The sequence below is a fragment of the Phocoena phocoena genome, chromosome 3, assembly GCF_963924675.1.
Source record: "Phocoena phocoena chromosome 3, mPhoPho1.1, whole genome shotgun sequence".
NCBI lineage: Eukaryota > Metazoa > Chordata > Mammalia > Artiodactyla > Phocoenidae > Phocoena > Phocoena phocoena.
In genome coordinates, this window is record NC_089221.1 from 155,528,865 (window position 1) to 155,763,735 (window position 234,871).

The 234,871-nt window shown below is 41.7% G+C and overlaps 2 protein-coding genes and 1 pseudogene across 4 annotated transcripts; all 3 read left to right on the forward strand.

Moving 5' to 3' along the window:
* The first annotated feature begins 3,477 nt into the window (after nucleotides 1–3,477).
* RASGEF1C (RasGEF domain family member 1C) lies at nucleotides 3,478–35,513 on the forward strand. Of its 2 annotated transcripts, XM_065873980.1 has the most exons (13): nucleotides 3,478–3,654; nucleotides 3,826–3,948; nucleotides 5,144–5,281; nucleotides 12,083–12,283; nucleotides 13,364–13,438; nucleotides 18,472–18,561; nucleotides 20,237–20,339; nucleotides 20,855–20,934; nucleotides 21,021–21,116; nucleotides 26,212–26,307; nucleotides 28,318–28,441; nucleotides 34,920–34,992; nucleotides 35,489–35,513. In XM_065873980.1, exons 1-13 carry the CDS (start codon nucleotides 3,478–3,480, stop codon nucleotides 35,511–35,513), a joined length of 1,401 nt encoding a protein of 466 aa, XP_065730052.1. The 2 variants fall into 2 exon arrangements, with proteins under 2 accessions (XP_065730052.1, XP_065730053.1); XM_065873981.1 differs by lacking the exon at nucleotides 3,826–3,948 and having other exon boundaries at nucleotides 3,607–3,654.
* A 59,559-nt stretch (nucleotides 35,514–95,072) lies between these two features.
* RNF130 (ring finger protein 130) lies at nucleotides 95,073–228,125 on the forward strand. Of its 2 annotated transcripts, XM_065874174.1 has the most exons (9): nucleotides 95,073–95,358; nucleotides 124,340–124,534; nucleotides 143,037–143,287; nucleotides 173,762–173,833; nucleotides 175,716–175,798; nucleotides 190,868–190,964; nucleotides 192,718–192,922; nucleotides 196,146–196,239; nucleotides 203,347–203,535. In XM_065874174.1, exons 1-9 carry the CDS (start codon nucleotides 95,112–95,114, stop codon nucleotides 203,360–203,362), a joined length of 1,260 nt encoding a protein of 419 aa, XP_065730246.1. In that variant the 5' UTR covers nucleotides 95,073–95,111; the 3' UTR covers nucleotides 203,363–203,535. The 2 variants fall into 2 exon arrangements, with proteins under 2 accessions (XP_065730246.1, XP_065730247.1); XM_065874175.1 differs by lacking the exons at nucleotides 196,146–196,239; nucleotides 203,347–203,535 and adding an exon at nucleotides 228,016–228,125 and having other exon boundaries at nucleotides 95,112–95,358.
* LOC136121662 (rab-like protein 2A pseudogene) lies at nucleotides 167,551–168,243 on the forward strand (annotated as a pseudogene).
* Nucleotides 228,126–234,871: the final 6,746 nt, after the last annotated feature.

Genomic DNA, 234,871 nt, shown 5'->3' on the forward strand with positions numbered 1-234,871 from the left:
CAATTTTCCCAGCATCACTGGCTTCTTTTAAAATTGTGGTAAAATACACGTAACATGAAATTTACGATCTTAACCACTTTTAAGTGAGCAGTTCAATTGCATTAAATACATTCACATTGCTGTGCAGCCACCACCAGCATCCATCTCCAGAATTCTTTTTATCTTGCAGCACTGAAGCTCTCTGTGAATAAAAGTAACTCCCCATGCACCTCCTGCCCTGGGAGCCACCTTCTACTGTCTGTCTCTATGAACTTGACTACTCCAGGAGCTGCATGTAAGAGGAATCATACAGATTGGTCCTTTTGTGTCTGGCTTATTTCACTCAGCATTAGAGTCCTCAAGTTTCACTCACGTGGTAGCACATGTCAGAATGTCCTTCCTTTTTAAGGCTGAATAATAGCCCATCGTGTGTATCCATCACATTTTGTTATCCATTCATCTGTTGATGGACAGTTGAGTTGGCTTTTAAAAATTACCCCGATAGCTAGTGGGAAGCAGCCGCATAGCACAGGGAGATCAGCTCCGTGCTTTGTGACCACCTAGAGGGGTGGGATAGGGAGGGTGGGAGGGAGACGCAAGAGGAAGGAGATATGGGGATATATGGATATGTATAGCTGATTCACTTTGTTATAAAGCAGAAACTAACACACCATTGTAAAGCAATTATACTCCAATAAAGATGTTAAAAAAAAATTGGACATCCAAACAATGGATTACTGTGGGACAGTTAAAAATAAAAAGCATGAACATGCTCTGTCCTGCCATGGGAAGATTTCCAAAATGTACTATTAGTGAAACGAGCACAGGAGAGTGTGTGCAATACACTACTTTTTGTGTAATAAAGAAAGGGGGGAATATATATATTTATATTTTCTTGTCCTTGTATACAGAAGGACAGAAAAATAGGTAAGAAATTAATAAAAGCAGTTACTATGGGAGAGGGTGAATGGGGGCCACTTCCGCAGCCCGTCTGTGTTCCCAGTAGGCTGGAGCCCCTGCTCAAGGGAGGAGGATGACGTCTGTGCCAGCGCACCTTCGGGGAGGTGTGGGAGGAATGTCAGGGCACTACCGTGGCTCTGACCGCACCCACCCTATCTCAAAGGAATACCCAGATGCAGGAAGTCATCATCCCCTCTCCCCTTGCCTGGGCACACCCTTCAGAGCCTCAGTGGTACAGTCTCTCTGCATGCCTTGGCTTGCTTATGTCTGCCTCCCCAACCCCTTGCCAGCTCTGAGAGGTCCTGTCCGTCTGCAGGCACTCCATGCATGCACGCATGAATGACCATCAGCAACAGCAGGAGACACCAGAGACTGCAGCAGGGGGCCAAGCCCATCCATCCACTGATAATCGGGCCAGAGCCCAGCTGGCAACAGGATGGGTGCTTGGAGGTGGGAGGGCAACATCAGCCACCCATCTGCTCTCTGGGCATCCCTGTGAGTCATAATGGTTCTGGCCCCCAGCTCCACGCAACCCCTGACCTCCAGTGTAAACTTGCTGCTTTGGAACAGAGCTGGGTCCAAGCCCTCCCCCCTTCCTCGTGTGTCCGGCCCCCCACACCCGGCCCCCAGTACCAGGCCAGACCTGAGGTGCTCTGGATGCTTCCCAGCTCACCTCTTGAAGTTGTGGCATCCTGGCTTCCCCAGAAAGGCCCCTCTGCAGCCCCTCTCACATTGTCTGATGGACCACCCTGAGCTACAGAGAGGTTTCCAGAATCGCCTCCACCTCCACTACTGGCTCATCTTTGAGAAAACTGGGATCTGGGACAGGCTACAGGGAGGAGGTGCCAGGTGTCTGGCAGGAGAGAGCGGACCTTCCTGGCCTCAAGAGCTTTCTGTCTAGTGGAACTGGGCTCTGGTTCTGGGCTCTGGGTGTGCGGCAGAGGCAGCGCTCACCCCAGAGTTAACCACCATTCCCTGCAGGGCAGCCCCCATGTGCCCTCATGTGCAGCAGCTTTCCCACTGGGATGGACAGGAGACAATTTTGTGAAATTTTAGTTTCATCAACTGAAAATTGAACACTTACAACTTTGCTGGAAATGTGAAATAAAGCTGTGGCTGTCCCTAGGGCTGGGACTGTCCAGTCCGCTGTTCAGACTGGTTCCCGCACCCTCCCTGCACCGTAACCCAGTCCCTGCACGCCCTAGGGACGGCCCTCTGCGGGGCTGCTTCTGATCCCCAACATCAGCTTGGACTCTCCAAGTCCCTCTGTCTTTACTTTCAAGGCCAGGTCACCAGGGGGCAGGAGAAGTCAGAAACAGGCTGGGGCCAGGTTCTGCCATGGGGGCAGCAGGGGTGAGGTGAGAGGGGCAGTGGGGAGGCTGCTCCCTGTAAGGTCCCTGTGGTGAGACTGCAGGACTCCACAGTTAAAGCTGCGGGGGCTACTTGAATGTATGGAGAGATGGGTACGTACAGGAGCTGGTTAGATGTATGGGAGATGGTTAAACAGTCACAGGCTTGGCCAGGACTCGCTGCCACAAGTGCCCCAAAGGCTTCGTTCAAGAAGACTGGCCAACAGGTATATGTGCAGAGCCCGAGGGAGGAAGCACTGTCCAGTGCACACTTGTGGACGGGTGCCTGCTGCAGGCCAGGACCTTGACTCAGTGCTGGGTCAGAAGACATGTGTGCTGTGGCCCCACCTGGAGGAGGTCTGGCTGGAGACCTTTCTCTATACCAGGCACCAGCAGCACCCCAAGCACTCCACAATGCTGACAGGGAGAATCTGCTGATGCCCACCGGAAGTCAGGCCCAGCCTTAAGGGGTTGCTGCAGGGAAACAGGGAAGGTCCCACCTACGGGGAGTCACTTCAGCCACGTGCAGAGGGATGGAGGATTGAAGATGGTGGGAGAGCCTTCCTGCAAGGGGGGAATAGCTGGACAGGTCAGTGGGTCCTAATCACAAAGAGCCTGGACAGTCATTTGGCTGCAGCTGAGAGAAACTCAAACAGACTCATGTAATGGAGCAGTCCACAGAGCAGCTTCGGGCACAGCAGGATCCAGGGCCTCACCCACTGAACTCAGGAATGTGTCACTTTCCTGGCTCCTTGAGGGACAGGATGGTCCCAACCGTGCCATTCCACTGCTCAGGAACCCAGGGGAAAGAGCTTTCAAGTGCCACAGAAGTTCTAGGATTGCATCTGAGCCCTCTAGTTTGGGTCAGGTCCCCCCCAGACTCATTCTTGTGGCCAGCAGCAGGGCAAATACGTTGATTGTCTAAGCCTGGTCAAAAACAACCTTCACTGCGAGTAGGAGTGGATACTGGAAACAGTCAGTCCCTAAATGTCTAGGAATGATAATGGAAAAGAGATGATTCCTGGGGATGCAGTGGCTATGGGGTGGGGGGATCCCTCCCTGGCAGCCCTCCCAGGAGGTGATCACTGGGCTCAGGTGGGCACAGAAGAGCCTATGGGAGGCAGGGCCTGCCCAGCCAGGATCCCGGGGGACCAGCAGGTCCAAATGCCCCTTGCCATTGCAGGTAGGCATGCCCCGGACACTGAGCACCTCCGACATGGTCCCTCCAGGCAGCCTCGGCCCACCCCACCCTGAGCCCACAGATGGTGAGCAGGCCGGGCAGCCCTTCCTGGATGGAGCTCCATCCTCAGCCTCCCTGGACACCCTGATCGAGCAGCTGGTGCCCAAAGCTGACTACTACCCTGAGGTGGGTGATCCACCCAGTGGGGAGGAGGGGTAGCAGACTGGGCTCTCTTCCACCAGGCATGGGGGAGACAGCAGAGCTGGGGCTGGCTGGGCCTGGGGGTGGAGTAGGCTGGGAGGCACGTCCTTCCATGCCCTTGTGAGCACAGGCTGCCTTTCTCCCGTATCCCCCCAGAAAGCCTACATCTTTACCTTCCTGCTGAGCTCCCGCCTCTTCATCGAGCCCCAGGAGCTCCTGGCCCGGGTCTGCCACTTGTGCATCGAGCAGCAGCAGCTGGACAAGCCAGTGCTGGACAAGGTGAGAGGCAGGGCAGGGCCGGGGGCCTCCGAGTGTACTGGGTCTCCCCTGACATGCACTTGTGAATCAACATCTTGGAGAGGCAGCAATTGCTCCCGTTCTCCTGACAAGGAGCCCACAGGGGTTTCTGACTTGTCTGAAGCCCAGAGCCAGAAGGGACAGAGTCAGAACCTTTAACCCCAGTGCTGTTTTCCAATGCCCTAGGGGAGCCTTGAGCTCACACAGCCCAAACCTGGGCCCCCAGAGCCCCATGAATAGATCCCCATCTGTGGCCTGGGATGGCCCTGCTGTGCCTGCTGGTCTCCCTGCCCCCAGCACCCTCTGTTCCACCCTTTCTTCTTCTGCGGGTCCACTGTTGGCTCAGCCTTCCCTCGGTTCCCCGTATCCTTTCCTCTGTCCCTTGCCATATCCCATGGGCTACAACTGTCTATTTATACATGTGTCAGTAGGGTTCCGCTGTCCAGTGATAGAAACCCAGTTTCAACTGGCCTAAGGCAAAGGGACTTTAGTGGCTCATATAACTGCAAAGTCTCAAGCTACCACTGGCTCCAGGGACTAAAACACCATTAAAACGTGGTCTTTCTCCCTAAGACCCCTTGCTTTGTTTTCCTCTGGCCAGTCTCACTCTTGCTCAGGCAGGTTCTCTGCACGGTGACTGATGGCCTCCACGGCTCCAGGGTCATGGTCTACCCTTCCCAATCCTGTGGAAAGAGGATCCTGATAAATAAAAGCCCCAATCTCATTGGCTTAGCTTAGGCCACATGCCCCTCTGTGAGCCAGTCACGGTGCATGATGGGGGTGTGCCATGCCCTGATTGGCCAGCACTGATCTGGGCACACTCCTGGAGCCCTGGGTCAGGTATCAGCTGGGAAGGATGGAGAGGGAGACCCCACAGGAAAACAGATGCTGTCACCACAGAAAGGGAGATGGGACGACTGGCAGTTACAAACAAGAGATGACCCCCATTCCAAACGTGTGTCTGTCCCCCTCTGCTCTGCTGTGGTCAGCCCCCATCCCCATGTCCCGTCTCTGTCTCCTGGCACAAAGTAGGCACGAGGCCCACCCCACCTCGGCCATTGCTGCTGCCCCTCGGACAGCCCAGACGCGCAGTGAGTGGCTGAGACAGTGGCTGCTGTGACCCCCACCTCCCAAGCAACCCTCACCAAATGCAGACGACCCTCGGATTGCCTTGCAGGCCCAGGTCCGGAAGTTTGGCCCCAAACTGCTGCAGTTGTTGGCCGAGTGGACAGAGACGTTCCCTCGGGACTTCCAGGAGGAGTCGACCATCAGTCACCTGAAGGATGTGGTGGGCCGCATCGCCCCCTGTGACGAGGTGGGCGAGCCAAGCGGGATTCTCTTCACCTTGTCTACACCCTCACACCCCAGATCTGAGCCTGTTCCTGGGATGGCCTCAGGGTCCTCATCTCCCCACCAGCACACTGCAGCCCCTCTAAAATCAGCCCCTTTCTGCCCCATCAGAGAATCAGGCACTGCAGAGCTGGCAGGGAGAGCAGGCCTCTGGTTCCAGGCCTGGTCTCTTGACCTTTCTCCTGTCCTGCTCTCATCAGTGGCATCAGATGGCAAGTGAAGGGCTCTTGTGGCTGCGTGGTCGGGCCATAGGTCAATGACCCATTAGGCTGGCCTGGCAGAACCCTCTTCCCCAGTAGCTTGGGAGGCAGCCAGTGTATTGGGCATCTGGTGCCTCTGCGCCCCACACCCTGCCCTGCTCTCCCAGCTGCATTACTCTGGGGAAGGCACTTAAAGGTGAAAGAGGAACAAAACTCCCTACTCCCTACCTCCCAGGATTAGGGTGAGAACACTGAGGGGGAGTGCACGTTGCTTGCCTTGGGAGGAGACTGAATGCGGCAAGCTGACAGCTAGTGACATGCCCCACAGTGGGTCTGAACACAGAGCCAGCCAGAGCCAAAGGAGAACTGCCAAGGCAGGCTGGGCACCAGGAAGCTGTAAAGTCCAAGGCCTAACTGAGGCTCAGAAAGGGATGCCCTGCCCTGAGGTCATTTCACATAGCCAGCAAGTTAGTTGTTCTGAGAGCTCGGTGAGATGAGGGTCATCTCCTCCTCCTCCTTTGCATCCCCTGATCCATCTGGGGATTATAACACTTGGCTTAGGTTGCAGCAGAAAGGAGACTCAGGGAAGGCTCAATGATTGTATGGATCAGGAGGATGAAGCAGGAAGGGGAGATGCTGACTGACCGGCTTGGTACATAGTTGGCTACTTTGATGGATGAGTCGAGGGGGAAAGAAAGATGTTTGGGAAGTTGGGTAGGCAGGGAGATTTATGGGCTAAGTGGATGTGGAGAGATTGATGGAAAGAAGTGGAGGAGAAAGGTAGAAATGATAGCTAGATGAGTGGGTAGATGGATGACTAGATGGATGGGAGGGTGAGTGAATGGGTAGGTGGATGGGTGTGTGGGGGTATGGGTGGGTCGGTGAGAACATGGATGGGAAGGTGGGTGGGTGGATGGATGGATGGATGGATGGATGGACGGATGGTGGATGGATGGATGGGTGGGTGAGCGGATGGACGGTGGATTATGTATGAATGGATGGATGGTGGATTGATGGTGATGGATGGATGGATGAATGGTGGATGGATGGATGAATGGATGGATGAGGGCAAATGTTAGACTGGAGGGAGGAAGGATAGATAAGTGAATTGATGGATCTGTGGGTGGGTGACTGTATAAAAGGGGAGGTGGGCAGTAACAGATGGGTGGGAAATAGATGGTTGCAGGGACGGTAGATGGATGGATGGATGGATGGATGGATGGATGGAGCAGAGGGTATGTAGTGAGATGAGAGCCCAGTCCTCTGCTTTATCTCTTTCCTCTGCCACAGTAGGCCTTCAAGCAGGTGAGGTCTAAGCCATTGACAAGATGGATTATCTGCCCTTATCAGGCCTGCCTCTGCCATTGGCAGAGCAATTTCAGAGGCAGACCCTGCCATTCTGGCCACGGTGGCGTGGGATGGGTATAAGTCCTGGGCTTGTTTCCTTGAGAAGCAGTGCCTCCTCACTGAGCCCTCAAAAAATCTGTCAAGACTGTGCCGGGAAATCTTTTCTAACTACCCAGTAGATGAAAATAATATACAGCCAAGACCTATGAATGGGCTATAGAAAGCAGTCATCCACCAGGTGTGGATTTTCAAAGCAGAAATAACTCATTTGGGGCATTTCTCATTCCTTCCCTTGGAATCCAATTAGGTGTGCTGAGTGGTGAGAACTGGACCTGGGATTCCCTAGTCTCCATGCCACACACCCAGGCTCAGGCCAGGGGTGCCCCATGTGTCTTTGTAATCCCCAAGTTGCCCTTCCCCAGAAAGCACCTGCTCCAAGGGGATGTCCTGTAGGTGCTGGTTTCCCTCCCCTGGATGCTGCGGGTAGACTGCAGGCTGCTCCCCTCCCAGCACAGGCACAGTCTCAGCTGGGAAAGGAGCTGGTGAGCCCTGAACCAAACTGATGAGGCAGGGCCCACAGCACTCAGAACATGAGTCAGTGTCAGACCTTCTGCGCTCAGATCCCAGCTCAGAAACCACAGCTCTGTGACTTTGGGCAAGGTGCTTCCCCTCTCTGAACTTCAGTTTCTTCATCAGTCAAACAGAGACGATAACTGCTCCCACCACACAGGTCTGCGGCAAAGGCCCTGAAGTCACATGTGCTCGTACTTCAGCACTTGGTAAATGTGAGCTATGATGAGGAACAAATTCTTTCCAAAGTTCAGGCACATGGGGATTATTTTTAACTTTTTTGAAACTTTTGTTATGGAACATTTCAAACATATACAAACATAGATAATAGTAACCATGAACTCCTGTGTGCTCATAGCCTAGCTTCAACAATTATCAACATTTTGCCAAACTTGTTTCTTCTATCCCCTCACACACTTCCCCTCCCTCCAAATTATGTTTTTAAATCATAGGCATTATACCTTTTGCTCCAAAAACATTTCAGAATCATCTTGTAAAAGATTTCTTACACAGAGATAGGATCAAGATAGGATGATATAAAGTGTTGTACATAATACAGAGATGAACACAAGTGTTTTCAGAACTGCGTGTCTTTGGGCAAGTTACTTAACCTCTCTGGAACTTAAATTAATTTCTGTAAGAGGGAAGATGATAAGCCCTCCCTCAAAGGGCTGTGAGGAGAACAATGCTGCTCAGGAACGTGGAGGAGGTGGTACAGGGCCAGGAAGGAGTGGGGCTTCCCCATCAAAGTGGCTGTGAAAGGTGACACCTTTCTCTTTCTTCCTGCCCCCCTGCCATTTCCTGGAAGCCTCATATCCTCACTGTGCTCCCCACCACCTCTCAGTAACCGGGAACAAGGGGCTGGAGCGGCTCTGGGAAGGCCATTCTCTATGACTGTGGGTTCTGTGCTGCTCCAGTCCACCCTCGGCTCCCATCCTGGTAGGTTGGGCTCAGCAGTTACAGCTCAAAGACCAATGCCGAGACTGAGGGAGACTGGGGGATCACAGGAAGGCCTAGAGGGTCACAGCCCTGGTGAGGGAGACAGGACAGGAGGACAGCAGTGCCTTGGCCACACCCACTGGGCTGGCCAGAGGAGGCTGACTGTACAGGCAGCCTTCCTCACTCTGGCCTTGCTCTCCCACTCACATGGCTGTCTACTAGCTCCCGCCAAGGGCAAAGGTGGTGGACAGCTGACTCAGAGAACGAGCTGGCAGTGGGTGCAGAACTCCTGCCTGTGCAGGTGGGCTAAGCCCATTGGACATCAGCCGCAGGCTGGCTCAGGTGGGAGCTTTCAGGAACTTCAGAAAACAGGGGCCCGTACTCGTCTGGATGGAAATGGATCCTAATCACGAAACGCTCGGTCCAAGAGAACTTGGAGGCACCTGGAGAGCCCTGGCCACCACCCAGGCCACGCTTGGATGGCGACCTCTACACTCACACTCGGCTCCGTGCATGCAGCAGGCAGCTCTGTGAGAATGACAGTCCAGTCCCCATCCTCCCAGCTCACGGACGAGCCACTGGGGAGGAGCTGAGCCATGCTGGGTGCACCCTGGCGCTCGAATGTGGGCTCCTGACAGTGACAAGGAACAAACACACTGGCGTTCTCAGTGGTAGGTCCCTGGGCCTGCCTGGATTCACTGAGATCTCCCAGACGGTGTCCACAAGGTGTAGAAATCAGTGAGAGAATGAGAGGAGGTCAAAGAGAAGGTCAAATACCTTCCCCACATTCAGAGGGGGAACAGAAGATTCAGGAAAAAATCAACAGATAAGCTTGAGGTTAACACTAAAGGAAAATTTGTAAATGAATTAGCACGCAAGCAATGGCAATTGTTTGGAGTGAATATTGGTTCAATAGAAACAAGTCCTGCTAAATTGTCTGCATATTTTTAAAAATAGGGCCAGTGCCTGGTTCTATCAAACTGTAGCCACAGATGCACTGCATCCTTGACTTCAGTAGAGCTCTGAAGTCTGCCTTGGAGAGGCTGACTGTCTAGAAGCAGGTGAAGGCCAGTTTTATCTAATCAGCAAATATGTGTGGGCCCCTCCTGTTCATGCTGGGGACCAGCAAAGAGTGACCTCCAGAGAGAGGATTGGACAAGGGCTGTGAAGGAAGGGCATGGAGCTGGAGGGAGAAGGCTGTACAGGTCCTGCCTGGGTCATGGGGCAGGAGGGACAAGGGGTCAAAGGGATCGGGGAGTGGTCTGTGTCTGGAGCACAAAAAAGAGGAGCAAGGGCTACATGGAGGCCATTGAGCATGCCCAGAGCTGACCTCAGGGCCTCCCAGCCATGTCAGGTTTTTTGTCTTTGCAAAAGCAGGGAGGCAATTTAGGGAAGAAGCGTGCAGTGGTCAAATGTGCATTTTGAACAGAACACTCTTGCTACAGGGTGGAATGGAGAGAGGTTGGCGTGAATGCATGGGGTCCACTGAGGAGGCCACTGCAGCCACCAGGGAAATGACTATGGCCTGGACCACATACACTGTGGTGGACGACAAGCATGGAAATGGAAGAAAGCAAAATCAAGAGGGTTGGTGATGGCCTGGAGGGCCTGAGGGAGAAGGTGGTTTGAGGATGGCTCCACGTCCCGGTGCCTGATGCCAGTGCTCCGTTCAGCGGACAGGGATGCAGGTGGAAGAGGCAGCCCTGGAGAGGAGAGCATGACTTCTTGCATGCACCAGGTCCAGGTGGCCCCTTGCCCACATGGCTCTGGAGATCAGAAGAGAAGCTTGTCTGCACACGAATACTAAACGACACTCTGCACATGAACCAGAAAACCCAGGAATGAAGTACAGAGGATGGTGAAAAGAGGAATAGACAGAGGCAGGCGGAACCCAGCATGCAATCACAGTGCAGACAGACAAGCCTACAAACAGCCCAAGGCAGGAGAAACTGGGGAGCTGAGGCAGATGCTGCCTGAGAAACAGCCCCTGGCTTTCATGACAGGAGGTCCTTGGTGCCAGTGAGAGTTAGTCTGGTGACAGGAGAGGAGGCAGATGGGATGGTGGAGGGTTGAGTGGGAAATGCGGGATCTCAACAGCCAGTGTAGCCACCTCTGGGCTGGGTAGCAGAGAGAGGTGGGGGGCTGGTGGAGGTGTCGGGAATCACCAGTGACTGTGTCACCGGGGCTGGCTCTGACTGGACCTAACTCACCATCTTCCTGGCACTCAAATGAAGACCTGGGAGGCAGCATGTGTGCTGACCACACTTTTGGATACAGCAAAGCTGAGACGGGTTGTTCCTTCCACTGGCGACAAAGGGAAGACTTGGACCTCAGTTTACCCACACACTGCCCAGCTAACCCATGGGTGCCTTCTGGGTGGGCCCCCCACGGCTCTGGGAGTTAGGGTTAGTGTTAGGGTTTGGGCTTGGGTTCGGGTTTCCTGTGTCCTGAGGGCTCTACCACAGCTGCCCTGACACTCCACAGAGAAGCACTTTCATAAGGGGCTGGGATGCCACCTCCATCACCAGAGCTCTGGGCACCAACAATGCTGGACCTCAGTGCTCCTTTGAGCCCCATCAGAGACTTGAGGAAACACTGAGGTCCCCCAGGCAAGCCCTACACCCTACGCCCCACCTGCAAAATGCCTCTGGGTTTGTGTGCATGAAGAATGTGCACTTTTTCTATCTGAAATTACCTGGCAGTACTGACTATCCACAACCTTCTTCTGAGGCCTCTGGGACCAGGCCCCGCTGGATACCTATCTTCCTGACACCTTGTTGTTGGCAGGAGTCCAGGCCCCAGATGCCCACTGCCACTTCCAGGCCAGCTCCTGGCTCAAGGGGGTTGAATCCACCTCTGGGGGAGCCATTTGCTGACCAGTCGGGGGCCTGTTCTGTGGGCTACTGACCAAACCTTTGGGAATGTGTGGACCACTTGCTCAGTAAACCCAGCTAATCTGATGCACCTTCCTTGGAAATAGGGGTCTCTGAGGGGCAATAATCAGTTTCCCCATGGGGTGGGAGAGTGGTCCCTGCACCAAGCCCAGCATCTGAGCTGCATGGTGAGGGGCTCTGTCGGTACAGTAAATGCTTATCAAGTGTCCACTGCATGCCTAGAGCTATGACACAGAGAGGTTAACGCAGACTTCCCTGCCCCTGCCGAGCTGTCATTCTGCAGGGGAGTAAACAACCCCAATCATCTCCTGCAGGGGTCCCATAAGGAAGTCACACAAGGTGAGCTGGAGACAGAGTGCCAGGGGCAGAGGATGAACAGCAAGGCTGGTCAGGGAAAGCCTCTCTAAGCTAGGCCTGGGAGACAGGAGGGGACCCCCACTGAAGCCAAGCAAAAGACTAGCACCCAGGGCAGGGCCCATTCCACATCACCCTCCTCTAACCCTCCACCCCCTGGCAGTCCCCACCCCACGCTGCCCCTCTCCCCAGACAGCTGAGGGGGCTTGCACCCAGCCACTCTCCCTAATGTGTGCTCTTCTTGGCTCCCACTGGTGATCCTGCAGCCTTCTCCCCAGCCAGCCTTGACTGTAGGTCCCAAACCCAGCCTGCCCTGGATTGGGTCCTATTTCAGGGTGGGGGAGGTGCAGGCACACCTAGGAGCAGCCCATCCCTGACAGCTGGGGAGCCTGCCTGCCTCAGCTATTAGATATGCGGCGACAGGTTTCCAGGCCTGAGCACCCTCTCTCTACCCTCCTCTAGGCATACCGAAAGAGGATGCATCAGCTCCTGCAGGCTCTGCACCAGAAGTTGGCAGCTCTGGGCCAGGGGCCGGAAAGCCTGCTGGGCACTGACAAGCCCATCTCCTACAGGAACAAGCCTCCAGCCTCTATCCACAGGGAGCTCCTCAGCATCTGCAGTGACCCCTACACACTGGCTCAGCAGCTGACCCACATAGAGCTGGTGAGCAGACCCACACCGCCCTCCACTCAGACCCAGAGCCTGGAACACTGAAAATAGCCGGCCACCCCCCAACTCCCCGTCTTGTACCCCACCTGGTCTCAGCCTAACCCAGGGCCTGAGCCCATCACATCAGGGCCACCCAGGCATCTCCAGAGGACCCTGATTCTGGAGCAGTCTCTCACCACACCTGGGGCGAGGAACAGGAAGGCTGGAGGTACCAGCCCTGCCCAACTTTGACCTCTGGCCTGCCTGAGAGTCCAGGCCTGGGACAGAGGAACTAGGCTCAGATCCTGGCTCTGACACCACCTGATGCATGATCCTCCCACATCCAAGGCCTTCCCCACCCGGGCCTCGGTTTTCCCCATCCAGGACTCACACAGTCACACTGTACCCACCCCAGCTTTCCAGAGAAGTGCAGACAGGCCTTCCTGTGTGTGAAAGGGATGCCCTGGTCTAACCTCCAGTATATTGGGCTCCTTGTAGATGCAGAGGCCAAAGGGGCCTGCCCCAGAGAGAAGGGAAGCTGGGGAGTAGGGTTCTTTTCTTTTAAACCTCCATCATTTATGGCACCCTTACTGGTTTCCAGGCATTATATTCAAGAGTTACGTGCACTATCTCATCTTCCCACCACCTTACCAGATAGGTGCTATTATTATTGTCTTTTCACAGTTGATGAAGCTAAAGCCAGAGTGTTTAAGTGACTTGCCAGAAGTCACACAGCAGAAGGTACAGAGCCAGGATTCAATTCTGACCCAGACCCCATGCTCTTAGCCACCAGGCCTACCCTGGAGGGAGCAGGTCATTTCAATTACCCGATTTCGAACCTGGTTTCCTAGGTATCACACCCTACAAGCACTCCCTATGGAGACATTGACCCCTGCCCCCATGAAATACAGCAGCCCCTGAGCATGGGAAAGGAGGGGCTGCCCCCTTCAAGATGGTGCTAAGCTCTGTGACAACCCAGAACTGGGCTGTAGAGGCCCAGTGAGAAGGGCAGCTGGGCCCATGCCAGGCCCCCAGGGAGCATCCCTTCCCCATACATTTCCCATTTTCCCAACTCCTTTTCTGTCTCTGGTGCAGGAACAGCTACAACACATTGGACCTGAGGAATTTGTCCAGGCTTTTGTGAACAAGGACCCTCTGGCCAGCACAAAGGTAGAAGGCCCTTGGACGGACTGTCCCAGCAGTGACCCCTACTCACCGGTCCCTCTGGGGGATCCCCGGAGCATCAGCTGAGCAATCTTCGGAGGGACCAAGGGCAGATGGGCTTGGAGGGGTCGTGCCCACTCCACCCATGCCCCTAGCCCAAGGCCATCACACCCCAGCAGCCCTGAGTCCTGGGGAAGCCTGGGAGGGCGGGATGAGCCTGGCCGGGTCACCCACCCAGCGAGGGCGGAGTGGCGGTCGAGGAGCAGAAGCCCTGGGTGGGTTAGAGGGTAGAGGTTCCCACGGGCCCGCTCCAAGACCCCATGTGCCCTCCCGGTGCTTTGCGGTGGGCGCTGATGCCCTCTAGCGGCCACCCGGGGTGACGCGGGCTGGTGCCAGCTGCCCAGGGAAGTTAAGGGCATGCTCTTCCCTCTGAAGGTGGAATTTCAGAGCCTGCCCCTCTCTCTCAGAGCCCAACCAACAGTTAGCCTGGTGCTTATCAAAGAGTTAAATCCGAACCAGAACTGGAAATGTCCTGTCTTCTGCCCTGGCACCTAATAAAAGAAGAGAAAACTGAATATGCAATTGCATTTCACCTCTCGGATAAGCAAAGATTAAACATTATGGGTGTGTATGTGCAGGGAAAGGGACCGTCTCATACACGGCTGGTAAGGGGTAAAATTGGCACAGCCACTTTGGAGAGCAGCATGGCAATAGCATCAACACTTGAAATATACACTCTGGACCCCAACTTTCCACACCTAACAATTTACCCTGCAGATATACACACACATGTACACAAAGATGTATGCACAAAGATATTTGGGATATCTTTCTGTGCTTTATGACCAAAGGCTGGAAGCAAACTACCTTACCATCCACAGGGACTTGATTAAACATTATAATACATCCATACGTAGAATGCTATGCAACTATTAGAATAAGAGCGACTGTAAGAATGGAATAATCACCAAAGGTCCATTGTTGAGAAAAGAGAGTAAAGTGAAGAGCAGTGGCAAAGAGTATGTGACCATCTGTGTAACAACAACAGATAGGAGGGTGCATGATACATATCCCCTTGCACATGCGTGTGGACAATTTCTAGGAATACTGGTTACTCTGGGGAGCCCAGCATGGAGCTGGGAGAAGAGTGGAAAGGAGACTTTGCTACTCTTATTGAGTTGTTTGTTGTTCTGTTTTGTTTTGTTTGAGGGGTTGGCCCTTTCCAAGTATTATTTTTTATTGTGAAATACATCAAGATTGCACGTGACATTTCTTTACCCACTCTACTGTAGATGAACATTTTTGTGTTGTTTCCAGACTCTTGGCTATTGTAGATATTGCTGCTATGAACATTCTTACACATTTCTAATGTATGTGGGTACATTTTTTCTAGGGCACCAGTTCTCAAATGTTTTGGTCTCAAGATGCCTTTTTCACTCTTAAAAATTATGGAGGACCCCAAAGAACTTTTGATTATGTACTAATACTATCTACCGGTATTTATTCTATTAGCCATTAAAGCCAATAACTTTTTTAAATATTTATTTATTCAAAAATCATAACTCATTATATGTTAATGTAAGTTTTATGAAAAATAACTCTATTTTCCAGAATAAAAAAAATTAATGATAAGAGTGATATTGTTTTACAGTATTTTTACAAATCTCTTTAATGACTGACAATAGAAGGCAGTTGAATTCTCTCAATCTACTTCTGCATTCAATCTCTTGACCTAACATTATTTGGGTTTAAAATCCATCCTCACACAAATATGTAGTTGGAAAAGAGAGGCATATATTACAGCCTTTTCAGATAATTGTGAATATTCTTCTTTGATAGTACCCTAAAACTCAACAAGGGGTAATTTTTTAAGATCAACTGCAATTTGGAATCTGAAAATAAACTCTATCACTTTAAAATTCATTGGTCCATCTTGCATCTTGAATGGATCTTTTTGCCCATGCAGGATTTTGTGACATATATTGTCCATTTGGAAAATATGGGTTCACTGAATCAAGCAGACCTTCTGAATGTTGGCATGTTTCATTATATGATATTTTTAAATGATATTCATTATATATATTCACTACTGATATCACCCAAAAAGTTCTTAAGTATTGGGAAGCTGTCAAGCTCCACAGGCAGATACATGTTTTATAAGTTCCCAATTTTCTCTTGAAAACTTGAATTTTATCCTTGGAAACGAATACTATCAGTTGTTTTCCTTGAAGTTACAGGCTCATTTTGTTGATTTTCAAGGAAATATCAACCAAATACTGAAGTCTGAGTAACCATAATGGGTCAGTCCTTCTTTCAGGTAAAAACAGTGCTCCATGAGTAAAGTTCAGCTCACAAGTCAGTCACACCAGTGCTTTTCCGCAAGACCACCATCAAAACTCTGTGTGCAGCAGAAGTGCCTATGTCTACAGTCCTCCCTTCGTATCTGTAGGTTCTGCAACTGCAGATTCCACCAGCCTCAGATCAAAAATATTAGAAAAAATTAAAACTCCAGAAAGTTCTAAATAGCAAAACTTGAATTTACTGCTCACCCAAGCAACTACTTACATAGTATTTACATTGTATTAGGTATTATAAGTAATCTAGAGATGATTTAAAGTACACGGGAGGATGTGCACAGGTTTATGCAAATACTACGCCATTTTACATATGGAACTTGAGCATCCTCTGATTTTGGTATCTGAGGGGGAAGGTGGAACCATTCCCACCCCAAAGATACCGAGGGACAACTGCACTCCCATTTTGTCACATAGAACATGAAAAAGACATGTACTCAAGTGTTGAGATTTAATAAAACTGAAAAGTTTTGTGTCCTCAAGGACATTCTTAGTCACACTCACTTTTTTTCTTTTACTGTGAGTGTGTGGTAGTGAAGAACACAATGGCCACTGGTGTCATTTGGTGACTCTGTCTCGATTCAGGCTAAGGTGGCAGCAATTTTACCCATCATTCTATTATGCATTGGTACAAATGTCAACATGGTGAAGGGCAATAATCTATGAATATGAAATTAGGTTTGCCCTTGTGGACCCCCTGAAACGGTCTCAGGGACCCCCAGGAGTCCATGGACAACACTTTGAGATGTTGCTGTAATATATACCTATGAAGGGAATCACTGTGTCCGTCACAGGGTGGGCATATGATTAACCTTACCAGGTGATGCCAGGTGAGGCTGTATCCATTTACACTGCCAGCAGGGAGTTATTCTTGCTCCACAGCCTCACTGACGCTTGGAATTGTCAGGCTTTTTAATTTTTGTCAAACTGTTAAATGGAGCATCTTTTCATGTGTTTTGGACATTCTTGTTTTCTCGTCTATGAAATGCCTGTCCCTGATTTTTGTTCGGTTTTCTATTGGTGATTTGTCTTTTTCTTAAGGATTTTTAAGAGTTTTGTGTGAGTTTTTAAAATGTGTACTAGTTGATTATCCCTTGTCAGTTAGATGTACTGCAAATTTTCTTCTCCTAGTTGGTTGCTTTGCTTTTCGTTCTCATTCTTGTGTCTTTTAACGAACAAGTATTCTTAATTTCCTCCTTATAAGCAATTTACCTTTCTGGATTATTTTTGCCTCCATATTTTGAAGCTATGCTATTAGGTGCAGACAAATTTAGACCATGACATATTCTCAATAAATCAAAACTTTTATCTTTATGCAGTTACCCTTTAAACTCTCTTAATGCTTCTTGCCTTGGAGTCCTTTTTTGCCTTAAAGTCTATTTTGTCTAATACTAATATAGCTATGTGATGATAAATATCACATAAATATTTATCACGTGTATTTTTCAATTTTTTTACTTGTATCCTTGGGTTTGGGGTGTACCTCTTGAAAATAGCAGAAGGCTGGATTTTTAAAGTTACAGTGACTGGTCTATATCAGGGTAATTACTGCTCTAGATGGATTTGTTTTTACTGTCTTCTGTTGTACCATGTCTTCTTTACCTCTTGTGCTTTTTTCCTTCTTTCTTTACTTCCTTTGGATTCTCTGGAATTGTAGTACATTCATACAGTGGAATAGCCTACATCAATTTTTAAAATTATGTTTCCAAAGAATATTTTATAGCACATGAAAGGGTTCATGTAGAAAAATGTGGGAATATATATAGAAAATAGAGATAGAAACATACATACACACATACATACATAAATACATATGGTTGGTCCTCATTATTCACCATCTTTATATCCTATAGTCGTTGTGAACACTGAATTAGCAAATACTGAGCCATTACTCCTGGGGAAAACATAGGGTCAGGTTCCTTGCAAGCCTTTCATCACAACATTTTCATCAACCCGTCAATATATAACCTTGATTTATGTGTGTTTCTGTTTAATGAGACCTTATTTAATATATGTTGTTGATTCAATAACATTGAACTCATGGCCAACAGCACTGTGACTCACGTCTGAATGAAGCTTATCTAACACATATTTTTTTCCTTAGGGCACGTCACAACCTTCATGTGCTTAGGAACACAAGACAGCATGGCAGTGCTGTGCTTGGGACCACTTTAAACAGTGAAATCACCAAGAAAAAGTGCCAAAAAAAAAAAAGACACTAAATAGACTACAAAAAGGGCACTTGTTTACAGTATGGGAGCTGAAACCAGAAGTCAGGGCATCAGCTCAACCTCAGCTGGGAACAACACACAGGTGCATTGGGTGACTCAAATGTTTTGCCACTCTGCACATGTCCACAAATGACCAAGAAGTGACATGAGTGTTATTTGGGGGGTTACAAATGAAATTTTAGGAAGTAGATTCGCAAACACAAAATCTGTGAATAATGAGGATTAATTGTGTGTGTGGGTATATGATATATATATATATCATATTAAGTTACGTCTTTAAGTGTATAGAAAAAAAGACTAGAAGGATACATGTCAAATCATGTATTTTTGGATGGTTTTGAGGTTGTGACATTTCCCAGATTGTCTATAATGATCATGGCTGACTTCAAAAAGTTATTCGTGTTCAAAAAGTTATTGACAAAAAGCCTGAGCATGGTCCTTGTGTCTTTCCTAGCCTTGTTTCAGTGACAAGACTAACAACCTGGAAGCTTACGTGAAATGGTTCAACAGATTGTGCTACCTCGTGGCTACTGAGATCTGCATGGTGCGTAGGAAGCCAGGGCCTGACCTGGCATGGCCAAAGGTGGCCAGGGCTTGAGAGGAGCCTTCTTGGGAGGGAACCAGAAGAGCATCTTGAGCCTGTCTCCAAGCCCAGGGCCAGGCTCGGCACACTCTGGGACACCGGGTGTCACCCGGCTTGCCTGTAGTGATATCTCCCCTCTGGGTAGAGCCTGGCAAACCCCCGTCTTAGCTGCCAGGTCAGTGATGCGGTGGATCCTGGCGTGCCGGTGGATCCTGCCTCTGGCGTGGATCCACCTGCCAGTCACAGAGGGTGTCAGAGAGATGCTTGCTGAGGGAGAGGAGGGCGGGCTCTGCTTCTTCCACCTGTTCCTGGGGCGGACTGGTCTGGCCTGCAGAAAAATTCCATTTGGCTCACTCAGGACTTAGAGGTAGAAATAATCTAACCTTTAAGAAGTGGGAGATTGCACTTTAAAGTCCAGGTCTCTGGCTTCTCCTGGAAAGCAGGAAGACCAGGAAACACTGGGCTGGACATGCTCGCCACCGGGTCTCAGCCCCGCCAAGCCAGACCCTGCCCACCTTCTTCCCTTCCTTATGGCAGTGGAACCCTCTCCCAAGCCCATTCTCCCACTGTCAGGTGAAGCCCAATGTCCCAGGGGAAGATTGGAGGCAGCATATCTGCCAGGGTGGGCTCTCTGGAAGCAGACACTGAGACAGAGCTTGGGGCATAAGGTGTTTATGAGGGGTCTGCGACCGAGAAAGGAGAAGCTCATCTGTGATACCTCAGCCTGAGACAGTGCTTCCTGTCAGAGTGCCCACATCCACCCTAGTAGTTGGCCCTGATCCCCCACCTTGCTCGTCACCATCACCATCCCTGTGTGGGCTGTCCCATGAAAGGGCAGGACCTCAGGCGGGCAGCTCTCGGAAGGGGTTTTGGATGCACAGCTCCTCAGACACTACAGCAAGCTTCTTGGCAGAAGTAAGGACCACTTCTGCAATTATGGGAGGAGGGCAATCTACGTGGAAAGAACACTGTAGGGTTCCTTGGGCCTTGCCTGCTTCTGACACCGCATCACTGGCCTGGCAGCTAAGACGGGGGTTTGCCTGAGTGAAGCCTGGACAGAGCCCACCCCAGAGTCAGGCAGCGCTTCAGCCTGGGAGAGGACACAGTTTGGTTCTGACCCATCAGAGAGATCAAAGTTTCACGCACTCGACTCGAGCTGGGGTTGAAATCACAGTCAGTCGACAGAAAGCATTGGTGGGGCTGCTAGGCGACAGGGCCTCGGGGTCACCGTGGGGCCCCCGCACCCCGTGTGAAGTGGAGAAGTTTGGTGCTGGGAAGAGAGGTGAGGGAGTCATGTTTTCTGCTTCTAGGTGTAGGGGTGCTGGAGCTAGGCCTGAGAGGGCAGGAGGACATGTGGGGGCCCCCAGCACCTCCCATGCTGCAGGTGGCTCCTGTGTGGCAACAGGAGTCCCGCCAGCCCCCATCCGGCCCTCCATGGCAATGAGCTCTGTGCTAGCTCCACCCGGGGTGCACTGAGAGCCTCAGTCCCTGGGCTACAAATTGCTTTGGCATCAAGCATCTCAGCTGTGAAATGGGCTTAAAGAAGATTAATGAGGGATAGGACAGGTAAGCAGGGTGTGTGGTCAGGGCAGGGTGGGGACACCTCAACACTGAGGCTCATATGCCCTGTCCCCAGCCGTCCAAGAAGAAACAGAGGGCCCAGGTGATTGAGTTCTTCACCGACGTAGCCCGTGAGTGCTTCAACATCGGCAACTTCAACTCCCTAATGGCCATCATCTGTGAGTGGGCCGGCCAGGCCTGGAGCCCCCGGTGCAAGTGCTCCCAGAGAGGGTGGAGTGGGCACACCCAGGCAGGTGGGGTGCAAGCCACCTGAGCAGGGGGTGGGTGCAGGCTGGGCCCATGTTCCCCCCACCCCACCCCAAAGGTCCTGGGGAGGTGCCCCTTTTGAGGCAAGCCCAGGGCTTTCAGGGTGCTTGATGAGAGCTTGGCAGTGTGTCCCCAGAACCAGGGAAAGCAGGGGCCCAAAGCAGGCCCCTGGTCACAGTATAGGGCCAGTGTGGGACAGGGACTGGGACAGGGGCCCTGCACATACAGAAGCCAGGCCTACCTGTACACAATGTCCATTAGCACCCACCCACCCTCCATCTGGCAGGCTGAGGCTCCACAAACATCAGCCCTGGTCAGGGTTCAGCCTGAGGGCCTAGGCCAGCTGGGGGCCTCACAGAGGGACTGTGTAGCTCAGCACAGTCCTCCCAGCCTGGCCCTGCCCCCAGCTCAGCCTTCCCTCTTTCAGCTGGCATGAACATGAGCCCTGTCTCAAGACTGAAGAAGACCTGGGCCAAAGTGAAGACAGCCAAGTTCTTCATCCTCGAGGTAAGCAAGGCTGCTGGCTGGGCTGCTGGGTGCCACCAGCCATCCCCAGGACACAGTTACCCAAATGCCTCCCTATCTCCTTCCAGCACCAGATGGACCCAACAGGGAATTTCTGCAACTATAGAACAGCCCTGCGTGGGGCAGCCCACCGCTCCCTGACCGCCCACAGCAGCCGAGAGAAGGTAGGTCAGAGGCTTGCCCAGCCCTCAGAGCCCCTCCCTGCTCCAGACCACCTAGGCCCAGGTGGGGTGGTGACTTGAAGGTCATCTGGTCCAATCCCCTGCCCTTCTGCAGCATCTATAATAAGAGAGTTGTGTCACCTTGCTCGCATGCCTCCAGTATAGGGAACTCACCACCTCCCCAAATAGATCAACCCACCCCCCAGCAGCTCTAACTGATAGCAAGTGCTGCCTTGTGGGGTTGTGTCAGCCACCTGGGGCTGTCCTCTCCAGAGGGCCACACAGAGTAAGGCCGTTCCCTCTTCCAGCCACCAGTCCTTCTGAGCCCCAGGCCCCGCCTCCCTCTCTCCTCCTGAGTCAGCAGCCCCACGCCTGCCCTGCCATGCTGTGGTCTCCAGTTCCCTCCCCTCTTGGGTCCCTTTGTTCTCTGAACAGCTCCATTTGTCAGGGTCCCTCTGTTTCAGATCAAATTGTGGTTCCAAGTACATAGGGTCTTACACCTCCTTATCCTAAAGGCAATACCTTCATTGATGTGGCCTCAGATCACATTTATGTTTTTGGAAATGACTAAACCAAAATCCTGTGGCTTCTTGCCACAGAATTGCATTTTCACAGATCTTGTTCTTATACATTTGCATTTGGAGGGCATTTGGTCATCCTGATCAATTTTGTTTCTCCTCCAAATTCTCCTAGTGGCCTCTGATACAAGAAACCATCCCAGGCCCTGGGATTGCCATGATCCGCCAGCTTAAAACCTGTCACCAGCTTGATGATTAGAGTCGTTGATCTCCATGGGGAGAAAACAGCAAGACTTGCTGTGCCTTTTCAGCCTGGTCTCTTGCAGGAACATTGGTGGAATCAGGGCCCCACCATAGTTTGTGGAAGTTGCTTCCAGCTTACGGGATAATAGAACCAGTTGCTGTTCTTGAAATTCGAAGTGACTCTGTGATTGTATTGGATGCATATGTGGTCGGGTTTGGGGAGCAGGCTGAGATATGCATGCTTGTGTAACCCACCAGGCCTTCCCAGCCTCCTCCCCGCAGAGCACAGATTATACACAGACCCAGGCCACACTGTTGGCCATGTCCTGTCCAGCTGGCCCTTCCTGTTCAGGCTGTCAGCACTTCAGCAATGCTGGGTCCCGGGGAGCCTGGTGCAGGGGTGCAGCACTCAGCAAGGCATGTCCTCAAGTCCCGGGGCAGGTGAGCCTGTCCCCCAGGAGCCAGGAAGCTGGAAAACCAGGGCAGCAGGGGCACTCTCGCTTCACTGAGCACCCACCGCATGAGGGCCACTTGACCACCATCTCCCAATTTAATTCTGACAACTATTCCATGGGGTAGACTTCAGCATTGCCACTTTCTGCATTAGAAGACTGATTCTCAGAGAGGAGCCCTCACTAGCCAAGTCACTCAGCAAGTAGGCGGCAGAGCCAGGAATCAGACTCTAAGTCTCCCAGTCTTTACTACCTTCCGTCCTCGGGGCACAGGTACCATGTGGCAGTCACAGGGGTACTGGTTTCTGGCCCAGGAGTTGGACTGTGGGTGGGATGCCTAGAGGAGGCTGCAGCCTTTGGACTGAGGTGTCAGTCACAGCACTGGTGCTCTGCACTCTTTCCCTTCTACCCTGAGAGCAGAGTGAACAAACTGGGACTATGTGCTCCTGCTCTCTGCACCCCTTCTAGCTCTGGGGTGCTGGGACGCTGTGCATTTAGGTCTGGGGCTATAGGTGGGAGACTGACAGAGCTGTGCACTTAGTTTCACTGCATTCTCCTCTACTTTCCAGGGAGTTATGGACCATGGGCTAGACCCACAGAAGCTCCTTCATGAATGGATGGAAGGTTGGAGGACAGATGTACGGATAGATGGATGGATGGAAGAATGGATGGGAGGAAGGATAGATAGATGGATGGAAGTGTGCAAGGAAGGGAGGAAGGAAAGATAGAAAAATGGAAGGCTGGAGGTTGGAAGGAAGAAAAGAGGGAGGGAGGGTGGGAGGGAAGGAAAGAGGGAGGAAATGAAATAGGGAAGGAGGGAAAGAAGCTTGCAGATGCTCTCGCAGTCTCCCAGTGCCCCCAGCTGAAACTTTGAGGCCAGGAGGTCACTTTGTGTTTTCTTCCTGCCTATGGCTGGCTCCTGTCTGCCCCTCACTCTCCCCTAGTCTCTGTGACAAAGCACCCTCCACACAGGCTTCTCTGGGTGCCCTCCAGGTTGAGCTGGGTTCTGAGGGAAATGCTCAGGTCCAGAAAACAATGGCCCAGGTTTACAGTCATGTGGACAGACAGAAGTGGTGAAAAATTCTCACACATGGGAAATGCTGCCACCCAGAGGACCACTTCAATGGCCCTGCCACCAGGAAACCTGCACCAGGCCCATGAGGAGCCGTCTCTGTCCCCAGAGTCCCACAGCCCTTAATCCCCACCCCTGCCCATCTCAGTGGGTCTCCCCATTCCAACTCAATTCAGCCATCATGCACAAGAACTGGACCAGGGACTCAGCACCAGTGTGGGTGGTGGGAGATGGATTGAGACCACCCTCCCTCTTGGCACAGTGAGGAAGAAGATAGGACAGGGGCTCTGGAGCAGAGTCCTAGCCCTGCATCCACTACTTACTGTTGTGTGAGCTTCTATGAGTTACTTAACCTGTCTGAGTCTCAGCTTCCTCATCTGTGAGGTGGGGTCATAAAAGCCCTATTTCACAGGACAGTGATGAGGATGAAACATGATCTCATGTGTACATACCTCAGCACACTGAAGGACTCAGGCCCACCACCGATGCCCCGGTGACAAGGGCGTAAGTGGAGACACTCTTTGAGAGCACAGCAAGGGACTAAAGCCAGCGTGGGGGAAGCCAAGATGAGGCTTCCTTGTTTTGTAGGTTGTTCCCTTGACTGTCTCCCACTATACTGGGATCAGGAATGAATGTGTGTGACACACTCTCACTGTCCCCCAAGTCCTGGCACCTAGCATAGAGAAGACATGAGCAAATGTTTGTGGAAGTGACATAAATCTAGGGTGACCAGTTCATCCCAGTTTGCCTAGGATTGCCCCAGGTTTAGTATCACAAGTCCTGCATCCCAGGAAACCCCTCAGTTGTGGAAAAACCCTGCTAAACCTGGCTCTGGTCCTGGCCCTGGTGATCACTAGCTGGATGACCTGGTGCCAGGCCCTGCCACTCTATGGACCTTGGTTTCCCCATCTGCCCGACCCAGCTGAGCCATCCATGCTTCTATGCTGTGCCGAGTGGTCAGTGCCTAGGTCCTCACATCAAAGCCCTTGTCAGCTTGGTTGGGGAATGACCTAGGCAGTCCCTGAGCCAGAAGTGTCAGGGCCTGGTGCCCGGGCCTAAGGGTGATGGGCTGGAAGCCGGCACTAGCTGGCCTGGCCACATGTGCCCAGCTCTGGAGCCTAAGGGCAGAGCAGATGTGTTAGTTTCCTGGGCTGACATAACAAAGCACATAAACTAGGTAGCTTAGAACAGCAGAAATGTATTCTCTTACAGTTCTGGAGGCCAGAGGCCAAAATCAAGGTTGGAAGGGCCATGCTCCCTCCAAAGACTCTAGGGGAGGATTCTTCTTTGCCTCTTCCAGCTTCTGATGGCCATAGGCACTCCTTGGCTAGTGGCCGCATCATTCCCATCTCTGTCTCTGTTGTCACATGACTACCTTCCCAGTGTGTGTCCAAATTTCCCTCTTTTTATAAAAATACCAGCCCACCTAATCCATGTGACCTCATCTCCATTTGATTCCATCCATAGCAAAGACCCTATCTCCAAATAAGTTCCCATTCATAGGCACTGGGGGGTTTAGGATATGAACATAACTTTTTTTTTCTTTCCATTTTTGGCTGCATTGGGTCTTCGTTGCTGCACACGGGCTTCCTCTAGTTGTGGCGAGTGGGGGCTACTCTTCGTTGTGGTGCGCGGGCTTCTCTTGTGGTGGAGCACGGGCTCTAGGCCTGTGGGCTTCAGTAGTTGTAGCAGTTGGCTTCAGTAGGCTTCAGCAGTTGTGGCTTGCAGGCTCTAGAGCATAGGCTCAGTAGTTTTGGCACACGGGCTTAGTTGCTCCGTGTCATGTGGGATCTTCCCGGACCAGGGATCGAACCTGTGTCCCCTGCATTGGCAGGCGGATTCTTAACCACTGCACCACCAGGGAAGTCCTTGAACATAACTTTTTGAGGGACACAGTTTAACCCACACACAAGGTAGACCCAGCTGGTTCCCCAAGAGTAGTCTGAGCTGTCACCAGTTGGACTCCTTTCTCTAGGAGTTAGCAGGTATGGAACAAGGAGGGAGAAACAAGACATCTGACAGTGAAACACAGAGACCCCATCCTTCTCAGGCTGAGCACATAAGCCTGTCCCTTCAGGAACCAGAGTAGGGATGCTTTCAGCCTTGCCATAGTGCAGCAGCATCAGATCTTTAGCATCAAGAAAGACATAGAATGGCAAATTGTTAAATGTATATTTTTAAAAGAGGCCACAGAATCTCACAGCAGATAATTCACATTCCATTAGCATATTTTTTGATTCATAAAACCAAAACTTAAAAAAAATATTTTTCTATTTCAGTATATTTATTCTTTTCTAAAATTTTTATTTTATATTTAAGTGTGCTCGGCACACTCCATTCCTCCTGGGGCACATGAGTCAGGAGACCTAAGTCTGTGGACCCCTGGACTGTGGGGAGAAGCTCCCATTGGCCTTTCCCAACAGACGATGGGAGAAATGTTCAAAGGCCACTGAAACTATGCATCTTTCACCCAGCCCCAACAGGAAGGGGAATGGCATTTTATACAGTAGGAGCTCAATCAGCACTGCACTGGGGTCTGGTGGGACCTGGAAAGAAATGGTCTGGCCCTAGTTTGTGCCTCCTTTCTTTGTGGTTTCCACATTGCTCCCCATGGTACGTACTACATAGCCTGTGGCCCATGAAGCCCTGAGGCTGGCCAGCCTTGCCCAGGTGGGAAGTCTCTCCCACCTTCTGCATCCTGGTGTTGTATCTGAGGTCCCTGGGGCAGGTGGCTGCTGGCAAGGCTGCCTCTCTCCTAGGCAGCCACTGTGGGGAGGCCAAGTGAGGGCTGATCTGCACCTTCTCCCTTCCAGATCGTCATCCCCTTCTTCAGCCTGCTCATCAAAGACATCTACTTCCTAAACGAAGGCTGTGCCAACCGCCTCCCCAATGGACACGTCAACTTTGAGGTAGGGTCCAGGGGCCTTGGAGGGCCTGCCACCTAAGCAGGCTGATAAAAGCTCCCAGAGCAGGAGTTCTGGCCCTGAATGGTTGGATTAAAGTAGGACTCCAAGGCAGAGTGCAGCAGTTTGCAGCCAACATCAGAGTGGGATTATTGGGGTCTCCCCACATCTCCCATAGGAAGAGACTGAGGCTCATGAAGGCATTGACCCCCACTCTGTGCAGGCCTCGTGTCTAGCACAGGTGAAGTAGCATCATTTTCAGTCCTTAAGGAGCCCCAGGCTAGTAAGAAAGACAGCCCTGCAGACCCACAGTGACAATTGACATGGTGCTGTGACAGGAGCTGCACAGGGGCACAGTTCACGGTCAGGAGAGGCCTTCCAAAGGAGGAGCCCTTAGCAACAGGAGGAAGTGTCAGGCAGAGTGGGAAGGAGACACTGCAGACACTCATCACTGTCAGCTCAAATGTTCCCTCTTCCAGGAAGTTCCCCTTGACCTCACAGGAGGAGAGAGGCCCCTTCTATAGCGGGCTATTATCCCTCAGTCACAGCACCCAAGTCCCCAAGCTCTTTAGAAGCAAGGCCAGGCTGATCCACTCCATGTCTCAACCCCACATACAAGCTTACCCAGCATGTACGTCTCGAAGTGGCTGGTGGGCTAGGCATGGGGAGGGGGAGGAATGGGGCCCAGGAGCCCCAAGGGCACAGGATGGTGACAGCAGATGGTCACTGAGTCAGACAGAGCATGCCATGAGCAGTGGTACCCCCTAATCCACAGGAAAGAAGGGGCTCTTCTCCTGCGAGAGGGCCAGCCCTACCCTACTGCTTGCCCCACTCAGCCTCCAGCTCCAAGGGACACCAGTCCTGGGCCAGCCCCTCACTCTGTCCAAGTCTCAGTCTCTCCTTCTGTGAAACAGGGCTGCCACCATGACCACACAGAGTGGCTAGGAGGAGTGGACATGCCACATGGCCCGCCAAAGGCTCTGCACGTGTCTCCTGCTGACAGGGCCCACAATGAATGCCTGGGCCCTTTGGCCTGGAGCTGCCTCTGCTGTGGGGCTTCACATGGACACCCCAGCAGACCTTCACATGCTGCCCACAGGTCTGGTTACCCCTAGGGGCCGGCATAGCTGGAGGAAGCCCAGTCCAGCAGGATGCCTGGGCTCTGCATCCCAGGGGGCAGTCCAGGCTGGAGGCGACATGGAAGAGGCTGGGCTTGGGAGAGACTGCAGGGGCCAAGGGGGCCTGGGAGCTCACTCTCCAGTTGGTCCCAACGCACACTCTGTCTCTTGCCTTTCTTGAATTGGTCCTCAGAAGCAAGGCCTGGGTGGAAGGATGGGCGGGGGAGCAGTGAGGGGCAAGAAGACAGGTACTCATGTGGCCCCAGATCCTGGGGCATGGGCAGTGGGGACTGGGGGCAGACACCAAGGCTGATCAAAGAATGCCACAGAGTGGGGTTCTCACCCAGTCACAGCTTTGTATTTAAAATCCTGCTTTAAGTTAGCAGTTTTTAAAATCTTAAATAAATGTACTTAAATTTTACTCAATTAAAATTCTACTTAAATGAATTAAATTTTACTTAAATACATTTATTTAAATGTATTTGCCTCATTCTCTATGTAAACAAAGTTGCTGTAAGTAGGGATATATCTCTTGCCATTAGTTGAGATAACCACAAAAATAAACAGAATGAAACTAAAGTAATAGTCACCTCTAGCTAAATGCACTGCCTGCTGATGGCATAGCCCAAGGCTGCTCTCTCGCCATGACAAGGGGGACAGGTGAACCCTAGGTGCTGGGCATAGCAAATTCTTCAGAGAGAATGAAGAGATGTGACAAACGTCCAGATTTCCTGATGGGTTATTCCATCATTTTTCTGCCCCGTGTCCCACCTTGCCCACCCTAGAGGCAGGCCTCACTGGGGATGATGAGAGACACTGGGCCAGGGCCGGCCCCACTGTCACAGGTGACCTCCAGGCACTCAGGGTGCATCATTTTGTGTCTCTGTGTCCCTGGCAGAAATTTCTGGAGCTGGCCAAGCAAGTAGGAGAGTTCATCACATGGAAACAAGTGGAGTGTCCCTTCGAGCAAGACCCCAGCATCACCCACTACCTGCACACTGCTCCCATCTTCAGCGAGGATGGTAAGGTGGCCCCATGGCCTCCCTGACCCCCAGCCACAGAACTCGCGGGTGATCTCTTGGTCACATCACCATTCAGGGCCCCTGCTCTGAGCAGGGATGCACCACGCCCATGTGTGCTAGGTCTGCAAGGAAGCAGGGAAGTCTGCATCCCCCAACTGAATAGTTGCTACCCCCAGAGCACAGGACAGGGCCCGAGGAGCTGCAGGTTGGGCCCCCAAGGCCAGGCTTCCCCCAGGCACAGTTTGGATGCCATTGGACATTGTAAATCTGAACGACGTCTGACCCTAATTTCCTCATCAGGAAAGTGGGCATGATGATAAAAACAGCCCTTCCAGGGCTCATGTAGGGGTGGCAAAGTACTAGGCTGACCATGGGTCTTTCCACAACTGGTGTGTGCATGCGCATGTTTGTGTGTGTGAGTGTGTACCTGTGTATGTGTGTGTGTTCATGTGTAATACACACCAGCATGAAACGAGGCATCCTTTCTCCAGAGCACTGTTGATGTCTGTCCCCTTAAATAGCCAGTATTTCCATCCGATCATTTGTCAGACACAACAGATATGCTTATGAATTTTCTAAATGAGCATACTCTTGGAGCTCCCTCCTCCAGAAGAGAAAGTGCTGGAGAAGCAAACAGTCATCTGGCTGAGTTGATGGGCCCTGTGGGGAGCAGAGTGGCCCCATGGTTAGCTGCTCTCTGGATGCAGGATGCCCTGGTACCAACCTGGGAGAACCCTGCTCAGCACACAGGAGGCCTGGCTCCTTGTCATGGCAGGCGTTTTACACAGGGACCCACACCCATGCCCAGGAAAACATTTTCTGCCAAAAATAAAAAATTAGGGGGAAGGACTTTTTAATGACTTGCTTCTGAATTGTTAATACTTTCAATTTTGCCATTTTATTTTTTATATTTTGGAGCCAGTAATTTGGGGGGGGTCTCATCCATATCTGGAGTCTCCCCTACCCCACGTACATGAGAAGCTCAGCAGCCTGATGGATAAACCAGCCTGGCTGCTCCCACCCCAGAAGCTGTGTTACCCTGGGCAGCTTTCTCACCCTCTCTAAGCCTCACCTACTGCATCTATAAAGGGTAGGTAACGAGGTAATGAGAGAAACTACTTCCCAGGGCCATGGTGAGAATTAATTGACATGACACAAGCAAAGCCCACAGGACTACACTCAATCAATACTAGTTGTATTAGTTTCTTACTGGTGCTGTGGCAAATCACCACAAATTTAGTGCCTCAGAACAACATAAATTTAGCCTCTTATGATTACAGAAGTTAGCAAGTCTGAAATCAGTTCCACTGGGCTAAAATAGAGGTGTTGGCAGAGCTGGTTATTTCTGGAGGCTCTGGTGGGAGAATCCATTTCTTGGCCTTTTATGACTTCTAATGGCTGCCTGAATTCCTTGGCTTGTAGCCCCTTCTTCCATCTTCAAAGTACATTACTCCAGCCTCTGCTTCCATCATCATGTTGCCTTCTGGAGTCGTCTCCCCCTTTCTCTCTTATAAGGACACCTGTGATTGCATTTAGGGCCCACCCAGATAATCTCCTCATCTCCAGATCCTTAACTAAATCACATCTGTGAAGTCCCAAAAGGGCATATTCAGGGGATTAGGACCTAAATATCTCTGGGACCCATTATTCAACGTACTACACTAGTTATTATAATGACTGTTGTCATTACCCAGTGGAACTTGGGCAATAAAATTTGTCAAAGGCACATTAGGAGAGAGGTGGGGAGAGTCTAGAGGCAGGAAGGGCAGAGGTGGGGTGGGGGCATTTCATTCACTCTTTCAGTCAACAATACTTCTAGAGAGTCTGCTGTGTGCCAGTCAGACAGACAGCTATGAATTTGCAGATAAAATCCTGGCCCTTCTGGAATACCCTTAGAGAGAAGCACCTTCCCTTTTGACCTTCTCTTCTTCCTATCCTTCCCTCTACCTCCCCAAAAGAGCTGAGAAATTCAAGAGAAGGGACCTAAGATGTATTGGGCCCCAAATGGGATGGTAAAAGCCTCTGACAAAAGCCTGGCCCTGCCCTCAGCTCCATCAGACCTCCCCTGACAGGGCATGCTGGCAATCCAGTCAGTCTCAGGCTCCCTGAAACAAGTGAAAATACAGAAAATCTCAGCAGAGAAACAGGAGATATAAGGAAGAACCAAGTGGAAATTTTAGAACTGAAAAGTGCAATAACTAAAATAATAACTGAACGGATATGTTCAACAGCATAATGGAGAAGACAGAGGAAAGAATCAGTAAGCTGGAAGATAAAACAATAGAAATTTTACAATCTGAACAACAGAGAAAAATATAGACTATACCAGAGCCCCAGGGACCAGTGGGACTATAACAAAAGATCTAACACTCATGTCATCAGAGTCTGGGAAGGAGAGGACAAATTGGGTATGGTTGAAGAGTACTTAAAGAAGTAATGCCTGGAAATTTCCCAAATGTGGAAAAGACATAAACCTACAGATTCAAGGAGCTGAGTGAATCCCAAACAGGATAAACCCAAAGAAAACCATACCAAGACTCATCATAGTCAAACTTCTGGCAACTAAAGAAAAAGAAACAAATCTTGAAAGCACTGAGAGAGAAATGATACTTTACCTATAGGAGAAAAACAATTCAAATGACATCAGGTTCCCCATCAGAAACCATAGCCAGAGGCAGTGGCACATTTTTCAAGTGCTGAAAGAAAACAACTGCCAACCCATAATTCTATATCCAGTGAAAATATCCTTTAGGAATTTACTGTAGATAAGTCAAAATGGAATTCTAAAAACTGTTCAGGTAACCCACAGAAAGAGAAGAAAAACAAAACACAGAACAAAGAGAAAATAATAAATAAATAGGCAGACTTAAGCTCTAACATATCAATACTTATATTGAATGTAAGTGGTCCAAATACAACAAGTAAAAGACGGAGGCTGGCAGAATAAATTAAAAATGTGACCCAACTATATGCTGCCTACATGAAACTCATTTCAAATATAATGATGTAGACAGGTTAAAAAGTAAAAGGATGGGGACACATTAATCAAAAGAAAGCAGAAATGGCAATAATAATATTAGATAAAGTATACTTCAGAGGAAAGAAAATTTCCAGAGGCAGAGAGGGACATTATGTAATGACAAAATTGTCAGTCTCCCAAGAAGATATAGCAATCCTAAATGTGTATCTACCAAACAACAGAGTTGCAATATTTATGAAGCAAAACCCAATAGAACTGAAAGGAGAAATAAATAGATCCACAATTATAGTTTGGAGATTTCAACACCCTCTCTTAACAATTAATATAACAACTAGACAGAAAATCAGCAAAGACATAGCAGAACTCACCAATACCATCAAACAATAGGATCTAATAGACATTTATAGAACATTCCATACAACTACAGCAGAATACACATTTTTTTCATTTGCCCACGAACATATACCAAGATAGACCATATCCTAAGTGCAACAAATTAAAGTAATTGAAATCATACAGCATGTGTTCACAGCATGTGATCACAGTGGAATCAAGCTAGAAATCAATAACATAAGATAACTGGAAAATGTCCAAACACTTATAATCTAAACAACACAATTCTAAATAATCCATGAGTTAAGAAGTCTCAAGGAAATTTTTTTTTAAATTGAACTAAATGAAAATGCTATCAAAATTTGCAGGGTACAGCTAAAGCAGGGATGAGAGGGAATTTTACAGCATGTAATGCATACATTAGAAAAAAAAGGAAACACCTCAAATCAATCATCTAAGTTCCCACCCCCAGAACCTAGAAAAAGAGGAGCAAAATAAACCAAAAGTCAGCAGAAGGAAGGAAATAAGAGCACAAGAGAGCAGAAATCAATGAAACAGAAAACAGAACAATTTTTAAAAGTTAATTGAAGAGCTGGTTCTTTGAAAAGCACAATAAAATTTCCATCCTCTAGCAAAGAACTTCTTGACAAAGAAAAAGAGAGAGAAGACAGAAACTGCCAGTATCAGAAATGAAACAGGGTATCACTACAGACTCTGCCAACATCAAAAGACTTGTAAGAAAATACTATGAACAACTCTATGCATGTAAATTTAACAATTTAGATGAAATGGACCAATTCTTCAAAAAACACAAACTGCCACAACTCAACATAAAATAGATAATTTGAATAGCCCTATAGCTAATAGGGAAATTGAATTTTTCATTTAAAAACATGCCAAAATGAAATGTCTGAGCCCAGATAGTTACACTAGAGAATTCTACCAAATATTTAATGAAGTAACACCAACTCTGCACAATCTCCTTCAGAAAAAAGAAGAGGAGGGAACTTCCCAGTTTATTTTATGATATCATTATCATGATATCAAAACTGGACAAAGACAGTACAGATAATACACTCTACCCAGATAATCCCTCATGAATATAGATGCAAAAAATCCTTAAGAAAATATTAACAAGTATAATATTAGCAAGTATAATTCAGCAAAATATAAAGATAATCATATATCATGACCGAGTGGCCTTACTCCAGAAATGCAAGGCTATTCAATATTTGAAAATCAGCCAATATAATCCACCATATTAACAGGCCAAAGAACAAAAAAAAAACTAGATTGTGTCAATCAGTGGAGAAAAAGCATTTGACAAATTTCAACACCCGTGCATGGTAAAAACTCTCAGAAAAATAAGAATAGAAGAGAATTTACCAACTTGATAAATTGCATCTACAAAAACCCTTCAGCTAACATCGTATTTAATGGTGAAAGATGGAATGCTTTCCCACTAAGATTGGTAACAACTCAAGGATGTCTACTCTCACAACTCTTATTCAACATTGGTGGAAGACCTAGTCAGTGCAATAAGGCAAGAAAAGGAATAAAAGACATACATATCAGAAAGGAATTAACACTGCCCCTATTTGCAGAAGATGTAAAAAATCCCAAGCGATCCATAAAAACTCCTAGAACAAAATGAGTTCAGCAAGCATCACAAAATACAAAATAAACAAGCAAAAATCATTTTATTTCCATGTACTCACAATGAATGAGTTCACTGAAATTAAATATACAATATCATTTACAATCAATCAAAAAAGAAATGCTTAGGTATAAATCTAACACAACATGTATAGAATTTGTATGCTAAAAACTACACAATGCTGATGAAAGAAATCAAAGAAGATCTAAATAAATGGAGAGACATGAATTCATAAATTGGAAGACTCCAACATAGCAAAGATATAAGTTCTCCTTTCCAAATTTCAGGACAGATTTAATGCAATTCCAGGAAGATTTTTTATAGATACAGACAAGATTATTCTAAAGTTTATATGAAAATGCAAAGGAACTAAAATAGCTGAAACAATTTTGAAAAAGAAGAATGAAACAGGAGGAATCACTCTACCCAATATTAAGGCAAATATAGCTTGAATACCTACAGTATTCAAGACAGTGTGGTGCTTGCAGGACAGACACATAGATCAATGTAACAGAATAGAGGACCCATAAAGAGACCCACAGTGATTCTTGACAAAGATGCAAAAGCAATTCAGTGGAGGAAAGATAGTCTTTGCAACAAATGGTGCAGGTGCATTTGGACATCCATAGGGCAAAAAATGAACTTCAACCTAAGTCTCACACTTTATGCAAAAATTAAATCAAAATGGATCACAGGCTTGAATGTAAAATGTAAAACTATAAAACTTTTAGAAAAAAAAAAAGCAAGAGAAAATCTTCAGGATGTAGAACCAGACAAAGAGTTTCTTATAAAACTAAGTATGCAACTACTATGTGACTCAGCAATTACACTCTTGGGCATATATTTATTCCAGAGAAATGAATTTACAAGTTTGCACAAAAACTCATACACCAATGTTTACAGAAGCTTAATATGTCACAGCCAAACACTGGAAACCATACAGATGTCCTTCAGTGGGTGAATGGTTAAACAAAGTATGGTATTGAATACTATTCAGCAACAAAATGGAATGAACCACACTGATACACACTACAGCATGGATGAATCTCTAGAGAATTACAGTGTGAAAAGAGTCAATCCCAAAAGGTTACATACTGTGTGATTCCATTTATATCACATTCTTGAAATGACAAAATATAGACACAGGGAACAGATTAGTAGTGGCCAGGGGTTAAGAGAGGTGTGGGGATGGGAGGGAAGTGTGTGTGGCTATAAAAGGGTAGCATGAGGGATCCTTGTGGTGATGGAATGTTCTATATCTTGACTGTGTCGGCGCCAAAATCCTGGTGATGATCCTGTCCTATAGTCTAGCAAGTGGTTACCATTGGGGGAAACTGGGTAAAAGATACACGGATCTCCCTGTATTATTTCTTACAATTGCTTGTGAATCTACAGTTACCTCCCAACAACAATTTAATTTAAAAACAAAAAGCAGGTGAGACTCTGGGTGTAGAAGAGGTTATTGTCATGGCTCATAAATGCATAATATCACTTCATTTTCTGACTAGGTCTTTATTTGGCTTCTTATGAAAGTGAGAGTCCAGAGAACCAAACAGAAAAAGAGAGGTGGAAATCTCTAAGGTGAGTCTCTGTGCCAAGACAAGTGTGGGAGGCAGGTGGAGGGAGCAGGTGGGGCGCTTGGGGCCGAGACAGAGTGGAGGGGCTTCATCTACACTCGGTTGTCAGCCTCCTGGGAACCCCTCCGTGGGGAGGGGGCAGGTCAGACCAGGGTCTTAGAGGTGGAGGAGGAACTTAAGCCTGGGGTAGGGAGAAGAGGCTGGAACCACGATCCCCCACGACTGGAGGCTGCCCCGTGGGCAGTTGAGATGTATGCCCCAGGGCCTGGAACCCCAGTCCATGCTCTTATGCCAGAAAGTGAGACACACACCACCTCCTGCTTGTTCGGCCTGTTAACACAGCCGAGCGGAGGTTGGAAATGATGTGCAGCGGCGGGCTCTAAGGACTGAGCCAAGAGGATTGCACGTGCCCCTGTGGGGTGGGGGGCTGGACGGGAGTATAACCACGGGCCGGGCCAGCAGGCTCTCACCACCCTCGCTCGGCATGTTTAAATCTGCAGGTCTTCTATTCTGGGGAAGACGTGAAAAGCACTGAGCTGGAGGAGGAGGAGAGGGGGGAGGAGGAGAGGAAGCCAGCAGAAGCCTTCTGCCGCCCTGCCCGAGCCAGCCCAGTGGGAGGAGGAGGCATTGGTGCCTCGCTGCTTTGCAAACTGTGACCCTGTGGCCTGGTGCCCATCACAGTGACCACACAGCACAGGAGATCTTTCTCCACCTTTTGTGGAACCTCAGCCCTGGAAGGGCCCAGAGCCTCCAAACACAGGGGTGGCACGTGCCTCAGGGGCCCTACCTTCAGGACAGTGATGCTCACATTGTTGGTCAGTCTGTCCTCAGCGATGACCCAAGGGTTTGGGTGACTGCAGTGTTGCTCTCAGTGGGTGACTCGTGCCATGGAGACAGACACCCGGTCCATCTCCAGATGGCCTGGGAGCCTCTGTATCTCCAGCAAACATCACCATGACGTGAGAAGGACCAGAGCCCACCAGTGGCCTCTGCCATTCTACTGATGGACCTGACCCTGCCCCTTGAGATGGGCTGGTTTCTGCAGCCCCATACACCCCCTTTCTGTATCCTGCTGGTATCGGGATAGCTTTCTGGTGACCACTATAATGCTGGTCAGCAGGACAAATTTGAGTCACAGACTTAACAGTGTGTACAGTGCATTGTAAATTTTAGAGTTGGTATAAACACATTGGTGTACCCTGCGTATCCACATCCACTTCATGTCTCTCACCCGTGGGCTTCTGCCAGGATGCAGAGCAGTTTCCCAGCTCAGGCCCAGGAACGCTGTGACCACAGCTCAGGAGGGGGACTTGGTGGCTATTTCCACTCCATAAACCCCATGTCCTGCTAAAAGGAGCTGTTGTGCCGTAGATGCTAGGTAAGCTCCGGTGAATGGATACTGACAGCCTTGTGTGAGGCCAGACACCTCTCTTGTTTGCGCAAGGAGTGATGAATCCAGGGAGGACCCTCAGCCCACCATGAATCTCCTCCCCTGGGGCTCTCACCCAGCCCTTCACACACTGAGCCAAGTTTCTGGGCCAGGAAGTGGAGGGGCTGTGGAGCTGCCGAGCCCCGACCTGGCAAGTGACCACATCACCCAGCCAAGAACTCAGGGAGCGTGATGTACACCCCCATTCCTGGTCAGGGCCTGAGGGCAGAGTGATGTGTTGAAGGTGCACTGATGCATCCTGGCCAGCTCCTGACCATGTCAGGACTCTCAGAGTCTAGGCCCCCTTCAGCTAGGACCTGACACCTCTGTCCTGGCAGTGTGGCCTTGGGTCCCACCTGAGGGACAGGCAAAGCCAGAGCAACCAGCACCACAGGTGCCTCCCCCAACTCGAGGAATTCTGCCTGATGAACCCAGGACCTCAGCAAGGCCCCAGAAGGGCCCTGCAGCCTGACAGAGACATGAGAATGCTGCACGTTAGGGTTGAATGGGATCTGCTCTGCACCAGACCAGCCCACCCCTTTCCATCTGAGACCCTAGAGAGGGTGAGTAGTGGAGTGGGTAGCAGAGCAGGAACTGGGCTTCAGCCAAACCCAGGCTCCCACCCTGCCTCACACCATATCTAGCTCCCACAGGGATGTGGGTGGGGCCCTGGTGCCAAACCCAAGGAGTCCTGGGGGGTTCCAGGAGCTGACTAGAAGCACCTCCTGATCCCCTCGTTCCTACCCAACACACTCCCTTGGTGTCTGGGGCAACATTAGACAAAACCCCTACAAACATCAGCAGGGACTGTCCCTGCATCCTGGTCACACTGAGCGCTGCCTGTCAGGAGCAGGGGCAAGTGGCACAGAGGGGGTTAGTGGCCTTGGAGACATGTGATGGCCGGTCCAGGGCTGATGCCCATGGAGCTCTGGGAGGCCTGCCCGGGAAGGAGGAGGTTATATCCTTCCCCAGCCACAGGGAGACAGGACACTCTGGAGGGGGCTCCCAGTCTACCCATGGGCCCCGACCTTGCCGGTCACCTGGCTCCAGCTCCCTGCCCCTGAGACACTCAGTTCAGGGACCTATGAGGAAACCCCAGAATGCTGAGTTTCAGGAAGCAGCACGTGAGGTCAAGGGGCTGGGGGCAGCTGGCCACTGTCCCCCCTGCCTCATGCAATCCCTCATCCAGGCCCAGGATCCCAGCTCTCTCTCCAAGGCCAGACTCCGAATTCCTCAGCTCAGCCATACCCATCGCAGTCCTCTCCATCTCATACTGGGAGATTGCGGCAGCCTCCTCCAGGCTATGGGGAGCATGAAGAAAGGATGTTGGAGAAGCAGTACAGGGCCCGCAGCTGAAACTCTGGAGGTTAGGTGGGAGGCAAGTCAAGCATGTCACTGCTGATAGAGGCCCACCCCCAGGCTTGAGGCTATTTCCTATTTCCTAGTTCTGTGGCCTTGCAATTGCTCTTCCCGCTGCCTGGCATGCTGTTCCTGAGCTTGTTGATCTAGTCGGAGCTGCAACCTCAGCTGTAAGTTCCCCCTTCTGGGCAGAGGTTCCTGACATGCAGGCCCCTCACCCACATCTGCTCCCTCTAGTCTGCAAGCCCCTCAGAGGCCCAGTGCAGAATAGGTGTCAGGTGAGGATGGTGGTGTGAGGCCTGGGCTCATCCCCAGCTGGGAGAGGGTCCAGGGAAGGAGGGAAGGAGGCAGCCCATGGCCAGCCCCACAGAGATCACAGGGCCAAGGGGACTCAAGCTGAGTGTGTTTGTGTCTTAGGTTCATCCCAGGGGCCCTGCTCCCCGCCTCGCTGAGCACCCACTTGGTAACAAGCCCCGGGTGCCCAGGCCAGGAGGAGGGGCTTCTCTCAGTAACTCCGCAGGTGGGGATCTTGGTGCCCTTTCTCCAGGTGCAGCCTCGGAGCCCAGAGAGGGATGGTGCCCTGCTCACAGCTATTTGGATGGTTCCTTAGTCACATCCAGGACTCCAGGCCCTTCCCTGTAGAGGCCCTTTTGTCCTCCTGCCGTCCTGGCCTCAGTCCCTATGGCCAGGTCAGATGGCCCACAGGGGATGCAGCAGTTGGAGTCTATTCCTGGGGGGCAGGTGTCAGCCACACAGGTGGTGCCCAAGAGTGAGGCCCGTGAGGCCCAGTTTGGTGCCAGGTGACACAGATCCCTGCCACACAGCAGGTTTGAGGCCGCCCAGCTGAGCCACACAGCAGGCACTTGGGCCTCAGGGCTCCGGGATGACCAACAGCCCCACTGTGCACAGGAGGCCAGGGAAGGGCCATGGCTGTGGTCTCTCTTTTTTTGTCTAGCACTTTTTCTCTGAGCCCTCCAGGGAAGGAACAGGGGGGTTAGGACAGGAAGATGTCCCTGTCTGGGGTTTGCCTCAGAGACCCCTGGTGCTGGCTGGGGTTCAGAATCAATTCATCTCATATGGGTGATCTGTGGGTCCTCTGAAGCCCCTGCCCCCTACATTGCTTCCCTACCCACCCTAGTTTCTTGGGGCGGGTGTCTCCATTGTGGCCAGTGACCAGTGACTTATCCCGGGAACTCAGCCAGGCTTCTGTGGAGGCCTGTCTATCCACCTGACAGCCCTCCAGGGCAGGATCCCAGACAACCCCAGGATGATTCTCAAACGTGTATCCAAAGTTGTCCCAGAACACCACAGACCCTAACAACTCAGAGACAGACAGCCACCAGTGTGGCCCCTCGTCCTTCAGATACCACAGGCAGGTATCAGACCTCAGGGCACTTCATCCCCCACGCTGCAGGGCTCATATGAGGGTCCCAAGGAAGGGGCACCCCACCCACAGCACGCCCAAGCAGTGCCCTCCACAGTCTCTAACTCTTGACCACCCCATCCATGAGTCAAGGGAGCAGGGAGCCAGATAACTCAGTCAAGAGCCACAGTCAGGGTGTGCCTCAGCTAGAAGCTCCAGTTCACCCCAAAACTGAAATGCTTCCATCATGGGTGCTAAGCCCCAGATCTGGCACTTTATATACAGCCTGACACATCCCACGAGATAGGTGCTATCACCATCCCCCTTGCCAAGTGACAAAACGGAGGCTCAGAAAGGCAAAGCCATTGCCCAAAGACACCCAGCTTGCAGGGACAGAGCCTGGGCCTACCAGGGTCCATTGTCCAGCAAGGCTCTGCTGCTCAGGGTGCTGAGGAGCCAAGGGGGCCTCCAAATGGCCTCTGGGTCTTCCTACCAGCACGGACACAATGACACACATCTTTCCTCCACTCTTGCCCCTTCCTCTTTGGAGGGTTGCTGAGCCCCCTCATGCCCCCTGGTGCATCTACTGTCTCATTTATGCTCAAGACAACCTCCCCGCTCCCCTATTGCACACACCCCTCTGTGGGCTCTGCTGGGCACAGCTGTGCCTCTTCCCCAGCAACAGAAGACAGCAGGCCTCACCCCACGCTCCCCATCATGCTACCCTTTGCCACCGGCATCCATGCTGTAAGGTTCACGTCCCAGTACACAGCGTCTTCAGTGAAAATGGCTCCATTTTTCACTCTCAGGACTCAGATGGGAGCCCTAGATCCCTCGGCCAGGGAACAGATCCAGAGAGATCTTAAAATACACACACAAGATGCTTCTCAGCACAACCAGGCCCTTGCCCTCAGGCTGAGCAGAGAGCCTGACACTGCCTTAGATATCCAATGCTGGGCCTCCAGGCAAGACCAGAAGAGTAGGAAAATTAACTGGGAATGAACAGACCTGAGGCATAAGCTAGAACCCCCACCAACAGACCTCCACCAAGTGGGCAAGCTGGGGAAAAGATCAGCAGAGCACGGAGACAGGAATCCAGTGTGTCGGGGGCAGAGAGCAATGGCAGGAAAGACTTGCAGAGGCCATATGGTGAAATACAACCCCCTCACCTGGGGAAGACCAAGGAGCTTGGAGTTTACCCTGGAGCTCTGGATTGGGGCAGGAGGGACACTAAAGTGTTTTAGGAGGTGATGTAATTGTTAATTTTTTGTGTCAACCTGACTGGGCCACAGGGTACCCAGATATTTTGTCAAACATTATTCTGGTGTGTCTGTGAGGGTGTTTCTGGATGAAATTAACATTTGAATCAGTGGACTCAGTAAGTCAGATTGTCCTCCCCAATGTGAGGGGGCCTCATCCAAATCAGTTGGAGGCCTGAAAAGAACAAAAGGTGAAAACGGAGAATTCACTCGCTCTCTGCCTATTTTTGACCTGGGACACAGTTCTTCTGCATTTGGACTGGAATTTACACCATTGGTTGTCCTGACTCTCCAGATTGCACATGGCAGATCTTGGGACTCTCAGCCTCCATAATTACATGAGCCAATTCCTTATCATCTATCTATCATCTACCCATCATCTATATCTATCTATCTATCTATCTATCTATCTATCTATCTATCTATCTACCTACCATCTATCTATCTCTCCTATTGGCTTCTCTGGAGAACCCAGACTAATATAAGAGTTTTAGAAAACATGGTCCGTTTTAGAAAGATTTCTTTGATACCTTTTAACCCAATAATTCTACTTTTGTAATTTATCCTAAGGAAAAAAATTTGATTAGCACAGTATTTGCATAATAAGGAAGTAACTAATGGTTACATTATTCCTGTTCCTGTGACAGCAGGTGGATTTTGCTCCCCAGCCTAGCCCAGAACCTAGAGAGCCCCCACCTGCTGAAGAGGCATGCCTAAACTCCTTCTTGGAGCCCAAGTGGGAGACTGGTGCATTCTCCTGGCCTCTGCATGCACACTGGACAGGCTGACAGTGAGGAGCTAAGTCAGCAATAATATTAGTGCAGCATAGCAATGCAGAAAGCTCTTCAGCCAATTTACTTACTCTTACTGCTTTTGTGGACAGTTACATCTCATTTACTTCAATAATTATTTGCCTTTTTGCATTAAAACATAAATAAAATACATCAGGGTAGAGCACAGTTTGGTTTAAATTAAGATCTCTTAACACTAATATATACAACCTCTCTGTCTAGGTCTGTCTTTATAGTTAATCACTGGATCTCACACACGCAGGCACTTAGCAAGGAGACCTGCTAGGAGGCGCTAACAGGACGCAGGCGAGAGAATAAGGTAACCTGGGCCAGAGTGTAACAGTGGAGGTAGCAAAACATGACCCGGTTTGGGATATATTTTGAAGGTAAAACCTTCAGAGTATTTGCTGATGGAGTCGAATGTGAGAGAAAGGGAAAGGTCAAGACTGACTCCAAGGTTTGGGGGCCTTAGCAAATAAAGGAATGGCACTGCCATTTACTGAGCTGTAGGAAACCGGGAGAGGAGTAGGATTAAAGGGGAAAATCAGGAATTTGATTTGGAGCATGCTCAGTTTGAGATGTTCATTAGGCAACCCAGTGAAGGTGTCGGGTACGAATTGGAATGACATGACTCTGGGGTTCTGAGGGCAGATCTGGCCTGGGTATATAAATCTGGGGGGCTTCCCTGTGCAGGCTGTTTTACAGCCAGGGGCACAGATAAAACACCTAGAGAGCAGGGCACAGAGAGAAGATAACTGAGCCCTGGGGCATTCGAATGTTTAGAGGTTGGGGAAATAAAGCAGATCCACCAAAGGACATTGAGAAGGAGTTTCTAGAAGTTAAGAGGAAAACCAAAGAAGAGACAAAAGCTGATAAAGAGAGATTCAAGAAGGAAGGGATGATCAGCTGTGTCCCGTGCTACTGAAAATTCAAATAAGACAAGAACCAAGAGCTGACCTTCACACTGGGCAGCAGAGAGGTAAACAGCAACCTCAAAGGGAGGAGTTCCGGGGAAATTTGGGGTGGGGGAAACGTATGACCAAAGACGATTCAAAAGAAAATGGAAAGATTGACTATCCAATAGAAAAATGGGCAGGAGATAAAAAACAGTTTCGTAGAAGAAGAAATGCAAATGACTCAAATGTATGAAGAGATGCTCAGGGATGGCAGAAATGTTCAACCTCACTCAAAAGAGGACCACATTGGTATGCTGTTTTCACCTCTTAGATTGACAGACTAATAATTGCAAAATTGTGCGGGCAAAGATGGGGAAACAGACACTCCCACATTGCTCTTTGGAGTGTAATTGATACAGTCCTATGGAAGTGAATTTGGCAATTTTCACCAGAATTGCAAATATGTGTATGCTGTGACATAGTTATTCCATCTCTTGCAATTTATCTTACCATCATGCTTGTACACCTCCAAATGAATAAGCCTGCAGACAGCTATTCATCACAGCACTGTTTGACAGAAAAAGATTGGAAACAGCCCAAGTGTCAATAAATAGGAAACTTGTTAAATCAATCACTGCACAGCCCTACCACAGAATACTATGCAGCTGTAATAAGGATGCTCTTTACCTACTGATATAAAAACGTACCCACTATATGATACAGGTATAAAAAAGCATGTATAGTATGTTAGCATTTGTGTAAAAATGGATGGAAAGAAATATATGTTTATATTTGCTTATATTACATTCAAAGTCTCTAAAATTTTTTAAACGTTTTAAAATACACAAAAATCTAGTAATAGTTAACTTTGGGAGATGTGGACTGGGTGGATAGAAAAAGGCTTTCTGCTTCTAAACTATGCAATGTATTACCTATCCAAAAATTAAATTGATTAAAATTTCACACACAGAGAGAGCGTGTATTTGAGAATCTGAAGAGTGAAGACTTCCAGCTTCTAGCTGTGGGAGATTTCTATGCACGTGGGATTACTGGACAGGATCTATACATTCTTAATTTCACAGAATATTGCTTTCCAGAATATTTGCCAGTCTATATCCCCACCAACAAGATTCAGGGGGCCCCCAAATCCTTGCCAACACTTAATAACATCAGGATATGTTCCTGCTGCAAGATATGTGTGCCAAATAAGGAAATAAGAAAGATGATGAGCACCAGCAATCATAGGCTACAATGCAAGGAGAGAACAAGGGAAGACATGGGGCAACAGGGCAGACTGGAGCAAGTAGGGCAGGAACTCCTGGAAAAGCCTGCTCTGAGGGATCGCTGGCAGGTGTGACCATCCTAACCATTACCCCAGAGTGCTCTTGGGGAATGGAAAAAGGAAGGCAAGGGGAGAAAAGGGATAGCTGACCTTTGTTATAAGCCCTTTAACACTATAGATTATTTTCAAGCAGTACTTTGATTTTTTTTAATTAATTTCAAAAATAATTTCTAGGGGCTTCCCTGGTGGCACAGTGGCTGAGAGTCCGCCTGCCGATGCAGGGGACACGGGTTCGTGCCCCGGTCCGTGAAGATCCCACATGCCGCGGAGCGGCTGGGCCCGTGAGCCATGGCCGCTGAGCCTGCGCTTCCAGAGCCTGTGCTCCACAACGGGAGAGGCCACAGCAGTGAGAGGCCGGCGTACCACAAAAATAATAATAATTTCTAAAGCCAAATTATAAAATTCCATTCAAGGATTATACCAAAAAAAATTACAGTAAATCACTGTGGGAGGTAGAATGAGGCTCCCAAACCTGAGAGGGCTTGTGTACCCAGAATAATGAGCAGGGAAATGGGGAAGTGCAGGGACAGCAAAAGATAGGTTTATCTCTCAAAGGTTATCTCCTTCCAAAGTAATATGATTCCAAACACTTGGGGCTACCAGAGGAGGAAACACCTGGGGACAGAGGACGGGGAGGGCAGGGCCAGAAAAGTTTCTCAGAGCAGTGATGATGAAGAGTCTCTTTCAAGCATCAGAAGCAGAAATCTCAAAGAGCAGGTGGGAGGAGTTCCACTTCTAGAATGGTCGTGTAAGGAGCTCCAGGGACCCACTCCCCAGTAAAACAAGCATAGGTGGTGAAAATGATTTTTTTTAAGTTTCTGTAAATTGTCTTAAGAGCATAGAGTAAATGAAGAAAAACTTATTTAAGAAAATCTACTGAAACTCAGTAAGAACAGTGAAAGTTTATGGTGTTTGAACCCACTTCCTCACTCTTCACTGTCAGCTCAGCATGATAGATGCTCCACTCTAGGCAGGTGCAGCCAAGAACACAGGGCTCCTTCTCCCCCCAGAGTCCAGTCAAGGGCTACCATATCTCCCCAAGAGGAACACAGTGCCAGTATTTCTCATCCCCACACCCCAGTTACATGTTGCAAAGGTTAAACCCTGAGTTAGTACACCTGAGAAGTCAGAGGCTCCCTTCCTCCACCAGCTCCTATTCATAGAGTGGAAACTCTATCCCAGGTGCTTTAGTCAGAGAATGTTGGAGCCCTGATTACCCTCACCCCAGCTCACTTGTAAGGTGAAGTTTCCACGCTGGGAGAGGCAAGCCAAGGAGACCAGATGCTACAGCCCCCACACAGTGCTCTGCCCATAAAGCAAAGATATCACTCTGAGAAAGTGGGTCACTGTCCCCATTACCCATGATGGAGCAGTGGCTCAGAGACTTTGCCCAGGGATAGGGAAGCCATAAGAACAGAGAACTCCCAAGCTTTACCCAGAGGAAATTACTTTATTGAAACATAATGTAGCAAATTTCAAGCCTAAGGGCACAATAGAAATTTCTGTAAGCAATTAGCTTAATTGCAATTAAGCAATTAGTAGGAGACTAGTAGCTTCATAAGAACTATAAGCTAAACCATAAAACAGCTAGGTTACCAGAAAGAACCATGGAAAAAGGCAGTGATGAAGAACCCAACTGGGGTCAGAACAAAACTCAAAAATTGACCTTTAAAACTACCCCTGAAAAGGGAGCTTGCATTTAATTGGACCAGACTGTGGAACAGTATATGTCCCAGGACATTGTCAAAAGCAATAGAAAAATCATCCAAGAATTAGTGGAGCTTAACAGATGTGTGTGATACCAACAAAGAAAGACAGATAACAGAGAGATGAGGGAAAGAGACAGTCAAAAAGAACCCTGCCAAAGCCACCGTCATCTCAGGGTGACTGTGCACATGCCCAAGACTGCACCCTCTGAGGAGCAACATCAAAGGCTTCACACTGCCAGCAAAATAGATTTACTTCACTAGAACAGTCCACCTAAGTCACCAAACAAATAAACAAGTAAACAACAACAACTAGGCTGGGGGTGGGGGGCGGGGATGAAGACCAGTATCCAGATTTGTTAACATATATTTTCTAAAATTTCCGGTTTCCAACAAAAATTTACAAGATGTGAAAAGAAACAGGAACATCTGCCCATGCATAAGGAAAAAATAAAGCAGACAACACAAACTACCTATGAGAGGACCAAGATGTCAGATGTAACGGACAAAAACTTCAAAGCAGCCATTGTAAATATGTTCAAAGAACTAAAGGAAACCGTGCTTAAAGAAATAAAGGTTGATATGATGACAATGTCTCATCAAACAGAGAATACAAATAAAGAGATATAAAATTATAAAGAGGAAGAAAATGGAAATCTGGGGTCAAAAGCATAATAACTGAAGTGAAAAAATAACTAAAAGGGCTCAAGAGTATATTTGAACTGGCAGAAGAAAGAAATAGCAAACTAGAAGATATATTGATCCAGATTATACAACTTGAAGATCAAAGAGAAAAAAAGAATAAAAAAAGTAAACAGGGCTTCAAAGAAATGTGAGATTCTATTAATCTCACCAATATATGCATAATGGGAAGAATAGAAGGAGAGGAAAGAGAGAAAGGAACAGAAAAAATTGTTCGAAAAATAATAGCTAAAAATTTGTCAAATTTGATGAAAATTATTAATCTATACATTTAAGAAGCTCAGCAAACTCCAACTAGGATAAACTCAAAGACATCCACATACAGACATATCATAGTAAAAATTCTGAAAGAGAAGGAGAAAAAAGTTTGAAAATCTTTGAAGCAGCAAAAAAACCCCAGCCTATCATGTACAAGAGAACATCATCAGAATCAAAGGTAGGTAGTGAGATGATGCATTCAAAGTACTGAAAGAAAAAAATGTGTCAACCAAGAATCTTATACCCAGCATGACTATCTTTCAAAGAGTAGGCTGAGCTCTGGGAAGAGTCTTGTGACTAAATGGCAGATACAAAAGTAGGGGACGGAAAGCAAAGTTGGTGGCTAATGCACAAAGAGGTGTTTGGCTTTTGCCCTTAAAGTCCTTGAGATCCAAGGGTCACAGTCCCTAACAAGGTCACATTCTTTTCCAGAAATATGGTCCTATGATCAGTGTGCTAGGTGAAAAAGAAGGTATAGCTGAGGACAAGGAGGTCAGCAAGGAACTGAGAAAGAGGGTAAGAAGTGAAGGAGAGAAACATGGCTGGGTGGATGAATGATTGGATGGAGCAGAAGTGATGGGAACAGACAGTGCTAAGGAAGTGGATTGACAGAACTTGGGGACTGACTGATTGTGAGGTGGCAGTGTGGGAGTAGGATGCTGATGACCAGAGCTGGAAGGAAATAACAAAGATCAGAGCAGAAATAAATAAAATAGAAACAAGAAAAAAACAGTAGAAAAGATCAATGAAACCAAAAGCTGATTTTTTGGAAAATATAAAATTGATAAGCCTTTAGCCTGGCTCATTAAGAAAAAAAGAGAGAGGACCAAGTAAACAAAATAGGAAATAAAAGAGGAGAAATCACAATCAATAATACATAGATACAATCATAAAAGTATACTATGAACAGTTATATGCCAACAAATTGGCAACTTAGAAGAAATGGAAAAATTTCTAGAAACATACAAATTTTCCAAAACTGAGTCAGGAAGAAATAGATAACCTGAACAGACCAATTACTAGTATAGAAATCAAATCAGTAATCAAAAAACTCCCAGCAAACCAAAGTCCAGGACCAGATGTCTTCACAGGGGAATTCTCCCAAACATCTGAAGAGGAGTTAATACCAATCCTTCTCAAACTATTCCAAAAAATTTAAGAGGAGGAAACACTCTCAAATTCATTCTACAAGACTACCATTGCCCTGATACCAAAACCAGACAGACACTACAAAAAATAAAATAAAATTACAGGCCAATATCTCTGATGAATATAGATACAAAGATCCTCAACAAAATACCAACAAACTGAATTCAACAATATAGAAAAAGGATCATACACCATGATCAAGTGGGAGTTATTCCAGGGATGCAAGGGTGGTTCAATATCTGCATGTCAATCAATGTGATACACCACATTAACAAACAAAGGATAAAATCACATGATCATCTCAATAGTTGCAGGAAAAAAGCATTTGACAAAATTCAATATCCATTTATGAGAAAAACTCTCAAAAAGTTTGTATAAAGGGAACATATCTCAACATATTAAAGGCTATTTATGACAAAACCGCAGCTAACATCATACTCAGTAATGAAAAGCGAAAGCTTTTCCTCTAAATTCAGGAACAGAAAAATGATGCCCACTTTCACCACTTCTATTTAACATAATATTAGAAATCCTAGCCACAGCAATCAAATAAGTAAAAGAAATAAAAGGCATCCAAATTGGAAGGAAAGTAGTAAAACTGTCACTATTTGCAGATGACATGATACTATATACAGGAAACTCTAAAGTCTCCACCAAAAAACTATTAGAACTAATAAATGAATTTAGTAATGTTGCAAGATACAAGATTTATATACAGAAATCGATTGCTTTTCTACACACTAAAAACAAACTATCAGAAAGAGAAAGCAAGAAAACAATCCCATTTATAACCACACCAAAAAGAATAAAATACCTAGGAATAAACTTAACCAAGGAAGTGAAAGATCTATACTCTGAGAACTATAATATATTGATGAAGGAAATTGAAGATGTTTCAAATAAACAGAAAGATACCCCATGTTCATGGATTGGAAGAAGTAATATTGTTAAAATGTCCACACTACCCAAAGCAATCTACAGATTTAATGCAATCCCTATGAAAATATCCATGACCTTTTTCACAGAACTAGAACAAATAAGCCTAAAATTTGTATGGAACCACAAAAGAAAAAACAAAACAAGAATAGCCACAGCAATCTTGAGGAAAAAAGAATAAAGCTGGAGGTATGAGGCGCCTTAACTTCAGACTATATTCCAAAGCTACAGTAATCAAAATAGTATGTTACTGGCACAAAAACAGACACATAGATCAATGGAACAGAATAGAGAAATTTAATCTATGACAAAGGAGGCAAAAATATAAAATAAGGAAAAGAACCTCTTCAATAAGTGGTTCTGGGAAAATCAACAAGGGGACCTAACTAAACTTAAAAGTTTTTGTACAGCATAGGTAACCATCAACAAAACAAAAAGACAACCTACTGAATGGGAGAAAATATTTGTAAATGGTATGTCTGATAAGGGGTTAATATCCAAAATATATAAAGAGTTCATACAACTCAACATCATATCAAAAAACAAACAACCTGATTGCAAAATGGGCAGAAGATCTGAATAGACATTTCTCCAAAGTAGACATACACATGACCAACAGGCACATGAAAAGATGCTCAACATCGCTAATCATCAGAGAAATGCAAACCAAAACCACAATGAGATATTACTTCATACCTGTCAGAATGACTATCATCTAAAAGACAACAAATAATAAATGTTGGCAAGGATGTGGAGAAAAGGGAACCCAAGTACACAATTGGTGTAAATGTAAATTTGTATAGCCACTGTGGAGGACAGTATGGAGATTCCTCAAAAAACTAAAAATAGAGCTACCATATGATCCAGTAATTCCACTCCTGGGTATACATCCAAAGAAAATGAAAACACAAATTCAAAAAGATAAATGCACCCCAATATTGCAGAATTATTCACAGTAGCCAAGGTAGGGAAGCAACCTAAGTGTTCATCAACAGATGAATAGATAAAGAAGATGTGGTATATACATACAGGGAAGATGTGGTATACACATACAAGGAATACTACTCAGCCATAAAAAGGAATGAAAATTTGCCACTTTGCAACAACATAGATGGACCTGGAGGATATTATGCTTAGTGAAATAAGTCAGACAGAGAAGACAAGTACTGTATGCTTTCACTTATTATGTGGAATCAAAAAATAAAATGAATGAATATAACAAAACAGAAACAGACTCACAGATACAGAGAACAAGCTAGTGGTTACCAATGGGAAGAGGAGTGAGGGGAGGATCAAGATAGGAGAAGGGGACTAAGAGATACAAACTACTATGTATATAATAAATAAGATACAAGGATGTAATGTACAGCACAGAGAATATAGCCACTCTTTTATAATAACTTTAAATGGAGTATAATCTATAAAAATATTGAATCACTATGTTTTACACTTGAAACTAATATAATATTGTAAATCAACTATACTTCAATTAAGAAAAATAAATACAAAAAAGAAAGAAAAACAAAACTCTCTAAGAATCAGGAAAAAAACAAGTTAAAACCAAGATGAAGTTTGGGCACTTTTATGCCCAAACTTCAAAATTTAGGAAGGTAGGGACTTCCCCGGTGGCACAGTGGTTAAGAATCCAGCAGTTAATGCATGGGACACGAGTTTGAGCCCTGGTCCAGGAAGTTCCCACATGCTGCAGAGCAACTAAACCCGCGAGCCACAGCTACTGAGTCCGCATGCCACAACTACTGAAGCCCGCGTGCCTAGAGGCTGTGCTCCACAACAAGAGAAGCCACCACAATGAGAAGCCCATGCACCTCAACGAAGAGTAGCCCCCACTCACCGCAACTAGAGAAAGCCAGCGCGCAACAGTGAAGACCCAACGTAGCAAAAAAAAAAAAAATTAGGAAGGTAGATAATATCAAATATTGATGAGAATGTGAGGGGATGAGGCCTCTCATTTGCTGATGAGGGAGTTTATGTGTGCTGGCCATGCTGGCAAATGCTTTAGCAGTATTTTGAATAATTGTGTGCATATTTCCTATAAACCAGTGATCCCACTCCTTGGTATAATTCTCCTCTCTCCCTAAAATGATTGCTCAGGGATGTAGAAGATAAATCAATCACATTCCAGACAAGAGAAATTAAAATCATGCTAAATGGGAGTACTTAATACAGGGATCTGATATAAAAACTTAAATGGATTTTTAAAAATATTTATTTATTTACTTGGTTGTGCCAGGTCATAGTTGTGGCTCGTGGGCTCCTTAGTTGCGGCAGGTGGGCTCCTCAGTTGCGGCTGAAGGGCTCCTTAGTTGTGGCTCGCTGGCTCCTTATTTGTGGCATGTGAACTCTTAGTTGCAGCGTGCATGTGAGATCTAGTTGCCTGATCAGGGATTGAACCCAGGCCCCCCACACTGGGATCATGGAGTCTTATCTACTGCACCACTAGGGAAGTCCCTAAATGGATTTTTTTTTAGTGCAATGATAGCTCCAAAGGAGAAGTGGGTTTTAAATTTTAGTAAGTATCGACCAATTACTTTCCAAAAGGGTTGTGTCAATACCCAGCCCTTTCAGTCATGAGGGAAAGAAACGGTCAAAGAGAGCCCTGCTAAAAGCCACTGTCATCCCAGGACACCCAGGGCACCCCAGGAAGGGCATGAGAGTGCCCTTCTGTGATGCTATGGCCAGCACCAGGGGCTTTTATTCTCTAATTTTTGCCAAGTTTCCAATAAAACTTTATTTAAAAAAACAAAAACAGGTGGCCAGTATATAGACAATAGTTTCCCAATTTAATTTTTTTTACTACTGCATTAAAATATTTATCTTGTTTACTGAGTTTTTTGTCTCCCCTTTGGTTAAATTCTGCACCTGGGTTGCAGCCTTGTTGAGTTGTCTGCTTGGAGTCTCACAAAGACCAAAGCTGGTGCCAGTGCTGCATGGGGTTACCAGGGAGGCGCCCTTCTTCTGGCACCCCCAACCCGGCTCAGGCATGCATCTGTAGAGCAGGCAGTCCCAGCCAACCTGTCCCCAAAGCCATGCTGGGCCTCCTGCACCTTCAATGCCAGATATCAGATGCCTAACTGGACGGTAAAATTCCTCTGCCAACCTCCCCGCATCAGTTGCTCACAGATCTGTGTCCATTTCTTCTTCACAATGCCCTGGGATCTATTCCCTCCTCTCCATCAAGCAGCCCTCCCTGGGGACTGGCCTCAGTCCCTCTCACCTTGGGTTCTGAAGGGCATCAGGGGAGCCGTGGCCTCACAGCTTGAGAGCTTGCCCTAAATTCAAAGTTGACTGTATACCCCCTGCTCACAGACAGTCCTTTCCTTCAGCCAGACATGAGCTTCCTGAGAGCCTTCTGTGTGTGTTGGAGATGGAGCACCCATGGTACTCACACCCTGAGGGGACTAAGGCAAAGGAGGCATTTTCCTCCATGCAAAATGTAAAGTAGTGCCTCAAAATTCAACCATCAAGATTAATAATATTTTAATGCAATATTTTAAAAAATCAAAACTAAGGCAAAAAATCCATGGGGAACAAAAGATCAACATTTTAAATAGAGACAGGATTTGATTTTCCCTTTTGCCTCAGGCTCCAGCACTTTGACGGATCCTATCTTTGATTTTTTAAAATATTGCATAAAAATAGTATTTATGCTGATGACTGAGGTTTGGGTCATGCTTCTTATATTTTGTACCTGAGATAAGTGCTTCTTCACTCACTGTACCCTAACCCTGGCCCTGGTAGATACGGTCAATAAATAGCAGGCCCAGTAATAATTTCAGAAAGTGATAAGAGCTCTAAGTGATAAGAACTCTAAAGTGATAAGAACTTTCATTTTCAAGAGAGATGAAAATAGACATTCACACAAGAACATGTATGTGAATGTTCATAGCAGTATTATTCATAACAGCCAAAGAGTGAAAACAACCCAAAGGTCCATCAACTGATGAATGGATGAACAAAATGTGGTCACTTTATGCAATGGAATATTATTCAGTCATAAAAAAGATTAAGGTATTGATATATGCTACAACATGGGTGAACCCTGAAAATAATGTCCTAAGTGAAAAAAGTCAAACACAAAAGGCCACAGATTGTATGATTCCATTTATGCGAAATGCCCAAAATAGGCAAATCCATAGAGAAAGTAGATTAGTGGTTGCAGGGTTGGGGGAGGGGGATGAGGAGGGAATGCTGATGAGCATGGGGTTTCCTTTTGGAGTAATGGGTGTTATGGAATTGGAATTGGACAGTGATGGCGGTTGCACAATCTTGCGAATATACTCAAAAGCACTGACTGTATACTTTTAAATGGTGAGTTTTATGTTACATGAAATTTTATATTATGTTAATTATATCTCAAGTTAAAGAAAAATTAAATAAAGCAGGATGACAAATAAAGACTGAGAGGTAGGATATTAGAGAGTCAGGGAAGTCCTCTCTGAGGTGAGGACACTTAATGGGACCTGAGTAACAAGAAGGAGCCAACTGTGTGTTGAGGAGGAAGAAGTTTCCCGACAAAGGCACCAGCCCACGCCAAGGCCCTTAGGCGGAAACAACTTGTAGTGTGGTCCTTCATTCATTCGTTCCACAAGTAGTTATTTAGCACCCACTGTGTGTTAGGCACTGCTCTCTGAGGATACAGCTGGGGACAAAACATCCTATAATGTGATGTCAGAATGTGGAAGCAGCTGTGGACTAGGAAGAAAAATTGTTTGGAAGGGAGAGAGTTTGGGGTGGGAAAGACTACATTATATAGGGAGATCAGAGGAAGTCTTACTGAGAAAGTGACATTTGAGCAAAGGGGCAAGCGCAATGGTGGAGAATGACAGCAGAGAGGTGGAGTCATCCAGGACCTGAGGCCATGAGCTGGCCAAGGACTGGACTATGAATGTATGGGGAGCCGCTGGAGGGTATGAGCAGACAAGTGGCATGGCTGGACTCGTTTTCAAACACTCAAGCTTGCTCTGCCTGCCTTAGATTCCATGCTCCCACTGCCCACATCAGCAAAGCTTGATAGCAAACTTTATTTAGCAGGTGGGATTGTTTTTTAAAGGAACTCATGTGTCACATAAGTCCCAAATATGACACTGACTGGAGCTAAACAGCTCTGGATGTCTGAATTCCTCAGGGCTCCATGATGAACTTTAGCCAGGGTTCTCAAATCCAGAAGTTTTAAAGGAACTATTGCTGTGGCACTTGTGGCAGGTGCAGGGTCCTAAGCACTACCCATAGGGCTCAGGCCCAGGAGTCCCACTGGTAACCTGTGTCCCCAGGTGATGCTGACACAGGTGGTCCACAATCCCCATGTTGAGAAAACAGTGGCCTGGGCACCACAGAGCATGGTATCAAAGACACTAACCAGGCAGAGGTACAGTCGGAGACCCACATTCTGGTCCAGACCCCTTGGGCCAGGCCTGCGTGGTGGCTGCAGTTTAGTTACTTGGAAGCAAACATTTAGAACTGGAGATTGTATATACCAATCTGGGTCTCAGGCTTCTCTTGAGAAGCTGCTGCACCTCTGCCAGCTCTGGGCCACAGCAATTCTGTACAATCCCAATGGCCTTCTCATCTCTTCCTGTGGCTTGCCTGGGCTGTAGTCAGTTGTGTTCAGGACCCTGAGGAGGCTGTGAGGCTGGCATCCATTCAAATGAAATCTATCCACAGCCCTCTGTCATCTGGTCTGGGCTTAATTTCCCATTCACTTGAAAATTACACTATTCTTTTTTTCCTTTTTTACACCCAAAAGGGAAGGTTCCAGAACCTGTCAGGTATGCCTGGTGGCCCTTCCTCATAGGTGGGTTCTGAGTGATGGAGTCAGGATTGGTCAAGCTGGGGGAATAAGTCAGGTTGTCTCCCACGCAAGGCATATGTCCCCTCTGTCACCAGAATGGAACTCACCTACGAATCTCAGAGGAGCAGCTGAGCAGTGAAGGAGGCATTGAGGGCACTCTGGTTAGGGACCAGGGAGAAGGGCAGAGGTTCCTATCCAGACCTCCAAGAGAACAGAGGACTTGTTGTGGGCTGTAGCCTCAGTGTGGGCCTAGGGGAACAGCCTCTTCCTCTGTGACTGGCCAGCAGATGCTGTGGAAGCCCATCCCATGCCGAGCATGGTGTAGGTGCTGAGACAGGCAAGGACATTTAGCAGTGGCCTCTAACCCTAGCTGGAAAGACAGGCATGCATGACAAAATGAATTGAAACTTTTGCCCTGGCCACTGGGAAGCTCACTGGGGCTTGCAGAAGTGGTGAGAGCATAGCATTGCTCATGCAGACACTCAAGAGGAAGTATTTACAATGGCCCCTCTGAAGAGAAAAAGACCAGAAGGAGGCACAGGCACTGTAAGCATAATCATGCCAGGGTGACTGCATGAGGCTGAATAATGGATCCCAAAGATGTCCAATCCTAATCCCGGGAACATGTGACTGTTACCTTGCACGGCAAAAGGGACTGCAGATGTGATTAAGTTAAGGATCTTGAGATGGGAGATTATCCTGAATTATCCAAGTGGGCCCTAAATGAAATCACAAGTATACTTATAAGTGTACTTACAGAAAGAGACTCGACTGCAGAAGAAGGTGATGTGATGGTGGAAGCAGAGATTGGAGTGATGAGCTTTGAGGACGGAGGAAGGGGCCATAAGCCCAGGAACACAGGTGACCACTAGAAAGTGAAAAAGTCTGGGAAATGGATTCTCCCCTGAAGCCTCCAGAAGGAACCAGCCCTCTCGCCACCTTCACTTTAGCCCAGTGAGGCTGATTTAGGACTTCTGACCTCTAGAACTGTGAGAGGATAGAAGTGTGTGATTTTAAGCCACCAAGTTTGTGGTGATTTGTACCACAGCACCAGGAAGGGAATACAGTGACTCTCTCCCAAGTAGTGGGGTCCAATTCCATGAGCAAGAAGAATGTGTGGAACAGCTTCAGTGGTCTGCAGACCTTGCTTGTGGTCATTGGGTGAGTGTATTTGACTCTAGGGCCCCAGAGAAAAAAATTACCACAGCTTTGCTGGTGTGGGACCTGAAACTAACAGTCCCAGGCTCCCCCAACCCCTGTACCCCTGCCATCACCAGGAAAGCAGAGCTCACTCCCTCAGTGTCAGCTCCTGAGGACCCAGCTGGGGGTCACATCTCCAATACACCCCAGCCTGCCCTACCTGGGGATGCTGACTCGAGGCCTTTGGCAAGAAAATGTCGTAAACCTCTTGGCCAGGGCAGGTGTTGGGGAGGCTTTGCCAAGGAGGTGACATTTGTGTGAGCCTTGCCTGGGTAACAGTTCAGAAGGGAGAAAGCAGGGTGGGAGGGGCTGTGGGCCCAGGGACCCCATGCACAGAACGGACAGGCCTAGCTCCCCATCTCTCCACAGGGCTGATTATGAACAGCGGTGCCTGCAAACAACAGAAGCAAACTCTTTTTGACTCAGCAGAGAAGGGATTTATTGGAAGCCTACCAGGCAGCTGACAAGGTCAAGAGGAAGGTGGGAGAGCCAGGCTTGGGCAGGAACCAAGGAGCCAAGGAGAGCTGAGACAGGAATTGATGGGGAACCATCCACTCTGGGGCCTCAAAGCCATGTCTCTGAACTCTGCGACATACAGTGGCATCGTGCCCCAGGGCACTCCTCGGCACTGCTGTCCCATGAAGGACCTCTGCTGACCTCAGGCTCCAGGAGGGCCACCACGAGGCTGCATGCCCATACCCTGGCTCCTGGGGACAGGAAGGCAAATCTGCTCCCTCAGCTTCCTCTGATTCCAGGAACCAGAGCCTGGGGCATCTGTGTAACCACTGCAGGTAAAGGAGAAGTTGGTCCTGCACTGTGAGACCTACTGGGCTCAGGGCTGTGTGCTCCCTCACTGATGTGCTCTCTGCCAGGAGAAGCCTGGGCTCAGAGGGAATCCCTCCTTCCCTCCCTTCCTTCCTCCCTCCCTCCCTCCCTTCCTTCTTCCTTTCCTTTTTTCTTTTCTTTCCTCCATGCTACAAATTGAATGTTTGTGCCTCTCCAAGTGCACATGTTGAAGCCCACATGAATAGGATTACTGCCCTTATAAAAGTAGCTCAAGAAAGCTCTCTTGCCCGTTTCACCGTATGAGGTTACAGCAGAAAGATATCTAGGAAGCAGGCTCTCACAAGACATTCAATCTGCTGGCACCTTGATCTTGGACTTCCAGGACCAAGAAATGTGAGAAATAAATTTGTTATTTATAAGCTACCTAGTCTATGGTATTTTTGTTACAGCAGCCCACATGGCCTGAGATGCTCCAAATTCAAATAATTTTCCCTAATCAAATTAATAATAACTTACTATATTATTATTATTATTTTAAATTTAATAATACTTAAAAACATAAAGGAAAAATAAATATAAACAGAAGTCTATTTTCCAGTGATAACCACTGTTAACCTTTTAATAAATATATTTCCAGAAATGGTTAAAATTTGTCTTTACATATCTGCCTCCACATAAATAGGTTTATGTGTATGCATTCACGTAATTAGGATTACATTTCCAGTGTGATTTTTTTTTTTTTTTTTTTTTTTTTTAACATCTTTATTGGGGTATAATTGCTTTACAATGGTGTGTTAGTTTCTGATTTATAACAAAGTGAATCAGCTATACATATACATGTGCTCCCATGTGTCTTCCCTCCTGCGTCTCCCTCCCTCCCACTCTCCCCCTCCCACCCCTCCAGGCTGTCCCAAAGCCCCGAGCTAATATCCCTGTGCCTTGCGGCTGCTTCCCCCCAGCTATCCACCCCACCACGTTTGTTAGTGTGTATATGTCCATGACTCTCTCTCGCCCTGTCAAAACTCACCCTTCCCCCTCCCCATATCCCCAAGTCCGCTCTCCAGTAGGTCTGCGCCTCCATTCCTGTCTTATCCCTAGGTTCTTCATGACATTTTTTCCCCTCAAATTCCATATATATGTGTTAGCATACGGTATCTGTCTTTGTCTTTCTGACTTACTTCACTCTGTATGACAGACTCTAGGTCTTCCAGTGTGATTTTCAACTTTCTTTTTTGCTTGGCCTTTCCCCTTCTCCTTCCCCCTCCACCCAATCTCCATGCTCCAGAGGTAGCCTAATATGCACCCTTCCATATTTTATATAATTTTCATCACAAGGGGTTTGGGTCATTTTTAAAATTGGGTTCTATTACAGATGCTTTCCTGCATCTTGCTTTTCTCACCCACCAATACTCCTGGAAATCCCTCCCAGTCCACAGAAAAGCTTTAATTCATTATTTTTAACGGCTTTATAATATTCCTCTATATAGATGCACCATTATTGATTCAGCCATTCTCTTTTTTTTTAATGCCTCTTTATTGGAGTATAATTGCTTCACAATGCTGTGTTAGTTTCTGTTGTACAACAAAGTGAATCAGCCATATATACATATATCTCCATATCCCCTCTCTCTTCAGCCTTCCTCCCACCCTCCCTATCCCACCCCTCTAGGTCATTGCAAAGCACCGAGCTGGTCTCCCTGTGCTATGCTGCTGCTTCCCACTAGCTATCTATTTTACATTTGGTAGTGTACATATGTCAATGTTACTCTCACTTTGCCCCAGCTTCCCCCTCCCCTCTCTGTGACCTCAAGTCCATTCTCTATGTCTACGTCTTTATTCCTTCCCTGCCACTATGTTCATCAGTACCATTTTTATTTTTTAGATTCCATATATATGCATTAGCATATGGTATTTGTTTTTCTCTTTCTGACTTACTTCACTCTGTATGACAGACTCTAGGTCCATCCATCTCACTACAAATAACTCAATTTCATTTCTTTTTATGGCTGAGTAATATTCCATTGTATATATGTGCCACATCTTCTTTAACCATTCATCTGTCAATGGACATTTAGGTTGCTTCCATGTCCTGGTTATTGTAAATAGTGCAGCAATGAACATTGTGGTATGTCTCTTTTTGAATTATGGTTTTCTCAGGGTATATGCCCAGTAGTGGGATTGCTGGGTCATATGGTAGTTCTATTTTTAGTTTTTAAAGGAACTTCCATACTGTTCTCCATAGTGGTTGTATCAGTTTACATTCCCACCAACAGTGCAGGAGGGTACCCTTTTCACCACACCCTTTCCAGCATTTATTGTTTCTAGATTTTTTTGATAATGGCCATTCGGACCAGTGTGAGGTGATACCTCAATGTAGTTTTGATTTGCATTTCTCTAATGATTTGTGTTGTTGAGCATCTTTTCATGTGCCTCTTGGCCATCTGTATGTCTTCTTTGGTGAAATGTCTATTTAGGTCTTCTGCTCATTTTTTAATTGGGTTGTTTGTTTTTATGATATTGAGCTCCACGAGCTCTTTGTATATTTTGGAGATTAATCCTTTGTCCGTTGTTTCATTTGAAAATATTTTCTCCCATTCTGAGAGTTGTCTTTTTGTCTTGTTTATGGTTTCCTTTGCTGTACAACAGCTTTGAAGCTTAATTTGGTCCCATTTGTTTATTTTTCTTTTAATTTTCGTTACTCTAGGAGGTGGATCTTGCTGTAGTTTATGTCAAAGAGTGTTTTTCCTATGTTTTCTTCTAAGAGTTTTATAGTGTCTGGTCTTACATTTATGTCTTTAATCCATTTGGAGTTTATTTTTGTGTATGGTCTTAGGGAGTGTTCTAATTTCATTCTGTAACATGTAGCTGTCCAGTTCTCCCAGCACCACTTATTGAAGAGGTTGTCTTTTCTCCATTGTATGTTCTTGCCTCCTTTGTCATAAATTAGGTGACTATATATGCGTCGGTTTATCTCTGGGCTTTCTATGCTGTACAATTGATCTATATTTCTGTTTTTGTGCCAGTACCATACTGTCTTGGTTACTGTAGCTTTGTAGTATAGTTTGAAGTCAGGGAGCCTGATTCCTCCAGCTCAGTTTTTCCCTCTCTAGATTGCTTTGGCTATTCGAGGTCTTTTGTGTTTCCATAAGAATTGTAAAATTTTTAAATTTAATTCTGTGAAGAATGGCATTGGTAGTTTGATAGGGATTGCACTGAATCTGTAGATTGCTTTGGGTAGTATAGTCATTTTCACAGTATTGATTCTTCCAATCCAAGAACATGATATATTTCTCCAACTGTTTATGTCATCTTTGATTTCTTTCATCAGTGTCTTATAGTTTTCTGCATACAGGTCTTTTGCCTCCTTAGATAGATTTATTCATAGGTATTTTATTCTTTTTGTTGCAATGGTAAATGGGATCGTTTCTTTAATTTCTCTTTCTGATTTTTCATTGTTAGTGTATAGGAATGCCAGAGATTTCTGTGCATTAACTTTGTATCCTGCAACCTTACCAAATTCATTGATTAGTTCTAGTAGTTTTTTGGTGGCATCTTTAGGATTTTCTATGTACAGTATCATGTCATCTGCAAAGTGACAGTTTTACTTCTTCTTTTCCAATTTGCATTCCTTTTATTTCTTTTTCTTCTCTGATTGCCTTGGCTAGGACTTCCAAAACTATGTTGAATAAGATTGGCAAGAGTGGACATCCTTGTCTTGTTCCTGATCTTAGTGGAAATGTTTTCAGTTTCTCACCATTGAGTATGATGTTTGCTGTGGGTTTGTCATATATGGCCTTTATTACGTTGAGGTAGGTTCCCTCTATGCCCATTTTCTGGAGAGCTTTTATCATAAATGGGTGTTGAATTTTGTCAAAAGCTTTTTCATATGGTTTTTATTTCTTAATTTGTTAATATGGTGTATCACATTGAGTGATTTGCATATATTGAAGATTCCTTGCATCCCAGGGATAAATCCCACTTGATCATGGTGTATGATCCTTTTAATATGTTGTTGGATTCTGTTTGCTGGCATTTTGTTGAGGATTTTTGCATCCGTGTTCATCAGTGATATTGGTCTATAATTTTCTTTTTGTGTGATATCTTTTTCTGGTTTTGGTATCAGGGTGATGGTGGCTTTGTAGAATGAATTTGGGAGTGTTCCTCCCTCTGCAATATTTTGGAAGAGCTTGAGAAAGATCAGTTTTAGCTCTTCTCTAAATATTTGATAGAATTCACCTGTGAAGCCATCTGGTCCTGGACTTTTGTTTGTTGGAAGATTTTTAATTACAGTTTCAATTTCATTACTTGTGAGAGGTCTGTTTATATTTTCTAATTCTTCCTGGTTCAGTCTTAAATTGTACTTTTCCGAGAATTTGTCCATTTCTTCATGGTTGTGCATTTTATTGGCATATAGTTGTTTGTAGTAGTCTCTTATGATCCTTTGTATTTCTGCGGTGTCAGTTGTGATTTCTCCTTTTTCATTTCTAATTTTATTGGTTTGTGTCCTCTCCCTTTTTTCTTGATGAGTCTGGCTAAGGGTTTATAAATTTTGTTTATTTTCTCAAAGAACTAGCTTTTAGTTTCATTGATCTTTGCTGTTGTTTTCTTCATTACTGTTTCATTTATTTCTGCCATGTTCTTTATGACTTTTTTCCTTCTACTGACTTTGGGTTTTCATTGTTCTTCTTTCTCTAGTTGCTTTAGGTGTAGGGTTAGATTGTTTATTTGAGATTTTTCTTGTTTCTTGAGGTGAGATTGAATTGCTATAAACTTCCCTCTTAGAAGTGCTTTTGCTGCATCCCAAAGGTTTTGGGTTGTCATGTTTTTGTTGGCGTTTGTTTCTGTGTATTTTTTTATTTTTTCAGTGATCTCTTTGTTATTTACTAGTGCACTGTTTAGCCTCCATGTATTTGTGTTTTTTTACAGTTTTTTTCCTGTAATTGATTTCCAATCTCATAGAATTGTGGTCAGAAAAGATACCTGATACAATTTCAATCTTCTTAAATTTTCCAAGGCTTGATTTTTGACCCAAGATGTGATCTATTCTGGAGACTGTTCTGTGTGCACTTGAAAAGAAAGTGTATTGTGCCACTTTCGGGTGGAATGTTCTATAAATATCAATTAAATCTATCTGGTCTATTGTGTAATTTAAAGCTTGTGTTTCCTTATTTATTTTCTGTTTGACTGATCTGTCCATTGGTGTAAGTGGGGTGTTAAAGTCCCCTACTAATACTGTGTTACTGTTAATTTCCTCTTTTATGGCTGTTAACATTTGTCTTATGTATTGAGGTGCTGCTATGTTGGGTGCATATATATTTATAATTGTTTTATCTTCTTGGATTGATCCTTTGATCATTATGTAGTGTCCTTCCTTGTCTCTTGTAACATTCTTTATTTTAAAGTTTATTTTATCTGATACGAGTATTGCTACTCCAATTTTCTTTTGATTTCCATTTACATGGAATATCTTTTTCCATCCCCTCACTTTCAGTCTGTATGTGTCATTAGGTCTGAAGTGGGTCTCTTGTAGACAGCATATATACAGGTCTTGTTTTTGTATCTTTTCAGCCAGTCTGTGTCTTCTTGTTGGAGCATTTAATCCATTTACATTCAAAGTGATTATCAGTATGTATGTTCCTATTACCATTTTCTTAATTGTTGCAGGTTTGTTTTGTGGGTCTTTTTCTTTTCTTGTTTTTCCTGCCTAGAGAAGTACCTTTAGCATTTTTTGTAGAGTTGGTTTGGTTGTACTGAATTCTCTTAGCTTTTGCTTGTCTGAAAAGCTTTTGATTTCTCCATTGAATCTGAATGAGATCCTTTCTGGGTAGAATAATCTTGGTTGTAGGTTTTTCTCTTTCATCACTTTAAGTATATCCTGCCACTCCCTTCTGGCCTGCAGAGTTTCTGCTGAAAAATCAGCTGATAACCTTATGGGGATTCCTTTATATGTTATTTTTTGTTTTTCCCTTGCTGATTTTGACCTTTTTTCTTTGAATTTAATTTTTGTTAATTTGATTAATATGTGACTTGGTGTGTTTCTCCTAGGGTTTATCCTGTATGGGACTCTCTGTACTTCCTGGACTTAGTGACTATTTCCTTTCCCATGTTAGGGAAGTTATCTACTATAATCCTTCAAATATTTTCTCAGACCCTTTCTTTTTCTCTTCTTCTTCTGGGACCCCTATAATTCAAATCCTGGTGCATTTAGTGTTGTCCCAGAGGTCTCTGAGATTGTCTTCAGTTCTTTTCATTCTTTTTTCTTTATTCTGCTCCTCAGCAGTTATTTCTACCATTCTTCTTCCAGCTCACTTATTCATCCTTCTGCCTCAGTTATCCTGCTTGATACCTTCTAATGTATTTTTCATTTCAGTTATTGTGTTGTTCATCTCTGTTTGTTTGTTCTTTAGTTCTTCTAGATCTTTGTTAAAAATTTCTTGTATTTTCTCAATCCATGCCTCCATTCTATTTCCAAGATTCTGGATCATCTTTACTATCATTACTCTGAATTTTTTTTCAGGTAGATTGCCTATTTCCTCTTCATTTATTTGGTTTTGTAGATTTTTACCTTGCTTCTTCATCTGTGACATATTTTTTGGCCGTCTCATTTTCTTTTTCTTTTTTTTGATGGTTGGGATTGTGTTTCTGTCTTAATGGTTGTTTGGCCTGAGGCTTCCAACACTGGAGCCTGTAGGCTGTTGGGTAAAGCTGGGTCTTGGTGCCAAGATGAGGACCTCCAGGAGACCTCACTCCTGTGAATATTCACTGGGGTCTGAGGTTCTCTGTTAGTCCAGTGGTTTGGACTCAGAGCTCCCACTGCAGGAACTTCAGCCCAACCCCCAGCAGTTCACTTGAGGGTTCCTTCCATCTCCTTGGGGATTGAGGTCACACACCAGCATCTGACAAGCACCCTAGTTGTGGGAAATGCGAACTCTGCATCTTCCCAGGCTGCCGTCTTGACTCCACCTCTCCAGCCATTCTCTTATTGATGAGTATTCATTTTGCTTTTGGATTTTTTTGCACCCAAAAAATCAATGCTGTAATAGCCATACTTATACACAGTAATTACATACCACTGATTTTATTCCTGTGAGATAAATTTCCAGGAGTGAGATTGCTGGGCTGAATACTGTATCTTTCAAATTTTAATTGATGTTGCCAGATTTCTCTCAACCAGCCATGTATGAGAATAAATTCTTCCCCATATTTTTACCAACAATGGAAGATTTAGCTCTTTTCAATTTTCAGACATTTCGTTTGGGACACACACATACATTAAATGGCACCATAACATAGAAGCTGTTTTGAAACTAGCTATTTTCCATTTAACTTTATGTCATGGACAGATTTCTATATCATTATGGAAATTTTGTACCTCTTAGCATCCCTGATCCTTCTTTTGGTAACAGCACCCCACTTCCTTTTGGGATATGAAATCTGCCCCATTGTATCCACTTTCAGTGAACTTTAAATGAGAGTCTTTCCTCTCAGGCCAAGGAGAGAAATTGTGAACGAAACTGGACCAGACAGACTCACTTAAAAGGAAGGTACACAGCAGTTCCTGCTCCATAACAATTCTGAATTCCACTTGGGAATTTGTTGCCAATTCCCTGACTTGGGTTCTTCTCCCTGGGAATGAGTCTCCATGAGAATCATTGGGTTTGCCTTCTGAGTCATTCTTTAAAAAAAAAAAAAAATACCCTGTGTTTTCATTTGCTTCCTACTCACAGAAAGTTGGGGGTCCAAAAGGCTTCAATGAATCTTTATTGTCTTGTAATTCCTTTTAAAATGTTGTACACTTACTGTGTATCCAATTGTAAGCCACTCCACTGGATAAAAGCCACATCTTCATTTCTTTCCGGAATAAGCCTTTTTCACAGCTTGGGCTGAGAATCAGGGTGCTATGGGACAAGGCCCTCAGGATTCTTGGAAGCCTGCTTATCTAGTTGAAAGAGTCTGGGAGATACATTCTTAAAATTCTTAGAGGCCCACTTGTTTTGCAGGGATTCGTAGGAACCCTACTGAGCACACTGTTAAATCTTTCTTAGTGTTTCAGATCTTTGCCCTAACTTTGAGAATCTTTTGCTGGTAAAGACTAGGGATGAAAATTTTTATTTTTCAAACCTATGTAGTCCTGGCTTTTAACTATTTTATCTAAGATCTGCTTCAAAGTTGAACTACAAATTTTTTACTTCATTTCTTCTCATATTTTCTTACAGGCAGTCAGAAAAGGGCAGTTGGCCTTTTCTAAAATCTCCCCAGAATTCTCCCCAACCAGGTTCACAGGTTCAGTAAGTACAGTTTCTATTTTCCACAATACTACAGGTGACAGTGTTGCCAAACTACATAACAAGGGTCCCAGTCTCCTTTTCTCCCGCCTCCAAATAGCATTTTCTTCACTGTCCTTCAGGTGTTCATCAACAGTCTCCTCAAGGCTCCTTAAGTGCCCACCCACCAACGAGTCCCTATGCCAATGCCCCATGTTTCAGGTTTCCATTAAGACAGCACCCCACTGCCAAGTACTGAAATATGTCCCAGTTAGCTATTGCTGCATAAAAAATTACCCCAAAACTTAGTGGCTTCCACAATCATTTTATTTTATCTCAGAGTTTTGTTGGTCATGTATTCAAGGAGGGTTTAGCTGCAGATTCTTCTGCTCCATGTAACATCAACTGAGGTTGTTTGGTGATATTTAACTAACAGATACATTGGTCCAAGAGAATCTCACCGTAAAGGAAAAACCCAGATTTTCCCATCCTATGTAGAGAAAAACCCCTTTCTTCCTTACTATGACTTTCTTCCCTATGAGTCTCCTTTATTAACTCACACAGAGCATTTTACTTCTGACACATCTGGTCACAACAAGCAATTCTCTGTGACATCAGCTGTGTGTTCTAAAATTTAACTCAATTCTAACACTATCTACCTGGAGATAGCTACTGTCAGGTCCCACAGGGTAAGGGCCCAGTCCCATAAGACAGTCCCCCCAACTTCAGATGCCAGTCATAAAACCAGGTTGTCACCTTTGCTTCTGACTAACCAGTTACAGATCAGAGGTTCCAACAACCCCCTCCTTGGGTTCCATTAATTTGCTAGAGCTCACAGAACTCAGGGAAACACTTACTTACATTTACCAGTTTATTAAAGGGTATGACTTTTGTACAGATAAACAGCCAGATGAAGAGATACATAGGGCAAGGTCTGAGAGGGTCCCAAGTGCAGGAGTTTCTGTCCCCATGGAGTTGGGGTGCATCACCTTCCCAGTGTGTATGTATTCACCAACCTAGAAGCTCTCCAAACCTCCTACTACTGGGATTTTATGAAGGCTTCCTCACATAGGCATGATCAATTATTAAAGCTGTTTCTAGCCCTTCTCCCTTCTCTGGAGAATGGGGTGGGGAATTGGGGCTGAACGTTTCAAACTTCTCATCATAACTTGGTCTTGCTAGTGACAAGCCCCATCCAGGAGCCATCCAGGAGCTCACTCACAGTTACCTCAATAGAACAAAAGATGATCATAGTGCTTTTATCACTTAGCAATTCACAAGGGTTGGGACTTCCCTGGTAGCGCGGGGGTTAAGAATCTGCCTGCCAATGCAGGGACATGGGTTCGAGCCCTGATCTAAGAAGATCCCACATGCCACGGAGCAACTAAGCCTGTGTGCTACAACTACTGAGCCTGCACCCTAGAGCCTGCAAGCCACAACTACTGAAGCCCGTGCACTGTCACAAAGAGTAGTCCCTGCTCGCTGCAACTAGAGAAAGCCCACGTGCAGCAACGAAGATCCAACGCAGCCAAAAATAAATAAATAAATTTATTTTTTAAAAAAGAGAGAGAAACTCACAAGGGTTTTAGGAGTCCTGTGTCAGGGATGGGATCAAAAACAAATATTAGAATAAGAGATGTTTCCTAATGTTTTAATCACTTAGGAAATTATAAGGGTACCGGGAGCTCTGTACCAAGAACTGGGGGCAGAGACAAATATATATTTTCTGTAATCTCACACTCACTGGTATGACTAGCACACTGGAGGATAACCATAAGGTTGAGCTCAGTGGAGACTATCAACTGGAGTACCTGTGGTTGTTCTGTATGTATGATTAGCTTAGGATGCCTCACAGCACGGCAGCCTCAGGGTAATCAGGTTTCCTACATGGTCACCAGATTGCTCCAGAATTGGCATTCTAATAGAATAAATGGAAAGTGAATGATTTCTTATGATTTAGCCTGAAAAGTCCAAGAATATTACTTCCACTGCATTCTGTTGTTTAAGTGGATTCTAAGCCCAGCCTAGATACAAGGAAAATAACGGAATAGATTTTACCTCTTGATGGGGAAATTACCTTAGCATTCAGGGTGGGAAGTAGTTGATGACAAATATCATGGAGACAAGTTATTACAAATAGAACATATCCAAATTGAAGCACAGAGATTTTTTAAAAATAAAAGAAAATACAGAAAACAGTGTTAGAGACGTGGATCACATGAGTGAGAGAGAAAACATGGAAATTGGGGCCCCATATAGTGAGGAGAGAGAAATGGAGAAGAAGCAATATTTGAGGAGAGAATGGCTGAGAATTTTCCAAAATTAATTAAAGACATCAAAGCACAGATTCAAGTTGCACTGCAAACCCCAGAAAGATAAGTACAAAGAAAACCACACTTAAGCACATTATAGTAAGAATGCTGAAAACCAAAGGAAAAAAAGAGGAAATCTTAAAAGCACCTAAACAGATATTCTGAAGCCACTTCCAATGCAGCACAGGGGGGCAGTTTCCCACACATACAACCAAGTAATTATTGTACACCAGAGGAGTATCCAAGAATTCAATTCAACTCAGTTCTGACACTATATACCAGGAGATAGCATCAGATTCCACAGGTTAAGAGTTCAATCCTTCAAGACTGCCCGCAACCAACTTTTCAGATGCCAGTCACAAGCCAAGGTGCTTCTGACCACCAGCTATAGATTGGAGGTTCTCACGACCCGCTCCTTGGACTTCAGACACCAGTCACAAGGCAATTGTTTTTTTAGACATAATGCTATGTCACACAACAGACAACAGTAACATAACCTTTTTTTAAATTTATTTACTTTATTTATTTATCTTTGGCTGTGTTGGGTCTTCGTTGCTGTGCGCAGGCTTTCTCTAGGTGCAGCGAGCGGGGGCTACTCTTCGTTGTGGTGCGCAGGCTTCTCACTGTGGTGGCTTCTCTTGTTGAGGAGCACGGGTTCTAGGCATGTGAGTTTCAGTAGTTGTGGCTCACAGTCTCTAGAGCACAGGCTCAGTAGTTGTGGCACACGGGCTTTGTTGCTCTGCAGCATGTGGGATCTTCCCAGGCCAGGGCTCGAACCCGTGTCCCCTGCATTGGCAGGCGGATTCTTAACCACTGTGCCATCAGGGAAGCCCTAACATAACTTTCATATGCACTAGGAAACAAAAAAAATTTGTGTGACTCACCTTATTGCAATATTCACTTTATTGCAATATTCACCTTACTGTGGTGGTCTGGAACCAAACCTACAATATCTCCATGGTATGCCTGTACGTTACGTTCAAAGAAGCAAAAATAAGATCGATGGCAGACTTCTCATCAGAAATGACGCAAACCAGAATACAATGAAACATCTTTAAAATACTGAAACAAAATAATTACTAAAATTTTATAGCCAAAGAAAATGTCCATCAAAAATGGAGGGATATAAGGGCTTTTCAAGCATTAAAAAACCAAGAGAAATTCATTCTTAGCAAACTTATTATAAAACCTAAAATCTCAATAAAGTTCTTAAGACAGAAGAAAAGTAATCCCAGAGAGAATTACAGAATTGAAAAAAGAAATGAAAAGCACAGAAAGGGTAAATATATGGGTTAAAATAAATGAATACAAAACAATAAAAGTAATATCATGTGGGAGTTAAAATACATGTAGAAATAAACACATACCAAAGTAATGCAAAACTCAGGAAGAGTCTATGGAATTGAACTGTTTTGAGCACCTAACATTAATAGGGAAAAGGTAAAGGGAATAATTTGCATTAAGAAATGGTAAAAAGTAATAATTTCTTACATTCTTTTTTTTAACATCTTTATTGGAGTATAATTGCTTTACAATGGTGTGTTAGTTTCTGCATTATAACAAAGTGAATCAGCTATACATATCCATATATCCCCATATCTCCTCCCTCTTGCGTCTCCCTCCCACCCTCTCTATCCCACCCCTCTAGGTAGTCACAAAGCACTGAGCTGATCTTCCTGTGCTATGTGTCTGCTTCCCACTAGCTATCTATTTTACATTTGGTAGTGTATATATGTCCACGCCACTCTCTCACTTCGTCCCAGCTTACCCTTTCCCCTCCCTGTGTCCTCAAAACCATTCTCTATGTCTGCATCTTTATTCCTGTCCTGCCCCTTAGGTTCTTCAGAACCATTTTGGGTTTTTTTTTTTGAGAGTCCATATATATATGTGTTAGCATAACAAGAATGTTTGTTGCACTCTTTAGGTTAACTATGAAAAGACTAACAAAAGAAGTGTAGTTAACTATAAAATGAAATAATCCAGAAGATTTGATTAGTCCAAAGTATTCAACAGAGAAGAGAAAAAGTAAAATTGGTCAAAGAGAAAAGATTAATAAGATAGTAGATATCAACACAATTATACATTAAATAGGAACAAGCTAAATATTGCAAGTAAAAGATCACAATTGTCAGACTAGATTTTTAAAACTCAACCACACAGTACTTAAAAGAAATAAACCTTAAATATAAGGACACCAAAAGGTTGGAATTTAAATGATGGGAAAAGATATACTAGGCAAATATTAACCAAAAGAAATTTGGTCTAGCTATACGAATGTCAGATATAGGAGAATTAGAGGCAAGAAGAATTAGTAAAGGTAAAAAGAGACATCATATAATGTCTTGGTCCATTCAGGTAGCTATAACAAAATATCATTGACTAGGTAGCTTGTAAACAGCAGAAATTTATTGCTTACAGTTCTGGAGGCTGGGAAGTCCTAGATCAAGGTACCAGTGTGGTCTCCTTCTGGTGATACCCCTCTTCCTGGTTCATAATTGGTACCTTCTCACTATGTCCCCACATAATGGAAGGGGCAGAGGGCTCCACCCTCCTGACCTACATACCTCTCAAAGGCCCCACCTCTTAATACCATCATCTTTGGGTATTAGGATTTCAACATATGAATTTTGAGGGAATACAAACATTCAAACCATAGTATATAATGATAAATAACTCAATTCAGCAGTAAGACAACACAATTCTGAATCTGTATGGACCCAACAACATAGTTTCAAATACATAAAACAAAACTTAAAAGAACTGAAAAGAGAAATCCAAAGTTGTAGAGGGAGACTTTAACATACCTCTCCCAACAGTTGACAAATACATATATAAACTTGCAAGAAAGTAAGAGAAGTCACTCTTACCCAACCCTTAGATGACTGCCTTCTTACATTTTGCTGCTAAGGTATACCATCCCCTTATTACTTGGCCAAATAAAGAGTTCCTAGAAATAGAAAAGAATAAAACCAAACAACCTAATAGAAAGATAGGTAAAGAATGAACAAACAATTCATACACACACACACACACACACACACACACACACACACACAAAGAAATGAGAGGTCCTTAAATATATGAAACAGTGCATGTTCTCACCAATAACAGAAGAACTGCAAATTAAAATCACACCAGCTTTTTTTTTTCACACATAATATTGACAACACACTCTTGACAACTTGTCAAATTTGTGGGAAAATGGGTCTGCTCAGGCTTCCATAACAAAATACCATAGACTGGGTGGGTTAAGTAATAGAATTCATTTTCTCACAGTTCTGGAAGATGGGAAGTCCAAGATCAAGGTGCCACTTGATTTAGTTCCTGGTGGGAGCTCTGTTCTTGGCTTGTCGGCACATACCTGTCATCTCGCTATGTGCTCACATGACCTCTTCTTTGTGCACATGTGGAAAGAGAGAGAGAAAGCAAGCTCTCTGGTGTCCCTTCTTAAAAAGGTGCTGTGGGACTTTCCTTGTGGCACAGTGGTTAGGAATCCCCCTGTCAAAGCAGGGGACACGGGTTTGAGCCCTGGTCCGGGAAGATCCCACATGCTGCAGAGCAACTAAGCCTGTGTGCCACAACAATTGATCTTGCGCTCTAGAGCCCACAAGCCACAACTACTGAGCCTGCGTGCCACAACTACTGAAGCCCATGCTCCTAGAGCCCGTGTTCCTCAACAAGAGAAGCCACCGCAATGAGAAGCCCATGCACCACAATGAAGAGTAGCCCCTGCTCGACACAACTAGAGAAAGCCCGCACGCAGCAGTGAAGACCCAATGCAGCCAAAAATAAATAAATACATTTATTTTTTTAAAATAAATAAATAAATAAAAGGGTGCTAATCACATCAGACCAGGGCCCCACCCTCAAGACCTTATCTAACCCTAACTACTACTCCAAAGCCCCATCTCAAAATACCATGACATTCAAGGGGACACAAACATTCGGTCCATTATAGCATCCCATGAAGGGCAATTTGGTAATGGCTATCAAAATTACATTACATTTATCCTTTGACCCAGCTATCCTGCTGCAACCAATATAGCAGTTGTTATGGACTGAATTGTATGTCCCTGTCCCCAAATTCACATGTTGAAGTCCTAACCCCAAGTAACTCAGAATGTGACTATATTTGGAGATAGGACATTTATAGAAACAATTAAGGTAAAATGAGGTCATATTGGTAGACTGCAATTCAATATGACTGGTGTCCATATAAGAAGATTAGATTAGGACACAGACACACATGGAGGGAAGACCACATGAAAATATATGAAGGCCATGTACAAGCCAAAGAGAGAGGCCTCAGAATTAAGTCAACCCTGCTGGCAACTTGATCTTGGATTTCTAGCCTCCAGAATTGTGAGAAGATAAATTCCTGTTGTTTAAGCCACCATATCTGTGGTATTTGTTATGACAGCCCTAGCAAACTAATACAGTAGCACACATGCAAAATTCCTTACTTTACTCATTGTTTATGACAGGATAGATTGGTAACACTCCAAGTGTTCATTTAGAGGGTGCCCACAGTTAATAGGTGGTGCTGATTAAAATAACTGCGGGCCACCTAAGTGATAGAATGCTAGGTAGCTGTGTAAAAACTGGCAGAAACTCTGTATTAAAAAAGACATGATGTTAAGTTTATAAAAAAACAAATTACAGAGCTGGACGGGAAGATGGCGGAAGAGCAAGATGTGGAGATCACCTTCCTCCCCACAGATACATCAGAAATACATCTACACGTGGAACTGCTCCTATAGAACATGCACTGAATGCTGGCAGAAGACCTCAGACCTCCAAAAAGGCAAGAAATTCCCCATGTACCTGGGTAGGGCAAAAGAAAAAAGAATAAACAGAGACAAAAGAATAGGGACAGGACCTGCATCAGTGGAAGGGAGCTGTGAAGGAGGAAAGGATTCCACACACTAGGAAGCCCCTTCGCGGGCGGAGACTGCAGGTGGTGGAGAGGGGAAGCTTTGGAGCCACGGAGCAGAGCGCAGCAACAGGGGTGCGGAGGGTAAAGCGGTGAGATTCCCGCACAGAGGATCGGTGCCAATCAGCACTCACCAGCCCGAGACGCTTGTCTGCTCACCCACCAGGGCGGGCAGGGCCTGGGAGCTGAGGGTCGGGTTTCGGTCGGATCACAGGGAGAGGACTGGGGTTGGCGGTGCGATCACAGCCTGAAGGGGTTAGTGCACCACGGCTAGCTGGGAGGGAGTCCAGGAAAAAGTCTGGAACAGCTGAAGAGGCAAGAGACTTTTTCTTCCCTCTTTGTTTGCGGGTGCGCGAGGAGAGGGGATTAAGAGTGCCGCTTAAAGGAGCTCCAGCGATGGGCGCGAGCCGTGGCTAACAGCGTGGACCCCAGAGACGGGCATGAGATGCTAAGGCTGCTGCTGCAGTCACCAAGAAGCCTGTGTGAGAGCACAGGTCACTCTCCACACCTCCCCTCCCAGGAGCCTGTGCAGGCTGCTACTGCCAGGGTGCTGTGATCCAGGGACAACTTCCCTGGGAAAATACATGGCGAGCCTCAGGCTGGTGCAACGTCAAGCCAGCCTCTGCCGCTGCAGACTCGCTCCGCACTCCATACCCCTCCCTCCCCCTGGCCTGAGTGAGCCAGAGCCACCGAATCAGCTGCTCCTTTAACCCTGTCCTGTCTGAGCGAAGAACAGACGCCCTCAGGCGACCTACAAATAGAGGCGGGGCCAAATCCAAAGCTGAACCCTGGGAGCTGTGAGAACAAAGAAGAGAAAGGGAAATTTCTCCCAGCAACCTCAGGAACAACGGATTAAATCTCCACAATCAACTTGATGTACCCTGAATCTGTGGAATACCTGAATAGACAACGAATCATCCCAAATCGAGGAGGTGGACTTTGAGAACAAGATATATTATTTTTTCCGCATTTCCTCTTTTTGTGAGTGTGTATGTGTATGCTTCTATGTGAGATTTTGTCTGTATAGCTTTGCTTTCACCATTTGTCCTAGGGTTCTGCCAGTCTGTTTTTTTTTTAACTTTAAAAAAATTTTTTCTTAATAATTATTTTTTATTTTAATAACTTCATTTTTTTTTCATTTTACCCTCTTTATTTCTTTCTTTCTACTTTTTCTCCCTTTTATTCTGAGCCATGTAGATGAAAGACTCTTGGTGCTCCAGCCAGGAGTCAGTGCTGTGTCTCTGAGGTGGGAGAGCCAACTTCAGGTCACTGGTCCACAAGAGACCTCCCAGCTCCACGTAATATCAAATGGCGAAAATCTCCCAGAGATCTCCATCTCAACGCCAACACCCAGCTTCATTCAACGACCAACAAGCTACAGTGCTGGACACCCTATGCCAAACAACTAGTAAGACAAGAACACAGCCAGGTCCATTAGCAAAGAAGCTGCCTAAAATAATAATAAGGCCACAGACAGCCCAAAACACACCACCAGACGTGGACCTGCCCACCAGAAAACAAAATCCAGCCTCATCCACCAAAAACACAGGCACTAGTCCCCTCCACCAGGAAGCCTACACAACCCACTGAACCAACTGGGGACAGACACAAAAAACAACGGGAACTATGAACCTGAAGCCTGCCAAAAGGAGACCCCAAACACAGTAAGATAAGCAAACTGAGAAGACAGAAAAACACACAGCAGATGAAGGAGCAAGGTAAAAACCCACCAGACCCAACAGATGAAGAGGAAATAGGCAGTCTACCTGAAGAAGAATTCAGAATGATGATAGTAAAGATGATCCAAAATCGTGGAAATAGAATAGAGAAAATGCAAGAAACATTTAACAAGAACCTAGAAGAACTAAATATGAAACAAGCAACGATGAACAACACAATAAATGAAATTAAAAATACTCTAGATGGGATCAATAGCAGAATAACTGAGGCAGAAGAACGGATAAGTGACCTGGAAGATAAAATAGTGGAAATAACTACTGCAGAGCAGAATAAAGGAAGAAAAGAACTGAGAACAGTCTCAGAGACTTCTGGGACAACATTAAATGCACCAACATTCGAATTATATGGGTTCCAGAAGAAGAAGAGAAAAAGAAAGGGACTGAGAAAATATTTGAAGAGATTATAGTTGGAAACTTCCCTAATATGTGAAAGGAAATAGTTAATCAAGTCCAGGAAGCACAGGGAGTCCATACAGGATAAATCCAAGGAAAAACACGCCAAGACACATATTAATCAAACTGTCAAAAATTAAATACAAAGAAAACATATTAAAAGCAGCAAGGGCAAAACAGCAAATAACACACATGGGAATCCCCATAAAGTTAACAGCTGATCTTTCAGCAGAAACTCTGCAAGCCAGAAGGGACTGGCAGGACATATTTAAAGTGATGAAGGAGAGAAACCTACAACCAAGATTTGTCTACCAAGCAAGGGTCTCATTCAAATTTGATGGAGAAATTAAACCCTTTACAGACAACCAAAAGCTGAGAGAGTTCAGCACCACCAAACCAGCTTTACAACAAATGCAAAAGGACTATCTCTAGGCAAGAAACACAAGAGAAGGAAAAGACCTACAGTAACAAACCCAAAACAATAAGAAAATGGGAATAGGAACACACATATTGATAATTACCTTAAATGTAAATGGACTAAATGCTCCCACCAAAAGACACAGACTGGCTGAATGGATACAAAAACAAGACCCATATACATGCTGTCTACAATAGACCCACATAAGACCTAGAGACACATATAGACTGAAAGTGAGGGGATGGAAAAAGATATTCCATGCAAATGGAAACCAAAACAAAGCTAGAGTAGCAATTCTCATATCAGACAAAATAGACTTTAAAATAAAGACTATCAGAAGAGACAAAAAAGGACACTACATAATGATCAAGGGATCGATCCAAGAAGAAGATATAACAATTGTAAATATTTATGCACCCAACATAGGAGCACCTCAATACATAAGGCAAATACTAACAGCCAGAAAAAGAGAAATCGACAGTAACACATTCATAGTAGGGGACTCTAACACCCCACTTTCACCAATGGACAGATCATCCAAAATGAAAATAAATAAGGAAACACAAGCTTTAAACGATACATTAAACAAGATGGACTTAATTGATATTTATAGGACATTCCAACCCAAAACAACAGAATACACATTTTTCTCAAGCACTCATGGAACATTCTCCAGGATAGATCGTATCTTGGGTCACAAATCAAGCCTTGGTAAATTTAAGAAAATTGAAATTGTATCAAGTATCTTTTCCGACCACAACACTAAGAGACTAGATATCAATTACAGGAAAAGATCTGTAAAAAATACAATCACGTGGAGGCTAAACAATACACTACTTAATAACGAAGCGATCACTGAAGAAATCAAAGAGGAAATCAAAAAATACCTAGAAACAAATGACAATGGAGACACGACGACCCAAAACCTATGGGATGCAGCAAAAGCAGTTCTAAGAGGGAAGTTTATAGCAATACATTCTTACCATAAGAAACAGGAAACATCTCGAATAAACAAGCTAACCTTGCACCTCAAGCAATTAGAGAAACAAGAACAAAAAAACCCCAAGTTAGCAGAAGGAAAGAAAGCATAAAGATCAGATCTGAAATAAATGAAAAAGAAATGAAGGAAACGATAGCAAAGATCAAAAAAGCTAAAAGCTGGTTCTTTGAGAAGATAAACAAAATTGATAAACCATTAGACAGACTCATCAAGAAAAAAAGGGAGAAGACTCAACTCAATAGAATTAGAAATGAAAAGGAGAAGTAACAACTGACACTGTAAAAATACAAAGGATCATGAGAGATTATTACAAGCAACTCTATGCCAATAAAATGGACAACCTGGAAGAAATGGACAAATGCTTAGAAAAGCACAACCTGCCAAGATTGAAACAGGAAGAAATAGAAAATATGAACAGACCAATCACAAGCACTGAAATTGAAACTGTGATTTAAAATCTTCCAACAAACAAAAGCCCAGGACCAGATGGCTTCACAGGCGAATTCTGTCAAACATTTAGAGAAGAGCTAACACCAATCCTTCTCAAACTCTTCCAAAATATAGCAGATGGAGGAACACTCCCAAACTCATTCTACGAGGCCACCATCACCCTGATACCAAAACCAGACAAGGATGTCACAAAGAAAGAAAACTAGAGGCCCATATCACTGATGAACATAGATGCAAAAATCCTCAACAAAATACTAGCCAACAGAATCTAATAGCACATTAAAAGATTCATACACCATGATCAAGTGGGGTTTATTCCAGGAAAGCAAGGATTCTTCAATATACGCAAATTAATCAACGTGATACACCATATTAACAAATTGAAGGAGAAAAACCATATGGTCATCTCAATGGATGCAGAGAAAGCTTTCAACAAAATTCAACACCCATTTATGATAAAAATCCTGCAGAAAGCAGGCATAGAGGGAACTTTCCTCAACATAATAAAGGACATATATGACAAACCCAAAGCCAACATCGTCCTCAATGGTGAAAAACTGAAAGCATTTCCACTAAGATCAGGAACAAGACAAGGTTGCCCACTCTCACCACTCTTATTCAAAATAGTTTTGGAAGTTTTAGCCACAGCAATCAGAGAAGAAAAGGAAATAAATGGAATCCAAATCGGAAAAGAAGAAGTAAAGCTATCACTGTTTGCAGATGACATGATACTATACATAGAGGATCCTGAAGATGTTACCAGAAAACTACTAGAGCTAATCAATGAATTTGGTAAAGTAGCAGGATACAAAATTAATGCACAGAAATCTCTAGCATTCCTATATACTAATGATGAAAAATCTGAAAGTGAAATTAAGAAAACACTCCCATTTACCATTGCAACAAAAAGAATAAAATACCTAGGAATAAACCTGCCTAAGGAGACAAAAGACTGTATGCAGAAAATTATAAGACACTGATGAAAGAAATGAAAGATGATACAAATAGATGGAGAGATATACCATGTTCTTGGATTGGAAGAATCAACATTGTGAAAATGACTCTACTACCCAAAGCAATCTACAGATTCAATGCAATCTCTATCAAACCACCACTGGCATTTTTCACAGAACTAGAACAAAAAATTTCACAATTTGTATGGAAATACAAAAGACTCCGAATAGCCAAAGCAATCTTGAGAAGGAAAACGGAGCTGGAGGAATCAGGCTCCCTGACTTCAGACTATACTACAGTATAGTAATCAAGACAGTATGGTACTGTCACAAAAACAGAAAGATAGATCAATGGAACAGGATAGAAAGCCCAGAGATAAACCCATGCACATATGGACACCTTATCTTTGATAAAGGAGGCAAGAATATACAGTGGAGAAAAGACAGCCTCTTCAATAACTGGTGCTTGGAAAACTGGACAGGTACATGTAAAAGTATGAGATTAGAACACTCCCTAACACCATACACAAAAATAAGCTCAAAATGGATTAAAGACCTAAATGTAAGGCTAGAAACTATCAAACTCTTAGAGGAAAACATAGGAAGAACACTCTATGATATAAATCACAGCAAGATCCTTTTTGACCCACCTCCTAGAGAAATGGAAATAAAAACAAAAATAAACAAATGGGACCTAATGAAACTTCAAAGCTTTTGCACAGCAAAGGAAACCATAAACAAGACCAAAAGACAACTCTCAGAATGGGAGAAAATATTTGCAAATGAAGCAACTGACAAAGGATTAATCTCCAAAATTTACAAGCAGCTCATGCAGCTCAATAACAAAAAAACAAATAACCCAATCCAAAAATGGGCAGAAGACCTAAATAGACATTTCTCCAAAGACATACAGACTGCCAACAAACACATGAAAGAATGCTCAACATCATTAATCATCAGAGAAATGCAAATCAAAACTACAATGAGATATCATCTCACACCGGTCAAAATGGCCATCATCAAAAAATCTAGAAACAATAAATGTTGGAGTGGGTGTGGAGAAAAGGGTACACTCTTGCACTGCTGGTGGGAATGCAAATTGATACAGCCACTATGGAGAACAGGATGGAGGTTCCTTAGAAAACTACAAATAGAACTACCATATGACCCAGCAATTCCACTACTGGGCATATACCCTGAGAAAACCATAATTCAAAAAGAGTCATGCACCAAAATGTTCATTGCAGCTCTATTTACAATAGCCAGGAGATATAAGCAACCTAAGTGTCCATCATCGGATGAATGGATAAAGAAGATGTGGCACATATATACAATGGAATATTACTCAGCCATAAAAGAAACAAAATTGAGTTATTTGTAGTGAGGTGGATGGACCTAGAGTCTGTCATATACAGTGAAGTAATTCAGAAAGAGAAAGACAAATACCATATGCTGACACATATATATGGAATCTAAGAAAAAAAAATTCCATGAAGAACCTAGGGGTAAGACAGGAATAAAGACACAGACCTACTAGTGAATGGACTTGAGGATATGGGGAGGGGGAAGGGTAAGCTGTGACAAAGTGAGAGTGGCATGGACATATATACACTACCAAACGTAAAATAGACAGCTAGTGGGAAGCAGCCGCATAGCACAGGGAGATCAGCTCAGTGCTTTGTGACCACCTGGAGGTGTGGGATAGGGAGGCCAGGAGGGAGGGAGACACAAGAGGGAAGAGATATGGGAACACATGTATATGTATAACTGATTCACTTTTTTATAAAACAGAAACTAACACACCATTGTAAAGCAATTATACTCCAATAAAGATGTTAAAAAAAAAACTGCCTAAAAAAAAAAAAACCAACAAATTACAGAACAGAATATATAATACATATATATTTAATATTTAATGGTAAATATATTCATTTTACCCATGTTGAGAGAGGGGATAAGATATACAAGCATTTATTTGTATTTGCATAAAGAAATATGAAAAATGGAAGTTTACACAGAAACCAATAAAAGTACTTATCTGTTTGGTGGGGAGGATTGCTTGATCTCTGAAACATTTGACTATATCCCAGTGATGTATTCCATGTGAATGTATTACATGTGAATATATCCCACATGAATGTCCCATTCTGATAGTCATTAGTGCTGTTCACTGATCCTTCTGGTTTTCCTCCTGTTAGACCCATGATCAGACTGCACTTCTGCATCCCTTGGAAGTTAGCTGCAGTCATGTGACTTGCTTTAGTCAACGAAATGTGTGCAGAAGTGACAGGTGCTATGCACTTCCTCTCACTCCAGAGATCAGTAGTGTCCAAGCAGTGAGATCTCTGCCAATCAGAGTCCTTGAGTAAGAAGTCCATGAAGTGAAGCTGCCAACAACTCGGGATGAACATGGAGCCCAAACAAGGTTGGAAAGTCAATGGAACTTTGGCATTGTTTGTTACCACAGAACAACCTAGCCCATCCTGTCTGACACACTTACCTGTTCAAGAATAAAATAAAATTAGAATTAAAAATAAAAATACATGTATCAGTCTGAATCCAGTCAGGAGAGAGAAGTCACTGAGTCATTTGAACAGAAAAATTTAATACAACAAATTATTAACCACAAGAGGTGGTTGGAATAACAAGGGGTTGGTTGGTAAGAAGTAAAGAGAACTATAAAGAATAAGAGAGCATTATAAAGAAGAACTTCATGCTAAAAATAAAAATGACAACATGAGGGCTTCCCTGGTGGTGCAGTGGTTAGGAGTCTGCCTGCTGATGCAGGGGACACAGGTTCGTGCCCCAATCCGGGAGGATCCCACATGCCACGGAGCGGCTGGGCCCATGAGCCATGGCCGCTGGACCTGCGCGTCCGGAGCTTCTGCTCTGCGGCGGGAGAAGCCACAGCAGTGAGAGGTCCACGTACCGCAAAAAAAAAAAAAAAAAAAAAAAATGACAGCGTGATAAATGTGGCAGTTTCCTAAAATATAGAAAATTTTAAAACTGACAAGAAATTGAAAACTTTGAATAGGCCTGTAATCTTAAAGTAGTCAAGCAGCTCTGCATTCTGCTTTATTAAGGAAAAGGGCCTTTATTTCCTCACAGGCTACATCTGCCAGGACTCTTTTGGGGGTGAATAATAGGAATCCAACACAAACTGGTCCCAGCAAAATTCCAGAGTCCTTGGCTCAAGAAACTTGAAAGTCCAGCTCAGCTATGCCTTGAGGCCCACCTGCACCTGTGATACTGTCAAAAGCGTGTTCTTTCCTCTTGTCCTGGTTCCCCTCTTGGGAAGACCCTCCCCAAGTGGGTGGGCAGCACAACCCCTCTCCCAGCTGTAGCTCACAGCTGGCCTTCCATGAGTTTGGCAACCCTCCTCCCCATAAATTCCAGCAAGGATCTTGGAACACCACCCCCCCTGGCAGACCAGACAGAAGCACATGTCCACACTGGGCTCTTTGCTGGCCTGTCAGCAGGTCTGCATCGTGATTTTCAGGCACCTGGGACTTCTGCCCTCATGGGCCCCTTCCTCCATAAAACATATTTTATAATCTATTTCACAATCACATTGGTATGAAGATGAATATAATCTTAGACCCCTAAAAGATAATGTTTTTTCTTCTGATTTTAAGAGAAATTGAAACACTGCTGTGAGCCCCTGGAAGTATTGTGAGCCCCAGACACTGTGCCTTCTCTGCCTAAAGGACAAATCAACCTTGCGTGGGGGTGACTTTCTTGGCCAAGCTGGGACAACTAGCTCCTCTTGAACCTAAGGAGGCGGGGCTCACCCAGAAGCACATGAGCCAAGAGCAGAGTGAGGGTTCCAGAAAGAAAACTCAAGGGTCTTTCATCAAAGAAGGTAGTTATGTAAAGAGGTTCCATACAAGCAAATCACAGATGATCCCAGGCCAGGCACAGCTGAGGAGCTTGCACCCCCTTTCTGATACATACTTCCTGTGCCAGATCTGAATCTGAGCTGGGGTGGGAGTGAGGGAAATGGGAATAGGCAGTGAAGGTATGGAGAAAAAGGTATATTGAGCTCTGACCTTGAGGGGTTCACAGGAATGACCTGTTTTCCTGGAGATCGATCTGTTTGAGAGCTGTATGGCTGTTAGCTTAACTGATGCCATCTTGGACCCTTACATTTCCTCCTGTCCTTTCTGTGACCCTACCCAGGACTGTACTGTAAAGTAAGTCACCTCTTTGTCATCAAGGGCTTTTTAGTTAATAGGTATTGCTTAATAATCATTGGGACCAGGTGGCCTCTATGTTCCCAAACAACAATGAAAAGCTTCACTGACATATTCCCAGTGCCAATGAGACTAGTTACCCATTAACACATTTTGACTTAGGAATGTATGTCCTATTTCCAAGCACCTTGTGCCAGTGGCCCCTTGGTGGTGTGGCACGCAGCTATAAATACTTCTGGAGCATTGTCCCTCGATCCCATCCTGTGAGTAAGTTACCCTATAATAAAGTGCTCCATGGATTATATGGAGCTACCTGCCTTGGTTTTTGGTCTCCAGATGCCTTCTCAGTTCAGTGGGCACTTTCCATTCCTTCCGTCCTCCAACAAGAATAAAATCCAACATCCTGCTAGAAATGCTGGCTGGTCAACAGACCTGGGGCTGAATTCATTCGTTTGTTCTTCAGTCAACTTTCACTGAGTGTTGAAACCACTGGTCTAAATGGAAAGTGCAAATAGGGCCTGCAGGGCACACAGCAATGAGATGGGTGGGGAAGGGAACACACCATATTTTAGTGTGTTTAGTGTTTCCTTGAACTTTTAATTAGCGGTCTTAACTATAGTCACCAGGCTGTACATAGATCCCCAGAACTTACTAGTCTTATAACTGGAAGTTTGTACCCTTGACTAACATGTCCCCATTTACCCCACCCCCACCCCGCAGGCAACCACCAATCTACTCTCTGTTTCTATGAGTTCAGCTTTTTTAGATTCCATATATACAGGCAAACCTCGGAGACATTGCAGGTTCAGTTCTAGACCATCACAATAAGGCAAATATCACAATAAAGCAAGTTACATTCATTTTTTTGTTTCCCAGTGCATATAAAAGTTATGTTTAGGGCTTCCCTGGTGGCGCAGTGGTTAAGAATCCGCCTGCCAATGCAGAGGACACGGGCTCGAGCCCTGGTCTGGGAGGATCCCACATGCCGTGGAGCAACTAGGCCGGCAAGCCACAACTACTGAGCCTGTGCGTCTGGAGCCTGTGCTCCTCAACAAGAGAGGCCACGATAGTGAGAGGCCCGTGCACCGCGATGAAGAGTGGCCCCCGCTTGCCACAACTAGAGAAAGCCCTCGCACAGAAACGAAGACCCAACACAGCAAAAATAAACTAATTAACTAATAAACTCCTACCCCCAACATCTAAAAAAAAAAAAAAAGTTATGTTTACACTATACTGTAGTCTATTAAGTGTGAAACAGCATTATGTCTATTAAAAAAAAACGATGTACATACCTTAATCTAAAATGCTTTATTGTTAAAAATGCTAACCATCATCTGAGCCTTCAGCAAGTCATAGTAGCAACATCACAGATCACTATAACAAACATAATAATAATGAAAAAGTAAAATATTGCAAGAATTACCAAACGTGACACAGAGATAGCACTGATAGACTTGCCTGATGCAGGGTTGCCACAAACCTTTAATTTGTAAAATATGCAATATCCACAAAGTACAATAAAGGGAAGCACAGGGCTTCCCTGGTGGCACAGTGGTTGAGAGTCCGCCTGCCGATGCAGGGAACACGGGTTCGTGCCCCGGTCCGGGAAGATCCCACATGCCGCGGAGCGGCTGGGCCCGTGAGCCATGGCCGCTGAGCCTGCGCGTCCGGAGCCTGGGCTCCGCAACGGGAGAGGCCACAACAGTGAGAGGCCCGCGTACCGCCAAAAAAAAATAAATAAATAAATAAAGGGAAGCACAATAAAACAAGGTAAGCCTGTAAGTGAGATCATATGATTTTCCTCTTTGTCTGACATTTCATTTAGCATAATGCCTTCAAGTCCATCCATGTTGCTGAAGAAGGCAAGATTTCCTTATTTTTATGGCTGAATAATATTCCATTTTTTCTCTTGAGTTGTATGAGTTCCTTATATATTTTGGATATTAACCCTTTATCAGATATATGATTTGCCAATATTTTCTTCCTTTCCGTAGGCTGTCTGTTCATTTGTTGATTGTTTATTTTGCTGTGCAGAGCTTTTTATTTTGATGTAGACCCACTTGTTTATTTGTGCTTTTGTTACTTGCATTTTCGGTGTCATATTCAAAAAGTTATTGCCAAGACCAATGTCAAGAAGGCTTTTTCCCTATGTTTTCTTCTAGAAGTTTTACAGTTTCAGGTCTTATGTTTAGGTCTTGAATCCATTTTGAGTTAATTTTTGTGAGTGGTGTAGGACAGAGGTCCAATTTCATTCTTTTGCCTATGAATATCCAGTTTGTTCAACATCATTTATTGAAGAGACTATCCTTTCCCCATTGAATATTCTCCTTTGTCATATATTAATTGACCACATATGAGAGATTTTGTTTCTGGGTTCTCGATTCTGTTCCATTGGCCTATGTGTCTGTTTTTATGCCAGTATCATACTGCTTCGATTACTACAGTTTCATAATATAGTTTGAAATCAAGAAATGTGATGCCTCCAGTTTTGCTCTTCTTTCTCAGTATTGCTTTGGCTATTCAACCTCTTTTGTGATTCCATACAAATTTAAAGATTGCTTTTACTTTTGCTGTGAAAATTTTGGTAGAGATTGCTTGAATCTATAGATAGCTTTGGGTAGTATGGACATTTTAACAATACTAGTTCTTCCAATGCATGAAGACAGCATTCAAGGTTTATTCTTATCTTCAGTTTTCATTAACTTGATTATAATGTGTTTTCCTTTGAGTGTGGTTTTCTTTGAGTTTAGCCTTGAGATTTGCTGAGCTTCTTGAATCTGGAAATGTTTGCCTTTCATCAAATTTGGGGATTTTTCAGCCATTATTTCTTCAATTTTTTTTCCTGTACTAATCACTTCCTTCTCTCTTTCTGAGACTCCAATAACACAAGTCATAAACCTTTTGATATTGTTCCATGATCTGTGAGCTCTTCATTTTTTTCACATTTTGTTTCTTTGTATTTTTCAAATTGGATAATTTCTAGTGCTCTACCATCAAGTCAACGATTTCCTCTGTCATCTCCATTATGCTATATATCCCACCCAGGGAATTTTTTATTCAAATATGGGGGAGGGGGGGTTCTTGTTCTAAAATTTCCGTTTGGTTGTTTCTATTTCTATGCTGAGAATATTTATCTTTCCTTTTTTTAAAGAGTGTTACTTTTACCTCCTGAAGCATAGTTATAATAGCTGTTTCAACATTTGGGTTACCTGGGGGTTGGCATCTTTGTTGATTATCTTTTCCCTTTAGAATTAGTCATATTTTCCTCATCATTGATACTTCAAGTAATTTTAGATTGTATCCTGGACATTTTGAATATCATGTTGTGAGGTTCTGGGTACTGTTAAAATCCTCTGGAGAATGATCTTTTCGTTGTGGTGGTTTTAGCAATCAATCGGTCCTAGTTAGGTTCAGACTATAAGTTCTGTCTTATCTTCTGTGGGTAGTAGATCCAATGTCACCTTAGTTTTCAAAGGCTTTGTTTGGCAGGAATGTAAAGTGGCACAGCTACTCTGGAAAATATTTTGGCAGTTCCTTATAAACTAAACATGCACTTACCATATGACCCAGCAATTTCCCTCTTGGGCACTTAACTCAGAGAACTGAAAACTTATGTTCACACAAAACCTGTATACAAATGTTCATAGCAATAGTGGCTTTATTAATAATAGCCCCAAGCTGGAAACAACCCAAATGTCCTTCATCAGGTGCATGGTCAAATGAACTCTGGTACAACCATACAAAGGAATATTGCTCAACGATAAAAAGAAATAGACTATTGATACATATCACAACTTGGCTGGATCTCATAGGAATTATGTTAGTGGAAAAAGCCAGTCTTAGAAGGTTACATACTGTATGATTTCATTTATATGACGTTCTCAAAATGACAAAACTACATAAATGGATACCAGGTTAGTGGTTGGCAGAGGACAGGGATGGGGGTGGGTACAACTATAAAGGGGCAATAGGAGGGGGTCTATTTGTGGGGATAGAGCAATGTTGTGTCTTGATTGTGGTGGTGGTTACACAAATCCATACATGGGATAAAACTGCATAAAACACACACACACACACACAAGTGCATGTAAAAGCTGGTGAAATCTGAATAAGGTCTGTATCTAGTTAATAGTATTACACCAATGTCAACTTCCTGGTTTTGATATTACATGTGTAAGTTATATAAGATGTCTCCACCGGGGGAGGTGGGTGAAGGTTACACAGGATTTTTAACTTCCTATGAATCTATAATTATTTCAAAATAAAATGCTTTTTAAAAGACTTTGCCACTTTGCTTTGGGTCTGCTCTGTGCAGGTTGGAGGTGGGCCTGGGATATATATCTGCTCATCCATAGAATTCGGGATCCCTCCTCCAGCTATCTCCTCTCTGGGAATTGCCCCACACTCTCTGGCTCATATGAGTTTCCTATTGGAACTTTAGGTATTCACACTGTTGGTACAGTATTGCAGGTTTGCAACTAAGGCTGTCCTCAGGGCAGGGAGAGGGTAGAAAAAACAAAGGAAAAATAAAATGAGCCCAAGGATTTTCCCACACATACTTCATCTTGCAGAGGCCCCTTTCCTAGTCCTCTGGATAGAGAGATGGTTTCTCTGCACAGTTCTATACTGGGACTGACCTCAATTCAAAACTGAGAGATGAGGGCTTCCCTGGTGGTGCAGTGGTTGGGAATCCACCTGCCAATGCAGGGGACTACAGGTTCAAGCCCTGGTCTGGGAAGATCCACTCCAACGAAGAGTAGCCCCTACTCGCCGCAACTAGAGAAAGCTTTTGCGCAGCAGCCAAGACCCAACACAGCCAAAAATAAATAAATAAATTTATTTTAAAAAACCTGGGAGATAACAGAAGAAAAGAATCTGGGAATCTTGTGTCCATTATGGGTTATTCTTCAAGTTTTGGATCTTCTCTCCAATCTGCCTGTCATTGCTAACATGTTTACTTGTTTACTTTGTCCAGAGTTTTTAGTTGTAATCAATGAGATAGATAGAATTTAGTGGTCTTCATCTTGGCTAGCCTCAGAACCCTTAAATGTAATGTTTAATCTTTCCAGTTACCATGTGAGATCAATATTACCTCTCCTATTTTAAAGATAAATAACTTGAGGTTTAATGAGGTATAGTCTCCTGCCCAAACCCATATAGCCAATGCTAAGGTGAAAATATATATACAATTAAAATTAGCTCATGAAACAAGCTGTTGAGTGGAGTCAGAAAGCAAGAGGGGGCAAAAAAGAAACACTCTGTTAGAACAGAGTGGTGGGGAGATCAATGGTGAAAAGGGACAGGAAGGGGAGAGAGTAGGGAAGGCGAGTAGGTCTCTTCCTGATGGGTCAGGGCTGTATCAGGCAACAGCTGCTCTGCATTGAGGGTACTTACCCAGAACTCACCCTCTTTACATGCACCTCCATGGATTTCTTGTGAGCTAACAGGCCAGTCTAAGCAATGATGTAATCCTATTCCCTTTTCCAGTCAGGGCCCAGGCTTAACCCAATCAGCCTTGGCATTTCCTTGTTGACCACATTTGTCCAGGGGCACCTGGGCAGGTCACTACAATTGGCTGAAGATGAGGTTTTTATTCTACAGATGAGAGAAGGCTTTCTCTCTTCCCACCCAACAGGAACAAGGAAATATGTTGTTCTACTTACTGCTGGCATCCATCTGCAGCTGTGAGAAAAGACAGGCTTGGACAAAGCCCATGCAAGATAGCCTGCCTGGAACCTCCTTTTCCGCTAGATTTCCTTCTCAAGTGAGTCAATTTAGGTCAGTGTTTCTGTTACTTGCAGCCTGAAACATCCAAATGGACCCCTCCCAGCCTGAGCCACTCTTAGACATGTTCCAGGAGCCACCTGACCCCCAGTTGGTGCTGGAGAACCTTCTGACTCTGAGCCCAGGACAACAGCAAGCCTGCCTCTGGTCACAGGTTGGGACTCCAAGTGCATCTGTTATTGTCCCTACCTAGATCTATGTCCCATATGCTTGTGAGTGCATCCTTGGGAAACCACTGTGTTTTTTTTTCCACACCAATAACCAATTCCTCAAATCTCCAGACACCAGCCAATTCTGACAACAACTGGGTGTCCTATAATCTAATTCAATCCTGACACTAACTACTTGGAGTTAACATCAGACTCCACAGGTTAAGGGCTCAGTCCCACAAGACTGTCCCCACTTCAGATGTCAGTTGCAAGTATCAGATACCCAGGTAATCCTCACTTCTGTCCAGCTCCCCAGGTGTTTCCTGCCACACACACACACACACACACACGTTCCATATTTGATAGAATGACTCATAGGATTCAGTAAAATACTAATTATTACCAGTTCATTATAAAGGATACAACTCATGGGCTTCCCTGGTGGCACAGTGGTTAAGAATCCACCTGCCAATGCAGGGGACACAGGTTTGAGCCCTGGTCCGGGAAGATCCCACATGCTGCAGAGCAACTAAGCCCATGCGCCACAACTACTGAGCCTGCGCTCTAGAGCCCGCAAGCCATAACTACTGAGCCCACGTGCTACAACTACTGAAGCCCACGCGCCTAGAGCCCATGCTCCACCACAAGAGAAATCACCACAGTGAGAAGCCTGTGCACTGCACCAAAGAGTAGCCCCCACTCAACGCAACTGGAGAAAGCCCACGTGCGGCAACGAAGACCCAATGCAGCCAAAAATAAATAAATAAAATAAATAAGTGAAAGGCTACAACTCAGGAACAGCCAAATGGAAGAAATGGGGACAAGATATGGGGAAGGAGGGTGTGTGGAGTTTCCATGCCCTCTCTGGGCATGCCACCCTTCTAGCACCTCAAATGTGTTCACCAACCTGAGAACTCTCCAAACTCTGTTGTTTAGTAGTTTTATGGAGCTTCTAATACATAGGCATGATTGATGAAATGGTTGGCCATTGGTGATTAACTCAGTCTCCTCACTGGGGATTGGGGGGTGGGGCTAAGTGTTCCAACCCTCTAATCATGCCTTGGTCTTTCTGGTAATGAGCCCCTATGCCTGAAGCTATCTAGGGGCTCCCAGCCACCTCATCTCCTTAGCATACAGAAGATACTCTATCACTCTGTAGATGCCATGGTCTTAGGGGCTACATGACAGGAACCAGGGGCAAATATCAAATACTTATTTTTTACTGTACCACAGGCTCCATTCTCAGTCCATGGAGTTGTGTTGAAGGGACTCCATGTCTGCCTCCAGGAGTGCCCATGTGGTAAGGTTTGACCAGTCAGAGCATTTATCCACTTGGTCACAATGGCTGTCTCAGTGGTGAACTCATGAAATAAGACAAACCAATGAGAGTCAGAATATAGAATGGAAAATCCATTGAGAAAGAAAAGAATTTTCTGTCCTGCTATGCCCTTCTGGGATTCTGAAAGAACAGAATGTTCCCCCTGGACCTGCTGGAGGTCATCTTGTACCCATATGGGGAGAGCCCACCTGAGAATGAAGGAAGGCAACCAAAAAGAGAGCAAGGCTGAGAGTGGGTCAGAGGAAGCCCAGCTCTGATGATATCATTTGACCTCTTAGATTCACTTGTGCCTGAGCTTAGACCATGCCCAGACTTTTCATAAGTGACCAAATAAAATTTCCTCAATAATGAGCTGGATTTCTGGTATCTGCAACTAAAATGGCCCCAATTAGTACATACCAACCCATGCCTACAGGGCCACCAGGCTGTTATGGGGTCCGCCCCAACTGCCCTCTTCACTCATACCCCAAATCCTCACTCCTTCTTCATTCTTAGAGTTGGGTCCCCTCAGTCAGGAGGCCTAATTTAAGAATCTTCTAAAATGAGCGGGACAGGTGACATTTGCCTTCAGGATGTCAAGACATCCAGAGGGCAGGCATAGAGTTTTTCTGCACTCCCACTTTCTCTATATCAGTGAGGGCTGTATTCAGATACAAATAATGGGAAATCTTCCACACAGTGGTTTAAAAAATAAGCACAAAAGAATACAGAAGGACCCAGGCTCCTTCACCCTCCCTTCTCCACCACGCTTAGTGTGTGGTTTCCATCCTCATGCATCTTCCTTCTAGCCAGAAATGCATCTTGGTTGGAATGTGCCCTGAGGGAGGGGATCTTTATTTACTTATGTATTCCAAGTTCTTAGAACTGCTGCTCAGTCAAAATGAGCTTAATGAAGGAGTGAATAGATGAATGGATGGATGGATGCCGTACAGGAAAACTGAGTTTTTAACCTCCTATAGCCTCTACAGTGGAGTCAGGCAAGAGAGGAGGGGCTGGAATGGCCACTGAGTGATACCTCACAGCACCTGCCACCCATTCCCCAAGTTGGCATGCGGTCTCCTGGCTCTCCCCATGGCCCTTCATCCTCCACAGGTAGGATCTCTTTTCATACATCTGAGCAGGTCTGGATACCCCCACCCCAAACTTAGGAGATTCTCACCCACCAGGGGGCATATGCTTCACTGGGAGATGTGTTCTCCACGTTTTGGTAACGTCTCCTAGGGCAAAAATGATTGGCAGGAAGGAGATCCAACTGTAACTGCAGGCTGGGTAACAAGCTGCTCCCCCCTGCCTTCAGTAACAACATTAAACCAAACTGGCACAATTTCTGAGTAAGGACTAATAGGAATATTGCCTGCATTCATACCTGATATGCTGCAATAATGTGAGATTTATCTTCAGCGAAGATGTACACAGTCAATAGACCGAATTTATGTCTATTTTTGCTCCAAGGGCTGGGGACAGAATCATTCAATGTATGGAGGGTATTAGGCCTGTGAAGGAGAATTTGACTGAGGGTCACTGGGAGCCACCGCCCCCCCAATTCTGCCATCCCAACACTGCACAATCTCCCTACCCTTGGCTCCACAATCCCACTACTTCTAATAGGTTCTAATAGGTTCTTCAGTGGTCTCTTGATGGGTCATCAGAGATAGCTTTTTTATAATTGCAAAAGGAACACAATATTTTGAAAATAGAAAAAAAATGTAAAGTAAAAACAATTACCTTCTTGGCCTTATTCACACGTGTGAACTTATTTTACAGAGTGATAACCAGAGATTTAGTTTGTATTCTGTGTCTACGCTCAACAGTACATCATAAGCATTCTTCACATTGCTACAACTTGTTCAATATATTAATAGCTGCATAATCATCCTTAAATTTGTTGTACCATAATTTGCTTAACAAGTAAATGAGCTTATTTCCAACGTTTTGCCCGTATAGCTAATGCTGCAATAAACATCTTTGTGCACATAGTTTTGTTTTTCTTGTGTTGCACGTTGTTTTAAAAGCAGCATGAAGCCTGGTGTCAGCTCTGGACTGGCAGTTTGCTTTGCAGTAATCCCCAGGTGAGAGAAAAGCTGCTGGGACTCTAATATTAGTTTTGAAGCGGATCACAAATAAATGGAAGCAGCACAGCCTCCCAGCTGGATGACAGGTCTGAAGAGAAAGATTCGAAACCCCACTTCTACTTCTGGAAGAAACCAGCGGCATTCACCTGGCAGGAAGTAGGATCAAGCAGCCTGTGTGGTTTTCCTGCAGCAGACAGAGCTGCCCTTGTCTCCTGTGCCACTGGGCTATGTCAGCTCTGGGGGCTATTTCTCCTCCACTGATGTTCCCTTGGCAGGCTGACAGTCAAGGTGCCCTGAGTTACTAGGATCAAGGTGTAGGCACCTGACTCAAACTAGACCAGTCAGATGCTTTCTTCCTGAAGGGATGCAACGCTGACTTAGCCCAACAGCTGTGCCCTGATGAAGCCACCCCTCTGTTCCCACTGCTCAGACTCCCAGAGTCGGCTCGGTGTTGTCCTTTCTGAGACTGGCCCTGCTACCTTGCCTTCACCAGACAGCTTTCCAAAAGAGTCTCTTTCTGTACACGTCTCTCCAGCCCGTGAACAGAGGGTCCTTCCAGATACAGCCAGGACCCCTGGCAACGGGCCCTAGGGATCCCAGGGGCCACCACCCAAGGTCAGCCTGAGGACCAGCAGTCAGACATGAGGGCTGGTCTGCCCAGGCTAGCTCAGCCCAGCTGGCGTCTCCTCTCTCAGTCATTCGTCACTCTGACCAAATAAATCTTGACAAAGGACGAGGTGATGCCTTCAATCCTGCTAAAAGGTTCCCACCCCAGCAGCCTGTGCCCACTCAGCATCGGCCCCAGGCCCCACCCGAATTCCTGGAGGAGCCTCTGGCTTCCTGGCCTGGGCCAAGTACCAGGAAATCCAGGCATCTTCTGAATTCTGAGCCTGGCACCAACCGGCAGGACTGAAATGAGTGAGGGTCCTAGAGCTGGCCAAGACTGGTCCCCACCCCAGGGACACCACCTCATTAGCTGGGACAAGTTCACTGGGCAAAAATCTCACTTCTCTGAGCTTCAGTCTCCTCATCTGAAGAATGGGCATACAATCCCTATGTTTGAGAGTCCTCAGGAGAATTAAATTCTGGACTCAGGACCTTTACAGGTTCCAGATCTGAGCCGTTTTGTCTCTCATCACTCCTCTGTCTACAGGGATTTTCATAGCATCACTCAATCCAACGCCAGGCCCACTCTCATGGAGGTGGCCTATGAGCCCTGGGCTCAGAGGACCGCCAGTGTGGCAGGTCCTCACTCCCCACGTCCCGCCATTACTTCCCTGACGCCACCCCACCAGGAAAGGGAGGGAAGGCTGCCACTTCCTTCATCTAGTGGCCCTTTTGGAGGTGAGAAGACCCTGGGTCACTTCCATTTTTTGAGGTTCTTGGTATATTAAAAATGAGGAAATTTACAGTAACTGTGGTATAACTTAAGTGTCCACACAAAAAAGTATGAAACAATAGTATTCATATTATTGACAAGACAATGGCAGAAAATGCAGTATATTTTCTGGTGAACTCTAAGCAGTATATCTGGGGTAGGACAGAAGCTCAAATTTGCAGGACGGCCATCTACTTCTTATGATCTGCTGGAGCTGGGCCTGTGACCTCAAAGTCTGAATTTCTAGAAAAAGACATAACCAAACCCAATGCAGAAACTTCATTTGATCCCATTCAAAGAAAACATGGGGGCCAGGGGGGGATTTTTAGACGTTTAGGAACCTTTGAATAGGGTAAGATATGGATTATTTTACAGAATTGCTATTCATTGTTTTGGTCATGGTAATATAGAAGAACATCCCAAAGGGTCATAAAATGGTTCAGGAAAACAATTTAAAAATAAAAGCGATAGGTAAAGCAACCAAATGTTAACACTGGCTGAACCCAAGTGATGAGGTACAGGGCTTCACTGTGCCATCCTCCAACTTTTTCTTATACTTGAAGTTTTTAGTTAGGAAAGATTAAGAGTTTTGGATTACCAGTACAAATGTATTTTACATTTTTCTAAATAAAATGCTGTTACCTTGTGCCCCTGCTTGCAGTGGGGCTCCCGGTGCCTGCGTGTACAGGACACTGACCAGCCTGAGGGTCTATCCATTCAGGACAGTCTGTTCTGGGTAATGGCTGTGGGAGGGCAGTACTGCAGTCCTCACCCAGGCAGCCACTCAAACCCTCACAAGTCCCTGTGCCTCCAGTAGCAAGTCAGAGGGAAATGGGGTGACTGCAGCAGCTATAGCTTCCAGGCACCCATCATGTGATTTGTAGCTCTCAGGACTATAGAGGGAGAGGTCATTAGTATCACTTCACAGAGGGAAATTGACCTCAGAGGGAACGTGAGCTTGCAGAGGTCACACAGTTGACATGTAGCCAAGCAGGGATTTGAACCAGTGGCATTCTGGTACACCACTCACAATAGTCGAAAGGTTGAAGCAATCCAAGTGTCCATTGACAGCCTGATAAACAAAGTATGGTATATACATACAAGGGAATATTATTCATCCTTAAAAAGGAAAGATTCAGACACATGCTACAACATGACTGAGCCTGAAGGACATTATGCTAAGTGAAATAAGCTAGTGACAGAAGGACATATACTGTATGATTCCACTTATATGAGTGGAATAGTGAAATTGGTAGAAACAGAAAATAGAATGGTGGTCCCAGGGGCTGGAGGGAGGGAAAAGTTATTGTTTAGTGGGTACAGAGCTATCAGTTTTACAAGATGAGAAGAGGCTGGAGGCGGATGGTGATGACAGTTGCATAATAATGTCAGTGTATTTGAGGGCTTCCCAGGTGGCGCAGTGGTTGAGAGTCCGCCTGCCGATGCACGGGACACGGATTCGTGCCCCGGTCTGGGAAGATCCCACATGCCGCGGAGCGGCTGGGCCCGTGAGCCATGGCCACTGAGCCTGCGCGTCCGGAGCCTGTGCTCCGCAACGGGAGAGGCCACAACAGTGAGAGGCCGCATACCACAAAAAAACAAATAATAATAATAATGTCAGTGTATTTGATATCACTGAACTGTGCACTTAAAATGGTTATGACGATAAATTTTATGTTGGGTGTATTTTACCACAATTTTTTTTAAAGGTAGCTTTGTATCACTACTTATAAATGAAAAATCTCTTGACCTAATGGAAAGGTCTCCATAAAATTAAAGACTATTACACTCCAAACGCAGGTTGTTGTTAACATTGCTCTAGATGCTGGTGCCTGCTGAAGCTGTGTACGAAGACCTCATCCCACTTTGTTTGAAGGGGGATCGTGTTAAAAGCACTTTAGATCCAACTTTCTCCTTGACAAATTCAGAAGGGCCAAAACAGAGCTTGAAAGGACCTGCTTTCTCCCCAGCTGACTTTACAGGGTGGCGTCTGTGGGTCTCTGTAATTGTTTCTCGTGCCAGGGGGCAGGAGCACCCCACACTCTGCAACACCCTTGTAAGGACAAGGTAGTAGGGGGCATGAGCTTTTCAAGCAGGGGCAGGCCACAGCATGTTAAGTAATAGGAGCAGAGTAAGAAGACCCCACCACAAACAGCCCTACCATGTAGGCCCGAAGAGGCCCAGGACTGTTTGGAAAGGGAATTCCTAGGTCTCAGGTGCCTGAGCAGAGGTACCTTGGTTCCAAGGACTCCTTGCCCTGTGAGAGGGGTCCAGCTGTGAGAGGGCCAGAGCAGAGCCCTCTTTCAGTACAGGGCCTAGGATGGTGGCCTGGTTACTTCCTGTATGCAAGTAAATAAAACGCAGTCTCAGGACAGGACATGGACTAGACAAACAAAGGTAGTGGGGATGGAAGGGAAGGAATTGGAGGGAGAAATTGTTAAGAATGTCCATAAGAAGGCACCAGTGGACATCTGATGTGTTGGCCTGCACTACATCCATACCCTTCCCTGGAAACTGCACCTCAGCTTCCCTTCGGGATGCTGCCTCTCTCTGGGATTCTCAGTACAGTTGGTTGAACAAGGATGACTTCCACCCCCTTTCTACTATAGGAGGCAGGAGATCCAGGCCTGGCTAGTCAGAGATGCCATCCTTCCTCCCCGCTTCATGGCAATGATGAGTATGCTGCCCAATATCATATAAGCTCCTGAATTCAGCTACACCCAAATCTAGACTCACCCTTCCCTTTCATTTATGCTTTAGAAGGGTGCACAGCTTAACTGATACGGTGTGTGTGTGTGTGTGTGTGTGTGTGTATAGGGTAGTGTGTGTGCTGGGGGGTCTGGGGTGGGGGGAAAGTCTCACCACAGTCTCCACCTTGTCCAAGGGCCTCTGGAGGTTTCATCTAGTCTGTAGGGGTCCTTCCTAATAACTCAGATGTCCTTAAAGATCCGGGCCTAGTGAGCCCTTGTACTCTTATTTGCACAGAAGCATCCTCCCTCCTGTGATGCCAACTATATGACTTGGAGTTGACCAGTTGAAATGTGAAATCCCATTGATATTTAATCTTTAAATTAATTTTAAAGTTTTAGCTCTTTTTCTTTTGTAACCTCATCTCAAACTCTTCCAGAGGCCCTTGGAAAGCCCCCAGGCTCCAGATCCTAGGCGCATCACGCCTGACGTATAAACACCGCCGGGCGCAGGTTAAGAAAGCGCCGGGGCCTCCTAGGGCCCTCGTGCAGGCGGGCGGGAGCGGACAGGCCCTCGCACGCATGCGCGTGGAGGCGGGGCTGAGCCCCAAGCCTGCGCCGTGCCACCCGGCTGACAGTGGGCGGGGCGGTGGCGAGCGCGCGCCTGAGGCAGCAGCTCGGCGACCGGGACTTTGTGCTCCAGAGACCCTTCTTCGGGCGCATCTCCCACCCCTGTCGTGTCCTTGCGAGGCGCCCCCACTCGGCGGGACCGGCCCCGGGGAATGGAGAGGGCCCGCCCCCATGGCCCTGGAGGGACCCGGAGGAGACTATCGCGCGCGGGCTGACCCGTCGTCCTCGCCGAAGGGGCCCATGGGCGCGTCCCCGCGGGCGAGCCGCGGACGTGAGGGCGGCGAGCAGCAGGGCCGCGGCACCGAGGAGGGCCGTGCTCGTGCCCGGCCCTGCACCGGCCGCGCGCGTGCGCTCCCGCAGCCGCGGCGGCCGCGCCCGCGCTGCCTCTCGGCGCCGGCCCGGGAGCCCGGTCCGAGAGCAGCGGCGGCGGCAGCCGGAGGGACGATGAGCGGTGCGGCGCGGGCGGGCCCGGCCCGGCTCGCCGCGCTCGCGCTGCTGACCTGCAGCCTGTGGCCGGCGCGGGCAGACAACGCGAGCCAGGAGTACTACACGGCGCTCATCAACGTGACGGTGCAGGAGCCCGGCCGCGGCGCCCCGCTCACATTCCGCATCGACCGCGGGCGCTATGGGCTCGACTCGCCCAAGGCCGAGGTCCGCGGTCAGGTGCTGGCGCCGCTGCCCATCCACGGAGGTGAGTGCCTGGCAGCGGAGAGAAAAGCCGTGGCGAAGCGGCGGGCGATGGTCCCCGGTCCCTGGCCCCGCGGGAGCCGCAGCCTGGGCGCGGGGGCCGCGGGCGCGGCGCCCCCACCCCGGCCCGGATTGTCGCGCAGCTCGGCGGGCGGCCCCAGGGTCGAGGTTCCCGTCTTGTGCACCCCCGCCTGCTCACTGCTGGATGAGGCTTCAGACGCGTTGTTGGGTTCTTCTTTTGAGAAAGACTTAGAACGTTCCTTTTGGTTTAGTTAGCTTGTTTACAGGAAGGCATTGAACTGCGAGTTTGCAGGGACAGCTCAGACAAAGGAGGTGGTGGAAGAGCGCAAAACTAGTTCATGATGGATGAGGTCTTAACCTGTATTTTGGAATCCGCAGGTTCGGTCCCGAAATCACAGACTTAGCGCTGAATTGAATCTCAAAGGATGACGCCCTTTTCTAATGTAGAAGCGTGCCGTTTTTCTTAAGTGGCAGGTGAGAGGAGGGTGGAGGAGAAAAATGGGCATCTTCCCTGTTGCTTTTGGCTGTGATTCTGCCCCACCAGCTTTACTGTAATTTGACGCCTGAAAATCACACGTTATGAAGAATCCAATACCCATTGGAACCTGTAGCCAAGTCTTCAGGTCACGGGAGTCTACCAAAGGGGAAATAGGTAAAATTTTCGAGAGTTGTCTCTGAAGCGTTTGGCTTAACCTTACGTCTTCCTATTATCATAGGCTCTGTTTAATTATTTGGTATAAAGCATATATTTGTATAAATTTCTGGCCATGTTTTAAAGGAAACTTTTCCCACACTGTGGAGTATGATTTTGTTTTTTGGCCCACAGCAAACTTTTTGGAAAAATGCCTACTATTCTTCTCAACCTCCACCCACTCTCACCCTGAGAATGCTGAGAGGGGACTTTTTTTTAAGCTGCTGTTCATGTTAACATGACCTAAACTAGGCAACCTAAATAAGGTAATGGTGTTTGGTGTTATACTCTAAAATATTAAAACATCATGCGCCTTCTGAGATCTGTATTTGAATGCTAACGTGCTAAGCTGTTTTCTTCTTTGAGGCAATCTAGCTGAGGAAGAAGAATCAGGTAAGGCTTTGACTGTAGCCTGTCCCCAGTTTACACCTGCCTTTTAAAAGTTCATTTTTACACCAGTAATCAAGTGTTAGGGTACACTTCTCATCTCCACTTTGTTAAAAAAGGCAGTTAGGGTCCCACCTTGCCCACAGAAACAACTTTGGCCTTTGGTTCATTCAGTAAATATTTGCTTGCTTGTTCTGTGCCATTCACTGTGGTTGGGACACATAATGTTGCCAAACTATGGCACTGACAATGGTAGTCTATTTTCTGGTGCTGAGATCTGTGACGGTCACGTGGAAGGGGAGGAAGAGGAAGAGAGAGAGGCAAACTGTTCTAGAGCAAGAGCTGGCCCTGTGCAGTATTTTGAAATCTGTGGTTTGCTTTGGGGCTTGATTGCCCCAGGCACCCCAAATACATGATCCTCATTTTAGATACTTACCTCATAAGTGATCCATGTTCTGAAACTACTTGTTGCTTGCCTGTCACCCCAAACAAAAGCTCCATCTTTAAGAAAACTTGTTTTAGGTGTTTGGATAGAAAGGTATTGGGCACTGTTGTGTGGGTAAAGGTTAGTCCTATTCCCCTGTCAACGAGGTGGTAGCATTAAAGGATTAAAGGTTCTGAGTTGTGCTGTACATAAACTGTGTGACACTGGGAAAGTACTTTGTGACTCTAAGAAAGTAATTCGGCCTTTTAGCCTCAGTTTCATCTGCAAAGTGGAATGGTGAAATGTTTACACCATAAGGTTATTGAGAAGTTTAAATGATTTCTGCATTCTTACAAGAGGAGATTTGTTAACCTAAATGAATCTCTAAATTGGTGGAGTTTAAACACGGCATCAATGTGAATACATTGGAGCAGTGTGTGGAAACTGAGTCTGCAGTCAGTTTCCCTGAGTGTCTGTCTTCTCTTCCTGTCCTCTGTTCTCTAGAGGCTCAATTTGTATCTGCACAGCATGAGATTGCTCCATGTTTTCTCATGGTGTTGGTGGGATCCTGCAGGTTTGGGTCTGGCTTTGTACTAAGAGGTCTGCAAACATAGGTTCTTTCAATCCAGCAAATACTAATTGAAAACCTACTGGTACCAGCCACCATCCAAGGCACTGGGGCAGAGGGAGGGGCCACAGCAGTGAACAAAACAAATCTCTCTCCTCTTCCTGAATCTCACAGTCTAGTGGCGGTTTTTATGTCAGTTTACCTGTAAATTGTTTCTAAACCGATGGATTAACATGAAATCTAAGACATTTTTGTGCTTTTGCAGCAGGAATTTAGGAATTTAGGATTTTATTTTTGTTTCTTGGTTTTTTGGCTGCACCATGCACTCGCAGGATCTTTAGTTCCCTGACCAGGGATTTGCAGAGTCCCAACCACTGGACGGCCAGGGAAGTCCCAGCAATGTATTTTAAAAACAAGAATTGTGGTAGAAATCTCTTAAAACTTTTCCTGTTTAAGAAAATGGCTTATGTCAATTATACCTCAAATAAAAAAAGAAAGAAAACGGTTTAAAATTTGAGTAATATTTGGGTATTTCACATTATGATATTCTTGATGTAGTGAGTCTCAAATTTTTGTATTTTTAGAAAAAATTATGCATTCCTTCTGACTCTTAAGCTCTTATAATTTGATTCTTAACATGTTTATTGAAGATTTACTGTGTGTTGACACTGAACAAAGTGATGTTCAAATTACAAAAAACAGTTATGAGACAGAATTCCTGGCAAAAAAAACAGCTGTGGTCAATAGATGGGAAATTAATGAAAATTCATTTTGAGGACAAATGTTTGGTAGAAATAAACATAAAGACAAAATAACTTTACAGTTTTCCTAGAGCTTAACATGATGACTCATTTTAAATCTATGACTTGGTTTGTGAAAATAAAAACCTTTCTTGTTATTTTGCATTGTTTCTATTGATTAGGCATGTATGAATTACTGAGCAAGATTTATTTGTCCTATATCTTTAAAGGGCAGATTGGCTATTTTTTCCTTAGATGCTTTAGTATTTTAAAAGTACATTTTGGAAACTTTAAACTTTATAAAATATTTCATAAACAAGTGTTGTACTTTGAAAATATATTCTTTATCATTAAATAGATGTAAATGGAGATTCATTTGTTTGGTGACAGCAAATTTCATATTTTAACTGATAAAGAATTCATTTTTAGAAATGGACTTTTGAAAGAACACACCTTATATTTATGTACAGATCGTGGTTGTTCATGGTTGCTTTCTTACTACTTACTCAAAGGGTGAGCTTAGATCTAGAAACAAATGTAAACTAGCTAGCATTTACTGTGCAGTGGACATTGTAAATGTGCTTTATGTGTGTGCACACTAACTTTTTGTTTGACCCTAGCGTGGGGGTTGGGAGAGGAGAAGGCCCTGTTGTTGATGATGTCATTTTGTATGCAGATGTGCTGGTGGGAAGAATTTGGTAATGGCCACTTAGCCTAGAAATGTTCAGGATTGGATGTTACAGGCTTGGAGAGCAATTTTACCAAATAATAAACTTTTTTTGGCCATCTTGCTGACTGTAGGATTACAATAACATTTTTTTAAAAATCTTAGATTCTTATGTTTTATGTGATTCTGTTGGAAGAATCCATTAAGCCTGAATTTGGTTTTTAAAATTCTGAGAGTAAAGGCGATTAATGTGGAAACAAGATCTTGGATGAAAAGGGCCATGTGATGTTCAGTTTCATAATGGCAAAGGCAGGGGCTACTGGATATAGTTAGAGATTTCAAAATATTCAGAGAAAAAGTAAGTGTGATCCTAGAAGCAGAGATCCTGAAAGGAAGGAGAATTCAGGAGCTGGAGGCTCTAAAAACCAGATTTTGATATAAATTAGATGACCAAGCAATATATGATAAATTATATTTGTGTTGAAATTTAATAATTTAGAATTTAACAATTTAGAAAATGTTTTCACATACTGTATTTTTCCTTTGCTTTTGAATGATTCATTAGCATATAAATATTTGAATATATATATTTAAACATTTGACCTCCCCACCAAATATCCATCCTGCTGCCATCCCATTTCTCTGTTTCTCTTTATGGCAAAGTGTTGTCTATACTTGTTGCCTTCAATTTTTCCTCCTGTTATTCTTCACATTGTGAAGTTCTTTGATTGTTGTGCCAGTGATTTTGATAAAGACATGACATATTTAACTGAAATATTGGACTACAGGATCCTTAGGATCTCAGTATATGGAATGGTGGGCTGAAACTAAGAAAAAAGTTAATAGGAATGAATATGTAGTCTTGATTTGGGTAAAAAAAAAATAGCTGCAGGGAAGGGAGTTGAGAGGAGATAAGGCTTAGAGCTGCATGTCACAGGACAAAGCCTGCTCACTGACGAGCTCATTCTAATCTTGCATGCGTTTGAGCATCTGGATCCTGGGGAGCACTGGTCGCACTTCGTTATAGGCCAAGCACACCTTTAGTTCATGTTCAATTCTGACTATGAGTTTTAAGAGATGAACAAACTACAGAGCATTGTTTTGAATATTACAAAAGGGAAATCCTTCATTTGAAGGAACGTTCGATTAGATGGCTTCCAAGATTCCCTCCATCTTGAACAAAGTGTGACTGTAAAGTAATAAGACAAATCTTGTTAAACAAACCTGCCGGAATAAAACTATTAAGGTTACTGTTTTTTTCACACCAGTCACATGGGTGTGTATGTGTGCATATATATATACATACATACTGTACAACAATGAAAACAAATTTAAACATTTAGAATTTGTTTTGTGAGATTATCTTTTTGATTGAACAATTTGAAAAATACATGCAATATACCAAATCTTTGTCTTTTCTGGATAGATTTTAATTTTGACAATTGAAAATTATTTTTGATGCAGTTTTTTAATGTGCTTGTGAACTCTTTCTTTAGATAATTCTCAAAGAAGTCTGGTAGTGTTTTGGACCATGTCCACATCACTAGGATGCATGGATAGTCCTCACAGCTGGTTCTTTTAAGTATAGCAACCTTGACTTATTTACAAAATGAAATTAAGTTGTCAGGATCATCAACATTTGTTTGTTTTATCATCTTAGAGTATTTTATGCACTAGGCATTCATTTTTTTCCGTAAATCATAGTAAGTGTAGATTTCTTTACTGCTGGAAGCAATTTTGAGTGAAATAAAGGGAACCCTTCAAATGTCAAATGAAGTAAATTAAAAAGTCCTTGATAAGCACCTACTCTGTGCTTGTGTTATACAGGTTCTGTGGTGTGTGCAAAAGACATAGTATGTAATTCTGCCTGAGAGAACTTGGTTTTCTTGTTGAGATCAGTCTTGTCTGGATGGCACAAACAGGACATGCCATTGTAGAAGGTGGTGCAAGCTGTCTGCAAACTCCAGCCAGGGGGCCAGCCACCTGTTATTGTAAACAGAGCTTATTGGAACACAGCCATGCCCATTCACTCACATGTCTGTGGTTACTTTCAAGGTACACTGGCAGAGTTGAGCAGTTATTACAGGAGCCTGTATGGCTTCCAAGCCTAAACTACTTATTCTTTGGCCCTTTAAGAAAACTTTTGACAACCCAAAATCCCTGTTCTAAAGGTTCATTTATACCTTAGTTTTTCCCATTAAAACTATGTTATGGATTTATGGGTGAGAATTTGATTACTCAGTTGTCCCAAACTGTGAGCTCTTGGAAATTAGGGACAGTGTCTTCTTTGTTTCAGCCAAACACCTAGGACTGTGCCTGGTACTAGCAAGCCACTGTAATATGTGATTGCATTTAATCCTGTGGTGCTTGGTCTGGTAGTGAAACTGATAGCAGGCATTGCTGGAAGCTGTATGGTGGGATGGGGGATGGTGGGGTGTTGATGGACAGAATATACTGTAGGGCCTCTGTTATTATGCTAGATCGTAAATGGTACAGAGATCAGAGAAATGAAAAATTATTTGGACTTGTAGTCTAGAGAAGTTCCATTGAAAATGTGGAAGTTGAAGTCAAACTTGATTAGTTCTGCTTCCAGCCATAATGGAGTAACAGACACCAGGTTTATCTTGCCACCTCAAGTGACTGGAAAACCTGACAAAGTTGTTTTAGAAATAGGTCAAAAAACAGCACAAGACAGTGATCCCTGAGAGAAAGGAAATAAACAACAGAGCTCTGTGACCGCCTCAGTTTACCTCCTGGAGAGTTTCCAAGCTGCAGCACAGGGAGGGGGGTACCCAGAAAGAATCTGGTGGTCTCCCCGAGTTGATGAGACAGAGTTCAGAGCTCAGGGAGGCAAAGGCAGCTTGAAAGTGTGAGGAGGTCAAGTATAGGAGAGGAGGGAGCTGCACAGAGAGCAAGCTCTGGAAAGCTGCAAGGGGTACCCTCAAGCCTTTGGTTGAGTACTGATCTGCACGTTTTATGGAGAACTGTTAAAACTTAGCAGGTGGAAGAATTGTTGGAGTTCGCACAAGGCTGGGAATAGTTCATATTCTCACTAATCAGAGTAGAAAGACCTGATGCACAAGGCATGGAGTGAGGCCAAATTAGCCCTGGAGAAAGCCTGTTCTGGACCCACCTACCAAAGCTTAGAAGCAGACCTTAAAAGGATCAGATTTATTCGAAGTAACTAATCCTGAACAAACCCCAATAATATTTAAAGGAATACAGTAAAATCCAGCTCCCCAAAACATGAAATCCAAAACTAGCATCCAATCAAAAATTAGCAGACAAGCTAAGAAATAGAAAAACATGACCCATAACCAGACAGGAAACAGGCAGTAGAAACAGTCCCAGAAATGGGGCAAATGATGGAATTGCAGATAAGGATGTTAAAACAGCTATAACAAATATACTCAGTTTGTTCAGGGAGGTAAAAGAAAACTTGAACATAATAAGGAGAGAAATGGATCTAAAAAAGACCCACATCAAACTTCTAGCAGTAAACTCAAACCTGAAAAAGTATAGGATTTATATTAACAGAGGAAGGAGTATACTGAGAGGATGGTATTTCCTGCTTTGGTGTTCTCTTTTTATCCCAGGCAGTGATATAGTTAATATATATTGGGTACCTACTGTGTACCAAGAATGGTGCCAAATACTGTACATGGATTATCATTTAATACTTGTAACAGCTCTCGGTGGTACTATATCCTCATTCTGTGGGTGGGAATTTAAGGCACTTCAGTCTCGCACTGAGTGGTTATTTTTCTTTATAGCACTTAACATGGTTGGAAATTATATATCTATCTTGTTTGTTTCTGAAGGCAGAGATCCTGTCTCAGTGTCCACTCTTGGCATACTCAGTGCTTAGTGTTGAGCCTGGAACATAGGAGGGTGGCACTGGTAATTAGTGTTGGACGAATTAAAGCGAGTGAGGTAATCCACCAGCTAAATCCTGTGGTGATTCAGTAGAGTTTGGACTTGATGTAGGTCTGTCTGACTGCAGAGCTTATACTTTAACCACATCTTGTATCGCTTCCCAAGTGGGTTTAATAAATTATGATATATCTATTTAGTGGAATGTTACACAGCCATTAAAGGGGATCATTGTGAAAGCTGGCTATATCCTACAAAAGTAAATACATAGTGATTGAACTGTGACTGTGTTAAATATGCTTACAGTGGACAGGGACTCAAAGTAATATGCAAAAATTAAAATGGTAGTGTTATGTTGATTGGATTGTGGGTGACATTTCTCATTTTCTTTTCTCTCTCATTTTTTGAAATTATTTTTAATATAAAACCTTCTCCATAGGGGGAAAGTCATACTCCCTAAAGTGAACAAGTATGTGTCTAAGGTTGGTATTTATTTTAAGTTTATTCCCTAGCTTCAAGAAGAATTGAATGAATTACAAGCAGTGGTTAGAATGAGTAGAAAACTGGAAGATACTAGAAATAACTGAAGAGGGCATGTTTTTCACCAGTAAGAAAAGAGGAACTCTCATGTTTTTCACCAATAAGAAAAGAGGAACTCTAAGACCAAGTATTCTTGTCTTAACAGGAATCAAGCTAAAATGTGTCATCGTTTTGAGCAGTTAGTGAATCCTAGAAAGGGACAGGACTTGGCTTTTGTATGATATTTTTATCATGATGATATTAATGCTTTTATTGGTTTTGTTGGCTTTCACTGTTTAAGATCAATCTGTAGTTAAAGCATGAAGACTTAACTATGGGTAATCTCCACTTTTTGAAAGTTCGCTTTACACTTTGCTTTTATGAAAGACCTACATTAGTACCTTTTTTTTTTTTTTTTTTTTTTTTTTTTTTTTTTTTGTGGTATGCGGGCCTCTCACTGTTGTGGCCTCTCCCGTTGCGGAGCACAGGCTCCGGACGCGCAGGCTCAGCGGCCATGGCTCACGGGCCTAGCCGCTCTGCGGCATGTGGGATCTTCCCGGACCAGGGCACGAACCCGTGTCCCCTGCATCGGCAGGCGGACTCTCAACCCCTGCGCCACCAGGGAAGCCCTAGTACCTATTTTTGATTTCCTCTTCAGAAATCTGAAGAGGATTTTCGCTTTTAATGGAAAAAAGGCAAGAAGCAAAAATAGCATTCAGCATTTGTTTTGTAGCCTGACAAGCCAGTGTAGAGGCAGCTGCACCCAGAGCAGTGAGAGCGGCCCCGCCAGGCTCCTGCCCCGGAACGACACTCAGCATCTTAACATTGAGCTGCTGTAGCTGTGAACCGTGTCTGTGAGCATCTGTGCTCTATCTTGATTTATTTTGTGGGTCCGTTAGCAAGATGTGTCCTGCAGTAATTGCTTCTTCTCTTTTTGCCATTTTGGCTTACAAAAGGTTTCACAGGAATGCTCGACTTTTGTGTAGCAGAGAAACCTGTATAATTGCAGACCAGAAAGGAAATGTTATCAACCTTAAGAGTATACAATTATAAATAGATGACAAAGCTGGAGAAATAGAAGAGAGAAAGGAGATATTAGGGACAGGTGAGGGCCAGTATCTTCATCTCATCTCACAGGTGAGGATTCAAGAGATAGTCTGTAATTGCAGAAACTAGAAAGGTTTAACTGCAGTGGAAAATAATGAAATAATAAAATCAGAAGAGGGGGAAGATGGAGAAGTGTTAAGTGAGCAAAATCCCAATTTGTGACATCGTAAATCCACAGACAGTGTCTAAAGTTGAGAAACAAGGAAATAATGGCTGTAAGCCTTTTTAGAACTAGTGGAAGGTGACCACCGGAAGAACTAAAAAAGAGCTAGTTAAAAGTGGTTGCCTCTGGCGACTGGGAGTGATGGGGTGAATGGGGCTGGTGCACTTTGCTGTATGCCATTGGGTGAATTTGTCTTTTTTAATCCATGTACACAGTATGATTCCCACTCTTTCCCCTGTGTGCACTGCAAATGAATTCTGCCCCCTATTTTTTTTTCTTTGAAGAAGCTCCCTGTTTTCCCAACATCTGAGCTCCTCTCCATTCATCTTCTCCATTCATCTTCTCCATGCTTTCTGTCGCCCAAGCAGCTGAATGTTGCTGGAGAAAAATCTTAGAACCCAACTGACTGAGGTTTGAGATCATAAAACTTAAGCAAAAATAAATGGGCACTTAACAATATCCAGTAATCCAAAAATATTTTCTTGTAAAGAAATAAGAGAACTCTTTGTGACAACAATTTTTTCTTCTCTCCACATGCCTCCTGCGACAGCTTCCTGTATCTTTACTTTTAGCCTAATCTTCTCCTCTGAGCTCTGGATTCATATATTCAACTGCCTACTTGGTATCTTTAACTTAAATTTCTCAGAGACATCTCCAGATTGATAAGCTTCAAATGGAGCTTTTGATATATATCTATTTTTTGCCTTCCAGTCTGCTACCACTGTTCCCCAGTCTTCTCCATCTCAGTAAATGACATCGCTGTCTGCTCTTGTTATTTAAACAGATTTCATCCTGGCTTCTTTTCCTCACATTCCACATCTGATCCATCCTCCACAGTTTACCTTCAGGGTGTATCATATCTATCTGTTGCTTGCCATTTTCACTCCTGCCATCTTAGTACAGGCAGCTACCATCTCTTACCCTTTTTTGGTCTTTCTGCTTTTTCTCTTCCATCAGTCTTTTCTCCCTGGTAGCCACAGTGATCTTGAAGCTTCACCCTGTCACTCCTTGCTTAAACTACCCTTCAGTGGTTTCTTATTGTCCTTAGAATGGAAATCTGAACTCCTTACTGTGGTATACAAGGCACTTGCTGCTTGGTCTGGCTCCAGCCTTTCCTTCCCTCAGGCCATTCATCTCACCCTTGCTCACCATGCTGAAGCTACCTGTATTCTGTTATTCTTTCGTTCCTAGGGCTTCTAAGTTTTCTTTACAATGTGTACCTTCTTGCTGGCGTCCCACTCACCTCTACCTCCTACTCTCCCACACAGTGTTTGCTGTATTAGTAGAGCTTTTTGGTTCTTTGATACTGTATAATGGCCAGTTAAAAGGGCCATGGAGATGGAGACATGGGGAAGGAATTTTAGAATCTAAGAACTTAACAGTCATCAGTGATCATCAAGTCTAACCACCCATCTGAGGCCTCAGCATTACTATCCAATGGTTTTACAGCTCAAGCTTGAACAAATGAGTGACAGAAATCTACCACATTCATCTCTGGAAAACAGAATGTTAGAAAGTCTTTTTTTCTTTTGGAGGAAAAAAAGGCAGTTCAAAAATTTGTAGACAGTAGTTAATTTCCTTGTCTGACTCAAGTCCTCTAACCCTTAGACTTCATATTCCTATTTCTATTGACCATTCTTAAGAATATGGTATTGTAAACCATAGAAAGCAATATTCCACTTAAAGGATGCAGTGAGTTGAATAGTGTCCTACAAAACTTCATGTCCACCTGGAAGCTCAGAATGTGATCTTATTTGGAAATAGGATCTTTGCAGATGTAAGTAGTTAAGGATCAAGCTAAGATCATACTAGTTTAGGGTGGAGCCTAAATCCAGTGACTGGTATACTTATAAGGAGAAGAGAGGATACAGAGAGACAATGGGAAGATAGAGGTAGACAGAGATAGGAGTTACGCTGCCATCGCCAGGGAGTGCCAAGGATTGCTGGCAGCCACCAGAGGCTTCGGAGAGAGACATGGGACTATTTCTCCCTTGAAGCCTCCAGAAGGAGCCAGCCCTGCCAGCACCTTCATTTCGACTTCTGGCCTGAACTGTGAGACAATAAATTTATGTTGTTTTAAGCCACCAGGTTTGTAGTCATTTGTTATGGCGGCCCAAAGAGAAAAGCATAATTGAACAGTATTGCAACTTGGTTTCACCAATGCAGAAGAGTAGAATGCTTTTTTTCCATCATTCTGAACACCTGCCTAGAGTCATGTAGGTTCTTTTGGTAGCCCTAATCACTGACTCATACTGAGATTACTGCTGATTAGACCTTCTAGGTCTTTTTCATAGAGGCTGCCCTAAGCCAAGTGATTTTACCTTTACAGGGTTCAGCCTGTTCATTCAGCCTTTCAGGATACTTTTTGAATCCTGATTTTTCATCCAGTCTTTACTCTTTCTAGCAGCTTTGTGTCACCCATGAAGGTGATGAGCATACTTCCTGTGTCTTCATGTAGGTCAGTGGTTCTTAACCTTCTGGGATTATGGATTCTTATTAAGACTTTAATGAAAACTGTGGACCTTTCTGATGAAAAATACTTATTTGTGTATATGTACACAGAGTTTTCAATAAAGTTTAAGAGGTTCAGATGCCTGTTGAGGCCTCAAGTGGTCCACGGACCCAAAGTTAAGAACGCTGCTCTAAGTTATTGATAAAAGTATCGAAGAGTGTGAATGAACAGACCCTTGTAGTGTGTTTCTAAAAACCTTCTAAAATGATTGACATTATTCCATTAATCAGCACTTCTGGGGGAGTGGGGAGGGCATTTAACCATTTTCTAATTTACTTTATTGACTTTGCATTTAGTACATATTTCTTTGTCTTATGATATAAAAGACATAATCAAGTTCTTCGATGGAAAAAAACAAATATATTGTATTTACTTTGTTTCTGATTTGCTAGGAAGGAGAAGAAGTGTGTTTTTATGGCTTAATAGTATGTTATTTTCCTATTGCCACTGTAATCAATTACCTCAAACCAGGTAGATTAAAAGAACACAAATTTATTATCCTACAGTTCTGGAAGTGAGAAGTCCTGAATGGGTTTCACTGGGCTAAAATCAAGGTGTTGGGCAAGACTGCATTCCTTCTGGATGGTCTGAGGGAGAATCCATTTCCTTGTTTTTTCCAGCTTCTAGAGACTGCCTGTATTCATTGGCTCATAGCCCCTTCCTCTATCTTCAAAATCAGCAGTGAGGCATCTTCAGAGCTTTCTGTGACTCTGATCTCCTACCTCTCTTCCACATTTAAGACCCTGTGATTACATTGGGCCCACCCACATAGTCCAAGGTAATCTCTTTATTTTAAAGTCAACTGATTACCAACCTTAATTCCCTCTTGTCATGTTACCCAACATATTCACAGGTCCCAGGGATTAGGATGGAGACATTGGGAGGATTGGGAGGAGGGCATTATTCTGTCTCCCACACATTGTAAACCTGTGCAAGCACCCCATGATTATAGCTTCCTCTTCTAAGTGTCTACAAATTATTCCTTGAATAATTATTTCTGAAATTTTTCTAGGGATTAATAGTACCCTAACTAGCCCATAGTCTACACAGTCCATCTTTATCAGTTTATAAATATTGGAGTGCTATTTACACAGGTTAGTTTTCTAATGTCTCTCTTCTGTGATTGCTCAAAGATCATTGTCAATGATGCAGTTTCTCATTTGCATGTTGTCACCAGACTATAATTCATCTGGATCAGAAATCCTAAACTCATGTGGGACAGCTCTTCAAATACTCATTCAGCAAATAATTATTAAACACGTGTATGGCAGGCAGGACAAGAAGTTCCTTCATGCTGTCTGGTGGCTGTCTAGTGGAAGAAGCAAGGTGAGTCAGCCCCTGTGTATTGTCTAGTGGTGAAAACAAACATTAAACAGATAATAACACAAGTAATAATTTAATAATAATTCTTGGGGAAGGTATCAGGATGCTGAGAGAGCATAAATGAGAGAACTAATCCAATCTAGGATGCTCAGGGCAGGCTTCTCTGAAGAAACAATGTTTAAGCTGAGGCTAAAGCAGGAGCAGATATTAAACTAAGAGGGGCACAGAAAGGAAGACCATTTCAGGCCAGGAACATATATGAAGACCAAAAGGTACAAAGAAACCCTTGGTGTGCTTGAGGAACTGAAAGGAGTTGAGAGTAAGGGGAAGAGTGGTATACAGCAGAGGTGAAAAGGTGGGTCAGTACTTTCTAGGCTGTGTTAAGATTTTGGGCTTTATCCCAAGAGGAGTAGAAAATTATTGAAGGGTTGGTCGGTTCGTTTGTTCGTTTAATTTTTAATTATGGTAAAATACATGTAACATGAAGTTTACCATCTTAACCATTTTAGATGTACAGTTGAGTAGTGTTGACTAGATTCACGTTGTTGTGGAACCAATCTCCAGAAGTCTTTTCATCTTGCAAAACTGAAACCCTATACCCATTAAGCTATGCCTTTCCTTCTCCCCCGAGCCCCTGGCAGCCACCCTTCTACTTTCTGTCTCTATGAATTTGACTACTCTAGAAACCTCATATAAATGGAGTCATACAGTATTTGTCTGCTATAACATACACAGAAAAATACACCATCATAAGTCCACAGCTTGATGAATTACTACAGCAACCACATTGACGTCACTCTGAACCTTGTCAAGAAATAGAGCATTATGAGCTCCACAGAGCTCCCTGGGAGTCCCCTTTCAATCACTACTTCTCCCTTGCTCCCTCCCCAAAAGTAAATACTGTCCTGACTTTGAACACTAGAGATTATGCCTGCTTTTTAACTTATATACATAGAATCATGGTATGTATTCTTTTTCATCTTGTGATTAGTTTCTTTTGCTCACATCATACTGGTGAAATAAATTCATGTCATTGCATATAGCAATAGTTTTGTCAGTGATCCAGTGCATGAATATATCACATTTTACCTATTCTGCTGTTGAAGGACATGTGGGTTGCCTGTTTTTTGACTGTTACAAGTAATGCTGTCATAAACATTGTGTACATGTCTTGTTACATAAAATATATAACATTTTATTGGAGGTATGCTTAGGGAGTGGAATTATTCTCTCCCTCTCAATTTTCTTTCAAGCCTGGTATGTCCACAACAGTTCATCATCTTTCCTCCAAAAATCTGTTTCTCCTCCAACGTTTGCTGTTTCAGTCAACACCACCTTCTACCCAGTGTGTTATGCCAGAAACTAGGACATCATCTTTAGACCCCCACCCCCTCATATCTAATTAATTACCAAGTCCTGTTGATCCAAATTCCTGAATATCTCTAAAATGTATCTATTTCTCTCCACATCCACTGCAACCTTCTCTAATCTCTTACCTAGACTGTGGCCTTCTAACTGGCTTCCCTGTGTCTACTGGTGCCCTCTCTAACCCATTCCCTGTAGTACTGGGGCACAGACTTTTTTGGTTGTGCGTGTACATTTATCCCCAATATATGTATTATACTTAGAAATGTTAAACCACACTGTTGGTCTTCTTTGACATAGTACCTTAAAGCCTAACACTTATGTTAATAGCTAATAACAGCTGTAATAAGTGTATTTCTAATAGTGTTTCATGATCATTTCTAATTTGGGGGCTTTCTTTTACAAATCTGATTAGTTGGGTTTTTTTAAAACCTTTTATGGTAACTAAAAAGAGGTTGTACAGGAGTAGAAATGTCAGCTCTGCCAATTTATTTTTGCTTTATTTTGTAGGGATGTTTTTAAGGCATTGTCCATTTAATGAGGGACATTTAGTTAAAAGTAGATGGTATCATGTATAAATCCATGTAACTGAGTATATATGCTATTTTGCAATAAACTGAAAAAACACATGTGTGAGGGAGTCACTGACATCCGCTTTACATTTGTGGAATCACTCTTCATTCAGGATACCTCAGATACCATATGAGATACACAACCATCTGACATGGATTGAGAAAGGCAGCCTGTGTTAATCCATAATTAAATGTCATTAAACCTTTGTTTCTCATTTATTATTACAGAGTGATTTTTTTTAAAGTTGAGTAAATTTAGAAAGGTCACTAGATACAAGATCAATACAAACACACACACAGTCAATTGTACTTCTGTAGGCCAGAACAAACAATTAGAAAATGTATTTTTAATATCATTTAAAATGTCATTGGCCCTGAAAACTACAAAATACTGTCACAAGAAATTCCAGAACACCTAAGTAAATGGAAAGACATCCCATGTTCATGGATCTAAAGACTTAATACTGTTATAGTGACAGTACTCCCCCAAACTGACCTACAGATTCAATAACCCTAAGAAAATACCAGCTGGCTTTTTGCAGAAATTGGCCAGCAAAATGTATGTGGATGCAGAATTTTCAAAACAATCTTGCAAAAGAAAAACAAAATTAGAGGGCTACATTTCCTGATTTCAAAACTTACAAGTCACTGTGGACTGGCATAGACATATAGATCAATGGCATAGAACTGAGAACCGGAAATAAACCCTTAATTTATGATCAATTGATTTTTGACAAAGGTGCCAACACAATTGAGTGAGGAAAAGAACAGTCTTTTCAACAGAGGGTGCTGGGACAACTGGATAGCCAAGAAGACTGAGAAGGAGAAGAAAGAGACCAAAGAAATATATATAGTCTCAAAAGTTAAGTGGTTTGCTACCTCTGACACTGCTGAGGAGGATGGCATGCTGAGGACTGGGAAGTAGTCTTTGCATTTGATGATGTAAAGCAAAGTGACTAGAAATTTGGAAGAAAGCAACTATAACATTTTTAAGTTTGCAAACACCAGGGCAAAGAAAGCTGGGTAATTATAAATTATTTTAATGGGATGAGAGATTACTTAAAGAAACCAGCATGAATGCACAAGCTATGAACAGCAGTTTTACTGAACTGGGAGACCTATCCTAAGAATATATTTGCTTTCTTATGAACTCAACCCATTTCCAGGGTGCTTTAGCCCTGCTCTGGTCGTCTTAGTTCCCAGGTTGTTCTCCTTTACAGGGAAACAAGCAAAAAGGTTTTTGAGAAATGTTTTCATCCATTGTTTTGTTGGCCCTGAGTGGTGGACCTATTTCTTTCCTATTCTTCTTGCTCAGAAAAAACTTAAATCTTTTGGGAAGGGATTGAGAGAAGCCCCTTTGCTTGTTCCTGTCATTATTGGCAACTTTCAACTCTTTCTGGGCTTTTTAGTTTTGGGGAGAATTTTTATAAGTCTATATTGTCATCCTGCATTGGCCTTTACTTTGTACGAGTCTTCCTTAAAGTTGAATTTATCTTGTGCATTCTTGCTGGCTTCTTCATTTCCTTTCTCATCAAGATGATTTGTAATTACCCAGCTTTTTTGCCCTGGGTTTTGCACACTGTAAAATGATAGGTTGCTTTCTTCCAAGTTACTAGTCACTTCACAATCTGGGTATATGTTATGTTCTGGGTAGCATTTTCCTCTGGTTATCCCTAGCAATTATCCTTTGGGAGACAAAATGGACAGTAAAGCAGATCAGGAACTTGTTAGACATCCTGCTTTTAGCTAAATGAGATTTCTGCAGTTTTGTAGATGACTGGAATCCCTATCAGTACTCTATCTTGTCTGCCAATTTTGTGATCTGTAAAGAACTTTTGTATTTACTCCATTTGGCCAGTTGACCTTGGTATATTGCCCCCGTCAAAGTCTCATTTCTATCTCTCAGACATATTCTGAATTCTTCTTTTCACTTAAATTTTCTTGAAGGATGTACATTGTCTTGATGTAAAATAACTGCTTTTCCTTTTTTCCTCCGAATAGTAGGTTCTTAGGTAAAGTATTCTTTTCTATTATTATCGGCCAATCTTGAGACCCGCTTCAACAAATCTCATTGGTTATTTTGTATATTTAGGATAAACTTTAAATATTTTTCTCATTACTTACATTTATTGGTTTACAAACATCTCAGATTATGAAAACTTTAAACTTCCTGTTCTCATTTGTTTTCTTATATGAATAGTCTCTCACCGTGTTATTTTTTTTCTAATTGTCCTCCATAGGGACTGATTTCATGATATTTTTTTTCATGTTCTCTTACCTCCTTCCTCAGCAGTTTCACTTAAAGTCCTTCCTTCAGTCAGTGGTCAGTTAGCCTCTGGACAAATACTTCTCCTGTTAGTGTGAGTGACATTGTTCCTAGCCCATAATTTTTTTTTTTTCATGAGAAAGTCATCTCTTTTAACTAACATCATTAATTCAAGGGATAGCAGCAATATCACACACTTAGCTAGCACCTGTGAAATGTAAGAAATAGTGGGGAACTGTGTCAATAGAAATTTGCATGAAACAAGGACCCTTGTTTTTGTGTATGGTGTAAGATAGTGGTCCAGTTTCATTCTTTTGCACGTGGCTGTCCAGTTTTCCCATCACTGTTTATTGAAGAGACTGTCCTTTCCCTATTGCATGTTCTTGGCTCCTTTGTAGGAAATTGATTGACCATATATGTGTGGGTTTGTTTCTGGAGACTCTATTCTGTTCCATTGATCTATGTGTCTGTTTTTATGCCAATATCATACTATTTTGATTGCTGTAGTCCTGTAATATAGTTTGAAATGTGGAAGCATGATGCCTCTAGCTTTGTTCTTCTTTCTCAAGATTGCTTTGGCAATTTGGGGTATTTTGTGCTTCCATACAAATTGTAGGATTGTTTATTCAGTTTCTGTGAAAAATGTCATTGGACTTTTTGTAGGGGTTACACTGAATCTATAGATTGCTTAGAATGGACATTTTAACAATATTAATTCTTCCAGTCTATGAGCACAGATTATTTTTCCATTTATTTGTGTCTTTTTCAGTTTCTTTTGTCAGTGTCTTATAGTTTTCATTGTACGGGTCTTTCACCTCCTTGGTTAAGTTTATTCCTAGGTATTTCATTCTTTTTAGATTTGATGTATTTACTTATTTATTTTTTATTGACTGCATTGGGTCTTCGTTGCTGCACACAGGCTTTCTTTAGTTGCAGCAAGCAGGGGCTACTCTTCACTGCAGTGAGAGGGCTTCTCACTGCCGTGGCTTCTCTTGTTGCAGAGCACAGGCTCTAGGCGCACAGGCTTCAGTAGTTGTGGCATGCGGGCTTCAGTATTTGTGACTTGCATGCTCTAGAGCACAGGCTTAGTAGTTGTGGTGCATGGGTTTAGTTGCTCCGCGGCATGTGGGATCTTCCTGGATCAGGGCTCGAACCCATGTCCCCTGCATTGGCCAGTGGACTCTTAACCACTGCACCACGGGGGAAGACCCTATTTCATTCTTTTTGATGTGATTGTAAATGGGATTGTTTTCTTAATTTATCTTTCTGATAGTCTGTTATCAGTATATAGAAACACAGCTGATTTACATATATTGATCTTGTATCCTGCAACTTTATGGAATTTGTTTATTAGTTCTAACAGTTTTTTGGTGGAGTCTTTGGAGTTTTCTATATACAATATCATGTCATTTACAAATAGAGACAGTCTTACTTCTTCCTTTCAGATTTGGATGCCTTTTATTTCTTTTTCTTGTCTAATTGCACTGGCTAGGACTTCGAGTACTGTGTTGCATAAAAGTGGCAAGAGTGGATATCCTTGTCTTTTTCCTGATCTTAGAGGAAAAGCTTTTAGGTTTTCACTGTTGAGTATGATGTTAGCTGTGGGCTTATCATTATATTGAGGTACATTCCGTCTCTACCCATTTTACTTTGTTGAGAGTTTTTATCATAAATGAATGCTGAATTTTATCATATGCTTTTTCTGCATCTATGGCGATGATCATATGACTTTTATCCTTCTTTTTGTTAATGTGGTGTATCACATTGATTTGTGGATGTTGAACCATCCTTGTGGTGGGAGGAATACATGATGGATAGGAGCCAGCAGAAAAGAGAGCCTCAGAAATAGTTGTATTCAGTGTTATGATGCTTTTGTGGAATGGGGAGTGATGTGGATAAAATAATTAGCACTTGTGTAAGTGTACTATGATACCATGATTGTACAAGGACCTAGCAGTGATTTTTAGTTATTTTGATATATAGCATCTCTTATGCATGAAGTATTTGTTACATCAGTTGTAATAGAAATTATTTCTGAACATGACTTTTCAAGTTAAGTGATTTGAGTTAGCCGTCATTTAAAATTACTGTTAAGGGCTTCCCTAGTGGCGCAGTGGTTGAGAGTCCACCTGCTGATGCAGGGGACACGGGTTCGTGCCCCGGTCCGGGAAGATCCCACATGCCGCGGAGCGGCTGGGCCCGTGAGCCATGGCTGCTGAGCCTGTGCGTCCGGAGCCTGCGTGTCCGGAGCCTGTGCTCCGCAACGGGAGAGGCCCCAACAGTGAGAGGCCTGCGTACCTCAAAAAAAAAAAAAAAAAATTACTGTTAAGATGCTTTTTATTATGTCATGGAGAACATCCAACAGATATATATAAGTTCTAAGGATGTAAAAAATAATCAAAATCCATTTGAGATCTACAGTAACTAAGTATAGAAGACAAACGATAATGGATAGCTATTGGCAATTAAACTTGCTGACAATTCAGCTACGTATGACCCTTCTTGCAATGTTGATTGATATATCCAGCACTCTAGGTGTACAGAAGATATTATATTGTTTCCTTTTCCTTTAAAATTCTATATGAAAAGGTAGTGAAAAGTTTGTTTCTTCAGAATATATCCGAAGAGGTTAAAATTGGTGATTAATAGATCATATTTATTTTACTTCTTAAAAATATTAGATGCAAAAGTAAAAAGTAGGTAACATTTGAGAGCCTACATAATTAAAATGTTTTGTTCAGCCTCTTCTCAACATAAGAAGCAGAAGACAATGGAATATTATCTTTAGTGTGCTAACAGAACAATAACAATTTAGACTTTTTACCCTAATTTATCATTCAAGAATGAGGGAAAGTGAAACAAGTTTTCAGATGTGTAAAGACAAGTTTACCCGAAAAAGCAAGTTTACCCTTAACAGATCTTCATTGAAAGAAGTTCTAAAAGATGTAGAATAAGTGAGAAGGAGGAAACACAGAAGGGAAAATTGAGATGTGAGGAGTACTGTGATGGTTAATTTTATGTGTCACCTTCACGGGGCCACAGGGTTCCCAGGTATTTGGTCAAACATCATTCTGGGTGTTTCTGTGAGGGTATTTTTCGATGACATTAACATATAAATCGATAGATTGAATAAAGCAGATTAAAGCAGATTGCCCTCCCTGTTGTGGGTGGACCTCATCCAGTCACTTGAAGGCCTGGATGAAACAGAAGGGCTGATTATCCTCCAAATAAGAGAGAATTCGTCTTGCCTGACTGCTTTCAAACTGGACATTGGCTTTTTCCTGCCTTCGGAGTTAAACTGAAACATCATCGTGCCCTGGGTCTCGTGCCTGCCAGCCTTCGGACTGGAACTCCACCATCAATTCTCCAGCTTGCTGACTTACCCTACAGATCTTGGCACTTGTCAGCCTCTGTAATCGCATGAGCCAGTTCCTTACAAAATAAATCTCTTTATACACACACAAATATCTTACTGGTCTGTTTCTCTGGAGAACCCTGACTAATGTAAGGACTGACAAGCATCTGTAGGTAAAGTTTAACAAACATTGACTGTATGAAACATTGAATATTAGGGAGGGGATAATTAAAGTAAGGTGGAACTGCATAGTGGGCAGTTACACATACGATGAAAGGTGGTGGTTGGAGTCTCATTCTGAAGCGGGGGTGAATGGTCGTCTCCCCAGAGTACATTCACGTCCTAATCCTTGGAACCTGTGAATGTGGACACGTTATTTGGAAAAAAGGTCTTTGCAGATGTAATTAAATTAAAGGTCTTTAGATGAGATCATCCTTGATTGCGTAGGTGTGTCCTAAATCCAATGATGAGTGTCTTTATAAGAGACAGAAGTGAAGAGACAGACACAGAGGAGAAGGCCATGTGAAGACAGAAGCAGAGGTTGGAGTGATGCAGCCACAAGCCAAGGTCACCTGGAGCTCCAGAAGCCAAAAGAGGCAAGCAAGGATTCTCCACTAGGACCTTCAGAGGGAAGATGGCCCTGCCACCAACCTTGATTTAAGACTTCTGGCCTTCAGAACTGTGAGAAAATAAGTTTCTGTTGTTTAAACCACCAAGTTTATAGTACTTTGTTATGGCAGCCCTTTTAAGAGCCTTGTGTTATTTAGGAAGAAGATAGAGGCATTGATTAAATGTAAACTTTTTATCAGATATGCATGTTAATTTTTTAAGGGTAACTTCTAAAAAATAGAACTTGAGTATGTAGATGGAAGGAAAGAGGGTAATAAAGAAAATTTTTCTTTATTCATTCAGAAGTGGAGGTGGGGGTAGTATAAAGAAGCTTAGGGATAATAAGAACAAAGTAAAGTCATAGAAATAGATACAAATATATCATATAACTTAAACAAACTAAACCTGGCAGTTGAGACTCCTTTTGCAGTCTAGTGAAAAAGAAAACTGTGGACTTCTTCTCAGGATAGTGATCAGTACAAAAGTAAATAGGATTAAAGGAAACCAAGTATACTGAAACACAGTATCAATGTATTTAAAATATTTGTGACATAGTAATAGATGTGATTATTAACATATCAAGTAACAAGCTCTTGGTGTGGGTTTAATAACTTTAATTACCAGTATTTTGAGATAACAAAAATTAATGTAGTTGCTATTGGTTACAGAGTTACAGATGAAGAAAATGCTAAATGTCAGTTAGCGTTTAGTGAAAGTAAAGACGATTTCCCTGGCCTCCTGGATTCTACCCATGTATCCATGTCAAGAACCCTTGCTTTAAATGTTAGTCTTCATACACTACCAAACGTAAGGTAGATAGCTAGTGGGAAGCAGCCGCATAGCACAGGGAGATCAGCTCGGTGCTTTGTGACTGCCTGGAGAGGTGGGATAGGGAGGGTGGGAGGGAGGGAGACACAAGAGGGAAGAGATATGGGAACATATGAATATGTATAACTGATTCACTTTGTTATAAAGCAGAAACTAACACATCATTGTAAAGCAATTATACTCCAATAAAGATATATAAAAAAAATAGTTCGTCTTCAAGTGAAGCTCTCCACTCCTGAATAGCTACCACTCCCCTCGAGGGAGGGAGGCAAAGAATTGGCATCACAGCTGCCTCCCTGTGTCAAAGGACTTTTCCAAGAAGCTTTCTTCTTATGATTTGATCTTCTTGGTGGGTTTGAGTTGCCAAGGATCCCAGTGGATTAAGAGAGCCCCTCAGCAGGGATAAAGCCCCAGTCTTGACCTTTGCCGCTTGATTCACATGAGAAGTGTGAGTGCTCCAAGTAACAAATTCCTGCCTAGATTGATTACAGATAAGGAGGACATTAATCCTGTGTCAGAACTGGAAACTCCAAGGTAGGGCAGTTCTCAGGGTTCAAAGATTCAGCACTCAGCAGTGTTACCAAGGATCTTGTCCCTTTCAGTGTCCCTTTGTCATCATAGCTTTAACTTTATCCTAAGATTGTTCCCCTCTTTATTACAAAATGACTGCCAGCAACAACTGGAGTCACATGTTTCCTATTCACATCCTGTGGAAAACAGAGAAAAGGCCTCTCCTTCATATGTAATTTAACTTCTGTGTGCCTCATCTTAGATTGTCTGTCTACCTCCCTCCCCCCTAAAGCTTGCTCTCAAGTAGGTGTCACTTAAAGCATATGACTGTGTAGAGGTGATGCCCAAATTAAATTAGGTTTCTGTTTCTAGTTTTGGTTTGGGGTGGGTTTTTTTGGCAACTGATAGAATCCATTTGAAACCTCAAGGTGATCCCATGCCCTTGCCTGGAAGTGGGGCAAAGCTGCCAGGATACAAATAAATTAGAAAGTGACTGTCCATACACCTGCCTACAGGTGCTCTCCTATGCCTCCTTCTGTGTGAACCAGTAAAGACATTCAAGAATGTCTGTTAGCTCATCAAAGCAAGACCATCTCTTCCCTGCATTTAATTATCTGTATTCCTCTCCTGATTCTTAGCATTCTGATTTAGTTGTATATATTGGAAACTATGGATTTATAGAAGTAAAATTTGAAAAATAGTTTCTCAGAAAAGGGCTGATTGGCATGAAATGTTAGTAAGCATCATTATTCCAGTAAAAAAAAGTCTGCCGTCAACGTAGAGAGAATTGTAGCTCTGGAGAGTCTTAGACCTACGTCCAAGTGGTTTGAGTGTTCGTGTGGAGGGAATGGAGTCAGTCAAGAAGACTAGGAAGGAGGGCTGTGAAGGAAGAGGAGGAAGAGGAAAACCAGGAAGATGAGAGCCCTGAAAGCCAAGAGAGAAGAGTGCTCAGCTGGGACAGATGTTACTGCGAGGTCAGTTTGGAAGAGGATTAGGCATGTCCTGGGATTTAGCAACACCGAGGTTATTGGTGCCTTTTAATCAGAGCACTTTTAGTGGAGTGGCTGGATGCAGAGATTAAAATGTGATGAGGAATGGGTGGATACCGAGGAGATGAGAATCACAGGTACAGGCAGCTCTTGAGAACAGTGGCAGTAAAAAAGAATCTTTTGAGATATCTTTCTTTCTTCTCCTTTATTTTTAAGATGGAAGAGACAAGCAGGTTTAAATGAGAGGAAAAAGAAAAAGAGGGAATGATCATTAATACAAGGTTCCTGAGAAATCAAGAAGGGCTAGGGTCCAGATCACTTTTGCAGGCCATTATGATAACAGATCCTAACAGAAAAAAAATGTAACAGAAGTATGGGGTAGGGGGGATTTAAAAAAGTATATACAAGGTTAAGAGAAAAAATTGAAACTTACAAATAAGTTAGCAGAAAGTTAAAAGGAAGAGTAAACATTTTCAACTAGACTAAACAACTGATAAAGATAAGTAATAAAAAGAAATAAGATGTTAGATTTCAGTGAAAGTGTAGAAATAGTAAGAAAGTAAATTTATCCATGGAAGTGTGAAGGGATGAAAGCTAGATACTTAAGTCCAGTAGCTGAATGTATAAAATTAAGAAAATTGGGTGAAAAACAAACTTGTGGTTACCAAAGGGGAAAGGGCGGGAGGGAGAAATTTGGGATTAACAGATACACACTACTATATATAAAATAAACAACAGGGACCTACTGTATAGCACAGGGAACTATATTCAGTATCTTTTAATAACCTATAATGGAAAATAATCTGAAAAAGGATATATATATGTATACATATACACACATACATACACATACACACACACACATATAAAACTGAATCACTTTGCTGTACACCTGAAACTAGTACAATATTGTAAATCAATTATATTTCAATTTAAAAAAAAGTTGGGAACAAAAATAAAGAATTGTATTTTTTCCTTTGAATCATAAAATTAAAATTTAACAAACGGAAAATAAAGGCAAGGTAGAAGTAAGAAATCTAAAGATTAAAGAGATTATAATTAATGTGAAAACAGAAAAGCAAATAATCAGAACGTACTAATAATGGAAACATCTAAATTTAGGGTAACTAGTTAGGCTCATTTTTATTTTTACTTCTTTTGTAGGAAACAACTGATAGAACATTACCCCTGTCAGAACATTACCACATGAAACAGAGAGGTCTTTGGCACAGCTTTTTCTTTATATCAGGTCTTGCTTAATCTCCCTCTGTTATTCTTCTCTTGCTCCCGTCATCAGGTAAGTTAAGTGTGTGCTGTATGCCAGAGATACTGGCGGAGATGCTAGATCTCATGCTTTAGGAGAGACTTAGAATAAACAGCCAGTTACTAATAAAGTGTGATAAATGCTAAAATAAATGGAATCTCAGGGTACCATGGAAACATGAATAAAGCACCCAACTCAGCCTTAGGAGACTGGGAAGGCGTTCCAGAGAAGATATTTTAGCACAATCCTGAGGCTTAGGAGGTGGCCAGCAAAGGAGTGGTGGGACTGGCATTTAAGGTGGAGGAAACAAGACACGCAGCCTCTGAGAGCAAGAGTCACATTGGGGTACCTGTGCTGTGTGCCTAAGGAATCCAGCAACCATGCATCAGTGCCCTAGCCCCACAAGGCTCTTGCAAGTTCTCAGGGCGCAGAAGGAAACATCACCCACACAACAATGTGGACATCACTACTTAGCAGATGGAGTGTTTGCATTTTTAAGAAATGGTGTGAAATTATTAAGTGAAATTAATCAAAGTGGAGAACTTCAGGCTGCTCTGGGGTAGGGAAGAGAGATTTTATTTATTTATTATCTACTCAGAGAGCCCTTTAAATATTCATATATTTGATATCAGCCTTTCAATATATCATCTTATTTGATTTTCACAAGAGTTTGAGAGAGGCTCTTAATCTTTGTTCTGTGTTCTGTGCTAGTCACTTGTATACCCGCCTCCTTTCTGCTTGAGCAGTTTTCAAGTGTTTTAGCCTCCAACTTCCACTAAACCTTGAACCATTATGTTGCTCTTTTCCTTTCCTAAATTTCTAGGCACTCTCTGTGTTGGCACTTTAAACTACCTAGCTGATATTTAATTTCTGTGCCAGGCATGCCTCCTCAATACATTTAGTGGTTCTTTAACATTTAAGACCGAGATGTCTGGTTCTATTGTATTTCTCCTTGGTATTTAGTACGATGCTGAGCATTTAAGTTAATATTCATTGAGGTGAGGATTCCATAATTGTTCCTGTCCAGAATTGTTTGGTTCTTGTCAAGGAATAAATAAAAGTCTCGTAACTATTTCTGGACTCAACAGGAAAGGCCATACAGAAAAAAACTGAAGTTTTTCAGTAATGTAAAATTTTTTTCCAGATTTACTGAGGTATAATTGACAAATAAAATTGTAAAATATTTTAATATTTTGTATCACCTATAATTTCACATTTTCATTATGACTTTTAATGAAAAAAATTTACTGGTTCATAGATCTTTTATGCCATACTACCATGTCTTCACTTAATAAATTGCTTCAAGTATAAACAACTGGTATTAAATTTTGCAGTAGTGCCACTTAATCACAATCAGTCATCAGTCCTCTTGGGAATTTGTTTTAGAGCTGTTGACATTATTTTCATTGTTCAAGTTATTTTTTAATTACAGAAAAGAATAGATAGATAAAATAAACATACCATGGTACTGATTATGAAAACCCCTTATTTTCTTTTTCTGAATAACTACTTCCTTGAACAAGAACTGGAATTTCTTATTATTGCATATTATATTCTTACTGGTACAAATGTTTTCAAAGACCTTTTGTGAATGATGATTTGGATAAATTTGGGGGAGCAGGGACATTCTTTTGCTCATACAGTCTGTTGTTGGCATTTGTTTTGATGATGCAGTTGTTCATAGAATCTGTTCTTAGTGGGTGGGCATTCCTTAAGAGAATTTTAAAGTTTTCCTTCAGTGTATTTGATTTTGCTCTGTTGTTGCTCCCCTCGGTGTCTTTTCAGTGTTAGACATTGTGACAATAAGTGAACTGCTGTTCTTCTAAGTGGACAATGATACTGTCAGAGCATCAGGGAGAAAGAATGAAACAGAGTGGTAGTTATTAGGAGCAAAGGGTATGGAGTGGAGGTGTGCTGCCGGGCTGTGGGTAGACTTCACACACATTTGTGTAGAACATCCCCATGGCACCAAGCTGGATCACTAGGACAAGATAGGATGGCACCCAGAAAACTAAGGGAAGGGAAGTTAATTTTTTCAGCACTCAAGGGTAGAAGAATTATTATAGACTTTTTCACATACGTAACTCTGGTAAGGTAAGAATTGTATTTCAATCTTTTTTTTTTAATTGGGATATAATTGATTGACAGTGTTGTGTTAGTTTCAGGTGTACAGCAAAGTGAATCTGTAATAGAAATACATGTATCCACTCTTTTTTAGATTCTTTTCCCATGTAGGCCATTACACAGTATTGAATAGAGTTTTTTGTGCTGTACAGTAGGTCCTTATTAGTTATCTGTCTTATATACAGTAGTGTGTGTCAGTCCCAAATTGGAAGATTGGGATTGACACATACAGTCTTTATAAATTAGTAGAAATAGAAGATCAGAAAATTGAATTTGTGACAGTACTCGACTAAGAAATCGTTAATCTAGAATTTGGACCCCAGGTCTTGCTGCTTCCATAACTGTGTTGTTTTCTCTTTACTGCACTGTGAATGAGTAAGAAATCATAGGGAGGACAGGATAAGTCACAGGAAAAATAGTGAATGTTTCACAGAAGACAAGCATACAGATCTCTTCAGATATTCTTGAAAATTTTCCCAAGACAGTGAGGTTATCATAACACATTGGCTAAACGCTTATATTTTTAAACAGCATAATTATCTGTGAAACAGATATTACTGAAAGTAAACAGTCTGTTGTTTCAGGATTTCAAAGTTTCATGATGCCTTGACTGTGTCTTTCAATAGTTGACTACTAAAATCATGACATAAGCTTTTTTCTGTCTGTTCAATTTGACTGAGAAAGGACTAAAGTTTCAGAGTGCAGAAACTGTTTAAGGAAAAGGATGAGTCATAGTCGTCGACAGTATCAACCATGGCGAATTGTGAAATCATTTATCTCCCACTTACTGTGTATTAGGAGACCCCTGGTAGCAAATATGCTCTCATTGCCATCCATCACCATGATAATAAGAGAATTTCTTTTGCTAAGCAATGTGCTTCTGGGGTGTAGAAAGCAAACATTTCCCCACTGGTGTTGTCTTTTTATACGCTTTATTATTGATTAATATTTATTTAATATTTTCATTATTTATTTGCTTCTAGTGTTACCCTTTTGTGCTGTGTTCCTCTCCCTCCCTCCCTCTCAGCCCTCAAAGTACTGGTGACCGGCTCCAGGAGGGCTTGGGCCCATTGTCCTCTGGCACTGCATACCTGCAGTCTTCAAAATAACATTTGTGACTTTTTTCCTCCTTCTGAACTGCCCTTCCCTTTTCATTTTAACCTGTTATAAATGCGAGGATGCGGAGTGGAAAGAGCAACCGGGACAGCTTTTTAAGATTTGCAAAGAGTGCCTGAGCTATGATTACCGTATTTGCAGGATCAGAAATTGATGAGCTTCAAGTACAAATTTAAATGTACTTGAAAAAACTGTCCCTCCAAATCTAGGACAATGACCATGTAATTTATTGTCCCAAGGGATAGTTTTGGTGTCTTTATGTATCTTGTTAGACAGGTGGATATAGTAAGTTAATATATGTATGCTAATGTGAAACTGTAGGGTAATATTTACCAGTAAATATAAATTAGAGGAATAACATCTTAATTCTAGTTTCATGTTATTTTAGCTAATTTAAACTTTCAAATACAGGCCTGAACTTTTCTAATTTCCTTTGACACTGAGAAATTGGTTCAAGCATGCTTGAATTTCAACAAGACTGCTGGGTAACTGAACCAAAGATTAGCTTGGCTTCCTCATTTACCCCAAGCAAAATCAGTCTCCTTGTGGTGATGGTGGGAGATAGGGATCAAGAGATGAGTAACTGCAGATGAATGAGCAGAAGTCAGGGTAGCTCAGTCACTTGGGTTTCTGGGGGGTTCTCTGTATTTGTGTTTTTTCCCTCCTCTCTTCACCAACCTACATTGGATATTATCAGTCTTCTATATTTTTGTTAATCTATAAAGTTAAACAGAATTTTTCACGGTTTTAATTTGCATTACAGGTAACATTTTAATGAAGCATCTCTCTCCCTGTGCAGATATAGATTCAGATTCATTGCATTGTCCTTTGTGGATGTATTTATAGCTCTGCTGGCAGTGAGCTGCTTGAAGTGCTATAGAGCTGTATGGTGTCCAGAGAATAGTTGAGCACTTTGATGAAGACTTGATTGCTTTTATTTACTTGAGGAAAAAATTAATGTCTGTTTTCTTTTTCTTTTCTCATCTATTTAGTTGCTGATCATCTGGGCTGTGATCCTCAAACACGGTTCTTTGTCCCTCCTAACATCAAACAGTGGATTGCCTTGCTGCAGAGGGGAAATTGCACCTTTAAAGAGAAAATATCACGGGCTGCTTTCCACAATGCAGTTGCTGTAGTCATCTACAATAATAAATCCAAAGAGGAGCCAGTCACCATGACTCATCCAGGTAAACAAAAAAAGGAAACTGTAGACTTTGTTTTTCTTCTGAGAAATGATTGCTTTATAGGTAGGAATTCTACCTCTTGCTCAAACCATATCATTTCCAACATAATTCAATGATTATATTTATTTTTGGTGTTGCCATTTCTTTGTTGAGATGCATGTCTTTTTTTCCTTTAGTTGAACTTTTTTCTTAAATAATGACCGTAAAAGCCTGTAAAACTTGCACTTATTAAGTAACTGGCTGTGACTGAATCCTTAGTCATTTTACATTTTACTTGATAACTTTGAAAAATAATATATTAGATTTAGAATCATTCATCCAAGTTATGTCATGGATTCTTAAGGATTACCTGTTTGAGAAGGATGCTTTTTATCTTATCAGGATAAATGTTGAAACTGACTTAGTAAGTATTATAATTACAGTAGTAATATTTCTTCATTTCTTGTGGAAGCATTTAGGATATTTCTAATGTACCTGTTTTAATAACAATAGTTGCAGTTTATTGAGCACTGCTGTATATATGGCAGGCACTATATGGCTATGAGCTTTTTTGGGTTTTAATAGAATTTATTTTTTAGAGCAATTTTATGTTCCCAGCAAAACCTGAGCTTTTTTCAGACTGGGTTTTTTCATTTAGTAATATGCATTTAGGTTTCCTCCATGTCTTTTCATGACTTAATAGCTCATTTCTTTTGAGTGCTGAATAATATTCCATTGTCTGGATATACCACAGTTTATCGAGTCACCTACTGAAGGACATCTTGGTTGCTACCAGGTTTTGGCAATTATGAATAAAGCCACTATAAACACTTGTGTGAAGGTTTTTATGTGGTCATAAGTTTCCAGCTCCCCTGGGTAAATACCAAGGAGCATGATTTCTGAGTTGTACGGTAAGAGGATGTTTCGTTTTGTAAGAAACAGTCAAACTGTCTTCCAGAGTGGCTGTACCATTTTGTATTCCCACCAGCAGTGAATGAGAGTTCCTGTTGCTCCACATCCTCACCAGCATTTAGTGTTATCAGTTTTTGTATCTTGGCTGTTGTAATAGGTTGTTTTAATTTATGTTTCTCTGATGACATATGATGTAGAGGAGCCCCCTTGTTATATATTTTCATAGCCAGTCCTCACCATAACCATGTATGGTACAGGTACTCTCCCACTTACAGACCAGGAGACTGAAGCAGGCAAGGGCCAGCAGAAGAGAAGCTTAGACAAAGGTTTTTTGATGGTCTTTCAGTTCACCAGTTCACTCTCTTAAAATTGAAACCTAGATAAACTTTCATTCTGCATTCATAAAACTTTTAAAGATTAATGACTTATTTAAAGAATTTTTTTTTTTTTTTTTTTGGCTACGTTGGGTCTTCGTTGCTGCGTGCGGGCTTTCTCTAGTTGCAGCGAGCGGGAGCTACTCTTTATTGTGGTGTGCGGGCTTCTCATTGTGGTGGCTTCTCTTGTTGTGGAGCATGGGCTCTAGGCGCACGGGCTTCAGTAGCTGTGGTTCACAGGCTCTAGAGCACAGGCTCAGTTGTAGCACATGGGCTTAGTTGCTCCACGGCATGTGGGATCTTCCCGGACCAGGGCTCGAACCCGTGTCCCCTGCAGGAGGATTCTTAACCACTGTGCCACCCAGGAAGCCCAAGAATTAACATTTTAGTCATGTAGTTAATATTCACATAATCGATTTTAGACAGTTATCTTGCAAAGATCTCACCCTGATTGAGGGTCATTGATACTTTTGTGTGTATCTTGATAGGATAATGCAGACGGATTTAAATTTTATTGCTCTGACTTGTTTTCTTCCCTTCAAATTAAGAACTAAAATTTTTTTTGTTGTAATTGCAAAAGTAACACATGCTCATTGTAGAAAAACTGAAACTAAAGAAAAGTTGTAAAGAATAAAACAGAAAGAACGTGTGATTTTCACTATCCAGAGATCACTTTTCATTTCTTCAGGGAAACCAAAAGGAAATTAAGGGTCAGTCTGATTTTGCAGGACATCGTGTGTGGGAACACTGAATTCAAGACTGGTTTTTCAAACTTTCAGTTACCAGGGGTAAGGTGGGGGGATAAATTGGAAGATTGGGATTGACATATACACTACTATATATAAAATAGATAACTAATAAGGACTTACTGTGTGGCACAGGGAACTCTACTTAATACTCTGTAATGGCCTATATGGGAAAAGAATCTAAAAAAGAGTGGATATATGTATATGTATAACTGATTCACTTTGCTGTACACCTGAAACTAACACAACATTGTAAATCAACTATACTCCAATAAAAATTTTTTTAAAAAAGACTGGTTTTTCTGCTTAGGTCTCAGAGCAGGTGACAGTTTGCTCTCCTCAGCTGCCTTAGAGGTAAGAAAAACTTTGAAATTTTGGACCTTATCGATTTCTTCTTACTGAAAACATGAAAAATGAACAGGGAGAAATTCAGCTGAGCATAATGTATTTTTCCTCCTCTGTGATGTTATTTTACATACACAGAACCACAGAGAAGTAGCGAGAATGAGAGTCTTTTAAGTATGAGAAGATCTGGGGATTATTAGAGAGGGAATTGAATTTTTTTAATGATTTTTGTTTAAAAAAGGAGGGAATTCTCTATAAATTAACATGGATTTCACATCTGTGATCCTTGAAATGTTAGTGTATCCAGATATGTTCCATAGATGACCCATGGAGAAAAAAGGTAAATGATAAGTTTTGGAAAATGCTTGAAAAGTATTCCACTATTAACCTAATAAACATAATGAGGTCTCTGAGAAGTCTTAAAGACTTGTTTTAATTGATTAACCTATGGTTTCCTAAATTTATTTGACCATGTAACTTTTATCACATTTTAGTATACAACAACAAAAATAAGGAAATTTAGGGATAGAGTTTGAGGATATAGTCTTAGGAAATGGAACTTTTGTAAGGCAAATGGAATGTAAGAACAATAGGAAATGACTTTATGTTGTAATTAGATACACAGAAAATTAGAAAGAATAATATGAGACAGTGACTTGATAACAATACTTTGGAGAGAAATTTAGCACCATCTGATATGTTAAAGAACTCACACATTGTGATCCAGTAATTTCACATCTAGATACGTGCTCTGGAATACTCTTCAAACTTTGATGTGAGTGTGGATCCCCTGGAAATTTTGTTAAAATACAGATTCTGATTCAGTAGGTCTGGGGTATAGCCTGAGATTCTGTATTTTTAATAAGTTTCCAGGTGAGGCTAATGCCACTGGCCCACAGATCTTTGAGAAATAGGTAAAGACAAGAAAACTAGGTTTTAGTCTCAGATTTTCCACTGACCTCCTCTGTGTTGTAGGCCACGTTGCCTACTGTGTGGGAAGATCTTTTTCGTCTCTAAATCTATTTCTCTGGAAGGCCATGAATCCCTATTATGTAGGATGACAACATAGAAAATCTTTATGCTCTGAGAACCACTTGTTTTCCTGGCTCATTAATGTGTCACTGCTTCTCTCTCCCTCCATAGAGCCCCTTCTTTTCCTGTTTCTACATGAGGTTCAAGGACCCTTCCATCAGAGTCACTAGATTCCCCCAGTGACCTATAACTCCACATCTCAAGGGGTAGACCCAAAGATCCATGCTTTAGTCCTCCCTTGCTCTCATGTCAATTCTATCCACCCTTCATTTAAGAAAAGAAACCTTTGTGCTATGCATTGTGACATGAACTAATACGAAATGGTAAGAGTTGAAAAAAAGACCCCTGGTCACACCCTCAGTGAGTTTACTATCCAAGGCCCCTGCAGTCTTCACGGTGTCTTTTTGTACCTCTTGACAGTACTGTCCTTTTGCTTTTATGTTGTCATCATTTGCATACTAGATGGGCAGTAGAGAGAAGACTGCGGGTTTCTTTAAGTTAAAGTTTGTGTCTTATCTTTCTATTCTCTGCAGTGGGCAGCAGAATACCTTGAACAAAATAAGTATGTGCTACATTGAAATGATTTCATGAAGACATTTAGCTTTGTTAAGGTTTCTTTCCATTTAAGGATATATTTTATAACTAATTTTTAAATTTCACATTGTTAAGTATAGGTATTTCATTTTCTTGCCTTGTTGATGATGTTTCAGGAGCTTGTTCATGTTTGTTCTAATGAATGCCCTTCATCTGGTGACTGAAGGACATCTTTTCTGGCGTAGTGTCCATGACATCACTGACAGGAAAGACCGCTCAATTTGTGGTTTTATTTGTTACCTCTAGTTGGCAGAATAAGTTCTTTGTAGTGAACAGATATGTGGCAGTGTAAAGGGGGAAGTTATGGGCTCTTGGATAGTTTAAAATAATGCACATTAAAATAATACACATTTGTCTGAAAGTTAAGGATTTATTTTCCTGGTTTTTAAAAATTGATACAGACTTTACTGTTTAACAGTCATAAATTGTGTCAGATCGTTGTCAAATTGGAGGTTTCTTTTATAGTTTTATTTGTATGTCTGTAAGAATCTGTGGACATTTTTTTCATTGTTAATAGGAAGATGAAGTAATTTAGATAAACATGTAACCAAATAATAATGTTGCTTTTCTATCTTTATGTCAGTTAGCAGTATCAAATGCTGCTTATTGTTTCTTTGGCTGGTTGAATAGAATTAGTTAAATAGCTCTTCACCTTTTTCCCATCATATTCTCTTTTTAAAAAAAAAGTATATAGCTCTATATTTATTATCTAGCAATGAATAGAAAAAAACATACTTTGTAAAATATAGAATAAATCACTTTGTGAATAGTAAAAATTCACACTTTATGAAAACAAATAAAGATAAATCACAAACATATTGCAAAATATCTTTAAATATCCATAATTTGGGGCCGCTTAGTGTCAATCTGTTATTTTATTCTAAAGCCCATCAAGAAAATGGGCTTTTAATAATATATATTATTAATATATAATAATACATTATAATATCAATATAATAGTCATTGTTTTAACTGTTTAAAGTTTTTAGGTTCTAATTGAATATGGATTTAATTACCTCAGAAAAGGTTGAGCTTGCATTAAATGTACTGCTATAACAGGAAACAGAGTCTTAATTGTATCTTTTGGCCTGAGTTTGCATATATCTCTTCTGTATCTTCCATATGATCCATCTACTTTTTCAAAAATTCATAATTATCAAGAAAAATCTGACACTGAAACATATAAGCAGTAGCTTTTAAAAAATAACAGCTTTTTGGGCTTCCCTGGTGGCGCAGTGGTTGAGAGTCCGCCTGCCGATGCAGGGGACACGGGTTCGTTCCTCGGTCTGGGAAGATCCCACAGGCCGCGGAGCAGCTGGACCCGTGAACCATGGCTGCTGAGCCTGCACGTCCGGAGCCTGTGCTCCGCAACAGGAGAGGCCACAACAGTGAGAGGCCCGCGTACCGCAAAACAAACAAACAAACAGCTTTTTAAAAAAATGACTGCTGATGATTCTGTTTAAAAACTTTTCTTATAAGCTCTCAATTTGTCCTTTATTTCTCTGAAAGTGGAGAGTCCCTCCCTCTGCCAGATACTTAAGACAACTTATCTTCTAGCCTACCTGTCTAACACGGACATTGCAGGCTCAGCATCCTGAGTAAATTGTTTGGACTCATCACTTAATTTGCCTTTTTTAAATTAATTAATTTATTTATTGGCTGAGTTTGGTCTTTGTTGCTGCGTGGGCTTTCTCTAGTTGCAGCGAGTGGGGGCTTTTCTTCATTGTGGTGCGTGGACTTCTCATTGTGGTGGCTTCTCTTGTTGCAGAGCACAGGCTCTAGGCTTGCGGGCTTCAGTAGTTGTGGCTCACGGGCTTAGTTGCTCCGTGGCATGTGGGATCTTCCTGGACCAGGGCTCGAACCTGTGGTCCCCTGCATTGGCAGGCAGATTCTTAACCACTGCGCCACCAGGGAAGCCCCTTGATTTGCCTTTTTATCTTGCCTGTGCTTATCCTTTCCTCTCCAGCAACAGAAGAGGAAGAAGCTAAAATAATGTAAAGGATCTGCATGGGGTTTAGAATACTGGCTTAGAAATCAGTTCCATAGGTTACAGGACAAAAGACATTTTTTACTTGGTTGCTGTTCATATGATGATGACCTGGATTTACAGCAAGCTCAGAATTAGTCCCACAGGCACAGCTGCTAAGGAAGATGATGCAGCCTGGCTGCATGTGTCAGAGGTATGGTGAGGCTACTTATGCCTTAATTGATGCCTTACAGTGCTCCTCAATTCAGGTTTTTCAGGGGGTGGGATGTGAATCATATCGGGGCAGGATATTTCTTTGCTCTGCAGAACTGTCCTTTGTATTTACAGAATGTTTAGCCTCCCAGGCCCATTCCTACTAAATGCCAGAGGCACCCCACCATGTTTGTAACAATATAAAATCCCCCAGAGTTTCTAGAGAGTCTCTCCCTAGGAGGGCTTTTCTACCTACTGTCAAATTCTAAGTCTACAGAGCCTTTAGAGGAGGAATGAAGAGAGATCCTTTGTTGGTGAGGGTAATGGCAACAGAAAAACTGATGAAGGGAAAAGTGACAGGCTTTTATATTTACTCACATATAAGCATTTCTGGTGTTCTTTTTTTCTTTCTACAGTTACAAGTTCCATCTGGTGTCATTTCCCTTTCAATACAGATAATTTTTTTTAATCATTTCTTGCAGTGCAGATCTACTGTGATGAATTCTCTCATCATTCATTTACCTGAAAGTGTCTTTTTTTGCCATCATTTTTCAAGGACATAGATACAGAATCCTGGATTTCAGCACTTTAAAAGTGTTGTTTGTTTTCTAGCCTTCTTTTTTTCTGATGAGTTGTTCCCTTTTATAGAATGACTCTTTCTAAAAATAAACCTTTTAGAACAGATTTACATTTACAGAAAAATTGCAAAGATAGTACAAATAATTCACATAGACCCTGCACCCAGTTTCTCTTATAATTAACATCTTACTTTAGTATGGTACATTTGTTATACTTAATGAACCAATATTGGTACATTATTATTAACTAAAGGCCATACTTTATTGAGATTTCTTTAGTTTTTATCTAATGTCCTTTTTTAGTTCCAGGATCCCATCCAGGATATCACATTACATTTGGTCATTATGTCTCCTTAGGCTCCTCTTGGTTATGACAGTTTTTTGAGGACTACTGTTCAGGTATTTTGTAGAATGTCCTTCAGTGGGATTTGTTTGTTTTTCTTATGATTAGACTGAGGATATGGGTTTGGGGAGGAAGACTACAGAGGTAAAGTGTCACTCTCATCATATCATATCATGTACTACCCATATGAGTGACCACTGTTGATGTTGACCTTGACCACCTGGCTGTTTGTCAGGCTTCTCCACTATAAAGTTTCTCTTTTAGGACTTCTTTAGTGGTCCAGTGGTTAAGAATCCGCCTTCCAGTGCAGGGGATGCAGATTCAATCCCTGGTCGGGAAGCTAAGATCCCACATGCCGTGGGGCAACTAAGCCCACACGCCGCAACTGCTGAGCCCACACGCCACAACTAGAGAGCCTCTGTGCTGCAACTACAGAGCCCACGCGCTCTGGAGGCCGCATGCCACAACTAGAGAAAAGCCTGCGTGCCACAACGAAAAGATCCTGTGTGCCACAACTAAGACCTGATGCAGCCAAAACAAATTATAATAATAAAATAAATAAATAAAGTTTCTCTTTTCTCTCTTCCATGCAACACTCTTCAGGAGGTCATTGTGCACAGCCCACACTTAAGGAGTGGGGAGTTAGGCTTCCCCTCCTTAGGGTAAAGTATTACGTATTTACTTGGAATTATTTCATCTGGATGATTCATCTCTTCTCTCTTTATAATTTATTCAGTCATTTATATGTATCAGTATGGACTCATGGATATTTATTTTATACTTTGTATTGTAATACAGTGTTACTTATTTTTTTGATCAAATTATTTCAGCTTTGGCCATTGAGAGTTCTTTCAGTTGACTCCTGTGTCCTTTGACATGTTGCCATTACCATGGGTGTTGGTTTTTTGTTTGTTTTGCTTTTTTGAGGACTTCCTTCTTTTCTGGTTCTGTAAGATGCTCCAGGATCATCTTGTATATATTTCCTGTCCCAGTCCTAGAATCAGCCATTTCTCTGAGGAACCCTAGTTTCCAGTTATTGGAGAATCATACTAGAAACCAAGCTCTGGGTATTAGGTGTACTTGTTACTACTAAGGTTCTGCTTCTGGGCCTTCCCAGTTGACAGAGCAAGGAAATATATGTGTGTATACTAATACCTGTATATGCACATATCTATAAATATTTCTACATATAACCATTTGCATCTATATTAAGCTAAGAATAAGTTCATACTTAGGTCTCCAACTCTAATCCATTACATTCTAATCCATTACATTACATAGATCATTCTAATTTTCTCTCTTTGCTTATCTGTAAACTCCCACTCCAAAAGCGAGAAACCTGGCTGACACCAACCACCATCCATTTTCTTAATTGTTCAGTTCACTGAGCTCTCAGACTTAGAAGTTCTTAAACGTAAGTAACATATTGTAAGGCCTTTGGAGTGCTGGTGCTTGGTGTGAAAGCTAATGTAAATTACTTTCTTCTCAACTTAAATCTTCCCTGGCTGGAATGCCTAACTGTGTACTTAACTTTTCTTTCTCCACTCATTAAAAATTTTTTATCAAGAACTTGTACCTAATCAAACTTATAAGCTTTTATACAGCAAAGGAAACCATAAACAAAATGAAAAGGCAACCTATAGACTGGGAGAAAATATTTGCAAGTGGTTCAACTGACAAGGGCTTAATTTCCAAAATATACAAACAGCTCATATAGCTCAATATCAAAAAACAAACAACCCAATCGAAAAATGGGCAGAAGACCTAAAGAGACATTTCTCCAGAAAAGCCATACAGATGGCCACTAGGCATATGAGAAGATGCTCATCATCACTAATTATTAGAGAAATGCAAATCAAAACTACAGTGAGGTACCACTTCACACTGGTCAGATGGCCATCATTAAAAAGTTTACAAATAATAAATGCTGGAGAGGGTGTGCAGAAAAGGGAACCGCTTACACTGTTGGTGAGAATGTAAATTGGTGCAGCCACTATGGAAAACAGTATGGAGGTTCCTCAAAAAACTAAAAATAGAATTGCCATATGATCCAGCAAACCCCACTTCTGAGCATATATAAAGACAAAACTATAATTCAAAAAGATACATGCACCCCTATGTTCATAGCAGCACTATTCACAATAGCCAAGACATGGAAACAACCTAAATTTCCATCAATAGATGAATGGATAAAGAAGATGTGGTATATATATACAATGGAATATTACTTGGCCATAAAAAAGAATGAAATAATGCCATTTGTAGCAACACTGATGGATCTAGAGATTAATATACTAAGGGAAGTAAGTCAGAAAGAGAAAGAAATACCATATGATATCACTTAACATGTGTAATCTAAAATGTGTCACAAATGAACATATCTATGAAACAGAGACAGAGAACAGACTTGTGGTTGCCAAGGGGGAGGGGGTATGGAGGAGGGAAGGACTGGGAGTTTGGGATTAGTAGATGCAAACTGTTATATACAGGATGGATAAACAACAAGGTCCTACTACTGTATAGCACTGGGAACTGTATTCAGTATCCTGTGATAAACCATAATGGAAAAGAATATGTGTACATATAGCTGAATCACTTTGCTATACAGCAGAAATTAACACAACATTTTAAATCAACTATACTTCAATAAAATTTTTTTAAATTGAAAAAAACTTATAAGAAAACAAATATAAGTATCTTAACTTGAAAATGACACAAAACTAGGTGGGTCTTGGAACATATAACAACAAAAAGAAAGTATTCATTAGGTCAGCCTGCAAATAGGTTTAAAAAAAGTTAGTAACAAGGTTTTGTGGAGACGTGGCTTAAGTAACAGCTCAAGTGGAGGACAGCTGGGAACCTTCAATCATGTAAGCTCAGCATATGCTAACATGTGCCATGGCTGCTAAAAAAATATATTGAAGGCTTGGCCTGTATCCTTGTGAACATAATATTCAGATGAAGGAAGACATTAGTCTCATACTGCTCTTGATATCGGAAGTATTCATTCTTTGTTGAAAGAATTGAAAAAGACATTGAAAAATGATGTCCAAAAAAAGAACAGGATGGAAAAAGTCTATAAACGTGTTTTATCAAACACAGTTTGGAATTTGAGCATCAAAATGAATAATGATAGTATTTTAGACCATTAAGTAAAAAAAAAAATAGTAACTATGATTTCATACTGATCTAAAAAGTAAAATAAATTGAAAGTTTGATGAGGAATGGAATACTTACCTGGTCTCGAAATACCTCCCTACAGAATATTTAATAATTACTAGGGGAAAAAGAGTAACTTCACAGTGGAAATGCCTGGAGGACATCTCTTTTACAAAATGATCAAAGTAAATGTCACCAGTAATGGGAAATATCAAAACTGCGCCACCTGGGAGTATTCACTGAAAAGAGCACAGCATCACTTCTGTGATGTTACTGCCAGAGGTATATGACCTGAGTCTAGCCACAAGGAAACACCAGATAAATCCAGAATGAGGGACATTATACAAAATAACTGGGCTGTAGACTTCAAAAGTGTCAAGGTCGTGAACATCAAGCAAAGTCTGAGAGACTATTCCAGACTGATGGAGACTAATGAGACATGACAGTTAAATGCAATACATGGCTCTCATCTGGGCCGCTATAAAGGACATTATTGGGAAATTGAGTAAATTGAATGGACTCTTAGATTAGTAATGTATCAGTGTTAATTTCTTGATTTTGATGGCTGTACTCTGTTTATAAATGGTTTTTTGTTTGTAGAATACACACTAAATATTTGGGGGTAATGTGGCATCATGCTGGTAACTTACTCTTGAATGATTTGGGGGAAAGGTTTTTATATGATATTTCTAACTTGTAAATGTTAGATTCTTTAAAAAATCTTTTAAAAAAGAATAATTAGGGACTTTGTGAATAATTAGTATGGAGAAAAGATTGAGGTGGAGCCCCAGGGAAGATGTCTTTGACTATCAGAAGGACTGTGTGTAGAAGAGGAATTTTCATTGATTCTAGAAGGTGTTTCTTATATTTGATGGCATCTTACAGTTTATTGACAGGATACAGTGATGATGCACCTTACAGTTGATGGTATTTTACACCATCAGTAAGTGAAATACAGTTTATTCAGTGGTGCTTCCAAGAGCCATGAATGGGCACTTAGGAATCAAGATTTTAGTTATAAAAAAGACCTTTCTAATACTTAAAACTACCCATGGATAGAACCAGTTACCTACAAAGAGTCAGTAATTTATAGGGTGTTACTGTATTATGTTGAAGATGACCCCTAAGAGCTCTTCTAACTAAAAGATTTGATGACTCTCTCAGTGTCTGGTGATGTCTTCCTAATTACTTTCCTACCTTTCTGCCTCTCTACATGAAGGAAGAAAGTGGCTTTCTTTTCCATGCTGGTCTTTCCTCCTGCCATCTTCTCTTTTTTATGATGTAGAGATTACCTGATGAACGCATATAGGCAGGAGATAGTATAAGAAAAGAAACTGACATTTGAGTGCTGGGCATTGAGCCTTTGCTCCACTTGTGTGATGTTGAAGAACTTCCTACTCAAGGAATAAAAGAACAAGGATTCAGTAGACGCTTGTTCTTTTTGAGGACAAACTACAGTCGAGGATCATCAGGAATTATCAAGCAACTCTGGAATCGCTCGGTGGCTCACACATGGAGCTCCTGTATGTCAGCCTCGGGGCAGGAGGTTTAGGTTCAAACTTCAGCACAATTTCAAGTTAGTCAGTGTTGTGAACCTTGTGGGCATCAGCTGTATACCCATGGTGCTGGCATTTTCTTGAATCAGTACAGCTGCTCTCAAACCAGTGCACTTCCACAATGACAAAACTTCACCTTTCATTCTCTTGCTCCACACCCTGTGTCCCTCCTTTATCACAGTCATTCACTTCCCTGCCTGTCACTTCTCAGAGGCCTTGACTCCTGACAGACTTACCCACACATGGTCCTGCAATCATCCTGGCCAACTTCAGAATCCTTGTGGAGAGTGAACACCCAAACCTAAAATTCTTTCCTCAGATCCTTTGACCATTCCACCTCACCAGGAAACTAGGCCTCATTATTTCCTGGAATTTTTATATTCTGGAGTCTCAACTCCAGTGTCCTGTTCTCCGACTATTGCTTCTTTTTCTCTCCCTCTCCTGTCATTTGGGTTTGTTGAAGCTTCCTGTTCCTTGGGCTCTCTCTGTTTTCTCCCACTTATCCTCCTCCACACTTCACACTTGCATTCTACTTAGATCACAAGCCACTATTTCAGTCACTTTGACAGCTTCATTTGGTTAAGAAGTGTCTACCATCACATGACTATCAGTTACCTTTAGGTCCATTTGCCTCCCAAAATGCCCTGAGTGTCAAGGAGTTTGAATTTTATTTAGTTGATGGAAGGGACACATGAAAGTCTTTGAACAGAGGAATGACATGACAGATGTGTTTTAGAAAAACCACTGACAAATCTCAGTAGGAGATATATAATTGATATAACCTGTCATCCACATTGATCAGAATTACTGCTGTATTCATTTCATAATAGAATGTAACATCTTCTTTTCTCCCTTGAATTCTTTAAGGGGTCAGTGAAGACACAAGTGAATATACTACGTTTGAATAAGTGAAAGTATTGTAGATTAACATCTGAGAAGGACTTAAGTCAGTGGAAGTGAGAGTTAAGAGAAGCCCTCAGATCATAAGTGAGCAGATTCATTGAGGCACAAGCACACAGGGCTCAGCCAGTCTGTGCAATGTGACTGGTAGGTTAGTACAGAAAATCCCTGACCTACACCTACCTTTTCCTTCAGCAGGAGCCATTCTAGACCTTTAAAGAAATTTTGATCTCTTTCACTTACAATATATGGTGTTCTACTTTACATATAAAGAGGTCATTGAATTCTATAGGAATAGCTGATGCCACTATCAGAAGTTATAAAAGTATCATTGCAGACACTTAATGTGGGAATGTAGCATTCCCCTGAGATATTTTTTATGGGAAATTTCCTAAAATTATTTAAGAGCTTTAAAATTCCTTAAAACATTGGCAGCTGATTTGAACTTAACAAACAAGTTCATCTATTAAGGCATAAAACCTCTGCTAAATGGGATTTTGCAGGTAAGCTTATAGTACAAAAGTGAAAGAGCTTATAGTAAAAGCACTTTCTGCACTTGTGGCCTAGTGCCTCAAACAGTTCATTTGCTCTTTTCCTGTATCTGCCTTTCTAGAGTTAAAGTATCAGCTGCCCGGCTGAATTGGGCTTGCCCTGAGAGTCATTCTCAGGAGCGGGGTGACGAAGACAGTTGAGGGGAGAGGATGGTGATTTCTGATACTTCCCAACTGCGGGGACTCCCTGAGCTGAAGCTCAAATCCTCTTGGAAGCCAGGAGGATTGTGTTGGTCGGCAGATACCTGAGTGTTTCCCAAGGTGGTGGGAGAAATTAGAATAGGAGTTCCAAAATATTGTGGTGGGGGCTTTGTGGTTTCCTCCAAAGAATGCCTTCCTCTGCTTTTCATGAGTAATAATAATACAAGTAGAATAAGCTCAGTAAACTGTAGCATTTATTGAGCATCGGCCATGAAGCCTGCAGGTAATATCATTTTTTGAAAGAAGAAACTGAAGTTCAGAGAGGTTAAGTATCATGCTGGAATTTGAACTTAGACATCCTGACTTCAGAGCCCAAAGGAGGTTAATTCTGAGGTTCATTTTTTGGCCCCTGAAAATGGATTTTGTAGTCAGGATTATAGCAGCATTACCATATTTTTCCACTTACCCTTTTTTCCCATTAAAAAATAGAAGTGCTAAGTGTTGCGGGGAGGGGGACTCATTTTTACAGAAAAAAATGCCAACCCAGAAGTTCTGTTTATTTAGTAGGAAAAAAAGATAAGTAGAAAAATATTGAGTACAGAACCACTTTACAAAATGTAGAAGAAATCATAGTGTTAGAAAAATCACCATTTTGCAAACACTATTATAATAACTGATTCAGGTGGGCATTATTGGGTGCTCAGAGCATTGAATGAAAGATTATTATTAGCCAAGTGATAAAATTCACCTTCATCAATAAAGGTAAAACCCAACATATGCTTCCTGATGTAGCATACTAGAAGGACATACCGTCACCTGTGTAGCATTCCTACCAAAAATGTTTACTTTGGAGACCTAATCATGAGGAAACAATCAGACAGATCCAGGTTGAGGGACATTTTTAAAACATATTGCCTGGACTCATCAAAAAAGTTAATGTTGTGAATGACCAAAAGGGACTGAGGAACCTGTTTTAGATCAGAAGAGACTAACAAGAAGAGACAACTAAGCACAGTACCCACATCCTGATTAGGTACTGGGTACTCAACTAACCTAAACAGTTCTCAGAGTCATTATTAGAATCAGAAGTATTTTGAATGTGGACTGTATGTTGCAGAACAACGTCATATCAGAGTTCAGTTTCTTGAGTATGATAAATGAACTGTGTCCTTGTTCTTAGGAGATAATACTGAAGTATTTAAGAAGGAAATGTCATGATGTTTGCAACTTATTCTCAATTGGTTCAGCAAAAATAAATACAGAAAAGGTGAAGTGTTACCAATTGACAGATCTAATATAAAATTCATGAGTGTTCATATAGTATTGAAATTATACTGTAGGCTTGAAAATTCTCAAAAGAAGAATAGAATTGTTTAGTAAAGTAGCCATACTCAAGCAGAGGAAACAGATTCACATTAAAGAATAACAATGGAGAAAGTTTTCAGTAAAATAGGTGAAATCAGGTATCGCAACTAGGTTTTTACTTAATCGGCATCTCTGGCAAATTAATCCTGGCTGCTGGGCATGTTGAAATGCATGGGATTCTGAGGCCATATTCATGATTTATTAGTATTGTTTGCCAAGGGCTTCAGATGTGAGAGTGGTGATGAATGTTCCAAATATTTGTCATCTTTCCTTGAATGTTCACATCGTTACAGTCTAACTAGTTCTTAACTCTTTATCAGTCACTACTTGATCTAACCCTGATTTTATCCTGAGCTTACATATTCTCTGGCATTAATATCCTCCCCCCACCCCACCCCACCCCAGAAGCTGGGCCAAGGCTTCACAGTCTTTAAAAGTGAAGTGTCTGAGCCAATCCTTAAATTAAGTTCTTTGAGCCCAGATCACCTTTTATGGGTGGGGAATGAGGAAGTCTGTGAACCTCTCCTGAAATTAGAAGGGGATGCCCTACTATCAGATTCTCTAAGGGATTTACGACCTAAAATGGTTGAGACTAATGCCTTTGCTGGTATTCTGATGATCTGCTGTAATTATTTTTCACTTTGTTTGACCAGCAGTGTTTTAGTCTCCTTTCCTGTCACTCTTCCCAGTCTCCTCCACTGTAGTAGCATCATGAGACTACCTGTGTTTGGCTCCTCTCTCTAGTCCCTTTAAAATTGTCCTTTGCTCTTTGAGAGTAGATGCAGTTTTCATGTAATCAAGAGCAGGTGTAAAGGAAAAAGCACTCTTGTGTGTCTCTTTTACTACTCACACAGAAAACTTCACTTCCGACACTTCTGGTCACCAAATGTTTGTGGGGGTTTCCCCATACCAAGCAATTTTCAGCAACACTAGCTGCGTGTCCTGTAATTCAATTTGATTCTGACACTGTCTGCCTGGGGTTAGCATCAGATCCCACAAGTTAAGGGCTCAGTCCCACAAGACATCCCACCCCCCACACCACCGCTTCAGAAGCCAGTTGCAAGTCCCACGTTGTCACCAGTACTTCTGACCCACTAGCTGTAAGTTGAGGTTCCCACAACCCCCTCCTCCGGTCCAAAAATTTGTTAGAATGGCTCACAGAGCTCAGGGGAAAACTTACATTTACTGATTCATTATAAAGGATATAATAAAGAATACAGGTGAAAACGTACATAGGGCAAGGTGTGTGAGAAGGGGCTCTCTGGCATGCCATCCTCTCACCACCTCCATGTGTTCACCAATGTGGACGCCCTCTGACCTCCATACTTTGGCATTTTTATGCAGGCTTCACGTCTGTAGTCCCTCTCCCTCCCCAGAGGATTGAGGGGTGGGGCTGAAAGGTCCAAGCTTCTCATCATGGCTTGGTCTCTCTGGTGACCTGCCTGCATCCTGCAGCTATCCAGGAGCCCGGCAAGATTCACCTCATTAGAACAAAGACACTCCCATCACCCAGGGAATTCCAAGGCTTTTAGGAGCTCTGTGTCAGGGACCAAGGTCACAGACCTAATATTAGAACAAAAGATGCTCCTAGTGCTGTCACTTAGGAAGTTGCAAGGGTTTTAGGAGCTTTGTCCCAGGAACCAGGGACAGAGACCAATATGTATCTTTTCTACTATTTCACAGCAGATAATTTTCCACTCTCCTTGCAAAGTGAACATTAAGGAGCCTTGATGATAGGATATGCTCAATAAATACTGTTGAAGGGATGGTTGAAATAATTAAATGCTTCTTCTCCCAAACAGCTTTCCAGTTGAAATTAGGTGGTGCTCATTTAGTGTTGTTTGAATGAATGACATTACATGGATTGGTTCCCTTGGCTACCTGTGCAGCTTTCCCACCTCCTTTTCCAGCTTGAGTCTTCAAGAGGGAGCCTCAGAACTGATTTCTAAAACCATTTGTACCTGGTGTGATTATAAAGCAATGAGACTGATTGTCATGTGTTGTTTGTGGGATCCGTCTCAGTTACTTTATAGCCATACCTGGTATCTTATACTGCAGATCATTGCCTGTTGAACAACATTTTAAAAGCACTTAAGGTTTCTAAATGGAAATTTTAAATGGTTTAGCATCGTTTTATGATTTTTTTTCTGACTTATCAGAACTCTTATTTCAGAAAGATAATTAGAGTTAACTTTGTTGCTTGCTTTAATTTTGCAGTTTTCTTTCTGTTTTTGGATTTTTAATCAGTATTCTGATAAACTGCTGATAAATTCTGATGAAATGACTGGCACAATTTTGAATAAGGTTATACAAAGGTGTATGTTCCATTGGGTTAAACTTTTCATAAAACTTTTTATTATTAAATTTCTTTTCAGTTGTATATGGTCTTTTGACTGCACATTGTACAAGGTAGTCCTTTTAGTTAAATATGATAAATGAAACATATAAACTAAATATTTAGTAGTAGTAGTAGTCATTGAAGCCTTCAAAAGGGCAAGTTTGGGGGGTTTTGATTTTGTTTTGGTGGTTTACATTTATATGCACAAACTTTATTCAAATTTAAGTAAATGGTTATAATTTTCTCTTTCCCAAAATAAAATGTCTGTTCTCCTTCCTTTGACCCCCACAGTCTCGGGGCTCTTTGAAGAAGGCCTATTGTAAAAGTTGCATGTTGCCACAGGCAGCTTCACCTTATGAAAGGATGATCACTGACAGCTGGATTGGTGATAGAAAGGCTTCCCTTTTTGCTTAAAAGAAAGTGGTAAATTATTCCCTTTCTGGAGAAGGAAAGGGATAGAAATTTCATGCTGTGCATAGGAGAGAGAGTCACTTGCCTTTACTGTATTACTGCTTATGTAATTGAAAGAACTGGTCGACTAGGAGAGCAACTTACAAACATCCTTATAAGTAACTTAGTTAGTGGCTGTAGCAGAACCTCTGGACAGCTGTTAGAAGCAGCAAATATTTTGATGCCAGACTAGTCCAGAGTTTTAAAGTTTGGGCATTTCTCAGGAAGGGTTTGATTTCCACAAGATTTCTGGGGTAAATGAAAAAGGAACCTTCCTCCAGTCTGATCTACATATAGGATCAAAGTTAGTTTCAACTGTTATTGATTAAAGATACCACCATTTGGCATTTTGCTGTTGGAACTCTATTATCAGATTTGTGTCCTAAGTCAGTGAAATTATAAAACTGTATATCCTGTACTTCTGCTTCTTTCTATTCCTTGTGCTAGTTCTACACACAATAGGTGCTCCATAAACATTTGTAAGAAAAATTAATGTAAAAAGTACCAATTTTTGTACTATAAATGCTTTTCCACCTTTTTATAAGGAGTTGGGACTCTCAAAAGAACATTTTAAGATGGAAAAAGTTTTACAGTGAAAACCTGCCATGATTTTATCACATGTCTATTGCTGTATAATACAATGCTGTGTACCATCTTTCGTTACATTTGGCTGATTTAATAATCTGTTTTTTAAATATAGTTGTAAGATAAATTACTATGGTTCTTAACACTGCAATCATTTTATGCTTTAAGTGCGTTTAAGTCTTAAGTAGTACACAAGTTTCTGTTCCCACTTGGTGCCAGCATACCTAACTGCAACTTCATTTCATTTGAAAAGTTGAATCTGAAAACCCTTGCCATTAGCAAAAATTACAGTAGTTTTGCTAAGTAGCATTTTTATATATTTGATGTTCTATAAATTTTAAATGTCACTTGAGTATATATATTTATTTTACATTACAGGCACTGGAGATATTATTGCTGTCATGATTACAGAATTGAGGGGTAAGGATATTTTGAGTTACCTGGAGAAAAACATCTCTGTACAAATGACAATAGCAGTTGGAACTCGAATGCCGCCAAAGAACTTCAGCCGTGGCTCTCTAGTCTTCGTGTCAATATCCTTTATTGTTTTGATGATTATTTCTTCAGCATGGCTTATATTCTACTTCATTCAGAAGATCAGGTACACAAATGCCCGGGACAGGAACCAGGTGAGCTACCAGTACTCTATATTGATTGATGCTTACTGGCCATAATTCATAGACATCTGTTGTAATCATACATAATATGAATATTTTTTCATTAAAAAAAGTGGTAACCCTCAGTCATTTTAATATGTTGAAAACATATCTACACAAGTATTTTAAGGATATTTGAAATACCTAAATGGATAAATTATTAAATTTACAGTGATCACTTGGAATATTCCAGGTAAATGGTTAGCTTAATATCATAGTGTGATCTAGCTAATTCTGGTAATTTGAAGAAATATTACAAAGTTGCAGTTTTAAGCTGGTAACATCTGTTGTCAGTGGCAGGGGAGTTGGAAGGGTGGGGGAGGGAGACTTTTCACTATATATATTTTTGTTCCATGTGAAATTTTTTTCCTATGTGAATTTTGAACTATGTATTACCTATTCAGAAAAAATAAATTAAAAATAAATTATCTGTCCTATTTAAGCTTAGCCATGGGGCAGTGATGAGGTGGGGAAGGACCAATAGAAGAGATATATCTAGATAGTCATCCTAGAAATTCCATTGACCAGCGCAGTGAATTTCAGATGAATGAACAAAGACACAGAAAAGACAATATACTGCCCTGTAGTAAAGAGCTTGCAGATGGTTTTCTGTGAGTTTATTACTTAGTTTGTTTGATGTGCTATATATAGAATATCTACCCTGGAGCCAGGTTTGAGGTATTAGGTCCCATTACCAGTCCTATGCTTTTCTAGGACACTAAGAAGTAAATTGCTTGGAGAGTGGTTTGAAGACAATTTTTATATAACACCATCCTCTCCTCAGAGTACATCTAAGTCCCCATGGAGGGGTGTGAAATTTTCATCCTTCCTCATTCTAGTGAAAAGAGCACAGACTTTGGTGTGGAGTTCAAATCCTAACCTTACCACCAGTTTGCCCTTGTCCCTCTTGCACAGTTTTTTTAGCTTCTCAACTTGTTTCTGCATCTGAAAATATGTATAAAATATCTGAAAACTATAATTTATTGAACATTTGTGTGCCAGGCTCTGTGCATCATCCTGTACATCTTTAAAATTTTTATCATGATAATTTTTATTATTTATAATTTCAGGCTTACAGAAAGTTGCAAGAGTAATATAAAGTATTTCCTTGCCCAAATTCTCCAACTGTTAACATTTTATCATACTTCCTTTTTAACCATTTGAAAGTAAGTTTGAGATAAGATGCCCCTTTACCCTTAAATACTTCATTGTGTACTTTCTAAAAAGCAAGAACATTCTCTTATATAACCACAGTGTATGATTATCAAAATAATGAAATTAACATCATTATCTGATCTATAGACCTTTTCTAAGTTTTGTGAAATTATCTTAATAATGTCCTTTATAGCAAAGAAAACCCTGGACTGATCCAGTCAAATTGTATGTTGTGTTCAGTTGTCACGTCTCTTTTAATCTGTTTCATGACATTGACATTATTGAAGAGTACAGGCCAGTTGTTTTGGATTTGAGCTTGTCTGATGTCTGATGTTCCTTCATGATTAGATCCAGGTTATGTGCATTTTTGTCAGGAATACCAGTCCTTTACATTTGTTAGTTTTTTATTTTGAGATAGGTGTCATTTCACATACGTTTATGAGAAATAATACAGAGAGATCCCAAATACCCTTCACCCATTTTCTCCCAGTGGTAAAATCTTGCATAACTATAGTAAATATCACAACCAGGATATCAACATTGATACAATCCACTGATCTTATTCAGATTTCTCCAGTTAAACTTGTGCTGGTGTGTGTATAGTTCTGTGCAGTTTCAGGTGACCACCTCCACAGTCAAGATACAGACCCATTATCACAGGGATCTCTTGTGCAAATTCTTTTATAGCCACAGCCACCTCTCTCCTACACCCCTGCATAACCCCTGACTACACTAGTCTGTTCCCCACTCTGTAGTTTTGTCACTTCAAGAATGCTATATAAATGGAATCACATAGTATTTAACTTCTAGAGTTTGGATTTCTTCATCTAACGTAATTCCCTTGAGATCCTTCCAAATTGTTATATGTCAATAGTTTAATCCTTTTTATTGCTGAGTAGTATTCTATGGCTTGGATGTACTATAACTTGGTTAACAAAATTGTTTCCAGTTTTGGCTATTATAAATAAAGTGACTATGAACATTCATATACAGGTTTTTGTGTGAACATGAGTTTTCATTTCCTTGGCATAAATGTTCAAGAGTGCAATTTTTGAGTTATTATGATAAGCACATATTTAATTTTGTAAGAAACTGCCATACTCTTTTCCAAAGCAGCTGTACTATTTTACATTCCCAGTAGAAATGTATCCCTGATAGTTCATCTGCATCCTTGACAGCATTTGGTGTTGTCACTATTTTTCATTTTAGCCATTCTGATAGGTGTATAGTAATATCTCTTTTGTGATTTTAATTTGCATTTCTCCAATGACTACTGATGTTGAACATCTTTCATGTGCTAAATGCCACCTGTGTATCCTCTTCAGTGAAATGTTTATTCGTGTCTTTTGCCCATTTTCTACTGGGTTGTTTGTTTTTTACTGTTGAGTTTTGAGAGTTCTTCATACATTCAAAATACAGGTCTTTTGTCAGAACTGTGGTTTGCAAATATTTTCTCCCAGGGTCTTTTGAAGAGCAAAATTTTTAATTTTGATGAAGTTTAATTTATCAATTTTTCCTTTTATAAATTGTGCTTTTGCTGGCAAGTCTAAAAAAACCCTCTTTGACTACCCCTAGATACCAAAGATTTTCTAATTTTTTTCAAAAAGTTTTACATTTAAGTCCATGATCCATTTTGAATTAATTTTTGTGTAAAGTGTGAGGTTTAGGTTGAGGTTCCTTGTTTTGCTTATGTCTGTCCAGTATTGCACCTTGTCTAAACCACAAAGCTTGATTCCTTGCCCAGTCTTTTCCTCCTTCTAATTCTTGTTTCCCAGCAACAAGTCACCTCTTTCAACTCTTTCATCTGTTCCTTCTGTTATTAACTTCATATAACTAAGTAGCATGCTATACTCCTTTTTAAAATAAATTAAAGGTGTTTTTTAAATATATTGCCATCATGAAAGAGTGAAAGTAAAATGATCAAGAGTAGCTCTAAAAGGGTGTTCTTGACAAGAAAACCCTAAAATATTGGTCTGAATGTAGTGCATCTCAAGGACTTTTGAAAAAAGCAAATGGTTTGTCCCAGGATCCTGCTCTTTGACGGTACTGCTTTAATTAGCACCCACCATGGGGCCTGTGTGTGATGAAGGACTCAGCATAGTCACCATCTGGCGCAGGCTGCAAACGGGAACTGGTTTTGCGGCTGACTGCGCGCAGACTTCCTAAGCATTCTTCTCCAGACGCTGCTGTAGCAGAGTGGTATTCTGACCTTTGTTCCTCCTTCCGTTTTTCCTAAGGTTGAGAAGCACTTGATGAAATTTTTATGTGGCTTAAAAAGCTTAGCTTATTAAAGTTTAATACGAAGGTGGCAGCAACTCAACTGGTTGAAACCTTTGGCTATTTTAAAAGAGAAACCAGAACTATTAGTGAAGAAAAATAAGTGAGTTTAAGGAGAGACTCATTTTCTCCCACAAACTGTCATCGTGAAGCAGTTCTTTGTACAGAATATGCTACCAAAGAGAGCCATGTGTTGTGAATAACTTTCTAAGCACAGTGTAATGTATACAATTGACACCATTTTATACTGGAAATAAGAATCTAATGCTTTGGCTTTTTAGTGTACTGCCAGGTATCTGTGGTTGCTCTTCTTGAAAACTTGTTAGAATACATCTGAATACAAATAGGTCAGATATGGCTGACAGTAAACTTAAATGTCACCTTCTAATAAGACAGTGATAGTTATTCCACACAAGAGGATAGATGTTTGGTGTGTTTTATTGAAAGGGTACTTAAGGTTTTTCTGAGAAATGTAAACTTGTTCACAATTACATGGTTAATATTGTACCCTTAATCCCAAAGTGGTCAAGTTTGACAAACCAGAACAATAAAACTTTTATTTTACTGTTGAGGAATAAGGCAGGTATAAAAAAATTCCATAACCTAGGACTACTGAGTTTAGAAGGTCTTCTTATGAAAATCCCCTGAAAATACATATGGTTTTAAGGTATTTAAAACTTGTTATAGCTTCTTGCCAAAATGTATATGCAGTATTCTTAGACTTTATACATATCTCAAGGTTACTGAAATGAAATACGCTTTTGCTGCCCATTTTTATCTCAGAAGATAGCTAACTGAAGAATGCACTTGCACGTGCGAGTATGGAAGAACACTGAATGTTCTTCAGAGGAAGGCTAGTACTTTGCATGTATAATCTTCAAAAATGGTGGGTTCAAAAGTCTTTTCCTTCCAGATTGGAAGGGGAGAAGTTATTGTGCATGCTGTCAAGGTTTTTCCCCTAGGAAAAGATTAGGTAGTCAAAAAGGGACAGATTTCTTCATAGTTGGATGGTAGATTGAATTTTATTATGTTTTTTAGGGACTGACAATTCCAGAAGAACTAGAAAAGGAAACTAGATCTTTGAACTGAGAATGTATTATTTTACCACTTTTTAAGTATATTGCAAGTGTTCTTTCTTTTTATGTCTTGCTATTATGATCAATTTACATAAATAAATACCACTTTCTATATTCAGAGACTATATGCCTTCTAAACATTATATCAAAGCTTAAGACTTTGTTTTTCTAGCACAAAATATTTTCTTGAGGGCTTCCCTGGTAGCGCAGTGGTTGGGAGTCCACCTATCGATGCAGGGGACACGGGTTCGTGCCCCGGTCTGGGAGGATCCCACGTGCCGCGGAGCAGCTGGGCCCGTGGGCCATGGCCGCTGGGCCTGTGCGTCCGGAGCCTGTGCTCCGCGGCGGGAGAGGCCACAACAGTGAGAGGCCCGAATACCACAAAAAAATATATATATTTTTTTTTTTTCTTGAGATCAGAGTGTTTCTAAGATATTCAGTTCTACATCCTTGGGGTTTAGCACAGGGCCTGGCATGTCACAGTATCTCAATAAATGCTTAAATGAATTAAAGAATGAGATTACATTCTATTGGGAAGGCAGACAGGTGTAATCAAAATACCGTGTAGTATAAGAGTTATTCTTTTGGAGCAGAGTGATATTACTAGAGTGTTATCCAGAGGAGATGGTGACATTTGAGCTGAATTTTAAAGGATGAATAAGACTTCATCAGACAGGAACTAGGTGGAAATTCAGGCAAAGGGATCATTTTCCACAGAGCTGTGGGGAGATAAAAGGAGAGACAGAAGAGTTGAATGGCATCAGAAATAGTAGGGAGGAGACCTGAGACTGAACTGATACTGGATGAGCATATTGACACTAGAAGATGAAGGGCTTGACTCTCATGCTGAAAAATTTAGACTTTACTCTCTAAGCAGTAAGGAGTCAGCAAAGGTTTTTTAGCAGTGGAGTGATAAAAGATTTTTTTCTATTAGGAGAGGCTTGGGGGAAAGAGTTCTTAAAGAGGAAAATATTGAAGAGCAAAGGAAAATAATATTAATAAAGCAAGGTTATGTAGAGAGCTGGGGGAGGGATAGGGGCACAGACAAATGGTTACCTTGGAAAACTGTTGGGGATACTTCTTTTCAGGCAAAAGAGAAAAAGGTAGTAGTGATGAGAGAGTGAATGAAAGAAGGTGCTGACTACAAGACAGTTATTTCAGTCAGGGGAAAATTATATTTACAGCACCTGAATTTCACCAGTGTCTAAAAGAAGAAAGCCCTATTATCTGCTGATATAGACCTAATTCTCTATCTATGGGAGAGTTCTGATGACTGAACAGAAACCAGAGATGAGTCTCATTAAAGTGACCTGCCATCAACATATTGTGAACCATCTGGCTTTGAACAGATAATTCCTGTTAAATTAAGCAGTATGAGCTGTTTTAAATTGTTTTCTACCAATTTAAAACTTTTGGATACTCTGCACCCAAATATAGAATAGTGTTCACATTGGTATTCTTGATGTCTTTAACCAAGTGAAATAAATTAATCTAGCCCCTGATGGTCAATATCCCTTCATATTTTATAATATGGGAAGTCTTTTAGGCATTTATAATGGAAAAAGAACTGGACTAGAAGGTCAGGAGACCAAAGTTTCTGGTCCCAGCACTTTTACTAACTTTAGGTAGATCACCTTAGTTCTCTCTGGATTTGGGTTTTCTCCTTTGTATAATAAAACGATGCATCCCTGTGGTTTTGTCCCATTCTGTAATGTTCTATGTGTGGTGAGGTGGAAACTTGAGTAACTTTGTTAACTAAAGTCAGAAGTATGGAGAATATGAGTGGGTAGAGGGTTATGGGAAATGCTTTGGAAGCTAGGGTTGGTAGTTTATACTTAGTATAGTGAGTCTCAAATTTTAGTATGCAGAAGAATCATATGGAGGCACTTTTTCCTCCTCCTCCTCCTCCTCCTCCTTTACTTTCAAAAACTGCAGATTCCCAAGATACCTCCCCCCTCCAGTCTTTTCAGGAAGTCTGGATAAGACATACTTACCAACTCTCAATCTGAGCAAATTACTTAATCTCTCTGTGCCTCAATTTCCTCTTCTGTAACATGGGAATAATGTAATTCTTTCTCATAAAATGATTGTGAAGGTGTCATGAGTCAGTACATGTGAAGGACTTACACAGTACCTAGCACATGGTATGTACTGAATAAATCTTAGTTACTATAAGTATCATAATTATTTCATATTATTATTAAGTACCTGGCATGGTAGGTGACGGTAAGGGATCTTAAAAAAAAAAAATGATCTTCACAAAAGGAATTTGTGCTTCATCTTAGATATTTGAGTCAGTATGACGCAAATAGTATTAAAATCAAGAGGTGGGGGGAAAATGGCTTTTAGACAGATTCAAGTAAGAGAACAAAATCATAGCTGAGGTATACCTGTCACAAAGTGATGGGAAATGTTGAGGTAGGTATTTAAAACTCAAGGGATGGCCCAAAAGAAGGTAGTAACACAGAAGCCAAGTTCCAAGAAAGATATTACAATGAAGATATTTGACATTATTATCAAACACAAGGAAAAGATGTTTTTTACTTTTGCTACAGGACATTTTGAAAGTTCAGAAGTGGAAGTGATGATATATCTAAATATTTATGGGAGATCTCTAATTAGGTGCCCTACATACATTCAGATCAACTTGCTGAAGCTGAACTCCTCCCACCAGTGCCTGCTCTCCTCTCTCTGCCAGTCTCTCATCTACCGTGATTCCTCTCCCACATAGCCAGTCACAAACTAGAAAGCTGGGATGGCCATTCTTGACTTCCCTCTCTTCTCCTTCCCCCGCATCAGTCAGTCATTAGGTTCTGTCAGTCTTACCTCCTAAATCTTTCTTACTTTGTCCTCTCCTCTTGCCCCACTACTACTTGCCTAATTCAAGCCCTGCTTATCTCTCTGAAGTACTAGACTCTACCTGGTCTCTCTGTCTCCAGTCTTTTCTGTGTCACATACATTCTTCTCTGGAAGTCAGATCTGAATTCTCCAAAATTCAGATCTCATCATGGAACTCTTTTGTTTAAAATTCTTCAGTAGAAATCTGATCTAAGCAGGATGGAAGCAGTGGGTATTTTGTTTAATCTTCCCAAATCCCTTTTAAAAATACAAAGAACAACTAGGATAGCAAAAGGAAAAACCCACAGACAGCATCTTCAATGATGCCAAGGAGCAGGGTACCTCCAAGAACTTCTGGGAAAGGAGTGGTCATGCCAGACAACTAGCAGCAACAAGACCTGCACTGTAGCTCCAAGAAAAGGAGTCAAAAGAAGAAAAGGGTGGTCCTAAGACCCAGAAATCAGAAGGAAAGGGCTTGACTCAGAGGGGAAACCTCAGCAAATACATCTGAGAACAACTGGTAAAATAGATATAGCACCACAGACTCTAATTTGTAAACAATTGAAAAAAAGACCTTGGAAACCCATTAAGGAACTTTAGGGAACACAGGGTGGTGGGACAGCCTCAGCCCTTGAGGCAGTCAGTAACACACATGAGCATACACACTCAGCCTGGATGGATAGATGGATGGATGGATGGATGGATCAATCTAGGTAAAAACTTTAAAACTGTATAAAATCTATATGAGAAAAAGTTCAAAATACTCCTGAAAGACGTATATACTTAAACAAATATATATACTGTATATATACAGTATGTACTTAAACAAATGGAAAAGACACCTTCTTCCTATTGAATGTAATCATTCAATACAATGAATATATCAGTTCTTCCTAAGTTCACTCATAAGTTTAACTTAAGCCCAATAAAATTATTTTCAGATATTTTTCTGGGGTTAGATAAGGTAATTATAAAATTTATTTAGAAGAATAAGTAATGAAGAAAAAATTCCTGAAAAAGAGGAGCAGTGAACAGGTGGCTAGCCACACCAAGTTTTATAATATCTAATAAAGCCTCTTATTTAAAAGAGTGTTAAGAGTTAATCCATGAATAAACAGAGCAATAGAACAAAATGCAAAATCCAAAAATAGACACAACTGAGTGTTGAAATTTAATACAAAGCATAATCTCAAATCAGTGGAGAAATATGAACTTTTTAATAAATGGTATGGGACAATTGGAAAAAGACAAAATTAGATCCATTCCTCAGTTGTACACCAGGATACATTTCAAATGAAGCAGAGATCTAATTATAAGCAATAAAACTACACATATTAGGAGAAAATGAAGGCTAAATTTTCCTTTTTGATGGAGAATTTGGAAAACTTTGAATTATGGCTCAAAATTCCAGTAGAGTAATAAAGATGATTGATAAATTTGACTACTTTTTAAAGGAAAAATGGAAAAAATGAATGACAAAAAAGATATTTGCAATTTACATTATAGACAAAGGGTTAACGACACTGATACATAAAGAAGACCCCCTCCCAAAAAAAGACAGAAAACCTGATAGAAAAAAATGGGCAAAAAAACGAAATAGTTCACCAGAAAGAAATGCAAATAGTTCTTAAAATGTTAAAAGATGTTCAACCACATTCATAAGTTAAATATGACTTAAAACCAAACTGAGATACACACTCATAAGTTAAATATGACTTAAAACCAAACTAAGATTTCTTATTAATCAGTGCAGGGGAAAAAATATTCTAAGGTATGACAACATACTTTCTTGACGAGGTTATAGAGAAAACAAGCATACTCATACATTGATGATGAGAATGCAAAATGGTACAGTTCCTGTGGTGGAGAAGTGGGAATTTGTAATATCTTGCAAAATGCATGTGCACTTATCCTTTGTCTTAGTAACCTCACTAGTAGGAAATTAGCCTGATAATGAACTTGCAAAAGTAAAATATGACATATTTGTTATACAATTCATTGTGATATTATTTATAATAACAAAAGACTTGAAACATTCAAATGTCCATCAATTGGAGTTTGCTTGAATAAACTAGTACTCTACACATGAAATACTCTAAATGCAATGGAGTAGTGTATAGCTGTAAAAGAGACTGGTTTCTAAAGCTCTCTGGATGCTGCTATGGGGTGACCTCTTAGTGCAGAACAGTTTTAGCATACCAATTTATTGTAAGAAATGGGGGGGAGGACCATGAAAACATTGGTATATGTATATAGAGATATACATATCACATATATATGCACATGTACATAATGTGCATTTATTTTCAAAAGGAAACAATGTAAGGATAAAGCAAAAATTAACATAAAGAGTTATTATTTGGGGGGAAGGGAACAGGATGGAGGAGATAGAGATTGATGAGACTTCCCTGTACTGGTTTTATAGTTTTGACTTTGGAACCATCTAAATGTTTTAGATCTTATTTTTAAAAAACAAAAGAGGGCTTCCCAGGTGGCGCAGTGGTTGGGAGTCCGCCTGCTGATGCAGGGGACATGGGTTCGTGCCCCGGTCCGGGAAGATCCCGCATGCCGCGGAGCGGCTGGGCCCGTGAGCCATGGCGGCTGGGCCTGCGCGTCCGGAGCCTGTGCTCAGCAGCGGGAGAGGCCACAGTAGTGAGAGGCCCACGTACCGCAAAAAAAAAAAAAAAAAAAAAAAAGAAATCATCAAAATTGAAAATAAATGGAACCTAAATATATTTCAAGATGATGATATAAGCACATAGAGAAAGGAATTGTTTTAGGGGACTTTTCTTTGACAGTACATTTCTATTGGGATACATTCAAAGGATTAAAAAAAAGTCTAAGCTGGAGCTTTCAGCAGCAAGGAGGTACTTGAGAACAAGCTCTTGTAAATGTGAAACTCTGGGCCATTGATAAGACAATGTTTTCAAACAACAATGACGAGGACAGGACTCATCAAGTATACTGAGTATATGGAATTTTTAAAAAGCAGCCCACAGGACAGAACCAAGATGGCAGAGTAGAAGGACGTGCTCTCACTCCCTCTTGCAAGAACACCAGAATCACAACTAACTGCTGAACAGTCATCAACAGGAAGACACTGGAACTCACCAAAACAGATAGCCCACATCCAAAGACAAAGGAGAAGCCACAATGAAACGGTAGGAGGGGTGCAATCATAATAAAATCAAATCCCATAACTGCTGGGTGGGTGGCTCACAAACTGGAGAACCCTTATACGATAGAAGTCCACCCACTGGAGTGAAGGTTCTGAGCCCCATGTCAGGCTTCCCAACCTGGGGGTCCGGCAACAGGAGGAGAAATTCCTAGAGAATCAGACTTTGAAGGCTAGTGGGATTTGACTGCAGGACTCTGACAGGACTGAGGGAAACAAAGACTCCACTCTTGGAAGGCACACACAAAGAAGTGTGTACATCGGGACCCAGGGGGAGGAGCAGTGACCCCAGAGGAGACTGAACCAGACCTACCTGCTAGTGTTGGAGGGTCTCCTGCAGAGGCAGGGGGTGGCTGTGGCTCACCATGAGGACAAGGACACTGGCAGCAGAAGTTCTGGGAAATTCTCCTTGGTGTGAGCCCTCCTAGAGTCCGCCATTAGCCCCACCAAAGAGCTGGGTAGGCTCCAGTGTTGGGTTGCCTCAAGCCAAACAACCAACAGGGAGGGAACCCAGCCCCACCCATCAGCAGACAAGCAGATTATAGTTTTAATGAGCTCTGCCCACCAGAGCAACACCCTTCTCTACGCACCACCAGTCTCTCCCATCAGGAAACTTGCTCAAGCCTCTAAGATAGCATCATCCACCAGAGGGCAGACAGCAGAAGCAAGAACTACAGTCCTGCAGCCAGTGGAACAAAAACAACATTCACAGAAAGATAGACAAGATGAAAAGGCAGAGGGCTATGTACCAGATGAAGGGACAAGATAAAACCCCAGAAAAACAACTAAATGAAGCGGAAATAGGCAAACTTCCAGAGAAAGAATTCAGAATAATGATAGTGAAGATGATCCAGGACCTCGGTAAAACAATGGAGGCAAAGATCAAGATGATGCACGAAATGTTTAACAAAAACCTAGAAGAATTAAAGAACAAACAAACAGAGATGAACAATACAATAACTGAAATGAAAACTACACTACAAGGAATCAATAGCAGAAAAACTGAGACAGAAGAATGGATAAGTGACCTGGAAAATGGAATGGTGGAATTCACTGCTGCAGAACAGAAAAAAGAAAAAAGAATGAAAAGAAATGAAAACAGCCTAAGAGACCTCTGGGACAACATTAAACGCAACAACATTTGCATTATAGAGGTCCCAGAAGGAGAAGAGAGAGAGAAAGGACCTGAGAAAATATTTGAAGGGATTATAGTAGAAAACTTCCCTAACATGGGAAAGGAAATACCCACCTAAGTCCAGTAAGCGCAGAGAGTCCCATACAGGATAAACCCAAGGAGAAACATGCCAAGACACATAGTAATCAAATGGGCAAAAATTAAAGACAAAAATTTTTAAAAGCAACAAGGAAAAAACAACAAATAACATAAAGGGAAAATTATTGAAAGCAGCAAGGGAAAAATGACAACATACAAGGGAACTCCCATAAGGTTAACAGCTGATTTCTTAGCAGAAACTCTACAAGCCAGAAGGGAGTGGCATGATACACTTAAAGTGATGAAAGGGAAGAACCTACAACCAAGATTACCCTACCCGGCAAGGATCTCGTTCAGATTCGATGGAGAAATCAAAAGCTTTACAGATAAGCAAAAGCTAAGAGAATTCAGCACCACCAAACCAACTCTACAACAGATGCTAAAGGAACTTCTCTAAGTGAGAAACACAAGAGGAGAAAAGGACCTACAAAAACAAACCCAAAACAATTAAGAAAATGGTCATAGGAACACACATATCAATAATTACCTTAAACGTGAATGGATTAAATGCTCCAACCAAAAGACACAGGCTTGCTGAATGGATACAAAAACAAGACCCATGTATATGCTGTCTACAAGAGATCCACTTCAGACCTAGGGACACATACAGACTGAAAGTGAGGGGATGGAAAAAGATATTCCATGTAAATGGAAATCAAAAGAAAGTTGGAGTAGCAATACTCATGTCAGATAAACTAGACTTTAAAATAAAGAATCTTACAAGAGACAAGGAAGGACACTACATAATATGATAAAGGGATCAATCCAAGAAGCAGATATAACAATTATATATGCACCCAACATAGGAGCACCTCAATACATAAGGCTAACGGCTATAAAACAGGAAATCGACAGTAACACAATAATAGTGGGGGACTTTAACACCTCACTTACACCAATGGACAGATCATCCAAACAGGAAATTAATAAGGAAACACAAGCTTTAAATGACACATAGACCAGATAGATTTAATTGATATTTATAGGACATCCCATCCAAAAACGGCAGATTACACTTTCCTCTCAAGTGTGCACAGAACATTCTCCGGGATAGATCACATCTTGGGTCACAAATCAAGCCTTAGTAAGGTTAAGAAAATTGAAATCATATTAAGCATCTTTTCTGACCACAACACTATGAGATTAGAAATGAATTACAGGGGAAAAAAACACCAACACATGGAGGCTAAACAATACATTACTAAATAACCAAGAGATCACTGAAGAAATCAAAGAGGAAGTCAAAAAATACCTGGAGACAAATGACAATGAAACCACGATGATCCAAAACCTATGGGATGCAGCAAAAGCAGTTCTAAGAGGGAAGTTTACAGCTAAACAAGCCTACCTCAAGAAACAAGAAAAATCTCAACCTAATGTTACACCTAAAGGAACTAGAGGAAGAAGAACAAACAAAACCCAAAGTTAGCAGAAGGAAAGAAATCATCAATATCAGACCAGAAACGAAACAGAAACAAAGAAAGCAATAGCAAAGATCAATAAAACTAAAAGCTGGTTCTTTGAAAAGATAAACAAAATTGATAAACCATTAGCCAGACTCATCAAGAAAGGGAGAGGACTGGAATCAATAAAATTAGAAACGAAAAAGAAGGAGTTACAACAGACACCGCAAAAATACAAAGCAACCTAAGAGACTACTACAAGCAACTCTATGCCAATAAAATGGACAACCTGGAAGAAATTCTTAGAATTTCTTCTAAATTCTTAGAAATTCTTAAATTTAAGAAATTCTTCTTAAATTCTTAGAAAGGTATAACCTTCCAAAACTGAGCCAGGAAGAAGCAGAAAATATGAACAGACCAATCACAAGTAATGAAATTGAAACTGAGTAAAAATCTTCCAACAAACAAAAGTCCAGGACCAGATGGCTTCACAGGTGAATTCTATCAAACATTTAGAGAAGAGCTAACACCAATCCTTCTCAAACTCTTGCAAAAATTTGCAGAGGAAGGAACACTCCCAAACTCATTCTATGAGGCCACCATCACCCTGATAACCAAAACCAGACAAAGATACTACAAAAAAAGAAAATTACCGATATCACTCATGAATATAGATGCAAAAATCCTCAACAAAATACTAGCGAACAGAATCCAACAACACATTAAAAGGATCATACACCATGGTCAAGTGGGATTTATCCCAGGGATGCAAGGATTCTTCAATATACACAAATCAATCAATGTGATACGCCATATTAACAAATTGAAGAAGAAAAACCATATGATCATCTCAATAGATGCAGAAAAAGCTTTTGACAAAATTCAACACCCATTTATGATAAAAACTCTCCATAAGGTGGGCGTAGAGGGAACCTACCTCAACATAATAAAGGCCATATACGACAAACCCACAGCAAACATCATTCTCAATGGTGAAAAGCTGAAAGCATTTCCTCTAAAATCAGGAATAAGACAAGGATGTCCACTCTCACCACTATTAATCAATATAGTTTTGGAAGTCCTAGCCACAGCAATCAGAGAAGAAAAAGAAATAAAAGGAATACAAGTTGGAAAAGAAGAAGCAAAACTGTCACTGTTTGCAGATGACATGATACTGTACATAGAGAATCCTAAAGATGCCACCAGAAAACTACTAGAGCTAATCAATGAATTTGGTAAAGTAGCAGGATACAAAATTAATGCACAGAAATCTCTGGCATTCCTATACACTAATGATGAAAAATCTGAAAGAGAAATTAAGAAAACACTCCCATTTACCATTGCAGCAAAAAGAATAAAATACCTAGGAATCAACCTACCTAGGGAGACAAAAGACCTGTATGCAGAAAACTATAAGACACTGATGAAAGAAATTAAAGATGATACCAGCAGATGGAGAGATATACCATGTTCTTGGATTGGAAAAATCAATATTGTGAAAATGACTACTACTCAAAGCAATATACAGTTTCAATGCAATCCCTATCAAATTACCAATGGCATTTTTTACTGAACTAGAACAAAAAACCTTAAAATTTGTTTGGAGACACAAAAGACCACGAATAGCCAAAGCATTCTTGAGGGAAAAAAACGGAGCTGGAGGAATCAGACTCCCTGACTTCAGACTATACTACAAAGCTACAGTAATCAAGATAATATGGTACTGGCACAATAACAGAAACATAAATCAATGGAACAAGATAGAAAGCCCAAAGATAAACCCACACACCTATGGTCAACTAATCTATGACAAAGGAGGCAAGGATATACAATGGAGAAAAGACAGTCTCCTCAGTAAATGGTGCTGGGAAAACTGGACAGCTACATGTAAAAGAATGAAATTAGAACACTCCCTAACACCATACACAAAAATAAACTCAAAATGGATTCGAGACCTACATGTAAGACCGGACACTATAAAACTCTTAGAGGGCTTCTCTGGTGGCGCAGTGGTTGAGAGTCCGCCTTCCGATGCGGGGGACATGGGTTCGTGCCCTGGTCCAGGAAGATCCCACATGCCGCAGAGCGGCTGGGCCTGTGAGCCATGGCCTCTGAGTCTGCGCGTCTGGAGCCTATGCTCCGCAACGGGAGAGGCCACAACAGTGAGAAGCCCGCATACCGCAAAAAAAAACTCTTAGAGGAAAACATAGGAAGAACACTCTTTGACGTAAATCACGGCAAGATCTTTTTTTTGCGGTATGCGGGCCTCTCACTGTTGTGGCCTCTCCCGTCGCAGAGCACAGGCTTTGGACCTGCAGGCTCAGCGGCCATGACTCACGGGCCTAGCTGCTCCGCGGCATGTGGGATCTTCCCAGACCGGGGCACGAACCCATGTCCCCTGCATCGGCAGGCAGACTCCCAACCACTGCACCACCAGGGAAGCCCAGGAAGATCTTGTTTGATCCACCTCCTAGAGTAATGGAAATAAAAACAAAAATAAACAAATGGGACCTAGTGAAACTTCAAAGCTTTTCCACAGCAAAGGAAACCATAAACAAGACAAAAAATAACTCTCAGAATGGGAGAAAATATTTGCACATGAATCAACAGACAAAGGATTAATCTTCAAAATATATAAACAGCTCATGCAGCTCAATATTAAAAAGCAAACAACCCAATCCAAAAATGGGCAGAAGACCTAAATAGACATTTCTCCAGAGAAGACATACAGATGGCCAAGAAGCACATGAAAAGCTTCTCAACATCACTAATTATTAGAGAAATGCAAATCAAAACTACAATGAGGTATCACCTCACATCAGTTAGAATGAGCATCATCAGAAAATCTACAAACAACAAATGCTGGACAGGGTGGGGAGAAAAGGGAACCCTCTTGCACTGTTGGTGGGAATGTAAATTGATACAGCCACTATGGAGAACAGTATGGAGGTTCCTTAAAAAATTAAAAATAGAATTACCATATGATCCAACAATCCCACTACTGGGCATATACCCAGAGAAAACCATAATTCAAAAAGACCCATGCACCCCAATGTTCATTGCAGCACTCTTTACAATAGCCAGGTCATGGAGGCAACCTAAATGCCCATCGACAGATGAATGGATAAAGATGTGGTACATATGTACAAAGGAATGTTAGCCATAAAAGGGAACAAAATTGGGTCATTTGTTGAGATGTGGATGGATCTAGAGACTGTCATACAGAGTGAAGTAAGTCAGAAGGAGAAAAACAAATATCGTATATTAACACATATATGTGGAACCTAAAAAATGGAACAGATGAACCAGTTTTCAGGGCAGAAATTGAGACACAGATGTAGAGAACAAACGTATGGACACCAAGGGGGGAAAGCGGCAGGGGTGTGGGGGTGGAGGTGTGATGAATTGGGCGATTGGGATTGACATGTGTACACTGATGTGTATAAAATTGATGACTAATAAGAACCTGCTATATAAAAAAATTTTTTAAAGAATTAAGAGAGATAAAAAAGAAAAAAGAATACAAACAAGCTTTAGGAAAAGGTTTACCAGTTTGGTTGGTCCACATTTTCCTTTTTATGTTTGCAGAAGACTGATGCGTGATAAAAATATATGATCAATTAAGTCTAAATTTTTTTCTCTGTGTGTAAAATAGAAATTATAAAGAATAAGAAAGTATATAATCAAATATTAATTAGCAGTGTCTTTATCTTTCTAAAATATATAAAAATTATAATATGTCTTAAAATAATGGTACGTTTCCTTGGATTAAAAAAAGTTTGGTATTTTGGGCAAAAAAATAAATAAAGCAACCCACAGTATAAGACCAAATCATCTCTTGTGTGAGGATCTGTATTAAGGATCAGATGACTAAGATGAAAAGTTCCAAGAAGAAGTTTATTATCCTTTAATCCTGAATTTAACTTCCCAAATTAAATTCTTTTTATGTTGCAGTTCTGAGGTATCAAAGCTTTTCTTGATATTATATATTATCGTAATAACTCAGTTTACCACAGGAATTGGAATAAAACACCAGCTTTTGTTTCTTAGGAATATACTGATAGTCACTATCAGTATAGAAATTCATTTCTTTGTCTCTAAGCTTATTTTATTTTAAAGAGTATATATTTTATCATTAAAAAGAATATTGACAACTGACCTCTTTTGAAAAATAGTTATTTTGTCTAATTTTTCTTTTGAAAACAGAACCATCATTAATAGTGATGTACAGAGTATGTGAGCTAAATGGGAGTGCAGCACCAATTAAGATTTCATTTTTGAGAGCTAGAATGTTAAACTGGCCTTTTTGTTTAATATTTTTATTTTTGGTGAAGAAATGGTTTAAATGGTGTTAAAAAATCAAATTCATATTTCGTGTCAGTGATAGAAAAACCTTAATGGATATCTATTGAATTTTCTTAAATGCAATTTTACTGTTCCTTACTTGGGTATTTCTTTTGGTTAACTTATTGTTTCTGATTACATTTTTTTCTTCTACATAATTTTTTCTTTATATTTCTGGTAAAAGGGCAATAAAATTCAAATATGATATCATGTGAGACTATATTAAAAAATTACTCTATTGGCAAAAAAAATCTAAGCTGCATTTAATAGCCTTATTCTTGGTAGTATTGATTGTTATTTTGAAACTATTATATGTAGATTATAGAATAAAGCAAATAAGTAATTATGTTAATGATATTAGAAGCCAAGAATCAGAGTAAGAGAATAAATATTTAAAATATAGAAATATTATAATAATCCTTTAATCTTATTATTGAATTGAAAATATCAGTATGGACTCCTGGTTTATTTTCCTTTTACTAAAGAATACAGAGCTCCTCTGTCCATGGCAATGACAACCCAGTAACAATGAATACCTCTCTTTATAGAAGAATTCCAACTAGTAAATGTAGAAGGGGACTTCCCTGGTGGCACAGTGATTAAGGATCCGCCTGCCAGTGCAGGGGATGTTCTATCCCTGGTCCGGGAAGATCCCACATGCCACGGAGCAGCTAAGCCTGTGCACCACAACTACTAAGCCTGTGCTCTAGAGCCCGTGAGCCACAACTACTGAGCCCACATATCAAAACTACCAAAGCCTGCGTGCCCTAGAACCCACAAGCCACAACTACTGAGCCTACATGCTTCAATTACTGAAACCCGCATGCCTAGAGCCCATGCTCTGCCACAAGAGAAGCCACTGCAATGAGAAGCCCACGCACTGCAACAAAGAATAGCTCCTGCTCGCCCCAACTAGAGAAAGCCTGTGTGCAGCAACAAAGACCCAATGCAGCCAAATAAATGCAGAAGGAATGACAGAATTAGAAAATTATTTTATATTCTTAATAAAATAATGAATCTCCACTACTACCCCATTCCACCCTCAGACTGCTCTAGGGTTATTTTCAAATACCATTTCCCACTCAAAAAAAAAAACACCCAGGCATCCTTGGAGAAAAGGCTTTTTTTAGGTTTAGGGAAGCAAATTTGTAAGATGAATATTGTACCAATTAGCAAGGAAGCTATTGAAGACTACTACTATGGTGGTATCAAAATGACCTGGGTGCTATCTTAAAGGAGCTCCCTATATCAGTCAAAGATGAGACTGAGCATTCAGGGAATAAATATTGCAGTTGATTGAAACTGCAGGTTGTTAGAGAACCAATTTGTTTTTCTGAAAATCAGTTTTTAAAAACTGACTCATCTATATTTTCTGTACAAATTGTATTGCATAGTAACCAGCTAGTTGATGAGGGAAACTTCTTTATAGAAGAATTCCAACTAACAAATGAATTATAGAATTAGAAAATCACCATTTCATTACCCTCAATGAAATGATGGATTTATAGTGCTCATCTGTGGATGCTAAAATCAGATGAAAGACTGATGGGAGCTTCATAATGGATGGATCAAGCACTTAGGACTGTCAGAACCGTTTTTCTCTTCCCTCCACTACTTCAGCACAGCTGCTGATTGTGTATCTGTAGAATAATGCTGTAGTTTGTGGTTTGACCCCACCTACTTGTAGTCTGGGGTTTGTGAGATACCCTTTCACCTGGTTTTGTTAAAGATGTTTGTGGGCTTTTACTTTTACTCTCAAAGTTTCTCTGTGCATTTTTATGAGGAAATTTGGTAAGATTTTAAAAGGTACACTGACACCACCACCTTGTGCCAGTTGAAGGCCATTGCATCAGGCTTTTCTTCCTGTCCTTCCACTGAACGATTATTGTCAAGGCCACCGTGACCTCTACTTGCCATCTCCAGTAGTCACTTCTTAGTTCTCGGGATACTTCCTCAAACTTCATACACCCAAAACTGAACTTTTGATTTCCCCTTCCAAATCTGCTCTTCCTGAATCTTCCTTATGTCATTAAGTGGTGTATGTATTCTCTAAGCTGCTCAGCATCATCTTTGACCCCTTTCTTTCTCCCATATTCCACACTTAATCTATCAGTTCTCTCAGATCTACCTTCAAAGTATATCCTGTATACTAACACTGAACAAAAAGGAAATTAAGGAAACAATTACATTTAGAATAGCATCAAAAAGAGTAAAATATTTAAGAATAAACTTAACCAAGGAGGTAAAAGACTTATACACTGAAAACTACAAAACGTTGCTGAAAGAAATTAAAGATGCAAATAATTGGAAAGTCATACTATGTTCATGGATTAGAAGACTTAATATCGTAAAGATGACAATAGTACCCAGATTCAGTGCAATCCCTATCAAAATCCCAATTGCTTTTTTGCAAAGATAGAAAATCCTATCCTAAAATTCATATTGAATCTCAAGGGGTCCAAACAGTCAAAACAACCTTGAAAAAGAAGAACAAAGTTGGAGGTCTCAGACTTCTGGATTTCAGAACTTAGTACAAAGCTACAGTAATCAAAACAGTGTGGTGCTGGCATACAGACAGACCAATGGAATAGAATTGAGAGCCCAGAAATAAACCCTCACATACATGTTCAAATGATTTTTGATAAGGTGCCAAGACCATTCAGTGAGGAACAGACAGTCTTTTCAACAAATGATGCTGGGAAAACTGGATATCCACATGCAAAAAAATGAAATTGGACCATTACCTTACACTATGTACAAAAATTAGCTTGAAATGGGTCAGAGACCTTAGCATAAGAGCTAAAACTATACAACAGTATAAGGGAAATGCTTCATAACATTGGACTTATAAGTGACTTCTTAGATATGACACTAAACGTACAAGTAATAAAAATTATAGATAAATTGGACTGTATCAAAATTTTAAATGTCTGTGCAGCAAAGGACACAGTAAATTAGAATGAAGAGGCAGCCCACAGAATAGGAGAAAATATTGGCAAATTGTGTATCTGGCAAGGGTTAATATCCAGAATATATAAAGAACTCCCACAATTCAACAAAACAGGCAAACCTGGTTTTTTAAATATGCAAAAGACTTAAAAAGACATTTCTCAAAAAGAGATATACAGGGACTTCCTGGTGGTCCAGTGGTTAAGAATTGCCTTCCAATGCAGGGGATGTGTGTTCAATCCCTGGTTGGGGAACTAAGATCCCACATGCCGCGGGGCACCTAAGCCCGCGCACCACAACTAGAGAAGTCCGCGTGCCTCAACAAAAGATCCCACATGCCGCATCGAGGATCCCACGTGCCACAACTAAGACCCAAAGCAACCAAAAAAAAGAGATATACAAATGGCCAATAACCACATGAAAAGATGTTCAACATACTAATCATTAGGGAAATGCAAATCAAAACCACAATGAAATATCACTTCACAATCATTAGAGCTAATATTTTTTAAAAAACAAAATAAATATTTCTTGGATGAGGAGAAACTAGAACTCTTAGGCATTGCAAAACGATGAGGCCACTGTGGAAGACAGTATAGCAATTCCTCAAAATATTAAACATAGAAATACCATATGACCTGGCAATTTCATTTCTGGGTATATACCAAAAGAATTGAAAGCAGGATCTCAATGAGATTATTTTATACCCATGTTCAATAGCAGCATTATTCACAATAGCCAAAAGTGGAAGCAACTTGGGTGTACATCAATAGATGAATGTATAAAGGAAATGTAGTGTATACATACAATATCACTCAGCCTTAAATATTATTAAGCCTTATTATTATTCAGCCTTAAAAAGGAAGAAAATTCTGACACATGCTACATTGTGGAGGAACCTTGAGGACACTATGGCAAGTGAAACAAACCAGTCATAAAAAGACAAATACTGTATGATTCCTCTTACATGAGGTACCTAGAGTAATCAAATTCAAAGACAGTAAAATGGTGGTTTCCAGAGACTCAGGGGGTGGGGGTGGAAGGAGGGAATGTTTAATGGATATAGAGTTTCAGTTTTGCAAGACGAAAGAGTTTGGGAGATTTGATGCATAAAAATGTGAATGTACATAACATTACCGAAGTGTACACTTAGAGATGGGTAAGATAGTAAATTTTATGTTACATGTTTTTACCACAATTAAAAGATTTTTTAATTTGTAAGATATTTGTATAAAGAAATGTGATAATATATAGTGGAGTTATGTAAGTAAAATGGGTGACAACAATAGCACAAAAGCTGAGAGGGATGAAATGAAAGAATACTGTCATAAGGCTCTTACACTATATGTAAAGTAGTATAATCACCTGAAATTAGACTGTGATAAGTTAAAGATGCATACTTAAAACCTAAAGTAACCACTAAAGTAACACTACAAAGAGTTATAGCTAAATCCAACGAAGGAGACAAATGAAATTGTAAAAAGACAAGACAAAACAAAACAAAAAACTCAATCCTAAACAAAACAGAAAAAAGCAGGAAAAGGGAATAAAGAACAGATGGGACAAATAGATAACAAATACCAAAATGATATACATAAACATAATCATATCATAGCCACATTAAAGTATACCCTGTAAACACGCAGTTAAAAGCAGAGGTTAGCAGATTGGATTAAAAAAGGAAGACCCAACCATATGCTGCTTGTAAGAAACCTACTTTAAATATTAAAATATAAATAGGTTAAAAGGGTGAAGGAGGCTACACAAAACCAACACAAATCAAAATAAAGTTGAAGAGGCTAATTAATATCAGGAGATTTCAGAGCAAACCTGTTGCCAGGGATACACTTAAACACTTATGCAGGTAATAACAAAGCTAAAAAAAATATGAAGTGAAAAGTGATAGACCTGCAGTGAGAAATAGACAAACCTGCAATTATAGTCTGATTTCATTACCTCTCTCTCAATAATTGAAAGAATAAGGAGACAGAAAATCATTGAGTACATAAAAGACTTGAACAGCATAATCAACTAACTTTACCTGATTGATGTTTACAGAACATTCCCTCTAACAAAAGCAGAACATACATTCTTTGGAAATGCTCTCTGGACCATAAAACAAGTCTCAAAATTTTAAGAGGATTCAAGTCACACAAAATATGTTCTCTGACCTCCTGGAGTTAAATTAGAAATCAGTAACAGAAAAATCTCTGGAAAACCCCCAAATATGTGGAAACTAACTTCTAAATAACCCATGAGATAAAGAAGAAATCCAAAGGGAAATTAGAAGATCATTTGAACTGAATGAAAATGAAAACAATATATCAAAATTTTAAATGTGCCACTAAAGCAATTTCTATATTAGAGAAGAATGTCTGGAATTAATACTCTCAGCTTACACCTTAAGAAATTGGAGAAAGAAGAGCAAATTAAACCAAAAGTAGACAGAAGAAAGGTAATAAGAAAGATCAGAGCAGCAGCTGGTGAACTAGAAAACAGAAAATTACTCAAAAGAATTAGTTCCTTGAGAAAGTCAATAAAATTGATAAGCCTCTGGCCAAACTGATCAGGAGAAAAAGAGAAGGGACAAATTAGCAATATCAAAAATGAGATGACATCGCTACAGGTTATAAAGATAGTAAGGAAATCTTGTGAACAAGTTTATGCCAATAAATTTGACAATTTCTATGAAATGGATGAATTCCACTAGTGTGGTCATTCCATACTGATGACCAAAGCTCATTCAAGGTGAATAGATAAATTAAATAGCCCTATATCTATTAAGGAAATTGCATTTAAAACTATCCGAAAAAAGAAAACTCCAGGTACAGATGGTTTCTGGTGAGTTCTACAAAAACTTAAGGAAGAAATAATAACAATTCTATGCCAACTCCAGAAAACTGGAAAGATAGGAATACTTCCAATTTCATTCTATGAAACCAGCATCATTCTGATACCAAAACCAGACAAAAACATTACAAAACAGAAAACTACAGACCAGAATCCCTCTTGAACATAGATTTTAAAATTCTAAACAAATTTTACCAAATCATATCTAACAGTATATAAAAAAGATAGTTCATCATGACCAGGTGGCATTTATCCCAAGAATGCAGGTTGATTTAACATTCAAAAACTTAATCAGGGTTTCCCTGGTGGCGCAGTGGTTGGGAGTCCGCCTGCCGATGCAGGGGACACGGGTTCGTGCCCCGGTCCGGGAAGATCCCACATGCCGTGGAGCGGCTGGGCCCATGAGCCATGGGTGCTGAGCCTGCGCGTCCGGAGTCTGTGCTCCGCAACGGGAGAGGCCACAGCAGTGAGAGGCCCGCTTACCACAAAAAAAAAAAAAAAAAAATCAATATAATTTTCTATATTAACAGACCAAAAAAAGGAAAACCATATGATCTCAACAGATGCAGGAAAAAAACATTTACCAAAATCCAGCATATATTCCTGATTAAAAACTTTTAGCAGGGTGTCTGGGATGATATAGGGTTCAGGGACGGCAGTGTACAGGGCCTAGGGGTCAGCTGGCCAAGGGTTGGCCAACCTGCAGTATCCCTGGTCTCCAGCCCTCACCCAAGACTATCCAAGAGGACAAAGCCTCCCCAATGGCAGGCTCAGCATGTGGGAACCACCTCTCTGAGGCCTTCCTTGGGCCCTGAGCAGACGGAGGGCCTGGTTCCTGGAATGACAGTGACAAGAGTCCCTTCCCCTGGGCTGGGCCCCTCTATAGCCAGGAGCCAATGGCCCAGGACAGAGCCAAACCCTGTGAGCTGAACCAAGAGAAATACAATGCTGATGACAACATGAAGATCATCTGCCAGTGGGACAGCACCATGGGCAAGCCCAAAATTATGGAGAGATTTATCATAGATGGACATAGATTTATCATAGACAGCCACAGCAGCTGTCCATATACACCCTGACCCTGTATAAGCACATGGCCATGGTGGGCAGTATCTTACTGGTCTCATCTTTGTGGACTTTTTGGACACAGCAAGCCAGGAGCAGTTCCAGAGCACACATGCCTCCTACTGCAAGGCCCACACCTACATCGTGCTGTTTGATGTCAGAGGAAAGTCACCTACAAGAACCTGAGCACCTTGGGAAATGGGGCTTTGGGAGTTCAGGCCAGAGATCCTGTGCATCTGGTGGCCAAAAAAATTGTTGCAGACATAAAGGTGACCCCCAAAATCTTCAGTTTTGCCCAGTTCTCCCTGCTCCCCATACTTTGTCTCAACTGCTGATGGTGCCAACAGTGAAAAGCTTTCCAATGATACAGTTCAGTTGGCTGTGTCTTAGAACACCCTGTACACTTCATGGATGAGGTTTTGCAGGAGCTTGAGGACTTTGACTTGGATAGAAGGAGCAGAAGGAGGAGGATATGCCCAACTAAGAAGCAATGGGGCAGCATTGTGAGCCCATCTCAAAACTGAGAAGCCCTTCCAAGCCATCTCCCACGAACCTCCTGAAAACCCACCAATCCCATTTGCCTCCCCTACTTCATTGCCCATGATACCTGACCTTCTCACAGTTGTCCCCTCCCCTGTACTCAGGGACAGGGATGGGGATAGCACCAGCAAGTGCCCTCAACCGATGTAAGAGGTCCACATTAGACTGTAAAGCAGAATTAGAGATCATTATTATAACCTTCCCTCCATGGCCAGACAGTAAAGAGAATCAGGCAACATGCTTTGTGTGTCTCTTAGAAATTTAGGTGAGTTTTTTTTTTTTCTCCCAGAACTGACCTCAGGGTCCATTCATTGCATCTCCACCAAGGGAATGATTTCTAATCCTTGATTACCCCCATTTCCATCCCCGTGGAATTTGGGAAGCCTCCATCCTTTTTACACATGACCTACCATCCTTTATCCTTTTTAGTCTCCCAGCAAACTTTTTTAAAAATGGTTTTGAGCAGACAGCTGTTCACTCCACAGATTTTTGAGCACCTATGGTATTTCACGAGCTCTTGTAGGTACAGCCAGTACCTTGGTGAACTGTGAGGCCAAGACCACAGGCACAGATTTGCCATTAAAATCAAGTGAAAGGGCTTCCCTGGTGGCGCAGTGGTTGAGAGTCCGCCTGCCGATGCAGGGGACACGGGTTCGTGCCCCGGTCTGGGAAGATCCCACATGCCACGGAGCAGCTGGGCCCGTGAGCCATGGCCGCTGAGCCTGCACGTCTGGAGCCTGTGCTCCGCGGCGGGAGAGGCCACAACAGTGAGAGGCCCGTGTACCGCAAAAAAAAAAAAAAAAAAGTGAAAGAAGGTGTCAGATCTGGCCGTACACAAACTTTGTTGGTAAACATCAAAGGTCAGTAGGCCATTGGGTCCAAACCCATTTGGATTACAAGAACTTGACTTTTTAAAGAGGTACTGTTAAAACCCCTCTTTCATCATATGAGGCTTTCTCTCATTTTTTGAAGACTAGTATAGACATTGTGTGACTCTGTCCTTTGGTGACAGAGGCTGCAAAAGAACCATCCTGCTGCCTTTTCCGCTTCTTTCTAGTACTTGTGGCTCACTAATGTGTTTTTATGATCATCTTGTGCATTATTTCCATTGTTTTTATTTTTTTCTGTTTTTTTTTTTTTTTGTACAGTAAGGGTTGAATTACATTTTAGAAATCTCTTAGCAAAGTAGGCATAAAATGTAACTTCCTTAAACTGAAGAGGGGCATCTATGAAAAACTGACAGCTACCATCATACTTAAAGGGGAAGACTAAATGGTTTTTCCTAAGATTAGAAACGAGATTGATGTGTGCTCTTATGACTTTTGTTTCCACATTATACTTGAGGTTCTAGCCAGCACAATAAGGAAAGAGAAAAATAAAAGGTACCCATATTAGAAATGAAGAAGTAAAACTGTCATTTGCAGATGACATTATTGTCTATGAAGAAAATTTGACGGCATTTATAAAAAAGCTACTAGAAGTAACAAATGGGTTTAACAAGGTTGCAAGATATAAGATCATTATACATTTTTATAACTATTTTTTTAATATTTATTTTATTTATTTATTTGGTTGCACCAGGTCTTAGTTGCGGCTGGTGGGCTCCTTAGCTGTGGCTCATGGATTCCTTAGTTGCAGCTTGCTGGCTCCTTAGTTGTGGCATGTGGGCTCCTTAGTTGTGGCATGTGAACTCTTAGTTGCAGCATGCATGTGGGGTCTAGTTCCCTGACCAGGGATCAAACCCGGGCCCCCTGCATTGGGAGCTCAGAGTCTTAACCACTGTGGCACCTATGCTTGGGAAGTCCCAAGATCATTATACATTAATGAATTTTATTTCTATACAGGAAATGAATGGGAATTGAATTTTTTAAATACCATTTTCATTAGCATCAAACAGGAAATAACATAAACAGGAAATTCTTAGAGATCTCACAAAAGATATGTAAGATCTATACAATGAAATCTATAAAATATTGTTGAGAAAAATAAATAAAAACTAAATAAATGGAGAGATATACAGTGTTCGGGGAACCACTCAATATTGTTAAGATGTCATTTCTCTCCCAATTGTTCTGTATATTCAGTGCAATCCCAGTGTAGATCCCAGAAGGCTTTTGTTTTTAATAGAAATTGACAAGATGGACCTAAAATTAATATGGGAATGCAGAGGATCAAGAACAACCAAAAAGACATTGGAAAAGGAGAAAAAAATTGGAGTTGATTTGAGATTTGTTACAAAGCTACAGAAATCATGACAGTGTGGTATTTGCTTAATGATAGACAAATAGATACATGGTACAAAATAGTGTTCAGCCATAGATCAACATGTATATGGGCAACAGATTTTTGCCAAACGTACAAAGGCAATTCAGTGGAGGAAGGACAGCCTTTTCAACAAATGGTGCTGGGACAATTGTGTGTCATGTGAAAAAAAGAACTTTGATCCATACCTTGAACCATATGCAAAAGTAACTCAAATGGATCAGAGCCCTACATATAAAGGCCTACATATAAACTTCTAGAAAAGAAAATAGGGAGAACTTTTGTAACCTTGAGATAAGGCAAAGATTACTTAGATACAATACCAGAGCACAATCAACAAATGAAACATTGATAAACTGACTTCATCAAAATTAAAAACTCCTGCCAGAGTGAGAGAAAATATATGCAAAATGAATTATATCTCGAGTATGTAAACTACTCTCTAGGTGGCTCTGTAGCACAATGGATAGCACACTGGACTTCTAGAATATGTAAAATACTCTCAAGTCAATAATAACAACTCTAGAAAAATGGGCCAAAGATTCTAGCAGACACTTCCCCAGAGAAGATATGCAGATGGCAAATGAGTACATGAAAAGATGCTTAACATCATTAGTCATTATAGAAATACAAATTAAAACCGCAAGGAGATACCACTGCACACCTATTAGAATGGTTACAATCAAATGAAAAAGACTGGGCATACCAAGTGTTGGTGAGGATGTGGAGGAACTGGGATTTTCATACACTGCTGGTGGAAATGTAAAATGGTACACTCACTTTAGCAAACACTTTGGCAGTCTCTTAAAAAGTCACACACGCCTACCATATTAGCCAGTCTTCCCTACTTCATAGCTATTTACCCCAGCACAAGGAAAGTATAAATCCTTACAAAGACATGTATGCTGTTTGAAAAGTAAAGACTGCTGTTTTTAGCTTTATTCATTGCAGCCAAAACTGGAAAACAATACAAATGTCCCATCAACAGGGAAAAGGATAAATAAGTTGTGTTATGTCTATACAATGGGATACTACATAGCATAAGAAATGAACTATTGATACATGCAACAACATGGATTAATCTCAAGATAATTATGCTGAGTGAAAGAAAGCGTGCACAAAATAGAACATACTGTCATTCCATTTATATGAGACCCTCAAAAATACAAACTATAGTAACAGAAAGTAGTTCATGGAGGATGAAGTGAAAAGGTGGCAGGAAGAAGGGATTAAGAAGAGGCACAAGGAAATTTGGGGAGGATGATAGACTATGTTGATTGTTGTGATGGTTTCATAGTCAAGTTAAAACATCAAATTGTACACTTTATGCAGTTTAAGTCAGTTATATCTCCATAAGGCTATTTTTAAAATATTTATGTATGTATGCATGTATATGTATATATGCATGTATGTGATAGAGGGGACTCAGATTAAAAGAGACTTGAGACACATAGCAACCAAATGCAATGTTTGGACTTTGTACCCTGATTCAAGCATTCTGGAGGCAGCTGGGGGAATAGTCTGAGTGTTAGATTATGTTGATTAATTATTGTTAGTTTTGTTAGATAAGACAGTGGCACCAAACAAAAGCCCGTATCTGTTAGACATAGTTCACTTGGGGTGACTTTATGGGTGAAAGCCTACAGTGCTTGTGATGTGCTTTGAAATCCTCTAGCATAATAAAGAGGGGGGGAATAGATGAAGAATATAGGTAAATACTGATAATTGAAAGTCAATGATAAATACATTAAAGGTTCATTAAATTCCGGTTTCTTTTGTGTACTTTAAAATTCCTCCTAAAATTTTATGTTGTTTTTGTCTTATCCTCAGGATAGAATCCAAGGTCTCCTTTGTTTTAGCTCCCACCATACCCCTTCAGCCTCATCATCTGCCTCACACCACAGTTTAGGATCTGGTTATATGCAGGGTGACAATCTGTCCCAGTGTGCCTGGAACAGTCTTGGTTTGCGCCTGTTGTCCCAGTGTAATTATTAACAGGGCCCTCTGACTCTCAAAATATTCTAATTTGAGTAATACATGCTTACCCTAGTTATAGTTATATCGAACTGTAATTTCCTTCACATACCTGTGCTTCACACCTGTTTGTCTTTACTAGACTATTCCTTTGTCCAGAATCCCCCTTCCTATCCCAATGCTTTCCTTATCTAACTCCTTCCTACTCACTTTTCCGAGTCTTAGCTCAGGCATCATTTTCTCAAAGCCTTCCCTGGCAGTCCTCTGCTGCCCTATCCCACCCCACCTGCATTATTTTGCCTTCTTTGTGCTGCCACACCACCTGGGCATGCTCCGTCGTACAGCACTTGATGAAAATGTGTTTACTGGTCTACTTTCCAATTCAGTTAGCTTTTCAAGGTTAGGGGTACACTGTCTTTTCATCTTTGGGTCCTTGGTGTCTAACAGTGTTGGCAATGTCTGCAAAATGCTGGATAAATTTAGCCTTAGAGATTTTCTGACTTAACCTTCTTAGATAAATGAGAAAAACTCAAGCTTGGAAAGGTAAATGCACCTTCCTAAGATCACGGAGCATAGCAGTGGCAGAGTCAGAAGTAGAGCTCATGATTGTATCCCTTCTCCCACACAGTGATATGATAAGCAATTTTAAGGAGCTTTAGAGGTGTCTTTTCCCAAAGACAGAGCTTATATATCTAATAAGGGTCATCCTTGGAGCAGAACAGGAAAGCTGTTAGAACAGTGGCAGTAGCTCTGACATGTACAAGAACTAGATGTTGATAATGCTGTAATATTTCACATTTGTTAGATACAAAATGCAATGGTGATTATGACACCTGGCTTTTTTACTATATACACTTATTTACCAGAATGCTAAATCTGTGGGGAAAACTGCCAGTTTTTCTCTTTTTTAAATTATTTTTTTAAAATCCTCTCATATGATATGACATGGAAAGTAATGTAGGATAATAGGGACTTTATACATTTAATTATTTTAAAATAACGTCATCTAGAGTGCATCTTAAAAGTTCTCATCACAAGAAGAAAAACATTCTGTGTGGTGATAGATGTTAACTAGACTTATTGTGATCATTTCAAAACATACAACTATCAAATCATGTTGTACACCTGAAACTAATATAATGTGTATCTCAATTATACCTCAATTAAAAATTTTAATAAAATAAAGTGAGCTGAAATATCAGGGGAAAAAAAAGAACGTCCAGAGATCCTGCACTTAATGTCTGTTTTTCTTTGCAATTTTCATAGCGTCGTCTTGGAGATGCAGCCAAGAAAGCCATCAGCAAATTAACAACCAGAACAGTGAAAAAGGGTGATAAGGTACAGTAATGAAATCACTTTAACACTATAAAAACAGTAAAGTATTTTGCTTTTGATTTGGTGGGCGGGAGTATACCCTAACCATTTGTGTCTCCTTTGTTAGATTATTCTTTTTCTCCAAGCATACTATCTAAACTAGCTTCTCTTTGAAATCTTATTTTTAGTATGCCTGTCATTCAGAGACCCTCCATACAGTTCTCTAATTTTCCTGGATTTTAAAAGCTCCTGTCATAATTAGCATCACCGGACTACTTACAGTTTCCCTAGCTGTGGTGTTCAACAGTTTTCTTCTGCTAAAACCTAGCATATTTTGGGGAAGAACTCTAAGTAGCCAGGAATGTGCATTCTCTTCCTGTGCTTCGTGCGACTTTGCGTCTCTCTTCTGTGTTTTAGTTCTTCACCAGTTAGCTGGAGAACTAGAGACCCACATTCAAGGGAGTGTTGGTTAACAAGGTGCTTTCTGTACAGTGGGCTAAGCAGTTTGAAAGAAGGGCACAGTTTGTTAGGGTTGGATCTAGTGGCTTAGGGGAAATGACTCAGAGAGGTAGTGATAGAGGCCATCTATAGCTGAGATTCCTGACCCTAATTCTCCAGTCAGATCTCAAAATTAGGTCGAGCCCTGTTTCTGCTCTCTATGGACAAAACAGCAACTTAATGTGAGACCCTGTGTTCAATATATTTAAGGTTATCTAGAATGAAGAAATTGCATCTCTGAAGGTATAAAACCAAACCTGTCTTCTGCCCCAAAACCAACTCTAATTTTTTACCAGAGAGCTCTGGAAGGATAATTGCAGGTGATTCTCCATCCTCTTAAGTTTTACCACTTTCTTGACTTTACTCATTTTTATTCCCACTGCCTTGACACCCCACATCTAGTTTTCCTTGACACAGCTCCAGAAGATAGAAACATTTTCAGTGAACTTCATGGTATACTAAAGAAAGAAAAAAGTAAAAACACTTGCAGAAAATATAAGCAGCATCACAACAGCTGTACTTTAACCCCAGAGGAGTGGTCACCAATATAAATGCTTTTTTGACCTGGTAACCTTCAGCTGCCACATTAATTTGAACTTCCCTGGAGCTCATCCAACCTACCCATCCTACTTTGTCCCCCCATGCTAATACAAAACCATCTTTCCTTATTAAAACCAACACTTTTTTAAAGTTTGTACCTCCTAGACCTGTCAAGAGTTACCCTACTGAGTTTCAGTCCACGCGGCAGTGACACAGCAAATAGTGTTGCCTTTCCTGGTAGTGCTCTGTTTAATGACAAGGCACGGAAACCCTTCCCCAATCCAGAGGAGGAAGGAGATCAATTACCCTGGGTGACCAAAAACCTGGCTGACTCTTCCTGACCCTTGATAAAGACCTAGTATAGAGTTGAGTCCATGACTGTTCTCTACCCCAAATCTATGACCAGATGCACAGCTCCTATCCTTGGGGTGAGTCTTTTGGGGGCTCAACCATCTTTTCTGCCTGTACTTAACTGTGTGGTCATACTTAACTGTGTGGTCAGATGAGTGTCCTGATGAGGAAAACCTACTCAGACCAGTATAGTGATGCTGCACTAGATGGTCCAAGGTGATAGCTGATTTGAATCTTAAAAAAAAATTAGTATTCTGATTTCTAAGACGTTTCACAAAAAGAATTAGTATTAATTGTTACACCATAGTTTAAAAACAAAATAGACTGGCTTAGTTACAATTTGGGTCAATACAGTTAAGCAAATAGAAACGTTACTTTTTTTTTTTATAACCTTTCACTTTATAATCACCTGTTTACCACAGTTGCCACAGGAAAAATCTTAGCTGGATCGTATCTTCTCCATTTAGGTACTTATAGCTTTGGCGTATAACTTTCATTGCTGTGCTTTTCATTTCAGGAAACAGACCCAGACTTTGATCATTGTGCAGTCTGCATAGAAAGCTATAAACAGAATGATGTTGTCCGGATTCTCCCCTGCAAGTATGTCAAATTTCTTCATTTAAAATAGAATGATACTGGGCTTCCCTGGTGGCGCAGTGGTTGAGAGTCAGCCTGCGATGGAGGGGACACGGGTTCGTGCCCCAGTCTGGGAGGATCCCACATGCTGCAGAGAGGCTGGGCCCGTGGGCCATGGCCACTGGGCCTGTGCGTCCGGAGCCTGTGCTCCGCAACGGGAGAGGCCGCAGCGGTGAGAGGCCCACGTACCGCAAAAAAAAAAAAAAAAAAGAATATAATGATACTAATGTGATTTGTACATCTCCCTTTCAGAGTGGGTATCCACTTGCTTTTGAGAGCCACCTTACCCACGGCTTTTCTGGTAGGCAGAGGCCCAGCTGCACACTGCACATAGTGGTGAGCCATGTGCCTCAGCAAGAACTGATTGCAAAGCCTTTTCTAGTTACGAGAAACACAGGGGCACAACCTCCACAGGTTGTGTGGAGGCACATCAGTAGCCTAAAAACATTAAGGTCAAGAATTTTTATTTCTGTAACTTCTGTGGTTTTCAGAACTAGCCACTGTTCCTCTCCTTCTTAAATCAGAGTACACCACTAGACTCTCTGATAAAGCCTCAGCAGTGTTCACTTGGTGCTGGGTACCAGAACTCTAGGACTTGGATTAAATCTTTTTTTGAGCCTTGGCTGTGTAAAGTGGGGAGGACTGGTATGTGCTGTGTGCCTGCCCCACGTCAGGTACTCTGCTGTGTGCTGTTTACATCTACTCTCTCCCCATTGTCCAGTAAGGGATGGCGAAGTCAATAGTAGAGCTGCCAGGGTCACACAAGTCAGAAATGGCAGAGCCAATTTAAAGGTGTGCCTCTGTATTATTTCTGCTCTTTATGTAGGGCCACATGCCTCCCTCCAAAAGGAGGATGTTCACCTATACTCTGGTGCCCTTAAAAGAGTGTGTGGATTTCTACCATGGTGCTATGCCAAGCTAGGGAGTATGAGACACTAAGATACACAATTCTGAGCATTGACTGGAAAAATATGAGGTCACCTACTGAGGAGCCTAAAATCAAAAGACTTTTCCTTCTCCCTTCTCTTTTAAAAGACATCCACATAACTCCTACCTTCTAATTATATGGAACATGTGAATGAATAGAATAATTAGTAGTAGTTGTCTCCATGAGGCTACTGGTGTTAGTTTACTTATTCACAAAGTTATATATTTTGAGCCTAGAAAGATCTGGTTTTTTTAAATCAAAACTTAAGAATAATTCCATATACTGAAACAGAAAACGAAGATTCAGGAAGTCAAATCATTTAGTTTACATATAAAGGGAAATCTGTAAAACTAAATTTAACCTGTGCTATAGAAAATTAAACTATGTAATTACAGTTTTTCCAGTATAAAAACATGAGGCTAAAGGAAATACACATACAAATACAGTTGACCCTGTACAACTCGGGTTTGAACTGCACTGGTTCACCTATTTCAATAGTAAATACTGCAGTACTACATGATCAGCAATTGGTTGAATGTGCAGAACTGCGGATACGGAGGGCTGACTGTAAAGTTATATGTGGATTATCAGCTGCATGGGGGCATCAACACCTCTAACCCCACCCCACCCCTAGGTTGTTCAAAGGTCAACTATGCAAATCAGGGGAAAGATTAGTATGATACATTATAAAGCATAATCAGCTCTTACTTGCTTTTAAAAATTGTTTTTACCTGCACAGATTTCTTTTGACACTGGAATAGCCAGGAAGAAGCCAAGTCTTTCAAAATTCTCTGTCTTCTTATCTCAGTCCAGGGGCCCTTGGGACCATCTGAGACCTAAGAACGAAGGCTTCCAAAACCACTGATGGTTATTAATAAGGTGACACTGATTTCCTCAGGGGAGCCTCAGCTGAAAATAGATAATGCTGGGAAGTTTGCTCCATTTTCTCTCTGTCCCTCAAGCATTGACTTTTCAAGAGTTTCATTCTTATTTCTCTTTTTTTCTTCCAAAAATCAGAATCAGTGGGGAGCTTTCAGAAACAAATCCTGAGGGGAGACCCAGGCATGTTTGTTTTTATTAAGTACCTGGGTGACACTGATGCTGCAAGACCATACCATCTATTTTTTTTTTTTTACATCTTTATTGTAGTATAATTGCTTTACAATGGTGTGCTAGTTTCTGCTTTATAACAAAGTGAATCAGTTATACATATACATATGTTCCCATCTCTCTTCCCTCTTGCATCTCCCTCCCTCCCAACCCTCCCTATCCCACCCCTCTAGGTGGTCACAAAGCACCGAGCTGATCTCCCTGTGCTATGCGGCTGCTTCCCACTAGCTATCTATTTTACGTTTGGTAGTGTATATATGTCCATGCCTCTCTCTCGCTTTGTCACAGCTTACCCTTCCCCCTCCCCATATCTTCAAGTCCATTCTCTAGTAGGTCTGTGTCTTTATTCCTGTCTTACCCCTAGGTTCTTCATGACATTTTTTTTTCTTATATTCCATATATATGTGTTAGCATACGGTATTTGTCTTTCTCTTTCTGACTTACTTCACTCTGTATGACAGACTCTAGGTCCATCCACCTCATTACAAATAGCTCAATTTTGTTTCTTTTTATGGCTGAGTAATGTTCCATTGTATATATGTGCCACATCTTCTTTATCCATTCATCCGATGATGGACACTTAGGTTGTTTCCATCTCTGGACTATTGTAAGTAGAGCTGCAATGAACATTTTGGTACATGACTCTTTACGAATTATGGTTTTCTCAGGGTATATGCCCAGTAGTGGGATTGCTGGGTCATATGGTAGTTCTATTTGTAGATTTTTAAGGAACCTCCATACTGTTCTCCATAGTGCCTGTACCAATTCACATTCCCACCGCAGTGCAAGAGTGTTCCCTTTTCTCCACACCCTCACCAGCATTTATTGTTTCTATATTTTTTGATGATGACCATTCTGACTGGTGTGAGATGATATCTCATTGAAGTTTTGATTTGCATTTCTCTAATGATTAATGATGTTGAGCATTCTTTCATGTGTTTTTTGGCAGTCTGTATATCTTCTTTGGAGAAATGTCTGTTTAGGTCTTCTGCCCAGTTTTGGACTGGATTGGGCTGTTTGTTTTTTTGTTATTGAGCTGCATGAGCTGCTTGTAAATTTTGGAGATTAATCCTTTGTCAGTTGCTTCATTTGCAAATATTTTCTCCCATTCTGAGGGTTGTCTTTTGGTCTTGTTTATGGTTTCCTTTGCTGTGCAAAAGCTTTGAAGTTTCATTAGGTCCCATTTGTTTATTTTTGTTTTTATTTCCATTTCTCTGGGAGGTGGGTCAAAAAGGATCTTGCTGTGATTTATATCATAGAGTGTTCTTCCTATGTTTTCCTCTAAGAGTTTGATAGTGTCTGGCCTTACATTTAGGTCTTTAATCCATTTTGAGCTTATTTTTGTGTATGGTGTTAAGGAGTGATCTAATCTCATACTTTTACATGTACCTGTCCAGTTTTCCCAGCACCACTTATTGAAGAGGCTGTCCTTTCTCCACTGTACATTCCTGCCTCCTTTATCAAAGATAAGGTGACCATATGTGCGTGGGTTTATCTCTGGGCTTTCTATCCTGTTCCATTGATCTATATTTCTGTTTTTGTGACAGTACCATACTGTAGCTTTGTAGTATAGTCTGAAGTCAGGGAGCCTGTTTCCTCCAACTCCATTTTTCATTCTCAAGATTGCTTTGGCTATTCGGGGTCTTTTGTGTTTCTATACAAATTGTGAAATTTTTTGTTCTAGTTCTGTGAAAATGCCCGTGGTAGTTTGATAGGGATTGCACTGAAACTGTAGATTGCTTTGGGTAGTATAGTCATTGTCACAATATTGATTCTTCCAATCCAAGAACATGGTGTATCTCTCCATCTATTTGTATCATCTTTAATTTCTTTCATCAGTGTCTTATAATTTTCTGCATACAGGTCTTTTGTCTCCTTAGGTAGGTTTATTCCTAGATATTTTATTCTTTTTGTTGCAATGGTAAATGGGAGTGTTTTCTTGATTTACCTTTCAGATTTTTCATCATTGGTGTATAGGAATGCTAGAGATTTCTGTGCATTAATTTTGTATCCTGCTACTTTACCAAATTCATTGATTAGCTCTAGTAGTTTTCTGGTGGCATCTTTAGGATTCTCTATGTAAAGTATCATGTCATCTGCAAACAGTGACAGCTTTACTTCTTCTTTTCCAATTTGGATTCCTTTTATTTCCTTTTCTTCTCTGATTGCTGTGGCTAAAACTTCCAAAACTATGTTGAATAAGAGTGGGCAACCTTGTCTTGTTCCTGATCTTAGTGGAAATGCTTTCAGTTTTTCACCATTGAGGACGATGTTGGCTGTGGGGTTGTCATATATGTCCTTTATTATGTTGAGGAAAGTTCCCTCTGTGCCTACTTTCTGCAGGATTTTTATCATAAATGGGTGTTGAATTTTGTTGAAAGCTTTCTCTGCATCCATTGAGATGACCATATGGTTTTTCTCCTTCAGTTTGTTAATATGGTGTATCACGTTGATTAATTTGCATGTATTGAAGAATCCTTGCATTCCTAGAATAAACCCCACTTGATCACGGTGTATGATCCTTTTAATGTGCTATTAGATTCTGTTGGCTAGTATTTTACTGAGGAATTTTGCATCTATGTTCATCAGTTATATGGCCCTGTAGTTTTCTTTCTTTATGACATCCTTGTCTGGTTTTGGTATCAGGGTGATGGTGGCCTCGTAGAATGAGTTTGGGAGCGTTCCTCCCTCTGCTATATTTTGGAAGAGTTTAAGAAGGATAGGTGTTAGCTCTTCTCTAAATGTTTGATAGAATTCGCCTGTGAAGCCATCTGGTCCTGGGCTTTTGTTTGTTGGAAGATTTTAAATCACAGTTTCAATTTCAGTGCTTGTGATTGGTCTGTTCATATTTTCTATTTCTTCTTGATTCAGTCTTGGCAGGTTGGGCTTTTCTAAGCATTTGTCCATTTCTTCCAGGTTGTCCATTTTATTGGCATAGAGTTGCTTGTAGTAATCTCTCATGATCTTCTGTATTTCTGCAGTGTCAGTTGTTACTTCTCCTTTTTCATTTCTAATTCTATTGATTTGAGTCTACTCCCTTTTTTTTTTGATGAGTCTGGCTAATGGTTTATCAATTTTGTTTATCTTCTCAAAGAACCAGCTCTTAGGGGCTTCCCTGGTGGCGCAGTGGTTGAGAGTCCGCCTGCGGATGCAGGGGACACGGGTTCGTGCCCCGGTCCGGGAAGATCCCATATGCCATGGAGCAGCTGGGCCTGTGAGCCATGGCCGCTGGGTCTGCACGTCTGGAGCCTGTGCTCCGCAACAGGAGAGGCCACAACAGTGAGAGGCCCACAGGCCGCAAAAAAAAAAAAAAAAAAAAAGAACCAGCTCTTAGTTTTATTGATATTTGCTATCATTTCCTTCATTTCTTTTTCATTTATTTCTGATCTGATCTTTATGATTTCTTTCCTTCTGCTAACTTTGGGGTTTTTTTGTTCTTCTTTCTCTAATTGCTTTAGGTGCAAGGTTAGGTTGTTTATTCGAGATGTTTCCTGTTTCTTAAGGTAGTATTGTATTACTTCCCTCTTAGAACTGCTTTTGCTGCATCTCATAGGTTTTGGGTCGTCGTGTCTCCATTGTCATTTGTTTCTAGGTATTTTTTGATTTCCTCTTTGTTTTCTTCAGTGATCACTTCGTTATTAAGTAGTGTATTTTTAGCCTCCACGTGTTTGTATTTTTTACAGATCTTTTCCTGTAATTGATATCTAGTCTCATAGCGTTGTGGTCGGAAAAGATACTTGATACAATTTCAATTTTCTTAAATTTACCAAGGCTTGATTTGTGACCCAAGATATGATCTATCCTGGAGAATGTTCCATGAGCACTTGAGAAAAATGTGTATTCTGTTGTTTTGGGATGGAATGTCCTATAAATATCAATTAAGTCCATCTTGTTTAATGTATCATTTAAAGCTTGTGTTTCCTTATTTATTTTCATTTTGGATGATCTGTCCATTGGTGAAAGTGGGGTGTTAGAGTCCCCTACTATGAATGTGTTACTGTCAATTTCCCGTTTTCTGGCTGTTAGTATTTGCCTTATGTATTGAGGTGCTCCTATGTTGGGTGCATAAATATTTACAATTGTTATATCTTCTTCTTGGATCGATCCCTTGATCATTATGTAGTGTCCTTCTTTGTCTCTTCTGATAGTCTTTATTTTAAAGTCTATTTTGTCTGATATGAGAATTGCTACTCCAGCTTTCTTTTGGTTTCCATTTTCATGGAATATCTTTTTCCATCCCCTCACTTTCAGTCTGTATGTGTCTCTAGGTCTGAAGTGGGTCTCTTGTAGACAGCATATATATGGGTCTTGCTTTTGTATCCATTCAGCCAGTCTGTGTCTTTTGGTGGGAGCATTTAATCCATTTACATTTAAGGTAATTATCAATATGTATTTTCCTGTTCCCATTTTCTTAATTGTTTTGGGTTTGTTATTGTAGGTCTTTTCCTTCTCTTGTGTTTCTTGCCTAGAAATAGTCCTTTTGCATTTGTTGTAAAGCTGGTTTGGTGATGCTGAACTCTCTCAGCTTTTGCTTGTCTGTAAAGATTTTAATTTCTCCATCAAATCTGAATGAGATCCTTGTGGGGTAGAGTAATCTTGGTTGTAGGTTTTTCTCCTTCATCACTTTAAATATGTCCTGCCAGTCCCGTCTGGCTTGCAGAGTTTCTGCTGAAAGATCAGCTGTTAACCTTATGGGGATTCCCTTGTGTGTTATTTTCCCCTTGCTGCTTTTAATATGTTTTCTTTGTATTTAATTTTTGATAGTTTGATTAATATGTGTCTTGGCGTGTTTCTCCTTGGATTTATCCTGTATGGGACTCTCTGTGCTTCCTGGACTTGATTAACTATTTCCTTTCCCATATTAGGGAAGTTTTCAACTATAATCTCTTCAAATATTTTCTCAGTCCCTTTCTTTTTCTCTTCTTCTTCTGGAACCCCTATAATTCGAATGTTGGTGCGTTTAACGTTGTCCCAGAGGTCTCTGAGACTGTCCTTAAGTTCTTTTCATTCTTTTTTCTTTATTCTGCTCTGCAGTAGTTATTTCCACTATTTTATCTTCCAGGTCACTTATCCTTTCTTCTGCCTCAGTTATTCTGCTATTGTTCCCATCTAGAGTATTTTTAATTTCATTTATTGTGTTGTTCATCGTTGCTTGTTTCATCTTTAGTTCTTCTAGGTCCTTGTTAAATGTTTCTTGCATTTTCTCTATTCTATTTCCACAATTTTGGATCATCTTTACTATCATCATTCTGAATTCTTTTTCAGGTAGACTGCCTATTTCCTCTTCATTTGTTAGGTCTGGTGGGTTTTTATCTTGCTCCTTCATCTGCTGTGTGTTTTTCTGTCTTCTCATTTTGCTTATCTTACTGTGATTGGGGTCTCTTTTTTGCAGGCTGCAGGTTTGTAGTTCCCGTTGTTTTTGGTGTCTGTCCCCAGTGGCTAAAGTTGTTTCAGACGGTTGTGTAGGCTTCCTGGTGGAGAGGACTAGTGCCTGTGTTCTGGTGGATGAGGCTGGATCTTGTCTTTCTGGTGGGCAGGTCCATGTCTGGTGGTGTGTTTTGGGGTGTCTGTGAACTTATTATGATTTTAGGCAGCCTCTCTGCTAATGGGTGGGGTTGTGTTCCTGTCTTGCTAGTTGCTTGGCATAGGGTGTCCAGCACTGTAGCTTGCTAGTCGTTGAGTGAAGCTGGGTGCTGGTGTTGAGATGGAGATCTCTGGGAGATTTTTGCCGTTTGATATGTGGAGCTGGGAGGTCTCTTGTGGACCAGTGTCCTGAAGTTGGCTCTCCCACCTCAGAGGCACAGCACTGACTCCTGGCTACAGCACCAAGGGCCTTTCATCCACACGGCTCAGAATAAAAGGGAGAAAAAGTAGAAAGAGAGAGAGAGAAAGAAAGAAAGATCGAAAGAAAGAAAGGAAGGAAGGAAGAAAGGAAGAAAGAAAGGGGAAAGAAAGGAAGGAGGGAAGGAAGGAAGAAAGAAGGAAAAGAAAGAAAGAGGAAAGAGGATAAAATAAAATCAAGTACAATAAAATAACGTTATTAAAATAAAAAATAATTATTAAGAAAAAAAAATTTTTTAAGAAAAAAGCAGACAGATAGAACCCTAGGACAAATGGTGACAGCAAAGCTATACAGACAAAATCTCACATAGAAGCATACACATACACACTCACAAAAAGAGGAAAAAGGGAAAAAATAGTAAATCTTGCTCTCAAAGTCCACCTCCTCAGTTTGGGATGATTCGTTGTCTATTCATGTATTCCACAGATGCAGGGTACATCAAGTTGATTGTGGAGCTTTAATCCGCTGCTTCTGAGGCTGCTGGGAGAGATTTCCCATTCTCTTCTTTGTTCTCACAGCTCCCGGGGCTCAGCTTTGGATTTGGCCCTGCCTCTGCATGTAGGTCGCTGGAGGGCGTCTGTTCTTCGCTCAGACAGGACGGGGTTAAAGGAGCAGCTGCTTCAGAGGCTCTGGCTCACTCAGGCTGTGGGGAGGGAGGGGTGTGGATGCGGGGCGAGCCTGCCGCAGCAGAGGCCGCTGGGATGTTACACCAGCCTGAGGCACACCGTGCATTTTCCCGGGGAAGTTGTCCCTGGATCCCGGGACCCTGGCAGTGGCGGGCTGCACAGGCTCCCCAGAAGGGAGGTGTGGATAGTGACCTGTGCTCTCACACAGGCTTCTTGGTGACTGCAGCAGCAGCCTTAGCGTCTCATGCCCGTCTCTGGGGTCCGCGCTGTTAGCCGTGGCTCGCGCCCGTCTCTGGAGCTCCTTTAAGCAGCACTCTTAATCCCCTCTCCTCACGCACCAGGAAACAAAGAGGGAAGAAAAAGTCTCTTGCCTCTTCGTCAGGTCCAGACTTTTCCCCGGACTCCTTCCCGGCTAGGGCTAGCCGTGGTGCACTAACCCCCTGCAGGCTGTATTCACGCTCTCCCAGCGCTCCGACCAAAGCCCAGCCTCAGCTCCCAGCCCCGCCCGCCCCGGCGGGTGAGCAGACAAGCCTCTCGGGCTGGTGAGTGCTGGTCGGCACGGATCCTCTGTGCGGGAATCTCTCCGCTTTGCCCTCCGCACCCCTGTTGCTGTGCTCTCTTCCGCGGCACCGCAGCTCCCCGCCTCCGCCGCTCCCCGCCTCCGCCACCCGCAGTCTCCGCCACCCGCAGTCTCCGCCACCCGCAGTCTCCGCCCGCAAAGGTGCTTCCTAGTGTATGGAAACTTTTCCTCCTTCACGGCTCCCTCCCACTGGTGCAGGTCCCGTCCCTATTCTTTTGTCTCTGTTTATTATTTTTTCTTTTGCCCTACCCAGGTACATGGGGAGTTTCTTGCCTTTTGGGAGGTCTGAGGTCTTCTGCCAGTGATCAGTAGGTGTTCTGTAGGAGTTGTTCCACGTGTAGATGTATTTCTGGTGTCCACAAATACCACCAGAAATACATCTACCCCACGTGGAACAACTCCCCCTACAGAACACCTATGATCCTGGCAGAAGACTCCAGACCCTCCAAAAGGCAAAGCCCAAACTCCCCATGCTACCTGGGCCCTAGGGGTCTCAACCTTTGTGTTTGTGGTCTGCTTTCCAGTATGAGAATTTGGCAAACTTAACAGCATTTCTGTGCACCTGTAATTAGGTCACTGCTCACTTGGTTGTCCTTTATTCCTAGATCCTTGTCTAGACTATACATGCCCACTGCCCCGACTTCCCCTTTTGCTTTGAAGCAGGTTGTAGCTTTCTCTGTTTTGCACAGCCTCCTCAGCAGAACATTTCACCTAACTGAAATGGTGACAACAGCATGATTCTCAGGTGTAGTAAAGACTAACTTTGCACATCAAGCAACATTTTGTATGACCCAAGTTGACAACTTTTGACCTAGAGCAGGGTCTCTCCACCTGGGCACTGTGGACATTTGGGACCAGATAATTCTTTGTTGGGCAGGTTGGGGTGCTGCCTGTGCATTGTGGGTTATTTAGCAGTATCTTTGGCTCCACTCACTAGGTGCCAATAGCACCCCACACACACAGTTCTGACAACCACAGATGTCTCCGGTTGAGAACCACTGACCTAGAGGATGGCTCAACACAAATACTCATCTTTACTCCATATCTTCTCCAAGCCTCTGTTTTCCAGTGGATTCCTCTCAAGTACCTTTGAATTAACTCTAGTGCCGCTACTTGCTTTTTTCCCTCTGCCTGAGATACCCTGCCCTTTCTCTTTTGTCTATAGGTCTTTAAAACTGAGCCGAGGTGTGACTCTGCTATGTCTTCCTTTAGCTCTGGCTGCCAGACAGCTCTGCTACCTCCCTGCCTCCCGTGGGGCTCCAACCAACCCTCCAGCTGGGCCGGGAGCACTGCCCAGAGCCCCTCTCTTTCCCTGGTCATTTCTCCCTACTCCTTAAGCAGCACATCCAGGTGTATTCATTCTCCTTAAACACCCTAACTCATCCCTTTATTCCTCACTCTCATCAGGTAACTTTACCATAAATCTCACAGAAAATAATGGCTGTTAGACAGCCGAAATTCTCCCAGCCTGCTGTCCCCAAGCCTTCATACGTACCTGCCTCCACACCCACCCTTGCAGCCTTCCCTCCCATTAGGATGGAGAGGACAGCCTCCTTGGTTCTAATGTGCTCTTTCAACCTAGGCCTCTGTGTGCCAACACCTTCCCTTCCTTGGGGACCTTGCTGTATTGACTATCTGCTCCCTCCAGTTTTTGTTCTTTCTGTCTCTACCCACCAGCATTTCATCATGCTCAAGCATTTTCTATCCAGTTTTTATAATTCTCTTTCAAACCCATCTCCAAAGCTGTACCACTCTACAGCTTCTCCCCTTTACAGCCAGACTCTGGAAAGCATCTGCACTCACTGTCCCTTCTTCCCCTGAGTAAGGGGAGAAGAAAAGCCCAGATACCTTTGTCTGTCCTTCCTTTTAACAAGCCTATCTCGAGACTGAACTAAGACTTTCTGTAGATAGCAAACCTCTCATGGATTGCTGGCTTTTTGCTGCATGACCTTTACTTTTTACCTTCTGTCATGTTAATTTACTGTGGACAGATGGCAGTTGGCATTGCTTTGGGACCTCATACTTGTGGCAGTTGATTACAGTTGATCATCCTTTGGATGTTAGCCAACACATCTTAGAAACTGGAAAACTGGCACTTTATTTAGGCCTCTTTTATTTACAGGTCAGCCACAAAATGTTTAGTGGTTAAAAATACTTTTCAGAAGTAGAGTTCTGCAGCTTAGATAACCATATGTCTAAGATGCCACTTCGGGAGCTAAGATGGGTCAGTGGTCTGGCTGCTGGCAGAGGCATTACCGTGATGCCCCCTCCTCAGAGGGAGGGCCTGTTTCAACATTGTCTGCTGCCAGTCCCAGTTCAGGGAAAAGAGTTCTTTCCTCTGACCTTTAATAATCCTGGATCCTTTTATATTTGCCAGGTTCTTGCACGGCACCAAGAGGATGCAGAACTGTGAAAACAACTCACCCTCAATGTAGACTCCTCACCCCACCCCCAGCCGTTGTTCTGATCACTCTAGCTTATGGTGTACGTGGGAAGTGGGAGAGTGGGAAAGCATCATATTTCAGTATTATTGGTTTGGTTCCTTTTATGTTCTATACACTTCACATTCTATATCCCAAAGTATTTCTAATAGGAATAAAGGACTTCTGTTGAAGCTCTGATACGCTTATCCTTTTCACGTTTCACTGTTCCTCAGCACTTCACCTGCTTTCCATTCCCGTACACCACTCAGCCCTAAATATGTTGGGCCCTTTTCTGCTTTTATGTGCATTTTTATTATTCAAGTATTCTATAAAAATGAGAAGGGGACTTCTTTTCAAGGTCTGGCTGGCCCCAGCTGCCGCCCTCTGAGGTGTCTGTGCATGCTTGTGGTATGTCTGCAAGCTTGTAAGAGGTCACTCTGGTGCTGGGCATGCTGGGACCTGAAGCACACTCAAATGTTCTGACCACGTATCAGGATATCATGTGAAATGTTGACGTTACTTTGCCTGAATGTATGTTTAATGACACCTTTCATCTGCATGTCCTTGGTGCCTTTTCTAAGTTTTTCACTTACTGCTCCAAACAGCTTCACAAGGTAGATGGCAGGCAACCTTCCCCACTGCGCCCCAAACCCGCAGTGTTCAGATGAGACAGCTGGGAGTCAGAAAGAGCAGTTTGTCAAGGCTCAGAGTGTTGTAGTAGCAGAACTTTCCCTAGGAGGAAGGGAAGGCCATGTGGAGTTTGGTAAAACAGTAGACCTGAGAAGATAGAAGCAAGAGGTAAAAAGGATGGGTGACAAAGAAACAACGAGTACAGGGCAGCTCTTCACCACAGTTCTGTCAGTGACCTGAAGCAGAGTGATAGGCATGTGTCAGAAGGGCCAGTAAGTGAAGACAAACATTGTCGGGTTTTGTTTTCAGAAGAGGGAGATATGCTGTGGGAATCGGACTGATGGTCTCTGGGCCAGGTGCAGGAGCTGGACTGTTGGGAACCTGGAAAGACAGCACAGATGGAGGAGGGAGTGTGGGAGGGAGGGAGGGATAGATCACTGGCTGGGCTGGGGACAGGGGGTAGGAAAGCCATGGGGTAAACAGATAGTCAAAAGGAAAAGTTATTTGTTTATGAAAGAAAATATTTCTTTGTGATTTTGAGTTAGCTAAGGAGGGGAGGCTTTCTTTCTCAGCTTGTCCCTAGAAAACCAGTTAGTCTTTGTTTTCCTTCATTACAGTGCCCCACAGCAGGGGACCAGATACTTTCTTTTAGATCAGCAAACCTACAAGGAAACAATTAAGAACCCCAACATAAGAGAAATCCATTTATAACTAAGGTTAAAGGAACAGATAAATAGAGAACACTCAACTTATGCAGCTTTAAAAATTAAATATAGGATTATACCATTTTGTTCCTTTCTGAATAACCAGTAATAGAAAAGACCAGACAATAAGAAAAGGGGAAAGCAAAAACGCTGGTAAGAGTGGGAAGGTGAAAGCCAGGCCACCGCTGCTGGCTTAAACCAAGGTCTCCACAAACAGCCGGCTCAAGTCAGCTGCCCCACACCAAAGCAGCTGCATCAGAGATCACAAAACCTTATCTCTTCTGTCACCTGCCAGCTGGCCAAAGTCCATTGTCCACACTACATAGAACTGGCTTAGAGAACCTCCCCAGCCACCCAACACTAACCAAACCCTCAGTGGTCCATAGGCCTTTCAAAAAGTATGCCAGATATTAGGCAGATGCACCCTTGCAAGGGGGAAGATCTGTCATTTATGTCAGACCTAAAGGGTATGTATCTTCAAAAGGACTAGAGGTCTTGTTCTAGTCTTTGTTAGGCCACAGCCAGCACTGGCACAGTTCACAGCTGCTGGGGAGTAAACCCCACATCTGAGAACACGCCCTCGGTGGAGCCCTGTGGTAAGGAGCCTTCATCTCCCTTTTGGAGTACACTCATACTTGGATGCAAGGAACAGGAAACAGACGTGACAGTGCATTGTGTATACTGAATGAATTTAGGTCTTGCCTATGGTTTGATGACTTTCACCTCTTAAGTAAAAACCTTCAGTTTTAAATAAAAGCCTCCAAGGATGATGAGGTTCTTGTTCATTGCATTATCTGTAAATTTCAGACTAGATGAATATATTTAATTGTCAAGATTTTTATTCTTACCCCAAAGAAATGGGTACAAGGCTACCAAGTGATGTTAGGTTGTTTGGGTTGAAGCTGTAAGCATGAATGTTTCTTCCAAATCCCAATTTAAAAAGTGAGTTTTCTAGATCTCCTACTTTTAAAAATCAAAACTTCATTTTAAAACAGGTGTATATAACTGCTTATAAGTTATATATAAATTATACATTAACAAAGTTTAAAAGGCATACCATGGTTCAATTTGATATCTTTCTCAAAATTTATTCTGGCTTATCCAAACACTCTGATTATAGCGCTTCCAAAGGTGCCCGGAACATCTGTCCTGGCACCTGCCCCTGCCCCTGCTTGGCCAGGACTCTGGGGCTTCCGTGTGGCCTCATTTCAGGTTCTCAGAGCTACCATGGAGAGGTACTTGAGCTTGAGAAATGATGTCAACAGCTCCTTCACAATCTTTTCTCCTTTCCAAAGGACACAGGCATCTTTTTCAAGAATGCAAAACTGTCCATGATTTATTTCCAGTCACAAGGATGTGACTTTCTGCTTTCTGGAATAAGAGAGAAAATCACCCATCCTCTCTCTCCCTTCAACATTTCAGCTGGAAACTGCTACTAAATGTTATCTGATCCTTAAGCACAGAGCATCCCTAAAAATATTTGCAACCACCCAATGTTTATAACTTTACAAACATTTAACCTGGGTTGCTTAGAAGTCTTTTTAAATAATATTTTTTTTTTTTTTTTTTTTTTTTTTTTTTTTTCGGTACGCGGGCCTCTCACCGCTGTGGCCTCTCCCGCTGCCGAGCACAGGCTCCGGACGCGCAGGCCCAGCGGCCACGGCTCACGGGCGCAGCCGCTCCGCGGCACGCGGGATCCTCCCGGACCGGGGCACGAACCCGCGTCCCCCGCATCGGCAGGCGGACTCCCAACCACTGCGCCACCAGGGAAGCCCTTAAATAATATTTTAAATGACATTTAAACAGAGGTCCATGAAACTAATTACTTCTGGTTAATATTTTCTTGAAATTCTATTTCTACTTTAGATATTATTGAAAACAACTGATTTATAACGTATAATTCATTATCTTCATTGTTAATAAATTTCCTACTTTTCCTCAAATCTTTTTTGGAATTTGGTGGAGTAAAAAACACCAAACAGCCAAATACTACGTATCAGTACTCATTATACAGTGCTATCAACATACAAGATTGGATTCAGGAGATTTTCTGCCAGCTCAATTTTAATACATCCCCAATATTTGTCTCTTGGTACCAAACAGACTAACTAAAACTTCCATTTCTTTACATTTTGGCCTAGGAGGTTTTTAGTATATAATTTGTGATATAATTCTCCATTTTTTTTATAGGCATGTTTTCCACAAATCCTGCGTGGATCCCTGGCTTAGTGAACATTGTACCTGTCCTATGTGCAAACTTAATATTTTGAAGGCCCTGGGAATTGTGGTATGTTTCCTATTTTGTTAATACATTTGTGTAGTGTTATCTCTAAGCATAACATAACATAGCACAAGTGGATGGTTAAAAGTCTCACAAGAAAGCACTGGCTTTCTCTGCCAGATAATCCTATTAGTCCAACACCGCCTTTTTTCCCACATTACTTAAAGTCCAGCCCACCTCAGGGAACTTCTGGAAGAGCAGATAAAGAACTGTGCTAGTCCACTTTACAGCCTGCTTCTGTTGGGTGGTGGATGTGTGATGAAGAACTGAGCTAGAGAGAAGGACGTGATTTTCCTCTATTCCAATATTTTTTTTTTTAAGGAATAGAATGTAGACTTTTAACTCTGGTCCAATAGTAATTTTTTCTGCATTCAGCATGGTATAAAACTATGTCATCACTTATGTTCCTTCCTCTTAAATTTGGCTTTGCTCTCCTGGGCGTTGGTAATTGCAGTCAGTGAAGGTGGGCAGTGCCAGCCCTGGGCAGACCTTTGACAGCTGGGCAGGGGTTTTGGTTGGGTGCCGGCCACATAGGGCACTTCAGCCCTGGCCAGGAGAGTCAGCACTGATTAACTGAGGACCTTGGAGACTTCCTGCAGTTCCTTCCTTAAGAGAAGTGTATGTCCAGGATTATTGCTTTTTAGAGGAAAGTGAAATACTTTCTGGTCTCATAAAAGAGTGAATGAATAATCTCCATATAGAGAGGAAAGTTTATTTTGACCCAACAGATGAATTCCTTGTTTTAGCTTTACAGATCTAAGTAGTCCTATTTGAAATATGTTATCAGATGACAGTTTAGATGTAATCTAGTTAGGTAGTGATGCCCCATTTATCCTCCATCTCCAGAGATCACATCAGTGATGTTGTAGTTTCTTCACCTCTTCACCACTGACACTGGCCTAGGTAATTCCTTCTGGTGAGGGCCGTCCTTGAGACTGTCTAGCAGCATCCCTGGCCTTTCATATCCACTTTTTAGTTGGTAGGCTTTGATCCCACAGCAGCTCTGTACTACACTCTTCTTCAGCATTAGATGCTTAGGTTTTTTTTGTTGTTGTTGTTGCGCTGGGTCTTAGTTGTGACAGGCAGGCTCCTTAGTTGTGGCATGCGAACTCTTAGTTGCGACATGCATGTGGGATCTAGTTCCCTGACCAGGAATCGAACCCAGGCCCCCTGCATTGGGAGCGCAGAGTCTTAACCACGGTGCCCCCAGGGAAGTCCCAATGCTTAGGTTTTGAAACATAGTTTTCTTAGAGTTCAAAAGTCTTTTCAATGTTGAAAAGACTGCTCTTGGTTGTATGCTTTACTTATGTTTAAAGATAGAAGATATTTAAAAACTGACTAGCAGATAGATGGGGGTATTACAGAGAAGTTAATAGGGTGAAAGGATATTTTATGTTACCTGTATTAACATATGAGCCAGTGATACACTGCACTGTTTGTCAGCTTTATAATAATGAATCCCTCTGCCTGTGAGCCATGTCCACAAAAGGTTGTCACTTTATAAAGATGAAGTGTTCAATTTTCTCAGTTCTGCAATGGATTTTGGCTTTCCTTAGTACCATTTTGGGGAAGAAATCATCTGTTTCTTTTAAATAAAAATTCTTGGAATTAGAGTGGAAGGCGTAGATGGGGAGAGAAATGAGAGGAAATCATCTGGAAAAAATTGGTAAAGTCTTTGCAACAGGATGTCAAACATTTAGAATTGTATAAAATGATTTGTTAATCTTACAAGTACTTTTAATCTGGAAATATTTTGCAGCCAAATTTGCCATGTACTGATAACGTAGCATTTGATATGGAAAGACTCACCAGAACCCAAGCAGTTAACCGAAGATCAGCCCTAGGTGACCTCGCCAGTGACAACTCCCTTGGCCTCGAGCCACTTCGAACTTCGGGGATCTCGCCTCTTCCTCAGGATGGGGATCTCACTCCTAGAACAGGAGAGATCAACATCGCAGTAACAAGTAAGTGGGCCCTGTGCCCAGGGCACAGGACAGATTTGCTGCTGGTATTTGACGTGTGGTGGAGAGTTGAGGCAATCACCAGGGACAGTGACTTAGTCTGTAACTGAGAAAGTAATGGTTACTTTTGTTAAAACAGATATTTGGAATAACAAAACTTCCTTTATAGTAAGAAGCTTGTGTACTTGTGTGTAGTTAATAGGAATAGTTGCCATTTGATGACTAGTTGATCAGAGGTTTGTCTTAATAGCTGTTTATAAGCCTGATTTGAAACGATTGCATTGCAGACAGGGATGTAAGGTAGGACGTCAGCAGCATCTCAGGTGTGTCGTGTAACTGTGAGCACCAGTGGTCTCTAGTACCTAGGCTGCAGACAACCTAGTAAAAAACTAATCCAGAATTTGAACCTAAAAATTCACAACTTTAGGAACAGTTGAGATGGCCAGCTGCTGCTCACTTTATTTTACACTTTTATGAAATTTGGTGTCTTAGCACTTACCTCTTTGGTATAATTGTACGAGAAGTGTGAGAAGGCCCAAAAGGTAATCTACTTTTAAAATATGCTCTGGGGTAATTATGAACGTCATGATTGTTGAACTGTTGACGAGAAGAAAAAAAAAATGCTCTGAGTGTTTTGATGGCCTTGCCAAAGTATGAGTGGGCTGGCAGGCGTGCGAGTGGGCCTCGTGGACATTCACCCCATAACAAGCCAGCTGTTTTCAATCCATTCTTTATGTGTTATTTTCATCTAACAACCTTTCACCCCATCTTCCTCGTCATCACTCTGGTGCTGCCTTTTTCAGTATATGCTTTTGCTTACCTATAGCTTCGAGCCCTAACCCTATTGGGACTCCTCTCAACTCTGGGAGTCAGTAAAATGGATAAAGCTGTTAAAAAGAGTTTTCCCTTAAATAGTAAGACTTGTGTGGTCTATTCAATTGAAGTATACGTGATCTTAACTAACCAAAAATTATTGTTAGAAAATGATTTCCCAAGTTTTATTTTCTCATTTTCTAAACTCAAGGAGACTTCATTCAGTTATAAAATAAGTAAAACTATTCTTTGATACAATTTGACTGATTTCTTACCATTTACCAATGGTTTGTTTTAACAGCATTTCATGTTGTCCTGCTTTGACATTTAGGTTTTATGGGCTAGATTTTTAAAAATTGATCTAATAATAATAAAGGAGACAAAGGTTGTCTGTTTACTCATGAGTTTTTGGTAGGTCCTTCATTGATCGACATTTATTGAGCACCTACTACTACATAAAGTACTGATCCCATTATATTTTATATCGAAATATCCTTTCAAAATCTTATGTTTTGATGATAAAAATATTACTTCATGTATCAAATTAATCACCTTTAGCAGAATTTGTACATGTTAATAAATGAAACCCATGTGGTTAAATTAGACCAAAGCTACCTCTACTTTAACATCAAAGCTCTGTAGTGCCATAGTAACCACAGTGCATTCAACCAGGATCCACTGTTTGCAAGGCACTGTGCTAACTACACACTGAGGAGAACAGAGGTGACCGAGATCTCAGCTGCAGTAGGTTGGTGCTAAAATACCTCTGGGCCCATCAGGTATTATTACAACAGTGTTTACTTCTTTTTGGTTACTAATTTTTATAACTGAAATGCCTTGCATATATGGATGCTATATTCAAAATTGGAAACATAGACATAATTGAAGTTCTAAAAGTTAGTCTGCTTATCATGTATAAAAGTCTAAGAAGAAAAAAATAAAGAATGCTATGTTAAGCTTCTTGAAATTGATTATCAGCCATCTCTTAATTTTTTTTAAACGCCAGTATATATTTTTTCTAACTTAAAATATATGTGGGTAAAAATGGTGGATTTTGCATGGGTTCTTAAATGTTTATTTTGACTTAAATAAAAACCTTGTAAATTCACTCTATTGATGAGGAATTTGTATTCCAAGAAGCAGTGGCTGCACTGTTATCTAAAATGAAAGAGTTTGCTGTGCATTTTAATAATGTAAACCAAGGTGGGCAGAGAAATGCGCATAGAACAACTCAGCATCCTGGAATCCTGAAGAACAGTTCTTCTTAACCTTTTGAAGATCACAACCTTTAAAATTCAGTGAAAGTATAATAACCTTTTTCTAGAAAAATTCCTAGGCACACACAGTTTTGCATAGATGTAGGATTCATGAAAACCAGATTAAGAAACGCCCGTGTTATACAAAGCTTTCGCATATAAACATTTGGCATTCCAAGTATAAATTTCTTCTCTGCGTTATTGCAGATGTATAGGTAACTTTACTGTGTAACACTTTGTTAAACCAGCCCTAGTTTGTTTATATTTTAGGAAATATAGTTAAGACTTTTTAGGAAGTCAGATTGGTTCTCAGGTTATTTTTGTGGTTCTCAGTAAGTACAGTTTTTGGGATGTTACCTTGATGATACAGAGTTTGAAAACTTAAGGGAAAATATTAACCTATTTCCTGGATCTAGAGAGAAACTAGATAAAAACCTTTAGAGTTCTGTGTACCAGAGGTTTTCAACTCTTTGATGAGCCAAGAGTTGGAATAACCTACCCTTTCTACTTCTGTTTAATAAAGCCAGAACAGCCAGTGCCGCTTCCCAGCAGTGGGGTTGTGAAGGGTAGTTCTCTTCTTTGCAGGAGACACCAATAAGATGTCCTTTTTAAATAAAGACTATAAGCGAAAAGAATATAGATGTGAATGCCATGGAAGGCCAGCCCACAGACTGCTTGGAGTACCCACGAGATCTTTGGGAACCACTGCTCCATATTTCTAAGCCTTTCTTTAAGAATGAGGGACACAGCCATGCAGAAGTGACAAAATGAAGAAAGAAGGGTTATAAGTATGGCTAGTCCACTTTACTGTCATTTAAATTAACAATTTTTAAAACCTATGTCCATGTGCGATTTTATATACATCTTTTTACTACATACTTTTTGGTGGCCACACTTCTCACAAACCTCAGGACTTTTAACTGGAAGAAATGTTTGGGCCATGCTTTCCTTTCTTCCTTGCAGCTTTCACCACTACTTCCACTAACCTTCTCCACTTAGTAGCTCTCTGGCAAACCTCCTCCTGCTTCACTTCCTTGGGCCAGTCTTGGCTTACACCTCCGTTGACGTCTGCTTCGTTGCATTTGAGGGAAATGTTGACATCGATTTGACATAAGCCTTCTCCCCAGAGTGATTTCCTCCCTTTCCTTTGTCAACAGAAGAATGGTTTATTATTGCCAGTTTTGGCCTCCTCAGTGCTCTCACACTCTGCTACATGATCATCAGAGCCACAGCTAGCTTGAATGCTAATGAGTAAGTAACCAATTGTTTCTTGGATTGCATGTGCCAGATGATCCCAAGAAAATATGTAATTTTCATAAAGATCATGAGAATTGCCTTCTACCAATTTCATACTGATCCTGATGGGATCATACCTAGGAAAATAGTTTATTTCATGAACAGTAACACTGATTGGGAGTTCACCTTGCTCAGCAACAACTGCTCACTTTAGAAAAGATCTCAGGGCTTTCATTAGCCACAAGCTTAGAATAAATCAACAATGGAACAAATGCCAAGGGAACCAATACAGTCGTAGTATGTGGAGAATGCCCGTGTCCTAATCATAGACAGGATTAGCCCCACTTCGCTGTGTGCTTATCAGACTTTACCTGGAGTCTTATCTACTTAGCTTTTGGTGGAGTACTGGCACCCTGGCCTATGGTCAAAGGAACATGGATGTTTAACCTGCAAGAAAGAAGCAGTCAGAAAGACCTGTGACTTCCAAATATTAGAAAGACTGTCAGGAGAAAAAGAAAATAAGCATAAACTATATTTCCATAGGACAAAATGAGGACCAAAGGGTAGGTTACAGGAAGGCAAAATTTCGCCTTGGTAAAAAGAAGAACATCTGTCAGCAAGGCTATTTACCAGTGAGATGGTTTGCCGTGGGGGTAGGGAGTGCTCAGGACTAAGAATGCAGGCAGAAGGAAGCTGGGTGTTACTTGTCAAGGCTGTTGTCGGTAAAAGGTTTTTCAGAGGATGGAAAATTGGGCTGGGTAACAGTTGAGGTCCATTTTGATCCAGTGGTTTTCCAAGAGTAGCTTTCCATAGGGGTAAGATAAAGAAAAGGTTTTATTGGCTTTATTTATTTTGCTTTAAATTTTTGGCATTTACTGTAGGATATTATTCAGTCCTTTCTTTTAAGAAGTATTCATGAAAACTAATTCAAGATGAAAGCATCCCTGGGACACTGCCCAAATTTGAACCCGAATTGGTAGAATTCCTGTGCTCTCTATATTCAGTTATGTCCTGGCATTTTAATTGATTGATAACAACCAACCAAGCTCATTTAATTGATTTAATTAAATACTCATAGTCCAACTGTAGAAACAATGGGCAAGTAACCTCCACTTCCAATGACATGATTTTATTACCTCTAACCTGATCTTTTGGCTAGATACTTGTAAGAAGTACCCTCTGGCATCCTTGACATATTATATATTGGGAGGATGTCATGTCAGTTGGCATTCTTCAACCTGCAGCTAAGTAGCCTCAGCCTCATCCAGCAGGTCAACAGCTAGCTGCTTCTGTTGGGCCCACCTGATGCAGTTTTACTTCAACATAGCACAATGTTAATTGCCCAGATTCTGGAGTCAGGCATACCTGGACTTGACTCCCTGCTCCTCCATATTTTTCTTGTGAGACCTAGGCAGTTATATTTATCTGAAGCTTATTTTAGTCATCCATAAAACAAGAAGTTAGGAGTACATCATAGGGTTGTTGTGAGAATTAGCATATAAAGTGCTTAGCACAGTGCCTCGTACATAATAAGTGCTCAATAAATGTTAGCCAAAACAATTCCTCTGCAATTCTTTCAGAGTTCTATGAATAAGATGGCCATCTGCCTTTATCCTTTGGCAAATGAATTTAATTTTCTTCCATGAAGTAGAATACTGAATCATAAGAGCTCGTGAGTACCTGTGATGCAAACCTCAGTTTGGAGAGAAATATTTATTTCACCTGCAGTCACCTCTTTTGCTTACTCCCATACCAACCCATCAAACTAGATGATAATGTAAGCCCAATTCTTTAAAATTTCACAAAAGAGTGAAAATAAATCACAGCAAGTAGCTGCACACTGGGCACTTTTAGAGAATTATTAAGTAATTTAGTAGTCACCTTACTGCCACTCAGAATCAGCCAGGTGCTCAGTCCATGTATCAGATATTTTAGAGAATGCTCAATAGACACGTTACCTATTGTAAGTTTGAGTTCCGCTCATAAATGCCTGCATGACTCAGAATCTAAGTCATAGATCTTAGATCCATGTCTTAGTCCATCCCTTCTCCCATTAGCCTTTGTAGAGGGTTGATACTGCAATTGTTCATTTGACTATTATTTCTGTGCCTTCAGTCAAAACCACTCTGAAGGACAATTTCCATGATTCCATTTAGAGAGAGAAATTGAGAGAGAGAGAGGGAGGGGGAGAGAGAGAGAGAGAGAGAGAGAGAGAGTGTGTGTGTGTGTGTGTGTGTGTGTGTGTGTGTGTATACACACACATATGGATGCATGAAAGGATGGTCACCAAAATATTAATGGTGATTATCTTAATTTAGTACAATTTGGGGTGATGTTTTGCTCTCCTGTTGTGCTTTTATGTGCTGATTTTTTTTGTAACTCTAATTACTTAATTTTTTTAAAGACCCTTTTAATTGTAGGGGATAAAAAAAATAATAGCCAGGAACTCCCTGGTGGTCCAATGGTTAGCACTCTGCACTTCCACTGCCAGGGTCTTGGGTTCGATCCTTGGTCTGGGAACTAAGATCCCACAAGCCGTGCAGTGCAGCCAAAAAATAAAAAGATAGCCACTCTTACTTAATGTCTCTTTCCCAAAAATGTTGATGAAAAATTCCTGTGTGGTTTAATTCCGGAGAAAAGTTTATTTTAGCAGATAAATTTATAATTATTCTTCATTAATGAAGTCTTTGAAATCTATCTTACCTTTTCACTTTTACCAAAAAATTACAATCAAAGTGAGATTGCCTTTTCAATTTAATTGCTCTGTTTCAATTTTCTGGGTAACCTCATCCATTTGTAAGATAGTCTTCTGTATAAATAGATTCTATCTTTTCACATTTTAATGATTTGTCTGGAAATTATTAGTAAATTCCACCTTATGCTTTCTACCTACTCTTATAGTTTACTTTTCTGACAGTGTTACACTGATTGTATTGTGATGTCAATAAGACCTTGACCCAGTCTAGTCACTGGTGAAACCCTGTGGGCAAGATGAAGCAGTACTGGCCATATATAAAGGCAGGGCTGCAGAACCCAGGCAGGTCCAGGCCTCCATGGGTTGCTGCTCCACTAGGGGTGAAAGCACTCCGCCTCCCTCACTACGCTCTGCGTGTTCACTCAGGGCCTTACTCAGAGATCAATGAAAAGTCCATGTATCTGGGGTCACCCCCTTCTATCGTGATGAAATGCTATTTATGTAAGTACTCAACCATGACTACAAATAAATCTACTGAATTTTGAGACTTTGCAAATTTAAACAGGATAGTAGTCAAAGAGGCAAATAAATGTAAGTTAAATATATTTATACATATTAGCTTCCCTAACGCTTGTTGTACCTAAGTAAGCAACATTATTGAACTTCAGTTCCCAAAGGTTTTCTGCTCTACTTCATTATTCAAGTAAACCTTGTTAAATCCCAACATTTACCAGCTTACATTTATATAAATCCATTTTTCCCTCAACATAAAAAAGTAAATATTTATTTGAAAAATAATATTTGTTTTTATTTGAGGAACAAGTTATAAGATATGTGGATGATGTAGGAGAGATTTTGAGTCAAATGGGAGGTTCAGCTAGGTCTTCTCTACAGCCCTTTCTTAGTTCCTGGATTCTGATGCATAGAAATCATGTTCTGAGATTTGCAGAGGATTGTAGCCCAGGCATTCAAGATTCAGAACAGTCGCAGGAGGAGGAAATGAATCTGATGTGGTTAACTTGATGAAATAACTGGAATAAATATGAAATCCTGTAGCATAACTGAAGACCAAGAAGCCCTAGCTCTGCGGCAGGTCATTGGGCTTCAGTTGTCCAAACCAGTGTTCCCCTTGAGCTGTCCTCCTCTGAGGTTAGTGGTAGAAATTTTTAAGCCAGGTCAAAGGAACTGATGTTTCTATTTTACTCTCTACTCAATATTTCTGAATTGTTTTGCTCGGACTCTTTAAGAGGAACGTTGACATATTTCAGTATGAAAGAGTCTGAAAACATAATCATTTCTATCTTAGGGATGCTTACCTTAGAGGAGACTGGGGTGATGTAAGAGGTGTCCCCAGGTATTTGGAGGACCACCAAAGATGAGAACAGTTACTGTTTATTGTATGCCTACCAAGAAATTACTCTTGTTTTGGGCTCTGTTACTACCCACATTGCCCCATTTAATACCCATAATGGTCCTGTGGTGACTAGCCAGTGCATACAGAGGGTGATACTTACTGTGTAGCTCTGGAGATATCTACAGGGAGGTAGATTTCCATTTCATGTAAGAAAGAACTTCCTGCCAGTCAGAATTGTCCATCCCTGACATGGGCTGTGTTGAAAGCTAATGAGCTTGCTGGGACCTGCGTATTCAGACAGAAGTTACAAGGCTGAGCTGTTTGGAGGCAGATCCTGAGTCAGGTAGAAGTTCTAAGACTCCTTCTAGTTCTCAGAGTTCCTCTTGAATTGTCTGTCCTAAATGGTCCCTTCCTAGGAGAGATCAGAGCCCAAGGAGAGGGGTAGGGGTCTCTGCTGGCTGCCTCTTTTAGAACCTTCAGGGTCAAAAGCAATGTTTTGTTTGTTTGTTTGTTTTTAACTTATTTATTTTTGGCTGAGTTGGGTCTTTGTTGCTGCGCGCCAGCTTTCTCTAGTTGTGGTGAGTGGGGGCTACTCTTCGTTGCGGTGTGCAGGCTTCTCACTGCAGTGGCTTCTCTTGTTGTGGAGCACAGGCTCTAGGTGCGTGGGCTTCAGTAGTTGTGGCTCGCGTGCTCTAGAGCGCATGCATGCTCAGCAGTTGTAGCACTCGGGCTTAGTTGCTCCACTGCATGTGGGATCTTCCCAGACCAGGGCTCGAACCCATGTCCCCTGCATTGGCAGGTGGATTCTTAACCACTGTGCCACCAGGGAAGTCCAAAAGCAATGTTTTTAAAGCTCGTTTTTTAACCATCTCCTACTGTAAGAAATACATTTTATATTTTGACCGTGCTCCCGCATGTATAACTGAAACAGAAGTTCCACAGACATTTTCCTTACTACATCAGTATTCTCTGATCTATTCTTTTCTGTGCTTTTTTGTTGTGTTGTTGTTAATGTTGGTCATGAACTCCTGCATTGATTTTATGATCCATTAATAGGTTACAGCCTGCAGTTTGAGAAACACTGATCTAAAGATTTTTGAATTTTTAGTTTTCAACCTAAAAACTTTTGCTCACACTAGCACACATCTCTGATTGTTTATTTTCCTGAGACAGCCTTTTTTGTAGCAATACCAGCAAAGATTTGCCCCCAGTTTGATCATGAATACTCTTCTTTGTCTTAGTATTTAGTTCTTTTAGCCACTCTGAGCCTGAGATATATACACAGAGGAGTACCCTGAGGCCCAAAGGGGCTGAGTGACCCCCAAGAAATGCCATAGGAAGAAGGGCATGGGATTCAAGCCCAGTATTTCTGGTTCCAACTCTTTCCTTTACACTGCTTGTCTTTGACTACTCCGGAGAGCCATTTAAGGGCTCCAAATAATGCGGATGAAAAAGATAAATTTGGTTTTCTAAAAACATGGTGACAAAAAGAAGATTACAGCAGCAGAAGCCTTGACTGGACTTCTGTCTTTGACAGTGGTCAGTCTTTCATTTTTCAGAAGTGCCTTTAATGTTTGGCTGCATAGTTGTTTATAATTTCTTAGGCAGAAAAAAAAAGTAAGCTTAAAAATCTTTATTTGCCCATTAAAAGTCCTATATCCAGTTTTTCAGAGGAAATGTTATAAAAACAATGTGTTGTCTTAAATATGACCTACAATAAACAAGTGTAGAGCCCTGTTTGCAGTTTCTGTGAATGGCCTTCATACCCAGCCTTTCATTCATTAGGCACCATCTCCCCAGTGTTTGAGGCACCAGGCCTTGCCCTGCAGGAGCCCTGGGGAAAGGGAAGGGGGCTGCACTGCTCAGTGCTCTGCACTGCGGTGCTGGTTGAAGTGACGGAAGAGCCAGGGAGTGCCTGCGGACCCAGCACAAGATGACAGGAGTATCACACAGACACAGGGAAACTGCTGCTTTTGCCCTGAGGGAGTTGAAAAAGGCTTCCTGGAGGGAGTGACTTAGAAATCAGGCCAGGCATAATTAAAACACAAGGTGAGAAAAAGCAGAGCAGGTTCAGGGAGCTGTGTGGTTTGACGTGTCTGCTGTAGGTGGTGGCGACAGTATGCAGACTACAGAATTTGGAGTGTTTGTAACTAGCAGGTGATATCTAAGGCTTTTCAGCAAAAGAAAATTGCTGATGGCTGAGAAGTTGCTTTCATGGTAGAGACTGGAAGCAAGAAGGTAGGTTAGGTGAAAATACAGAGCTGAAGGAGAAAGTCAGGATGATGGGGAGGAGATGCTGGAGAGTTGTATGTTGACCAAAGATTAAGAGGTTTGAAGGAAGGGTCTGGAATTCTGCCGGGAAAAAAGAGAGCAGAATTGAAGATATAATGTGGGAACCATAGAAATGAACCAGATTCTATAAGGGTTCAGGAACTAGGGCAGTCCCACAGTGCCAGGCTGCAGAGGGGGCAGCATTAGCCTGAGGGTAATGCAGGAAACTTCCAAAGATGTCAGGTACCTTCAGGCACCTGATTTAGGGACACACACACACACACACACACACACACACGCGCGCGCACGCACATAAAATCTGGGGAATTCCTGTAAGAAAGCCTTACATCCCTGGGAGTCTGTACTCCTCAAATCTTACTTCAAAATAAATAATGACATATTTGTTTGAGGTATAAAGCAGGAGCATATTGTAAAGACAGCAGCTACAGATTTCAGGGCACTCAGCATTTAGAATATGTGTTCAAACCAGGAAAAGTTGTAAATTGTACGACAGTTGTCCCTGCATTTTTAAACAAAATGCTGTTAACCTGTACTTTTCCCTGCCTTCCTTTTGGAAGTACTAACACACTTTTAAGTGACTGAGCCACTTGACCTCAGATCTATAGCTGCTGAGTTCAGGAAAATGCTAGTGACTTACTGGCTTTACCAAATTGGTCTGGGAAATACTTGGGGACAACCCCAGGCCACCATTCAGTTAGGATTACTTTCTCTGTTATTTTAAAACATTGACAACTACCCGTTAACTAATTCTTGACCTCTCTTTTTTCCTTTTATTCCATAGGGTAGAATGGTTTTGAAGAAGGAAAAGAAATGCTTTCTGACTGATTGCCTTGAAGGAAAAAAGAACCTATTTTTGTGCATCATTTACCAATCATGCCACACAAGCATTTATTTTTAGTACATTTTATTTTTTCATAAAATTGCTAATGCCAAAGCTTTGTATTAAAATAAATAAATAATAAAATTAAAAGACTGTGTTGTTGCGTGTTATTCACCCACTTGTGTTTGGAAGGCTGATTTGGAGATCACACACCCAAAGTTCATTTGTGTGTGTTTCAGAGACAGAACGTGCTCATACTCCCCAGGGGAGGAACAGTGATGCTGTTTCTTTTGGTCTTTTCACATTGGCTCCTGTTGTGCCCAGGTAGGACCCAAGTGTGGGGACATCCTGTGTGGTGATGCTCCCTCGGGCCCTGAACTGAGTTGCTCCATTTTGTTTTCTTCAAGGTCGCCATTCACTCTCTGATAATTTCTTGTTCCTTTGTCGGTGGTTGATCTGACTCCTCTAGAACATCAGCTCCACAGCCACAGACACAGGACATTTAACTGTGTCACTTGCCACTGTATCTCTGGTACCTAGTAGAGTGCTTTGCACATAGTAAGTGCTCAATAAATATTTGGTGGGATGAAAGCATGAGTGTACGAAAAATTTTCCAAAATACGTAACTGATAAGTAATAAATTATATCTGTCCGAGATTTTTTTATGTAGTTTGTACTGTATTCTTTTAAAAACAGTGAATTCTGAAGTTGGATGAGAGCAATTTTACATGTATAAATGAAGTTTTTTTGCATTACTTGTGAGGAAGATGTTGAAATATTTTATGTTATATGAATCTTATGCTTGAAGGGATTATCAGTATGTGTAAATGTGTCCAACCTTCCACCTCAGCATACCTGAGAGTTGAGAATATTCCCACTAGTAGTAATAGGTCCACTACAGCAGTCAATACTCAAATCAGTAGGGGGTTGAAGATTCTTTTCTTTTTTTTATTGAGATATTACTCACATACCATGAAATTTACCCTTTTAAAGGGTAAAGTCACTGCAGTGGTTTTTAGTATGTTCACAAGGTCGTACAACCATCATAACTATCTAATTCCAGAACGTTTTTGTCATCCCAGAAAGAAGCCTCATACCCATTAACAGTAACCTCTCACCCCTGCCAGCCCAAAAACCACTAATCTACTCTATGTGTCTATGGATTTGCCTGTTCAGGACATTTTTTTTGTTTGTTTTTTGTTTTTTGTTTTTGTGGTATGCGGGCCTCTCACTGTTGTGGCCTCTTCCGTTGGGGACCACAGGCTCCGGACACGCAGGCTCAGCGGCCATGGCTCACAGGCCCAGCCACTCCGCGGCACGTGGCATCTTCCCGGACTGCGGCACGAATGCACGTCCCCTGCATCAACAGGCGGACTCTCAACCAGTGCGCCACCAGGGAAGCCCTGTCCAGGACATTTTGTATAAATAGAATCATACAATATGTGGCCTTTTGTGTTTGGCTTCTTTCACTTAGTATACTGTTTTCAAAATTCATCCAGTTATAGCATGTATCAGTACTTTGTTCTTTTTTGTAGCTGAATAATATTCCATTGTATGGATATATGCTGCATTTTTTTCATCCATCCATTGATGGACATTTGGGTTGTTTCCACATTTTGGTTTTTATGAATAATGCTTCTATGAACATTTGTATACAAATTTTTGTGTGAACATATCTTTTTAATTCTCTTGGGTATATCCCTAGGAGTAGAATTGCTGGGGTATATGTTAACTCTAAGTTTAACTTGTTGAAAAACTACCAAACTGTTTGCCAAGCATCTGTACAATTTCACATTCCTACCAGCAATGTACAAGGGTTCCAGTTTCTCTACATCCTCACCAGTGTGTATTATTTTCCTTTTTCTGAAAACTTATAGCCATGTCTAGTGGGTGTGAAGTGGCACTCACTGTAGTTTTGACTTGCATTTTCCTAGTGACTAATGACGTTTCACATCTTTTCATGTGCTTGCTGGCTACTTGAATATCTTCTTTGGAGAAATGTCTATTTAAGTCCTTTGCCCATTTTTAATTGGATTATTTGTCTTTTTGTTACTGAGTTGTAAGAGTTCTTTATACATTCCAGATACTAGGCCCTTATCAAATATATGATTTGCAAATATTTTCTCCTATAAGTTCTCTATTCACTTTCTTGATAGAATCTTTTGAAGTACAAGTTTTTTTGTTTTGGGGTTTTTTGGGGGGGAGTCCAATTTGTCTATCTTTTCTTTGGTTTGTGTTTTAGGAGTCATATCTAAGAAACCATTGCCTAATTCAAGGTCACAAAAACTTTCAAGAGTTTTATAGTTTTAGCTCTTATATTTAGTTCTCTCATCCATTTTGAGTTAATATATGTATATGATGTGAGGTAGAGGTCCAACTTCATTTTTTTTTTTTTTTTTGCATGTTGGATATTTATTTGTCTCAGTACCATTTGTTAAAGAGATTATTCTCTCTTCCCCAGATGAATGGTCTTGGCACTCTTGTCAAAAGTTAATTAGGCATAATATATGAGTTTATTTCTAGACTCTCAGTTCTATTTTATTGGTCCCTATTCTGTCCTTGTGCCAGTATCCCATGGTATTGATTACTATTACTTTGTAGTAAGTTTGAAATTGGGAAGTGTGAGTCCTCCAGTTTTTTCACAATTGTTTTGGCTATTCAAGGCCGCTTGCATTTCCATATGAATTTTAGGGTCAGTTTTTAATCTCTGCAAAAAAAGCCCCCTGGGATTTTGATAGGAATTACCTTGAATTTGCAAGTCATTTTAGGTAATAGAGTCATCTTAACAATATTAAGTCTTCCAATCCATGAACAGGAAATGCCTTCCTATTTATTTATTTAATTTCTGCAGAAATGTGATTGATTTTTGTACATTGATCTTTTATCCCTGCAGCCTTGCTGCAGTCATTTACTAGCGCTAATAGTTTTTTAGTGGATGCCTTAGAATTTTCTGTATACGAGATCATGTCATCTGCAAATAGAGATAGTTTTACTTCTTCCTTTCCAGTCAGGCTGCCTTTTATTTCATTTTCTTAATTGCCCCTGGCTAGAGCCTTCATTAGTAGAATGTTGAATAGAAGTGGTACAAGCAGACATCTGTCTTGTTCCTGATCTTGAGGGAAAAGCATTTAGTCTTATCACTGTTGAGTATGATGTTAGCTGTGGGATTTTCACTGATGTCCTTTTATCAGGTTGAAAAGTTCCCTTTTGCTTCTAGTTTGTTGAGTGTTTTTATCATAAACGAGTTTGGGTTCTGTCAAATGCTTTTTCTGTACCTGTTGAGATGATCGTGTGGTTTTTGTCTTATTTTATTAATATGGTATATTATATTAATTGATTTTCATATGTTGAACCAACCTTACATTCCTGAGATAAATCCCAATTGGTCATAATAGGATTATGTTTTTCTATGTTTCAGGATTCAGTTTCCTAGTATTTTGCTGAGGATTTTTATATCTATATTCAATGAGGAATATTGGTCTGTAATTTTCTTGTGATGTCTTTCTCTGACTTGGTATTAGTGTAATGCTAGCCTCATATAATGAATTATGGAGTGTTTCCTTCTCTTCTGTTTTTTGAAAGCGTTTGAGAGGAATTGGTGTTAATTCTTAATTGGTAGAATCCACCAGTAAAGCCATCCGGTCGTGGTCTTTTCTTTGTGGGAAGTTTTTTGATTACTGATTTACTCTCTTACTTCTTATAGGCCTATTCAGGTTTTCTATTTCTAGTTAAGTCAATTTCAGTAATTTGTGTCTCTCTAGGAATTTGTCCATTTCATCTAGGTTATCACATTTGTTGGCATACAATTGTCCATAAGATTCCCTTATAATCCTTTTTGTTTCTTCAATGTCAGTAGTAATGTCCCCTTTCATTCCTGATTTTAGTAATTTGAGTTCTTTTTTGCCTGGTCAAAGATATATGCACCTAACACTTATCCATGGTTTAGCTAGTTATGCCTTGCTAAAGGTTTGTAAATTTTGATCTTTTCAAGGAATGAACTTTTGGTTTTATTGCTTTGTCTATTTTTCTATTCTCTACTTTATTAATTTTCACTCACATCTTTATTATTTTCTCCCTTCTTCTTGCTTTGGGTCTCATTTTTTTTCTTCTTCTCTTAAGGTGGAAGATTATGTTATAGATTTCAGATCTTTCTTTTTTAATATAAGCATTTACAGCTATAAATTTCTCTGTAAGCACAATTTCACCCATCCATAATTTTAGTATGTTTTGGTTTTTATATCATTCATCTTAAGAGTACTTTCTAGTTTCTGCTATGATTTTCCTTTCGATCCATTGATTGTTTAAATCCCACCTATTTGTGAATTTCCCAAATTTCCTTCTGTTATAGAGTTCTAACTTCTTTCCATTGTAGTTGGAGAACATACTTCGTATGATTTCAGTCATTTTACTTATACTGAGGCTTGTTTTATAACCTAACATATGGTCTATCCTGGAGAATGTTCCATGTGCAGTTGAGAAGAATATATAGATGGCTGTTGCTGGGTGGAGTGCTCTATAGGTCTAGTTGGTTAATAGTGTTATTTAAATCTTCTCTTTCCTTCTTTATCTTCTTTCTAGTGTTCTATCCATTATTGAAAGTAAAGTATTGAGGCCTCCAATGACTGTTGTTGAATTGTCTATTTCTCCCTTTGATTATGTCTGCTTTTGCTTCATGTGTTTGGAGGCTCTCTTGTTAAGTGCATATGGGGTTAAAGGATTTTTAAAAGCTGCACAGGTTATTCATTACATCATTATTCATTGAGATTCACTGGTTCAGTGGTCCTCCTGATATTTCCAGCCAACTCTAAATGCTAGAGAGTTAAGCTCAGTGTGTCTGATCTTACCCTGTAGAATGGGTTCTGTTGCCTTGACATTCTCCTTAATACCGGCAAAATGTTTTTCACTTATTAGTATTTTCATCAATTAATAGTATAGTTCCTCCCCACCTACCTTTATCCAGTGAAAATCAAATTCGTTGTTCCCTCTCTTCTATTTCCCATTTATGATGAATTGTTATTTTCCTTCATCAACAGTCAGGAGATGTAGGACTATTTAATGGCAATGTTACTGTTTCTATTACTGTTACTTTCACCCTTTTCACATTATTTCAAGTCCTAGCAGAGAGTAAGACTAAGAAAAGTAGGTGCTGTTCGGACCAAATACAGACTTTTTACAAAAGCTAAGAAACAAAATGAGTGAATTACTAGGATAGGGCTTTCCATTAATCTTAGGGAAAATTTGCATCATCCATTGAAATTTGAACCTTCTGTTTTGTGGCTTTGAGATTGAACTGACATCGTCAAGTTTTTACATCTCAATTATTTCATGGTCTCAGTGCTCTTTAAAGTGTGGGATTTGTTCCTTAGAACCAAAGTTAGAATTAGCATCAAAATACAGTTGCTTATTTCTTCATGGGCATGGTGCTATCAACTAAGAAATCAGCTTTATGAATTGCAGCAATGTATGAAACTGAATAATTTCTTGTTTACTATTTTAAAAATTATTGAGTGATCAGAAATTAGTCTGGAACAGATGTGATATTTCAGAATTTTTAAACCCTTCTTGGACAAACTTTTGTAATGCATGAGGCATAGGTTGTTTTGTTTTGTTTTTTACACACACACATATAGTATTATTCAAGAGTATTTTATTTCAAGGAAGCCTCAGTGTTTACAATAGACCAAAAGTTGGTAAGAATTTAGTCCAAAGAGCCTCCAACAGGAATGCAGCTTACCTGATCCTGCCTGGCAACTTCAGACCTGAAGAAATTAAATCTGACTTCTCTTTGGCCAGCTGGGTTGTAACTTTAGGCTTTTTAATAGTTGAGAAAAGATCCTGAAGGTTCCTTGACTTTTTATCTACCAAATTATTTGGTTATGCTAAATTGCTTATCAAGACAGTTTAAGAATAGAACTTAATGGCAACAGATAATACAAAGAATCCAGTTGAAATAGAAACTGCCATTCTAGATCTCTGCTGTGAAGCTGGGCAGGAGAAAACTTAACTATAGCTAGCAGTTCAGATCACAGGATGTGCCAGACACCATGCTGAGTGTTTTATATACATTATAATTTTCATCTTGGCAGCATCCCAATGAGAGAAGTTATAGCTCTTCTCTTACAAATTAAGAAATTGAGGCTTAGAGAAGGTCAAGTAACTTGGCCAAAATGACTCACCTATTAAGTGGCAAAGTCAGAAATGAGACCCTGGCAGCCCAGGGTCATTGTTCCTAACTGCTGGCCACCCTTCATCCATGAGACAATTGGGCCAGTATTTGTTAGGTTGTGCACAGTTTTTTTTTTTTGTTGTTGTTGTTGTTTTGCGGTACGCGGGCCTCTCACTGCTGTGGCCTCTCGCGTTGCAGAGCACAGGCTCCGGATGCACAGGCTCAGCAGCCACGGCTCACGGGCCCAGCCGCTCCGCGGCATGCGGGATCCTCCTGTACCGGGGCAGAAGAGTCGGCAGGCGGACTCTTAACCACTGCGCCACCAGGGAAGCCCTGTGCACAGTTCTTGGACTTGAGGAATTCAGAGTCTCAGGAGAAAAACAGGAAAATAAACAGAGGGAACTGAAGGGAAAGCTTTATATATGCACACATATTATATTTATATACACACACCAATATATAGTGTATGTATTTATTTGTTTTATATATAGTGTATGTGTATCACAGAAGAATGGACAGAGTATATATACACACACTATGTTTTTAAAGTTAATGAATAACCACAATAATAATAGCTAACCTATAGTGCTTACTATGTGATAGGCACTCTTCTAAACATTTTGCATATATTAACTCATTTAATCCTTGCAACAATCCTATTATTAACCCCATTTTACAGATGAGGAAACAAGTTTAGAGAAATCCAATGACTTGCCAAGGTTAAAGTGCTAGTAAGTAGCTGCAGCTAGACTCCAGTGCATATAGCCTGGCTCCGGTGTCTGTTCTAACCCCCTTTCTGTTTTGTCTCTTAGAGAAGCTCACCAAGTGGAAGGTAGGTTACAGGGCATGCTGACCACAGGACCCATGTGTGCAAAGCATAATAGTAGGAAAGTCTGAGAAGTGTGATGGGCTTGGATTTAGGACACAAGCAGGGCTGGTGAGAAGAGTTTTTCTAGAGCTAGAGATGGCGATGCTCTGCACAGAGCATGGGCTTTCCAGTGGGGAGCCATGAAGAGGCTCGTGCATTTTAGCAGGTATGAATTAGAGGCAGACTGGCTCCTGAAATTAAAATACTGGGATCACTGAAGAAAGCAGGTAGAGGTGCTGGTTTAGAACATTACAGCTTAGAAGCTACCTTAAACGAGCCAGCAGGTAAGAAATGGGATGAAAACAGTTGGGTCAGTGACAAGGGGAAGATTCTAGAAACCCGTAAGGAGACCTCTAGGAAGAATTCACTCAGTGCAGCAGAGCTTTATGAGTGCATTTATGCTGACTCAGAGTACAGCTCAGAGAGGAGTTTTGAAATTGTCTTGGGGAAATACTTTCTTTACTGAGGAGTCAGAAAGCAGGTATAAATAACAGGAGCTAGGGTAGCAGCTAAACCTGAGTTTGACCTGAGCATAAGAAAGGGTAATGGCAAACCCAGGTGATGAAAAGATGCCCAAGATGGGTGAGCTATACTGGTGGCAACAGCCTGGCCATTCTTTGATGAGGCTTCAAAAAACTGAGAAGAAATCTAGTAAATCTTAAAATTATCCAGTTCCTTTTTCATGAAAGTTCCTTTTGAGGAAAGTGTCAATCAGTCTTTCCTAATCAAGGGAAAAGGGGTTTTTTCACCCTGGGTGAGGAAGCTGAGGCACCATTGCCCTCTGCCTTAAGGGGGTGCCTCTTCCTGCTCAGGCTGCCCCAAAGCTCAGGGCGAAGTTGGGCACTTGGCCAGAGGTGGACCTGACCTGACCCTTCCTCTGGGAGGCTTCTTGCCTCATGACCTCCATACACACACGCTACCACACGTGACTAAAACAAGAACAGCCTACACACGTGGGCAACGAAGAATTGTTCAGAATTCAAGGCACAAATGACTTAATTTCTGTCCCAGAAAAGGGAGTTCTCCAGGATTTTGCTTTTGGTCACAGGCATATCATAACTATAGTGTAGGGAAGTTGTGTCTTAGCAGGTAGGGGTAGTTTATAAAGGCAAAAGACAAAGTGTAGCCCAAATTACATTTGAAAAATCCCTCAAATCCCAGTGAAATGCTGACAGGGGGTATACAGGAGACTGCAACTTACTGAAGAAACGTCAGAGTCATGTACTCCTGTCACTCTTCTAGCAGGGCAGATACTCCTGGTATGGGGTGACAGGCAGACTCACCCCCACTATTTAAATGTTCTCTCTCTCACCCTCCTCTTCCACCTTTCTCTCCTGGCATTTATTGTTGAGTGGGTATAAATGTACATTGAAACTCAGGCTCCCACTCTAAACCGGGCTGGAATCCTCTTCAACAGAAGTATTCATGTGCAGCCTAAGACAGACATAAAAGTTCACAGCAGCAGAGCATAGTATTTAGGTTCCTGTCAAGGCCAGCACTGCTAAGCTTTGGGAGAAGCAAATTGAATTTTTATTGACCCTCTGAGTACTTCACCTACACAGCCAGCTAAGTTAACTGAAACAACAAAGCAGCATCTCTTTGGTGCTGTAGACCGATGTGATCCACACATTCGAACATGTAGTCAGGTGACAGAGGTATGAGTCCCAGACCAGCCCCTTCCTGACTCGGTCAGTCACTTACCCTCTCACAACCTCAGTTTCTCAGCAGTGGAATGAAAGTTACAATAATAGCCACACAGGGCTGTGAGAAATAGATGATTTGTGAAGGTGCCTGGCATATAGTGTTACCCAATAATGTTTGTTCCTTCCTTGTATGGAAAGATGGACTGACCTATAAAAGTCCTTCCTAGTGTTGATAATAGGAAAGCCTTGCTCAGGCATCCTTCGGACCAGGAAAGGCTCCACACTGCTGAGGTTTTACAACTGGTCTTCTATTCCATGCTTGGGTCCATTGGGCACCACTGCCTCTCCCTCATGTCTACCCATGCTCATCTTCATCAAGGAACAGGGGTCCTGGGTCCAGGTGAGAACTCATGAAGCCCTTTGAAAGGTCTCTTGGAAAAGCTGTCTCACCTCCAACCACGATCCCTGTTTTACATGAGGAAAGCTTATGTGAAAATTCTGGTCATTTATCACTTTTCAACAGGTGCAACCACCATTAAACCTAAAGCTTTGCTGCTTGTGAGCAAATATTTGCATCTGATCTAGAAATGGGGCCCACAGGCTAGAAATGACGCAAAGAAAATAAGAGGAAAGGGGACTAGGAAGGGGGGTGTAGTAGCCCCCATTCACAGAGCTAAGCACCGTCACCCCTGGAGCCTCACTCCAAGTGAACTCTTGATTCCTCAGGGTAAAGAAGACTTGAACATTGTCTAATTTCTTTAAGAAGACACAGATAAAGATTTGTAGATTACATTGTTACATTAATTATAGGAATGCAAGGTTTCCATAATGAAAGTAATTCTTAAAATTTGCTGAAAACTTGTGTCTTCACTTATGTTCTATTTTTTTAATTTCTTGAAAAGAAAGAGAAGTAGTAGCAACATTGTATTTTTTTTTTTTTTTTTTTTTTTTTGGCTGCGTTGGATTTTCGTTGCTGCGCACGGGCTTTCTCTGTTTGCGGCGAGCAGGGGCTACTCTTCGTTGCGGTGTGTGGGCTTCTCATTGCAGTGGCTTCTCTTGTTGCGGAGCACAGGCTCTAGGCACGCGGGCTTCAGTAGTTGTGGCACACATGCTCAGTAGTTGTGGCTCGCAGGCTCTAGAGCACAGGCTCAGTAGTTGTGGCGCACGGGGCTTAGTTGCTCCACGGCATGTGGGATCTTCCTGGACCAGGGCTCGAACCCGTGTCCCCTGCATTGGCAGGCGGATTCTTAACCACTGCACCCCCAGGGAAGCCCAACATTGTATTTTTTAAATCCAAGTTGTTACCAGGACTTTTGTAAAGTCCTTGGGAAGTTTTTGAAGTTTAATTAAATTTTGATTGCCTCAGAAAAAGTATACCTTCTTATTCACTATTGCCATTTCTTACGCAGCATAAGAAACAAATCAGTTAATGGTGTTGCAACTAGGGTGTTTTAAATTATCATTAAACGTTTTTTGCAGTTTGATCATAACTGTAATCCAAGTTACTTATGTTTTAAGAGTACAAAACTGAAAGATAACTTAAGTTTTGGATTCAGATTTACCAGGATTCAACTTCTAGCTTTATGATCTTGAGCAAGTTTTTTAATCTCTCTGAGCCTTAGTTTCCTCTCTGTGAAATAAGAATAACTTTTCTATCTTATGGGATTGTTGTGAAATTGTATATAAATGTTAAGTTTTCCTGGGACTTCCCTGGTAGTCCAGTGGCTAAGACTCTGCGCTCCCAGTGCAGGGGACCCAGGTTCAATACCTGGTCAGGGAACTAGATCCCACATGCTGCAACTAAGAGTGTGCATGCCACAGCTAAAAACCCGCATGCCACAACGAAGATCCTGCACTCGGCGACGAAGATCTCGCATGCTGCAACTAAAACCCGATGCAGCCAAATAAATAAATAAATAAATATTTTAAAAATAAATGTTAAGTTTTTCCCTTTTATCCCCTTTTTCTTGTACTTAGAAATCATTTTAAATTATTTTTCTGAATAAATAATGTATGTACATGATTTTTTAAAAAGTCAAAATAGTACAGAAGGGTGTAAGGTGAAAAGTACATCTCCCTGTCACCCTGACCCAGTGCCCCAAGCCTCATCCAACAGTCTCTGTTGCCTACATGTACAGTTCCAGAGAGATTTCATGCAGAGAGAAGCATATTCTTTCACATGCACCTTTTTAAAACAGTTACTAGCATCATATATGATGCTTCCCCCCAACAAAATCTCTCCTACACATAGTTTTAAACATATTATCTATTGGTCACTGATCTATTAATTTTCCTTTATCCCCAAAGGAAAAAAAAGAAAGACATTTCTGAGGCTTTCTGCCAAACCAAAGAATTCCTACCTTACTTATATCCACAGAAAACAGTTAGATGACAAGTTAGCCTAGGGTGTTTCAAGAATTAAATGTTAACATCCCTGAAGAAAACTTTACACCTTTGAAGTAAAGAAATCTCAGAAAGAGACTCACAAATACTGTCACAAGATGCTCTAATGGTTACATTTGTAAACAATTAGGACTTATACTTTTGTGAATGTTTCCTGTCTTCATGTTAACCTTACAAGTGTCCCCTAAATGGCTCTACAGGATTCTCTTTCGTTTTTACATCTGCATCAACTATCCCCTTAACTGTCTAAATTCCTTTTTACAAAAGCTTGCAATGTCAAGGCATAGACAGGCTTCCATTTTCTCTTTGCTAGAACCGAGTCAGAAAACATATACTTAAAACTTGAGACCAAGAATTTAGGAAACAATAGGTTATCCAGAAAAGAATATGCAGACCATTATATTCTTCTCCCCCAATATTTGGAGATTTTCCCACATCAGTGCATACAGATCTGTCTGCCTCATTTTCTTTAATATTAACAAATGCATTGTGTATTGAATCAGTTCTCAATTGATGGACATTTCAGTTACTTAAAATCTTCATAATCTTTATGATAGTCATATAGCTGCCAAAAATCAATGATATACAGAAGTAGCAAGTGGTGGTTAATTACTGGCTTTTTGATTGTATCTTACTGTGAAAGCCCTTTTTATTTCATGCTGAGAGAGTTCCAAGTTAAAACTATTTAAACACTAATTAGTGGTTGCTAATTGGGATAGTATACATCCCAGTCAGCTCAATTTTATGGAGTATTTACTGGCCCAATGTGAAGACACTGAAATAAAATATATCTGAGTTGTATCCATGAGTAGTTTTTGGTCTAATTGGGGAAGGAAGATTAAAAAAAAAAAAAACAGCAAGTAGGACAACACACATAATCAGGTACTTATATTTTGCAGAGAATTGCAAAATCTTCTCTTTTATCTTTTTTTTTTTTTTTTTTTATCTTTTTAAATTACATTCATCAATTTCAGGATTTGAAGGTCTAGAAGGGACTTTAAGCCACACTAAGAGAACTCTAAGCCATTGATAATAAATTGATCAGGTTTCCACTCTTGGAAATGTGGTTATGTCATTACTAGCTTGTTGCAGTTCAACCATCATACCAAGCACAACCAGCAAATATGGAAAAAGCATTTTTTCAAACATTCTATCTTAAGACATTGAAGAGCTATCAATGCAGTGAGGACTTCAGGAGCCACAAGCCCAGAGAAAAGGAAAGTTCAACAATGAGCATTTGAGGCATTTGCTAATTCATAAACAATAGCTGTGAAGTGACCAAAATGTGGTGGCTGACAGACGGAGATGAGGAGAGCTCAGGCAGTCCTGTTGGGCTCGTGAGACAAAACTTAGAGTTCAGGGCCCACCAAGGAGAACAAACCCTGATAAACACCCTAGGCTTTCCATTGGAATCCCCAAAGGGCTACACTCTGCAACTAGAGGATGAACTAGAATTTGACTAGCCTTCTCAAAAACTGAAGTGCAACTCTGAATTTGCTTAATTTCTGATTGGATTAACGTGACATACCCATACCCTAAAAGTGGTATGTTTCCACCCAAGGCAATAGGAAATCCTCTGGAGGAAGGTACCACCATCAGCAGCCTCAGATTATCACTTTTCATATATAATGTCTAGCAATCCATCAAAAGTACCACGCATACCAGATGACCAAATGACCAAAAAAGAGAAAAAGCAAAGAATAGAACTAGATCCACAAGAAATACAAATATTGGAAATATAAGACAGAATTTAAAATAACTTTAAGTATTTTTAGGAAACCAATGACAAGATGGATAATTTCAGCAACTAAATAGAAACAACAAAGAATTATATGGAATGTGAGGACTGAAGAATATACTAGTTGAAAGTAATAACTCAATAGAAGGTTTAACATCAACTTAAACATCACTGAAGAAAGGATTTATGACCTGGAAAGGAGAAAATATGCAACCTGAAACACAAAAAGAAAAAGAGGAGAAAAATACAGAAAAAGGCATAAGAGAGTTTAGATTGTGATGAAAAAAATCTAATTTACATGTAATTCAAGTCATAGAAGGCAAGGAGATAAATTGAGGCAGAGCAATATTTGGATAGATAATGGCTGGGAATTTTCCAGAAGTAACAAAAGACATCAAACCACTGATTCAAGGAAACCACACCAATAGTAAAAGTGAAAAAAAGAAGGGCAAAGAAAAATTTTAAAGCAGTTAGAGGAATAAAAGATACTTCCTTAACTGAGAAGAAATTCACATAACAAAAAATTAGCCATTTTAAAGTGAACAATGGCATTTAGTATATTCACAATATTGTGTAACCACCGCTTCTATCTAGTTTTTTAAAGTTTTCAACATCCCAAAAGGAAATCCCCTACCCATTAAGTCATTGCTCCCTATTCCACTCTCCCCAGCCCCTGGTAACCACCTCATCTGTGTTCTGTCTCCATGGGTATGCCTGTTCTGGATATTTCTAATAATTGAATCATATGGAATACGTGACCTTTTTTGTCTACCTTCTTTCACTTAGCATGTTTCAAGGATCATCCACATCATAGTATGCATGTATCTGTGCTTCATGCCCTTTTATGGTTGAATAATAGTATAATAATTTGTTGTATCTATATATGTGCCACAATTTGTTCATCCATTCATCTATTGATGAACATTTGGTCTACTTCCACCTTTTGGCTGCTGTAAATAATACTGCTATAAATTGGTGTACAAGAATTTGTTTGCATCCCTCTTTTTTTTTTTTTTCGTAGTACACGGGCCTCTCACTGTTGTGGCCTCTCCCGTTGTGGAGCACAGGCTCCAGACTTGCAGGTTCAGCGGCCATGGCTCATGGGCCTAGCCACTCCACGGCATGTGGGATCTTCCCAGACCGGGGCACGAACCCGTGTCCCCTGCATCGGCAGGCAGACTCTCAACCACTGCGCCACCAGGGAAGCCCCTGCATCCCTCTTTTTAATTCTTTTAGGTATATACCTAGGAGTGGAATAGCTGAGTCATATGGTAATTAATTCTACGTTTAACTTTCTGAGGAACCTCCAAACTGTTTTCTACAGTGGCTGAACCATTTTGTATTCCCACCAGCAATGTACAAGGATTCAAATTTCTGTTTTCAAAAACAGTGGGTGTGAAGTAGCACCTCATCATGGTTTTGATTTGACTTTCCTAATGACTAATGACATTGAGCATCTTTTCTTGTGCTTGTTGACCACTTATATGTTCTTTAGAGAAATGTATATTCAAGTCCTTTGCCCATTTTTTATAAATTGATTTATTTTATTTATTTATTTTTGACTGCATTGGGTCTTCATTGCTGCATGTGGGCTTTCTCTAGTTACAGCGAGCGGGGGGCTCCACTTTGTGGCAGTGTACGGGCTTCTCATTGTGGTGGCTTCTCTTGTTGCAGAGCACAGGCTCTAGGCGCGTGGGCTTCAGTAGTTGTGGTGTGCGGGCTCAGTAGTTGTGACTTGTGGGCTCTAGAGTGCAGGCTCAGTAGTCGTGGCGAACAGGCTTAGTTGCTCTGCAGCATGTGGCATCTTCCCAGACCAGGGCTCAAACCCGTGTCCCCTGCATTGGCAAACAGATTCCTAACCACTCTCCCACCAGGAAAGCCCTGCCCATTTTTAAATTGGATTGTTTGTCTTTTTGTTACTGAGTTGTAAGAGTTCCTTATATATTTCAGATACTACACCCTTATCAGATATATGATTTTCAAAGAGTTTCTTTCATTCTTTGTCTATTCACTTTCTTGATAATGTCTTTCAAGCACAAAGTTTTAATTTTGAAGGAGTCTTTTTTTTCTTTCATTGTTTGTGTTTTTAGGTGTCATATCTGAGAGACCATTGCCTAATTCAAAGTCACAAAAACTTCCAGAGTTTTGTAGTTTTAGCTCTTATGTTTAGATCTTCATCCATTTTGAGTCAACATATGTATGTGATGTGAGGTAGAGATACAAATTCTTTTGCATGTAAATATCCATTTGTCCCAGTACCATTTGTTGAAGAGATTATTCATTTTTCCCTGTTGAATAGTCTTGGTACCCTTGTCAAAATTCAGTTGAGCATAATATATGAGTTTATTCATGGACTCTCAATTCTATTTTATTGACTCTATGTCTGTCCTTGTGCCAGGATCACATGGTATTGATTACTGTTGCTTTGTAGTAACTTTGAAATTGGGAAGTGTGAGTCTTCCAACTCTGTTTTTCCTCCTTCAATATGAACTATATTACTTTCTTAATTTTAATTTTATTGGAGTATCATTGATTTACAATGTTGTGTTAGTTTCAGGTGTACAGCAAAGTGATTCAGTTATACATATAATATATTCATTATTCTTTAGATTCTTTTCTCTTATAGGTTATCCTAGAACATTGAGTACAGTTCCCTGTGCTATACAGTTGGACCTTGCTGGTTATCTATCTTATATGAAATATATTACTTTTAAAGTAGCAACAGAGGACTGACAGTTGGTGTCTTGACAGAAACAATGGAAACCAGAAAACAGTGGAATGAAGTGTTACGGGAAAAACATGCCAACCTAAAAACCTAGGGAAAAAAATTCATCAAAAATAAAGATGAGGGGACTTCCCTGGTGGTCCAGTGGTTAAGAATCCATAGTGCAATGCAGGGGACACCGGTTCAATCCCCGGTCAGGGAACTAAGATCCCACATGCCGCAGGGCAACTAAACCCTCATGCCATAACTACAGAGCCCACTCTGGAGCCTGCACACCACAACTAGAGAGAATCCCTCACACCACAACAAAGAGCCCACAGGCTGCAACTAAGACCCAATACAGCCAATAAATAAATAAATACATATTTTTTTTAAATTATGATACTTTTAAAAGTTTTTTTAAAAATAAAGATAAACTTGTAAAAATAAAGATGAAACAAGACATTTTCCAACAAACAGAAACACTGAAAGGGAGTTCTTCAGGCAGAAGAAAATTATTCCAGATAAAAACATTGAGATGCAGGAAAATTCAAGAGCAACATCAAGGGTAAATATTCAGGTAAAATGACAATCGATGTAATATAAAAAACTAATAATAATGTCTTGTGGAAATTAGTTGACATTAATTGCACAAAGATGGGAGAGGATAAATGGAATAAAAGTATTCTTAAGACACTTGTATTTACAGTAATAATTAAAAACACCAATTTATATTAGATGTTAATAAATCAAAGATACATGTTGTGATCCAGGGTAACAACTAAAAAAATAATGGTCTCTAGGTTAGCAAAACCACTAAAAGAATAATAAATAATATATAATAAACTTATGAGGGAGAATGGAATAATAAAGTCATCTTTAAGAAGAGTTAAAAATAAAAAGGAGGAAAATAATATGGAACAGGTCGGATAAATACAAAACAATATAATGATAAATTTAAATCCCAATATGTCAGTAATGAATGTAAATGGATGCTTAAATACTCAAAGATAAATATAGACTAGATTTAAAATTTATATACATATACATCAATGAATGTGTAATAGTTCTTTAATATGAGACAGAAATGTTGAAAGTAAAATGATAGAAAAATATATACCATGTAAATATTAACCAAAAGAAAATTCTTATATAAATATAACAAAATATGCTTTAAGGTAAAGAGAGACACTTCATAATGATGAAGGAGTTAATCCATCATGAAGAAAACAGTTCTAAATTTTTGTACCTAATATAGCTTCAAAATATATGAAGGAAAAATTGACAGATCTAAAATAAGACAGTTCCACTATCACAGTGGGAATTTTATTTTTTTAATTAATTAATTATATTTATTTATTTTTGGCTGTGTTGGGTCTTTGCTGCTGCACTCAGGCTTTCTCTAGTTGCGGCGAGCGGGGGCTACTCTTCATTGTGGTGCACGGGCTTCTCATTGCAGTGGCGCCTCTTGTTCTCTTGTTGAGCACAGGCTCTAGTTACCTGGGCTTCAGTAGTTGTGGCACACGGGCTCAGTAGTTGTGGCTCACGGGCTCTAGAGCGCAGGCTCTGTGTTGTGGCATACAGGCTTAGTTGCTCCGCGGCATGTGAGATCTTCCCAGGCCAGGGATTGAACCCGTGTCCCCTGCATTGGCAGGCAGATTCTTAACCACTGTGCCACCACCAGGGAAGTCCCAGTAGGAATTTTAAACACACCTCTTGGTAACAAGCAGAGAAATACTCATTAAGGATCTAGATTTGAACAACATAATTAATAGACAAAATGTAATTGACATATATATGGCACTCGTCAACTACGGGATATATATTATTTTCAAGTGTACATAGATCATTTACTAGAATAGACCATATTCTGGGTGATAAAGCAAATGTCAACAAATATATAAGGATTGATGTCATACAGAGTATGTTTTCTGACCACTGGAATTAAGTTAGAAATCAATAACAAAAAGATATTGGAATGATAGGAATCAAGTAATAAACTTCTAAAAATAACCTTATGAATCAAGAAATTGCAGTTGTAATTATAAAAAAAATTTTAATTGAATGCCAATAAAATCACAGCATATCAAAACTTGTGTGATGCAGCTAAAGCCATGTTAGAGGGAAATCTGTGGCTTTAAATGCATATATAAGAACAGAAGAAAGGCTAAAAATCAGTTTTGTAAGCATTCCTCTCAGTTAAAGAACAGCAAACTGAATCAAAGGAAATAATAAAAATCATAAATTAATTTACTAGAAAACAAATATACAGTAGAAAAAAAATCAACCAAGTAAAAGTTGTTTCTTTGAAAAGACTAATAAAATTGACAACCTCTGCTGATCAAGAAAAAAGACCCAAAAGACCCATAAGAAGAACAAAAAAGAGGACATCAGTACAGAGCTTACATACATTAAAAATAAGAATAATAAAGTTCATAAAAGCAGAAAGTAAAATGTTAGTCACCAGGGATCAGAAGGAGGGGGAAAAATGGAAATTGTTGTTTAATGGGTATAGATTTCAGATCTGCAAGATGAAAAAGTTCTTCAGATGTTTCGCAACAATGTGAATATACTTAACACTACTCAACCATACACTTAAAAATGGTTAAGATGGCAAATTTTATGTTATGTTTTTTACTATAATAAAAAAATTAATAATAAGAGTATTATGACAACTTTGTGTTAAGAATCTCTGAAATTTAAATGAAAATGGACAAATTCCTTGAAAAATACTAATTACCAAAATTGACACAGAAGAAACAGGAAATCTGAATTCTCCTACATCTAAGTAATAAATTAAAGTCATATTTTAAAATCTTCCCTCAAAGAAAAACTCTAGGGGTAGGAGATTAACAGGTACAAACTACTATGTATAAAATAAGCAAGATACAAGGATATAGTATACAGCACAGGGAATATAGCCAAATTTTATAATAACTTTAAATGGAGTATAATCTATAAAAATATTGAATCACTATGCTGTATACCTGAAACTAATGTAACATTATAGATATTATATTATTAATGTTATAACATCAACTATACTTTAATTTTTTAAATAATTAATTAATTTAAAAAAAATTTTAAAACTCTAGGCCTAGGTGGTTTCACTGATGAATTGTTTATAACATCTAAGGAAGAAATAAAACAGTCTTACACAAATTTGTCCAGAGAGTAGAAAAAGAGGAATACTTCCAAGTCCTTCACTGAGACCAGCATAACACTAACACCAAATCATGACAAAGACATTACAAAAAGGAAAATTACAAGTTAATTTACTATATGAATATAGATACAAATATTCTAAATAAAATATTAGCTAAATGAATCTGACAATATATAAGTAGGAAAAATTACAGCCAAGTTAGATTTGTTAAAAAATGCAAGGTTGAAAATCAGTGCGATTCAACACATTAACAGAATGAAAGTGAAAAGTCATATTTTTATCTTAATAGATACAGAAAAGACATTTGCTGTAATTCAGCACCCATTCTTCCTTATCTAATAGTGAGTATTTTCAAAACTACAGCAAACATCATACTAAATAATGAAATATTTAAAACTTTTCCCTAAGATTGGAAATCAAGATACCTCCTGTGATTTCTCCAACATTTTATTGGCAGTCTTAGCCAATATGATAAGGAAAGAAAAAGAAATAGATGTGAGGATTGGAAAGGAATAAATAAAACTGTCACTATTTACAAACAACATAGTAGTATATGTAAAAACTCCAAAAGACTCCACAAATCAGCTCTTAAAATGAGTAAGTAAATTTAGCAAGGTCAATTTTCTTTCTATATGCCAACAATAATCAATTAAAAATGAAATTTTTTAAAAGATACCATTTACAAAAGCATCAAATATACATTAAATACTGAGGAATAAATCTAAAAGAATATGTGCAAGATTTCTACACAGAGAACTATAAAGCATTATTGAGAGAAATTAAAGATGACTGAAATAAATGAATATACCAGGTTGATAGGTTATAAGACTCAATATTATAAAGATGTTAATTCTCCCCAAATTGACCACTGCAGTTTCAAACAGACCCCAGTAGGGGTGTGTGTGTGTGTGTGTGTGTGTGTGTGTGTGTGTGTGTAAAATTTGACAAGCTGATTGTAAAATTTACATGGAAATTTAAAAGGCCAAAAATAACAAGACAATCTTGAAGAATGATGAAGTGGAGGAATTACTGAACTCGATATTAAGACTTTTTATAAAGGTATAGTAATTAAGATTGTGAGGTATTGATACAAGGATGGACAAATAGCTTAATAGAACAGAATATGGTCCTAAAACGACCATGCATTTATGAACACTTGAATCATGCAAAGGTATCACTGTACCGTAGTGAGTATAAGGATGGTCTTTTCAATAAGTGGTGCTGCATCAACTGAATATCTATAAAGAAAGAATGAATCTTGATTCCTACTTCACACCATACTCAAAAATGAATTTGAAGTGGAGCATAGACCTAAATATGAATGGTAGAACAATGAAGCTTCTGAAAGATAAAGTAGAATATCTTCAAAACCTTGGGATAGGCAGTTTCTTAAACAGGACTCAGAAGAGCACTAACCATAAAATAAAAGATAGATAAATTGGTCCACACTAAAATTAAGAAATTCTGTTCATCACAATACACTATTTTAGAAGAAAACCTATAATATTTATAGCAAAGTAATAACTAATACATATATTACTTACATAATGTCATAAGTAATACTTACGACAAAGGACTCATACTCAGAATAAAGAAGGAAAAGACTGACAACCTGATAGAAAAATGAGCAAAAGAAATAAATACATGTTTCAGGATGAGCAAGATGTACAAATAGCCTAAAAACATATTAAAAAGTGCTCATCCTTTTTAGTCATCAGGGGATGTAAGTTAAAACCACAATGAAATACCATTATATACCCACCAGAAGTGCAAAAATTTAAAAGTCAGAAAATATCAACAATTAGTGTAGATATAGAACAACTGGAATTCTTATCCACTGGTGGGGGTAAAAATTGTTACAGCCACTTTGGAAAACTGCCAGTATCTGCCAAAACTGCCAGTATATGCATACCCTAAGACCCAACAATTTCACCCCTAGTTTACCTAAGAGAATTGCATACACATGTACAAAAAAAAGAAACACAAGAATATTCCTAACAGCAATATTCATAATAGCTCCAAAATGGAAACAAAGCAAACGTCCATCAATAGAAGATTGGATAAATAAATTGTGGGGTAGTCGTACAATGGAATATCATGCAGCAGTGAAAATGAACAAACTACTGCTATATTCAATGACATGGATGAATGTCACAACATAATATTGTCTGAAAGAATCCAGACACAAAAGAAGATATACTCTGTTTCTATTTATGTAAAATTGAAAATAGACAAAACTAAACCATGGTCTGAAAAGTCTGGATTGTGGTTTCCTTTGGAGGAAAAGAGAGGGCCTAGTGGCGGATCAATAGAGGTCCTTGTGGGGTGCTTGTAGGGTTCTAGTTCTTGATCCAGTGATTTCATGGGTGTGTTCTCTTTGTAAAAATTCACTGAGCTGTATACTTATACTTTGTGCACATCTGTATATAGGTTATACCTCAAGAGTTTACTTAATAACATTACATAGCCAATAACAAAAATAATAATAATCAGTTAATCAGTAAATAGGATGTTTCCAGGTGTTGAAAAATATGCTGTGCTTTCTTGGCAAAGCCAGCATCATGCCTTTCTCTGAAATTCAGCTGCTTGTGTGTTCCTCTCTTGATATTATATTTTTCTCAAGTAAACTGGTTAATAGCTGGGTAGATTACTAAGTAAATTCTGACCCATTATTTATTACCAAAGATTTAGTGTCAGCTGATCAGTACACTAACACAAAAACTTAGGTCATTTCCACTTCTGGCAGCTTTAGTTCTTCCTGCAGAGCAGGAAGCCTCTTCTTTTGCTGGATTTCTTTTGTTTGTTTGGTTTGGTTTTTAAATCTTTAACCCTGGGACTTCCCTGATGGCACAGTAGATAAGACTCTGAGCTCCCAATTCAGGGGGCCCGGGTTGGATCCCTGGTCAGGGAACTAGATCCCACATGCGTGCCGCAACTAAGAGTTCACATGCCACAACTAAGGAGCCCACATGCCACAACTAAGGAGCCCTGGAGCCACAACTAAGGAGCCTGCCTGCTGCAACTAAGACCCTGTGCAACCAAACTAAAAAAAAAAATCTTTAACCCTTTAGCCCTGTTGGACTATGCAGATTCCACTGAGGGTTGAGACTCAGCTGTCAGAGATCAAAGATCCCATCTTTTACTTGGGACTCCTCTAAGAGGTCTGCTTATACAGATGGTAAGCATCTTTGAATTCATCCCAGTTTTTTAAATGCAGAAGTTTTTAATATAGGAAAGTTAAACAAGAAAATAGAAATGGTCCTACTACTCATACTAGTGCATGAAATGCTTTCATTTAATACTTGTCTATACTCCTTATAACAGCCTTCCTCTCCTCCCTGCCCATCATATCATTTGAACAATAAGAACAAAGTTACAGAACTTATAATACCTGATTTCAAGATTTAAAAGGCTGTAGTAATCAAGACAGTGTTATATTAGTGTAAAGATAGACAAACGAATTGCTGGAATAATGCCCAGAAAAAGACCATACACATTGATGAATGGATTTTCAACCAAAGTGCCAAGGCAATTCTATTGGGAAAGGATAATCTTATAAACAAATGATGCTGGAACAATTAAATATCCATAGGCAAAAGCTGAACTTCAACCTTTATTTCTCACCATATACAAAAATGTATTTGAAGTGGATCATCTAAATGTAAGAGCTAAAAATATAAAACATGAACACATAGGAGAAAATCTTAATGACCTTGGATTTGGCAAATATTTTTTTATTCAGACACAAAAAGCACAAACTATAAAAGGAAAAATCAATAAATTGGATTTTATCAAAATTCAAAACTTTTTGCTTCTCAAAGGGCATTGTTATAAAAATTAAAAGGCAAGCTACAGACCAGGAGAAAATATTTGCAAAACATATATCTGACAAAGGACTTGTTTCTAGAATTTTTTTTAAAAAACTCTTACAAGTCAATAATAGGAAGACAACTAAATTTTTTTAGTGGGCAAAAGATTTGAACAAAAGGCTTCACAAAAGAAGATATACAGTTGGCTAATAAGACAGGAAAAGATGCCAAATATCAGAGAAATGCAAACTAAAACCACAATGAGATACTACTACACTCCTACTAGAATGACTGAAATGTAAAAAATTGACCATGTAAATGCCGACGAGGAGCCAAGGAACTGGAGTTCTCATTCACTGCTGGTGGGGTACAACCATTTTTGAAAAGTAAACATACTTTTCCAGTGATTCCACTCCTAGGTACCTACCAGAGAGAAAGGAAGGCACATGTCCACACTCAGACTTGTACACAGATGTTCATAGCAGCTTTTTATTTGTAAAAGCCAATAAATTACCATATGATTCCACTTAAATCAAATTCTAGAAAGATGCAAACTAATCTGTGGTCTACCTGGAGAGATAGGAGTAGAGTTGGAGAAGTGCAAAAATTATCAGAGACACCAGGAAACTTTTGAAGGTGATGGAGGTGTCCACTATCTTGATTCAGGTGATGGCTTCAGGGGTGCATACATATGTCCAAACTTGTCAAACTGTACACCTTAAATATGTGCATTTTGTTGTATTTTGTTGTATTTCACATATACTTCAATAAGGCTGTAAAAACAAACAGTTGTTCAGAAAAGGAAGGACCAAAGTAAGCATGGCTCAGCTCTGAATAGCACAAATAGTCAAATAATGTAGACACGATCTTTTAAATCTTTTTTTTTAATTAATTAACTTATTTATTTGGCTGTGTTGTGTCTTCGTTGCTGCCTGCGGGCTTCCTCTTGTTGCAGCAAGCAGGGGCTACTCTTCGTTGCAGTGCAAGGGCTTCTCATTGTGGTGGCTTCTCTGGTTGCGGAGCACGGGCTCTAAGTGCGCGGGCTTCAGTAGTTGTGGCACGTGGGCTCAGTAGTTGTGGCTTGCCGGCTCTAGAGCACAGGCTCAGTAGTTGTGGTGCACGGGCTTAGTTGCTCCACAGCATGTGGGATCTTCCCGGACCAGGGCTCGAACCCGTGTCCCCTGCATTGGCAGGCAGATTCTTAACCACTGCGCCACAAGGGAAGCCCTAAATCTTTTTTTAAATTGAAGTATAGTTGATTTACAATGTTGTGTTAGTTTCTGGTATGATTCAGATATATATATGGATATATAGGTATGTATCTATATATATACTTTTTTATATTCTTTTCCATTATAGTTTATTATAAGATATTGAATGTAGTTCCCTGTGCTATACAGTAGGACCTTGTTGTTAACACTGAATTTTTTCATCAAAATATAGTTATATTGGGGCAATGGAAAATATGTGTGGATGTGGTAGAGGGGAGGGGAAAAATCCTCATTTTCCATAGGAGGAGTGCAGTAGATAAAGTCTAAGACTGAAACAATTAGGAAGGATCAACACAGGCATGTTATTTAGGGACATGGATCAGCTCAAAGGGGCTGTCTGAGAAAGGAGGACTGGAGATTACTGGTCTTAACATGTGTAGAATTAACCATGTAAATGAACTTTGATATAAATAAAAACTTCTTAATGCATTATCAGAGCTTCAAAGTCACATCTGTCAGTCTGCTCAGCTGATGACTCTGTGCCCACCCTACCCCCACCATCGGGCTCAGCCCAGAACAGGTGCTCAAACAGGAGGTTTGACAGTTCTCCACGTGACTGTGTGTCCCCAGACAGAAGTCTTCAAATGTATAAGTGGAATCTTTTTCTCTTAAGAAAAAGACAGGCAGCTTTTGCTTGAAGAACTCCAGTGGTTAATCTCTTGGGGATCCAAGCACTGGAATTTACGTGTTTAAAGTGTGCTTACACTGAGGGATGCCTGTATTCTTTTCATGATAAGAGCCCAAAATGGAGATATTTGAGAAAATGTGATCATTTGAAGTAGTCTGTGTTCTTTCCTTCAAGCCATGTGGGGAGTATAGGCCTGACGACCTATTAAGTCTGTTTTTCTTGTTCCTTTTTTAGGCGGTCACTTCTTTCATCGGAACTCTCTGTCCCCTCGGAGCCTGGTGTATGAAAGTGAATTCTCCACAATCGAACCTTCTTTGGACATGTATGATGAGAACAAAACCTGATTTTTAAAAATGGGCTGTCACCTCTTTTGTGATTTGATTTATGATCACCTTTCTTATTTTGTATTCTTCTGTCAGTGTCCATTTTGGAAGAATGGCAGTGCTTTCCAAGCACAGGTTGGGGCTCAGGGTTAAATTGCCAAGTTCCCCCAAGGTGAGGCTTTGAGGACAACGTTATTGCCCAGGTAGCCTCATGGCACCGAAAACCTACCCAAAAAGCTAGCCACTGAATATGGGCCCCAGCAAGCCTGGCTGTTTCCAGAGAAGAGGCGGGGCCCAGGGGTTAATATTGCATTGCCAACATGCTATTCTGTGTTGGGGTGCCGCTGGGGGTTTTTAAATACCTTTTGTGCCCCCCACTTATAATGAATACTAAAGCCTGCAGGCACTGCTTCTTACTGATGTAGGGCACAAGTTGCTGCTCCTTGGCCCCTTCTGTATTTTCCTGTCTCTTACTTTACTAGAAAGGACCTCTTTCTAAAGGTTCCTAAGAGAAAGCCTTGCCTTTTGTCCCTCCTCTGAGACTGACCCAGCGCACTGCAGTGGAGCTGCAGGCTGTGCAGGATGGGCAGTTGTCTGTGTTGTTGCCAGCGTCCCTCATAGAGCATGACATAAGGTGACAAGTGCTTATGTGACCACTGAAACACTGAAGGCCCTGTCCCTGAGACCAGTGGACTTGTCTTCTTGGCAATTGCTGAGGTGTATGGGGAGATAGTGCCCAGGAGGCCAGCTGGGCATGGTGATCCCCAGGTGACGGCCAGTGGTTGTCAAAATCAGAATGTTCTGAGTGCTTTCTTGAGAAAACCAAACCACCTCCTTGCTGTTAGATACCATATAAGCACCCGTCTTCAGTCTTCACACATCCAGCCCAGTCCCCTCCCACCAGCCTCAGCTTCAGCATGAAGCAGGCACAGGAGCTTACAGGAAAGCCTTGGTAGCCAGTGTGGCAGACATGAGGGACACACATGCTCTTCCCACATGCCTGGGATGACGTCAAGTTAACATCGCAAGAAACATGTATCTTAAGAGTAATCCCAACACAGAACCACAGTGAGTAAATTTATAAAAATTACTCATCCTTTTTGCTTAAGGACACATCATAGTTCAGCCTGTTTCTCCCATCGATATAAGTAAGCTATGGAGAGATGTAAATGTAAATCCTCACATCCTTGTATGAGAGTGGAAACTTCAGTTCCATATGCCTAGATCCAGCAGCAAGCCATGCAGAGTTGCCCTGTGATTTGTATTGACTCTGTAGGACTTGCCATTTTTCGTGTGCAGCTGGCTTCTCCTCTTGTGATGTGTTGCTAAGATGCCTCAGACACAGTTGTGCCTGGAACAAAACCCCTCAGAGAACCAGGGAGTGACGTCACCTCCGAGTGACCAGCAGCATGTTATTATCATTTGAGGCTGGAACAGTGCAGAGTTTTAAGGTTGTAGCAGCTTTTTCTTTTTACCTTTAACCAAGGGCTTTTGTTTGGTTTTCCTTTGTACTATAGTCTTTGTACTGTAAAAATATTTTTGATAAACAGTTCCAAGAGAACACTATTCAGAAAGACAGGTTTGCCCCACTGGCTTTACAGTGAGAGAATATGTCTCAAGGAGATTAGAACTCATTCTGCCAGAGGTTCCAGACGCTCAGCTGCGTTTATATTTGGTTTGGCTCACCTGACAGAGAAAATGGCTCAGTTCTGACTATGTCGACCCTACCATGACCTTGTTTTCCTGAACCAGAACTCAGATCCGAATGGAGTGTTTTCTTCTGATTAGTATAATCTTATAAAAGCATATACAGGGGCTTCCCTGGTGGTGCAGTGGTTAAGAATGCACCCGCCAATGCAGGGGGCACGGGTTCGAGCCCTGGGCTGGGGAGATCCCACATGCCACAGAGCAACTAAGCCCGTGCGCCACAACTACTGAGCCCACGCACCTAGAGCCCGCAAGCCACAACTACTTAGCCCACTTGCCACAACTACTGAAGCCCGCGTGCCTAGAGCCCATGCTCCACAACAAGAGAAGCCACTGCAATGAGAAGCCTGCACACCACAATGAAGAGTAGCCCCCGCTCGCCGCAACTAGAGAAAGCCCAGGCACAGCAATGAAGACCCAAGGCAGCCATAAATAAATAAATAAATAAATAAATAAATAAATAAATAAATAAAACAACTACTACATTTCATATATATTAAAAAAAAAAGCATACACATTAAATTTCACTCCAGACATTACTGAAAAGAAATGGAATTACTTGAGATGAAATTAAATATTCAGGTGCCTAAAAGTCCACCTATTAATATAATATTTGAATTTCTGGTAAATCTAGGCACACATTCACTGTCAAATAACCAAGGAGGCATTTCTGACAGGGGAATTCAGATCCCAGCTCAACACCCTTTTCCTAAAAATTGGGGCCACTTTCCTACTCAGCTAGAGAATGTCCTGCCTTTGTCAGGAGAGGCAGTAACTTCTCCGGGGAGGTCATATACTCCAGGAATAGCGAGGGTAGCATTTTTCATCCCAAACAACAGAGCTTTGCTGTCTGCTGGGCCGAGGGGAAAGCCTTGGCCCAGCCACCCCCAGGACCCTGGCAGGGGATAGGGCACCAGGGCTGCTTGCCCTGTGAGCTTTGTGAGAAGGCACTTCTCAGCGTGGGCAGTCCTGCCTGTGAGAAGCTTGCAGTGCAGGGAACTGAGTGCCTTGGCCATGTGGCAAAGTTGGGGTGTGGAGAGGTGCTTCTGTCCTGTATGAGTATCTCAGTTGTTGCAAGTCTTCCGGCTGCAGTGATCATTAGCCAGGAATAATATGATAACCTCTGATTGTTTTTTGTAGGCTTTGGGGGGAAGGGGGTGGGCAGTACTATTTGAAGAGTGGAAGGGGCAGAGGAGTGAGCTTCTTACACCATAAACCCTCTGTCCCTCCAGTGGACTGCTCTGGGCTGGGCCTGGCTCCAGCCTCTTCCTCCTGGCAAGGCCTCTACCTTGTCTCCAAGCTGAGCTGGGTACAGAACCAGCAGGCACCACAGGACGAGGGTGGGGCAGGGTCCGGAGCAGCCAGAACCGTCAGCTGATCTGCGAGGAATTCGGTTGTGACAGTTAAAATGCAAACGCTTACAATTTGGTGATTTTTAACTTCCTAAGGGAAGAACTGCCCATAGCCCTCCTTTCCTGTTATTTTCAGGAAAGCAGAGAGGCGGCTGGCCAGATAACAGCCAAACTGTCCGCAGTACAAGGGTCGGGCTTGGTGGTGTGAGTGGGCAGCATGTCTGTCCAGGGCTGCCTGCCTCTACCCCCTCAGGGATGAAGCACTTCCCTGAACACCAGTTTGAACTGATGCATGCAACAGCCTAGCTTCCGAAAGATGCGGCCGCAAAGGGTTTGAGCAAAATAGGATTACTAAATTTGACTAACTTGATATTTCCTATGGACTTCATAAGCTCTTCTCCTATTTTTATTATCCCTCACATCCAGTTCTTTCCTTGATCTACATGTTAAATGAAACTGGTTTTAATTGAAGAAAAATCAAAATGTTATCTTGCTTGCTGCTCACCTTTATTATCTAGGCAGTGGTTCTGCTGTAGGAAAACAAGGAGATGGTGTTAATGTCAGGTCACCTTGACAATGGTTGCTGCTCATAAATGTCGTGAAACAAAAGCACTATTTCCAGGAAGCAGCATTTAGAAGGAGGAAAGGTAGTAAGTTCTCACTATGTACCAAACACACATACAGGGAGTTAAGTTGAATCCAGTGATTATTAAAATTTTAGCTGTTATGGGAACTGGCACATTAACAACCAACTGGGATATAAGCCCAAATGAAATGATGGTGAATGGTGAAGAGGGGGTTTCAGGGCATAGATGGACGGGCACGGTGCAGCACAGGGACCCCACCAACAGGACCTGTGGTTGCCGAGGATGCTACACCCCCAGTGAAGACAGGCCAAGAGAAGCTGAGACCAGCAAGGCCGTGCGTTTCACCTCCTGGGCAGGGACGGCTTTGCTATGGGGAGGGCCCAAACCTCTGTTTTGGAAAGAGAGGGAGATGGGGTCAGGGTGAGCCGGGTAGGCCCTGCAATGCCTGAGTGCTGGGGTCTGACAGTGGGAAAGGAGGGAGCCATGAGATTGAAGAGGAAGCCCAGGTGCCAGTCTTGGTGACCCAGTGGTTGTTGGTGGGACACAGGGAGAGAGAGCCCTTGTGGGGACACTTTAGATCTCGGGGCTGGCAGGACCTCTAGGGGAGGCACGAAGATGTAACCTTGGATCTCAGGCAGTGGTTTGGTGAGGCCCCTCTGTGCCTCAGAATCCTGGGAAGCTGTGTTTTAAATGTACATGTCACCTACACCTACCAAAGTAGTCTCCATGTAATCCAGTCCCTCAGGTGCCCCAAATCTCTCCCTCTCCCCCCTCCCACACACACTCACTGGAGTTAGAATCTCCCAGAGTGGGTGTCCAGCCAGGCCTGGGGTTCCTAAGCTAAGTTCAGATGATGATGGAAATCAGAATGGGGTGAAAACTGCCCAGTGATTTGAGAAACAGGCTTGGGATAAAGCCCTGGGTACACTGATATTTAAGGACAGAAGGGGCTATAGATAGCAACTGATTTAGAAAAACCACTGAGTGTAACTTCCCTATTCAACAAAAGTGGTGTTCACCTCACTGCCATGCCAGGAGCAGCCTCACTTATGCCCAGAGATGGGGTTTGGAGTTATTAAACTCAGCATTCACTCCCAACTCCACATACGGGAGTCGACACCCACAGCTTAAAATAAGTGTCTCTTCCCTGTTAAAGGCAGTTGTTACAAGTGGGATGCATCTAGTGTTGCCTTTTCTTTTGGCTTTGTTGGTAAATCATTCCAAAGTCCATTTGGAAAAGGATGAAATGAATGTCGAGTATACAGGTTCATTTGACATCTGTAGATGGTTAAGATCCTTTCAGCAGGACTGGAAAACGCCTTAAAGATTTTGTTTCATAACATCAGAGAAAACTCAGAAAGAAGGATACAGAAGTAAGGTGCCTGTGTTTCCTTCGTGAAACTGTGCTTTTTTTTTTTACTGTCCTGCAAAGCAGCAGGAAAAGCAAAGCATGCCAGTTCCCACAACCAGGGAGAAGGGTTTCTCCCACAGGGGCCATGTCCCCAACTGGCCAGCTTCTATCACTCCTCTGGGAGTCAAGTCAGGAGGTTTGCCCTCTTTCTTAGGGGTGCCCTGAAAGATCCCAAAAGACTGAGCCTTGAAGAAGAGAGTCCAGTGGGTCCTCACCAGACATAGGGTAAAAGCAGTCACCTGTGTTCTCCAGAGCTGCATCCCACCAGCCTTCAGTGACCACGGAGGGGAGGCGATGCTCGACTGCTAAAAGGACATGTCTGCCCAAGACTTGGTTCTAATGGTCTCACAAGGCCCTGGTGGGGGGGCCCAGTCCGTAACCTGGGACTTATCTGGGGTTTTGCCTCTTGCATTTCCACCATAGCTCAAGCCATTTTTTTCTTCACTCTGACTTGGGGAAGAGGGAAGATAATTTATGACAAACAAAAAACAGAGAAACGTTGAACTTCATACAAACTTGAGAATTAAAGTTTCATAAGGATTCAGTGAAGTTGGAGTCACTCAGACCTGTCCCAGGCTTTCCTGGTCCCTCCCACTGACTCTTCCACATACACATACACAAAAAGATGGAGGTTTGAGGTGACACAGACCCAGTTTGGCAGCCTGAAAGGAGTGACTTTCTCAGAAACAACAGGCCTGGGGAAGCATTGCTGGTGGCTCAGAGGCAGCTGCCAGAGCGTGCATGCTCAAGCCAAGGGTGGCATCCAGCTCAGCTGTAAACACCTTTACAAACCACACACATTCTTCTGTGGAAAAGCCAAGAGCTGGAGGATGTCATTAGCACATTTTTCTCAGCTGCAGGGGGCCCTTGATCCCCTGGGACACAGCTTCTAGGGTCCCCCCCTCGTTTAATGCTGGGCTGAAACGGCTTATTTGTCACCAGTCCATTTGGGCAGGCGTGTGTGTAAGGAAGGGTCATGCCGGTCATCTGGCAAGTCTGACTGGCCTTCATCAGCTCCTTATCCCTCAGCTGATTATCACCCTCTCTCTCCAGCTCTCTTTACAGCTATTAGTTACAGATGAATGTTCTGAGCTATTTTTTACAAATTTAACCCAACACAAAGTGAACTCTAATTTGCTCTTAGAATTATCCTTCATCCATAATTTGGTCCAAGGATATTTACACTATGTGATATTAAAGGAGTTTTCTAGTGACTGGGCGGTACTGAGCCAAGATGTTTGTGGAATACAAAAGATGTGGGGTAGGTAGACTATCACACCTCAGGCCATATCTTTCCCAGGTGAGTAAGCTGTTCCTAAGCAGAAAGGCTAACTGCCTACTGCTTACTGCCACTGCATCCCACGTGGACCAGGTCAGTAGGTGCGGCCAGTGCCAGAGTCCCAGCTCCTTTGCTGGGTGCCCAGCCTGAGATGACATGTGCCATCCCAGAGAGAAGTGGAGAGGGCACTATGTCTGTTCATCCCCTAGAAGCCCAGGCCTGTCTTGCTGACCCAGCTGGATGAGGGGTACCCTTGGACTATGCTTGGGGCCAGAATCTGGTGTCTTAAGCTGAGAATGGAAAGCAGGGTCTACTTCTGAGCAGCAATGGCTCTGGCTAAGGAAACTTGACCAGTGTGATTACAGAAACAGGAAAAGACTCCAAGCTAGGACATGCTATTTGGAATATGGGGAACACCATCACCTAATAGA

Bases quoted from the DNA above. Each gene is read 5' to 3' on its own strand.
- RNF130 (XM_065874174.1), top strand. From the start codon at position 95,112: ATGAGCGGTGCGGCGCGGGCGGGCCCGGCCCGGCTCGCCGCGCTCGCG. The intron at 124,535-143,036 runs GTAAACAAAAAA...TTTACATTACAG, and splicing joins AGTCACCATGACTCATCCAG to GCACTGGAGATATTATTGCT. The intron at 173,834-175,715 runs GTACAGTAATGA...TTTTCATTTCAG, and splicing joins CAGTGAAAAAGGGTGATAAG to GAAACAGACCCAGACTTTGA.
- RASGEF1C (XM_065873980.1), top strand. From the start codon at position 3,478: ATGCCCCGGACACTGAGCACCTCCGACATGGTCCCTCCAGGCAGCCTC. The intron at 18,562-20,236 runs GTGCGTAGGAAG...CCCTGTCCCCAG, and splicing joins TGGCTACTGAGATCTGCATG to CCGTCCAAGAAGAAACAGAG. The intron at 34,993-35,488 runs GTGAGTCTCTGT...TTAAATCTGCAG, and splicing joins GAGAGGTGGAAATCTCTAAG to GTCTTCTATTCTGGGGAAGA.